Genomic DNA, 288,358 nt, shown 5'->3' on the forward strand with positions numbered 1-288,358 from the left:
CATCCATGCCGGAGGCAGGATTGGAACCTGCGACCGTTCCTTCTACTCATTAGATGAATTTTTGGATATAATAATTGGGTAATTTCCCCAACCCCTACCAAAAAAAATTAAAAATATTAAGTGTCATGTAATATTTTGTGTAATGTAATATCTTGTATAGACATCTTTTATTAACCTCACACGTTCCACATCATTATGAAGTGTCGTATTCATGATCTATGGAACAAGTACTAATCTAATATAATCTAATCTACTGAATCGAATAGCGAGGAAGAGAGCTTAATGACACAGTTAGGTTTTAAAAAAAGGCATCTGATAATAGCACACATGCTGAAGTAGATACCGTAGACTGATAGAAAGGCAGCATAAAGCTCTTTCCCTGTGATTCTTTGTAAATCTTTAGTCTGGTGAGCATTGCACTTTGAGAGCACCCATCCTGGTGACTCTATGTTTTTCTACATACAAATGAAAAAAAGACTTAATAAGTGATTGCAATCAAATGTTTGAATAATAATAAAGCACCTTTTAACAGAGGTGTATTTTCATACGGCAAGGTTTCGTTTTCTTTCTGCTCATGTTAAACATAAGTCTCTCTTTTGTACGCACGCGTCTTGTCCTGCAAATAAGCATATTGTCTTTCTTGCGCGAGTGTGAAAAATTATGCAGTCGAGCTATGTTGTTGCATTTGAGTAATTGGGGATTCTTGTCTTTGCTGCTGAGGGCAAAAACCTAACAACGTGCTTTGTTGATCACATACAGAAAAGGAATGTAAAACGGATACTATAGGATATATGGGTAGTGTAGGCTTCCAAATGAAGATAAATTCAGACATTTCTTTGATGGACGAGTCATCTTAAATATACGAGTATTAACAAAGTGGGCATTATTCAAGTGATATCGTACAAATTAAAATGTTGGCACATGTTACATTACAAATAAAGATTAAAATAGACCGATATTCCATGTATGATACTATATATATTCTGTTATCTATATTTGTTGTTGCACAAAAATATATTAATATATAATGATGAAATATGTAATTCTTGTGTAAACAGAAAATCATATATTACACTATTTCTGTTTATTTTTTAGCTATGCAAAACATATTTACCTTCATATCTAGTAGATTTAAGAAATGTGAGGAATTCAACTTTTATATTGAATTCGTATTACAGAAAGAACCCCTGTGTAGTATAATCATTGAGGTAACTGAATAATGTTACATATATTAGTATAGTTGTAGAGCCAGTTACTGACAAAAAGAAATACATCTAAATACATCTCTAAATCTAAAATCCACACATTGGAAGCACTGTTGTGATATTTCTGCAGCTAAAACACTTTTTCAAAAAAGAAGGCTTTCAAGGAATAGAAATGTGTGAAGTGAAACGAAGTAACATGTGTGGTCCTCTATCTTGGGTACGAGGAGCGAGGCACTTGTATGCCTGACATATAGTAACTACAAATTGCAAACTTAGTAAAACATCTCTTTCTAAGAATTCAAACCTATGTATGCAGTGTGGTCAGAAAATGACTGAAACGCTTGTAGGGATGTTGCAGGGCAGGTTGTACTGAGATATGAATGTTACAAAAAAAAAAAAAAAAAATTCGATACGTTGCACCGTTTCCGAGTTATTTAGCATTGAAGTTAGCCAATCACATCGTCGCGTTCGTAAATTCAAGTTTCAGCTAACGAGACAAAGCACTCGCTGGGCAACACCGCCCCGCCCCTGGCAGGCCGCTTGGATGCGAGCGCGCCACGCGGAAACGGAGCAACGTGTCGAATTTCTTTCTTAACATTTCTGTCTCAGCACAACCTGCCCTGTAACATCCCTACAAGCATTTCACACATTTTCTGACCACCCTGTAGAGAATGGCTCTGAGCACTATGGGACTCAACATCTTAGGTCATAAGTCCCCTAGAACTTAGAACTACTTAAACCTAACTAACCTAAGGACATCACACACACCCATGCCCGAGGCAGGATTCGAACCTGCGACCGTAGCAGTCCCGCGGTTCCGGACTGCAGCGCCAGAACCGCTAGACCACCGCGGCCGGCCCACCCTGTAGAGAGTAATTGCTATTTGTACATAATAATGGTAAAATGTAAGAATAGTGACATTTTATCGCTTTAGTTTGAGCCTGTCATTAACATTAAAAATGATGTTGGCAAAGGTAACTGTTAAATCCAAAGATGGCAAAAACTGCTGTCACTGCCGCTGATACGTAAGCAGAGAACACTCCAGAATGAAATTTCACTCTGTAGCAGAGTGTGTGCTGATTTGAAATTTCCTGGAAAATTAAGACTGTGTGCCAGACTGGAACTCGAAGCTGGGACCTTTGCAAGTGCTCTACTAATTAAGCAATCCAAGCATGATTCATGAACCTGCCCTCGTAGCTTTGCATCCGCCAGTGGCCTTCCTTCCAAACTTTACACAAATTCTCCTACATACCTTATGGGAAACAACCCCCAAGCTGTGGCTGTGCTGCGTCTCCACAATAGACTTTCTTCCAGGAGAGATAGTCCCACAAGACATACAGGAGAACTTCTGTGAAGTCTGGAAGGTAGGAGACGAGCTACTGACAGAAGTAAAGCTGTGGGGGCAAGTTTGTGAGTCCTGTTTGGATAGCTCAGTCGGTAGAGCACTTGCCCGCAAACGACCAAGGTCCCAGCTTTGAGACCCAGTCTGGAACACAGTTTTAATCTGCCAGCAAGTTTCAGAGGACACTTGTTTACATGAATGTATAAATATGCAAAAAGTAGCAGAAAATACAGAATTTCTGGGACTCAACCCTTCTCCTTCCCCCAAAATCAGGCAGGTGTAAGCACAAGTGAATTAAAAACTAGAGTCAGGTAACAGAGTGGACCCACCAGTAACTAGTGGTCTTCTGGTGTTACCAGGGAGCGCAGAATGATATGGTTTGTTTTCTGCCGGAACTGGCACTGTTTTTCTACTCAGTTGCTGCACAAGTGTCATCACATAAGTGGCGAACATTTTGAGTGGGACTTGTCGACTTCATCGCCGCAGAACTATATATCATGTAGTCACAAACTCGGGGAAGACTCCTCCTGTCAGTAGACGCCAGTACGAGATGTGCTGAATGTAGTTGAGCAGGTGTGGGGACATCAGTTGGCAGGTACGGGTACTCCCATGAGCAGGCTGGCGGCAGCTTTGAGGGGCAGCTCGTCGGTGACGTAGTACATGTAGAGCAGCCAGTAGAGGCCGAGCAGGGAGGTAAAGGCGACAGGGAAGGCCTTCCGCGCGGCCATGTCGATGCGCGAGAACTTGTCGCCCTTCTCTCGCCGCAGCGAGCTGGCGGCCCTCCGCAGGTCCATGATGGAGCCACGCAGAGACGCCATGGCCGCCACACTGCGCCTGCGCACTGGCGCGAGGCCGGGCACCGACAGCAGCGCCGCCTCACTGCGTCTCCGCAAACCAGCAGCAGATGGCGCCTTTAGCGACCCGCCTGAAAAGCACCAACTTGTCACGCCTTGTCCACCTCAGTCGACAGGGAGACTCAGCAATTGTATAGATATTTAAGATAATTCTCATTTATTGTTCCATCTCAGTTGTACGTAATTAGATTACATGATTCGATCACTCTGGATTGTCTTCAGATCTAAGTAGTTGCATCAGCAACCCGTCTTCCTAACCTAACCTGACAGAGTAATCTTGTCTACTCACAACCACATATCACAGTACTGCCAGGTGGGTTGCTGACATAAACACATAAATCTGAAGATGGTCCAGTGTCATCAAAACATGTAGTCTAATTAGAAATGTGTAACTGAGATGGAACAATAAATGAGAATTATCTTAAATCTTCAGGTCTATTTTACACATTAAGTTCCGATTTCTGTATTTCAGCTAACTACTCTATGCTGTGGCTCTTCAAACATTTCTGCTACGTGCCAGACCCAGTAACTAGTTATCAACTGGTCCTGTTTAATTTCTGTAAAAACATTTTTATATAAAGAAGAATACGCCAAATGTATTACTGGAGTTAGTATGAAATAAATGCATCAGCTTTTATATGAAAAAAGGAAACTTGAAATTACATAGTCACTAGTCCTACCATAACTATGAATGTAAAGAACGTTTTCATCGAAGCAATGGTAGCAACAAGACCAGGAAGTTATTTCTGTTCCTGTCATCAGCGATTTTTTTTTTTTGTCAATGTGACCAGTTGGAATCACCACAGAAAAGAATGACCACAATTTGTAGACACAATTACCCAGAAGTGAGCGCTGCAACTCTTTACATACATATATAGTTTACCAACATTAATTTTATTTTTCCCCCATGGCAGCAATTTTACTATATTTCTCATCCTAGGATTTATTCACATTGTTTGCAACTGATAGTTTCATTAAGAAAGTGTATGTGTTTTATAGACAGCTGTCAAATTTGTTATACATGTTCTACTTGATATACATATACCATATTTCATACTTGATATACATATTCTACTTGATAGAGTTATGTTTTTGTCAGAGACCTCAGATGTCACCTGACGTTTTCATTAATGTATAGATAATTAAAATTCTTTGTGATTATGTTTTTGATTGTAAATGTATCATAAGGAAAAGAATTTTTCCAGAAGAGTATTTTGCTTCTCTTATGATCACGAGAATGGTGCACGTTTCTTCGTTGCTTTTTTGTTGTCAAACCTTGGGCATTGTTTACATGCCTGCAGCGTGTGAGACAGGTGGATGAATCTGAAGGAAGCATAGCCAACTCAGTGTAGGTCGGATGATGGATGACGTGGGAGTGTGCGGAAAAATACCGATAAAATTAATGCTTGGGACAGAATATCGAAGATGCAAGAAAGATGCGAATATTGCAAGTAATATAATGGAACAAGTGTTGTTCGAGAAAGTGCCAAACGTGATTAATCAGAGCTGTGCAAACAGTCCTACTTTTGTGTATTAACATTTGGTGTCGACAAAGTGAAAACTGTGGTGTGCGTACTGTAAGACCTTCGGTACACACACCATCAGATTATTTGACTTGTCGCTCTAACAAAGTAAGCGAGTGTCAGCAATAAGTCTCGTGGTCTTATTGCGGCGTGTTTATCTTCTGCCGTCAGGTCAGACGATAGAAATGACACTTGCACGCTTAGAGTAGCAGACTGATGGTGACCAACTTTAAACAGAACCTGATTAGTTTCACACACATTTATTAAAATAATAACAAGCATAAAAATAACTTAACTTGGTTCTGGATGCTATTTACAATTGACAATCTGAAGTTCCTTTGGTCTTGGTACGTTAATCTTATTCTCACATATCTCTGATACTTGACAAAAGTGTCTGTACATTTCTCTTCATGGCTATGTACAGGAATATGGTAATCTTATTAGGCGCAGACTGAAACTTGACTATAGACTAATGCAGACTGACTAATCGGAGGTCTGTACACACGTTATAATACCTCGCGCGTTCAGGTATCACTGCGCGAGTGTGATCCACGAGGAGAAAAGGTTCTACATTAGCAGCAATCTCATTGGCTGCGTTACATATTAATACATAGATCGGCGGAAGCAGAATTTGGTCCGTCTCTAAGACAGCGCCATCTCGTAGTGCGGAGATGGACGAGCGCTGCGCCTGCACTGTTGTGCTTAGCGGGGCGCGCTCTAGTGGGAAAGTTGTGTACGCACTGACACAACAAAAACAATAAACGATTGAGTGTGGGTCTTTTCTTTTGGTTAATCATTTTCTGGCAAATCATCAACAAAACAGGACCGATCCACACAAGCAAGACTCACAACCGTGTCACAGGTAAAACAGAGCGTATTATTCATAGGCTTTGAAAAACACTTCCTCAAATGTAGAAGACAGAATATGAAAACTGTGGAGTGTAGTGTCCAAGAACGAATATTGCATGTCGCAGACTCTTCCACTAACAGTTCGTTTTGCAGACGTATTACATCATATAATAAACAGAGCCATTGCGCAGATACACAATACAGTTAACAATCAACAGACTAAACATTAACAGCACAGTTGTATCATACTGATACACCAGTTTGACAGAGACTGAAGCACGAGTCGTAGTAGTGATCGGAGCCTGCCTCCCACGTGTCACCAGACAAACTGTCGCGTGTGAACGTGAAACTTTTTCCTTTCTTTTGGTGCGTAGTTGATAAATGCGGAATAGATACGTGAGAAGAGCAAAGGTAGAATCGGCAGAGCACATTCTCTTCAGATGACAATGTGTGTCGTGTCGATTCAGGCCAATTTCGCATTCACGTGAGTCTGATTGTACACAAAGTCAACGTCTCCATTGGCAGTGTCATGGATATCATGCACAACACATTCGGTTACCCGAAGACGTTTTCCGCTGAATATCGGGGCGACTATCAGACGAGAATAGAGCCAAGTGAATGGCTTTGCCACTCCAGCACTTAATGTGGAATCAGAGAGAGGGTGTTCAATTCCCACACCGCTTCGTCACAGGGGACGAAAGAAGAGTGCGTCATGTGACACCTGAGACAAGGAACACAGGAATGTCATAAGGACAGCTCTCCTCCACTCCTGCCCCCTCACCTAAGGAAACAATGTGGCCACAGTCTTCTGGGAGAGCTGGTGTTAGATTTCCTCAACTGTGGAGAAACCGTGAATGCAAGTAGTTGTTGTGCCACACTGGAGCGATAGCAGAAGTCGATTCGGAGGAAACGGCCGACACTGGTTTCTAAAGATGTCGTGTTGTTGCACGACAATGCCCGACCGCATACGGCCTCAGTTACATGTGATTTAGTGTGGCGTTTTGTTGGACTGCAGCTGAGCACCCTCCAGACAACACGGATCTCGCACCAGGCGGTTTCATCTTTTTGGGCCTAAGAAGAAGCACTTGGTCGATGGCCACTTTAGAATTGTTGCCGACGTTCAGAACGCTGTTGTTAATTAGTTCCTCGCGCCCGGTCCCGATTCCTTTTGTATCAGCTTCGACTTACTGGTCTACTAGTGAAACAAATTCTTATACAACTAAGGTAACTACATGGAATAAGTAATATTTACCTGTGTCTAGATAACTTCGTGTATCTCTTTGACTACCGTTCTTGTACACGACTTGTAACGTTGATTTCGGGACAACTCTGATATATTTCGCTGCGACACAGAACAGCTGAACGAGCAGTAGATAAAATTCGCTGCGATACAGAACAGGAAAAGGAGCAGTACGAACCTGGTGCGTCAACAGAGGAGTCCCGGGGCGCGTGTGTGAGGCTGGCGGAGCGCTGCATGCGTGCGGGCATCTCGTCCGTCTCCAGGCCGCTGTCCTCGCCCGCGGATTCGCCCTTCTGCAGACACACACGTCCTCACCTCACTCGAGAAAACAGACAAATTAAAACAAATACCTGTTCTTCTTACAAAAATAACAACAACAAACAAGTTGTATAAATATTTAGGGGTAATAGTAACGATCGATCTGAAATGGACGATCAAGTACTATCAGTAATAGGAAAGGCGAAAAGAAAACTTCGTTGGAATGATTTTCTCGGAAAACTCAACGTATCTGTAAAGGAAATCACATATAACACGTTAGTGCGACCAGTTCTCCAGTATTATTCCAGCTTTTGAGCTCTTCTAAGTAGGCTCGACAGCAGACACAGAACGAATTCAGAAACACCCATCTAGGATCGTAACAGGTCGGCATAGCTCATACAAAAGTGTAACAGAAATGTTCGTCGTATTTACATATACGGATACTAGAACACACGGTAGGGACCACGAGGTGTATGCGCAGGTTCTTTTTAAGAACAGACCAATTCCCGAAACAAGTTTTCAGAGTTTGTAAAAATAAGCTTGTATTGTTGTGACACCTTAATGAACAAATGGAGGTTTTCAAATACCACTATCAGTTACAAAATTGTTTACAAATGGTTCAAATGGCTCTGAGCACTATGGGACTCAACTGCTGTGGTCATAAGTCCCCTAGAACTTAGAACTACTTAAACCTAACTAACCTAAGGACATCACACACATCCATGCCCGAGGCAGGATTCGAACCTGCGACCGTAGCAGTCGCACGGTTCCGGACTGCGCGCCTAGAACCGCGAGACCACCGCGGCCGGCAAAATTGTTTACAACTAAATTATTTATGTAGCGATTTGTTTCGTGTATCTTGCTTTAAAGACACGGTTGTGAAGTCTGTGAACAATGATGAAGTCCAGAAGAACCATGGACGTCGCGATGCTTCAACACATCACAAGAAAACTGCCACGCCACAAGAACAAATATTTATTTATTTATTCGTATGGCTAGGGCTCCCCGTCGGGCAGACCGTTCGCCGGGTGTCGGTCTTTCAATTTGACGCCACTTCGGCGACTTGCAGTCGATGAGGATGATGATGATGACAGCTGATCCTGCCGGGAATCGAAACCGACCCAGAGGATTGATAATCCGTCACGCTGACCATTCAGCTACCGGGGGCGGACAAGACAAAGATGATCACAGCAGTCATGTAAAGAAGATTTAATACACGTTTAAAAATGTGGTAAATGTTTTTGTAACGCCAATAGAGTCTGATGATGAGGTATTGCCTCGAAACATGTCGCCAAATAAATAATTTAGTTGTAAACAAATTTTGTGACTGGTAGCGGTATTTGAAAACTTTTACGGGTCGACAGAAGCGTCCGATCCCACGCGTCGGCTTTGACCCGTGACGTAAGGGTGTTGTCGTGTGTGACGTCATGACGGCGCGGAGTTTGGTTTGAGTGTGGCTGTCTCCAGTTCTGTTTTATCTTATTTTATTTACTTTTCTGATCTGTTCGTTCTATCTCGTGAGATTTTTTTTAAATTTAAAAACACTTATTACTTATTTTAATTATCTGTTTCCTCCAATTTCTGTTTTAGTTTATTACATTTATCTTTCTGATCTGTTCGTTCTATCCCGTGAGATTTTCTTTTAAAAGACAAAAAACACTAATCAGCTACTGAAGCATCTTTATCTTCTATGGGTTGCAGGGGTTACGACCCCTGGGGAGGTGGGTGGGTATTCATGCATGGCTGTCTTCACTTACACGTTGTAGCTACGCAAGGCGTCTAAATTTGTTTACATTTAGTTTGCCCCCCACCCAAAACACCCCATTTCCCGCGCTTGTCCCGTTAGTGTCATTGGGCTTTTTGTGGAAAGTGTGTGTGTTTGTTTTTGTTTCCGCCATATTTGTGATGTCATGGGTCAAAGCAGACGGGCGGGATCGGACGCTTCCGTATTTCCACTTTTACATATTTTTGAAACATTAACGGCCGATTAATAGTCAATATGGCTTCAAATTATATAAATGAACAATGTCGAATATACACTGTACGTTGAGCGGGTTCAGTGATGGCTGGCTTCAACTTCTTTTTGGTTGAAAATCAGCAAATCGTCTCGCACTCCGTGTTTATGAAGACGTGTTAGGAAAAATAGTTAGTACAAACTTTTCAGTAAGTTTCGAGTCCGCCCCAGGTAGCTGAGTGGTCAGCGCGACGGAATGTTATACCTAACGCCCCGGGTTCGATTCCCGGCTGGACCAGAGATTTTCTCCGCTCAGGGACTGGGTGTTGTGTTGTCCCTATTATTATCATTTCATCCCCATCGACACGCAAGTCGCCGAAGTGGCGTCAACTGGAAAGACTTGCACCAGGCGAACGGTCTACCCGACGGGAGGCTCTAGCCACGCGGCATTTCCAGTAAGTTTCGCAATTAATTCTTGCAAACACTTTAATCTCCTCCTTACCCACGGCCCAGGCTACATGAATGCAAAACTTTACACATTTGTAAACAACATGATGTCGCGGTTAAAGTATCCTACAGCAAAGAAAAAGCGTAACCTCCAGTTCTCTTAAATTTAGGTGAGTGTTATTGTTTTGAACGTTATGTTAATCTCAGATGTTCCAAACTGTACGATCACGAAAGTCGATAGACAACCCTTCCGTCTTCGACACAGCTTGTGACGTCAAAATGAAATCACTTTAGCACGAAGTCTTGTGAGGCGAATGTTATGCAAATTAGGCGCGCTCCAGGGAAGAAGGGCGTTGGTGACAATCGCGTTGAGGTCACCGAGATCTAGAGAATCTTAGATGTCATTCGTCAGCTGTCATTCGAGAGGGAAATGAAATTTTATTGAGCTCGTCTGTGACCAGTTACTGTTTGAGGTGTCTCAGTATTGTAACGAATCGGTCAATATAATGATAGCAACGAAGAAGGCCGCTACAATATTCGTTGGAAAGTTAAGATTTGTGAGAGACCTTTTCAGCTTCCAGCACAGAAGTCGTTGCAGAATATGACGACGTCTACATCACCGAAGACGTACACAGTTATAATGTCGATGCAGTTCAATCGGCAACCGCAAATTTAGTAACGATTATAGCACATTACATCACATGAGATACGGACCACTTCACTGTCCAAATGGAGACCCACAATGAGACCCCTGTCAAACTCTGTCAGGTGCTGATAATGCATGAAGTATATCCGTGTCCTCCACAGTGATCATTTAAAACGTGCCGCTGTTCATGTCCCTTACGTACCTACCAGCCCTGGTAATAACACTAAACACAAACAACACTGATGCACTCTGGAGGCGGACCTACGTGTCACAGAGAATTGCAGTTCTAGTAATTTTCTCTCTGCCTATCTCTTCCTTCCCCTGTCTCTGTCCATCTCCTCCCCTTTCCTTCCTCTGTCCACCTTCTCCTCCCCTCTTCTCTCTCCCAACAGGAGGCTGGTGGTTCGTACCCACAACATTCTTTCCAGATCGTAACTAATATGTATACCAAATTTGATTGAAAGCGTTCCAGGGGTTTAGGATGAGCATTTTACCCGTGGCTTTCCCCGCGTACTCGCATATCAAATATACTTCATACATATTTAACACATATGGTACGTATATGTAGACATATTTCACCAGTCTCCCTAGCAAATTTCGCCCTGAAGTTCGATTTTCAAGTTGCTCAACGTTTATGACGTCATATCTCTTGAACTATGTGCCATACAGTGATGTAATTTTGCCAGCATGTTGTTGTTGTGGCCTTCAGTCCAGAGACTGGTTTGATGCAGCTCTCCATGTTACTCTATCCCAGGCAAAATTCTTCATCTCCCAGTACTTACTGCAACCTACATCCTTCTGAATGCGTTTAGTGTACTCATCTCTTGGTCTCCTTCTACGATTTTTACCCTCCACGCTGCCCTCCAATACTAAATTGGTGATCCCTTGATGCCTCCTCGGAATATGTCCTACCAACCGATCCCTTCTTCTAGTCAAGTTGTGCCACAAATTTCTCTCCTCCCCAATTCTGTTCAATACCTCCTCATTAGTAATGTGATCTACCCATCTAATCTTCAGCATTCTTCTGTAGCACCACATTTCGAAAGCTTCTATTCTCTTCTTGTCCAAACTATTTATCGTCCATGTTTCACTTCCATACATGGCTACACTCCATACAAATACTTTCAGAAACGACTACCTGACACTTAAATTTATACTCGATGTTAACAAATTTCTCTTCTTCAGAAACGCTTTCCTTGCCATAGCCAGTCTACATTTTATATCCTCTCTACTTCGACCATCGTGAGTTATTTTGCTCCCCAAATAGCAAAACTCATTTACTACTTTAAGCGCCTCATTTCCTAATCTAATTCCTGCAGCATCACCCGATTTAATTTGACTACATTCCATTATCCTTGTTTTGCTTTTGTTGATGTTCATCTTATATCCTCCTTTCAAGACACTGTCCATTCCGTTCAGCTGCTCTTCCCGGTCCTTTGCTGTCTCAGACAGAATTACAATGTCATCGGCGAACCTCAAAGTTTTTATTTCTTCTCCATGGATTTTAGTTCCTACTCCAAATTTTTCTTTTGTTCTTTGCCAGCATATAAGTCGATGTATGTGAATACTTCCAGAAAAATGTGTCGCGAATACAGTTAGTAGAAAAGAATTAAAACGTCGTACTTCATGGGGCACTTTTACTCCATGAACTGCGTCTATGTATTTTTTCTTTTCACCATTTTGTTGCGTTGTCAGCGAAAAAAAGTTTCATAAAGGTTTGAAATTATATATATAGTTTGCTGCTAATCACTAAGTGTTCTCATTCTCAAGTACTGGATGACTGGAGTAAAGGTGTTCGCGCGTATTGAGCTACGCTGCTTTTTCACCCCGCCCCCAGCCTTTGATTGTTAGCCTGTTGTAACTCAACAGCGATTCTTTCCCATCAGTAAGTGATTTGTACCATCTTTGGCTGAAATAGGTCCAGTGTCTTAGGAGGAGCTGTGCAGGGTACATACATACACTCCTGGAAATGGAAAAAAGAACACATTGACACCGGTGTGTCAGACCCACCATACTTGCTCCGGACACTGCGAGAGGGCTGTACAAGCAATGATCACACGCACGGCACAGTGGACACACCAGGAACCGCGGTGTTGGCCGTCGAATGGCGCTAGCTGCGCAGCATTTGTGCACCGCCGCCGTCAGTGTCAGCCAGTTTGCCGTGGCATACGGAGCTCCATCGCAGTCTTTAACACTGCTAGCATGCCGCGACAGCGTGAACGTGAACCGTATGTGCAGTTGACGGACTTTGAGCGAGGGCGTATAGTGGGCATGCGGGAGGCCGGGTGGACTTACCGCCGAATTGCTCAACACGTGGGGCGTGAGGTCTCCACAGTACATCGATGTTGTCGCCAGTGGTCGGCGGAAGGTGCACGTGCCCGTCGACCTGGGACCGGACCGCAGCGACGCACGGATGCACGCCAAGACCGTAGGATCCTACGCAGTGCCGTAGGGGACCGCACCGCCACTTCCCAGCAAATTAGGGACACTGTTGCTCCTGGGGTATCGGCGAGGACCATTCGCAACCGTCTCCATGAAGCTGGGCTACGGTCCCGCACACCGTTAGGCCGTCTTCCGCTCACGCCCCAACATCGTGCAGCCCGCCTCCAGTGGTGTCGCGACAGGCGTGAATGGAGGGACGAATGGAGACGTGTCGTCTTCAGCGATGAGAGTCGCTTCTGCCTTGGTGCCAATGATGGTCGTATGCGTGTTTGGCGCCGTGCAGGTGAGCGCCACAATCAGGACTGCATACGACCGAGGCACACAGGGCCAACACCCGGCATCATGGTGTGGGGAGCGATCTCCTACACTGGCCGTACACCACTGGTGATCGTCGAGGGGACACTGAATAGTGCACGGTACATCCAAACCGTCATCGAACCCATCGTTCTACCATTCCTAGACCGGCAAGGGAACTTGCTGTTCCAACAGGACAATGCACGTCCGCATGTATCCCGTGCCACCCAACGTGCTCTAGAAGGTGTAAGTCAACTACCCTGGCCAGCAAGATCTCCGGATCTGTCCCCCATTGAGCATGTTTGGGACTGGATGAAGCGTCGTCTCACGCGGTCTGCACGTCCAGCACGAACGCTGGTCCAACTGAGGCGCCAGGTGGAAATGGCATGGCAAGCCGTTCCACAGGACTACATGCAGCATCTCTACGATCGTCTCCATGGGAGAATAGCAGCCTGCATTGCTGCGAAAGGTGGATATACACTGTACTAGTGCCGACATTGTGCATGCTCTGTTGCCTGTGTCTATGTGCCTGTGGTTCTGTCAGTGTGATCATGTGATGTATCTGACCCCAGGAATGTGTCAATAAAGTTTCCCCTTCCTGGGACAATGAATTCACAGTGTTCTTATTTCAATTTCCAGGAGTGTACATACATACATAGACACGTATGGCTATGGATTCTGCGTGTCTGGAATGACGTTCCGAGCGATGACCGCGTCATGGATCCGCGTTAACAGTTGTCTCTCAGTTGGTACCAAAACCCTTGGAGTATCTACTATAGTGTACCAGTATACCAAGATTGGCCACCATGAGGAGAATGTGGACTTCAGAAGCTGATGCGTCTGTACGCAAACTGTTTATAAGCGCACATCACGGCGATTCCATTACCTGTGTTCCCTCGTTTGCCAGCTCTACAACGAGAGCAGGCACTGTCGGAGGTCCTTCAGGTGCTGCAGTGGTCTTGGGCTTCTTCATCTGTAACACACCGAAAGAAACATAAATACACAGGAGATGACTTCACCGGCTTATTTTCCTCTATTTTATGCTGAACGGTCTCCCGAAGTTTACATGAAATCAATCTATCTGATGATAACACACTGCATCGGGTGACGCTGCAGTGCAGTTCCGATGTTAAATAATTGTATTCCCACTGTTTTATAGAAAGAATACATTTAAGTAGCAGATTTTTCCTTTTTTTCACGTAACTAACCTTTACATTTCTGTGGTTTTGTACAAGGCGTCGCGCCTAACTTTTTCATCTCAAATAACTTTTGACTGTTTAAACATACTTCTAATCTCGTTTCACTTAGGCAACAAGTGACAATCGGTTCTTGAAACAATGGCCAATACGTTTTTGGAACTTCACTGATCACCGAAATGCAGGTGTGATGGAGCTACAGCATAATTTTGCGCCAGGACAGCAGATACGTTTGAGACAAATCCTTTGATATAACTCTTTTGCAGGTCCGACAAGAAATGACAAGCTAAAAAAAACTGGATGTGGGGATTTTTCTGCTGTTGTCGGCAACCGTTTGAATGACGCAGCGCCGGGGCGTTTACGCCAGTCTCCAAGGAAACTTGCACTGTGAGGATGCGGAGCAAAGTCAAGCTTGAGGTTAGACTTTACAAACAATTAATATTGCCTGTACCAAAGAGGACGTTATTTCGCTGAAATTCATTCGTCCTGATTTAAGACCTGATGAAGTGTTTCATGTCTGGGCAACGCAGATTTGTCTTCAGGCCCAGGAGAAAGACAGGCCGCAGCACGTGACACTACAGGTCTTACAAATGCCAGCAGCCGTCTCCGCCAAGGAGCGAGTAACTATTTAAGACGAGTTTAATTTAACGGCGCCGTTAAATGAATGCAATATCTCGACTGCGTACGACAAAGTTAAGACCTTTCAAAAAAATGGTTCAAATGGCTCTGAGCACTATGGGACTCAACTGCTGAGGTCATAAGTCCCCTAGAACTTAGAACTACTTAAACCTAACTAACCTAAGGACATCACACACATCCATGCCCGAGGCAGGATTCGAACCCGCGACCGTAGCGGTCGCGCGGTTCCGGACTGTAGCGCCTAGAACCGCTTGGCCACTCCGGCCGGCTAAGACCTTTAGTCGGTTTGTTTTCACTGATGTACTGATTTCACATGGGCCCCACACATGAAGCATGTCGGACAAGGCGCCTAGTACGACACCATAAGTTCGTTATGGGGCCCGTATTTCTCGTGCGCCCTGTTACTGCCAAGATTAACGTAAACATCACGTAATGCTTACCTCGGCAGAGCTACATTCTGTGGAGAGTGGAGTAAACCTTTTGGCCGCGTGCCTTTAAAACGGGTGCAACAACAGCACAAAACTCCCTAAATTCAGTTTATTGTTTATCTGTGATCTCTAATGAGAGCTACAAAGAGTTACATCTCTGAATTTGCCTCATGGATGGTTCAAATGGCTCTGAGCACTATGGGACTTAACATCTATGGTCATAAGTCCCCTAGAACTTAGAACTACTTAAACCTAACTAACCTAAGGACATCACACAACACCCAGTCATCACGAGGCAGAGAAAATCCCTGATCCCGCCGGGAATCGAACCCGGGAACCCGAGCGCGTGCCTCATGGAAATCTGCTGTTCTTGAGCAAGAAAATACCACAGTTCAATTAAAAGAGAACTTCATGCCTTTAAGGAACGATTAAAAAAGTTGCAAAAATATGTTGATCTAAGTTTCACGGATCCCTGGTCACTATTCATACAGTTGAAAAAAGATTAGAAACATCTTTAACTAGTCAAAAGATATGTGAGATGAAAAAGTGAGGCTTCTCCTTCCTTTTACTTCCCTCCACTACTCATCAATAAAGTCAGAGAAGTAAATAGGTGTGCCATATGTCTGTACACATTGTATAATATTATTATGATATGATACTGATGTTAAGTCTGTACCAACTGTGTAAACGCAAGCTATGTTTGGCCATATGCATCTCTCCTCAACTTATTAATAAGCGTCTTTAGAGGCATAAAGCAATACACAGTCACACATACATGGAGCACTTCTCATTTACGTATTTTTTTACAAATATTTAGTAATAAATAGCTTTAACACAGGGAATTTTTGGCTTCATATAATCTTTATTAATGTTATGCTGTGTGTTGCTATACTTCATATATCGTTGCTTTTGCTTCGGTGAAGCTGCTCTGCTGTCTCCAGTACTATAATGTGACAACATAGCACACTGTTAGTTCACTTTTCCAAAAATACAATAGGAACTCAGTTTTGCAAAGACAGAGCTTCATCTACATATTATTGCTACTGTTCCTTTAACAGCCACTGATCGTTGGCGAAAACCAAGAGATCTGAAGATGTACACTATGTACAGCATTATTCTTATTATATATTTTTAAGTGATGAATATATATATTCTCAGTGAAGAGTTACCACAGAGTACTAAACAGTAAGACAATAATACATTATAAAAAGAAAAATTTGGAAATCTTTTAACATTTTCATTTCCATTGTTACCTGTAACAAAAAGAGAGAAAGAAAGGGTCGGCATTGTTGGGTGGGAGACACCGTGGAGGAGATTCGGCCGCCAGACTGGAAAAGATTGCTTCCTCTGAATTGCCTTCGTTGAGTGTAGGTAACTCAAGTACATATGTGTATAGTGTTGAGTGATGTTTGTGTTGTATGATGAAGAGATAGGGGAGAGGGTGAAAACTCTAGTGTCAGCACATGCACAGCAGCAGGTTCGAGACCGTTTTTCGACACATTTCGCATCCCCCCCCCCCCTCTCCCCACCTTTTCCCTCGCACACTTTCATTCGTGTCAGTTTTCCCTATCAATTTTGCAACACAGTACATAAATTCCGCATTTGGACACCCGTGGCGCCCCTCACAGTTTGGCATCCAAGCAGCCGCTTCTAATTTGTGATATGTCCTGCACAGAAATCTAACAGTTGCGGCGTCCCTCTCAGCTTGTCGGCGACCCGAGAGGAAGCTTGTGTCGCTTCGGCCTTAAACCGGCCCTGGGTTCATGGCATGTTCCTCTCGACTATTACCAGGGGGATCGCCGCGTAATCGCCAGAGTCAATGCATCTCAGTCCATGAGCCACTGTGGAAAGGTTTGCAATTTAATCCAGGAAATTCACGCAAACTCTGGTGATCAGGAACCGTCCGCTACCACCTCTCCTCCCATTACTGACCAGTACTGGCAGTGATAATTGATTCCGCCATCAGCATTCGAACTGACAACCTTAGAGCCGAGTGCCATCACACAAGGCTCCGTTAGAGACATCGGCTAAGGAGAGGTATTATCTGTAATACAACGTTATTGAACTTCCATGTCTGGGAAAATATGTACCAGACAGAGCTACATCGAAATATTGTTTCTATTGTCCATTTAACAGCCATTGATCGTTGGTGAAAATAAAGAGATCGAAGTATGTACGCTATGTACAATACTATTCTTATTACATATTTCAAAGAAGTAAATACATATTTTCTAACAAGTGACATGCAGATCGTCGATCGTAGATCTGGGACGTGGCAGTGGTATATCGCCTCAGTACACACGCTTGTCTCACTGTTAATAAGCTGGTGAATTAAAATAATATAGGAAAGAAGCAATCAGCTGGAAGTGGGATTGCTTCACGGTCTCATTGTTGTGATTTTCTAGTCGCTGATGATGAGAGTGAAAAATTGCAACATACTTAAATTTCAATTTTGTTTAGTGATCTGTGTTCAACGGTGCCTTGTCGAGGAGACGGGCGAAGGTGCACACAAAAATGCAAGTCATCGTGGCGAGAATTCAGAATACAGCGTATGGAAGTTCGAAGGCTCGTGTAAGAATACTAACAGAGACCGAAATAAAAATACGGGTTAGTTTGCATGGCAGATATCCATCATGGAACAGTCGAAGGCACTGGAGAAGGGGAAAGGAAAACCGATCCATCATAAAATTGCGGATTGTCGTAGTTCGGAGATGGGAGAAATTCTGTCATGTACCATTCTGGGAATGTCTCCACTGAAACCATCTACTTAAGTCATTGTGATATTAGGAGCATTAACATTTCTCATATGGATGGTTTGACATCACTGCTGCCCAGGGCGGGTAGCAGTCAGGCGACACACCATTGTTACAGAAAATGCCGCTGGTGGTGGAAGAGATCAACGTGCATCAAACGTCAGCAGCACCTCTGTGGCATAATAAGCGTGGCTTTTGCTCATGTTGAGTTAATAACGTCTAATCAGGTACAGTCATGTAGGCAACAAATCTGCTTGGTATTGGCAAAGTACACTCCTGGAAATGGAAAAAAGAACACATTGACACCGGTGTGTCAGACCCACCATACTTGCTCCGGACACTGCGAGAGGGCTGTACAAGCAATGATCACACGCACGGCACAGCGGACACACCAGGAACCGCGGTGTTGGCCGTCGAATGGCGCTAGCTGCGCAGCATTTGTGCACCGCCGCCGTCAGTGTCAGCCAGTTTGCCGTGGCATACGGAGCTCCATCGCAGTCTTTAACACTGGTAGCATGCCGCGACAGCGTGGGCGTGAACCGTATGTGCAGTTGACGGACTTTGAGCGAGGGCGTATAGTGGGCATGCGGGAGGCCGGGTGGACGTACCGCCGAATTGCTCAACACGTGGGGCGTGAGGTACATCGATGTTGTCGCCAGTGGTCGGCGGAAGGTGCACGTGCCCGTCGACCTGGGACCGGACCGCAGCGACGCACGGATGCACGCCAAGACCGTAGGATCCTACGCAGTGCCGTAGGGGACCGCACCGCCACTTCCCAGCAAATTAGGGACACTGTTGCTCCTGGGGTATCGGCGAGGACCATTCGCAACTGTCTCCATGAAGCTGGGCTACGGTCCCGCACACCGTTAGGCCGTCTTCCGCTCACGCCCCAACATCGTGCAGCCCGCCTCCAGTGGTGTCGCGACAGGCGTGAATGGAGGGACGAATGGAGACGTGTCGTCTTCAGCGATGAGAGTCGCTTCTGCCTTGGTGCCAATGATGGTCGTATGCGTGTTTGGCGCCGTGCAGGTGAGCGCCACAATCAGGACTGCATACGACCGAGGCACACAGGGCCAACACCCGGCATCATGGTGTGGGGAGCGATCTCCTACACTGGCCGTACACCACTGGTGATCGTCGAGGGGACACTGAATAGTGCACGGTACATCCAAACCGTCATCGAACCCATCGTTCTACCATTCCTAGACCGGCAAGGGAACTTGCTGTTCCAACAGGACAATGCACGTCCGCATGTATCCCGTGCCACCCAACGTGCTCTAGAAGGTGTAAGTCAACTACCCTGGCCAGCAAGATCTCCGGATCTGTCCCCCATTGAGCATGTTTGGGACTGGATGAAGCGTCGTCTCACGCGGTCTGCACGTCCAGCACGAACGCTGGTCCAACTGAGGCGCCAGGTGGAAATGGCATGGCAAGCCGTTCCACAGGACTACATCCAGCATCTCAACGATCGTCTCCATGGGAGAATAGCAGCCTGCATTGCTGCGAAAGGTGGATATACACTGTACTAGTGCCGACATTGTGCATGCTCTGTTGCCTGTGTCTATGTGCCTGTGGTTCTGTCAGTGTGATCATGTGATGTATCTGACCCCAGGAATGTGTCAATAAAGTTTCCCCTTCCTGGGACAATGAATTCACGGTGTTCTTATTTCAATTTCCAGGAGTGTATATTTCGATGTTTGACTACCTACACAATGTTACATAATGAGCAAAGCTTATGCCAAGCGAAATGTCATCATTCCAACTCATGTCGGAAAGTAGAATGCTGAAACTATTGCAGAGTTCACGGCCTCATTGTTGTGATTTTCTAATAGCTGATGATGACAATTTCGTCACGACGCAAGAGGAGGTAGATTATTTTTGGTCTTGACGAATACTGGATTATTACTTGCCAACAAATCGTGAACTGTTATAGCGTTGTGATTTGAAGTCCCACATAGCGGACAGCTCAAATCATATGCCGCATAGCATAGCAGACTTGTGGCCGCTTAGAACTGTAAATTCATACGCACTTAACTTTTTCTTTAGTATCGGTAGCAACATATCGAGAGTAAGGAGTTACAGTCCTACGCGTTCTGTGAATTCTAACAACATCACTTGCAACTTGGTGCAATTGATGTAAAGCCCGTGCAGCTACAAATTTGGATGACAGCGGCTCTCAACAATATATTGTAAAATTTTATCAGACTGGTCTGCCACTCGTTTATGGGCATGTCAAACTCTCCCACAGTGTTGTTGTCTTAGAATAAACAGTCATCAGAGTTACTATGTTGGAGCGTGATGTACCAGCAGCTGCGCTGTAGGTAAGGTCAGGTATGTTTAACGCATGGAGGGTGTGATACACACAGGACCAACAGATAGGTCTGCGATTCAGTTAAGACATACACCTCTGTTAGGCTTCCGCATCCTGATACAGGCAGTTGATTCACGGTATGTTGTTTGTTAGGGTTCTGCCATTAATTATTTTCTCTCAATATGCAAGTTGTCGCTTGCTTTAATCATAAATATATGTCCAAGTGATGCTAAAAGCTACTGACTCTACACAAAAAAAAGTATTATCTTCTCAACAATCTTCACATCCTGAGCTACTCCCTTAATCTTTATATATGAAATTAGAGAATTTATTTATGGCACTTTTGTTGCCTATGTCTGCGGTCACTTTCAGAACTCAAATTAATTATCAAATTAACTAATTTAACACGATTGAATTTCGAATTGCTGGTATATTCATGTAACACCAAAGTAAAATAAAAACAGTGAATGGTTGGAGGAGCATGAATGAGAACAGTGGTTTATTTAAGCTTACAAAAATAATGACATGTTTTTATTCATCCTTTTATAACTACCACCGAGTTGATAAATCTTACAAAAAAATGACTAACATAAATCACAAAAGGGATGGTGTTTGATTGGCAAAGCAATTATTGGGGTGGAAACTATACAAATTCTCCCCTGAATTAATGCCTCTTACAACGCAATCTGACTTTGTTTACATGAATCCACTGTGAGGCCCAATTCTATTCAAATGCACCACAAATTATGTTTCCCAGAGAAAAGGGGGTGTTAACATCATTTAACAATCCTACGCCAGTGCAGCAATACTTAACCCTTTCACTTTGATTCAGGTGGCAGCAGCAAACAGCATGCTCCGGGCGACGAGCGGCGTACTGCGGCAGCTGTAATGTTCAGACGCGTCCACAGAAACTTACAAACTATGCGGACTGGCGTTCTGGTTATAAGAGAGTGTGAAGCTTCCCTGTCAGAGTCCTGAAAGCCCAGCAGACTTGGGGTGATATTCACCCATTCACTGGTCCAGCCATTCAGTTTGACTCACGCGTAGGACAGCGCATGCGGGAATTGTCAAACGTCAGACAGCCAACACACGATATGTCTGAGATGATACGCAGTTCCACTGTCGGTACTGCTGGAAACCGCCACCGGCTCTTCGTCCACCACAAGTTGCAGACACAAGACTCTCCCACTAGGGAAAGACCTAAGTTCTCCACCAGGGGATGAAAAAAAAAACCCGCCTCCAAATTATACAAACCAATCGAACTATCCTCTAGTAATTTCCCCTCTTGACTGTTCTGCTAGCCTGGTAGTCAATCCAGAGACAGCACCGGGGTTACCATGCTGGGAGAACAAGCCTCTGCTTTGCATATCCTGAGTGGGGCCAATCAATGACTCAAAATCTCTCTTGTCTGAAAAAAGAAGATTTTAGACTAGGGAGGCATCGTTCTCACGGTATGCATGGCCATGTTTCGGCAGAAAACTCTACCTAGATGGGACCACAGTCCCTCATTTATGGGAGATCTAATCTTTCCAGGCCGACCATTTCCAATTCCTGAAAGAAGGCTGATAAGTTTCCCCTGGTGACTTCGGCTTCAGGGGAGTTACAGTCTTGCCTCCACTACACATGTGCACAAGCCGCTCTGTTTGCATTGTCCCAGCTTCTAACATGAGAATGCTTGTAGTTTCAGGACCATCCCACCGTTTACAGGAAAGCTCAGATTACAGCAATCTGTCTTAAATGACTTCCTCCACCCATTTCTGCCAACGGGCCACGTTTGCGATGATCTGTCGCCTGGACCACGTAAAATATTTATGAAGCGGTGCCCTCCTGCTCCGACCCTAAGTGAGAAGAGTGTAGTGCCACAGCCTCAAGTCTCTCTGCAGGTACAATTCAAAGAGTGCTGCTTCCCCGATTCACTCATAGAGCCAGGTCGCTGGACACAACATTTATGGCCTGCAATTCATATTTCTCCTTGTTCTCCATTGCCTCCACTACGGCCCGTCGGGTAAAACTTGACTACAGGCTACACATGCAGTTATATGAGCATTCTGCCCACAATTTCCTGATGAAAAAAGTCATAAACCACACACATACCAAATGTAGTATTGGGGAACACGGAGATCATGACCTAAAATATGAATATTAATCTGACCGGCACTGTAATTAAAGTCAGAGAGTGACATGCTATGTCTCAAATATAATCCAGTATATTTTGTTTCTATTAGCACCTAATAGCTTAAATCAAATTAACGGAAAATATGAGATAAAGTAATGGAAATGTTTCAGATCCACGACTGGACTCAGGACTTCCTTGGAGGTAGGACTCAGCACATCCTCGTAAATGGAACAAAATCGACAAATGTAAAGATAATGTGGGAAGTACCACAGGGGAGTGTCACAAGGCTGCTACTATTTACAACTTATATTAATTATCTAATGGATAATGCTGGAGACCCCATGAGGCTATTCATGGACGTTGCAATTGTCTGTAGGAACACAACCATGCCAGAACACCATATGGAAATGCTGAAAGACCTGCAGAGTACCGACGATTGGTGCAGGGGGTCCCAGCTGATACTGAATGTAATTTAATGTACTGTGTTTTATGGACTATAGGACGCACTTCTATTTTCGAAAAATTGGCTCCAAAATACAGTTGCATCTTATACTGGAATGTCCATGTTTGATTTAAAACTCCTGCCGGTCTTAAAAATGGCCATATATTCGATGCCACGGGAAACCTATCTTTATCTGGCAACGTTGGATTCAATTGGCAGCAGCAGCGTGCTGATACGACGAAATGAGTTGCGGAAATTCACAAGCTTGCTATCACTGTCTCCCTCCTGCCCTGCCATCGCACGCCCTGATGCTATGATGCTTCACCATAGTCTACGGTGCCAGTGAACTTGAACTGAAAGTGATTTGTGTTATCGGTAAAAGGACAATATTTTTGTTAGTAGCTAGTTCCGTAACGGAAAAAATGAGAGGTATTCATATGATGCGAGCTATAAATTGAAAGTAATAGCATATGTAGAAGAACATGGAAACAGAACAGCTAAGCTGCATTTCGGTCCTCCACCAACAGGAAGAAACCATTCGTGATTGGCGGACTAGTAAAGAAGAGCTGCAAAAAAATGAGGAAGCCTAAATATGCAAATCGAGGGCTGAACTGAAACTGGCCAAAACGAGAAGATGACGATTTTCAGGGATTTTGAAGGAGAGTTTGGTTTTATATTTAAGAATTTTTTTAGTCTGTTTTACAATTGCATAATAAAACTGGTAAAAATGTTACCTTTTTTAAAAAAATGCGTAAAATTACGGTGCGTCTTATAGTCCGTAGCGTCTTGTAGACCGTAAGATATGGTTTGTATTGTGCACAAATCGACGAATAAATCCACTGCTCATCGATTAGACTACTAGCGACAAATCACTGGAAACATTAAATGACAAGAAACAACTAAGAGTAACAATCCCGAGCGACCTAGAGTGAACTGAGCACACAAAACAAACAGCAGGGAAAGCAGACGCCAGACTGTCATTCATTGCGCAAATCTTAAAGAAATATAATTCACCTACGACAGACGTGGCTTACTAAACATCGTTCGACCGATTCTTCAAAACTGTTCATCACTCTGGAACCCTTACCTCAATGCAAGAGATAGAGACGATCTAGGACGACTGGCGCGCTCGTCATTGGATCCTTTACACGGCGGGAGAGCGTTACTGACAAGGGAACCTCCCCATCGCACCCCCCTCAGATTTAGTTATAAGTTGTCACAGTGGATAGGCCTTGAAAAACTGAACAAAGATCAATCGAGAAAGCAGGAAGAAGTTATGTGGAACTACGAAAAAATAAGCAAAATACAGAAACTGAGTAGTCCATGCGCAACATATACAACATCAAGGAGAGCGTTAGTCGAGTATCGCCGTGGTCCCGTGGTTAGCGTGAGCAGCTACGGGGTGTGAGGTCCTTGGTTCAAGTCTACCCTCAAGTGAAAATTTTAATTTCTTTGTTTTCGCGAATTTATGATCTGTCCGTTCGTTCATTGACGTCACTGTTTACTGTAATAAGTTTAGTGTCTGTGTTTTGCGACCGCACCGCAAAACCGTGCGATTAGTAGACGAAAGGACGTGCCTCTCCAACGGGAACCGAAAACATTTGATCGCAAGGTCATAGATCAACCGATTCCTCCACAGAAAAACATGTCTGATATATTCTATACGACACTGGTGACGGCATGTGCGTCACATGACAGGAATTTGTTGTCGACCCACCTAACTTGTACACTTGGCGAATGGGTAAAAAGATTCTTCTACCTTGCCCGATTTAGGTTTTCTTGTGGATGTGATAATGACTCCCAAAAAACTGATGAAAACATAATAGTTTGTCACATAAACTGAAAATAAAAAATTAAAGTTTTCACTCAAGGGAAGACTTGAATCAAGGACCTCACGTTTCGCAGCTGCTCACGCTAACCAGGGGACCACGACGCTGCCGTGCGGGTATTATCCTTGATGTTGCGTATCTTCCGCATGGACTACTCAGTTTATATATTTTGCTCATTTTTTCATAGTTCCACACAACTTCTTCCTGTTTTCTCTATTAATGTGTGTTCAGTTTCTCAAGGCATATCCACTGTGCCAACTTATAACTAAATCTGAGGGGGGTGCGATGGGGAGGTTCCCCTGTGAGATGGTCAATAAACTCCAGTGGCTGAAGCTACAAGAGAGGTGTTGTGCATCGCGCAGAGGTTTACTACTGAAATTTCAAGAGCTTGCTTTCAAAGAAGAATCGGGCTACATATTACTTTCTCTTACTGTCTCCAGTATACGTCTAGTGAAATCATGACGAGAAAATCGCAGAAATTAGATGACCTACGGAGCTTCAACGACAACATTTTTCCCGCGCATCATTCGTGAGTGGAACATAAAAGAGGGAAAGATGATGGCACTAGAGCAGGGCCGGCCAAACGCTGCACAGTGTGCAGACGTGCGGAAGTGCTGCACATGTGCGCACGTGTGCGACAGCGACATCTCTTATTAGACATGTGTCCTAAATGAACGGCGGCGGCTCCACTTCCCTGTTTATATGGTACAAGCAAGAGCGCAACATACCCAGTCTCGTTTACCCCTGGTAACCGTAACCTTAACAGAGAAGTACTGAGAAATGGCAGGTACTGTGAAAAAACAAAGGACGGGAGATCTATGTTCTCAGTCGTTTAAAAATGACTGAGAACTGCAATTCTTTTTTGTAGCCGTTGGTGAAAACTCACAGTGTTTGCTATGCCGCCGAATAATAGGCGGCCAGGGTAAGTTTTCAATTGAAAGACACTACAATACATATCACAAAGACGAGTGTAGTGTACTCAAGAGTGAAGAACGGCAAGCTAAATTAAATGTCCTTAAGAAAATGGATGAGACACATCAACTCGATTATCATTTCTCATGATCAGTGATAAACGTGTTTGGATTTATTCCTTTCATAATTAAAAGTTATTGTTTACTAACTGTGCATCAGTGCCTCATTCTGCTCCATGTTACATTATTATCAGGAAAGTTAGTCATTGAACCGATTGTTCCAATGTATACTTACATTTACGTTTTATTTTTTAATGTGTGAAGGGCTACGCTCAGCTGAAGTCGATAAAACGTAACATTCAACTAATTGTCGGTTATTATGCAGATTTCAGACGGAGCCGATGAAAGATGTAGCAATAATGGTATTGAAATAACAGGTGATCATCGAGAGGTCTGCGGTTATCATTCTGTTCAGAGGTCAGTGAGACAGAAATTATGTGGGTGTAACTGAGGGCACCGAGAATTAGTTATAGGTAACTTTGCATTAGTTTAATGTTATTTGAAATCATGAATAAGGTTCGTTGGAAGTCGCTAGTTTTTTTTTTTTACTTTATTGTTATTTTAATTCCTGTACAAATCAGGTAGGCTGGCAGCGGCACACTACGCCGCTCTTCAGCCATAGCGTTTTACAATAGTATAAAAACGGAGAATGATAATGAACAAAGTGACGGGCAAAAGAGAGAGGTCACAGAGACACAAAAAACACGGAGTCGTTCACACGTGACGATAACAACACTGGGAAGTCGCTAAGTGCTCTCTTTCTTAAATACTAGGTCAAAAACATTACTCGTATTTACGTGCCGTCAGTCAAGCTGCCTTAATAAAAACCCACGGTTGTTAACTGTATTACTTGTCTTCCTGGGTTAAACTGTTAACATAAAAGTAAACGTCTCAATGAGTAGACTGTGACAGTATTTTAAATGTTTAATACGCGAAATACCTTCCCATGGTTGGCTTGCAAGCTGTGGAAAGAGCACTAGAATGCGCCGGTACAGAGTATCCCAGCAAGTGGATAAAGCGACATCTGTGGGTAGACACATGCACTACATGAACGCTGACGGCTGCGGCGTGCACGCTGTGACCCGGAAGTTGCACATGTGCAGGAGCACCGCACGCGTGCAGAATTTCTGGCCGGCCCTGTACGAGAGACATCCTGCGCCACACAGCTTACAGTGCCAGGCGGAGAGCAAACGTAGATGTAGACACTCTTTACCTGAAGATCATGAGTATAACACTCGTCGACATGTGGCGGTATCCCAACACAGCCACCCAGTTGGAGACTGGAATGTTTTTCATTAGCAGTGTATACCGGCAAAGTCAACATTCACACATGAGGTGCGACAATAAAGTAATGAGACAGATGTGAAAAAAAATGTTTGCTTACCGTTTTACTCAAGTTTAGTGTTGTCTCCTTCAAAGTAGCTCCCTTCTGATTGCACACACTTTTTCCCGCCCTCTGCCATTGACGGTAACATTTCTGGAACTCATCTTCTGTAATATCCTCCAAGACACTCGTCACAGCTTTTTGGACATCGTGTGTTGTTTGAAAATGGTGTCCATTGACCACCGTTTTGGCTCTGGGAAATAGAAAAAAGTCGCACAGAGCGATATCTGGTGAATAAAGTGGCTGTTGTAGTACTGAAATTTGTTTTGAGGTTAAAAATTGCTGTACTGACAGAGCAGTATGGGATGGCTCATTATCGTGATGTAGAATCCAATTATCAGCAATGTTGGCACGGACACGAAGAACTCTTTTACGAAGTCTACAATCATTTTCACGGATAATCTTCCATCAGATCGTACGAGTTCACGCTCCTTGACTGAGTTGACATCCGTCCGTGAGGTTGATGGTCGTCCACTACGGTCTTCATCTTCAACATTCCTTCTGCCTTCACTAAACATTTTATGACAACGAAAAACTTGAGCTCTTGACATAACCTCCTCTCCAAAAGCCTTCTGAAGCTTACCGTAAGTTATCGTCGCGTTTTCACCCAATTTAACGAAAAAAGAAATGGAATATTATGCGGTTCCATTTCCGTGAGGAGAGACACAAACACGTGTTAACTTATTACAGCACAACTCACGACTGAGCAGTTGCATCGATGTGCCGCCTGGACTAGAAGTAGCTTATAGACCAAGATCAAAGATATTGTGCCTACGCAAGCCTGCAGGGTTGCCACATCTTGCAAAGAAAATCAGTCTCATTACTTCATTGTCGCACCTCGTAGACTGTATTTTGCTTCAGTTAGATGAATGTCTATTTGTAGAGAACCTACTAACACTCTTCACATAAGTTTCATGCATTTATCTTTGTGTTTAAACACTTCACTATACTTGACTTACATAGTTTCATAATATTCAAAAATAACTATTTCATCAAGAGTATCAATCCAGCGAACACCAACCCCTGAGTAATGAGGCAAACCAATAGCAATTACAAGTTGCCGATTTCGGGATGAGTGTATACCAAAGATAAAAATGCACTGGTGTGCAAAATTTAAGGACGAAAATAACCTTCGAATGATGTGTCAAGTAAGATAGCTCGATGAAATTTGTACCACACACAGAGAGAACTGCTACAAGATAGTACAGATACGCAATTTAGAATGGTACCTAGGACATTACAAATGGCGGGACATGTTCCCCCCAGGGAACATCACACACCAGACGAGTGTAACCCCTATGTTCGCGTGGTAGAATAATGGTGGTGTACACGTACGTGGAGAACTTGTTTGCACAGCAATCGCCGACATAGTGTAGCTGAGGCGGAATGAGCGGAACCAGCCCGCATTCGCCGAGGCAGATGGAAAACCGCCTAAAAACCCTCCACAGACTGGCCGGCTCACCGGACCTCCGCACAAGTCTGCCGAGTGGATTCGTGCCAGGCACCAGGCGCTCCTTCCCAATCAGGAAAGCCGTGCGTTAGACTGCACGGCTAACTGGGCGGGATATTCCACCTGTGCTGTTCCATGCGGTCACGCATTGTCGTCCACAAACACAAAGTCAGGATCGAATGCACCCTTGAGGAGACGCCCATGCAGAAGGAGTGGCAGACTGCAGACTTTACCAATGGTACGCGCATACGGAGTAGGTTGCCAGAGGTGTGAGTGGCTCGAAGTCCTTGTAAGTGATAGAACCCAGCACGTTGTCGTCGACGGCGAGTGCTCATCAGACACAAGGGTATCATCAGAAGCGCCCCTGAGGAAGAGTGACGGGACCGTCATTATTCTCTGCATACATAAATGATCTGACGGACAGGGTGAGCAGCAATCTGCGGCTGTTTGCTAATGATTCTGTGGAGTACGGGAAGGGATCGTCGTTGAGTGACGGTAGAAGAACACAAGATGCCTTAGCCAAAATTCCTAATTGGTGTGATGCATGGCAGCTAGCTGTAAATGTAGAAGGTACATGAACCATGGACCTTGCCGTTGGTGGGGAGGCTTGCGTGCCTCAGCGATACAGATGGCCATAACGTAGGTGCAACCACAACGGAGGGGTATCTGTTGAGAGGCCAGAAAAACGTGTGGTTCCTGAAGAGGGGCAGCAGCCTTTCCAGTAGTTGCAGGTGCAACTGTGTGGATGACTGACTGATCTGGCCTTGTAGCACTAACCAAAACGGCCTTGCTGTGCTCGTACTGCGAACGGCTGAAAGCAAGGGGAAACTACAGCTGTAATTTTTCCCGAGGCCATGCAGCTTAACTGTATGGTTAAATGATGATGGCGTCCTCTTGGGTAAAATATTTTTAGGGTAAAATAGTCCCCCATTCGGATCTCCGGGCGGGGACTACTCAAGAGGACATCATTATCAGGAGAAAGAAAACTGGCTTTCTACGGATCGGAGCGTGGAATGTCAGATCCCTTAATCGGGCAGGTAGGTTAGAAAATTTAAAAAGGGAAATGGATAAGTTAAAGTTAGATATAGTGGGAATCAGTGAAGTTCGATGGCAGGAGGAACGAGACTTTTGGTCAGGTGAATACAAGGTTATAAATACAAAATCAAATAGGAGTAATGCAGGAGTAGGTTTAATAATGAATAAAAAATACGAGTGCAGGTAAGCTACTACAAACAGCATAGTGAACGCATTCTTGTGGCCAAGATAGACACGAAGCCCATGCCTACTACAGTAGTACATCTACATCTACATCTACATCTATACTCCGCGAGCCACCTTACGGTGTGTGGCGGAGGGTACTTATTGTACCACTATCTGATCCCCCCCTTCCCTGTTCCATTCACGAATTGTGCGTGGGAAGAACGACTGCTTGTAAGTCTCCGTATTTGCTCTAATTTCTCGGATCTTTTCGTTGTGATCATTACGCGAGATATATGTGGGCGGTAGTAATATGTTGCCCATCTCTTCCCGGAATGTGCTCTCTCGTAATTTCGATAATAAACCTCTCCGTATTGCGTAACGCCTTTCTTGAAGTGTCCGCCACTGGAGCTTGTTCAGCATCTCCGTAACGCTCTCGCGCTGACTAAATGTCCCCATGACGAATCGCGCTGCTTTTCGCTGGATCATGTCTATCTCTTCTATTAATCCAACCTGGTAAGGGTCCCATACTGATGAGCAATACTCAAGAATCGGACGAACAAGCGTTCTGTAAGCTACTTCTTTCGTCGATGAGTCACATTTTCTTAGAATTCTTCCTATGAATCTCAACCTGGCGCCTGCTTTTCCCACTATTTGTTTTATGTGATCATTCCACTTCAGATCGCTCCGGATAGTAACTCCTAAGTATTTTACGGTCGTTACCGCTTCCAATGATTTACCACCTATGGCATAATCGTACTGGAATGGATTTCTGCCCCTATGTATGCGCATTATATTACATTTATCTACGTTTAGGGAAAGCTGCCAGCTGTCGCACCATTCATTAATCCTCTGCAGGTCTTCCTGGAGTACGTACGAGTCTTCTGATGTTGCTACTTTCTTGTAGACAACCGTGTCATCTGCAAATAGCCTCACGGAGCTACCGATGTTGTCAACTAAGTCATTTATGTATATTGTAAACAATAAAGGTCCTATCACGCTTCCTTGCGGTACTCCCGAAATTACCTCTACATCTGCAGATTTTGAACCGTTAAGAATGACATGTTGTGTTCTTTCTTCTAGGAAATCCTGAATCCAATCACAAACCTGGTCCGATATTCCGTAAGCACGTATTTTTTTCACTAAACGTAAGTGCGGAACCGTATCAAATGCCTTCCTGAAGTCCAGGAATACGGCATCAATCTGCTCGCCAGTGTCTACGGCACTGTGAATTTCTTGGGCAAATAGGGCGAGCTGGGTTTCACATGATCTCTGTTTGCGGAATCCATGTTGGTTATGATGAAGGAGATTTGTATTATCTAAGAACGTCATAATACGAGAACACAAAACATGTTCCATTATTCTACAACAGATTGACGTAAGTGAAATAGGCCTATAATTATTCGCATCTGATTTATGACCCTTCTTGAAAATGGGAACGACCTGTGCTTTCTTCCAGTCGCTAGGTACTTTACGTTCTTCCAGAGATCTACGATAAATTGCTGATAGAAAGGGGGCAAGTTCTTTAGCATAATCACTGTAGAATCTTAAGGGTATCTCGTCTGGTCCGGATGCTTTTCCGCTACTAAGTGATAGCAGTTGTTTTTCAATTCCGATATCGTTTATTTCAATATTTTCCATTTTGGCGTCCGTGCGACGGCTGAAGTCAGGGACCGTGTTACGATTTTCCGCAGTGAAACAGTTTCGGAACACTGAATTCAGTATTTCTGCCTTTCTTCGGTCGTCCTCTGTTTCGGTGCCATCGTGGTCAACGAGTGACTGAATAGGGGATTTAGATCCGCTTACCGATTTTACATATGACCAAAACTTTTTAGGGTTCTTGTTTAGATTGTTTGCCAATGTTTTATGTTCGAATTCGTTGAATGCTTCTCTCATTGCTCTCTTTACGCTCTTTTTCGCTTCGTTCAGCTTTTCCTTATCAGCTATGATTCGACTACTCTTAAACCTATGGTGAAGCTTTCTTTGTTTCCGTAGTACCTTTCGTACATGATTGTTATACCACGGTGGATCTTTCCCCTCGCTTTGGACCTTAGTCGGTACGAACTTATCTAAGGCGTACTGGACGATGTTTCTGAATTTTTTCCATTTTTGTTCCACATCCTCTTCCTCAGAAATGAACGTTTGATGGTGGTCACTCAGATATTCTGCGATTTGTGCCCTATCACTCTTGTTAAGCAGATAGATTTTCCTTCCTTTCTTGGCATTTCTTATTACACTTGTAGTCATTGATGCAACCACTGACTTATGATCACTGATACCCTCTTCTACAAGTTTGTATGTCAACTAGCTCTGCAGAAGAAGAAGAAATTGATGAAATGTATGATGAGATAAAAGAAATTATTCAGGTACCGAAGGGAGAAGAAAATTTAATAGTCATGGGTGACTGGAATTCGAGTGTAGGAAAAGGGAGAGAAGGAACCACAGTAGGTGAATATGGATTCGGGGTAAGAAATGAAAGAAGAATACCGTCTGGTAGAATTTTGCACAGAGCATAGCTTAATCATAGCTAACATTTGGTTCAAGAATCATAAAAGAACGTTGTATACCTGGAAGAATCCTGGAGATACTAAAAGGTATCAGATAGATTATATAATGGTAAGACAGAGATTTACGAACCAGGTTTTAAATTGTAAGACATTTCCAGGGGCAGATGTGGACTCTGACCACAATCTATTGGTTATGAACTGTAGATTAAAACTGAAGAAACTGCAAAAAGGTGGGAATTTAAGGAGATGGGACCTGGATAAACCGACTAAACCAGAGTTTGTACAGCGTTTCAGGGAGAGCATAAAGGAACAATTGACAGGAATGGGGGAAAGAAATACAGTAGAAGACGAATGGGTAGCTCTGAAGGATGAAGTAGTGAAGGCAGCAGACGATCAAGTAGGTAAAAAGACGAGGGCTAGTAGAAATCCTTGGGTAACAGAAGAAATATTGAATTTAATTGATGAAAGGAGAAAATATAAAAATGCAGTAAATGAAGCAGACAAAAAGGAATACAAACGTCTCAAAAATGAGATCGACAGGAAGTGCAAAATGGCTAAGCAGAGATGTCTAGAGGGAAAATGTAAGGATGTAGAGGCTTATCTCACTAGGGGTAAGATAGATACTGCCTACAGGAAAATTAAAGAGACCTCTGGAGAACAGAGAATCACTTGTATGAATATCAAGAGCTCAGATGGAAACCCAGATCTAAGCAAAGAAGGGAAAGCAGAAAGGTGGAAGGAGTATATAGAGGATCTATACAATGGCGATGTACTTGAGGACAATATTATGGAAATGGAAGAGGATGTAGATGAAGATGAAATGGGAGATACAATACTGCGTGAAGAGTTTCACAGAGCACTGAAAGACCTATGTCGAAACAAGGCCCCGGGAGTAGACAACATTCCATTAGAACTACTGACGGCCTTGGGAGAGCCACTCCTGACAAAACTCTACCATTTGGTGAGCAAGATGTATGAGACAGGCGAAATGCCCTCAGACTTCAAGAAGAATATAATAATTCCAATCCCAAAGAAAGCAGGTGTTGACAGATGTGAAAATTAACGAACTATCAGTTTAATAAGTCACAGCTGCACAAAAAAACGGTAATTCTTTATATACGAATGGAAAAATTGGTAGAAGTCGATCTCGGGGAAGATCAGTTTGGATTCCGTAGAAATGTTGGAACACGTGTGGCAATACTGACCTTACGACTTATCTTAGAAGAAAGATTAAGGTAAGGCAAACCTACATTTCTAGCATTTGTAGACTTAGAGAAAGCTTTTGACAATGTTGTCTGTAATACTCTCTTTCAAATTCTAAAGGTGGCAGGGGTAAAATACGGGGAGCGAAAGGCTATTTACAATTTGTACAGAAGCCAGATGGCAGTTATAAGAGTCGAGGGACATGAAAGGGGAGCAGTTGTTGGGAAGGGAGTGAGGCAGGATTGTAGGCTCTCCCCGATGTTATTCAATCTGTATATTGAGCAAGCAGTAAAGGTAACAAAAGGAAAATTCGGAGTAGGTATTAAAATCCACGGAGAAGAAATAAAAACTTTGAGGTTCGCCGATGATATTGTTATTCTGTCAGAGACAGCAAAGGACTTGCAAAAGCAGTTGAACGGAATGGACAGTGTCTTGAAACGAGGATATAAGATGAACATCAACAAAAGCAAAACGAGGATAATGGATGTAGTCGAATTAAGTCGGGTGATGCTGAGGGAATTAGATTAGGAAATGAGACACTTAAAGTAGTAAAGGAGTTTTGCTATTTAGGGAGTAAAATTACTGATGATGGTCGAAGTAGAGAGGATATAAAATGTAGACTGGCAATGGCAAGGAAATCGTTTCTGAAGAAGAGAAATTTATTAACATCGAGTATAGATTTAAGTGTCGTTTCTGAAAGTATTTGTATGGAGTGTAGCCATGTATGGAAGTGAAATATGGACGATAACCAGTTTGGACAAGAAAAGAATAGAAGCTTGCGAAATGTGGTGCTACAGAAGAATGCTGAAGATTAGATGGGTAGATCACATAACTAATGAGGAGGTAATGAATAGGATTGGGGACAAGAGGAGTTTGTGGCACAACTAGACAAGAAGAAGGGATCGGTTGGTAGGACATGTTGTGAGGCATCAAGGGATCACAAATTTAGCATTGGAGGGCAGCGTGGAGGGTAAATATCGTAGAGGGAGGCCAAGACATGAATACACTAAACAGGTTCAGAAGGATGTAGGTTGCACTAAGTACTGGGAGATCAAGTTGCTTGCACAGGATAGAGTAGCATGGAGAGCTGCATCAAACCAGTCTCAGGACTGAAGACCACAACAACAACAATAACATGTAAGGTAATGCAGATAAGTAGAAATAGACAATTCCATTATGTTGGAATACAGCGGTAGCAGTGTGCTGCTTGATAAGTCACGTGGATTAAATATCTAGGCGCGAGGTTGCAAAGCGATATGAAATAGAACGAGCACCTAAGGACTGTAGTAGGGAAAGCGAATGATCGATTTCGGATCACTGGGAGAAATTTGGAGAAGTATGGCTCATCTCCAAAGATGACCACAAATAGAACACTAGTGCGACTCGTTCTTGGGTACTACTTGAGTGCCGGCCGGAGTGGCGGTGCGGCTCTAGGCGCTACAGTCTGGAGCCGAGCGACCGCTACGGTCGCAGGTTCGAATCCTGCCTTGGGCATGGATGTGTGTGATGTCCTTAGGTTAGTTAGGTTTAATTAGTTCTATGTTCTAGGCGACTGATGACATCAGAAGTTAAGTCGCATAGTGCTCAGAGCCATTTGAACTACTTGAGTGTTTGAGATCCTCACCAGGTCGGATTAAAGGAAGACATCTAAGCAATTCTGAGGCGTACTGCTAGATTTGTTACCGGTAGGTTCAGTCAGCACGCAAGTATTTCGGAGATGCTCCTGGAACTCAGACGGATTCCCTGGAGACAAAATTGAGAAAATTTAGAGAACTTGTATTTGAAGCTGACTGCAGAACGACCCTACTGCCTCCAACGAACATTTCGCGTAAGAACCACGAACGTAAGAGAAATTAGAGCTCGTACGGAGGCATTAGACTATCGTTTTTCCCTCGCTCTGTTTGCGAAGGGAAATGACTAGTAGTGATACAACGTACCCTCCGCCATGCAACGTACGGTGACTAGCAGAGTAGGTATGTAGATGCATATGTAGAGTACAGTGTCACAGTATCCATGACCAGTGACCGTACTGCGTTCAAAGATTCGGAGGTCAGTACGCCCATGCAACACCTGGACCACAAAATCGATCACGTTTGACAATGCAGGACGTACCCTCGTGTGCTGTAAGGCGGGAACACGTAGCACACCCACCAATATTGTCGAACGTGATCGTTTTGATGGTCCACGTGTTATGGTGTGGAGAGCAATTATGTTGTATGGGCGCCCTGATCTCCAAATCTTTGAACCGGAAAACTCGCCAGTTACATTACAGTGACACCGTACTTCTTCCCCCTGTGCTTCTTTTCAGAGGTGCGTTCAGTCGTGGCATCAGTTTTGTTGGCGGCAATGTGCGACCGCATCGAACAGTGCAGGACAAGGCGTTCTTGGAACGCGAGGAGGTTCGTGTGGGACGCGTTAGGAAAGGTACTGCAGAACGTCCGCATGCGCCAACAACCGTCCAGCATTTGTCACCCACGCTTGTGGAAGAACGGAACGCCCTACAAGAACTCTTTATCAACCTTTTGGACAGTATGGGTGCCGCCTGCGGTGATCACACACTCTATTCAGAATCATGCACTGCCTTTTGTAATGTCCAGTGGACCTTCATAAATCGCTATGATTTCAGTGTAATTATTATCTTTGAACAAAAGTGCCATTTCTGTTTGTCTTACTGCGTATTTCTTCAAATTACCTTCTGTACAATACTGCAGCAGTTCCTTCTCTGTGGTCTCCAAGTTTCATCGATCTGTGCAACTTGGTAGTGGCACATCATGCGAAAGTTACTTTCTCATCCTCTAGCGCTATATATGCTGCAAATCTTTCAGTCATAGTTCATGGAATGGAAAGAATTCTCAAGAAGAAAAGTCTATAATTTACTTGTAACTTTACGGTTGACTTCTGCCTTATTTTATTTTTTATTTATTGAATCTGATCAAATTATGGCCTTCTGAGACACCTACTACTTCGGACCAAGGCTTTACTCACATCTTCTTCGTTCAGTTGCTTAAAGACTGACAATAATTATAACACGATACATAATAATAAAATGATGTCAATAAAATTAATAATGTTTCTAAAACAAGTTTTTAATTTATCTAATTTCATTTGGAATAATATTACTGACTAAAAATAAGAACACTGTAGAAACTGCTGAAAATAATAAAAATCATCATAATAATAAGAGAGAGAGCTTACGGATTAACTAAAAACATTTACAACAAAAAGTGCATCTCTTGTGATGCCAAAATAAAGCACTACACTGCTGTGGTAAAAACAAAATGCCTGTATGCCAGTGAATTGCAAGTCGTAAAATCTGGAGATACTAGAAAGAAGAATATTACGGGAAATCATGGGTCCAACCCAGGTTGAAACTGCCTAGAAACTACGGAGTATCAATAAAATCTACAAAAAGGCAGAGAAAATCTCGGAGACCATGAAAAAGAGGAGATTATCATTTCCAGGACACCTGTACAGAATGGACAAAACCAGACTACCCAAAAGGATATTCGAACACCTGCGGAAAAAGAAGACAACAACGACATGGATTAAGGAAGCTCGTAAAGATGTGGAAAGGTTCAACATTCAGGAAGTGCAGATATTAAATAGGGGTACATTTCGGACCATGATTCAAAATTTGGAAGGATTTCAAGTCGAAAGAACTGAGAAGACTGGAAGAGCCTGGACGGATGAACAGAAGCCACAGCACAGCACCAATATGAAGGGGAACTGGACAAAGAGGAAACTTCAGACAAAGAAGAAATGAATTTGTAGCGTGGTCCTATAAGGTCAGTTCGCAAATAAATAATAATAATAACATTTACAATAGAGCATACAAAACGTATATATGGGTGTAAAACAGCGTAATTTCACGGCATGCAGAGGTCTGAGGAAGAGAAATTTAGATAGACTGCACCAACTGGAGGCTTTGGGAAATGAGCAGAGTGTGGTGGGAGGAAAGGGTAACTATAATGGGATAAGGGATGTGGTGTCACCGCCAGACACCACACTTGGTAGGTGGTAGCCTTTAAATCGGCCGCGGTCCGCTAGTATACGTCGGACCCGCGTGTCGCCACTATCAGTGATTGCAGACCGAGCGCCGCCACACGGCAGATCTAGAGAGACTTCCTAGCACTCGCCCCAGTTGTACAGCCTACTTTGCTAGCGATGGTTCACTGACAAAATACGCTCTCATTAGCCGAGACGATAGTTAGCATAGCCTTCAGCTACGTCATTTGCTACGACCTAGCAAGGCGCCATTATCAATTGCTATTTATCTGGTGATGCATGTACCGTCAGACCGATGTTCACCAATTATGGATTAAAGTTAAGTATTCCAGAAGCTACGTACTTTATTTGCTAGTCTTCATTACTTGTCCTGTTCCAGACCTCACGCCATCCTGCGTGAGCTTAAACGCGTGCCTTTCGGTCTCCCGTCCATTGTGGATTGCCTGTCTTGCCAGTCCACAACAAGGGATGCGTACAGAACGAAGGCAGACACTATTGCTGTTTAAGTACATATGTCGTTAGGTAATTTTAAAGGTGCAGATGTTAGTTGTTTCTCTGATGTAGTGAAGGAGGTCCTTTCAGAGTCTTGGTACACAGAGAAGGCTTGTGAGTGATGAAGTGGGACAGAAGGGATTTACTCTGATGGTAACGAATGTTTCAGTTGTATTGTTCAGACAAGAGCGTTAAGGCTGAGGACTTGTGTGAATATAATATTAAGGACTTCATTATTTTTAACCATGATTACTGTGAATTTCGTTAAAACAAGTAAGTACTCTGAAGCCTTAATCGCCGGCCGCGGTGGTCTAGCGGTTCTGGCGCTGCAGTCCGGAACCGCGGGACTGCTACGGTCGCAGGTTCGAATCCTGCCTCGGGCATGGGTGTGTGTGACGTCCTTAGGTTAGTTAGGTTTAAGTAGTTCTAAGTTCTAGGGGACTTATGACCTAAGATGTTGAGTCCCATAGTGCTCAGAGCCATTTGAAGCCTTAATAAAAAGCCCAAATGCTGAAGGGAGCGTCTGCAAGTTGCTTCAGTTGCCAGCACACCTTCTGGCTGCGAGTGGCGTCCAGCTGCGTCTTGTCGATGAAGTTGATAGCGGCGTACTCTATGACGACGGCGAAGACGAACGAGAAGCATAGGATGACGAAGTAGTCCAGCGCCGTGGCGTACGAGACGCGCGGCATCTGCGAGCGGCCGCCGAACCCCATGTTGGCCATCGACAGCACCGTCATCACACCTGCCACACACGCACAAAATGGTACTGTACTGTCTTCGTGATAAAATCATAGACTTACGCACTTTTATTTTTTCGACATCTTTTTTTTTCCGTGGGACAACGCAACGGAAACCGCTTGCAGCCCGAAGATGACCACAGGCGAAACCTGTAATGGTTGTTGGTTGTTTTTGGAGAAGGAGACCAGACAGCGAGGTCATCGGTCTCATCGGATTAGGGAAGGAAGTCGGCCGTGCCCTTTGAAAGGAACCATCCCGGTATTTGCCTGGAGCGATTTAGGGAAATCACGGAAAACCTAAATCAAGATGGCCGGACGCGGGATTGAACCGTCGTCCTCCCGAATGCGAGTCCAGTGTCTAACCACTGCGCCAGAAACCTGTAATGACACCGCGTGATTGTGTCGAACAAATATAAAAATAAAAGAATACACATCATCCTAGCTAGTGCCATTATGAAGACTAACACAGCCCCACACAAAGTCGTTACGCAGAGCAACAGCAGAAATGTTTATCAATACTTACTACGAGCAGTTTCCAGGACTACCTCGTCAAATTGGAGTTAAAGTTATTAGTCTATCACGTCAACATGAATAAAAATGACCTCCAGGAGGTCTTGAATAGAAACAATTAGTCATTTTTACATAAAAATACCTGTAAATGGCCAACCTGCAGACATTTAAATACCATTTCAATTTTTATAGGTGTGTTTCGAAATCTTTGCGATAAATGTCTCTAATCGTGATTGATCAAATGATAGGGAACAACTTTTGTTGGAGACAAAATATATGTTGGCTCTTCCAGCGATTTTAGGTGTCGTTTAACACATGTTATGCCCCTGAGAAGCGGCAGGATGTAGGCTAGTGGTTCCCAACCTGGGGGTAATTGCCCCTGAGCGGTAGATGAAATTTTCTGAGGGATAAAGACTAAACTATTCAATTCTGTTTCAGTAACGAAACTAAATTATTTTCAAAAGATCGTTACTATTACTATTAACAGAATTTTGTAAGACTGTAATACTGATTATATAAGTTATCAATTACTTATTCTCAGTTAGTAGCATTAATGCAGTGGAGGTTACAGGTTCCTTACATAGTCCACCCACTACACACATGTGTTATGCTTTGTCCCGTTCATCGCTGATGATAAATGTGAGACATATACGTAACAAAAGCTAAATATCTCAAGAAATTGTGTTCTCCAAGTTATAGATGGTACCTGCAGTAAACTAGAAATTGCTACATTACTCGCTTCGATACATATAAATGAATTAATTGACAGCACGACACAGCAGTAACTACATAAAGGCTATTGTAATACTGTACACAGTTTTATTATTATTATTATTATAACTATTATTAAAGTATATAAAGATGGTATCTGTTGTTTCGGACATGTCCGACAGAACAGATGCCATCTTCATGTAGTTAAGACTAATCGGCCATTGACCTTCTTCTGTGCTGGATGCACACGCATTGCCCGAACTCTTACGGGACTCGGTAAGATTGTCTGCCACGAGTAATGAGTGTAATGGGCAGGGGCATTACGAATGTAGCGTGTGGACATTAAGTTGGGAATGTGGGTCTCACGGGGAGAGTGCAAGGGATAAATCCCTGCAGTGGCACTATCCTCTGTGCCCTCGGTGGCTCAGATGGATAGAGCGTCTGTCATGTAAGCAGACGATCCCGGGATCGAGTCGCGGTCGGGATACACATTTTCAGCTGTCCCCGTTGATGTATACCAATGCCTGTCGACAGCTTAGGGTCTTGATTTAATTATCATTTCATATTATTAGAGCGGTTAAACACAAAGAATGAACATCCAGGTCAGAAGTAGGGAATGCGCAATGAAGTGATTTACGAACAGTAAGAATAGTGCATGCATCTGAATTTGTTTGATTTCAAATGGGGTTGCCGTGTACAGGTCGAGCAAGTGCCGCAATGAAGAGGAGTAATGCAGGGGAAGCACTGGGGATTGTTAGTTTCCTTTTCTGAGAAAGTATTGTGTATAACGTTTGTGATGCACCACGAATTCCTTCGCTATTTATTTTAACACACATACATAAACTAAGTATCATTCATCGTTCATCATTTTAAAAATAAAAGTCTTTGATTCTACAGTCCAATTAGGTGCTAAAGTTGGTGATAATGTGGGGGGGGGGGGGGGGGGGGAGGGGGAAGTGGGGGAGAAGGCAACAGATAGCAGGGGGTGGCAGGCCGGGGGTACTAGCTAATCTCTCATTGCACTCAGGGGTGCAAGAAATGTTGGGTACCACTGGTGTAGGCACTATGCGTCCAACGTTTGTTGCCTATCATCCAGTCAGCTGCTCCGCATGAAAGACAGTAGGCCAATCAAAACAGAAGTTCGTGAATCCCTTCTAAAATATCTTTCTCCGCTTATAGACACTCCTTCATACGCTTTTCTTGTTGCAAAAGACTATCAATTTGCTGGTGTAGGCAGTATGCTAGATACCTGGTAAGTAGACCCTGCTAGTTCGATGGAATCTCGCGTCTCAGAGCCGGCGAATACTAAAAGACGCCTAGCATCACTGGGAAGCATCGGCGAACATTTTCTCTCTTAAGAAAAATTCTTTTCCGTGGTTCGATCTAACACCCCTAGATGTTTGTTACGCAGAATTTCAAACGGTTGAGATGGCTCTGAGCACTATGGGACTTAACATCTCAGGTCATCAGTCCCCTAGCACATAGAACTACTTAAACCTAACTAACCTAAGCACATCACACACATCCAGGCCCGAGGCAGGATTCGCACCTGCGCCGTAGCGGTCGCGCGGTTCCAGACTGAAGCGCCTAGAGCCGCTCGGTCACAGCGGCCGGCCACGGAGACTTTGAATGTGTGCATGTATATATATATATATATATATATATATATATATATATATATATATATATATATATGTGTGTGTGTGTGTGTGTGTGTGTGTGTGTGTGTGTGCGCTTCTGTGTCAGTCGTGCATAACGACTTTGGGTGAGGTTGCTTTGGTCTCCATCTGGAAGCAACTTTGCTGGTGCAGTTCTAGCGAGGTTGTAAGTAACCACTGCGGTCGTCAGCCACATCCATCCACGTTGCTCCTACATTTTCTGTCATGTCATAAATCCAGCCTTCATTTGGTCGTTGTCTTTGTGTGTCGTTCCGTATCTTTCGCAGCGCCATCCTCAGGAAGCCGCTTGATTTTGCATTCAGCTGCTGGACGTGTTGCTTCCTGAGTGGTGTCGAGGGTGCCTTGTTTGACAGTGCACGTACTAAAGAACAGGTGATGTAATTATCGCATGGTCGTAAGATGAGCATTCCACACACCGATTCGATGTATACGGAGTCGTCAGGCGCATTTTCTCTCGTGTTTCGCCAAATGTCTGCAATTTCGTTTTCGCAACGTGTAGCGCAAACAAATCATACTCATCACGTCTTTCGTCAGGCGCCCAGCGCCGACGAAAAGCGTCAGTTAATTTCCCCTTTACAGATAAATTATCTTCAAATCGGAATTTTACATCCTGTTCGACAGAGCGGTCCCAAATTAGTCTAGTGCGTTACTAGTTTTATCGACACGTATTAACAAGAACAGCAAATCACGAAGAATAACCAGTACTCCAGCAGCGACCGAGCAGGCAGTTTTGCACGGCGAAAGCGGGCAGCGCGGGCCAGGACGATGCTGTTGCTCCTCGAGTATTGGTTATTCTTCGTGTTGTATTATGAGAGACACCCTGTATGTTTCAGGCTCATCTGATGATGAGGCTATAAGCGCCGACATCGAGGTTGGAGTAATAAAATACGGACCTAATTGCAGTGTGAGGCAATTTCCTATCGATCTAGTCGTTGACTTCAACTGCTCTGAATACAAAAACTCCGCAACTGGTTCTATACCTTCACAGTTAATTTGAACAATTTTCTTTTTCATTTGTTGATTATATGTTATTTTACCGTTATCACTGATTTTGAGCCTACTTTCAATTTTGCTCTATTGAGTTGAGGTAAATAGGACTATGTCGGAAGGAAAACAACAACGGCTGACGTATGTTGCACTAACATGTTTTCTTTCTTCGTTTTTTTTTTTTTATTTGGAAATATTTCCAGTGTGATTGCCTTAAGAAATTTAGCATTTATGGAATCTAAAAAGATCTCTCCTCTTAAAAACTGAATTTCTCACTAAGCTGGTGCGGTGTTATGGAAGCTGTAGCATCGATGTATATACCGTCTAAAAATTAACAGAAGTTGTAGAAATGCCTTGTTTCTTAATAGCTGTTGGTACAGATTTTAAAATTCTAATACTAATAGCAAATTAGTAATTCATACTTGTTAACACGTTCATGACTTGCAAACTGTCCATTGTGCTATGTCCACACTAAAGCCAGAATGTCAGTTTTCTCGATCAATATACAGTTCTATGTGCTTTAGTGAATTTCTTGTAGATTAGAGAAAAGATGTTAATAGATCTACAGGAGGTCCAGCACGACAACAGGTAGCCTGCACAATGCACCAGCTAGACCAGCTGAATTAACTCCCCATCGCGGAAAAAAAAAGAAAACGGTGAAGAAAACCTAAGCAAGGGGACTGCGAGGACGTGGTTGCATTCTGGCGTCTTCATACATTTGCGAAGATGGAATGTACCTATACTTATCCTTTAAGATTCATGTTAATCATTCCGAGGTGGCCAACGAGGAGGATTTCTTGTAAGGGATGGCAATCACGTGACCATTTACAGAGTGGGGCAGAACGACCACACACACTGACAGTGGCAACGAACTATTGTGGAAGTGGGTGAGAGAATGGTATACGGTACGGGGACGACTGTGAACGAATGCAGACTCGGGCAGTAAGCAACTCTCCCAACCACAAAATAGTAAGACAAAGAACATTTTGCTTTGAATTAGTTGAGTACGATAGGGCTGACAATGTTGTCAGGCTTTCTGCTGTAATAGTGGATACAGCAATATTAATGTGAACGGCAGACTTCAGGGGTCTAACATACTGAATTTTCAACAGCAGTATCACTGAAAAACGCTTCCGGTACAGGGGTAATATTAATAAGTGTGTCAAAAGCGAAATTAATAATACTTTCGGAAGAGACTGAACTGAAACTGAATGAATACTATTTTGCAGTTCTTTTCGTATTAGTATGTTTATATTTATTTCTTAAGAGTTAGATCACACTTCTGTTGCTTTGTGTGTGTGAATATGTGTTGTTGCGGGCAAATGATGACCTCACAGTGATTCGTCGATCCAACGAACGAACTGCACATCGGCTAGGCTGACAAGGGGAGGCCGCCAATTGTGAAATCCAGATTCGATTCATACTGCGCATAATAAAAGCTCACGGCCGGAGGTGTAATGTGGCAAAGCACCAAGATGCACTTCTCAGCCGTTGTCGAGAAAATCGACAGTTAAAAGAAACCGTTGCCATGAAATACTGTCTACGATTAATAATTTTCTACAGCGTCGTGTTGCAGCGGTAAGCACTCGGGTTCGTAATCCGAAGGTCGCCGGATCGAATCTCGCACGATGCAATCTTTTTTTTTGTATTTGTTTCTTGTAATTCAAATGTGTATATACACACATATATATATAATTCCCGGTAATCAGTTGCAACAGTTATGCATATAATAAGTTAATGAAAGTCGTTTCTCGTGGAAAAACTGGCGACTTCGAACATCATTATGTTTTCCGCAAACAAAGTTGTATTTCACAAATGTTATTAATTGTCTTCATAATGTTAACCACGTATAGTTAACGGAAGACGTAAAAACGGTATTCCGAAACGAATACGTATAGCGGAAGTCAAACGTTACTCGCTCGTTACACTTGAAGGACAGATGTTGAATGGGCCGAAACGAGCAGCCGCATAACAGCGTAGTTGCCTGCTAACTTCGAAAGAAGGTAGATGCGGTCCCTAGCGCAACTTATAACATCGTCGAAAATCAGTGCGGACGGGAGAGCTTTGGTACACCCTGTTAAACAAACGGAAAAATGGAGGCGGTACAATTGGAGAGCGATCCGCCTTCACCAACATGCATAAGCAATTCATTAATAGTTTATATATATATATATATATATATATATATATATATATATTTGAATTACAAAAAACTAATAAAAAAATTGCATGGCGTGAGTTTCTATCCGGCGACCTTCGGATTACGAACCCGAGCGCTTACCGCTGCGCCACGACGCTGCAGAGAATGAGTAATCGTAGAGAGTATTTCACCGCAACGGTTTCTTTTAACTGTCGATTTTCTCGACAACGGCTGAGAAGTGCATCTTGGTGCTTTGCCACATTACACATCTGGCCATGAGCTTTTATTATGCGCAGTATGAATCGAATCTGAATTTCACAATTGGCGGCCTCTCCTTGTGAGACAGTCAGACGGCCTCAGGAAGTCTAGTAAGTTGATAGCCCTGAATTCAAAGTGAAACTGGCAACCCTAATATGCAACTTACGACATAGCACGAGAGCCAGTCATCACTGAGATAGTTTGCGTGTTGGAGGAAACAGAATACGAGGTGGGGATAACAAGTACGTTACAATCATATGACCGTTAGAAAAAGTAAGATTTTGTTGCAGGGAGAATTAGTTGTAAGTGATGTCCTAGCTCCTGTACCCGCCAGATGCAGATTTCCCTCAGACAAGTCCCGGCTGTCATCGTGGCTTCGGTCCATCTGCTGTGTGTCCGTAACACACAGTGACAGGCAGCGTAGCTGCGCGCTGACAAGTAAAGGCCGTACGTTCGACCGTGACATTCTTGACGGTTAGCAAACAGGCGTCATAGGCGGTTAGCCCGCCTGCACAATCTTATCACACGGGGCAAAGTCTGCAGCGTTGTTTAGTGGCAGAATGTCTGCATCAAATAGTAACATCCAGAAAAAGTTAACTATATTAGCTAGTTTGGTGCTGAGCGTCGCACAGACTGAGACTAATGAAAAAAAGGAAGGATGAAAGGTTGGTCAAGAATTTGAATAAGGAGAACTGCTGTAAGGGGTGTATTGTCTGTGCTTCTTTCAGAATTTGAATTTTCAGTTAGGAACGTCACATTAATGAGTAACTTATTTCATTACGATATGACGAAGTAGTATAGTAATGATCGTAAAACACAACGCTGTTTTGATAGGACAAAACCATTTGGCGATGTATTTGGTCTTACGATAGACGTAACAGTCGAAACTGTTGTTAGAGCTTCAGCGTGTAGATGTTTGTTTTCAAGATAGCGACGAGTAAAGAGTTAAAAGAAGTAGTACTTTCAGTTTTTGTGAATTCTCATAAGTTATCAGGCGTCAAGGGTAAAAAGAAATACAACAGCAGGGCTCAGCAAAGTTGTGCTACGCAAAAAAACTACAGGGAAATATCATCCAATACAAAATGTAAGTGTGTAACGTGTGATGTGCACCCTGACAAATCCAAACTCACTGAAACTATTAAGTCACGGCAAGGCATTGTGCGTGTATCAATCGAGAGGGACAGAGTGCTAGCTGATAGGCTGAGAAATTCTGCAAGTGAACGTAATGAACTTAAGACCGCCAAACAGGCCGAAAGTGGATGCAACGAAGGAGAAGTGTACACAGCGGCTGAAGATAACGTTAATAATACCGTTATTCCAACGAATGTTGCTCCCTACACAAATCATAGCGTATATAATGCGTCATCTACAGTAAAAGTTTCTCGTGTGCTGCTTCAAAATACTTTATCAGAAAACCATCAAACCATAAGCCAAGAGGAAACGGTCGCAAAAATTACGCAACCTTTGCGTCCACTCCAGCCGAATTCGGCACTTGAAAATAAAAACAACATTTCCAACACTAAAGAAGCGCAAAATGTAACTAACGCAAAAAATGCAGCCGGAAGAAAAGCGATTTTACTTGGTGATAGTCACCTTAGAGGTGTTGCCCCCAAAGAGGTAAATGCTCTAGATTAAACCAGGTGCTCTCACTGACCAAAGTAACAGATACTTGTCAAAACATAACCAAGAAAGACTACATTGTGATCTGTGGTGGCTCAAATGAGGTTGCCCACAACGAAGGTTTGCATGCTGCTAATGTGTTGCGAACAGCTCTAAACGACCTGAAGCATTCTAACGTAATACTGTAGTTGATATTCCACACAGGCATCACTTAATATAATCCTCGTGCGTAAACAAGGCAATAATACTGAAAGGTAACTTGTTTTGACTATTTAATTGATTGAGAATGTTGGCAAAATTTTGTGTGCTAACAACATTTATTTTACCAAACCAGATATGAATTATACTAAACAAGCTATAGATTGAATTCCCTAAACAACTAACAGATGACTAAATACTCCACTGGGTGGCGCCTGGTTGGCAGAGACAGTTTAACTAGGTGATCGGTGAGTCAGCTACTCTGGCCCTAAAAATGTGCATAACGTAAGCTGAATTGATCTGACGCTGAGCAGGCTTTGAGTGATCAAACCTACTGAAGTTTATCTACATAGTTGCAGCCGAGAGCAGGTGGCGATTCAGATCTGTACGCCCCGACAATGCCGGAGCGGCAGTATGTTACCCTATTTACTACCCTTTTTACTTCGTGCGGCGACGTGACGCATCTGGCGGGATGTGTGCGCGGAGGAGCTGCGACGTGGAGGCAGCACCTGTGAATCGATCGCGGCCACGAAAGAAATGCAAACATCTCACGGTCTAGCGATCAGGCAGACGCATCGCAATTTACTCTCTACCAGAGCACTGAAATCACGGTAGATTTCAGTAAATGACACACTCGTTCGCTGGTCGTACCAAGCACCAAGTTGGCTCACTTATACGACAGAGCGCACATGGATACCAAACATCAAGACTGGTAAACCAAAAACGAATAAGTGTGCCTCCGGCAAATGAGTAGTCCGAGACGTTTTAAGCCACACTGTCTGTACAGAAAGAACTGCACCACAGGCTCCCCAGTCTAAACAACTTGCAAGTGAAGTCATACTAAGGAGAGGTCCCAAGTACCAACCACACATGCCAAAGCTTCGACCAGAAGTTCCTTACCAGACCAGAGTCCCGCACCCCAGTGCATCCCACCTATACAGAAAGAAATTCCATTTTCCCGCAAAGTGCACGAACGACACTGCCTTCACACCATCTTGAGCCAGTCACAAGGCTCTAGAGACGCTAAATATCCCCTCCCACACAACAGCACAAACTCATGTCAAACCAGGGCAAGAATTAAGAAATTTGCATCTCTGAAAAAAAATTGTTCTTGTTGTTGTGGTCTTCAGTCCTGAGACTGGTTTGATGCAGCTCTCCATGCTACTCTATCCTGTGCAAGCTTCTTCATCTCCCAATACGTACTGCAGCCTACATCCTTCTGAATCTGTTTAGTGTATTCATCTCTTGGTCTCCCTCTACGATTTTTACCCTCCACGCTGCCCTCCAATACTAAATTGTTGATCCCTTGATGCCTCAGAACATGTCCTACCAACCGATCCCTTCTTCTTGTCAAGTTGTGCCACAAACTCCTCTTCTCCCCAATCCTATTCAATACCTCCTCATTAGTTATGTGATCTACCCATCTAATCTCCAGCATTCTTCTGTAGCACCACATTTCGAAAGCTTCTATTCTCTTCTTGTCCAAACTATTTATCGTCCATGTTTCACTTCCATACATGGCTACACTCCATACAAATACCTTCAGAAACGACTACCTGACACTTAAATCTATACTCGATGTTAACAAATTTCTCTTCTTCAGAAACGCTTTCCAGTCTACATTTTATATCCTCTCTACTTCGACCATCATCAGTTATTTTGCTCCCCAAATAGAAAAACTCCTTTACTACTTTAAGTGTCTCATTTCCTAATCTAATTCCCTCAGCATCACCCGACTTAATTCGACACAGTTCCATTATCCTCGTTTTGCTTTTGTTGATGTTCATCTTATATCCTCGTTTCAAGACACTGTCCATTCCGTTCAACTGCTCTCCCAAGTCCTTTGCTGTCTCTGACAGAATTACAATGTCATCGGCGAACCTCAAAGTTTTTATTTCTTCTCCATGGACTTTAATACCTACTCCGAATTTTCCTTTTGTTACCTTTACTGCTTGCTCAATATACAGATTGAATAACATCGGGGACAGGCTACAACCCTGTCTCACTCCCTTCCCAACCGCTGCTTCCCTTTCATGCCCCTCGACTCTTATAACTGCCATCTGGTTTCTGTACAAATTGTAAATAGCCTTTCGCTCCCCGTATTTTACCCCTGCCACCTTTAGAATTTGAAAGAGAGTATTCCAGTCAACATTGTCAAAAGCTTTCTCTAAGTCTACAAATGCTAGAAATGTAGGTTTGCCTTTCCTATTTTCTAAGATAAGTCGGAGGGTCAGTATTGCCTCACGTGTTCCAACATTTCTACGGAATCCAAAATGATCTTCGCCGAGGTCGGCTTCTACCAGTTTTTCCATTCGTCTGTAAAGAATTCGCGTTAGTATTTTGCAGCCGTGACTTATTAAACTGACAGTTCGGTAATTTTCACATCTGTCAACACCTGCTTTCTTTGGGATTGGAATTATTATAATCTTCTTGAAGTCTGAGGGAATTTCGCCTGTCTCATACATTTTGCTCACCAGATGGTAGAGTTTTGTCAGGACTGGCTCTCCCAAGGCTGTCAGTAGTTCTAATGGAATGTTGTCTACTCCCGGGGCCTTGTTTCGACTTAGGTCTTTCTGTGCTCTATCAAATTCTTCACGCAGTATCATATAACCCATTTCATCTTCATCTACTTCCTCTTCCATTTCCATAATATTGTCCTCAAGAACATCGCCCTTGTATATTCCCTCTATATACTCCTTCCACCTTTCTGCTTTCCCTTCTTTGCTTAGAACTGGGTTCCCATCTGAGCCCTTGATATTCATACAAGTGGTTCTCTTTTCTCCAAAGGTCTCTTTAATTTTCCTGTAGGCAGTATCTATCTTACCCCTAGTGAGGTAAGCCACTACATCCTTACATTTGTCCTCTAGCCATGCCTGCTTAGCCATTTTGCACTTCCTGTCGATTTCATTTTTGAGACGTTTGTATTCCCTTTCGCCTGCTTCATTTACTGCATTTTTATATTTTCTCCTTTCATCAATTAAATTCAGTATTTCTTCTGTCACCCAAGGATTTCTACTAGCCCTCGTCTTTTTACCTACTTGATCCTCTGCTGCCTTCACCACTTCATCCCTCAAAGCTATCCATTCTTCTTCTACTGTATTTCTTTCCCCCATTCTTGTCAATTATTCCTTTATGCTCTTTCTGCAACTCTGTACAACCTCTGCTTTAGTCAGTTTATCCAGGTCCCATCTTCTCAAATTCCCACCTTTCTGCAGTTTCTTCAGTTTTAGTCTACAGTTCATAACCAATAGATTGTGGTCAGAGTCCACATCTGCCGCTGGAAATGTCTTACAATTTAAAACCTGGTTCCTAAATCTCTGTCTTACCATTATATAATATATCTGATATCTTCTAGTATCTCCGGGGTTCTTCCATGTATACAGCCTTCTTTCATGATTGTTTTCACAGTCGGGGAAGAGATGATTTTCTCTGAAGTCGTGTCCCTTCCCATGGCAACAAGTGAACAGATCTCAAAGATCTTTATCTAAATTGCTTGTGCCTTGGAGCTTTTTAATCCTAGCTATGAGGTGTAATAAAAATTCTATCTTTAAACATTTCTCAGATGCCGGAGTTTTCTTATACAACAGGGGTAGCCGAGGGAAGTGGGTCACTGGCCTATTTGCAATATCGGCAAACACGATAACACATGAATTTTTATTACGTGTGGCTCTGCACACAATGCCTGGTTTACAACTCCATTGGGTAGAAGCGTTCCTTTAGACCTCACCCCTGCCCAGGCTTCTGCTGGCGCCATGGCAGGTATCATGGCATTGGCATTGTTCTGCTGGAGTCCTGTCCTGACGATGGGCTGCCTTGTCTGCCCTGTACAGTTGTGAGTCAGTCCGGCAAGATTTACTAAGGGATGGACTCGCTGCCAATTACTTTCAACTCCCAACAAGCCGTTTCTATGAGCTAAGAATCATAAAAATACCTCATGCTTTTAGCACCCTACCAGTTTCTATGAACGCCTGCTCAGGCCATTCACTTTCTGGAGTCTCACTCAAGGTGCATCAGGTTGTAATAAAATCTTTAATAATCTTCCATATGCGAAAAATAGGTGAGATAGTAACTTTTCCTCTCTCAATAACTATAAATAGACAATATGCAGAAATTTGCAGCAATTTTGGGAATATTGGGGGGGGGTTTCAACGTCGAGGTCATCAGCGTTTTGCGAATATTCATAGGACTGAAGCACACAGATTTGGTGGAGAACTTTGCACCACTCATGACCTTCATCTTAACTGGCATGGGAACTATAATTTGTGACATAATTATAAATGCTAGGAACAGTGTGAACTCAGGACAATCAGATTTGACCAAAGAGTGTACCACTATACAATATAATTGAAGGACTGGGTATAGGGAGACTACACTGGACAACTGGCTGGTGAAAAAAACAAGGTAAAAGTGCTTCTTGCCAACCTATCAGTGTGTGGAAACTGACCAAATTGGAAAAATGGGTAGTGAGAAATAACTTGCACAGACCTTCAACTGAAACTACTTTTTTAGAGAAAACAATGTAACTACTTCTGCTAAACAAAAACTGGCAATTTATCATCGAAACACTAGAGGCCTCTGCAGTAAGTTAAATGAACCACGAGGTGTAGATTATGCCTATGTTCTGTGATTTACTGAGCACCATATTAATTCTGGTATAGAAAAACTTGTGATAAATAATCATTGCTTAGCAAAGTCATTTTGTAAATTATATGCAGAATTATAGTTTAGAACAAGATTTGGAAATGTGTGCCATAGAAATGTCTCTGAATAATTCCCATATATCAGTAGTTAAAATGTACAGAGTACCTTCAGCGAAATTTACTCTCTTCTTGAAGAAGTTAGATGCTCTCCTAACATACTTATTCAAACATAATGTGATACTGCTTGGGGACTTCAGTGTAAACCTTCTAACAAATTCCAAAGACAGATCAGACCTAGAAAATCTTGCTTCTGTCCTTTGCTTCCCTACTGAAATAACTTCTTGCACTAACACTCTATCAATAAAATATATATAGATAAGCCCAAAATAGGTGATACTACTGCCAGGCAATTCCTAAATGGTCTCTCTGACCATGATGGACAAAGACTCATTACAAATAGTGCAAGTATCTATGAGAATGACAGTGGCCCCAAGTGGAAAATAGCTAGGACAATTAATGATGAAACTATACAGACTTTTAAATCACATCTCCAAGCCACATACTGAAGACCTGTGTATAATTTAGAAATTTCAGTTCCAAAGTACAGTCTTTTCAGTAACGAAGTGGCACTGATATTTGAAAGTACCTTCTCAAATATATATATTTTATATAAGATCCAAACCACAAAACATACCAAAATTCCCTGGATAACCACTGGTATTAATATTTCATGGAAGGAAACGAGAGCTGTACGTCGGCACAAAAGATACAGACAACCACAACCAACTAAATCACTATAAAAATACTGTAAAATACAAAGTAAAGTTACTCAGAAGTCAAAAAGTTTGTATCTGTGCTCAAAAATTAATAAATCTAGTAACAAAATCAAAACAATATGGGCATTAATAAGGAGAAATATTGGTGCAAATTGCCCCAGTAGGTCCCAAAACATTGTTCTCAGTAAAGAAGGAAGACAAGTGCAAAATCAAGAGGCTGTGGCAAAAATTTTTAATGAGCACTTTTTATGTGTTGCTGAGAAAACAGGATACAATGGCTCGTTAGAAGAGGCCTTAAAAATATTGAAGGGTCATTTCTAAAATTGCATAGAGCAGATAGGTATAGCCCCTATAGCAGTAGAGGAAGTAAGAAAAACCACTATTTCTTTAAAAAGCAAAAATTCAACTGGAGTCGACATCATCTCCAGCAAGCTGCTAAAAGCTTGCTGCAAACAGTTCAAAATGGCTCTGAGCACTATGGGACTTAACTGCTGAGGTCATCAGCGCCTAGAACTTAGAACTACTTAAACCCAACTAACCTAAGGACATCACACACATCCATGCCCGAGGCAGGATTCGAACCTAGAAACAGTTCAGTGAAGTCCTAGTTCATATATTCAATGCCTCTCAGAAACAAGGTATCTTCCTTGACAGGATGAGGTATGCTATAGTAAGACCCCCTACAAAAAAAAGGCGATGCCTCAAATCTTACGAACTATGGTCCTGTCTCTCTTTTGACGATATTTTCTAAGGTACTCGAAAAATTAATATATGTCAGGATAGTCAGTCACCTAGAAAATTTCGCAGTAATTAGTAAAAACCGGTTTGGATCCAGAGAAGGTAGCTACACAACCGAAGCTATATTTTCATTTACCAATAATGTTTTTGAATGCCTTAAGAAGAAGACATTGCCTGCTGGCATATTTTGCGTTCTGTCTATGGCCTTCGACTGCGTCAATTATAGAATAATAATTACAGAGAAAGCTTGCTACTATGGACTCTGTGGACAAATGGACAACTGGCTCTAATCCTATCTACAGCACACACAACGGAAGTAGTGATAGATTGTTCCAATACGCAGGTAGAAGGCGTAGAGTCCGATGGGGGAACATTAAATTATGGAGATCCACAAGGTTCTTTCCTTGGTTAGTTGCTGTTTCTCATGTGTATCAATGACCTACCGTTGTCCTCAAAGCAACTTTACAATGTTTACAGAGGATAGAAGAACTGTGATAGACAACACGACATCCCCTGACCTAGAATTAAATGCCAACCATTTACTTGAGGACATCCTGAATTGGTTCACAGTAAATTCCCTTACAAATGGTTCAAATGGCTCTGAGCACTATGGGACTCAACTGCTGAGGTCATTAGTCCCCTAGAACTTAGAACTAGTTAAACCTAACTAACCTAAGGACATCACAAACATCCATGCCCGAGGCAGGATTCGAACCTGCGACCGTAGCGGTCTTGCGGTTCCAGACTGCAGCGCCTTTAACCGCACGGCCACTTCGGCCGGCTAAATTGCCTTACATTAAACCTCAGCAAAACCAATTAAATTCAGATCCTTTCGGGTCTCAAAAGCCCACAGGAGATAAACATCGCTTATGAGAGCCAACAGGTACAGAAGGTAGATTGTTTGAACTTCTTCGGCATACATATAGATAACAGACTTAACTGGGAACACCACATCCACCAAACCCTGAAAAGTCTTAGTTCAGCAACATTTGCCATCTGGACAATCGCTAAAACTGGAGAAATCGATATCTCAAAATCTGCTCTACTTCCATTCACTTGCGTGTTATGGAATAATCTTCTGGGGCAATTCACCACTGCCGAAAGAAGTCTTTACAAGTCAGAAAAAGGCTATCCGAATTTTGTTTGTAGTGCCTCCAAGAACCACATGTCGCAAACTTTTTAAGCAAATAGGAAAACTGACCACTACTGCTTTTTCACAATATCTCTTGTCAATCATGACATTCATGCTTCACAATTCTCTTCAATATGAAACGAATCAAACACACCATCATCATAAGACAAGAAGGAAATGTGACATGCACGGTGACCTGAAAAATTTGTCTCTGATGCAAAAAGGTGTAAAATACGTAAGCACAAAAATCTTCAGTGCACTTCCAAGCAATATTAAGTGTCTACGAGGTAATAATGTACTATTTAAAAGTAAGCTAAATGAGTTCTTGCTTGAAAAGTTTCTGTTCTCTGTAAGAATTCTATAGCAGAGACAACTAAGATTATTTAGCATGTGTTATTGTGTATTCCTGATTCAATACATCTTAATGCTTTAAATAGATTAACTGGTGATCTGTAAGTCAAGAAGATGGTCACTTTTACTCTGTATGAAATTGTTTAGATAAGATCTGAAAACTGTATCTTAACCTCTGTTTGTGAGAGTAATTAGAACTTACTGATTGTGTTGTTTATATTATTTTCAATTTGTATTCTTAATCTTTGTTTATTGTCCTGATGGAAACAAATGTTATTACGTAAAAGTGGCTCTATGGAATACGTATTACAATAAAAATAAAATAATAAATAATTAGTCTTCATAATACACAAACAGGACTCTTCGTGTACAATCAATTAAAAACATCGTGACTATGACACCGAACAATGCTTTTAACTTCTGACGTACTGCCACCAGGGTTCAAATGGCTCTGAGCACTATGGGACTTAACTTCTGAGGTCATCAGTACCCTAGAACTTATAACTACTTAAACCTAACTAACCTAAGCACATCACACACACCCATGCCCGAGGCAGGATTCGTACCTGCGACCGTAGCGGTCGCGCGGTTCCAGACTGTAGCGCCTAGAACCGCTCGGCCACTCCGGCCGGCCTGCCACCAGGGCAATGAGTAGTTGATGATGCTCGTGATGAGTGAAACAGGTAATAGTGAAGCAAATTGTGCGTCACCTGTGCCTGTTTTATCTGAATAATAATTAAAATGGTCGTTGTGTGCCCGGTCGACGACACGTACTTCGTCTAAAGCAAACTTTTTTCTTTATTCCATTGAACAACCACCTATAACAATCAAAAGGCATTGCGAGGTAGTTTCAACTAAGCGTGTTTCTAGTATGACCGCATTTCCGGGTTAAATGCAAGGTAACGACAGGTCGGCGATTAGGAGTCTTCAGGAAGTGCAACTAAAAAACACAAGTATGGATTTTATGTTTTCAGAGTAGCGTAAGAGATAGAAGTGTCAAGTTGCGAAGTGAGATACAGGTGTACGCCAATGGTACATCTACATAAAGTTCGAAAAAGGCATGAAGAAATCAGATGTGGTGCCCTAGAGCAGGCTTCTTATTTTTCTGGTTAGGCTATCGTTTTCATTTACAAATTTAAAAAATTTAGTGTATGTACTATAAATTTTTTATATGCACGATATATGCGGGGCGAGGCCAGTGTTGCCAGGTCCTCCGAAATTTCGGAAGATCTTCTGATTTTTTGAATTATTCCAGAAAATGCGAAGTTTTGTGTAAATCCCCCTAAATTTTCTTATCGTCCTGAAATTTTGTGTGAATCTTCCTTCGTCAATAGTATATGCTGCTTTATAACAAATATCAATTTGATCACAACGAAGCATTGCTGCTAAACTACAGTATTGTTAGAAGGCAAGGGCCGGCAAAGCCATGAAAAACACTGGCCAAATTATGTATTCAACTGTCTGCCGATTCAACAAAGGAGCACGGCACTGCGCAGTTCGTGACTGTCACCACGTGGCCGCGTAAGCTTGTGCGAAGTGGTGGAGTGTAGTGCTTGTTTAGCTATGAGTTCGAAATCGGATTCTGAATCTGTGGTAAAAAGGTAAAATATGGTACAAAATACAATCCGCAACTGGAAAAAGAGACAGCGTTTAGTGGTTTACTCAGAAGCTCAAAGAAAGGTTCTTGTAATGCCTACTGCCGTGCATGTGACTGTGATCTAAAAATTACCTCTTGTAAAAGTGATATAGTAAAGCACGCGAGTGGTGAAAAGCATGTAACTAACTGTGGTGCCCAGAAACGGCAACCTAAACTTGCCTCTATTGTCACCAGTTGGTAGTGGCAACTCGAGATTACATGACACAGTTAAGACCAGTGAAATTCGCGTTGCTGGTTTCTTTGCAGAGCATAATTTACCACTTCGGGTTATTGAACATTTACCGAAACTCATGTGTCTTGATTCATAAGGTTGTACGATATATTCATTGTTGTTGTTGTTGCTGTTGTTGTCTTCAGTCATGAGACTGGTTTGATGCAGCTCTCCATGCTACTCTATCCTGTACAAGCTTCTTCATCTCCCAGAACTTACTGCAACCTACATCCTTCTGAATCTGCTTAGTGTATTCATCTCTTGGTCTCCCTCTACGATTTTTACCCTCCACGCTGCCCTCCAATGCTAAATTTGTGATCCCTTGATGCCTCAGAACATGTCCTACCAACCGGTCCCTTCTTCTGGTCACGTTGTGCCTCAAACTCCTCTTCCCCCCCCCCCCCCCATTCTATTCAATACCTCCTCATTAGTTATGTGATCTACCCATCCAATCTTCAGCATTCTTCTGTAGCACCACATTTCGAAAGCTTCTATTCTCTTCCTGTCCAAACTATTTATCGTCCATGTTTCACTTCCATACATGGTTACACTCCATACAAATACTTTCAGAAACGACTACCTGACACTTAAATCTATACTCGATGTTAACAAATTTCTCTTCTTCAGAAACGCTTTCCTTGCCATAGCCAGTCTACATTTTATATCCTCCCTACTTCGACCATCATAAGTTATTTTGCTCCCCAAATAGAAAAACTCCTTTACTACTTTAAGTGTCTCATTTCCTAATCTAATTCCCTCAGCATCACCCGACTTAATTCGACACAATTCCATTATCCTCGTTTTGCTTTTGTTGATGTTCATCTTATATCCTAGTTTCAAGACACTGCCCATTCCGTTCAACTGCTCTTCCAAGTCCTTTGCTGTCTCTGATAGAATTACAATGTCATCGGCGACCCTCAACGTTTTTATTTCTTCTCCATGGACTTTAATACCTACTCCGAATTTTCCTTTTGTTACCTTTACTGCTTGCTCAATATACAGATTGAATAACATCGGGGACAGGCTACAACCCTGTCTCACTCCCTTCCCAACCGCTGCTTCCCTTTCATGTCCCTCGACTCTTATAACTGCCATCTGGTTTCTGTACAAATTGTAAATATCCTTTCGCTCCATGTATTTTACCCCTGCCAACTTTAGAATTTGAAAGAGAGTATTCCAGTCAACATTGTCAAAAGCTTTCTCTAAGTTTACAAATGCTAGAAATGTAGGTTTGCCTTCCCTATTTTCTAAGATAAGTCGTAGGGTCAGTATTGCCTCACGTGTTCCAACATTTCTGCGGAATCCAAACTGATCTTCGCCGAGGTCGGCTTCTACCAGTTTTTCCATTCGTCTGTAAAGAATTCGCATTAGTATTTTGCAGCTGTGACTTATTAAACTGACAGTTCGGTAATTTTCACATCTGTCAACACCTGCTTTCTTTGGGATTGGAATTATTATATTCTTCTTGAAGTCTGAGGGAATTTCGCCTGTCTCATACATCTTGCTTACCAGATGGTAGACTTTTGTCAGGAGTGGCTCTCCCAAGGCTGTCAGTAGTTCTAATGGAATGTTGTCTACTCCCGGGGCCTTGTTTCGACTTAGGTCTTTCTGTGCTCTATCAAATTCTTCACGCAGTATCATATAACCCATTTCATCTTCATCTACTTCCTCTTCCATTTCCATAATATTGTCCTCAAGAACATCGCCCTTGTATATTCCCTCTATATACTCCTTCCACCTTTCTGCTTTCCCTTCTTTGCTTAGAACTGGGTTCCCATCTGAGCCCTTGATATTCATACAAGTGGTTCTCTTTTCTCCAAAGGTCTCTTTAATTTTCCTGTAGGCAGTATCTATCTTACACCTAGTGAGATAAGGCTCTACATCCTTACATTTGTCCTCTAGCCATCCCTGCTTAACCATTTTGCACTTCCTGTTGATCTCATTTTTGAGACGTTTGTATTCCCTTTCGCCTGCTTCATTTACTGCATTTTTATATTTTCTCCTTTCATCAATTAAATTCATTATTTCTTCTGTTACCCAAGGATTTCTACTAGCCCTCGTCTTTTTACCTACTTGATCCTCTGCTGCCTTCACTACTTCATCCCTCAGAGCTACCTATTCTTCTTCTGCTGTATTTCTTTCCCCCATTCCTGTCAATTGTTCCCTTATGCTCTCCCTGAAACTCTGTACAACCTCTGGTTTAGTCAATTTATCCAGGTCCCATCTCCTTAAATTCCCACCTTTTTGCAGTTTCTTCTGTTTTAATCTACAGTTCATAACCAATAGATTGTGGTCAGAGTCAACATCTGCCCCTGGAAATGTCTTACAATTTAAAACCTGGTTCCTAAATCTCTGTCTTACCATTATATAATCTATCTGATACCTTCTAGTATCTCCAGGATTCTTTTACGTATACAACCTTCTTTTATGATTCTTGAACCAAGTGTTAGCTATGATTAAGTTATGCTCTGTGCATAATTCTACCAGACGGCTTCCTCTTTCATTTCTCTCCCCCAATCCATATTCACCCACTATGTATCCTCCTCCTTTTTCCTACTCTCGAATTCCAGTCACCCATGACTATTAAATTTTCTTCTCCCTTCGCTACCTGAATAATTTCTTTTGTCTCATCATACATTTCATCAATTTCTTCATCATCTGCAGAACTAGTTGGCATATAAATTTGTACTACCGTAGTAGGCATAGGCTTCGTGTCTATCTTGGCCACTACAATACGTTCACTATGCTGTTTGTAGTATCTTACCCGCACTCCTATTTTTTTATTCATTATTAAACCTACTCCTGCATTACCCCTATTTTATTTTGTATTTATAACCCTGTATTCACCTGACCAGATGTCTTGTTCCTCCTGCCACCGAACTTCACTAATTCCCACTATATCTAACTTCAACCTATCCATTCACTGTGGCCGAAAAAAAGTAGCTGGAATCATAAATAATGTTACATTTAAGGCAAGTTTCATGAAGTTAATTGACACGCTGAAGAGAAGTAAATTAAGCCTCATTGTTGATGAATTAAGAGATCAGGGGGCATAAAACATCTGTGTTTGGTAGTACGTGTTCTGAGTGAAGGGAACGAAATAACTGAAGCCCTCCTATGAATGCTTCCATTTCCTGATGCTACTAATGAAGCATTACATCAGGAGATTGTAAAGTTCTAGTGCCATAATAGTATTCCTTATAAAGAGAATATGACTGATTTCGTAGCGGATGGAGCGAATGGTATGTTAGGAGCCAGTCATTCGTTATCCACGTGGCTGAAGCAAGATATTGCAGAGCTGTTCGTGATGAAATGCATTTGCCATTCATTTACGCTATGTGCTTCTTGCTCTTGCTTAACCTTTCCTAGGTACAATCAGAGTCTCCTCAAATCCACACTATGCTTCGTGACGTTGTGGCAACATTCTAAATGGTGTTAGAATGTTACACGAAAGAAAATTATCTGGAATATACTCCGCCGAAAGAAGTTCAGTATCGAAATCCCACTCTTTTTAAATCTCTTGATGAACTATATTCAGGAGCAAAGGTTTCGTTGAACACTGATAAAAATACAGATCTGATTTGTGATCATTTGAAGAAATTTAAACTTCTGTGCCTGGACACTTGAGTAGGAGAGTTAAACAGATGTTCAAATGGTTTCCTTTCAGTGATAAGGTTCTACAATATCTGGAGACACTTGACCCAATACGCGCTGGACACAAGAGGATTCCTTCTATTGCCAGTCTTGCTACAAAGTTTCCAAGTTCAATTAAGAATGTCATTCAAGAAATTGACACTAAATGGAGGATAGTTAGGAACGAAAGGTACAGATCCGGCTGAATTCTGGAATGTTGTCCGTAAGCTGTAACGTTCCCCAGTTATCAGTTACGTTGGTGTCACTGTTGTGTTTACTCAATTCCTCAGTTAGTGTGGAAAGGGATATTCGGCAACAAACAGAATGAAGACCAAAGTAAGAAACAGACTGAGCAATTATAACCGGACATTTACATTCTAAGAGGAATACGAAATTTGTGGCCTGTTATGACTTTCCCCTTGTCACGGAATTTCTACTTCTGATGACCAATGACACTTACAAGAATGGTGGGGAGGACGAAGAAGCCTAGATTAATGAGTGAAAAGCAGAAATTAGTTATATAACTTTCACTCAACGTTGCTGTTTGTCATATTAATACTTTTTCCTTTTCTTTTTTTTCTTAGAACAGCTTCTGAAATTTGCTTCTGAAATTTTAGCTATATCTTCTAAAATTTGTAAGCTCCATGTTCCGAAAAAGATGTTCGGGCTTGGTAATACTAAGCGAGGACAGTCGTTGTTCATATTTTGCGTGAGACGTTCGTATGCACTATGAAGAGTTTGTAGATTTGATAAAATACGAGTCTGAAAGTTTTCCGTAGGATGTTATGGCAATAATGAGTGACTAATGAATCGGTGTATTCGCCAAGGTTGAGCGATTTACGTAGGAAATTAATGGACAAATAAGTATTGCCATTCTTAGTGATTAGAATCCTTTGGCTGGCTTTATTATTACCTCAACAATTTACGCATTAAGGCTACCGAGAACTTTATAACGTGATAGTTTAATTGGTAAGAGTAATACAGCAATGGCAAACTTCAGTGTGAAAGTAGAAGTAAATTTAACTGCTAATACGAGCGTAAATTTAGTTCTACTTTCACACTGAAGTTTGCCGTTGCTGTATTACTCTCACCAATTATTAACTGCTAATACGAGCATAATATGCAGTCTTCTCGTGGTCTTGCGGTAGCGTTCTCGCTTCCCGTGCACGGGGTCCCTGGCTCGATTCCCGGCGGGGTCAGGGATTTTCCTACCCCGAGATGACTGGGTGTTGTTGTGTCGTCTTCATCATCATCATCATTCATCCCCATTGCGGTCGGAGGAAGGCAATGGCAAACTACCTTCACTAGGACCTGGCCTGCCACAGCGATGCGGGTCTTCCGCGCCGTCCCCTACACTCCTCGGAGTATGAGACATCATCATCATAACGAGCATAATTGGATATAGCCATCATTAGGAAGTGTGTTGGTTAGGAATTCAATAAATGAGGCAAATGGTATGAACAGTTATCCATTCAAAGTGACATTTACACTTAAATTTAATAACTGTTGACTTTAACACTCGTAAAGAAAAGAGAGACGCTTTAGTTTTAGACAACACGGTTAGGTTTCGTACAAAGTGTGTTCTCTCTGTTAATTAAGAATCAGTCAAATCTAGCGGGAGGTTGGTTACATGCTATCACTCGAATACATGCGAAGCTCCCTGTGGTTAAACAACCTAACAATCAACGTCACGTGCTTGTGCGAACAATCGAGTAACCTTACAACAGCTCTTACTGCTTGTGACACGGGCTGTGGTGCGCTGTCACTCACCCATAGCGACGCGGCCGGGCACGTCGTCCGGGTCTATCCAGAAGGCGACCCAAGAGCAGCACACGATGAGTCCGCAGGGCAGGAACACCTGCAGCATGTAGTAGCCCGTGCGCCGCTTCATGCTGAACACGCACCGGAGCACCGAGTACTCGTCTGCAACAGCACACTACTGTTGTACGCAGTCACATTTCTTATTACTGCCTCGACTCTCAACCACCGACAGGTAGTCGCGATCTGTAATTGTCCGTTTGAATAACATGATAAAGAAACTTTTGAATAAAGTGATACTGCAACTATCATTTCCACTGTGAGCTGGCAATGGAAATTCTTCCACAACAAGATCTCAATAATTACACTTGTGAGTTCAGTGTAGGTAGACTGACACACCTAAGTAGCCTTTCTGATCTTAGGTATTCGCCCCGTTTCATGTCCTTTCGCAATGTCACGCCTAGATAATAGATCGACGTGACAGACTGAGACCCACACACTTTGTTCTGGAAGTTGCGAATAGTGCATGGGGAAGAAGATTACTGGTATAGCCCGGTCAACGAAGATCAAAAGCTGTCGACTATAAAAAACATTCGTGCAGTCTCAAGTTTTTGTAGAGTTGTAGAAAGGAGTGCCATGAACAACACATCAAAAGTCCTAAACGGTGATGTATGAGAGTCGGTTTGAGGGCAGGGCTGTAAATGTCACATTTGTTTTTTGTTTTTCTGTAATATCTCGAAAAGCGCGGCATCTAACGAAAATGTTTTCCAGTACAAAGTTAAACTACATTAAATTTCCTACAAAAAAAGATCCTTTTTCACATTCTCTCTAGGACTAACAGTTAAGGCGTTGTAGAAGTTGGAAAAAATTGCAGCTTATTAAAAAAACGAGCAGGAAATTCCACATTCTCTACACTGCAATATGTCAGAAAAACTAATTTCAGGGTACTTCACAAAGTTACACCGACTCTTCCTTTTACTGGCGACACAGTGCGAGACACTCGAAAGGGGAGGGGGGGGGGGGGTATTTTCCACAAGGTGTGCTATCATCATCATCATCATCATCATCATCATTTATTGCATATACACAGATCATTTAGGCCAATGGCAGAAAAAATTTCAAGAACATAACTGATTAACCTATCAAGTCAACGAATCATGACAAAATAGTTGTAACACCACAGAAATTTATTACGTATATTTGCCCATTTACTTCTGTCTTGAGCATCTTCAGTGCCATCTGTTGGATACGCTTCTTCCAGGGTCGCTAAGTTCCTGACTCCCCACCTCATTCGCGGACGACCTCTTGAACGTCTACCAGTTGGCTGTTGTAGAAGTACTCTGTTAGGGAGAGTGCCCTCCCAGTTGTTAACGGGCTATCTAACCATGATGCACAGTTAATGGAAATAACACATATAGCACCTTACAGGATTCAAGCAGGTTCATACAAGGCAGGGATGCTTAGTAATGCGAACGTGATACAGAGGTTTAAGTGCAGCCTCGACGAGGTAGAATGGGATGAAGTATACACAGAAAATGATGCTGATGCCAAATTCAACTTATAACACCGTACATTTGTCTCAATATTTGAGAGTTGCTTTCCTGAAATGTTATCCAAAAAAGCCATTACAAAGTCAAGAAAGCCATGGATTACTAAGGGAATTAAGATATCGTGTAAGAGGGAGAGGGAAATATACGGACAGGTCAGAATAAGTCAGGATCCGACGTTACTTGCTTACTGCAAAAGATACTGTAATATTTTAAGGAAAGTCATTAAGAAGTCCAGAAGCTTATGTGTTCTGACAGAAATTAATAATGCGAATAATAAGATTAAAACTATATGAAATATTGTCAGACGGGAGACAGGGCAGCCTGACAGTGCACAATATACCATAGCAATAAAGCTAAATGATGATGTTGTGGGTGATAATTCACAAGTTGCAAGCATTTTTAACAATCACTTTCTGAATGAAGCAGCAAAAATAGGGGTAAAGGGTTCAGTTGAAGAAGCAAAAAAATATGCTAAAAATGTCATTCCCCAGGACTTTAGGCCTTTAGAAATAGCACCAACATCCCCCACTGAAATTAAGGAAATTATAAATATACTGAAAAACAAGAGCTCATGTGGTTTTGATGGAGTCTCTAACAGAATTTTGAAGTGTTGTTCTAATTAAATAAGTGGAGTCCTTAGCGATATATGTAATGCTTCGCTGGCACAGGGCATTTTTCCAGAGAGATTGAAATACGCAATTGTCAATCCTCTTCATAAGAAACGGTACAAGAGTGACTTAAATAATTGTAGACCAATCTCATTGCTGACTTCATTTTTATAAAACATTCGAAAAAGTTATGTATCTAAGAGTAGTCTCACATTTAAGTGAAAATAATTTACTCAGCATGTCACAGTTCAGATTCCGGAAGGGTTACTCGACTGAGAATGCTATCTACACGTTTACCCATCAAATAGTGCAAAATAGTGCTAAATAACAAATTATCGCCAGTTGGTATTTTTTGTGATCTCTCCAAGGCATTTGACTGTGTGGATCATGTCCCACTCTTAGAAAAACTCAGGTTTTATGGAATTGAAGGCTATGCACACAGCTGGTTTGAATCATACTTAATGAACAAAAAGCAAAAAGTTGTGCTGAATAGCACAAATAATGTTGGGAGGGTGGTAAATTCTAGTGAATGGGGAGTTACCACAAAGGGAGTCCCACAGGGTTCAATTTTAGGTCCTCTGCTGTTCCTTATTCATATGAATGACCTCCCACCTAACGTTCAGCAAGCGGAACTAGTAATTTTTGCAGATGAGATGAGTGTTATAATAAATCCCATTCCAGAAAAAGCAGCTGAAGATAGTGTTAAGGATGTCTTTCAAAGAATTATTAAGTGGTTCTCAGAAAATGGACTCCCCTTAATTTTGAAAAAACTCACTATATCCAGTTCTGTGCACCGAATAAAGTCATACTGACAATTGATGTAGCATATGAACAGGGCTCAGTTAACAGGGTAGATTGCTCCAAATTTTTGGGTGTTAACATGGATGACAACTTGAACTGGAAGACGCATATTACTGAGCTTCTAAACAACTAAGTTCAGCTTCTTTCGCTCTCCGTATAATCGCTAGTCTTGGCAATAAACAGATCAGCCTCCTAACTTACTTTGCATACTTCCACTCAATAATGTCTTATGGAATAGCTGTAACTGGGGTAACTCACCACTTAGACATAAAGTATTGATTGCACAAAAGAGAGCAGTGAGAATAATTAGTGGTGTTCACCAAAGGACGTTTCAGAAACGATAAAAAAAACTGTACCTCTAAATGTAGTTGCATGTGTGGAACAAAAAATTTCAGTAATATTAATATCAGCACTATTCATGTGTGTGTATATATATCTTGTAATCTGACTTGTTCCACATCATATCGATAAAATAATCGGGAAAATTATATACGGAACACGACATAACTAAAACTAAAAACTAGTAGAACATATCCTGCCGACTGTAGTCTTCTTCTTGCAGTCATCCTCCCAGTATCAGCTTTCCTAAACTGCCGATACAGATCTTCGTTGTGACTTCTATCCCATCTTGCAGTTTCTGCATTGTATAACAGGCCATAAATTTTCCTTAAAATCTTCCTCTAAAACTCACGAATGCACTCTTCCATTGTCTGCGTACTTACCCATGTCTCACAACAATACAATACAATATTCGACAATATTGACCGCAGGTACTTAATTTTTCAGCTCTTTCAAAATTGTGACCGTCTGTACTGATGGCGTCCATATCATTTTGTCCACAGAAGACTACCATATGTTTTGTTTTCTCATCGTTGACCAGTAACCCTAGTTTTCTCGCTTCTGGCATAAATAGAGAGGTATCTGCTGCCACCTCATTCATAATTTCGCCCACAGTCACCACATCATCTGCAGATGCAAGGATTGTATCACTTCAACCATCTCCCTCGCCCTGTTGCAGCCAACTGCACGCCTCACCTTTTCCAGAGCTATCTTGAACAGAGCTGGTGAGAGAGGATCACCCTGTCTCAACCGATTCTTAACTGTGAAGGGTGCCGACAATTGAATTGCAAAGAGTACTTGGCTACTTGATCCGTTGTAACAAGCTGCAATCACCCTAATTCACTTCACTGGTATGCTGAACTCCTGCATTATCTTCCCCAGGGCGATTCGATTAATGCTTTCGTATGCCCGCCTGAAGTCAATAAATATTAGATGTAGGTCTTTATTGAATTCATAGAACTTCTCCATCATTTGCCTCAATGTGAAGATGTGGTCTGTGGTTGAACGTCCAGGGGTAAATCCACACTGGTATGTACCTACAATTCCTCCGAGCAATGGTTTCAGTCTACTTATCATTAGAGTGGTGCACACTTTATACGCTATCTCCAGCAGAGAGATCCCTCGATAACTATGTACTTTTGTGACATCAGTTTTTGTAAAAAAAAAACAGGGCACACGATTACCTTTTTCCAATCCGTGGGGATCTCCTCTCAGCTGTCTGAGTCCTTCTATTACCACTTCCTCCAGCACCGAAACAAATCCGCATTGGAAGATATTTTGACAAAGTACCAGAGCATGAAGATCGGGGGAAACTGAAGAACTGGAGGGAGAAGAAGGGATAGAAGAAGAAGTTCCTGAACCAACATCGGATAGGATAAAAACCATCCTGGATGTCCCTAAAAAAACAATAAGTTGTGTTAACATTGCATTGTGCTATCGACAGGGGATGTAGCCGTCTTAGATTGTCTGCAGTTGATGCTGTCATTTATCGTCTTGTAAAATCGTCAGATGACCAAAACGAATTGCAAAATGATTTAGATAAGATATCTTTATGGTGCGAAAAGTGGCAATTGACCTGACTACTAAAAGAAATCCGCTAAATTTCGATTACGCTATAAGTCACACAAATCTGAAGGCTGCAAATTCAACTAACAAGGGAACCTCCCCATCGCACCCCCCTCAGATTTAGTTATAAGTTGGCACAGTGGATAGGCCTTGAAAAACTGAACACAGATCAATCGAGAAAACAGGAAGAAGTTGTGTGGAACTATGAAAAAAAAAAAGCAAAATATAAAAACTGAGTAGTCCATGTGTAGGATAGGCAACATCAAGTGATATGTGAGCTCAGGAGCGCCGTGGTCCCGTGGTTAGCGTGAGCACTTGCGGAACGAGAGGTCCTTGGTTCAAGTCTTCCCTGGAGAAAAAAGTTTAATTTTTTATTTTCACACAATTATCAAAGTTCAGGCACTCACACATAATCAACTTCGCTCTCCAAAATTCCAGGACATGTTCAGATTTGCTTGGACATATGCAGGATTTGACGGTCTACACACGGAAAAATTTGAAAACGTTAGAAACATATGTTTTGACAGAGTACGGAGAAAACTGTGCGACTGTGAAACTGTTGCATTCATTTGTTGCAGTTTATGTGACAAACACATGTTTTCATCACTTTTTTGGGAGTGATTATCACATCCACAAGAAAACCTAAATCGGGAAAGGTAGAAGAATCTTTTTACCCATTCGCCAAGTGTACAAGTTAGGTGGGTCGACAACATATTCCTGTCATGTGGAGCACATGCCGTCACCAGTGTCGTATAGGATATATCAGACGTGTTTTCCTGTGGAGGAATCGGTTGACCTATGACCTTGCGATCAAATGTTTTCGGTTCCCATTGGAGAGGCACGTCCTTTCGTCTACTAATCGCACGGTTTTGCGGTGCGGTCGCAAAACACAGACACTAAACTTATTACAGTGAACAGAGACGTCAATGAATGAACGGACAGATCATAACTTTGCGAAAATAAAGAAATTAAAATTTTCACTTGAGGGAAGACTTGAACCAAGCACCTCTCGTTCCACAGGTGCTCACGCTAACCACGGGACCACGGCCCTCCTGAGCTCACAATATCCTTGATGTTGCCTATCCGCGCATGGACTACTCAGTTTTTTTTATTTTGCTTATTTTTTCATAGTTCCACACAAGTTCTTCCTGTTTCCTCGATTGATCTGTATTCAGTTTTTCAAGGCCTATCCACTGTGCCAACTTATAACTAAATCTGAGGGGGGTGCGATGGGGAGGTTCCCTTGTAAGTACTTAGAGATTACAATTACAAATAACCTAAATTGGAACCATCACATAGATAATGTTGTGGGTAGAGCAAACCAAAGACTGCGATTCGTTGGCAGAAGAGTTAGAAGGTGCAACAGGTCTACTAAAGAAACTGCTTACACCACGCTTGTCCGCCCTATTCTGGAGTGTCGCTGTGCGGTGTGGAATCCGCATCAGGTGAGATTGTCAGATGACATCCAAAAAGTACAAAGAAGGGCAGCTCGTTTTGTATTATCGCGAAATAGGGGAGATAGTGCCACAGACATCATACGTGAATTGGAGTGGCAATCTTTGAAACAAAGGTGTTTTTCGTTGCGACGGGATCTTCTCATGAAATTTCAATCACCAGTTTTTTCCTCCGATTGCGGAAACATTCTGTTGCCACCCACCTACATAGGAAGAAATGATCATCACGATAAAATAAGAGAAATCAGGGCTCGCACAGAAAAATTTAAGTGTTCGTTTTTCCCGGGTGCCGTTCGAGAGTGGAACGGTAGAGAGACAGCTTGAAGGTGGTTCATTGAACCCTTTGCCAGGCACTTTATTGTGAATAGCAGAGTAATCACGTAGATGTAGATGTAGATGAATACAGAGATGAGTTGGAGTAATACAAACGCCAAGAAAAGCATATAGATAGATTCTATATTCTTGTTTATGTTATCATGACATGATTCTTGTATTTTGGGAAATACCATTTGACAACCTGGATGATTTGAAAATGCGTCCGGACCCGAAACTAGTCATGAAGTTAATAAAACGGGAATTTGCAACTTCGTCTGTTTTTCCGTTGTACTGATTAACACAAGGTGGCGCCCTGCAATTACTCCAGCATGCTGGAAGTTAGAAATCAACATTGTCGAAAACATATTGGCAGCACGCTACACATGGAGCAGTTTGTTCAGTGTGGTAGGCAGCTGACTGCCTCAGCTGTTGAGCTGTTTCCATAATAGTCCGTTTAACAGCTGCTAACAGACATTCAGTTAATAAACTGAAAATAACTACACAATATGAACGCCAGCTCGGTGAAGTTGTTTTGTCTATTCACATGAAATGATAGGTGGGTATAGTCTAGTCTGTCTGTAAACTGAAAAGTGAGCAGCGCTCGTGGTGAGGAAAGTTGCTTCTCTGGGAAGAACGCCACAGCCGCCGTACAGGAGGGCTAAGAACCAACTTCCCTCGAGCATTGCGAAACAGTGTGCAAGGTTTTACGTGGATGCTGTCACTATGCTTTCCTTGTCATTGTGTTATTAGTTACTCACATCTGTGTTCAATGTAGTTTAGCCCACTTCGTAGGAAATAAACACCCTCCCCTTCGCTCCCTCAGGGGTTCAAATGGCTCTAAGCACTATGGGAATTAACATCTGAGGTCATCAGTCCCCTAGACTTAGAACTATTTAAACCTTTTCTAACCCAAGGACATCACACACATCCGTGCCCAAGGCAGGATTCGAACCTGTGACCGCAGCAGCCGCGTGGTAACGGACTGAAGTGCCTAGAACTTCTCGGCCACAGCGGGCGGCTCCCTCAGGAATGTCTGCCCACTGTGTCACCAGTGATTCATAAGGCGAGCTGCGTAAGGGTCGTTGTAACTTTGTGAAATACCCTGTAGTTGTTTTTTGTGGCGTACTGCAGTAGAGACAATGGGTAATTGCCCGCTAGCACTTCATTTTGCATGCTTACGAATGAGATAAGTGCATGACCACAATCCAGCGTTCTACCACCTCCACACTTCTTACCTCCACGCCCGCCTTTTCACGCTGGTACATGCCCAGAACACAATTTATTCCTAAATATGGTTCTAATGTACTTAGATGTGTCACAAACTTTTAATATTTATTTTTAGCCAACTTCCTTTAGTATTAAATGTCACTTTCATACCATTAAAACACCAATCTTAAGACGTTAAACATATTCACAATTGCGAATATGGATAATCCTCAGCTGTAGAACGGAATGACGACAATGAAAATTTCTGCCGCACCGGGACTCGAACACGCACCCACTTATGACGAGCGATCAACTTACAATTTTTTATGGTAGCCGGCCGGTGTGGCCGTGCGGTTCTAAGCGCTTCAGTTTGGAACCGCGTGACCGCTACGGTCGCAGGTTCGAATCCTGCCTCGGGCATGGATGTGTGTGATGTCCTTAGGTTAGTTAGGTTTAAGTAGTTCTAAGTTCTAGGGGACTGATGACCTCAGTAGGTAAGTCCCATAGTGCTCAGAGCCATTTTTTTTATGGTAAAGAGTAGAGTGGTCAGTTCTGAGCTGGTGGGGACAGGGTGGGCAGGGGTCGAAACCCGAGGCCTGGCCACGAGGTCTCCCCCTCCCCTCTCCCCTCTAGTTCTTTTTTTTTTTTTACCGGGAACAGTATAAGTATGGAAAATATCTTTATTTGTATAATCATAAATACAATAGAAATACCATCCTTCCAGCGGAATTAACACGAGACATTACACTCGTACAAGGCGAGCAATCATTTAGCTATCTGAGCACGACTCACAGCCACTCCCAAACTTCCGTATGTCGTCAAGCACTCATCTACGACCTGTACCCGTACATCTATTATGTATATTCTTGTACAGAAAAGACTTTTTATTTAAAAATTACTTGCCTGATGTCGGAGGATAAATATTATAATGCTGTGCCTGTGTCATTATGAATTACGATGCAAGGTTCCTTTGGGTGTCCAAAGGAACTTTGCATCGTAACTAAGAATGTCACAGGCACTGCAATATCATATTTATCTGCCGACACCGGCAAGTGACTCAAAAAGTCTCACCTATACAAGAATACACATAATGGATGTACGACTACAGGTCGTAGATGCATGCTTGACGACATATGGAAGTTTGGGAGTGGCTCTGAGTCGTGCACAGATAGCCAAAGGGTAAGTTGACAGCTCGTGATAAGCGACTAATCTGGCCCAGCACAAATATTCATTATCGTTATTCCATTCTACAGCTGACGGTTGTCCATATTCGCAACTGCGAATATGTTTAATGTATTTCATAACGGCTGTAGTCGTCGCAGTATCTGTTCCTTTGAATATGCATGCAGGTCCAAAGCAACTTTACATTGTAATTCAAAATAACACAGGCACTGCAATATTGTACTGTTTTTAATGATCTGCTGTTTTTCCATACTCTGCAAGGCAGAAACCATTAGTCCTAGAGAAAAATGAATACTACCTTTTTTGCAGGAAATTTCAGGTTGTGTAATTTTGTACTGCTATTTCCCCTAGAAACCGTGATTTTAGAAATATTCAAGAAAGACACCCCACATGCTCACGCCCTACCGGTCAGGATTTTTAGTACGTTATTGATTACAATCTCCCCTACAACGAATTTTTCCCCTAATTTTCCTACGTTGACTGAACTACAGTACATTTCTCCAATTTTACCTCCACGTTCTTTTCGTGAGATTTAAGTAGGAGGAAGAGAAATGGGGTTTACACTGTGAAGCCGTTGTTTTGTTATGCGATTGTTTTTCGTCAATTTGGAACTTGATTGATGCAAACAGTAATTTGCATGTTGTTAAGAGCTCGTGTTAGCCATTTTAAAGGCTAATAAGAATAGAGAGTCAAATGGAGAAAAATAACACTTCCGAAAGTTTTTACTCTTCTATCGGATGGAGCAGAGGAAACGCATGTTTTTTAAACTGCCAATACTCCGAGACGAGTGGGGGTGTTGACCTTGTGCGATCCTTGGCAGACAGCTCAGACAATGCTGTTTCAGTCGCTGTGGAGCACTTGAGTACAGAGGATCGTGTGTTCGCGGTCGAGCAGTTCTTTAGGAACAACGATTCTGTAGTCACAGTTCAACGTTTTTTTCATCAAAAGTTTAATATCGGATGTCTAGATGCAGTCCCAGATCGAGACATTATACTCCGATGGGTTGCAACATTTAGAAGTACTAGATCTGTGATGAAATAGAAACCACCCGGTCTTCCCCACTCAGTTCGAACTCCAGAAAACGCGAGAGAACGAGACCAGCAGTTCTTGCTGTCGGAAGCGATCGGTAAGCTACGGGCTGTACCGCTGGATATGTCACGTCGTTCGCTTCATCGCGTCTTACATGATCTCAGATTTCACCTGTACAAAATAGTGATTGCCCAGCAGCTAAGTGAAACGGATTTTGTGCAGTGCAGAGAATTTTGTGGCATTATGGATGCTTTTCTTATGGAAGATGCAGATGTTCCAGTATTTTTGAGTGGTGAAGCAAATTTGTATCTGGATGGTTGTTGTTATGTACAGAATTTTCGGTACAGGGAGTCGGAGAACCTATATGAACCACACAAAAAACACAGCTCAAAATAACAGTGTGGTGCGGTACCTCCAACACAGGGATTGTTGGACCTTACTTTTTTTGAAGTGGGAAGAACCGCAGTTACTGTGACATCAGCGCACTACGTAGTAATGTTAAACAACTTTCTTCATCCAGAATTTGAAAGACATCGAATGAACATGAGACAAATATGGTTCCAGCCAGGTGTTGCCACAATCACATAGGGAGAGCATCCATGGAAGTGTTTCCACAGATGATCCCAGGCTATATCACTTCACGATATTGTGATGTTTCCTGGCTCCTAGACTCACCCGACCTATCGATCTGTGATTTGTTTTTATGTGGCTACTTGAAATTAAGAGTGTACGTGAACAAGCACTGCACAAGCGATGACGTCAATATTTCCAGTCAACAGGAAATTCAAGCTGAAATGTTGGAGAGAGCAGTGCGTAACTTTCAAGAGAGGATACAGATTTGTGTCCAGCAAGAAGAATGTCACCTCAACATCATTCTCCGAACCTAATTAAGGAATGTGGACTTCTACAATGCAATAAAACCACTATTACTTAATGCAATTTTTTTTTAATAAAACCAGGTTTCAGTTATTCAGTGGGGAAAAACATGCATTTCCTCTGTTCCATCCTCTAGTTTAATAGAGTACCTAATGTTTCAGATACCTAGAGAAGAATTAGTGGTGTGTACAGGAAGGAGGAATTTGGTGAGTGGACAGCGCAGAAATGATTTTCTCGTTTCTGTCTTGTGTGATGAACCACGCCATGCGAGGTCTCTTTTTTAATGAAAGTCTCCTAAATCAGTTGGCTCACAATTCCAGGTAAACGACACAGGAATTGGCACAAATTACAGAATTAACCACACAGTCACTGTGCGCCATTTGTATTCGTGGGTAAGGTGCCAAAATTGGGTAAATGGGTACCAAAGTTAAGCGACACCATCAAAAATTAGCGGTCAACCGTATGTTCGTCTTTGCTGGCCAGTTATTGTTTTGCTTGTCAAAAAAAAAAAAAAAAAAAAAGGTTCAAATCGCTCTGAGCACTATGGGACTTAACATCTGAGGTTATCCGTCCCCTAGAACTTAGAACTACTGAAACCTAACTAACCTAAGGACATCACACACATCCATGCCCGAGGCAGGATTCGAACGTGCGAACGTAGCAGCAGTGCGGTTCCGGACTGATTTTGCTTGTCATATCATTCCTTGGGAACATTGTTACAGGATGCTGTATGTGAACTTAAAGAAGAGGATAGAATGGCTCAGTCCATCGACAAAAGCAACGGACCACGCGAAGGATGGTGCACACCCTCGAAAAATCATATTCATCGTCAGCTGCTACCAAGAAAGGAAACTGCTGCATATACTGAACGGATAATATGATACACTTTTGTTATTGAAAACAAAAAGGCATGGTAAACCAGTGTTGTTAGCGCCATAAAACGCAAGAACTTATGCAGCAACCCAATATATCAGCTGACTCTTCTAGTAACGTACCAAACTCTCTTGCATTTCTCATTGGAACTTGATGGGAATCCCCATGATGGTTTCACGATTACTAAACGAATATCTGGCGGAATGCGACGCTCTTCTTTGAAGCTTCTGTATAACGTGCTAAGGATACTACACTCCTGGAAATGGAAAAAAGAACACATTGACACCGGTGTGTCAGACGCACCATACTTGCTCCGGACACTGCGAGAGGGCTGTACAAGCAATGATCACACGCACGGCACAGCGGACACACCAGGACCCGCGGTGTTGGCCGTCGAATGGCGCTAGCTGCGCAGCATTTGTGCACCGCCGCCGTCAGTGTCAGCTAGTTTGCCGTGGCATACGGAGCTCCATCGCAGTCTTTAACACTGGTAGCATGCCGCGACAGCGTGGACGTGAACCGTATGTGCAGTTGACTGACTTTGAGCGAGGGCGTATAGTGGGCATGCGGGAGGCCGGGTGGACGTACCGCCGAATTGCTCAACACGTGGGGCGCGAGGTCTCCACAGTACATCGATGTTGTCGCCAGTGGTCGGCGGAAGGTGCACGTGCCCGTCGACCTGGGACCGGACCGCAGCGACGCACGGATGCACGCCAAGACCGTAGGATCCTACGCAGTGCCGTAGGGGACCGCACCGCCACTTCCCAGCAAATTAGGGACATTGTTGCTCCTGGGGTATCGACGAGGACCATTCGCAACCGTCTCCATGAAGCTGGGCTACGGTCCCGCACACCGTTAAGCCGTCTTCCGCTCACGCCCCAACATCGTGCAGCCCGCCTCCAGTGGTGTCGCTACAGGCGTGAATGGAGGGACGAATGGAGACGTGTCGTCTTCAGCGATGAGAGTCGCTTCTGCCTTGGTGCCAATGATGGTCGTATGCGTGTTTGGCGCCGTGCAGGTGAGCGCCACAATCAGGACTGCATACGACCGAGGCACACAGGGCCAACACCCGGCATCATGGTGTGGGGAGCGATCTCTTACACTGGCCATACACCACTGGTGATTGTCGAGGGGACACTGAATAGTGCACGGTACATCCAAACCGTCATCGAACCCATCGTTCTACCATTCCTAGACCGGCAATGGAACTTGCTGTTCCAACAGGACAATGCACGTCCGCATGTATCCCGTGCCACCCAACGTGCTCTAGAAGGTGTAAGTCAACTACCCTGGCCAGCAAGATCTCCGGATCTGTCCCCCATTGAGCATGTTTGGGACTGGATGAAGCGTCGTCTCACGCGGTCTGCACGTCCAGCACGAACGCTGGTCCAACTGAGGCGCCAGGTGGAAATGGCATGGCAAGCCGTTCCACAGGACTACATCCAGCATCTCTACGATCGTCTCCATGGGAGAATAGCAGCCTGCATTGCTGCGAAAGGTGGATATACACTGTACTAGTGCCGACATTGTGCATGCTCTGATGCCTGTGTCTATGTGCCTGTGGTTCTGTCAGTGTGATCATGTGATGTATCTGACCCCAGGAATGTGTCAATAAAGTTTCCCCTTCCTGGGACAATGAATTCACGGTGTTCTTATTTCAATTTCCAGGAGTGTAGATTGAAAAGGTAGAAGGAAGATGGTTTTAAAGTTCTGCCGACAACAAGGTCATTAGGGTCAGAGCACAAACGCGAATTGGTTATGGATAAGAAAGGAAATCGTCCGTGCCCTTTCAAAGGAAGTCGCGCAATTTTGCTTTAGCTATTTGAGGAAATCTCGAAAAACCGAAATCTGAATGGTGGGACGCGGATTTGAAGTCGACCTCCTGAATGTGTGTGCAGTGTACTACTCACTGCTCAACCTCCCTCGTTGATGACAGACTGAAGATCTATACCGAAATATCTATTGAACGAGCTACTTCGTACGTGGGTCAGGGGTGTACTCAATGGATGCATCACATCGAACAGCGCATATGGAGTTCTTGGAACAAGAGGATATTCGGCGAATGGACTGGCCTGCTCCTTCCCCCGACTTAAACACCACGGAGTATGTGTGGGACGCGTTGGGGAGACGTGTCCGAGCACTCCCAGACGCGACAACGCCCGTCCAGCGCACTGTTGGAGAAATGGAACGCCGTACCACAAGATCACCTCACCAACGTGGTGATCACACGTCCTATTAAAAACCATGTCCCGCTTTTGTAATGTCCAGGGAATCATGAAAAATCGCGGTGACTTCAGTGTAATTATTGTCTTTGAATAAAAGTGTGATTTACATTCGTCTCTTTGCGTATTAGTTTCAGTTGCCTTCGGTACTATACTGTAGCAGTTTTTGGAGGTACGTTTCTTGACAGAGACACATGATGCGAAAGCTATTTCCGTCGTTAAGTCTTGCGTACCAATGTATGATCGTCAGCAAGAGGCATTTTCAGAAGTGAAAGAAATGTCATGCGATAGAAATGAAGCATAAAGGTGTGGAGCGCGGCGCGTGCTCACCGTCGCCGAAAAAGACGCTGATGTTCTCCTTGGTGGTGACGCGCACCAGGTCGTACTGGGCCAGCTCGACGCCCTCCACGACGACGCTGGAGCTGCCGCCCAGCCAGCGGTACACCACGTCCGACGACCGGTAGCCGTCTGCAACACGCGTACAGCCCGCCCTCACCGTCACAGCCCACCGAGAGGCCCGGGCCTGCAGCCTGGGCTAGCACAAGCGTCTGCGGCGTGCCAGTCAGACAGCACGATATTTACCTCGAACATGAACTTATTTAGAGTACAACATAAATTAGTTGGCATGTGACCATCAAAGTACCACGTTGCGACGTTCTCACAACAGATATTGTCTTCAGGTAGACTCCACAGCTTTCCTATATCCATACCAATAGAAAACTCTTTAAATCCTCATGTACAAAAATCTGAAATTCACAGATCTCTTCTGCGTGTAATCGGTACCAGTTTATAATGTACTACAGTGATGTAGAGGAAGCCGAGCCGGCCGCGGTGGTCTAGCGGTTCTAGGCGCTAGGTCCGGAACCGCGCGACTGCTACGGTCGCAGGTTCGAATCCTGCCTCAGGCATGGATGTGTGTGATGTCCTTAGGTTAGTTAGGTTTCAGTAGTTCTAAGTTCTAGGGGACTGATGAGCACAGATGTTAAGTCCCATAGTGCTCAGAGCCATTTGAACCATTTTGAGGAAGCCGAGACGAACAATTTGATCTAGGGCACTTCTTGGGAAATCGCTACTAACTGGCCTACAGAACCTGTGTACAATGAGGTGACAGAAATCATTTGATAGCGATATGCACATAGAGATGGAGGTAGTATCGCGTACAACAGGTATAAACAGGGTAGTGCACTGGGGAGCTGTCTCTCCACCCCCAGCCCCTTGCAGCGCCTTTACCGTTGTGTCCCAGCCTGTCTCCATCTCCACACCCTCCGCCTACTTCCCCAACGCAACTTCCACCGTCTAACCCTCCCAGATGATGAGCTTCTCCCTGACATCTACCCTTTCTCCCAACTCTAACCCCATCTTCCTCCTGCCTCCTCCTCAGGGCTCCCTCTCCTCCCCCTCCCTTCTCCTGTGCGGCTTTCCCCTCCTACTCCCCCTCCCTCCCTTGTGCTCCCCTTCAGTGTCTCTGCACTCCCCCCTGCCTTGTCTTCCCTCTTCATCTCCTGCCCCACCTGTCTCCTGCCTCTTGGTGCACCCATTGACACCCCTACTCTTTTCATCCCGCCGCCTCCCCTACTGCACCTTGCTCTCCCCTCCTTTTCCAACCTCTCAGGCCTCTCCCTCGGCAGGTCCCACCTGGCAGTTTTATTCTTCATCACGTGTGCTCCAAGTCTGTTTAAAGTGTGTTGTTCTGGAGTGTTTTTAATATTGTGGCCAACTTTTAATCTGTGCATGTGGCTTCAGTGTCTTTTTTGTGTTCTACGACTCGCCAACTGTGTTTTTTAACTTTATGTCGACTTTTTTAATTGTCCCCGCCATGAACGTCCCCCTGTCAGTGTATTTTTACCTCCATTATCTCCCCTTACTCTGTTTTATGTCCCCCTTTTTTATCGCCTTATATATAACATTTTATTCTTCTGTTAGTTGACATGCCACTCGGCTGAAGAGCGGCGGATAATGCCGCTGACAGCCCTCCCCTGCCCATATGAAGCAGAGGAATGAAATCACAATAAAGAAAAAAAAAGGAAGCTGTCAGTTATACTCAGTTGATCCACATATAAAAGTTTCCGACGTGTTTATAGCCACACGACAGGACTTAACAGACTTTGAACGCGGAATGGCAGTTAGAGCTAGACGCATGGGACATTCCATTTCGGAAATCGTTAGGGAATCCAGTATTCCGAGATCCACAGCGTCGAGAGTGTGTCGATAAAACCACATTTCGGGCTTTATCTCTCACCACGGACAACGCAGTGGCCGACGGCATTCACTTAACGATCGAAAGCAGCGGCGTTTACGTAGAGTTCTCGGTTTTAACAGAGAAGCAACACTGCGTGAAATAACCGCAGAAATCAATGTGGTACATAAAACGAACGCATCCCTTAGGACAGAGCGCGGAAGTTTTGCGTTAATAGGCTATAGCAGCAAACGACCGACGTGAGTATCTTTGCTAACAGCACGAAGTCAGCTGCAGCGCATCTTCTGCGATCTTGACCATATCGGTTGGACCCTAGTCGACTGGAAAACCGTGCCCTGGTCAGCAGAAACCCGATTTCATTTGGTAAGACCCCACGAAGCCATGGACCCAAGTTGTCAACGAGGCACTGTGCAAGCTACGACTTCTGGCAAAAACGTATCCCAGTACACAATTAATCCACATTAAATTTCCCGCAAGAAAGGTATTATTCATTTTTTTCTCTGGGACCAATAGTTCTCGCGCAGACAGGGAGAGAATACTGAAAATTTCGTGCACCATGCATGCGCAGTAAATTAGTTGGTTTTTGTAGGCCAATTTGTAGTGGTTTCTCGACCTGATGGACCTCAGGTGTCCCGTATCAAATTGTTCGTCTCCACTTCCTCTACACCGCAGTAGTACATTGTTAACAATTATCGTTTACGCTGTATAGAGTCTAAGCATGGGAAAAATTTTAATTTTAATCAGAGCCAAAGTTATGTTCTTTCTTGGTACAAATGACATTTTTGCGTCCACGAAAGTTTCATACTTGAGAAATGGCAGGCACATTGCTTAGCACAACAGAAGTAGCAACACAATGGGAACGAACTGACAATGGCACGCTTCCACTGGTGCAAAAAATGGCTCTAAGCACTGTGGGACTTAACAGCGGAGGTCATCAGTCCCCTAAACGTAGAACTACTTAAACCTAACTAACCTAAGGACATCACACAACACCCAGTCATCACGAGGCAGAGAAAATCCCTGACCCCGCCGGGAACCGAACCCGGGAACCCGTTCGTGGCAAGCGAGAACGCTACCGCACGTCCACGAGCTGCGGACCCACTGGTGCACTCCTGGCGAGAACAGTCCAGCCTGCTCGCTGTTCAATGCCAACTAATGTAAACAGGACTATGAAACCCTAATCTCTCATCACACTCTCATTCACAAGTTGCGTTTTGCGAATTCAGTTATGAAAGAGAGCCTTCCGTGGTATGCAACGAGTCGAGTTATACAACAGCAAGCAGCAGCTGCCTCTACTGGCTACCTCTATAAACTGCACTAACAACAGATTATGACTAGTGCTAGTCTACTCATTATTATGAGAATTACTTCTAGAGTAGAAACTTCCTGCGAGATTAAAACTGTGTTCCATTCTCGGACTCAAACCGTTGCATGTCACCGGCAACGCTCTTGCTGAGGGAAGTTTCAAAAAAATGTTATTGGATGTTAAGACCCATCGGTCAGTGACAACACAACTCCAATTCACCTGTTGCCACGATGAGAGGATACTCATGGGAAAATTGGTGAGACATGAAACTTGGGTTATACAGCGCTTCACACCACAGAACGCTCGCTTTTATTCAAAAGACCACTGAAAACTGATGAAAGCTTTCCGGAGACTGTTCAACAGTGTGCCTACTGTGGCAACATTTGGAAAGGAACGTCTATAATAGTTTGTTTTATCAGTTTTGTCTCAAGTACTCTGAGCCTTCCCGGTCCAGGCTTGTAAATATAATTGTGTTGGCCTCATCCCTTCTTTCCCCATATGTCCAAAGTATTCTACCAAAGGCTGAAAAAATGAGCCCTTTTGCACTTTGCAACAGAGGCTTGTTGTCTGTGGCAATGTGAAAAGGGTTGCGTAATAGGTCATCTGTACTGCTTTTAGCCCAACAAATTTGATGGATGGGTATATACTTTAGCAATTGCTTTAGGAACCTTTGAAATATTGCTGGGGTGCCTACTACGCTTAACGGCTATGCAAATGGAACTGGTAAATACCTACCTCTGCAGCCGAAGCCCTTCTGAAGGCATGTCCAATACTTTTACGAAATTTGTAGTGCTCATAGGCGGATATGAATATAAGACATTATTATAACTTAGACTGTCTGAAACAAGGTTCCAGTAAGAACTGACATTACTTTATGAGTGTGGAGAACGGCAGGACAGCAGGACAGTTTTTGCTGTCGGTGAAACTGAGCGCCACTGAATAGTAATCTAGTGTGAAAAACCACTCACAGCTTCCAATGACCAACGGGCAAGCTTGCGAGTCCAGTGGGAACTTGCGCAGATGCATGGGACATCGAGCCTGGATTGTCAGCCTGCAAACATACAAAAAACAAGCATCAGTTTCGTTCCACAGGTACACAAATGAAAGCTAATGCCATCTGCAATGAAGAAAGACATTGTCTGATTTGAGGACTATCGGTATCACAGGTCAGGACCGGTTATCCTATAAAACATACCAAACGACCCAGACGGTGGCTTTCTTCATTACCGTAATGGATGGTCACGGTTCGCTGAGACATTACATCTTCAGTTGTTTAATTATACTTTTCAGTACAAATTCGAGATTTGTTTTCTACGTGTTGTCACGGTCGTGGCTGCCTAAAAGAGTTCGCTATTTCTGAAGAGGCACTTTTTAGGTTGGTGGCTCAGTTAACAAGCGCATCTGGAATTGAGGGCTCCTGCGTAAAATAACGGCCGTCCACCAAAAAATGAGCCCATTATCTTACCACAATGACTCCTCCATATTTTTTTTCTCACTGATTTCCTGAAATTAATTAAACTAAATGCTGGGATATTTCTCTCGAAGCGGACGCGGCTAAATTTCTTCTCCATAGTTCCCTAATACGAGACTGTGCTGCGTCTCCAATGACCATGTCGTCGACGGGACGCTAAATCCTAATCTTCTTTCCTTATTCTTTCCACTAATGTGTAGAAGAAGGTCTGGATGAGAAGCAGTTCTGAACTGTCCTGGAGAAATCTGCTACGTCTGTCAAACATTTTACTTCCATGGACAGATGATCAAAGAGAGTTGTATCTGTGCGTCTCACTACTATCTGCACAAAAGTTTAATTAGTTACACAGTAGTGAAAATTACTTTTATATCCAATGATGTATTTGGAAATATCTATTTTAGTCTTAAACTCAAATGGATAGTTTAAACATTTCATCTTCGAATGTACCATGAAGCTATTACTAGCGTCCCCAACAACTAAAACAGATGATCCCACGCATTAACTACATTTTTTTCTTTTTTGTGTGAATACTTTTTGCCTAAGTGAGGCATTACCCCGAAATATTGTTCCACAGGGTATGAACTAAGTAAAAAATGTAATAAGTACTTATTAAAAGATTATTTCTCCAAAAATTTGCAGTTATTCTTAAAGTAGTTTAAACTTCCCAGCAGAGTTATAAAAGGCTCAAAAAAATTTTCATCCACCTACATATCTGCGAACCTGTGAAGAGAACCCTATACAACTGATCCAGGTTTTCATTGCAGGTGTTGCTTTCCCACATTATAGGCGCACGACTGTGATGGGGAGTTTGTAATATTTTTTGTGATAGACAACTAGAGACCGAATTCATTGTGTGGAGACGGTTACGCTGTCTATATCGACAGAGATCTCCCAGTTGCCTTGAAAAAGGTAAAGCACAGTTCTGCTGCGACCCCACAAACTGTCATTTGTAGACAGCCATCACCAGCTGCTGTTGCTGACCACAGGCGACCACTTCATTGTTTAGTGTCTTACCATAACATCTGAATGTCGGAATGAAGTCGCAATTGTGATCCAGGATTCTGTAAGTAACTTCCCATGCTGACTACCCTTCTTGCTGTGAAGTGACAATGAGCGTATGATCTAAGTTTTAAACGACTCTTCGAGCAGTGTTGAGAGACTTATCATTGTATAGCGTGTGCAGAACGCCCTGGCCACCAGATGGCAGGCAGGGCACGTGTGGGGAGAGCAGTATTGGTGGGGGCTATGGGCAGGCGCCGTAGGGGAAATGCCGAGTACTGGAGGGGAAGTGCCTTTCTAAAATGAAGCCTATTCTCACATTTTCTGTAAATATTAAGTGGAGGCCCACACCCACAATTGCATGGTGGCCATTCAAAAAGATCTACTGTCACCTCTGCTTTGGTTAGTATCTAAAAAGAATTCTGCTGAAAATGTAGCGATTTGTTTTCGCCTGACTTGTTAATCATTTGTAACAAAATTCTGAAAAAGCGGTCCATTAAGTTTATTAAATGAGGAACTGAGGCAAAGTAAGGTCAGTAGCTCATGAAAAAGCACATTCTCGATACAAAATAAACGTGTAATGTCTTCACTTATGTCGTTTCTAAATCCACAGCAATTCTCGTTTCACCAACTATCGATAGCGCTTAAAAAGTGCATTCTTTCATCGAACAACCCTGTGGTTAGTGCAATAACATGGTAGATAATTAAGTTTTGCATAACAACCACATCACAAAATACTCTTCTCTTTGCGTGCTATTATTTGCCAAAATCTCGATATCTCAAACCGTTTATGAAATACGAAAAATGTTGTGGATATTTCACTCTGGCTTTATCACTGATGCGGCGTGATCACAAGTGAGTGAGCTATGTCAGACCAATTTTCTCGATATTTGTGACAGATAGAGACCTCCAGCCAAATCTAAGAAAAAATTCAATATTAGCTAAATTTCATACACTCCAACATATTATGCAATATGCACCATATGCAAAATCATACCAACCTCTATTTTTCATTACAAACTTTTTCGAATTTCGCACAGTGTCTTACTTCCACATAAATATCATAATAACTACGAACATTAACGAAATTCCGGGTACGTCATCACGAACCTGACGTATGAAACCATAATTAAAGCAAAAATAATTTTTTTTACCAAATAGTTTCTGTAAAATTGCACAGCGTGCTCCTCGACTCTGTCATCGCTGACTGGCCGAAACGTTTCAGATACTGTTGGCCTCCCATTCTGAACAAACGAATGAACTCTCCCAGAGCTTTGGACAAAAATTAGTCACTGCGCATCGGCCACTGTATTCTGTGCAGGCTATACACAGTCCGCATTATCCCGTTTGTGATTGGAAACAGAGGGTGCTATACTGAAGTGCACCGAGAGTGCTGGTTTACTTTTACATCCACTACCTATTTTCTGTGGCCAAAATAGTATGAGAAAGAAGTTTCCAGTCCAAGAAGATGAACAATGCAAAACATCTGCATGGAGCAGTACTTTCTCTTAACATACTAGTTGAAGAACTACAGTATCTGATCAAAAGGATCCAGGCATTAATGTAGTGTGTGCCATCCTTTCGCTTTTATGCCAGCTTAAACTCTGCTGGGGACACTTTCAATGAGATGTCTGAATGTCTGTAAAGGAATGACAGCCAATCCTTTCCAAAGAGCCGAAGTCAGAGAAGGCAGTGGCCTTGGGTGCTGCGGTCTGGAGAGAAGCTGATGCTCTTACTCAAACCAAAGGCGTTCCATTCGGATCAAGTCGGGATTCTGGACGGGCCAGTCCATTTCTGCAATATTATTGCCGACAAATTATTGCCTTTAGACGGAACTATATGAAAGGATGCAGTATCGTGGTTACAGAAACAATCATCTCCAAAGTGTCCCTCTTCTGTACTACTATATGCAGTAGACAATGCTCTAAAATGTCTTCACGGGCTTCTGAATTTAGCGTTTTCTTAATAATGGGACCACAGCCTAACCACGAAACACACCCCTGTGCCATAACACCTCCTCCCTGTACTTCACATGATGGTGGGTAATGTTCTCCAGGCGTTCGGCACATCCAACTCCTTCCAATGGATTGCTACAGGATATAAAGTAATTCGTCATTCCAAACACTCATTTTCAGTCATCCACTGTCAAGTGCAGTCACTTTTTGCTCCACCTAAAGTGTCGCTTAGCACTGACTACAGAAATTTGTGACTTACGAGGAGATGCTCGATCACTGTACCTGTTCTTTTTAAATCACCACTCACAGTCGTCGTGCTAGCTGACTGTAGTACTTTGGAACTCACGAATGAGTAAAAAAAATGTTCAAATGTGTGTGAAGTCTTATGGGACTTAACTGCTAATGTCATCAGTCCCTAAGCTTACACACTACTTGACCTAAATTATCCTAAGGACAAACACGCACACCCATGCCCGAGGGAGGACTCAAACCTCCGCCGGGACCAGCCGCTCAGTCCAAGACTGCAGCGCCTCAGACCGCTCGGCTAATCCCGCGCGGCACGAATGATTCCTTCCGCTGACTTCATGTGATTTTTTTACGACCACTGTCTGCAGTGCTCGATGGTCCCTGTCCGACAGTATATGAAATCTGCCCAACCTTGGTTTCGCTGAGGTTGGTCCTCGCGTTTCCACTTCACAAACATATTTCCAACACTCGACTGGGCCGTTTTAGAAAAGCTGAAATTTCCTGATTGATGGTTACATCCAATGACTAGTCGATGTTCGAAGTCACTGAGTGATCCTGACCAACCTTTTCTGGTGCTACTGCATCCCAGCTGACAACAGAATATTCTTCGCCTCCTTTTACACTTGCGGACACACTGGACTCGCATTCGGGAGGACGACGGTTCAACCCCGCGTCCGGCCATCCTGATTTAGGTTTTCCGTGATTTCCCTAAATCCCTCAAGGCAAATGCCGGGTTGGTTCCTTTGAAAGGGCACGGCCGACTTCCTTCCCCGTCCTTCCCTAATCCGATGAGACCGATGACCTTGCTGTCTGGTCTCCTCCCACAAAACAACCCAACCCAACACTTGCGGATCAGCCTCTCGTAAGATCTGATGGCCAGTTTCGCATTACATAGTGGTGTGCGGATACTTTTGATCAGACATTACATTCATTCACACAGCTTACGCCGTAGCAGTGAGAGTACCACAGGCGATCAGTGCAGCGGCTGACCTCATGGAGTAGGTGAGGAGGCCGTCGTGCCGCAGCCGGAGGAACTTGTTGGGCACGCTGATGCGGTGCAGGTGCGACTTCTTGCCGTTGAGGAAGAACGTGTCCGGCTTCCAGACGCGGTCCAGGAACAGCCACGACAGCGAGAACTCGTCCAGGCCCGGGAAGTCGAACGTGAGCCGGCGGTCGGTCCACGTCTGCCGGAAGTAGCAGTCCAGCGTGTAGTGCTGCAACACCGCGCGCACGCTCTGCTCAGCCTCAGTCCTGCCATGTTCTGTGCAAATCGACCGCATCACGCGGCGCTAGTGTGGCAATGTGCTCACTGCCCATAAACACATATAGGGCGCCAGGTGTGAGGCCACTGGCGAGCGCGGGTAATTTATTTTACAAAATGCCTCTTTCAATATGATTCATTAGGCGAGTTTCAGAAAGTGTGGTGCCCGAAGAATTAAATTTGAAAAAATTATTTTATCTCAAATGATTCATAGTTATGCACAATGCATTTCTAAAATAGATTACTTTCATACCTAAACAATAAGTATACTTCATTAGTAAATGTGACGTGTATATTTTAATACTGTTAATATGGATGCCACTTCTTTGATTCTACCTTTGTTTCTAGCCCCAATGAGCATCTTTAATGGACGGGATGTTGTACTGGATAAGGTAACGTTAGGGTTAGAGAAGGTCCGTATGGCCTTTGCTTCGACACCCCTACTCCCTGTGCAACTTACCAGCAAAAGGCACGGATCTTTCGCCAAGCGAGAGGTTGTATATAATAGTTAAGTACGAAGCTGTTATGTCAGCATACTCCGAAAGGAATCTAACTGATGTAAATCTGCACCGGAGGGCTTCCCTTTATTAGGCGATTGTAGCTGGTTTGCTAGATCGAGGATATCAACTTCTAAGTTACTCATGTTACTCGCGGCGGAGGTTCGAGTCCTCCGTCGGGCATGGGTGTGTGTGTTTGTCCTTAGGATAATTTAGGTTAAGTAGTGTGTAAGCTTAGGGACTGATGACCTTAGCAGTTAAGTCCCATAAGATTTCACATACATTTGAACATTTTTTTGAGTTCTTGATTCGAGTTCTGGAATATTTACTTCGTTTTCTTCGGTGAAGAAATTTCGGAAAATCGTGTTTAGTAACTCTGTTTTACAGGCGCTGACGACGGTAACATTACCATCGCCATCGCGCAGTGAAGCTGTTGATTGTGTCTTGCCACTAGTGTAATTAACATATGGCCAGGAACTCCTTGGATTTTCCATCAGATTTCGACACAGAGTATCGGTGTGGAATCTGTTAGCAACATTTCGCATTGAAGTTCGTGCTCAATTTCGTGCGTTCTTTTAAGTTTGGTACTCTTTTTTCGTTGCTTCTGCAAGAGTGTTCTGACCTGTTTTACTTGGGGGGGGAGGGGGTTTTAGTTCCTATCTTATTAATTTATTTGGTATAAATCTCTCAACTGCCATGGGTACTATATTTTTGAATTTAAGCCACATTTGGTCTAAACTTTCATAGCTAGTTTGGAAGGAACGGAGGTTGTTCCTTAGGAAGGCGTGAAACGAACTTTATTCTGACTTCTTTTTTCTTTTTAACAGATACATATTGTTCTTAAGAATCTGCTCATTCAATATACAGACACAACAAAAAGGAAGGGAGAAAGATTTGTGTTTTACGTCTCATCCACAGCTTACACTACTGGAGATGAAGATTCTCTCGGACATCTTACTACTGGAGGGAAAGAAAGCGCCAATGGCCCTTTTAAGGAACCATCCCAGCATTTGCTTGGAGTGAGCTGGGTGACCGCAGAGAACCGCTGTCCGGAAAGCCGACCCGAGATTTCAACCCGGGCCTCTCGAATATGAGTTTTGGGCGTTAGCCACTACACCGCTTCGCTCAGTCTCCTTGCAGATAATGCTGAATTAGTATTCACTGAGTTTTCTTTATAATTCTACTACCTAATGGACCCGCTATTGCCCAGGCATTGATTCTGCCAATTTTCTATAAGAAACAAAAATATGAAATGAACTGTGTTTGTGGCGTAATATCGAAAAACTTTCATTTCCATGCGTCCGTGAAAACACCTTTGAAATTACGCGGTAGACTTTGTGTGAGATGATCCCAGACAGTTTCTGCACGCTGGCGCAACTACTTCACGTGTGTACAACGCCATTTTGTAAGTCTCTGTATGGGAACGCCTCTTCATAGCTCTATATATGGCTAATGTTTTTGCCTACAGCTTTTGCGCTTAGCAGTTGAAAGCTGCCACGTACAAGGGATATCCTTAACTTGACCCGACTGTATGACTGTCTGTGTAGTAAAGAAAAACTGTATTAAAACTTCATGTACGATGCAGCATTTTTCTCACACATCTCACTGTTTGTGACGTCATATCTCCTGATCGGATATAATTTTTTAGGTACATTCAGCGGCATATGTGGATACCGCTGCAAAATGCGTTGCGAATAGTTACTACACGGAAGTAATAAATGTATTAAAACTTGATGCACAATGCGGCCCGTTTTCACGCGGTCAGTGTTTATGACTTCGTATATCCTGAACTATGGTAGGTAGGTGGCTGTTACCCCCACAGCGATTGTTGCCTTACAGTAACGGATATGTGTACCAAGTTTGGTCGAAATCGGTCCAGTGGTTTAGGAGGAGGTGTGGAATATAAATACACAAACACACACACGCACACACACACACATGTATAGATGATTGGTATTTCCGGAGGTTTGTAGAACCGATACTGAGATACTGGTCTTTCGGCAATGATATTAGCTTTTATATCTGTGCCTTTGCAGAGAGAGAGAAAACAGAAACTGTTACTGAATATTGCCTGTAACTTTCAGAGGTAAAATTTCAGGAAAGATAGAAATGTAATGCAGACGCTGATTTAATGAGGTTTGGAAACTGCAGAGACGTAATGGAAACTTAATGGATAACTACAATAACTGAAGTTGCAGTGATCTGTAAATATTATTTTCTTTGTTAATTTCCTTAAAAATGTCTAGCTCCGACGGATAAATCACTAACAATGGAGCGGCGCCAGTTCGAGAACATTTTTCCACACAAGCGATATCATTTGGAGCCTCCTTTCCCCTCGTTCGCCTTTGCCCACGTCAGTTTTCGGCATTAACTGTGATACGAACTGTATAAAAGCCGTGCACTTGGGCATCCCTGGCACTCAAGCGACTACTGCGATACGTCCTGTAGAGAAATCTTAACGTTATGAGCGCTTCTGGCCCCCCTCTCAGCTTGGTGCCCCAAGCGCCTGCTTGTGTTGCTTTGGCCATAAACTGGCCACGCAATGGAGATAGAAAAAAAGTTTCTTAGCATCTGATGCGCACTTCTACAGCTAAAATTTAACGCTATTTTCCCAGTATACCAAGCTGCATCTAACAATCACACAGAGTTTTCGTGACAACATAAGGAAACTCGTTTAAGAAAGGATATGTTGTTATGAAACAGAAGATAATGAGTAACACGTAGGTACAGCGAAGGGGAGAGCACGGCTTGCCCTGCCGCGGCCACGCCACGGGCGAGTTCACACTGATATTTATATTTCTACGACAAAATTTCCGACCACATCGCGGGAATCAAGGGCCAGTCATGGCACTGTTGCGTCACTTATGTGTGTAAATCGTCCGTTAGGCAGTGACTGTGTATTCTATCGTAGTGTTGTGTCACCTGTTTGGTATGGCTGATTAGTGTAACGCTTGCTTTCGGACGGGGTCTTGCAGTGAGTCGAAGCTGTCAAGTCGTGAAGTAACTTCCACATTACATTCTGTAAGCAGTGAGATAGCAAGTCAATATAGAGTCCCAGGAGAACCATAACAGCAGAGAAGACTAAATCATATTTTCGTAAATATAATCCCGATCTTTTATAACTCTGGTTTTTGTGTTCTGGCGTCGAGGAAAAGTCTCTGACTCAATCTATGTTTTGCTTCGAAGCGCTGTCCAACGGATGCATGAAACTAACAGAACTTGAAAGCCAGCTATCAACTAAATATCCTGATTGTGTAGGAAAACTCAGGTCTCACAAATCTCTAGACCTCTTTCAAATCAAGAAAAGAAATTCTTGTATTTCTATCATGGAAAAGTCTTCAATACAGAACATAACTAAGTATGAGAGTTTCGTATGATCTATCTTCGATAACTGCAACGAACAGGTCAGCTCACAAAGTGGGAGAGGGACTATTTATACCCGCAGCAAAAGTATTAAGTAATGCTTTCTTTGATAGTGTACACAAAAAATAAACAAAAATCCATCATCAAATACAACTGAAGAAATGACAGAAAATGAGAAGGAATCTGTCATTACTGCTTCGAAACAAAGCGAATACTTTTCGCTGCAGATTACCGTGCAGATGTCACTGGCAGTAACTAGCCTAAATTTACTACACTGAAGAGCCAAGGAAACAGGTAGACCTGCCTAATATCATGTAGGGCCCCCGCTAGCACACAGAAGTGCAGTAACACGACGTGGCATGGAGTCGACTAATGTCTGAAGTAGTGCTGGAGGGAACTGACACCATGAATCCTGCAGGGCTGTCCATAAATACGTGAGAGTACCAGGGGCTGGACGTCGCTTCTAAGCAGAACGTTGCAAGGCATCCCAGATTTCCAGATTTGCTCAATTATTTTCTTGTCTGGGGAGTTTCATTGCCAGCGGAAGTGTTTAAACCCACAAGAGTGTACCTGGAGCCACTCTGTAGCATTTCTGGACCTGTGGAGTGTCGCATTGCCCAGTCGACATGAATGGATGCAGATGATCAGACAAGACGCTTACGTACGTGTCATCTGTCAGAGTCGTATCTAGATGTATCAGGAGTCTCATGTTATTCCAACTCCACACGCCCCACATTACAGAGCCTCCACCAGCTTGAACAGTAGAATGCAGATAGTGATTTGAGGGTAAAATTAATGAGTTTTTATCCAGGTATTTATTATTTCGTGTGTGACAAACAATATAAAAAATCTCATTCAGTTCTTTCTAAAACTGACTAATCGATTGTGAGTTTTCATATAGTTGTGACAGCTAAGTTAATACAAGTTCTGAAGAATATATGTATCTGTCACTCCTTCTTGTCTATATATATTTTTTACAACTTAGGCCTACTGATATATGTGCACATGATGCATATATGTCATACATGAATAAGTGCCTGTTTGTATTTGTTTATATTTTTCTTGCATATTTAGTTACTGGACCTGCTTTCTTACAAAATAGGTTCTCCAGACAGCTAAAAAGACTGGGAACCTCTGGCACAATTTATCATGAACAACATAACAACCAAATGAATTCAAATTACACAGTGTGGGCGTAAATCATTTTCCTGATTATTCCTAAGGAACTATGATATATGTGGGGTATGCAGTTTGTTGCAAATGGTAACTTTTTATGAATGCACTCCCACAGTCTAAGCCCTATTTTGCAAGTGGTAGCATAATTCACGAAGCTTTTATGCTTACACTTTCATAAATGCTCTCACAGAATTTAGCGTAATTTAGGAGTGCTGCTGTCACAATAGCAATGTGTTTTGTGGTTTCATGAAAAACGGTCATCTAATACATTTCAGTGACATTTCCAAAGTACCTTTGTTCCAGATTCACCAGACGTGAAGAGCATCAAAGGATGGTACCAAAAGCTTGAAGAGACTGTCAGTGTTGGTGACAATGCAAGAATCGGTAAGTAGTGGGATAACCTGTGTTCTACACCAATTTGTTATTGTGGGCTGCATACATTCAGGGGCAGACTTGACTGATTTATGACCCCCTGCCCTTAACCTATTGTTCTGCCAAATGGTGTATGACCCCCTAGGGTTAATTTATGACCCTGTGCAGATAATCTGTCCTTCTGAAAAACCTCACCACCACTAACCGCTCCTCCTCCTCTTCCTCCTCCTCTCCTCACCCACCTGGGTACTTCCAACCCCCCTCCACTTCGCCATTACAAGTACACTTTCAGGCCTGAGATATTCGAATTGCCCCCTCCCACTATCAATTTGATTGACTAATTAATTAAATCAATAAATTAAGCCCTCCCTCTCTGGGAGATCCCCAACCCTCCCCTCCCAACCCCACCAGGAAATTGGCAAGTCTGTGTCAGAGAGGAAGGATCTCACGACAAGAAATTCAATTACACAGCAAAGTATACACTGTTTATTTATAAAATTCAATTTTCAGGGGTTGGATCTCTCTTGCTCCTCATTCTCTGCTGTTTGGAAAGCTACAGGTTTTGTAAAATACATCGAAAAGAAGTAATTAAATCGATCACTTTTTTATTCCGATTGCACAAGTAATACTTTCAACATATCACACCACATGTAATTAGACTATCCGCCAGGCCACGCCAAGTGCAAGCTGCCTCACATATTCCCACATGTGCAGGCCCCACAAACACTCTCGGCTGCTGCACAGCCAGCCCACTCATGTGGTACACAGACTGGAAGTCGCACTAATCCCTCAAACAAAAGCTCCAGGTAGTGACAGCCCTTTTATATTTGATATCTGAGAACTTCCTGTTGAAACAGACTCTCTCTCTCTCTCTCTCTCTCTCTTTCTCAGGTGGATGCTTCCTGTTTGTGTGAACCAACGCATGCAAACACAAGCAGATCAAGATGTCCTCCCCTCACACGCTCTTCCCTTCCATTTCCCCTCCCCTGCTCCCTCGCCACTCATGCAGACCTGGGTGTTGATAGTAGGTACATTCCTTTGTTTCACTCTTCCACTGCTATGGAAACCTGTAGTGGACAGAACAAAAACACTCAATAAGAAGTAGGTAGAGTCTGTCATGTGCCACACTAACCCCACTTTTGTCCTGAACTAAGTAATGGCTATCTAGCAAACCTCCATCTGTGGATGTCTTGGAAATATTCCCTCACTCTATCACATTGATTGACTAATTAAATCGATGCCCTTTATGTGCAGGCGGTTTTGCCTTGCATCCTATTGGTGGATACTAGGACTGGTATATGTGGTGAAATCCGATCCTGCAACTGCCCAGTTTCCAAACCCTTCCAGATTATTTCTCCTTTGCCTCCAATTGGTGGATATTGTTATATTGAGGATTACATTGGAGGTAGCTGAAATTTCAAATTTTTACTCTATTGCATGCTATACACTTAAACAATCTGCGGAGGGGAGGCACTGGTGTGTGTGCTCACAATACCACTATCAGAAACAGTAAACTGATCAGTCGGGGATTCGATGTTTCGATTGGATTTTTAAAGCGCTATATGATCCCAAAGTGGGTTCTCTGAGCTACACCAGGACCAAAAATGAGGAAGGTCCTACCATGTGATGGGATAGTAGCGATGACGAATACCACCCCCCCCCCTTTTTCTGCTGCAAGATAGTCCACTGGATTGTATTGGGAAGCAGTAAACACCACACACTTAAACCTCATTCCATTCTGTAGTAGTAGTTGTCATGGCTAGATGACAGATATTGTTGAAACTCTCAGGTATCCCGTCCACTCATGTCACAATGTCCACACTTAGCACTGCAGGGCAGAGAGTCATGCAGTGCTAGTTGCCGTGGTGTACACATGTCTCGGCGATCGCACCAGGTCAGCAGCCGGATTCGGCCACTGGAGAGTTTCACCCAACTGTGGAGGGTATCTGGGGATGATTGGAATGGTAGGAATTCGGATGTTATCAATACCTCCAGTGGCAACATCAGTGCTCAATGTTGAATTGCTGAACTTTCCACAGAGAATACATGCTACACACATGATCATGAAGGTAGCACAGAGCATACTGAGTATTAATTCACTATTCAGCTATCCAGAGAGTGTCGTGAGGGCCGCCACTGGGACTCGTCCCCGCTGCTGCGGACAAGGACTGACTAGCCGGCCAGCCAGGACTCTTCTTTGTACTAACTGCCAACGACAGCCTTTAAGCTGGAAATGGTCAATTTGTTCTGGTCACTGGCTGCCTCCGCCACGCACCCGAACAGCCGGCAAAGACGTCCTAGGAAACCAGTCACATTTTTATCACTGTAGTTACAATTAAATATTACGGTTACAGCCACTATCTCATGACATTCGCCAAAGAGTGAAGTATCGGAAATACATTCTCCTGACGGCTGTGACTCTAGGACGAATCTCACATTCAGATGTCATTATCTATATCCTTCTTATGACTGGACATAATTTTCCATGTAAAATCTTTTATACCCCGTATGGCTATCGATGCACTGTAATCGCAATTTTCCACGTGAAATCCATACCTCCCTTACGACCGGATATAGTCATTTTCTTTCCACATGTCAGAATACAGACCACAGAAACTTTACATCTCAACACATACTTTATAAGCCTGCTGATAAAAGTGACTAAGTATAATACTTCGTCAATACCTGAACGCTGGTGACACCAAACAGTACTGAGCAAAAATCCACGATCGATGGACATGCTACATTTGTTTTTTTACGAATGGTACCAGTGTGTCTTAGGAAGAGAGATGTAATAGTCTTATAAGCGACTGGCTATTAAAAACACGATCGCAATGACCATGTTACTATCACCCTACATATACATCTAAATGGATACTCTGAAAATCACATTTAAGTGCCTGGCAGAGGGTTCACCAAATCACCTTCACAATAATTCTTTATTATTCCAGTCTCACATAGCGCATGGAAAAAACGAACACCTATACCTTTCTGTGTGAGCTCTGATTTCCCTTATTTTATTATGATGATTGTTTCTCACTATGTATTGGTAATTGAAATTTTGTGAGAAGATTCTGCCGCAACGAAAAACTCCTTTGTTTCAATTATGTCCAACCCAAATCCTATATCATTTCAGTGACCCTCCCCCCCTATTTCCCGATGATACAAAACGTGCTGCCCTTCTGTGAACTGCCTCAATGTACTCCATCAATACTGTGTGGTAAGGATCCCGCGCTACACAGCAGTATTCTAAAACAGGATGGACAAACGCAGTGTAGACAGTCAGTACTTCCTGCATATAAGCGGTCTTCGTTGCACAAGCATACACAATTAACACTAACGATATCCATGTTTAAAACTATACATGCTTTATAAATCAAGGTATGGTACTGCTTCCGAATGAAGTGGTCTTCCAAACAAATACAACGACATTGAATATAGACGGTGATCGCGGATTATGTATTAAAAGACAGAAAGTGAGCATGCACATGGCCAGTGATGTAAGCTTGTAGTAAAATAGCCCTTCTCACCGAATTTAGAAAGTGATTCGGCTAAGGAACCTGGTATTGAGCCGATATTTGCAACTCCATCATGCCACCTGCTAGATATTTCCCACGCTAACAAGCAGATTTGTAACGCATTCTATCTTGATAACACGTAGACAGTGTAACAGAGGTTCTGCGATATATCCACGGGGCTGTAGGTGGTTGATTGAGAATGGCACACACAGTAGATGGTGCGATATGTGAGGAGTCACTTAAAAATGCAATTTTAGATTGAAGTCAGAAGAAATGTACAAAATCCTGTGATCAACATATTGGCTTTTCAGATCTATAGTGTTACACTTTCTGGTAGAAATGCTGTATGCGATTTGAAATCAAGTCTCTCCATTCAGCCAGACAGTTGCTTTGGATCCTATGGAGATGTCTTTTAATGATTACAGGCACTGGTGAATCATATTTGTGGCACTCTCGTATCTCGAATTGAGTCACCTTCTTCAAATCTATCTGCTAAGAACCCAATACAGCAGAACTCTAGCTTGGTTCTAGGCAGTTTCTCTGCACCTTGTAACGGTTCCTCAGTTTCTGCCCCGCCCTCCCTGCAGCTTTGTCCATTTTATCAGCCCAATATCAGTTGGAACTGAGCAGAAGCCAGAGAGCGCTATATCTATATCCTTCTGCATCCCATGGAGAAACAGGGCGAGCTGAGTAAATGCGACAGGACCATGTTTTTTGACCACTCAGTGGACATGAGAACATGTTGTCGCAGTTCTGCCAGCGGTTTACAATGTGTAAGGCCAGCGTCAAACAAAGCTTTCTCCTACAATGCGAGGTAGTAGAAAAAACAGCATCAGCAGTTGATGGTGATGTTTCTTATCGGGAAAATTCGGAAGACTTCACGTCATATGGGAACTAGAAAAAGGACAAGGATTTTGCTACTGCATTGCAGTGCATTTCCAAAATGCACACAGTTACTGTGTCCCTCAGAGTGCATTAATGTCTGTCAGCCAGACATTCTCTCTATCCTCATTATTTTGTTCCATCCAATGGAGGAAAACTATGAACTATAAAAACTTCACTAATGTCACGTAGTAGAGAACTCAGTAAGATATTACTACTCATCTCTCTTCCGATACATCATAAACAGATATCGTCTGCGTGCTGACATTGGGCATATGTGGCGCTCCTATTAAATGTTTTGGGCTTGCATAGACCAGTATAAAGTTTTGTCTCATGTACTGCAGGAGCACCATATCCCACAGACTATTAACTGCAAGAGAGAGCTCCTTTCATAAGCAGTTTGATACATTGTTTTTCTGATGTAACACATCCAAGCAGTGTGTGACTACAGCTTTGTACACTGCCATACATGTTGTTTTTCCACCACGACTTTGAGGTCTATGTCAGGTGCTAAACTAACATTAACATGTTTCGATCAATTGGCGCTCACAGAAAGCTGGGCATCACATGGTGTAAACTATGCTGCTCCCACAACACACAGGATGGTTGAAATAAAAGACAAGGGGAGTGCTTATTATTGACAAAAATGTGGAGGACATTGCAATATATGGAAACTGGAAGAGTTTGTGACATTGTGGAGTGTTTCCAATCAGCTGTCTGAAGGTGATGACCTCTACATTTAATCTCATCTTTCACAGTGACGTGATAGCAGATGTCAGCTTCTTCTCGTATTCTTCTTGCTGTCACATACTCATTCCCAAGTACAAGAATTTTCGTGCACCAAGCAGAAGACATGCAAGTACTCCCTCATTCCCTTCAATCTCCCCCGCATTTTGGCGTATTTTCCCTCAGTTTACACTTATTTTCCGTTAATTCTCGCAATTTTATCGATTTTATGACCCTTCTGCCCTTGCGACCATGACATCACTTCTTGCCACGTATTCTAAATTTGCTTGTAAATGTGGTACAGTTGTCAACACCTAGTGCAAATGCACTATTTTTCTGGTCAGACAGTAGAGTACAGCACTGTATTTGAATGCATCCAGTCACTTCCAACCACATATTCAACAGCTTCAGTGCATTTGCTCTGTTTTCTGTTTGTCTGTGTCTGTGCATGTGTTGTGGATATATCCCATGACCCAAGTAGAACCGAATTAGCGTTCAAGTGTGGATTCGTCACGCATTATATCCAGAGCAATGTGTGGATGTGGATCCACAATACACCACATCCGGGATTGGGTTTGAAGGCAGATCCACCACGCATTATATCTGGAGCGATGTTCAGAGGTGGATCCACAATATGCTACTCGTACGTCAACGATAGGGTTCGAAGGTGGATCCACCACACGTTCGCCAGAGATGTCTTCTATTTCTGAAGGTGGATTCACCAGCTGCAGGACGTGATGTGAGATGGGATCGTAAAACGGATTTCAATGACACTGACAATTTATTATGTAGAACATTAAATACACAAAGTAATTCTGAACACAAATGCAATTACAGCCCCAACTTATAATGAGTGGATAAAGAACTACAACTTGCAGGGGAGACATGAGTGTATGATATTTAAGATGGGGACGTAAAAAAAGGGCAATCACATGGAAAGAAAGATAATCCTGCAATAAATTATTTATCTGACCCACACGATTCAATACATGAACAAAACATGACATTCCATCACCACTGGAACTACATTGGTCATCTGTGGAGGTCGTAAAATCGGAATCAGAGCTTCTCCACTAACAATGGTAAACATCAGGGCAAAGCTCATCAGACTAACGAAGAAAAACTACTCGAAATGGGTTTTGTTTCTGCATCGCGTTAAATGTTTTGCACAATGGAGTAGCTTACACTTGTAATCTCATGATTTCATTCAAAGTGGCAATGATAATGCACACAAGGTCATTCCCCAAACTGCAAGGTAAACTCTGAAGTTTAGCGAGATGATTCACATAACAATGTTATCTGAATACAAATGATTTCTGAATGCAGTAAACTCGTGTGGACAGTTGCAGTTCGAATAATACACTTCACATGTGGCTCATCACAAAGACAAACATAAAACTGATGAAAACGTGGAAATTTATTCAGATTGAAACGTAACTTTGGCAAATTTAATGTAGTAGACCATTATCATGCAAAACACGAAACACAGTTAATCAAAAGATAGACGACTACTGAATGCACATGGGCGCTTCGTGCATGAATAAAGTCAAAGCGCCTGTCCATTCATTCTTCACGAAAATTATGTAAGGAAATTCAATAAAACGACACAAAAAGCATTGCTCAGTGTACTAAGAATCGAATGAAATGATTTCTTCATACTTAATCAATAACATAAGTACACTGGCTGAATTGAAATCATCTAAAGCTACACTCCTGGAAATTGAAATAAGAACACCGTGAATTCATTGTCCCAGGAAGGGGAAACTTTATTGACACATTCCTGGGGTCAGATACATCACATGATCACACTGACAGAACCACAGGCACATAGACACAGGCAACAGAGCATGCACAATGTCGGCACTAGTACAGTGTATATCCACCTTTCGCAGCAATGCAGGCTGCTATTCTCCCATGGAGACGATCGTAGAGATGCTGGATGTAGTCCTGTGGAACGGCTTGCCATGCCATTTCCACCTGGCGCCTCAGTTGGACCAGCGTTCGTGCTGGACGTGCAGACCGCGTGAGACGACGCTTCATCCAGTCCCAAACATGCTCAATGGGGGACAGATCCGGAGATCTTGCTGGCCAGGGTAGTTGACTTACACCTTCTAGAGCACGTTGGGTGGCACGGGATACATGCGGACGTGCATTGTCCTGTTGGAACAGCAAGTTCCCTTGCCGGTCTAGGAATGGTAGAACGATGGGTTCGATGACGGTTTGGATGTACCGTGAACTGTTCAGTGTCCCCTCGACGATCACCAGTGGTGTGCGACCAGTGTAGGAGATCGCTCCCCACACCATGATGCCGGGTGTTGGCCTGTGTGCCTCGGTCGTATGCAGTCCTGATTGTGGCGCTCACCTGCACGGCGCCAAACACGCATACGACCATCATTGGCACCAAGGCAGAAGCGACTCTCATCGCTGAAGACGACACGTCTCCATTCGTCCCTCCATTCACGCCTGTCGCGACACCACTGGAGGCGGGCTGCACGATGTTGGGGCGTGAGCGGAAGACGGCCTAACGGTGTGCGGGACCGTAGCCCAGCTTCATGGAGACGGTTGCGAATGGTCCTCGCCGATACCCCAGGAGCAACAGTGTCCCTAATTTGCTGGGAAGTGGCGGTGCGGTCCCCTACGGCACTGCGTAGGATCCTACGGTCTTGGCGTGCATCCGTGCGTCGCTGCGGTCCGGTCCCAGGTCGAAGGGCACGTGCACCTTCCGCCGACCACTGGCGACAACATCGATGTACTGTGGAGACCTCACGCTCCACGTGTTGAGCAATTCGGCGGTACGTCCACTCGGCCTCCCGCATGCCCACTATACGCCCTCGCTTAAAGTCCGTCAACTGCACGTACGGTTCACGTCCACGCTGTCGCGGCATGCTACCAGTGTTAAAGACTGCGATGGAGCTCCGTATGCCACGGCAAACTAGCTGACACTGACGGCGGCGGTGCACAAATGCTGCGCAGCTAGCGCCATTCGACGGCCAACACCGCGGTTCCTGGTGTGTCCGCTGTGCCGTGCGTGTGATCATTGCTTGTACAGCCCTCTCGCAGTGTCCGGAGCAAGTATGGTGGTTCTGACACACCGGTGTCAATGTGTTACTTTTTCCATTTCCAGGAGTGTATATCCCAAAGGAACATCACGTCTTACCAAGGTTACATGTGGAATCTGAATTCCATTTTAAGATGGCGAGTGGGGGCAGTAAGCTCCGGAGACAGTTTTTCTAATGGAAGAGGAGGGGGAATCTCAAAACGCCCATTGCGAAAAAGCGGGAAGCGCTTCGATTAACGGAGAAACAAACTTGCTAGATTCCTTTGATGAAAACTTTCGCTAACGATACTATGCAGCGCAGAACACACAAGAAAACTTCTGCTTCCCTCCGTGCTAGGTTCAAACACACATGCTATCAGATTCGAACTACACAGAGATCTTTGTTCGAAGCGATTTCGAGATTGCAGCCGGTCGTCATAGACTTCATTCCACAATATTTTAATTTGACACCTGCCAGTCATCTTCATGTGACCCGTCGAAGACTGACGAAGACTTTTTTTTTCCTTTATTGAATTTCGATTCCCCCTGAAGGGGGCGGGCTGGCAGCAGCTTAGTACGCTGACCTTCAGCCTACAGAATTTTTAAAACATAAGAAGAAGATAAGATACAATAAAAGTAGGCGATAAAATGGAGACTTAAATTGTAAAACGGCGGAAAATTGTGGAAAGTTAAAACATAAGACAAAGGGTAGGCGATGCTAATAAAATACACAGGAAGCAGACAGGTAAAATAGTAGACACACAATTACAAAACCATGGCGACAGTCTGGTTTCTGTTCGAAAGAGATATAAAAATCACACCCAGTCACAATATGATGTCCTTTCGCAACACTTAACAATTACTGGAAACTCTGCTCTAAAAAGTCGGCACGAAGATAACACACCACAGCCAAGGGCAGATGGGTGGGGTGGGTGGGGGGAGAGGGGGAACCTGGACAGATGAGGGGAAAAAAAAGGGATGAGCAGAGGAAAAACGAAGGGAGGGGGGAACTGACAGAGGGAGAGGACTCATAAGGGGTGGGGGGCAGGGCAGACGTGAGAGGGAATGGGGAGAGGCAGAGGAGAGAAGGGAGGCAGAGAGAGGGTAGGCAGGGAAAAAACAGGATAGAAGTGGGGGAGAGTGAGCCCAGGAAAAGGACAGAGGAAGGGAGGGGGAGGTGAGGATCAGAGTTCAGAGGAGGGATGAATGGAGGGAGAGAGGGCATCATCTGGCAGGAGGAGTTGACAGAAGCCACCTTGGGAAAGGAGATGAAGACTGTAGAGGTGGAGGGTTGGGGGGACACAACAGTGAAGGTGCGGCAGAGGGCGGGGGTTGGAGAGGAGAGGAGCAGCCAGGGGATGAGGGGGATCAAGGCGGCGGGAGGTGTAGAGTTGAGAGGTGGCATGAGCCCCCTCTCATATTTCTATCTTACGATTCTCCTCTCTAGTTGCATGCGATGGAGGGTTGCTTTTCCTTAACACGCGTACTTCCCACGCAGCGTCTCTCGTCACCCGGGTGGGCCGGTGACAGGCGGGGTCTGTGGAACTGGAGAGAGTTAAGCCGACGTGTGTGAGGCAGTCGAGTGAATGCTTTTCAGACGCCGACATTGTCAAGAGACACGCCCGCTGGGGTGTGAAGTAGCGGCTGGGCTAGAGGTTCCGTTACTTCAGAGAAACTTTGCGAAAACACTTTCTGGCGGGCTACCAGCGAGGCGTGGGAATGACTTGTGTACCCACGCAGTTGTGGCGGGAAAATTCCCGCACTTTCTGCAAAATCAGCACAGAAATTGGCGGCAAGAATCTCCATTGGTGGAATGGTAGTGCTCCGGCAATGGAGTGGAATTTCCGCGGGTTTTCGAGTTGCTGATTGGAACGTAACCACGGCCACTGTCGTGGGGGCGGGAATGTTCGGTGTTCGGCCTGTACGGGTGCTCTGGGTAGTCGGCAGTCGCCTTTCGGTCGAGGACATCGGAGCAACCAGCCCTCGCCTGCGGTACGCCAGATCGTGTTCTGGGAGATAAGAAGATTGTTGGTAATGTACGTCCGCAGCACCGGCAGATAGGGATTTTCCTAGGTGATAATCAGAGCTCAGCAGAGCGCGCCTGTTCATCCTTTTCTAACTTTGTTCAGTTTCGAGTAGCAGCAATTACTATTGGGTTAGCTGTGTGTCTCTCTTGAGATTTGAGTGGAAAGGAATTGGCTCCACATACCACTTCGTCTTAAACCTCACGATCTAAGTTAGGGACAACTTCACCTTTACTGTGTTTGTATGAATCTCCAATTTTAGCCAATTTGATGTTTTATATTTCCTGTGTCTCTTTTACTATTCTGCGTTTAATCTTAATAAATCATATTGTTATTTTGGACAGAACTTTCTTTCTGTTAATCAATAGAGCAACCCTATCATTCCTCACTATGCTAATGAAACCTTTGTTTATTTAACTTATTTATCAAATTAAATTATTGCAGGTGCCAAACTCTCTTCTACTCCACTAGCAGGGTTGATTAGAGTCAGTTCGCGTATTTGTTTTATCCTTGTGCAACAGCAAAAGTCGGAGTTAGAATAGGGGGGGCTTAGAGCATGATTTACACATGTGGATTCTAGTAGAATTTAGTGATAAATACACTACTAGCCCCGGCACCTCGCATAATATGGCGACCCTTGGCCTCGGATCTTTCCTGTGAATCTCTGATAAACAAACAGGATTCTTAGTAGGAACATTCAATTTTTTTCTCTCTATTTTTTTTAATGATTAATACCCAAGTTTTTTTTGGTAGTTCCGCGTTTAGTTTTAAGTAGCGGCGCATGACTACAGTTTTTGTTTTCAGTGTATATATTTTTTGTTCATTGTTTTTTTTGTGTTTCGCTGATGTGGTGTCTGTACCGCATCGCACTTTGTCGGATTTGTGTGCGGTTTCTGTACCACATCAAATTGTGTTTGTGATTACAGCGTTGGAACAGCGTTGTTGAAATTTTATGTTTATGTGTAAAAAAATATATGGAGTAGATTAATTTTATTGTGCATTTTAGATGAATTTGTTTTTATGAATGATAACGAGAAGTAAGGCACGACTATTATCGGGCGAAGCTAAAACAAAAGAGGATAGCATAATGGATAAGGGGCAGTTTACTGACGGGAATAGGTTCGGAGATGAGATGGGCACATTTTTAGCAGGACAGGACGCCAGGGGCATTGATGAGGAAGGTGATTTGGACGCGATCTCAGAGCAGCGTTGCGGCCGTGATTATGATAGTGAAGTAGAGGATGAAACAGAGACAGGCACACAGGTCGAGACGGTAGCAGAAGCTTATAGTCAAACGAACGAGTGCAGACAGAGGCCAGCTCGGTCACGTCAGAGCTCTAGCGCCCAGGTGTCCAGAGTTACATCGCCCATGTTTGAAGAGGATCAAGAAGATGACGTAAACCCAATACTGAGCTTCCTACGATCAATGAAAGAAGAAGCTGACGAACAGCGTAAGAAGGACACGGAGGCAATAATTTCGCATATAGGGGAAATTCGTGGGGAATTACTAACAATAAAGAAAGAATGTGGAGAAGCAAAACAATTGTCAATGGTAGCACAAAAAGTAGCAGGCCTAGCCCAAACGGCAGCAACAGGGGCAATGAAAATCGCAAAAGTAACTTCTCAACTTGTAGGTCGCTTGCGACGTGCGACACAAGCCCACTCAAAATCCCTAGCGTTCTTAAAAACCCAAGGTAATATTGCGGTTACCAACATCACGAAACGAATGAAAGAAGTAGAGAGTCGGATAGCGAAACTAGAGCGAAACGGGCACACGAGCACTGCGCGTTCGGATACCAATGATGGAGTACACAGAAGTGTGTCTCCGAGGAAAAGCCCGCCGTGCTCTAGCCCAGTGACAGAGGGCGGAACTAACAATGCACACGCAGAAACACCTAGTAATAGCTCCAATAATTGTAGCCCACTTAGGAGAGTGAATTCTGAGTGTCACCGCCACTGTGATACAGAGGTAGCACATCACAGTTATCAGCAAGATAGATCAGGACACTCAGCAGACGTGCAAGTATCGGAAACGAGTGACAACACCAGTGCGAGGATCGGACAGGATTTTGATCACAATCACTTCCTGTCGATACTAAAATTCCAAAAGTTCAGAGATAATGGAGGGTCGATGCATCCGAAGAGCTGGGTGACGCAGTTTACTAATTCATTACCGTCATCATGGCCAACCCACGCAAAATTAGAATTCATGTGTGGACACATCGAGGGCCAAGCCGCGGAAAAGATGCGGGGTGTGGCAGCGACGTGTCGGACCTATCAGGAATTTGTTGATGCATTCCTGCGGACCTACTGGTCAAAGGAAACGCAAGACAGGATTAAAGAGGAAATAATATTTTGTCCTGAACTGGAAGTGTCCGGGCATAAGAACGCAACCAAATTTTTTGATGATTTACTCAAGAAGAATCAGTTTTTAGATAGTCCATATAGCAACGGAGAAATCATTAAATTTTGCTTTTCCAAATTGCCTATTAGGTATCAACAGACACTTGTCGGGAAGTGTGGATCGGACATAGAAGCATTCAAGAGTCTATTGCGCGAACTCGAAGTAGTCTTCGATAAACAAGACGCAAAGGACAGGAAGAAGGCGCAAAATAACAAATACCACGGGCCAGCAAGGGAAGACGACAACAGATCGCAAAATCGCACTCGTCAGTTAGGAAACCAGGGTTACGGAAATCAAGGTTACGCTACTCAAGGTTATGGAAACCAGAGACACGGAAACCAGAACGTCAGGAAACAGGGTCAATCTAGACAAGGAATCTGGGACAGGAGAAATAACGTACGGCAAAGCGACCGTAATTGGAGAGAGCGAAATCAAGGACAACAGGAGAACCAGGAGATTGAAATTAGACCTGCAAATCCTAATGCACGTCAGAGGAGGGGGAGTCTAACAAGGGATTGGCGCTAGTCCATAGGATTCCACCACATCTCTCACACAAAGAAGTTCGTGGAATAATAGTAGTTTAAGTGGTGTACATAGTAGAATAAGCAAATATATGAACCTTTCTGTGGGGAACAATAATTGTTACATTAATAGATTAAGATTGCTAAAGTATTAACATGCTGCGTTGTCTTGCATAAGAATTTACTGCTGCTATCCTCTTTTTGTTTATGTTTGCGATCTCCAATGTCGATGGAGTAGGAGACACTACCTTTTCATGAGCAATGTTTTTGTCCTTTCCTATCTGGTGTCCATGTTAAGGGATAAGGATGAGTGACGAGACGTCGCACAAACGGGCGCATACAAGAACGTGCTCTTAGAAGCGTTCTGAGAGGTCGTGATACGCTCCATAGCGGCCACAACCAGTTCGTGAGACGTTCATACCAATGCTTGCAGGCACGCGTCAGTGCACTGCACGATTGTGGTATATTGCGCGATTTCGAGGGTGAATATGGGCAGTATAGTTTTTGCAGAGCTGCGCCGGTATCGTTGTCTTGCAAGTCGGGGTGAACCTGTGAGCATTTGACTCTAATGGTGCCCTAGACGAGAGAAATGAGGGCATAAAAGCCTACCATGCTAATGTGCTGGTTGGGGATTTAGCGTGCTGCTCGTTTTTGTCACAGATGAATCACCAAGGAATTGTACTTGGATATTCGTGACATACTGTGTAGCTGGCGGGTGTTGGGTGTCTGAATCCTCAACAGGAACCAGTCCTGGCTTGGTCATATTACATTGCTTCTGGAAAGGTGTACTTTGATCGCGAAAACCGCTTCACATAGAGAAGGAAGTTGCAACTATAAATTTATTGTCGTGTATAGCCATGGCTAACCCAGTCTCTGGAGTTTCAGTGAGGCGTAATGAAAACTCGGAGGTCATGTCGTACGGCGCGCACATCACTGTCGTCAATAGCGGCGAGCAGCAAGACACCTCAGCGTAACAGGAACTATGTAAGGGTATTGTATAAGGTAAATAAAAAAAAAAAAAATAAATAAATAAATAAATAAATAAATAAATAAATAAAATAAATAAATAAATAAATAAAAGGGAAAGTACGATACTAGGATAAGTTAAACTGTAGGATTTAACAATAACTAGATTAATATTGTGGGGGTTTTCTACCACAAGTGTGGCGCGCGCCTGTTGAGTTGCTATTTTTCAGGTCACCAAACCACAGACCCGAGATGGAGGGACGACGGGCGAGCGAAAGTAGCGTAGTTGCATGTTCTTTATAGCACAGTAAAACTTAGACCTGCATAACAACATAATTTAATTAAAAGACGTAGAATGTAGATCGTTGGGATATGGTAGTTAATTCTTGAAGCATGTCTACTGTCGATCTATATAATTAATAGTAATATTAGTGCGGGCCCGCACATTTAGTTGTTCATCCATTACAAAGCATCAGTTATCACACACCATGTACATACTGAGATCGGTCTCTACACATATATCAAAATAAATTATTTCCATGTCTAGATTAGATGTTATAATGATTGCCATAGATTAATAACTATAAAAGTAAAATAAGAGTGTCTGAAATGACAGACCATCAATGTTTCATTATGTAAATTTATTATAACATAGAAGGTCATGGGAAAAAGTTAGGCATAAGACTTTTGTAAGAATTGTACAGATGACGAGGAACGTGGCAATGCAGAGGCCAGCCAGCGCAAAAACAAGAGGTCTTCGGCTACCTGCTAGAGGGCGAGCGTCCCGTCCTACACGCTGACAGTCACCCGGCTGCCTACCTGAGGGATTACACGGGACCCTCGCCCCGCCACAAGCGAAAGTGGGGCTGGCCGTTGACCCTGACACGCGACAGCCTGCTAGCTCTCCGGACGCGGCAGCCGCTTGGAGGGATTCCCTGCGGCAGACCACGTTGTCGTGAGTACACGAAGAACATCACATATCGTGTCAGAACCTGCGCCTCATGTGCCTCAGGACAGAAAGGGACGCTCTATACTCACCTGTTTGGGTTTTTACAACTCACTAGCATTGGCCGATCTGCATACACAAAGCAGTATCGTGCCACACTAACAAATGTATGGTCTCATGTCTTACTTCTCCTCTCTATTAGAGAGCAGTTTTTAACAATAGTCGCTCCTAGTTCGATCCTGTATGGATGACCTCACACACTTGTGGAGTCACTCCACGTGCCATCATCCCTCGTCGAACTGCAATATTGGGAAACATAAAGTTCTGTCCAGCGAGAGAAGAGACCTAGACTAGTGATGTATCCCAACGAGTAGACCTCAGAGACAATTAATCGACGTGAGGAGAGCCTATCACTGTGTCTTCCTACCATACGGCCGTGATCATATGCGTGGGTCTGACTACAATCTCAACAGCGTACTGCAGACACTCCAGAACTCCCTATTGCTGTTGCCACAACGTAGCAACTACAACCGACGTTTAGCCTTATGTGATGTCAGTACAGTGGAATCAGTGAAGTGCCACGGATATTTCTAACAATGTGATTTAGTGCCTCATTCTCAGCACAGTCGTGAACTTTGTGCAATGTGCACGCACAATTTGATGCCCCATGAACCTTGTTTTTTTTGTTTTTCTTAAATTTCTTTCTCTTATGTTGTTTCTGTAATGTATGTTATACCTTGTATGCGTTTGTGTTTTACACTGTAATTCTTATTACAGATTACTGTATTGTTCTCCACATCATGTTTTTTTTGTATTTTGTGTTTATTGTTGTGTGTATGCTAACAGTGTGCCTGAAGTCCCCATAAACTGAAGCAGATACCACCACTGTCATTGTGAATGGACCATCAGTTCAGGGAACATTTTGTAAAGGTTATTCTTGCTGCAGGGAGACAGAATGAATCGGAGGTTGTAACTAGATTCTGAAAACTCACAAAGAGATTGTTAACTTAAATATTATCATGTGTGAGTGAGGTCAGGTTAGTTTAATGATTAAAATTGTTGTAACATCTTGTACTAAGAATCGAATGAAATGATTTCTTCATACTTAATCAATAACATAAGTACACTGGCTGAATTGAAATCATCTAAAGCTACACTCCTGGAAATTGAAATAAGAACACCGTGAATTCATTGTCCCAGGAAGGGGAAACTTTATTGACACATTCCTGGGGTCAGATACATCACATGATCACACTGACAGAACCACAGGCACATAGACACAGGCAACAGAGCATGCACAATGTCGGCACTAGTACAGTGTATATCCACCTTTCGCAGCAATGCAGGCTGCTATTCTCCCATGGAGACGATCGTAGAGATGCTGGATGTAGTCCTGTGGAACGGCTTGCCATGCCATTTCCACCTGGCGCCTCAGTTGGACCAGCGTTCGTGCTGGACGTGCAGACCGCGTGAGACGACGCTTCATCCAGTCCCAAACATGCTCAATGGGGGACAGATCCGGAGATCTTGCTGGCCAGGGTAGTTGACTTACACCTTCTAGAGCACGTTGGGTGGCACGGGATACATGCGGACGTGCATTGTCCTGTTGGAACAGCAAGTTCCCTTGCCGGTCTAGGAATGGTAGAACGATGGGTTCGATGACGGTTTGGATGTACCGTGAACTGTTCAGTGTCCCCTCGACGATCACCAGTGGTGTGCGACCAGTGTAGGAGATCGCTCCCCACACCATGATGCCGGGTGTTGGCCTGTGTGCCTCGGTCGTATGCAGTCCTGATTGTGGCGCTCACCTGCACGGCGCCAAACACGCATACGACCATCATTGGCACCAAGGCAGAAGCGACTCTCATCGCTGAAGACGACACGTCTCCATTCGTCCCTCCATTCACGCCTGTCGCGACACCACTGGAGGCGGGCTGCACGATGTTGGGGCGTGAGCGGAAGACGGCCTAACGGTGTGCGGGACCGTAGCCCAGCTTCATGGAGACGGTTGCGAATGGTCCTCGCCGATACCCCAGGAGCAACAGTGTCCCTAATTTGCTGGGAAGTGGCGGTGCGGTCCCCTACGGCACTGCGTAGGATCCTACGGTCTTGGCGTGCATCCGTGCGTCGCTGCGGTCCGGTCCCAGGTCGAAGGGCACGTGCACCTTCCGCCGACCACTGGCGACAACATCGATGTACTGTGGAGACCTCACGCTCCACGTGTTGAGCAATTCGGCGGTACGTCCACTCGGCCTCCCGCATGCCCACTATACGCCCTCGCTTAAAGTCCGTCAACTGCACGTACGGTTCACGTCCACGCTGTCGCGGCATGCTACCAGTGTTAAAGACTGCGATGGAGCTCCGTATGCCACGGCAAACTGGCTGACACTGACGGCGGCGGTGCACAAATGCTGCGCAGCTAGCGCCATTCGACGGCCAACACCGCGGTTCCTGGTGTGTCCGCTGTGCCGTGCGTGTGATCATTGCTTGTACAGCCCTCTCGCAGTGTCCGGAGCAAGTATGGTGGTTCTGACACACCGGTGTCAATGTGTTACTTTTTCCATTTCCAGGAGTGTATATCCCAAAGGAACATCACGTCTTACCAAGGTTACATGTGGAATCTGAATTCCATTTTAAGATGGCGAGTGGGGGCAGTAAGCTCCGGAGACAGTTTTTCTAATGGAAGAGGAGGGGGAATCTCAAAACGCCCATTGCGAAAAAGCGGGAAGCGCTTCGATTAACGGAGAAACAAACTTGCTAGATTCCTTTGATGAAAACTTTCGCTAACGATACTATGCAGCGCAGAACACACAAGAAAACTTCTGCTTCCCTCCGTGCTAGGTTCAAACACACATGCTATCAGATTCGAACTACACAGAGATCTTTGTTCGAAGCGATTTCGAGATTGCAGCCGGTCGTCATAGACTTCATTCCACAATATTTTAATTTGACACCTGCCAGTCATCTTCATGTGACCCGTCGAAGACTGACGAAGACTTTTTTTTTCCTTTATTGAATTTCGATTCCCCCTGAAGGGGGCGGGCTGGCAGCAGCTTAGTACGCTGACCTTCAGCCTACAGAATTTTTAAAACATAAGAAGAAGATAAGATACAATAAAAGTAGGCGATAAAATGGAGACTTAAATTGTAAAACGGCGGAAAATTGTGGAAAGTTAAAACATAAGACAAAGGGTAGGCGATGCTAATAAAATACACAGGAAGCAGACAGGTAAAATAGTAGACACACAATTACAAAACCATGGCGACAGTCTGGTTTCTGTTCGAAAGAGATATAAAAATCACACCCAGTCACAATATGATGTCCTTTCGCAACACTTAACAATTACTGGAAACTCTGCTCTAAAAAGTCGGCACGAAGATAACACACCACAGCCAAGGGCAGATGGGTGGGGTGGGTGGGGGGAGAGGGGGAACCTGGACAGATGAGGGGAAAAAAAAGGGATGAGCAGAGGAAAAACGAAGGGAGGGGGGAACTGACAGAGGGAGAGGACTCATAAGGGGTGGGGGGCAGGGCAGACGTGAGAGGGAATGGGGAGAGGCAGAGGAGAGAAGGGAGGCAGAGAGAGGGTAGGCAGGGAAAAAACAGGATAGAAGTGGGGGAGAGTGAGCCCAGGAAAAGGACAGAGGAAGGGAGGGGGAGGTGAGGATCAGAGTTCAGAGGAGGGATGAATGGAGGGAGAGAGGGCATCATCTGGCAGGAGGAGTTGACAGAAGCCACCTTGGGAAAGGAGATGAAGACTGTAGAGGTGGAGGGTTGGGGGGACACAACAGTGAAGGTGCGGCAGAGGGCGGGGGTTGGAGAGGAGAGGAGCAGCCAGGGGATGAGGGGGATCAAGGCGGCGGGAGGTGTAGAGTTGAGAGGTGGCATGAGCCCCCTCTCATATTTCTATCTTACGATTCTCCTCTCTAGTTGCATGCGATGGAGGGTTGCTTTTCCTTAACACGCGTACTTCCCACGCAGCGTCTCTCGTCACCCGGGTGGGCCGGTGACAGGCGGGGTCTGTGGAACTGGAGAGAGTTAAGCCGACGTGTGTGAGGCAGTCGAGTGAATGCTTTTCAGACGCCGACATTGTCAAGAGACACGCCCGCTGGGGTGTGAAGTAGCGGCTGGGCTAGAGGTTCCGTTACTTCAGAGAAACTTTGCGAAAACACTTTCTGGCGGGCTACCAGCGAGGCGTGGGAATGACTTGTGTACCCACGCAGTTGTGGCGGGAAAATTCCCGCACTTTCTGCAAAATCAGCACAGAAATTGGCGGCAAGAATCTCCATTGGTGGAATGGTAGTGCTCCGGCAATGGAGTGGAATTTCCGCGGGTTTTCGAGTTGCTGATTGGAACGTAACCACGGCCACTGTCGTGGGGGCGGGAATGTTCGGTGTTCGGCCTGTACGGGTGCTCTGGGTAGTCGGCAGTCGCCTTTCGGTCGAGGACATCGGAGCAACCAGCCCTCGCCTGCGGTACGCCAGATCGTGTTCTGGGAGATAAGAAGATTGTTGGTAATGTACGTCCGCAGCACCGGCAGATAGGGATTTTCCTAGGTGATAATCAGAGCTCAGCAGAGCGCGCCTGTTCATCCTTTTCTAACTTTGTTCAGTTTCGAGTAGCAGCAATTACTATTGGGTTAGCTGTGTGTCTCTCTTGAGATTTGAGTGGAAAGGAATTGGCTCCACATACCACTTCGTCTTAAACCTCACGATCTAAGTTAGGGACAACTTCACCTTTACTGTGTTTGTATGAATCTCCAATTTTAGCCAATTTGATGTTTTATATTTCCTGTGTCTCTTTTACTATTCTGCGTTTAATCTTAATAAATCATATTGTTATTTTGGACAGAACTTTCTTTCTGTTAATCAATAGAGCAACCCTATCATTCCTCACTATGCTAATGAAACCTTTGTTTATTTAACTTATTTATCAAATTAAATTATTGCAGGTGCCAAACTCTCTTCTACTCCACTAGCAGGGTTGATTAGAGTCAGTTCGCGTATTTGTTTTATCCTTGTGCAACAGCAAAAGTCGGAGTTAGAATAGGGGGGGCTTAGAGCATGATTTACACATGTGGATTCTAGTAGAATTTAGTGATAAATACACTACTAGCCCCGGCACCTCGCAGAGTATGTGGATATGTTCGAGGAAAAGGAGCAGATGGGGGAAAGGAATCAGGTCGTAGAGGATCCACGTGGGGGATGGGAGGCATATACAGAAGGCAAGGTGTAGTGCATGGCGCTAGCGGATCTGGAGGGACTTATAGAATTTGGGGTGGGTGGGGGGGGGGGGGCAGATATACAGGACTGGCATAACAGAGGATGGGATGGATTAACGATTTGTAGGTATGGAGGAAGATAGAGGGGTTCAACCGCCATGTCTGGCCAGAGAGGAGTTTTAGGAGTCAGAGGCGGTTGTAGGCTTTAGATTGGATGACGAAGACGTTCTCTGCTCCACCTTATATAGCGTTCTGATAGTATTGCCATGCATGTGTCAGAGTAACGTTGACAGGAGGACGACACTGCCCAGCTGCAGCGCCCTTCCTGGTGGGACTGTGAGGATCAGCTGTCTTTGGCGTTGTCACCGGTTGCAGTTATCAGAGTATTTTGGCATCTTCGTCTGGAGGAAATCTCGGAGATGATCTGGATTCCACGCTTTATCCAGCTGGCAGCCGCTGTAACAGTTCATTAGATTTTCCGCGATGCGTATTTCAACGGATTCTTTTATAACAGAGTCCCAAAAAGATGTTGCTGTGGCCAAAATTAATGTTTTGCCATACTCCACTGAACGTCCGTTGGAGATACAATGTTCCACAATTGCAGACTTGCTGAGTTGCTGGAGGCGAAGGCAACGTTTATGTTCTGTGTAACGTTCTTCCACTGTGTGTGTCGTTTGTCCTATATAGGCCATACCACACTGGCAAGGTATTTTGTAAATTCCCGCCTTCTGCAATAACAAATTTTGCTCTGTTGTGGCCCATTAGCTGTCAGCATGTCAAGAGTCAGCACTGTCTTTCCGTTAGAAGGACAACACTATTTCTTCAAGACTGCATGGAAATCCACTACTTCCGTGTGCATTTTCTTTTACTGCTCAGACTTTGAGAAAAACACAGCAATTTTACTGTGATGAACGATGAGGACTGTCTTTATGGACTTGAGAGAATTTTAGCTTTTGACCAACAGTGTATCAATAAGTGTGTGCATTTGATTTCTTTGTTATTGTAATTATGAAAAATTTTATCAAATCATTATTGGCCACTGCCCAAAACAATTTGTAAAATTTTTTGTGGGGACCATGGGGGCTATGTAAGTAGGCTGTTTATGTTTTCTTATTGACAACATTACGTAGCGCTCTGTATGAAAATCACTGGCTGTGCTGTGTGCAGTCTGTGGCTAGTTTGCATTGTTGTCTGCCATTGTAGTGTTGGGCAGCTGGATGCGAACAGCGCGTAGCGTTGCGCAGTTGGAGGTGAGCCGCCAGCAGTGGTGGATGTGGGGAGAGAGATGGCGGAGTTTTGAAATTTGTAAGACTGGATGTCATGAACTGCTATATATATTATGACTTTTGAACAATATTAAGGTAAATACATTGTTTGTTCTCTATTAAAATCTTTCATTTGCTAACTATGCCTATCAGTAGTTAGTGCCTCCCACAGTTTGAATCTTTTATTTAGTTGGCAGTAGTGGCGCTCGCTGTATTGCAGTAGTTCGAGTAACGAAGGTTTTTATGAGGTAAGTGATTTGTGAAAGATATAGGTTAATGTTAGTCAGGGCCATTCTTTTGTAGGGATTTTTGAAAGTCAGATTGCGTTGCGCTAAAAATATTGTGTGTCAGTTTAAGGACAGCCATGTATAATTTTTCTAAGGGGAAGTTTCACAGTGTACCCCACTTTATAAATAGTTTGTCGTCCCCAAACAGAAAATTTCTAAATGCAAAGAGAAAATACATTTTAAAAAAAAGAATATATTTTGGTTGACAGGCATTCTTCATTTTGTGTTTGTTTTTCTCTTCTTCAAATAAAAAGGAACAACTTCCTGATCTGTCTTTGCAACTGTAAAGAGAATTAGCATGCTATGGTGGCACAAATGAAGAATTTAACAATGTTCAGTGTATTCCTTAGGAGAACTAGGATTTTTTAGGAACAAATAAAAAATCAAAAACCTCATGCTCTGTCGGTAACAACATTGCCTGCGGAAAGCAAGGCTCATGGTTCGAATCCAGGAATGATCAAAAGTATAGAAGAGAGACTCACCTGGCATACGGAAAACGTTATTTCTTCCTCCATTTAGAAGGTACAAAAATCACAGTGAAATTATTTTAACCAGTGGTTTTATTATAAATAACAGTGAAAAAATTGGTGGAATTTGTAGTTTCTTAAACATACATCACACAAGATCTGCAATTTCCTTTTTTCATTAAATTTGTTAGTCGTCTTTAGCATATGTACTCGAACTTCAACATAGTGAGATTGCACAGTGCTTAATGTTTTGATGTCGCATTCAAGAAAAGTGGAGTTCAAAACATCGTCTGCAAATGCAGAGTTAATTTTTGCATCGTTTCCCTGAATTTCCTGCAGTGAATGGCGAGATGATTCCACTGAAAAGTGGGGGGTCAATAATAACTTCGTAACTTTATCAATTTTCCGAAATTTTCATCCGTCACACAGAAGAAATCCACCATGATTTAATAGAAATACACCTGGCGTATTTGGGACTCAAATGATAAACACGCATGATCGCTGAAAAATGATCATCGTTCTTACCTGATCTCCCTCAGAGACTTCACTCATGCTTTTGATGAGGATGTTCACTGTGACGCTGAGTGGAGGTCCTGAAACAGAGAATTATCGCTGTGCTGTACAGGCACTAACAGCAGGAAAGTATAGGAACCATTATGACATATGTTCATGTAGAAAATACTTCTTACATTCTGAAGGAAAATGAAAGCAATGAAGAATCTGAGATGTCAATAATGTCACTTTTGTAGTTGATGTGTGCTGCCGATTTTTTTCTTTATTGTGATTTCATTCCCCTGCCCCATATGAGCAGGGGAGGCCTGTCGGCGGCACAATCCACCACTCTTCAGCCAAGTGACATGACACTAATACAAGAAGAAAATTATACATATAAAGGCGATAAAAAGGGGGACATAAAAACAGAGTAAGGGGAGATAATGGAGGTAAAAATACACTGACATGGAGACATTCAAAATTAAAAAAATCAGCATAAAGTTAAAAAAAACACAGTTGGCGATTTGTAGAGGTCAAAAATGTAACTGAAGTCACATGCACAGGCTAAAAGTTGGCCACAGTATTAAAAACACTCCAGAACACGACTCTTTAAAACCACTTGAAGAGATGAAGCACACACAATGAAGAATACAACTGCCAGGAGGGACCTGCCAAGGGGGAAGCCTGAGAGGATGGAAAAGGAGGGGAGAGCAAGGTACAGCAGGGGAGGGGGCAGGACGAAAAGAGTAGGGGTGTCAGGGGGCAGGAGACAGGTGGGATGGGAGATGAAGAGGGAAGACAAAGCAGGAGGGAGTGCAGAGACACAGAAGGGGAGCACAGGAGAGGGAGGGGGTGTAGGAGAGGGAAAGCTGCTCAGGAGAAGGGAGGGGGAGGAGAGGGAGCCCTGAGGAGGAGACACGAAGAAGGTGGGTTTAGAGTTGGTAGGAAGGGTAAACATCAGGGCGAAGCTCATCACCCAGGAAGGGTAGGTACTGGAAGTTGCATTGGGAAAGGAGGCGGAGGGTGTGGAGATGGAGAGAGGGTGGGACACAATGATAAAGGCGCAGCAATGGGCTGGGTGTGGAGAGGAAGGGAGAGGGGTGAGGGGGATCGAGGCGTCAGACAATATATAGGGTGTGGATGTGTTCAAGGAAAAGTAGATGGTGGGGGAAGGGGATGAGGTTGTAGAGGATGCGCATGGAGGACAGAAGGTGGATGCGGAAGGCGAGGCGGAGTGCATGGTGTGCGACGTGAGGTCGCGAGGACAGGATTTTAAGAAGGACAGTGGCGCACAACAGAGAGAGGAGAAAGCACAGAGAGCTACTGATGAGTCAGGACACAGCACATGACACGCCGCAGCAGAGCCGGGCTGTGGACTCCTGGAGGGCGCGGGTGAACCAGTGTCGAGGGCAGTAGGGCCTGGCGCGGCGCTGTTTGGAGAGGACGAAACAAGCCACTGCAGCTGGCGTCCTGAAGGTTTTGTAGTGCGCAGATTTCTTTTTTTTTTTTAAAACCTGAAACGCTAAAGTTGTGCAGAACCTTGCGTGGGTTTGGCGAGAAATGTCGCAGTCTTGGGGTATGCTCAAGAGCTGCATGTTAGTGGGCAAATGTGGAGCATTATGATTAAAATTAGCAGGAGTTCTATATCTGTGCTAATACTGTTTTTTGCCGAGTAGCCATTTCCTATGTGCTTCAACATATCGTGTGTTTAAAAGCACCTAAATTGGAGAGTCGCTAAAGGCCCATTAAACGGCCTGTTGTGTGGCTGTAGTGGTAGCCCAGCGTTGTTTATTCTGATAATTTTCAAGTTAAACGTTTGGAACCGACACAGGCTGGTGAACAATTTTAGCAAATGAAATTTTGAATATGGTTACTGGTTGATTTGTGAGTGGCTAGAGCCGCCTAGTTGAAATATTCTCTGTTATTATTATTCTTACAGCCATCTTTAATATGTTCTAGCAGTACTAACATACGGGTGGTTTTAGAGTAATTTGGTAGTAAAATGGTTTATGTCTAGCCTTCAGCCGAAGCTCTATGTTTCAATTGTCATCGTTGAATACCTTTAAAACCTTCCACCTGTTATGTTGCCAGATTTGATGGCTTATTCATTGACAAGTCGTAACCTTATGTCTGATTAAGTCCTTATGTCTGATTAAGTATCCAGCAGCTAATGCCCATATCATTTCATGCGACTAGCTCGGCTTAGTGTAACGGGATGTGCCATCAGCACTGAAGGCACCGGTTAAGGGAAATATTGTTTTCGCGTATTGTGTCGATCGAGGCCCATGTCTGAGGATGTCCTGTTAGGCAATTAGCTTCATTGGCGCTTTAAATTGAAATTCTTAAGCAACTGTCTTTTCTCAGAAAAATTGTTAACCTGTTTAGTTTAGTGGCAGCTAGTATGATGAAGTTGTTTTGAAAAAAATTTTGGGTGCTACGTGTGGCCACGTGCAGGACTTAAAAAATTTTTTTGGTGTATTCCTGATGTTAAAACGGCCAGTGTCGATACGAATTGGTAAATTCGTTGGAGTCTTTTAAAGACAAGTCTTTTAAACTTGAAATGTAACATGTTTGTCTAAACTGCTGGTGTAGTTTAAAAATTTAAACGGCTAGTGCCGATTGAAATAGATAAACTCATTTGAGGATTTAAAGACGGCTAAGCACAGAGTTAAGCTTCAAAATTTGTTTGCGCAGTGATGAGATCGATGGTAAATTTAACTTACTCTATATTGTACACTCCTGGAAATTGAAATATGAACACCGTGAATTCATTGTCCCAGGAAGGGGAAACTTTATTGACACATTCCTGGGGTCAGATACATCACATGATCACACTGACAGAACCACAGGCACATAGACACAGGCAACAGAGCATGCACAATGTCGGCACTAGTACAGTGTATATCCACCTTTCGCAGCAATGCAGGCTGCTATTCTCCCATGGAGACGATCGTAGAGATGCTGGATGTAGTCCTGTGGAACGGCTTGCCATGCCATTTCCACCTGGCGCCTCAGTTGGACCAGCGTTCGTGCTGGACGTGCAGACCGCGTGAGACGACGCTTCATCCAGTCCCAAACATGCTCAATGGGGGACAGATCCGGAAATCTTGCTGGCCAGGGTAGTTGACTTACACCTTCTAGAGCACGTTGGGTGGCACGGGATACATGCGGACGTGCATTGTCCTGTTGGAACAGCAAGTTCCCTTGCCGGTCTAGGAATGGTAGAACGATGGGTTCGATGACGGTTTGGATGTGCCGTGCACTATTCAGTGTCCCCTCGACGATCACCAGTGGTGTACGGCCAGTGTAGGAGATCGCTCCCCACACCATGATGCCGGGTGTTGGCCCTGTGTGCCTCGGTCGTATGCAGTGCTGATTGTGGCGCTCACCTGCACGGCGCCAAACACGCATACGACCATCATTGGCACCAAGGCAGAAGCGACTCTCATCGCTGAAGACGACACGTCTCCATTCGTCCCTCCATTCACGCCTGTCGCGACACCACTGGAGGCGGGCTGCACGATGTTGGGGCGTGAGCGGAAGACGGCCTAACGGTGTGCGGGACCGTAGCCCAGCTTCATGGAGACGGTTGCGAATGGTCCTCGCCGATACCCCAGGAGCAACAGTGTCCCTAATTTGCTGGGAAGTGGCGGTGCGGTCCCCTACGGCACTGCGTAGGATCCTACGGTCTTGGCGTGCATCCGTGCGTCGCTGCGGTCCGGTCCCAGGTCGACGGGCACGTGCACCTTCCGCCGACCACTGGCGACAACATCGATGTACTGTGGAGACCTCACACCCCACGTGTTGAACAATTCGGCGGTACGTCCACCCGTCCTCCCGCATGCCCACTATACGCCCTCGCTCAAAGTCCGTCAACTGCACATACGGTTCACGTCCACGCTGTCGCGGCATGCTACCAGTGTTAAAGACTGCGATGGAGCTCCGTATGCCACGGCAAACTGGCTGACACTGACGGCGGCGGTGCACAAATGCTGCGCAGCTAGCGCCATTCGACGGCCAACACCGCGGTTCCTGGTGTGTCCGCTGTGCCGTGCGTGTGATCATTGCTTGTACAGCCCTCTCGCAGTGTCCGGAGCAAGTATGGTGGGTCTGACACACCGGTGTCAATGTGTTCTTTTTTCCATTTCCAGGAGTGTATGTAGTTGGCAACTTAAATGTTTGCTGCCGGTTCAAGAAGGAAAGTAGAGTCAAGTGTTTTAAGGCGGCTGCACGCCAGTTAAAATTCTAGTATTTTGAGTGTTGTGTATCGCTGATGTGGTTACTCCCATAAGGCGGTTAGTGCCAATAGGATGTAACAGTCATAAATGATCATTTTAGGTGGCATTTTTGAGAACCTGGGGAATTTTAAGATCTTCTTGTCTTGTAATTATTTAGTAACGAAGGGCCAGTTGAATTTGGATTATTTGTTGGCTTGTGTCATTTGTTTTAAAGGCGGCTTGAGCCGGTTTGAACTTAAGAATCCTGATTGGTCGGGTCTTCTTGAATTAAACTGAAAACTGTAACGTCCTATTACGTAATGTGGTTAATGACAACTGTATACTTTTTTGTCTTAATAAATGAGCGCAGTGCCGAAGTACGATTTTCTCAATAAAGTAAATTTCATTTTTTGTGCTTAGTGCCTTTCACTCAAGGACGCTTGTGTCCTAGCCACCCCTATTCCATAGGGTATTCCCATTCCTCGTTTCCGTGGTAGGACAATAATTATGTCATGTCGTTCAATCACGGTACCACTTCTTGTTAGCTTCTTCCATTCATTTGTTTCCTTCATAACTGTGTGATTTCTTATTAGTTCACGTAACTTTCACCGCCCTTATATAACATTACGTCTGAAACGGTTCGATTCCGGTCTTTGCCATTGTTCCCACGGTCCATAATTCATTTCCATACAGTGTTGTGCTCCATGCATACATTGTCATAATTTTCTTTCTCACGTTAAGGCCTACATTCGTTACTGCTAAACTTCTTTTGACTAGGATTGTTTTGTTTGCATGTGCAACTCTGCTGCTTATATTCTCCTCGCTTCGTCTGTAATGCACTATTTTGCTTCAAAGATGCCAGAATTCCTTTAGTTTGTCTACGACATGGTCCCCAATCCTCATGTTTAGAGAGCCGTAATTTTTCTGCTGCTCTTTGATACTTCCGTCTTTGTTTAACCTCCTATCGCTGCGTTCAGTCGACTGTTCATACCACCCAACAGGTCATATCATTCTTCGCCACTTTCACACGGAATAGCAGCGTCATCAGTATTGAAATCTTTTCACCCAGCATTTTATCTCACTCTTGGACTTCCTTCATTGTGTCTTACATATGGAGTCTGTACAGTAGGAGAGATGGACTGCATCCGAGAACTTCTCTCTTGACCTTGTACCGTTATTGCCCCCCCCCCCCCCATGATTCTTGTCCATATTTCCATATTTTATATTATCTTAGAATTTCGAACGTTGTACACCACTATACCTATAACGGTGTCTTTCTTATCCTGAGTTTATGAGTTTTGTTTCCGTTACTGCCTCTCTGCCCACACTGCCTTTCTTAAAGACATACCGATCGTCATCTAACAGATCCTCAATTTTCCCACTTACAAGACTTGAAAAAAATAAGAAAGCTACGGTATACTTCTTTGCAGCAAAGTTTAAGAGCCCATCGAGACCTACCCCAAGCCTATTCTGTTTTTCGAAGGCCTGCAGCCGACAAGTGAGCTCACCGGTTAAAAAGATTAGTAACCCCCTTAAAATAGCCCAGTGGTCGGTTTGGAACTGACGAAAGTTATTGCAGTGGAGTGGTGTGCATGCGTGGCATTCGACTGCATGGAATCATCGCACTGCGTAGCATCGACCTGGAAACTTGAGAGAATGGAAAAAGGGGACGTCTTTGGACCTGTCCGTGACCATATTATGTACGCATTTGTTCAGTTGGTTGGTATACCATGGTGACTGGCCAACGTGTCTACAAGGAATGATGCACCACTTGGACTCATGTGACCCAGTGTAAGATGATGTCTCGCCTTGTCAATAACAACCGGCTTCAAACTCGACGGAAAACGATGCTTTCAATGAATGCGGGTCCATGCCAACCAGTTTCCGAGTCAGCTTAACGAAGGGAATAACACGCAATGGTCGTTTGGAGTCGGGTACCTCGCAGAAGGCCATTGCTCACATCGGCAAATAAAACTTAGTCTTCAATGGCCCAAACAACACAGAAACTGAGCGGTAGGTGAGAAGTGTGTAGCGCGGTTTAACGCGTCGCGATTTTGCCTCCTTTCGAATGATACAAGACGTCGAGTAAATGGACGATCTAGTGAGACGTTTAAACGGCAGTGAGTGGAGAATGTCGTTGAGGCTGGAGGTGATTCTGTGGAGTTTCTGGGGTGGTATACATGCCATGACTTTGTAACTTCTCCTGGCAAAACACATATTATATGTGGTAAAAAAGGAGAAAAGAATAATTGGACTGGATGGTTGTAATTGCGTGGACAACGATTGTGTGAACTTTATGTAATAAAGAGAAACCATTATGTGTCATGTTTTATACTTGTATAGAATTATGTACCGATTTTTTTAAGGATAATATCTGTGTCGGCGAGTACTGAAACCGCCACAGACGATACTTATTAAATATCAAACAAAGATGAGAATATTTCACAACGAGTATAAATAGTAGTGACTGAGCATTAATTTCTCTGTCGCCTTCTTGGAGTTACGTGAGTACGAAGAGCCTGTGACGCTATATTGTATGCTTCACAGCATTCTTTTGTCAAGATTGAGAGAAGGATGCCATTAGGTACTGATTTGTAAAAGTGTGTAATAATTTAATCTGTCTAAATATTTTGAATAGAGTTACTTAGTAAAAACTAGCACTATGATTTGTAATAAGCTTGCCTGGTATTTTATCCCATCCTTTTAAGACTTTTTCAGCTATTTAAATATTATTCGTGGTGCAGAGCTGCGCTACGAACGAACGAGCCGCTGCCGCGGCGCATTCAAACTGCATTAAATGAAATCAATCATACCGCAAACAAGCGGGCAGGTAACAGTGAACTAAAATTATTTCTTTCGGCTTTCGGAATTGCAGGGTAGTGCAGCAGATTTTATGATGTGTTTTACAGGTGGACGCGGGCTGCGGATGATATATTATTAACAGTGCAAAAAGATAATTTACCTTCATGACATAAAAGAAATCTTTCTGTGCGTAGTTCTGGTCTGGCAAACATTATAGTAAAAACATCTTTTTCTCTGATAATAGTCTCATGTTCTCGTGTTAGTCGTGGTACTTATTGGTGTTTTACTGTTAACAAAAATACACTGCAAAATTTTCATGTTGAACGAACATTGCGTACTGTAACATCAGTATTGATAACGAAATAATTTTCAGTAACCTTTTCAATAACTGTAAAGTAAGGAAGATATGTTGAACTTTATAGCGAGTTACAATAACGAAACAATGTTCCTTTAATAGAAAGCCAGACCCAGAATAATAAGAACATAATATATTTTGTTTTGTCGAAAATTAATGATCCAAAGAAAGTCACAGCACAGCAACCCTAAAAAGTATTTCAGGGCTCTTTTCGTAGCAACATATTTTATCTCATATATTAGTTGTTACGCGAGGAATAACAAGCAAAGAGACAGCGAAAACTTGGACCTACTCGTTCAGGCTGCCGGCATGTTTATTTCGACATTTTGAGTGACCAAGTGTCTGTCGCCTATCGTGACTACAGTTGTGTTCACAAGACTGCACGCATACATTCCTGGTTTAACGAACACTAACAAGAAACCAGGAGGAGGAGGAGGGCATTAGTGTTTAACGACCCGTCGACAACGAGATCATTTACAGACAGAGCAGACGCTCAGATTAGGGAAGGATGGGAAAGGAAATCGGCCGTGCCCTTTCAAAGGAAACATCCCGTCGTTTGCCTCAAGCGATCTAGGGAAATAACGGAAAACCTAAATCGGAATGGCTGGACGCGGGTTTGAACCGTCGTCCTCCGGAATGAGCACAGTGTAAGAAGGAACCCCTTGAGTGCGAGGTCGCGAGTTCAGTACTCAGTACGGCTCGTTGGGAAGTCTTGTGTTAACAACTATGGCAGGAAAAAAGTTAACTGATAATGACTCACCATGCGCCTCAGAAGGGCAACAGAAAACGAATGTCTGGGAGGTGAAGAGATCAACCTTCAATGGGACTTATGTATTGAATTTGTCCAATGGTTCCAGATGGTTTGAACTGTAATGTCACACTTTTCAAGAAGGATAGTTAGCTGTAAAGGACTATGATTTCTATACGCAGACCTGGAATCGTGCAAAACCAAGTTATTTTGACCAGCTGTTGTCCAAAAGCAGTGATGATACGATAGTTGTAGTTCTCTTACGCCCATTTCCCCATTCGTGCTTGCTGTGCTGTAAATATTCTCTATTGGCCTTGCAAGATCACGCACACGAGAAAGAATCGAAGGGGGGGGGGGGGGGAGGGGGAGCCGAGCGCCTCCAATTTCTCACTGGACAGTAAATAACTTTCCAGCCAACTTACCTTTCAAATTAACAGTCGACATAATTGTATACAAATGCGTTAAGGCGTTGATGTTAGTTGATCTTGATACAACTATCTTGGCACCTCTAATTTCCAGGATTCCTTTCATATGCATTTTGTTTTCAAATCCTGACTGGTCGGAGTTGAAAACAAATTCCTTACTGAACGATGCGATAAATTTAACTCATTTATAAATTTTTGGGCAGATTCCGCAGTTTGTTGTGTGCATCGCCAAGTTGACCCTTTATTTGAAATTTCGTTATCTTAAGTCTCCCAATTCTGTAGCACTGTTTGAAATTATTCAACCATAAACTGCTTCCCTTGAAATCCCTTTAATCTAGCCGCGCGCAGTTTGATGTGCATAACGTAGTAGGTCACTATCATGATATCCTTGAAACGCGCAAACACCAGGTTTTGTAACAAATGCGCCTTTTGCTCCCTTGAATATCCATAGTTTATCTTATGCATTACAAGGTCCACAGAAATTTCTTTTTACTATGCTACAGATGGTCTTCCATGTTCGTAATTATGTTTAGTACCCGCTGACTGGGCAACGATTGTCCTTTACTACGTTCCACTGGAGACGGTATTTTTGGCTCACTGTCGACAAGAATGATGAACTACATGACCTGTTTCAATATCGCTTTCACTTGTTAAGCACATCTCGTTATCTTTGTATTCCTCGTGCACATTTTCCGCACAGTCGAGTACGACACAACCCATTCCACTGACTCATCTTGCACAAACGGTAATATTTCATCTGCCACTTCTTCTCACTCTGCGAAATCCTTTTGGTTCCTTTCTGACAAAATGTCGACTTCGGCCATTGTTGTTGTAGATATAATGTAATGTTTCCTTTGTTTATCGTCGGCATTTCTCTGCTTTGTATCAACACCACTAGCGCTGTAGCGCCGATGTGAGTTATTTCTCACCTAAGCATTTCAACTACGCTCCGTAGACTTACACTCTGCTCACCACTGGATACATCCAGTCTCGCCACCTGTTACCATTAGCAGCCAATATTGTAGTTGCGTTGTAGACAATATGTGGGGCGTCGAATGCCTTAAACTTTATTGGCCTTTTGCGATCTCAGGGGGTTCCTTGTAAGGCACCCTATTACTAATCGGCCTTTCCTGCTTGCGATATAAAATTTGACCGTGGATCGCATGTATGCCTAATTGATTTTTTCTAATAGTATAAGGCTATCCTTCCCGAAGAAGTGATACCGGTAAGTAGGAGGAAAGTGTACAACCGACCCTTCTGATGGAAAGTCTACTAAAAATAAAAGTAATTAAACCGAACAGGGCTATAATTTGGAAAATGAAAGTTATTTTGTGCATTCACTCACGAACAACACTGGACAGAAAGGGGTACCACTGATCATGAATCCAAAAGTTACACTAATGAACGAAAAGGAAGTAATTAACGGTCGCCAGCCCACTAGGGCAATTTACTTCCAAAATCCTGTACAAGACGATGGAAAAGAAAAATATGTATTATTAAACACTGACGTGGCAACTAAAGGTAGCCACGTTTTTTTATATATATTTTTTTTACACTAATTTTAAGTGAGTATGTAATGATAAAGAAAACTGAGAAGTCACTCTTACGTTACGTTTGGCACTATATTTTGAAAAAAGGCAATCGAGTAATGATTTGAAGATATGCAATTAAACTGTATGTTAGTACTGAACTTCGTTACGTGAACCACGACTTTCAGTGACCTCAGCATAACATCATCAAAGAAATTTAGAAAAAAATAAGCACTTTTTACTTTCACTTTAATTATTTTGCAAATTGGATTTCATATTATTTTCTGAACAATTGAGCCTCTTTGCACTGACTTGAACAGAATTAAAACATTAGAATACGTACCGAACCAAACAGCCATGTGCTTCAAGCTATATGTAAAATAAATAAAACTTCCGCACTCTTAATTTGTGCATTTCTTTAGATTTGGATTTTTTACAGTGATTGATTCTCAAACTTGGAAAATGAAATTGCTTTACTTTAGTCATATACTGAAGCCTCTGTTGTACAACAGTTAATTGAAAGTAGACTGAGGCTAAAATTCTTAAAAGAGAAATTATTCATTAATAAACTGGCTGTAACTATTCAATTTGTTTCTTATGACACTCATTTAGCATATTAGGAAAAAAACGGAACAAGAATCTTGCTTCGTAACAATGTCTGGGGGCAATGAGGACACAATCGCCCTGAGTTTGATTATTATTTAAATAAATCTTATCAATCAAATCACATTCAGTTGTGCTGCTTGGTTAGCCGTTGTCTTTTTATCAATGAACAGTCTTACTTAAGTGCTGTGCAAACGACGAAACTCGGAGCCGACGACGAAACTGTGTTGCTGGAACTGCTGCTGTTGTTGAAGACGGTAGCATATTGTGGAGCCACGGCTAACTATAGGAACGGGCAATCGTAATTAATACAACCTCTTCCGCCCGTCCACTGTTCGTACTCCTGCTCTAGACATCTGGCCGGCGCGCCTACATGATGCCGCCGAAAATGGTACTTTCTACTGTGAGAGCGTTAACACCACACTTCGCACACTACAAGCGCTGGAACCCGTCTTCCACTCTCTCCGCGCGTTCTGCGCAACAACTCCCTACCCAAAGATTTTACAACGCACAAGTACTGCTATTATCGTTGCTAGTCGATACAAATAACAATTCCTTTGGCTTTTTCCCACAGCTTATAAGTTTCACAGTAAAACACAGATAAATACAATGAAACGTCAACAGACTTTCACCTAAATGTACACATACAGTGAAGTAATGTCCTTACTTATTAAAAGAAAGCATTTAAATTACAAATATTTACATACAATTAAAAAAGTTATATATCGTTAGCAGGTGCCATGCATCTTGCATTTTAGGAGTTACTCAATCACCAAACTGTATTGCCATATGGAATGCCTGGGACTATTTGGAACAGCGGGTAAGACATGCCAGCTAGCATCCCTGCAATTTTTCTCTAGGTGATCTAACCATGCATGAGTGGCTGCAGCTACAGGGTGGCGCACGAAATGTGTTACCATTTTGTTTTTGAATATAAAATAAATACAATCTGAAAGGAACATATACTACAATGAAGAGCCGTCCATGGAGATTTGTTCTAACTCAGCACATGCTCAATACGTCCATCATTTCGTTTCCTAACTTCCTTCAAACGAACACTGAAGTTAGTGATTACCCTACGGCACATGTCTTCCGTAATTTCACTGCAAGCTTTAAGAATAAGTCTTCTGAGCTCCATTAAATCACGTGGACGTTTCGGGAAAATTTTTTCCTTTGGGTACCCCCAAAGAAAAAAGTCACATGGATTGAGGTCTGGACTATTGGGGGGCCAATTTTGTCCGTCATTGAAGCGACCTGGAAACCTGAAATGCTCGTGTAAAAACTCCAACACAGTGTTTGCAGTATGTGGCCTTGCTCCATCTTGCATGAACCACTGCGTGTTGAGGGGCAAGGCAGTAGCAAGAAGCTGTGGAATGAAGCTATTGCGAAGCATGCTTAAATAACGCTCGCTGTTCACAGTTTCTTCAAAGAAAAAGGGTCCAATAAGTCCGTGACTGGAAATTGCTGCCCACGCTGTGATCCTCGGAGCATAATGTTGTCGTTCATGAAGCACTTGTGGGTTTTCAGTGGCCCAAAACCGCACATTTTGTTTGTTAACCACGTCGTCTAAATGAAAATGCGCCTCGTCTGAAAACCAAACGTTGTTGAGAGTTTCTTCCCTATCCTCCGCCCACTGAGCAAGCAGTAGTCTCTGCTGCTCGTGTTCTTCAGTGAGCTTCTGTGCAAAGGTCACCTTGTTTGGGTACATATGGAGGTCACTTTTAAGAATGCGTCGAACGGAGCGTCTGGATATTCGCAGTTGCACTGCTGCCTTTCTACACGATTTCCCGGGACTTCTCTGTACAGCAACCTTGTACCGCTTCAATATTCTCCAGCGAATAAACAGGCTTAGGCCGAGGTCGCTTCGCTTCCAATACTGTTCCTTCCTGTACAAATTTATCGTACAACCTGTGGATGGTCTTCTTGCAAGGAACGCATCGTGTGTTAAACTGTTGTCGAAAACGCCTCTGAGTCACAACAAGGCTTTTCGTTTCATGAAAAAGTAACACAATTGCCGATAGTTGCTGTGTCGTCAGTCTTCCATTGTCAGCCATTGCTGCTTACTAGTCTCCTAGCGGCAGTGTCGTGAATTACACGTTATTTCGTAACTCATTTATTTTTCCAAGCTCTGCTGGTACTGCTGTACCCCAGCGGGATATCTAATGTGCGTCGTGAATTGTGAAAGAAACAACTGGTAACACATTTAGTGTGCCACCCTGTAGATAAGGCATACCTGAAGAATTTATGGAACTCTCTTCCTCACCAAACTGAAGTCATTATCTAACAAAGGGAGGCCGCCAATTGTGAAATTCAGATTCGATTCATACTGCGCATAATAAAAGCTCATGGCCAGAGGTGTAATGTGACAAAGCACCAAGATGCACTTCTCAGCCGTTGTCGAGAAAATCGACAGTTAAAAGAAACCGTTGCGGTGAAATACTCTCTACGATAAGTAAGTTCTACAGCGTCGTGGTACAGCGGTAAGCGCTCGGGTTCGTAATCCGACGGTCGCCGGATCGAATCTCGCGCCATTCAAACTTTTTTTTATTAGTATTTGTTTTTTGTAATTCAAATATATATATATATATATATATATATATATATATATATATATATATATATATATATATAATTCCGGGCAATCAGTTGCAACAATTATGCATATAATAAGTTGTTGAAAGTCGTTTGTCGTGGAAAAACTGGCGACTTCGAACATCATTATGTTTTCCGCAAACAAAGTTGTATTTCACAAATGTTATTAACTGTCTTCATAATGTTAACCGCGTATAGTTAACGGAGGACGTAGAAACGATATTCCGAAACGAATACGTATAGCGTAAGTCAAACGTTCGAATTAGAATAGAGACCCCACGAACACAAACTTGCTGTGGCAGGTATGAAATATAAACTCCGTTACTCGCTCGTTACACTTGAAGGACAGATGTTGAATGGGCCGAAACGAGCCGCCGCATAACAGCGTAGTTGCGTGCTAACTTCGAAAGAAGGTAGATGCGGTCCCTAGCGCAACTTATAACAATAGCATGAAGCTTAAGATATCCGAAAATAAAGCTTCGTTTCTAGCTGACTGTCCTATTCCGAAATGGCGTAACATCTGCTTTATAAACATTAACCAAACAATAAAACAGCGCATACTATTCACATTCAAAATAATAAATATGTGAAAAACATTCAGTTAAATTGCACTTTTTTTATAACATACGCTTCTCTGTTCATGTACAGTAATGATATTAAGAAACGCAAGTAAGCCTACAACATTTTTAATAAAAAAAGGCATAGAGTGACAGTTATTAAACATATACATAAATTTGGTTCAAATGGCTCTGAGCACTATGGGACTCAACTGCTGAGGTCATTAGTCCCCTAGAACTTAGAACTACTTAAACCTAACTAACCTAAGGACATCACAAACATCCATGCCCGAGGCAGGATTCGAACCTGCGACCGCAGCGGTCTTGCGGTTCTAGACTGCAGCGCCTTTAACCGCACGGCCACTTCGGCCGGCACATAAATTTGATGTAGGTATAATTGCAAGCAATCTGTTTGACGTATCACTGATAGTGTAATGGTGAACGAGAGGGGCTGGGAAGCATGGTGAATTTATACACTCCTGGAAATGGAAAAAAGAACACATTGACACCGGTGTGTCAGACCCACCATACTTGCTCCGGACACTGCGAGAGGGCTGTACAAGCAATGATCACACGCACGGCACAGCGGACACACCAGGAACCGCGGTGTTGGCCGTCGAATGGCGCTAGCTGCGCAGCATTTGTGCACCGCCGCCGTCAGTGTCAGCCAGTTTGCCGTGGCATACGGAGCTCCATCGCAGTCTTTAACACTGGTAGCATGCCGCGACAGCGTGGACGTGAACCGTATGTGCAGTTGACGGACTTTGAGCGAGGGCGTATAGTGGGCATGCGGGAGGCCGGGTGGACGTACCGCCGAATTGCTCAACACGTGGGGCGTGAGGTCTCCACAGTACATCGATGTTGTCGCCAGTGGTCGGCGGAAGGTGCACGTGCCCGTCGACCTGGGACCGGACCGCAGCGACGCACGGATGCACGCCAAGACCGTAGGATCCTACGCAGTGCCGTAGGGGACCGCACCGCCACTTCCCAGCAAATTAGGGACACTGTTGCTCCTGGGGTATCGGCGAGGACCATTCGCAACCGTCTCCATGAAGCTGGGCTACGGTCCCGCACACCGTTAGGCCGTCTTCCGCTCACGCCCCAACATCGTGCAGCCCGCCTCCAGTGGTGTCGCGACAGGCGTGAATGGAGGGACGAATGGAGACGTGTCGTCTTCAGCGATGAGAGTCGCTTCTGCCTTGGTGCCAATGATGGTCGTATGCGTGTTTGGCGCCGTGCAGGTGAGCGCCACAATCAGGACTGCATACGACCGAGGCACACAGGGCCAACACCCGGCATCATGGTGTGGGGAGCGATCTCCTACACTGGCCGTACACCACTGGTGATCGTCGAGGGGACACTGAATAGCGCACGGTACATCCAAACCGTCATCGAACCCATCGTTCTACCATTCCTAGACCGGCAAGGGAACTTGCTGTTCCAACAGGACAATGCACATCCGCATGTATCCCGTGCCACCCAACGTGCTCTAGAAGGTGTAAGTCAACTACCCTGGCCAGAAAGATCTCCGGATCTGTCCCCCATTGAGCATGTTTGGGACTGGCTGAAGCGTCGTCTCACGCGGTCTGCACGTCCAGCACGAACGCTGGTCCAACTGAGGCGCCAGGTGGAAATGGCATGGCAAGCCGTTCCACAGGACTACATCCAGCATCTCTACGATCGTCTCCATGGGAGAATAGCAGCCTGCATTGCTGCGAAAGGTGGATATACACTGTACTAGTGCCGACATTGTGCATGCTCTGTTGCCTGTGTCTATGTGCCTGTGGTTCTGTCAGTGTGATCATGTGATGTATCTGACCCCAGGAATGTGTCAATAAAGTTTCCCCTTCCTGGGACAATGAATTCACGGTGTTCTTATTTCAATTTCCAGGAGTGTAGTAACGGTTCGAAACACCTTGAAAGACAAAATTTTTTTCTGTTATATTTTGTTATTTATTCGAATTATTTGGCATTATTTGTGAGTCTATAGTCACTGTGCCTATTATCCACAATGATTCCCTTTGTGTGCATGGAAATTAGCAGGATGGTTATATTACCCATATTAACGGAATGTGGGAATCTCAGTAGCATATCCGTTCTGCAGTTTGCTCTCACCTCCAGTTCCGTTAGTGGTGGTTCTTGTGTCTTCAGCTATGGCTGTCCTCAGCCAATTGAAAAGTATGAAAGTCACACGACACGAAAGCAGCGCATTTGCTGCATGAAATACGAAACTGCCAAGACGCCTAAGTGATAGTTTCATACCTCTCGCAGCTCATTTGCGTTTATATGGGCATACTTATACAGTAGACATTCAAGATCATAAAATGTGTAGGTTTTTTAGATTACAAAACACAAACTGTTTCACTGTTTCGAAACAGCGTATCGAAACATTACATTGTACTGTTTCATTTGTTTCGAAGCAGTTACGTGTTTCAGTTTGCCCATCTCTATGCAGTACTGTAGTCCGATTCACGAACGATGGCGATTCGCGCATGTCGAGGGATCGACGGCGACTCCATTGTTGGCCATTCCAAGCGATAGTTGTGGTGCGCGCATGCGCGTGCTTTCCGCTCGAAGAAAGTGTATAGCCAGCAAATTGTGTCCCTCGCTTGCTTATGCAGAATTTAGCGCTTCCCACCAACATCAGCAATGACAACTCGCACAGATGGAACAGAAATTCACTAAACAACTCGCTACGCTCATGTTTAATGCTCCCGTTAGCGACGGCATTCGCGGCAGAGTGCTCAAAACTTTTGGACGCTCATTGGCTGTCGGAGAAGGCGTGACGTAGATCTGCAGAACAAGCCTGAACTCTACCGCCATCGTTCGTGATTCCAGCTATAGTGTTGGTTGGCTATAATTAAAGTGCAGCTACTCACGGAGGTAGAGTGTGAGCTGTAATTACCGTACGGCAGAGAAGCTTGGTAGACATTCCGATGCGTTAATGCAGAACCGATTTACACTGTAAAAAAATTAGTTCCAATTGTAGGCATCAGGAGTAAATCTAATGTCGTACACTGTTTGAATGAGAGTGTAACATCCACACTGTCATTTGACAAGCCATAACGTGGCAGTCGAGAAGAGAGGCTGTGCGCTGTTAGCAGGCCCGGATCTAGGGGGGCAGGGCAGGGGGCAAACTGGGCTATCTGCCCTGGGCGTCAAATTCGTATTCTTGAAGAAAAAGACCTTGTTTCACAAAGAGCCTAGCACCTAGCGCATGTCCGCCTATCGATTATTCATACGATTTTGAAACGCACCCCTTTTGGTTTTTGAACATTTTTAACACATTCTAATTGGTTTCTGAACGAATCATAAGTTGATTTTTTATGTGTCCATAGTGTAGCGCACTTGTCTGTGCCAGGGGTCCCGTCGCATCAAGAAATAAAAACTTTCCCGCAGACAAAAGGGGATGGGGCTATACGAGCTGAGTCGAATAAATCAGAATGGGGGAATACCAATCACTGTTTTTTAATGTTGTTGATTGGGTGTGCAAATAATAAGCATTGTTATAATTACTGACAAAAACCATAGATTCAGACTACCAGAGTGGAAATAAACGACTAACAGGAATAACTGGTAAGAAAGATCACATACTGTCTTCTAGGTGCATCCAAGAAAGTAAAATTTTGACAGAGACTTTTTGCCAAATAGCTACACTACTAAGGGCAATTGTACAATCCCCCGTTAGCAGCCGCTTAATTCTATTCTCGGAAGAGCGCGGAAAACGGGTTGTACTGACACGTAACGAGGCCCAATCGGAGAATGAACGCGGGAAACTGAACCGATGATTCTGAAACGGTTGGCGAAGTTAACCGGCGAATAAGGAATAGTTACAGAATTAGTAATGACAAGATAGTTAGAACGAACAAGGGAAGGAAACGGTAAAACATACAAATAATATGGAAGAATAAGACGATTCCAATTTTTTTTTTTTTAATTTCGTACTACTGCAACTACTTTCCGATCTCATACTCGTGAAACTGGAGCATATGTATGAAATGTGAAACTATTTCCTAGCATAAAACGTTCTACTTGTAGTAGGTCTAATAGGCTTTTGATGGCTCAAATGGCTCTAAGCCCTATGGGCCTTAACATCTGAGGTCATCAGTCCCCTAGACTTAGAACTACTTAAACCTAACTAACCTAAGGACATCACACACATCCGTGCCGGAGGCAGGATTCGACCTGCGACCGTAGCAGCAGCGCGGTTCCGGACTGAAGCGCCTAGAACCGCTCGGCCACAACGACCAGCTGGCTTTTGATATTGGTACTTCGTGAATTACATTCTGTCCTGTTATTTATATAAATGAGGTAAATAAAAATGACCACTTGTGTCACGCTTATTTGAAGTGTGTTACAATTGCTGCAATATTAGGAAGACCTATTTCGTTTTATGTAGCACATACTGACAAAACAGATGTAATCAAATCGAGAAACCACACCACTCCTGGGTACTATTCGTATTAACACATTTTTCAGTATTAGACAACGACATTTTGATTTTTCACGTAGCAAAACGTTTGTCGAACTTTGATGACATAAGATTCTTTTGCAGAACGGAAAGCAGGCCATGTGAAGCTGTAGCAAGATTAGTCTCTGCAGACGTGTGTGCAAGTTGCGTTTGCGTGTGTGTGTGTGTGTGTGTGTGTGTGTGTGTGTGTGTGTGTGTGTGTGTGTGTGTGTGCGTGTGTGTGCGTGTGTGTGTATGTGTGTCTGTTGTCAACAAAGGCCTTAATGGCCGAAAGCTATAACTGTGTGAATCTTTTTATTGTGCCTATCGCGACTCAGCATCTTCACTATACGGAGAATAGTACGAAGGTGTTATGTCAAATGATACATGTTATTGTCGTTATTATTATTGATATATGTTACATTTTTACCAAATCCCTACGCTGTGTCACCTGAGCAATCCTTCAATGCATAGAATGTTTTGCCTAACGTAACACTATTCACATCATAATTGAGTCCCATTATAATTACCCGATATTAGACACTTGACGGCTGGGAACTACGCTGCAGAGAGTGTTAGACCATGAAAATCGTCGGCGAAAATTACCTACCTGACAATAAAGTGCTTCTATGCCTATGAGATATTGTAACAGCACCATATTGACAGAAGTGTCCATTTCTTTGGAAGAGGGTCACAGGTTACGCTTGTCGTAGCGACAATCTAAGCATACGGGAGTTTTTGTGGTCCAGAATCGAGCAAGGAAGCGTGTCGGGAGAAGGTATAGAAAACATGTGTGAAACAAATTTGTACTGATTAGTAAGAATATTAAAAATAAGGTAAAGGCTGACGGGAGGTAATAACTGAAAGTGCGAAGCGAAGAAGCATATTACGTAGGAACTTCCGAAAGTAAGTTACATATGTCATCCCAAGTTAAGACATTGCGCGACTAAAGTGGCGCCGTGTCAGAATAGAGTACACGTTCTGGGTTTCCTGCACACACAGTTGCGCTGGGGCAGGATGACAGGTGTCAACAAAACGTCTAAATTGCACAGAGATCCACAGTGAGACTCTGGCGGCTACTGGATCAAGTGTAATATCACGTCCAATCACAGTGATACGTTGCCAACAATTTGACCGAAGCCGCACAGACGTGGCTGAAGCTAATCAGCAAGTCCAAATCGCGCACCACGCGATTTCCTTATTTTCGGCATGCTGACAGAACATTTAGAGGGCCGGGGATTTTCTCTGCCTGGGGACTGGGTGTTTGTGTTGTCCTCATCATAACATCATCATCATCATCATCATCAATCGTGATAGTGGCTAGACTGGATTGTGTAAAAATTGGACTTTGGAAAAATTGGGACTTTGTACTGGCGCCGATGACTATACAGTTGAGCGCCCCACAAACCAAACATCATCGGCATCATCGTTTAGAGGGACAGAGCCTTTCTAACAATGATGACACACACGGCGGAATAGGTCCTTGACAAAGGATTGAACGATTGGTAGAACCTTCAGACTGTTGTTTAGAGAATCCTGGTGACAATGTTAAAAAACAGTGTCACGTATCTGTGTCACTCTGAAGTCTCGTGCAGCATTCAGGGGACCTGGACGTGAACGGGCTGCATTTTTATACCTCGCTCTCAGTGCACATTACTCTTGATCTACAATGCGGAGGAAGTTGTCGTTTCTTACCAACAATGAATGACATTAGCTCAAGGTGTAAAAGGAAATGTATTGAAATATCTGTTATAGTTTAAGAATTACAGTATTTTGTCTAATAGATGTTTTTATAATACCCGTTCCCATTCTGGTACCATTTTCTGGTACATCATCAGTCTCATAGCATTCAGACTGTGGCAGGCTGCTGTCAACATTCATAGGAACACATTATGCCTCTCGTTTTGTAGTTTGGAGTATATCTGAGGAAATAGAAAAACCCTTATTATACCACATTACTATTTTGTCTAAAAATACCGCTAAAATTATATACAGAATGACAAACATAGATCATTTCTGCGATATAATAGGCATAATACAGAGATACTATCCCATTCTTCACCTGAGAGAAATTTGGTGAACATGGATAAAACCATTGTGAAGTTATATGTACCGAATGTTCTGAAAATGTAGTTTCGAGAAAATGAGAAAAGAATGTTCACAGTGGTTTTGACTCACCGTATGCCTCTTTCAGAGCATTCCAGCAGCATAATCTTGCTGGCCAGTTGCTTCTTTATCCTGTGTAGACTTCTTCAGGAGCCTTTTCCCTACTCTGGACTCTTTAGTGGTGGCTTTCAGCTTCAACTAGTCGCTGACGATCTATGGCAGTCAGAGCAGCTATAATATTATTTCCTGGTTGGATGCGCAATTTTTGTCCATTACTTTTGTCCTGCTGATTACACCATCATTGAAATACATGACAGCGTCCATCCAACAAACACTGTTTTGGTAATCGTTGCCACACGCAGCTGTTGAAACTCTCATTAGGATTTTGTGTACGGCCATGTAGACATTTGCTAAGTAATTTTGTATCTGCAAGGTCCCTATATAATGGCTTTATCGTTTCCACGACTGTGGCAGGCAAGAAATGTTTATGGCGATATTACTTGCCTGTATCATGAGCATGGCTGGTTTGCAGATATTTGTTCAAAGAGCGTAGAAGACCAAATCAACAACTGAAAAGTAGATATAAAATACATTTTTTGAAACGGGATAAAATTGTCTTTCAGATGGTGACAAAAAGATGTTTTCGAAAATTTCAGTCATTTCACGTCCAGCTCCCCTTCAAGTGAAAGTTAGCCGGCCGAAGTGGCCGTGCGGTTCTAGGCGCTGCAGTCTGGAACCGCGAGACCGCTACGGTCGCAGGTTCGAATCCTGCCTCGGGCATGGATGTGTGTGATGTCCTTAGGTTAGTTGGGTTTAACTAGTTCTAAGTTCTAGGGGAGTAATGACCTCAGAAGTTGAGTCCCATAGTGCTCAGAGCCATTTGAACCATTTTGTGAAAGTTAGTTGGCCTGCCATAACAATATGTTGCTAGCTTTTTGAAGTCCGTTCGTAAATAATGAATTAGCGGGAAAGATTAATAAGAAATCATTACAGAAGTTACATTCCAAAGTTCGGGGGCTCAAGTGTTTAAGATCGATATTTGCACTTGCACTGTAAGTTCCATAAATGGTGACTAATTTAAGATTGGGTAATTTTTATGGAGAAAATTCAAGACTGACGTTAACCAGAGTAAAAATAGTTTTTTGACATCAATGACTAGTGTGAGTAGAGACTGTTATGCTGAAATAGTTGTCTAGTAAACAATGCCTTTAATTGCAAAACACTTCCTAATGATTCAATGATTATCATTAAACATAACCCAGGACACTCAATTATCTGTTACATTCAAATGGACAACGTCCGCAGCTCGTGGTCGTGCGGTAGCGTTCTCGCTTCCCACGCCCGGGTTCCCGGGTTCGATTCCAGGCGGGGTCAGGGATTTTCTCTGCCTCGTGATGACTGGGTGTTGTGTGATGTCCTTAGGTTAGTTAGGTTTAAGTAGTTCTAAGTTCTAGGAGACTGATGACCATAGATGTTAAGTCCCATAGTGCTCAGAGCCATTTGAACCATTTGAACCAACCAATGGACAACGCTTCCTACGGTAGCAGAAGTTCGAAACAGACATAGCTGTTAAAATTCCGCTGGACACCTACATGTAACTTCTTCGCCCCTACTACAAATATTCTCCTATGGCCTTTAACTAAATCTGCGACCGTTAAATAAATATTCTAAATGAAGCGACGGAGAGTGTTACAATTTGTTGATTAAAATTTCATTCTGCTAGTTTACGAAGGTCATCCAGGAACTAAAGTATGATTCTGTAGCACACCCAGCGCCGATCCCACACCACCGCGATCGCAAGCGTGGCATTTAGCTTCTTCCCCCGTCTCAGTGTGAGCTGAATTTTGTTGTCGAGCGGCCAAGCTTCCTTGTTGTGTAACCTTTCGAAACAGCGGCGCCCACTGAAATCTCCGCCAAATGCGAAATGCGTAGCATCATTCATTTTCTGAATGCACAAAATGTTCGGACTATCGAAATTTATAGTCAAATAACGTAAGTTTATGGTGACAGTGCAACGAACGAGTCTTCAGCGTCGTGAAATGTTGCCAGCAAAGGTGTTTTTGATTCGTGGACAGTATGTGGCCTCATTCTTCAGCTCGAACAGCCGGCCGGTGTGGCCGTGCGGTTCTAGGCGCTTCAGTCTGGAACTGCGTGACCGCTACGATCGCAGGTTCGACCTTAGGTTAGTTAGGTTTAAATAGTTCTAAGTTCTAGGGGACTGATGACCACAGATGTTAAGTCCCACAGTGCTCAGAGCCATTTGAACCATCAGCTCGAACACCGCATGAGCGTCAACGTCTAAGTGGGAAATTTTTGGACATCCTTCTTACAGCCCTGACTTGACACCAAATGATATTCACTTATTACCGAAATTAAAGGAATTTTTGGGTGGAAAACAGTTCGCAAACGATGAAGACTTCAAACGTGCAGCGACACCCTGGCTCAAATCTTTGTCAGCAGAGGAGTGCAGCATGGGAATTGAAAAACTGGTCTCGTGTTACAATGAGTGCCTTGACAGTTATGGCGACTACATTTAAAAATACAAGTAGAGTAAGGTACTGTAACTTCGTGTTGATAGCTTCCGTTTTTATTTAGTTATGCAAGACATTCTTTACTTTCTGGACGACCTTCGTATTTTCAGGACAGAGAAAAGCCATTGCTACAGATGAAGAATGGTGCGAGTACATGATGGTTATTGGGTGTATGTAACGTAGATAGAGCAACACGACATGCACTTGTACCTTATCACCATCTTTTGGACTTCGAGAAAGATGAATCATTGGCATGAGAGACACAGGTGCCTCATACCGGCAGATCGCTCAGATTGTGATGCAGAACGACTGGTGGCGAGATGAACGCAGAACAGCAGTACGGGAAGAAGGGAGCGCACAGGTCCATCCGGAAGGACTATACCAAAGAAGGTTGCAGGATTGGCATTGAAAAATATACGGATGACAACAGCTGAAATCCGGGCAGATTGCCACCACGAACTACCAGGAAAAGGTTACTAGAAGCTGGATTGGTCCTAATTACCACGTGTCGTTTACCGCTGATATTATAACTATTACTAATGGGACCTGTATGATGCGGTAGAGTCAACTTGACTCATTGAGTGGTCTCATTGAGTGGTTTCTGTGGTGTTCGGTGATGAACCTAACTTCTCTAGTATACACAAAGATGTCAACGAAGCAGAAAATGATTCAAGCGCGGAAAGCGGTTCGAGAGAAATTACTGTTGCTAAGGTTTTGGCATATGGATCGACAGCAAACACTAAGATAGACCTTGAAGCCGGTTACTGAATCTCCCAGACAGCTCTCAGCACAAACAAAACGATACGATAACGACGGTGTCGCCATTGACGAATTCATTATCCGTCACACTCCTGGTCAGATAGACAGAACATTCGGCGTTAGCAGAGGAAGACCGAACATGTTAGGCATGCATCCTACAAATGTAACTGCTGACACAGTACAAATTGGTGATAGGCGGTTTGACAGAACACCTGGCTTAATGAATATTATTTTCCTAAGACCTGCCAAAAAAAACCTATAAATTATGCAGTTAATGATAGAGAACGTACTGTGAAATACTGCACATGACTGATGTACATAAGATCGCAAAAAGCCTGAGCCAAAAGAAATACAAACCATTATAAAACCAATACTTGACAGCGAAAACAACAGCAGCAGCAGCAGCGGTGATGGTATTTGCATTGAGCATAAAGCAGTGAACAATCGCATCCCGCAGTAGATATATTATGATGACCCCAACGAGCTAATAGATCGACTACGGCTGCTCATGACATCAGCTGCTGCAGGTAATACAGCTCATTCGAATGAGGCTGTTTCATTAATCTCTGGGCTTAGAGAGAGAGGTATCACCGAATAAGTATGGAGACAGTAGTTCGAGAACTGCACAAACCAGCACGCAAAACATATCCTCGTAGGCAGGTTTGAATGACTTATTTCAAGCTGATCTTGTAGATATGAGGGAATGTTCACATGAGAATAATGTGTTCTAGTATATTTTAATGGTTATTGATACATACTCCAAATTTGCCTAGGCATTACCCTTTAAAACAAAAACGGGTAGAAATGTCGCCCATGTTTTTGAGCGTTTGCTACAGACAGGAACGAATCGATGCCCAGACAACCTCCAAACCGATCACGGTAGGAAGTTCTACAATAAGTATTTCAAGACCATGATGCAGCGGTACGGAATACATCACTACTCGACATTCACTCACCGGAAGGCAAGTATCGTGGAGCGTCAGAACAGAACAATAAAAGGCCGAATGTGGAAGCGTTTTAACCTCCGCAGCTCATACAAATGGACAGATATCCCCCCAGAAATAATTGTTCAGTATAATCGAACCTAACATGGCACAATAAAAATGAGACCAATCGACGTACGTGATAATGGACTCATGGAAACGGTATACTATCGCATTAAAATGCTGGATCCACGCAGACAGAAATTTAACGTAGGTGATTTGGTACTTATCTCAAAACACAAGACAGTATTTGAGAAATCATACCTACCGAACTGGTCAACAGAGATATTTACAGTTTCAAAGGTGCAACGAACGAACCTTAGAACTTATATATTGAAGGATAGTAAAGACAAAGAAATTGCAGGCTGCTCCTACACCGAGGAGTTGCAGAAAAGCTCGGAACCGGATGTGTTTCTCGTGGAGAGAGTCATAGGGCGTCGGGGAAATAAATACCTTGGTTTTCCTGCAGCACAAAACAGTTGGATTGATGCTGACGATTTGCTACATAATGGGGGCGCACAGTCCACAACCACCGCAGTAGCATAACATTCGTGTTAGGAGACGCATTAGAGGAGGTGGTGGTATTCTAGACAAACTGCCAGTGGAATTACACATTCTGGGGTGTAACTTCTGTGGACCTGGAACAAAGCTTCAGAAACGCTTGGCACGAGGTGATGAGAGGGTTAATCTGCTCGACGTAAGCGTGTATGGAACATGACATTGCATACGCTGCAAATAAAGATCTCTCAAGTCGTCACATTGCAAATAGGATTTTACCTGATAAGGCTAAGGCGATACGGAGAACAAAGGATATTTGTATATGTCAACGCATCGCAGCGTTTGCAGTTGATAAAACCATGCGTGGAAAAATTGAGTTGGGTTTAGGAGTGATGAATTTCAAGCGAGTTACGAATGCTGCGTGTTGTGCACTAAACAAGGAGGAGAAGAAGAGCGGGAAGCAGAGCCGCTTGAAGATCTGTATCCTGACAGCGATGTACGCAGCTAAAAACGCACTGAAGCAGAAAGGTAAGGGAAAAAGAACGAGAGGATAGGTTAAAGCAACTCGCGTTCTACCAATACCCAAGACGTCTGGTGGTTTTCTTCCATTCCTCATCCCAGCCCTCTCCGCGCTCTCGGCGGTAGGGTCCCTCGCTGGTGGTGCTGCAGCTATTGCTCTAACGGTCAAGAACGCGCAGAGCTCCCAAGCGCAGTTAGAAGAGGCAAGAAGACATAACCGCATGATAGAAGCCGCAGCCATCGGAAAAGGACTCTACTTGAAACCGTATAGGAAATGGCTTGGTCTATCCATAAATCAAATAAAGCCCATTAGCGGCCCTACCCCTCACAAATACTGATCTTACGTTTGTTAGAAACATATTCAACATTCCAAGATTCCGTGGTGTGTTTATGCGGGACACATTACTGAAGACTATGTGGATAACTGGTGAATGTGGTATTGTGAATTTAGATGTTGCTGGACGCCCCAGCACCCAATCGGTATCATACGCTATGAGAAATGCGGATACCATCTACTATTTCGACTCATTTGGTGACATGCAACCGCCAGAAGAATTACAACGATACTTCTCTCACAGAAGACGTGTGTTCTACAATTACCGGCGCTATCAGGGCTTTAATACATACCTCTTTGGACATCTATGCATCATGTTTCTCTTGACGTTTACAAAGAAGAAGAAGCATGCTATATAAGGAGGAGCTTTAAAAATTCCCTCATCAGTTGATGTTCAGATGCAATGTCGTAAATTTTGACGTTAAAAGAACGATCATCTGTATTGCGTGCAAATTACTTCCCGCCAATTGATTTAAGCATTGGTGAGTGGAATATTGCATTGATTGGACTGGAGACGTACAACAGCATCCCAAATATCACTGAGACTAACAAAAAACTGCATCTGGATATTAATGGTGAAAAAGGCATTGTGGAAATAGAACCGGGTGCATATGATATCGATGATTTAAACGAAGTCTTAAAACAGTCTAGAAAAGGTATTGAGCTACATGCAAACATCGATACACGTAAATCTGAAATAAGGACTGTAAATGCAACGATTGACTTTAACCAGAAAGGTTCAATAGGGCGCCTACTGGGTTTCATAAAAGGGCAGGTTTTGAAGATGGATCCTAGTAAATTTTACAAGTCGGATCAGACTGTGGACATGCTTCCTGTCAGCACAGTCCGAGTCGAGTGTAACATTGCAACGAATTCCTATCTCAACGACAGTCTGATTCATACTATTTACGGATTCTTCCCCTCAGTTTCAACATGGTATAAGATTGTTGAGACTCATGCCAATGCAATAAACCTTACAGTGAGAGCTCAGACCTTGGACTACTCGGAGCTGCGTATTGTGGACCAGAATAATCAGCTTGTGGACTTCCGTGGTGAGAAAATCATTACACAATTACATCTAAGGCAGGATGGGCGTACAGTATAAAACCAGTGTACGCAATCTACAGCACGTCACCTCGCTCCGAACCGCAAAGTGATAACAGGTGCGAACTACGAGTTTCTTACATCAGTTGGCTTGAAACCTCGCAATGGCGTCCTCACTCAATATAACCAGTCCAGTAGAGTATGATGAGAGAATTAGGTCAGGAATACTTCTCGCATAAACTTTACGCTTCAACCGCATTTAACAAGAACGATGAAATTAGGATTGTCATCCAGCACCAAGTGGCACTCACGCTCCCATGCAAGAGTTTCGTATATCTAGAGGGGTCATTCAAGAAAACCGACGGCAGCGATACAGTGGGATCCAAGCTTATATGTAACGCTTTAGCATTCCTGTTCCAAGAGATATGCTATGAAATCAATGGGTCTGAGATCGACCATACACGCAATGTCAGCATAACATCAAACCTTAAAACATACATCTCTGCATCACCTGCAGATTTGCATAGTTTAGAAAAAGCAGGCTGGTTCATAGATGATCCGGAGGATAGAACAGCTGGAGAGTACAGGCGATTTACTGCATGCATACCTCTAAATATGCTTATGGGGTACTTTGAGGACATGAGACAGATTATTATGAATACAACTCAGGAACTCATTCTGGTATGGAGTGCAACGCACAATAACTCGTACATTGAAGGAGCTCAAGAGGAGAATGTGATCACATTCATCAAGATAATATGGAAAATGCCTCACATCAGTGTATCAGACGTGGAGCATTTGAAGCTATTAAAAGTCCTGAATTCCGGTACATTTCTGTCACTGACATTTCGCTCGTGGTAGGTTTTCAAGTACCAGTGCTACCGACTGTGAGCAGACAAACACGGGCTATTAAAACCTCTTCGCAGCTAGACACCTAGATTCATCATACTTGTGTTCCAGACTGATAGAAGAGGGAATATAGTAAATGATTCCACCGTGTTTGACAACTGCAAGTTCACTAATGCCAAAGTCTACCTGAATTCAGAATTCTACCCATATGACAATTTACACTTGCAGTGGAGTGAAAATGTATACAGTCTAGCATGTCATGTATGCACGGTTTTGTGCTGAAGAAGAAGGAGGAGGGTGACTACCCAGTCCACGGAAATTCAGGGAGCTTTCACCGATCATCGTAATAAACTGCTCGAAACAGAACAGGATAATTAAGTCTGGACCTATAGATGTGCGAATTGAATTTGAATCTTCGACAAATTTCCCAGAACACACTGTCGCGTATGCTCTAGTTCTACATGACCATCTGATCAACTGCTGCCCTCTCACCGGTGTTGTGCAACGAGCTGTGTACATGAACAGCTGCTGCACCATACCTAGAGCATTTCAAAATAGCATCTCAAGGTGTGAACACCATTGTGGATGCTCAAGATTTCTACGATGGTGAGCACAGATCGTCCATATTTAAAGATGTTGTATTCCTATCGTACACAGAAGATGCAGGAATAATAGAGACATTCTCAGCAAATATTGCATCACCGAGGTCTTTCAAGTATGTGAAGTGTGCTAAGACATGGAAGAGTGCAAAATGCTTAACACATTTCTAACATGGAATTCACTGGGATGATCCTGGCATACTCTATAAAGATACGGTGACGGTGCTTAAATTATTCGACCACACAGATACCATCATCTACGTGAGGGGGCAGGAGAAGATCTCATGGATGCGTTGAATCTTTAAGTTTGCTGCTATTCAAGACCTGGAATTCTAGGGGTCTCCTTCTCTCCCCCTTCTCTTTTCAAGAACATGTATGAAAATAGTGTTGCTGTGTCTGCTTTGGAAATGTAAAATTATTTTTAAGTTGGATGAGAAATAAATGAATTTTTACCTCAAAACCTCTGTGTTCTTTATTTCAACCCTGTTCCCACTGTGACAGTGTATAGTTTTGACAACATGCTATATCTGTGGCTTTCTTCGAGCACAGGGGATATAATTTTAGACATGTCTGCTATATATCTTTGGAAGAGGACACGGTCACGTGCCTCCTGTTCCCATAACCCAATTGGCGCTGCACGATAGGCATAATTCCATGCAACGGTTCTATATATTTTGTTATTCAGCAAAACTAATGTCATTTATGACCTGCACAGCCTTTATATACATACACATACATAATGCAATAGGGGATAGGGCTTTTGTAAATAACAACAACAAAGACGTATGGTGATGAATTCTTATTTTCTTCGTTTATTCAGTTCATTCAAATACAGCATAGTTCTTGAGGTACAATACAATTGTTGAGGTACAGTATAATTGTTGAGGTACAATGTAGTTTTTGAGGTACAATATAGTATTCTTGGGATAAACTGGCTCTGCTATACCAATGCAGAAATACTTTTAACTTACTCGCTACAAAAATAACACTGGCAGGATTTTTTTTTATAAATCTACGCTAAAAACTAATGTGGAGATAATTTTACTACAACTAAATTCCACAGCCCCAGTAGCACAGCTTTTAGAATATTTCTGATGGACTGTGCACGTTTAGAATCTAATCTTAACAGTCCCCAATAGCAAAAGGTTTTTACAATAACAATTTTGATGGACAGTGAGTTAAATGGATATATACACACAAAAAACTATTCCAACTTGGATGGCTAGCGGCAGGTGAAAAACATACATTGCTTCTGAAGAAATAGATCAATATACTTTTTTTTCTATTTTTACTTTTTTAATTTTTTTGTTTATGCTTCTTTTCAAATTTTTGTTTCTTTCACACACACACATGGTTTTGTTCTTTTTTTATCCTTTTTTCCACACATTCTCTCTATGTATATACACATGTACATAGTACACATAAATATTTACATCACACACATAAAATTACTTACACTATGACTAAAAGGTCATACTACTAGTACCACTACTTTGCAGACAATCTCTCTCTCCCTCTCTCTCTCTCTCTCTCTCTCTCTCTCTCTCTCTCTCTCTCTCTCACTCGCTCACTCAGTCCCCCACCCCTTCTCTCGCTACAAGTGAGTAGTGTGAGTACGGGCGAGTTTCAATGCCGTCATCACAGATGACCCTTTTATCGTCATGAGGGGACAGACCGATTTTAGACTGCAGCACAGCGTACACCTCGTGTCCTCTGGATCGAATGCTGGTCTGCCGTATCATATGCAGTGGCTGCAGTGCAGCACCGCGAACACCACTGCGCAGGCACCGCAAATAGCTTCGACAGAAAGAGCTCTCGATGCCATACGACGCACACTCTTAGCCTGTCTCTCGGTAGCGCCTTCCAAAGTACGATATGCATATATTTTTGAGCGTAGACCTACAAACTCCACAATCGGCAATCCATTCGCCTCGTCCTTCATAAGACCAATAACCTTGTTCTGTGGAATAATACCATAAGGATTATCGGCCATGTATGAGGACTTGTCGAATTCATTACCGTGGCACCCCATTACTTCATATGGATCGCAGTTCTTCACCCAATAGATGAAGCTATCTGTATTCATAGAAAGTAATTTAGGATCTGCGAAATGAGTTTTTGCAAACTCATGATGAAAGCGGTACATATGGAGTTTGGACAGGTCTAGTATGCACATCCCCACATAAATAGGTTTTGTAAACCCTACTGCAGTCTTCGCCATCTCCACAGCAACAAAGTTCTTATTGAATATGGTGACCTGCTTAAAATTTGGTCTGGCAATTCATTTTCTTACGCCATAACACCCATCCCATTCGGCTCTAATAAAAATTTCACGTCGTTCCCTCATATTCTCCATTGTTTTACCGAAAACTGAATTATTCATTAATTTATAAAAATCTTTCTCAAAGTCACAAGTTGCGGAAGCTCTCTGTCTCACATTCAAATCATGATATTCCTTTAACCAGGGGGACTGCTTGAAGGAGATAGCCCAGGTGACTCTAAGCAGCTCCATACCCAAGCTGGAGATTACAGTAATGAATAATGTACCTCCACTTATCCTCCAGCGTTGTCATCTGTTTTGGCGTGGAGCCTCCTTGCGAAACTAGTTGCTCTGGACACAGTGGCAAATTGGCGTGCGCATGATGCAAAATAATAGGGTATATGAGCTCTGCATCCACCACATACCCTACATCAGAATCAGCTGCCATCCCCCCCCCCCTCCCCCTATGATTTTTCCACCTAATCCCCTGCATTTGTCTTTGGGCACTCACTGAAACTCACCATTCAGCTGTGATTGCTGCATGGCATGCCCGTATAAGTTATTTACGTCCAGGTACATTATGAAACTCGAATCAAGGGATGCGTTGAACCTGTCACCCATCCACGGGTTATTTGGCTTCAGGTGCCTATGGACACATTGGCAAAGTCCCCATGGATCCCTCGCTCAAAGAAAAGAAGCATGTCAGCATTGGTCAATAATTCAATGCAGCACTTCGTTCTCTTGAGCATTGCGTCCCAAGACAACCCAGATGCCATGTAATAAAAGGCGGCATACAGAGAATATGTGGCCATGCACACACTCCGGAATTTCTCGAAAACGTCCGCAAGCAAGCGCTCGTCTGTGTCCGTGTAAAGCTGAGCATATTCTCCTAAAATGGAAATACTGATTTCCCGCCAGACATTCACAGCATGCTCATACTCTGCATCCGTTATGGCATCGCCTGTAAGGTTGCTGGAGAATGCAGTTATGTCAGGTAGCCTGGTTTCGTTGAATTTCGCCATACTATCCACATACTCATATGGGAAAACCCCCTTCCTAGTAACAAGTTGCAACTTTTCCTCGTCGGGAAATGCAGCTGGAATGATATGCATATCCTCCCGAGGTAGAGTTTCAACGAGTTTCTGAAGTGGCCCCTTAATAAAATGTAGCGTATCAAAGAAGCGGAGCGTAATTCTTGGCGTCGTTCGTTTGGAGAATGAAATGTATTTCTCGATGCTCTCAGGTAGGACACTGACCTGACCTTTCTCCAAGTCGAAATCAGCCTAGTGCTCAACTAGAAAGTGAGCATAATATCCACTTAAATTGTGGAAGAAAATGGGTATGAGTCTTTATAGATGGTACCTCAAACTGCACGTGTTGAGAGTGGCGCCACAGAACTTCCCCATAAGATGACAGTGGTCCCTACGAGGAGTTTCCGCTTTTCTGTCTAATGGCAGCCCACAGATATGGCATTCAACCACATTATTGTACAAATCTTCATTCTCCTTCGATTTGGTCATGGGCACGTTGTTGCTGTAAAGCTTATCAGCCTCCCGTGTAAATTTCTCGAGCTCAGTGAGCAGCCAAACTGCAGGATTATCCCGACGTAAGATTTGCAACAGTTAAGACTGGAATCATAGGACGATACAATTTGGTATGCTACTGCGTATGGTACATGTTTTTCTTTAAAGGTGGTGTGTGAGGCTGTAGGGTCACCTTTAACAGCGGGTCACAGGACTGAGGACGCATTCGAAGTCGGCGTACACTACAAACGGGCATCGCTCGTGGTGATGAGCGTTCTTGAGCTTTATGAGTTTGTTTTCCTCAGTAGGCATAATAACACGTACCGGATCCTTGGAAGCACAGTCTGCAAAATGCGTCACTAACAACTTGTCTGAGGAGAAATAATGCAGGCACCTAAGCAAATATGCTTTACACAATGATCAAGTGATAGTTGGAAGGAAAGGAGTCGGGACGTGTCTTTGATCGAAACATAGCGATAATTCTCAGCATCAGAGAAGAGCAACATGTTTGCATGTAACTCACGCTTGAGAAATGTGGGCAGCTGATAACAGTATGTTTGTCCTGCTCATCTGACTTGCTTTTCTTCTCCAGGCCATGAACATGAATCGATATTCCGGTATTCCACGCCTCTATCTTGATGGGGTACTCGATACCATCAAAGTTATAACACCCAAGAATATTATCACCCACATGGTATGTACTCGAACGCTCAGGATGATCGCTTCGATCGTAATTTCTTCCGCAAGCCAGGATTTACCATGCAAAACAAGCCTGATCCTTTCTATTTTCGACATTTATACATGCCTGCTTATTAGCCAGTTCTTTAGGGAGCTTGATATAGCTGGCTCCTCCGTTTACTGGATCATAGACATGTGTATGGATGTCCAGGTGTAGTAGTTGGCTGAGTGCTTTAGCTGGCCCTCTGATTTTCATCTCAGAAAATCGGGCGAGTGTAGCACTCAAGGTGGATTTACGAAACCACTCAGTGATTGACGTGCTCTGCGTTATCACGCTGTTTTCCCCAAAGGTAATGAAGAGTTGCCTCTTCAAAACCAGAATCAACTTTTTTTTTTTGGGGGGGGGGGGGGGGGTGATAGTTCGATGCAGAGCACCGCACTGCTTTTAATGACGGGATACCGTGGATCATTGACTACCTAGAGAAGCTCCGTTTCCCAGGATACGAAGGCACGCCCTTAGAAAACCAACAAGGTCGCGGTACCCTCCTGCCGGGTTCTCGATCCTCGTGAACAAGATTCGCTCCTCAAAGACGTCTGCAATCACCGAGTATTCTAACTGCGGTATGGTATAACTGACCTGATGTCCTTCACTGAAAGGAAGGGAGAGAGAACTGTCACTAGCCACACGATCATGTATGTTAATATTAATGCTATTCTGAGTCCACCCTGTTGATGATGGTGTTGGAAAGGGGCAAGTGAATATGCGCCGAGGCACACATATCTTGCGTTTACACCGATTCTGACGAGGTTCATACGATGATGATGATGATGTTGACAGAGGAGTATGTTGCAGTGCTACCGGGTCAGAGCAGTGGGAACAGCCAGGCTGCGGTGATGGTTCCCGGTGCTGCTGTAGACCCGACCCGGTAACTTAAGGGGTGGTAGTTCGCTGCTCTGCCCACGGACGCCAGAGCGGCTTCCCGCGCAGCGAACAGCGGCGCGCTTATAGGCGATGCGTGCCTTACCAGGCGCCGCTTTGGTGAGGAAGAAGGTTTAGCCGCCATTGGTATGCGCACCACACTGTGTTGAGGCTGCGGGGACGCGACCGCTGTAGAAGAGATAAAATAAATAATAGTTAAATACATTGCTTACCGCTGCTGGCGCGTTGAAAGAAAGAATTCTGACGGATCACAAGGTTATAAGCAGAGTGAATAATTACCTTTTTCGCTCTGGCTCCAAGATATTAACACTTCATCAGGCGACTCCACCACACCCTCAAAAAAGTCATCATCATCTAATAGGGCCAGATTAAAGGGCCTTTGTCTGACCCATTCAGGTAGGTCATCGTCCTCGTCAGAATCTGGCAATTGGTCTGTCTCGCCTGCAACATCAACAACAAACAAGATATATAAACGATTTGTTAAACAAAAAAAAGCTTCCTATACTACTACTACTACTACCACTACTACTAGAGGCACGTGCAAACATAATCTTTTTTTTCAACTTACAAGTATGCTGCTCGGGCATCTTATTATTTGCTGGAGGCTGTCCCTGCATCTGCTGATGTAAAGCATCCAGCTGCCTGTCCAACAAATCGAACTCCTCCTCTAGAGCTATTCCTGTAACAGGCCGAGGCATCATTTTATTTATTTTGAATGCCGAGTTACACAGAAAGATCACATATGGATATTTTTTTTCTATACTTAAGTGAGTAACAGCTGGAGTGTGTTCCACGTAGCGTTGCTGCTGCTGCAGTTGATAGTTCTTTACACCCCCCAGCTCTGCCTCCAGTTCAGTTTGCATTTGCATTGAGTGAGCCAGAGGGGGAAAAAAAACAAGTATTAAATAAGAAAATTTTGAATCGCTACTATTCAAGAACAAATTGCAATGAAAATCATACTCACACGACAATTCTGGTTGTGAAGCCACTACAGGAGGCTGGATTTCGAGAGTCTGCTACGGTCCAGCCCTCTCCGAGACATACTCTCCACTCCAAGACAAAATACTGGAGTTGTACTGTAACAAGAAGACGGAATTAATAAGGCGAATTTAACATACACCGAACATTTACGCATAAAATAGACGTTATTTACTCACTTGGTAATCATGTCTCCAGAACTCTACGCCTCTTGCCGCTACACTCTGAAGTGTTGCTGCAGCTACCGTCTTCATCTTGTGGAGAGAAAAAAACAAGCACACAGAGAGATGACAGAACGCACTACAAGGCAGGCAACAGCGAACTGAGGGCAATGGAAGTTGGCTGTGTGTTTATATATAGACTGAGGCGACCAATGAGAGAGCTTCATTTGAATATACAGACAATGAGAAGCTTTTATGGAACGTCACTAATTCTGGAAGGGCTTGGTGTGGCCATCGTGTCTCTCTGCCTCTCTCTCTCTCTCTCTCTCTCTCTCTCCAAATAACAGGAATTCTTTTATGATTAACGGTGTTTTCACAAGCATGCACATACATGATTAAGGCTTTTAGCGGTGAGAAGCTTACCGTTTCTGAGACATATGTTGCAAGCTGGATATTACGATTTCCGGAAAGGGTAATACGTGATGCCTCGTTAGGACCATCAGGAATAATACAATCGGTGTTATTCTGGGCTATTTTCTCGAACAGCTCCTGTTAGGACAAGAATTTCCATGCAGACAAGCTGGGACGTCACGAAAGCTACTACAAAAGCGATGGTTAACTATTTCTGTGGCGCTTTACCAATTCCGAGAAGGGACTGATAAGTAATGGACAGGCTGTCCCGTTAGGGTCACGAGGAAGAATGCAGTCAGTATAATTCTGGACTATTTCGGTGAACAGGCCGTGTTAGGACCATAATTTCCATGCAAACAAGCTGAGACATAATGAATGCTCCTACAAAAGCGATTTTAACTATTTCTGTGGCGCTTTACTTCTTTTTCGGAGAGCTAGACTTTGCTCTTATTTACTTAGACTTTTGACGTCAATATAACATTCGAAGAACTCTAACTGTATATCCAAAAATAGACACGACTTTCACCTGCTGGCTGCAGGCTACAAAGTGCCTGTGCGGTGTCGGCATTTGCGTGCGTTGGAGCCTCTCATAAGTTGAGGCTGACGATAGTTCGAAAGCGTTTTTACGTACAATGAGTTTTTCTGCACTACATTATTTCTTGCTGTTTAAGCATTGAGAGCATGTTGGTCTGACCGTTACATATGCATTATTTTGACAATTCAACATGTAGTGGACGTGTCTGTTGCATTATTTTGTAAACAGGTCTGTAGGTTGTGCTATGCATTATTTGGACAGTTTAGAATTAGTGAGCGTGTCTGTAGAGAGTTTTACATGCATTACTTTGACAATTTACGAGTTGTTATCATGTCTGCACATCAGTGTACTACATTATTTCGCTGATTTACGAGTAGATTGCAGGTCTGTAGGCTGTGAGCCCAAGTACATCAGAGCGAGTGTTTTGTATCAGTGTAATAAATATACTGTGTCAAATCTTTCCCTAAATAAATTGTTCTAAAATAAATAAAGTACACCCCCTCTATCCAGCTGGCCAGAACAGGCTGAGTCCTTTTCCCATTATTTTCTCCCCCAGACCGCCTTCTTGGATTATGTCCCAGGAGGGACGACAGCGCCCTGTGGTGGCAGTACTGTGTACTAGGTCAGTTGGACTCCAGACCTCATGGTGGACACACTGGATGGAGCTATGGCCTAAAATTGATTAAATAAACACTGCATGCAAAATAAAGACTGGGGCCCATCCTATCCAGCAACCCAGCACAGGCTGAGTCCTTTCCCCACCAATTCCTAGGAAGACGTGACGGTCGGATGACTTAGGTTAGTAGAGGTAGCCCAAGTGACCTTTTTTCCTCGCCATAATTTGAACTTCCCGCCATTTTATTGGGGAGGTGAGGGGAGGAGCTTAGGTTAGTGGAGGTAGCCCAGTTGACCTGTTTTCCCGCCAAAATTTGAACTTCCTGCCACGGATGTCATTGCGACATTGCCACTTCTATCACTGCCATCTTGGATCCGCTATCTTGAATAAATTTGGTAACAATGCAGCCTGGGGTGGTACGAAGGTTGTCCCACTAATAGTGTCACTTCGCCTACTGTGCGATAATAGTTTTCTGACCATAAACAACTTTGACGATATTCAGCAAACCAATATAATGAGATATAGTGTGACCACTAATGTAACATTTAAGTTAAATTAATAGTTAACCACAACAAGAGTATGCAAACTATTGAAGTAAAGTATGCTGGGGCATTCCAATGTGTAAATGAAAGGTGAAGCCACGAAAATTTACTACGAACGGTATCACAGAAAAGTTGTTGTATATGCATAAATGTTTCTCCTAAATACTTCATGTTACGGATTACACGTGGGAAATTTGAAATAATGACTTACAACAACAAAAATTTCTGAAGAGGAATGCATGGTACTTTTCTATTAGAATACTAACGATTTTGCGAACATAACTTCTGACAAGGCTCAGTTAGGAGTTACTAAAAGATCCAAGTTGTAAATTCGTTAATTCATTCTTTCAATCATCATGTTCCACAGATCGCTTTAAAAAGGAACATCATTAGGAATGTAGAAACAGTCGATATACAATTTAGTGAAAAACAAAAAATATTACAAAAACTTAATATGTAAACTGTATTAATAAATCATCAGTATTTTACTTAGCGCTATCAATGACTATCTCTGTTAAATTTAACGAAGTCAATAAGAATGAAAACAGCGATTTTGAAACTAACTGCTGCCTTTTCTAGAATTAACGTAAAGCATACACGTAAAAAAAATATAATACATTGTAGATATCAGTGTTTTGGGCTTAAAATTTTCTAATCTTGATGTTTATTAGACCAATGAGTATATTGTTGCATGTGGCACGATGACGTAGGTGACGTTCTATTTGCTTTTTCACTGTTTGCTGGCGTTTACAAAACCAAGCTCTATTTCGGAATAAAAAGTAATGACATGAAATGTACGGAATTCTTTTTTAAAAAACTGATATCACGCTCGCAAAAAAATCTGAGTGATTCAGGAGGAATATCACATAATTTGTGAAGTGATTTTACATGGGAAAATGAACCCGAAAAAGACCGATGAACATGTTCCGATTTTCGATCATTACGGTATTGGAGCCATGAATGTTTATGAGGACAAGTATTACTTACCGAAATGCTGTGGTAGATAGAGTAATGATGGGACAGACGACTGCTCCATCCTACAAGAGGTGTGGGGGTTCTGAAACAAATGGCAACACTGCGATGTTGCACCGAGGCAACAACTGCAAGAGTACCCAGTGTGCAATCGGGGGTTGGATCACTGAGCAGTCTTGAGGTCATGTGTGTGTCATGCTTGAGTGTTGTTTAATTGACCAAGTCCATTGTATCCGTGAGTACCAATATACCGCATACATTCACCCGTGCACAATAGACAAACATGTTCTTTGTGCCGGCCGGAGTGGCCGAGCGGTTCTAGGTGCTACTGTCTGGAACCGAGCGACCGCTACGGTCGCAGGTTCGAATCCTGTCTCGGGCATGGATGTGTGTGATGTCCTCAGGTTAGTTAGGTTTCAGTAGTTCTAAGTTCCAGGGACCTGATGACCTCAGAAGTTAAGTCCCATAGTGCTCAGAGCCACTTTTTTTTTTTTTTTTTTTTGTGTGTGTGTGTGTGTGTGTGTGTGTGTGTATGAGTACTGTAATGGCAGTGCCCCTGCAGCTGTGACAGAATATCACAAATGTTTCCCTGATCGTCGAACCTCCTCTGCCAGGTTATTTTCCAGGGCTTTACAAACATTATAATCGGAACACTACCGAGTGTACACGTGACATCAGAACGTGAGGCCGTCCAGTCAGTTGAGGAAAGGGAAGACCTTATTGCAATGGTATAACAGAGCCCCACCACCAGTATTCCACAAGCACGAGGGTTGTGTACCTTACACTTCCATGTGCAACTCGTGCGACCTCTACGTCGAGGTGAGTCAGTAAGTAGACAACAATTTTGTGAATGGTTGGCTGCACACAGAGACGTCATGCAATACACTTTATTTACAGATAAGGCTACATTTACACGCAATGGTATGATGAACACCCACACTTCTCACACACGTGCCATGGAGAACCCACAGACTAGGGACACGAGATTCAAAGTTAGGTTCTCAGTGAGCGTCTGATGTGGTACGATTGATGACCTGGTGAAAGGACCTGTGTTCCTGCAAAACTGCGTGACAGCCGCAGAATACGTGCATTTCCTGATAAGTTCTGGAAGATGTGATGCTAGAGCAACGACGGGAAATGCGCCTGGAGCATGATGGACCACTGATTCACTGTACCAGCCAAGAATCCCAGATTTCTTCAACAGTGAAATGGCCTTGGCCGAGCCAGTAACAGGCCTGCCAGATCACCCGACCCAACCCGATTACACTTCTGTTTATGCGGCTGGTTAAAGGGCGATGTGCACGCAACGAAGGCGGACACACGTGAACAACTTGACGCTGTTGCCCGCACTAAAGCCTGCCAAGGTGGTGATCGATGTGCAACAAGCACGCACTGACAAGTGCACTCAGATGTGTGGGGGACTTTCTGAACACCTCTTGTAGGATGGATCTATCTCTGGCCCACCATTATTCGTCCTCTACAGCGCCTACACAGCATTTCGGTAAGTAATATTCACACTTTTCTTCACAATTATTCATGGATGTGTGTAGTCTTCAACCCGCTCTATTTCTGTAACGATCGAAAATCGGACACATGTTTATTGGACTTTTTCGGTTTATTTTCACATGTAGAGTCACCCCACAAATTACATGACATCCCTCCTGAATCACCCTCTTGTTGTTGTGGTCTTCAGTCCAGAGACTGGTTTGATGCAGCTCGCCCTGCTACTCTATCCTGTGCAAGCTTCTTCACTTCCCAGTACCTACTGCAACCTACATTCTTCTGAATCTGCTTAGTGGTCTCCCTCTACGATTTTTACCCTCCACGCTACCCTCCAATACTAAATTGGTGATCCCTTGATGCCTCAGAATATGCTCTACCTACCTTCTTCTAGTCAAGATGTGCCACAAATTTCTCTTCTCTCCAATTCTATTCAATACCTCCTCATTAGTTATGTGATCTACCCATCTAATCTTCAGCATTCTTCTGTAGCACCACATTTCGGAAGCTTCTATTCTCTTCTTGTCTAAACTATTAATCGTCCATGTTTCACTTCCATACATGGCTACACTCCATGCAAATATTTCAGATACGACTTCCTGACTCTTGATATCCTCCCTATCTCGACTATCGTCAGTTATTTTGCTCCCCAAATAGCAAAACTCATTTACTACTTTAAGCGTCTCATTTCCTAATCTAATACCCACAGCATCACCCGATTTAATTCGACTACATTCCATTATCTTCGTTTTGCTTTTGTTGATGTTCATCTTATACCCTCGTTTCAACACACAGTCCATTCCGTTCAGCTGCTCTTCCAGGTCCTTTGCCGTCTCTGACAGAATTACAATGTCATCGACGAACCTCAAACTTTTTATCTCTTCTCCATGGATTTTAATTCGTACTCCGAATTTTTGTTTTGTTTCCTTTACTGCTTGCTCAATATACAGATTGAATAACATCGCGGATAGGCTACAACTATGTCTCACTCCCTTCCCAACCACTGCTTCCCTTTCATGCCCCCCGACTCTTATAACTGCCATCTGGCTTCTGTACAAATTGTAAATAGCCTTTCGCTCCCTGTATTTTACCCCTGCCACCTTCAGAATTTGAAAGAGCGAATTCCAGTCAACATTATTAAAACCTTTCTCTAAGTCTACAAAAGCTGGAAACGTTGGTTTGCCTTTCCTTAATCTATTTTCTAAGATAAGTCGTAGAGTCAGTATTGCCTCACGTGTTCCAACATTTCTACGGAATCCAAACTGATCCACCCCGAGGTCGGCTTCTACCAGTTTTCCATTCGTCTGTAAAGAATTCGTGTTATTATTTTGCAGCCGTGGCTTATTAAACTGGTAGTTCGGTAATTTTCACATCTGTCAACACCTGCTTTCTTTGTGATTGGAATTATTATATTCTTCTTGAAGTCTGAGGATATTTCGCCTGTCTCATACAAATTTCTCACAAGATGGTAGAGTTTTGTTAGGCCTTACTCTCCCAAGGCTGTCAGTAGTTCTAATGGAATGTTGTCTACTCCCGGGGCCTTGTTTCGACTTAGGCCTTTCAGTACTCTGTCAACCTCTTCACGCCGTATCATATCTCCCATTTCATCTTCATCTACATTCTCTTCCATTTCCATAGCATTGTCCTCTAGAACATCGCCCTTGTATAGACCCTCTATATACTCCTTCCACATTTCTGCTTTCCCCTCTTTGCTTAGAACTGGGTTTCCATCTGAGCCCTTGATATTGATGCAAGTGGTTCCCTTTTCTTCAAAGGTCTCTTTAATTTTCCTGTAGGCAGTATCTATCTTACCCCTAGTGATATGCGCCTCTACATCCTTACATTTGTCCTCTAGCCATCCCTGCTTAGCCATTTTGCACTTCCTGTCGATCTCATTTTTGAGACGTATGTATTCCTTTTTGCCTGCTTCATTAACTGCATTTTTGTGTTTTCTCCTTTCATCAATTAAATACAAAACTCTTATGTTACCCAAGGATTTCTATTAGCCCTCGTCTTTGTACCTACTTGATCCTCTGCTGCTTTCACTATTTCATCTCTCAAAGCTACCCATTCTTCTTCCACTGTATTTCTTTCCCCCATTCTTGTCAATGGTTACCTAATGCTCTCCCTGAAGCTGTGTACAACCTCTGCTTCTGTCAGTTTATCCAGGTCTTATCTCCTTAAATTCCCATCTTTTTGCAGTTCCTTAGTTTTAATCTACAGTTCATAACCAATAGATTGTGCTCAGAGTCCACATCTGCCCCTGGAAATGTCTTACAATTTAAAACCTGTTTACTGAATCTCTGTCTTACCATTATATAATCTGAGACCTTCCTTCTTCCATGTATACAACCTTCTTTCATGTTTCTTGAACCAAGTGTTAGGTATGATTAAGTTATGTTCTGTGCAAAATTCTCCCAAGCGGCTTCCTCTTTCATTCCTTACCCCCATTCCATATTCACCTAATATGTTTCCTTCTCTTCCTTTTCCTACTATCGAATTCCAGTCACCCATGACTATTAAATTTTCGTCTCCCTTCACTATCTGAATAATTTCTTTTATCTCATCATACATTTCATCAATCTCTTCGTCATCTGCGGAGCTAGTTGGCATATAAACTTGTACTACTGTGGTAGGCGTGGGCTTTGTATCTATCTTGGCCACAATAATGCGTTCACTATGCTGTTTGCAGTAGCTTACCCACACTCCTATTTTTTTATTCCTTATTAAACCTACTCCTGCATTACCCCTATTTGATTTTGTATTTATAACCCTGTATTCACCTGACCAAAAGTCTTGTTCCTCCTGTCACCGAACTTCGCTAATTCCCACTATATCTAACTTTAACCTATCCATTTCCCTTTTTAAATTTTCTAACCTACCTGCCCGATTAAGGGATCTGACATTCCACGCTCCGATCCGTAGAACGCCAGTTTTCTTTCTCCTGATAACAACGTCCTCCTGAGTTGTCCCCCCCCGGAGATCCGAATGGGGACTATTTTACCTCCGGAATATGTTACCCAAGAGGACGCCATCATCATTTAACCACACAGTATACCTGCATGCCCTCGGGAAAAATTTCGGTTGTAGTTTCCCCTTGCTTTCATCCGTTCGTAGTACCAGCACAGCAAGGCCGTTATGGTTAGTGTTACAAGGCCAGATCAGTCAATCATCCAGACTGTTACCCCTGAAACTACTGAAAAGGCTGTTGCCCCTCTCCAGGAACCACACCCTATATATTAGTAATAATGAATTGACGATTGCAATTTAAAATTGAGAAAGAACCGGATGATGGGTAGTTCCGTTTCAGAAGGGACAAAGATACAAGTGAGTCAACTGGACTGTTACAAATAGCAGCGGAAAGATACCTACAAATGGTTCAAATGGCTCTAAGCACTATGAGACTTAACATCTGAGGTCATCAGTCCTCTAGACTTACAATTAGAACTACTTAAACCTAACTAACCTAAGGACATCACACACATCCTTGCCCGAGGCAGAATTCGAACCTGCGACCGTAGCAGCAGCGCGGTTCCGGACTGAAGTGCCTAGAACCTCTCGGCCACGGCGACCGGCGATACCTACAAAAAGGCAGGGAAGCTTCTGGCAGTTTTTGTCGTCTTGGAGCGAGCCCTTGATACGGTTCAGTAGACTATTAGATGTCTTGGAGAAGATCGGAATTGACTGGGAGGATAGATTAATAAGGAATTTATACATAAAAGAATTGATAGAAGTAAAAATAAGAGATGAGATGACAGATGGGAGGGAGGTTAGACAAGCCCATTGTCTTTCATCTACACTGTTTAATATTTGTTTAGATGATTTAGTCAATAAGTGTCTCCAGCGAAAAAGTGCTATGACATAAGGAGGAAGAATAATGAAATGTGTAATAAGATATGCTGATGACATGCTATTAATAAGTGAAAATGAAAAGTCTATGAACAATGTGTTATAAGAACTAAACTCCAACTGTGCAGAATATGGAATGAAGATAAATGGGAGAAGACTAAGGTAATGGTTTTTACGGAGGAATCAAGGAAGAGAAAAGTTAATATCTGTGATGCATTAGTGGAACAAATTGATAACCTGAGGTACCTAGGACGCATAATAACTAGTAACATGACATGTAATCAAGATATAAAAACACTGATAGCTACTGCAAAAGAAATGTTTTACAGGAATCTTTTCCGTGCTTCATTAAATAAACAATTATGGAAAAGATTGGTGAAGTGTTTTGCAAGAAGGGTTGCCCTGTACGGTGCCAAAACACACGCTCCAGCGGAGAGAGGAGAAATTCTTAGAAATTTTTGAGATGTGGACTTAGAGCAAAATGGAATGTGAGAAACAGAGAGATAAAATATTGGGTTGGTGCACAAGTTCGTGGCGATTTTCCGTAAGTGTGATAAACACAAGAGATACACGTAACAGAGACTTTATTGATCAATAACAATTCTCCTTCACTATTTACAACAGTCTTTCAACGCTGGAGTAACTTTTCGGTTCCGCGACTGTAGTGAAGTCACGTGGTTTTGAGGCGAAGAACTCATCGAGCCATGTTCGTGAGTGCAACTTCATCTGAAAAGGAAGTTCCTTGAAGGAAAAAGTTAAAATCTGAGGGTGAATGAGATGGGTACGGAATGATTTCCCAATCCAACTCGTGTATTGTGTTTTTCGTCAGTCTAGCAGAACGCGGGTAGGCGTTTTGTGGAGTAGCATCACTTCATGCAGTGTGTCTGGTAGTTGTTCTTGGAGTGTGTCTACAACACTTCTCAGTTGTTGACAATAAATGTCAGCAGAGATGGTTACACCTCGGGCAAGCAATTCGTAGTCACCACACCGTCGCTTTTCCACCAGATGCATAGCCTTAGCGTTTATGAATGCGCGCAGTTCTTTGTACAAACAGCTGCTGCTTCTTTTGGGATCAATCATTCCTTAATTTTACTTACGCTAGCATAAAGACACCATTTCTCGTCACCAGTAGCGATACAGGATAGGAATGGTCGGTGTTGTTCAAATTGATGACTAGCCAGCAGATATACAAATATGGAAATATGGCGACTTGCTGTGATTTTGGCATGAGCATGCGGTACCCACATATCAGAGTTTTCAGCCTTTCCGACTGCGTGCAAATGTCGTACGATGGTGGAATGATCACAGTTCAACACATCTGTCAGTTCTCTGGTACACTGACTTGGATCAATGTGGATTAATGCGTTTGAACGATCTTCATCAATTCCGAAGGTCTTCCTGAACGTGGAGAGTCGCTAATGTCAAAACGATCCGCCTTAAAATGAGAAAACATTTTCTTGTCGTTCTCTGTTCAATGGCATTATCTCCCCACATGGCGCTAATGTTTCTGGCTGCCCACTCTGCTATTATCCCTCTATTGAATTCAAACAGAAGAGTATGTCCGAAATGTTCCGATTTATCCACTTGGTACTCCATTTTCTATAGTCCACAGCTCCACTCTTTACCTCCAAATGACAAAATAACAGTATGTTAACTCAAACAGCAACAGTGAATTACAAATAAAAAATGACAATCGATAACTAAACCTTGCGAAAACAGACATAATGTCTGATGGGATAACCGCAATCAGTGATTTTATAATGTTACTTATAATCCGTCTTGATTGCATAAAATGTTTATTCACATGAATGGTTGAAAGGTGGCTACACTGAGCCACAGCGCCAGAGATCGCGCGAGAGAGCATTGTTCCGCCGCCTCCACTGGCAGTGATTATTGAGATGTCGTAGTGGGCAGTGCTTGGGGAGAGCTCGTGGTAGTCAGTGCTGAGATGTCGTAGTGAGTAGTGTTTGTTGAGATGAGCTAGCAGGCAGTGCTTGCTGAGATGTGATACTGAAAATTTCTTGTTGAGATGTGATAGTAGCGAGTCGGTGTGGAGAGATTGTAATGTCTAGAGTGCCTTTCATCAATATAAATTAAGGTAACAAACTACTTTTCTTTTCGTTCTCATTATTTCAATGTCCTGAATAATGCGTCATTACAGGTTCAGTCAACAAAGCATCTGGCTTGTGTTCTTGTATTAGAGTGTAATTCTGGTTTTCTTGAGTAATTATGGTATTTCTATTTTCTTTAATTAATTCAGTTTAAATGATATTTAAAATTTCTTGTGTTATTGAAGAAGAACCGTGCCAGATGCGTACGTTGAGTCATACTTCCACGCACAGAACAGTTATACTTGTGCTTTGGTTTCGTAGGTTTTATAGTTGCTGGGGACTTAATTAACTAATTGTGTTAATGAAAATTTCCATTTCATTCTTGTTATTGTTCTATGCAGTCAGATAGCGTAATAATACTAGTCAGGGCCAACCGTTTACGAGACTTCGTAATCGGACAAACAGCTACCAAAAATTAAAATTATTTTCATTTTATTTTAATTAAGCCCCCATGCACGTGGCGACCCTGCCAGGATCGTCCCTTGGAAATCTTCTGATTGTAAAAATAGTAGACAGTAGGATTGTTGTAGTAATTTGTAGTTTAGCAATTGTAGTCTATTTTGCATGTGTAGATTTGGTAATTGTCATTCTTCTAATGGTATTTTTTTTTTGCAAAATTTCATTTCTGTTGTCTTGTCTATGGGTTTGACAATTAGTGCAATTATTTCAATTGTTCGATTAATCGTGTTTGAGGGAAACATTTCGTGTGAATGGTATTGTTGGAGATAAAGTGTCATTGTGTGTAATTTCATATAGTGACGAGTTTTGTATGTTTTGTAAATGATTACGCGGTCGATGAAAAAGGCAAAAATGATGGACAGTGAGAATGACGAAATTGTTGACCTGGCGAACTCGCCAACACAGGACAACAGTATGATGAATAATGGAGTGGAAAACAATTTAATAAGTCGGGAAAATAGTCCGGAACCATTTCAAAATTTTTCTCAATCAGGAAATTCACAGAATACGAGATTAACGATAGAAGAGTCTGAAATAGTATCGAACACAGATAGCTTTACAGCTATGACGAAGGAAACTGGTTTTGCGGGAAATGTTAGGGGCGAAAGGAGTTTCGAATCAGTTACTATGGAGCAGTTGATGAGTGCTATATTAAAAATGGAAACACGGTTTGGATCTGAATTAAAAACACAGAGGGGAACAATGGAATCACTGGGATCACAAATAGGAACAATTAAAACAGAGATGGGAACTTTACGATCTGAATTAAAAACTGATATGGGAACAATGGAAACACGGTTTGGATCTGAATTAAAAACACAGATGGGAACAATGGAAACACGGTTAGACTCACGAATAGGGACATGTTTCAAAAACATGAAAGATGAATTAAAGAAAGAAATCAGAGAAGAAGTACAACCGATTTTGAATGCTCACAATAATAGATTAATTGCAGTAGAGATTAGACAAAGGGAACAGGATAGAGAACAGGAGGAAAGAGATCGCGTGATAGTACAAAAATTTTCAGAGTTAAATTTACAACGTGCACGTGATAAGGAAGAAATATTTGAGAGAATCGAGGAATCCGTACCAAATGACAGAATAAATAAGCTAACACAACAATATGAACAGTTAACTACCAAATGTGTCAATACTGAAACCCGAGTCGCGACACTTACGGAAGACGTAAGTAAACAGAAAGAAAAAATAGGTGACTTATCGGAAAGAGTTGAGGAGATTTCAGATAAATTGACAAGTCTTAGTTTAAATGGGGATAGAGATTCAGATGATACAGCTCCATTACCATTTGCAGAAACCGAAGAGTACCAGAACATAAGTAAGCATGTTGAAAATCAGGGAAAATTTAATGAACGCGTTAAAAGGGAAGTTGAGGCATTACGAAAGCAAGTCAAACAAATTGAAGGCGAAATCGTAGGAAAGGACAGCAAAAGAAATTTGGAATCACAGTTAGCGGAGGGGTTTGAAGAAAATAATTTGTTTCATTTACGGGATGCAACAAGGGAGCGCCAGGCGCGCGAACTTGACAATAATCAACATTGGGACTGGGACAGACGCGGTAGGTCTTTGTCGCCACGAGGCGAAAACTTTGTCTATAAACACTTTTTGACTGTTCGGAAATTTAAGATCTTTCGTAATTCTAAGAATGACATACATCCATGTTCATGGCTAGATCAATTTACGTACGCACTTCCGCCAAATTTGCCACTAAGTCACAAACTGAAATTTATGTGCAGTTATTAATGTCCTCAGGGGATTCACTACACTAAGTGAATATGTGCCGTAGCGCTAACAGGGCCCCGAGCTGTAGTGGTGCTATTTCCCTTTTAGTTTTCTGCACCGCTGCCTACTCTTTCACTATTCTTTGCATCTATAAAAAACAACTCTTCTACTATCCATCTATCTAGACAGTAGGTAAACAATACCCGGATTTGACTGTTTTACTCAAAAGTGACTTCGGAAATTACCGTTTGGACTTACTATATTTTCTGCAGCATTCATTCGTAGTTTAAACGAAATCTTACCTGTTTATCTTCGTGACAATATTACTTCATATGTTGACGATATTCTTATTGCTAAACGTTCTTGGAGTGAGCATAACAAAATTTTGGATTTATTATTACGTATTTTTGCAAGAGTTGGCATTACAGAGAACTTGAAAAATCGGAATTTGGTCGTTCTCAGGTGAAATTTCTCGGTCACATTATTTCTACAGAAGGTATTCTCCCTGATCCATAGAAACTAGACGCAATTCGTAATTATGCTGTTCCTACCACAAAACGTAATGTTCGTAGTTTCCTTGGTGTCTGTAATTTTCTTAGACGCTTTGTTAGATTGGATGATTTGGCCACACCTCGTTTACACATTTCAGTTATGCACATTTTGGTCCCAGAAAATGCTTTCATAAATTACGAGAAAATTGCTACTTCAGTAATATGGAAAAACGTATTCGATCTGTTCTTGCCAAATGCAAATTATCAAAAAGCTAAGCCGCCAACGATTTCTCACAGAGCACCGTTGTTTCCTATCATTCCAGCGAAATTAAAGGAGATGGCTGCAGTCGATTTGTTCGGTCCAGTGGTTCGTTCTACTAATGGTTTTGCGTACATTTTCGTAGCAGTGGAACTGACATAAAAATATGTGTGTTTTACACCTTTACGCAAGGCAACAGCTCGTTCAGTATCTAACGCTTTCATCAAACATTTTCTTAAAGAAGTTGGTCATGTTGATAAGGTTATATCAGATAATGGATCACAGTTTCGCTCTAAAATTTGGCTTCGTACTCTACGGCGTCGTAAGATTAAACCAATTTTCATTTCACTTTTTCACCCTCAATCTAACGCTTCAGAAAGATGGATGAAGGAAATCAATTAATTGTGCCGTCTTTATTGTCATCAGAATCACAGAACTTGGGATCAGTATCTTCATATTTTTCAAAACATTCTGAATGAACTTCCTAATGACTCAACTTCTTTACCGCCTCTATTGATATTAAAAAATAAAGTACCAACAAATCGCATTTCTGAAATCGTTCCTTTTCCGCCTTCACGGAAACTGCGGCATTCTGAAGTTGTCAACGTGGCTCTACGAAATATTGCATCTGCGGCTGCTAGAAGAGAAAAATCAGCGAAGCGTCCTGGTCGTTTAAAAACTTTGTCAGTTGGTCAGAAGGTATTAATTAAGTCTCACCGTTTGTCTCATAAAGGAAAAGGCTTATGTCGCAAATTTTTTCTGCTTTATAACGGTCCATATAGAATTCGCAAAATTATCCATGATAACACTGTTGAAGTAGAAACTCTTAAATCTCGACGCTCTAAGGGAATACATCACATATCTAACGTTAAAATTTTTGTGGAATGACATACTTCTGAGAAACCAACAGTTGTACGTAAACACGAAGAGAGTACAAGGATACCGCGCTGTGTTTTGGCGGCGGCACATACTCAAAGCAACAGTCAGTCTGCGCGCCGCACAAGGCTGTCGTTGACCGCAAACAATTACTTTCTACGTCACGCGTCTACAGCTGATCGAGCGCTCAGTGTGAATGCACTGACAGCCGTAAACAAATACATAGTCTAATTTCTCCGATTAAATTCTGTATAAGCTATGGTGACTTTATAAATTATGTTATTAACGTTCAGTATTTTTCAGGATACGGTTGTGTAAAATATTTAAGACCTTTAGGTAAATTCTGTGCGTGTCCGACGTTAAGACGACTTGCTATTGAGAAAATTTCAGGAAGAATGTCATTTCGAAGAAGAAAGTAATAAACAAAAAAGGTAACGATTAATTGAGTTTATTTTTCAGGTAACATATTTCCACTTAGGTACGTACTTTAGACGTAATTTGCTGCTTGCGATTACGTGACTCATACTTTGTGCTAAATTTCGTGTTCTATGAATTTACTTGTGAAGCGACGTGCTTACGCACATTAACTGATTTTGACGATGATTGATTAATGAACAGGCTTGTTATTTGTATATATTACGCATCGCTTGGCTGCACTGCTTTTCACTGATGTCATATTTTTTTATTATGTGCCTGCTGTGCTTATTTATTTAAATTGTAATTGTCAACTGATTAATTGTGCTGACTGTGGTTATGTATGTAGGTTACACTTTGTGATTTATCTGCTTGCACCTTCATGTTTACTTATTAAGATTACATATGAACATTTATTTGCTTATGCTGAATGATGCTAATGACTTGTTTATTACGTAAGATATATGTTTGCTGCTGTGCGTATGGATTGCATATTTACACACTTCTGTTTTGTTGTCATAACTATAAGTTGGTATATAGAAATGCTGATATACTGTGTACAAATATAGAGTTTAGGTCACACTATGGTATTAATTATAGATTGTTCGCTTGGCAGAGCCTCGTTGTAGGGATTGTGTTGCATCCACTTGTTGACATTCTGTTCTCTACTGGTATATTTACTCGCTATTGCATGTTTTGCTTACGCTCAGTGCCTGATATTTTTAAGATAAGAAAATGAACTGCTATAATGCTACGAACGACATTAGTACAAGAAATTTCATAGAAGTCACATGAGATGGAGGTTTTATGGAAGCTGTATAAATTTATGCTAATAGGAAGGAAGCTAACGACATGACATACCAACACTAGGTTTAGACCATTGACAGTTATTACACTGCATTCTTCGTGAGCAATTGAAATAGGAAGTGACACTTGACACGAGAAATACTCCACATGTTTGCTTCTGTTTGCCATAATTTTTGAAGTGGTGTACACACTGAAATATCACCATCATTAACACTTCGTAATCGTAGTTACTTACTGAAAGTTATTCAAACTAAAGTCTGTTAGAGGTCATGTACGCATTGCTTGGGGAGAGCTCGTGGTAGTCAGTGCTGAGATGTCGTAGTGAGTAGTGTTTGTTGAGATGAGCTAGCAGGCAGTGCTTGCTGAGATGTGATACTGAAAAGTTCTTGTTGAGATGTGATAGTAGCGAGTCGGTGTGGAGAGATTGTAATGTCTAGAGTGCCTTTCATCAATATAAATTAAGGTAACAAACTACTTTTCTTTTCGTTCTCATTATTTCAATGTCCTGAATAATGCGTCATTACAGGTTCAGTCAACAAAGCATCTGGCTTGTGTTCTTGTATTAGAGTGTAATTCTGGTTTTCTTGAGTAATTATGGTATTTCTATTTTCTTTAATTAATTCAGTATAAATGATATTTAAAATTTCTTGTGTTATTGAAGAAGAACCGTGCCAGATGCGTACGTTGAGTCATACTTCCACACACAGAACAGTTATACTTGTGCTTTGGTTTCGTCGGTTTTATAGTTGCTGGGGACTTAATTAACTAATTGTGTTAATGAAAATTTCCATTTCATTCTTGTTATTGTTCTATGCAGTCAGATAGCGTAATAATACTAGTCAGGGCCAACCGTTTACGAGACTTCGTAATCGGACAAACAGCTACCAAAAATTAAAATTATTTTCATTTTATTTTAATTAAGCCCCCATGCACGGTTTCGGTTCCCCTAGAACCATCTTCAGATCTGCTCATGTGACGCAGCATGTGAAGATTGCTGTGTGTGGACGGGTTACTCCTGTAACCGAAATTGCAGATCTGAAGATGGTTCTAGAGGAACCGAAACCAGTCATGTGAATAAACATTTTATGAAATCAAGACGGATTACAAGTAACATTAGATAACTAAACCCATAGCAAACGGAATCTCAACATGCAAAACAAAAATGCTACGAACTTATGCACCGACCTAATAATAAATGAGATTGTTACACAGAGTAAATGAGGAAAGACAAATACTGGGAATAATTAAAAGCAGGAAAAAAATGGCTCTGAGCACTATGGGACTTAACTTCTGAGGTCATCAGTCCCCTAGAACTTAGAACTACTTAAAGCTAACTAACCTAAGGACATCACACACATCCATGCCCGGAGCAGGCAGGATTCGAACCTGCGACCGTAGCGGTCGCGTGGTTCCAGACTGTAGCGCCTAGAACCGCTCGACCACTCCGGCCGGCCTAAAAGCACGAAAGGACATCGTTCAGGATATTAGATGAGAAGAAAGAGAACAATAAATGATACATTCGATGAAATCTTGAGTGGAAAGAGGACCAAAGGAAGAAGAAGATATCATTTAATTGACGACCCGACGATAAATGCATCGGTGCACTTCTACAAGAAGGATGGTGGAAAACCAGTAGGACAGAAGAACGCTGAATTTGCAGTGAGCGGAACTCATTATCGTAATCATTCAGGAGTAATGGAAGTGAATACCTGGGTGTGACGGCTGACTGTACGGCGCGAACCAAGGTGTGGCGGCCCGTGGAGCAGGCGGCAACACGGAGAGGGCGGCGCGGCGAGACGGACTGCGCGCAGCTGTCGTTGGCCGGATGCCGGCGCCGGCGCCCGTCTGCATATAGCAGCGCCCACGCCATCTTCCTGCTCAACATGACCATTTTAACTCCATCTGTAGGGGGCGCCACAGCCGGGGCCTTAGAATGAGCAGTTTGCACTAAACTACCAGCATGGTTGTTTGCTGCTGTTGAGGTCTTCGTTCTGAAGACTGGGTAATTTCCAAGAATGATTGCCCATCGAAGTTGGAGGGCTCCAAACGATGCATATCGAACGTGCAATAGTAAATCGATTATGGATGTCTTGTGGCGCGCGTTACGAGTATGTTTCAAGTTGTCACTACAGCAACGACAAAAGAAAAGCGTTAGAGAAGCACTTGTAAATTCAAAGGAGACGTCTTACCTTACTCGTCATCGGTGTTATCGTCTTGTGACAGTCCGCGTGATGTATACGCTACAGGGTCAATTCCTTTTTTTCCCGTACCCAGGTAAACTGTGTCAATATCGCGCAGGAATATCGGCAGTGTCGTATGCGTCGACTTTCCCTGCAAACGCAAGTTGTGAAAGTATAGGTACTGGAACAAATACAGTTCGTCCCTCTGTCCTGGACGCCCTTCTCTTTTTATGGTAGACTTGACAGACTTCCACAGCCGTTCTATATTCTGCTTATGGGCACCGGCGTCATCTGAAGAGACAAACTCCACAGAGCGGTTCACGAATTCGTAGTCGAACCCTTCAGCTTTGAGAGTCTGGTACAACCGAAACCAAACTGTGATGACTTTTGTTCCAGGCAGTATGAAATGTTTTATGAGACCCACTAAAGTCACCTTCTTTCGGGACAATACCCTCACAACGAAACACCTTTTAGAAGGTCGTTCTCTCTGGTTCTTTCGTCAAGCAATATGAGATTCGTCTACGTCTACTATTTTATTCGGTCCACCAATTGGCACACTGTCATTTATCACTATCACGTAGCACACTTCTCGGCAAAACCCGACGTAGTCGCACACGGTATTTGCCGATTACTCAGTTTCTGATGCTGTGGCTTGCAACGTGTAATCTCGAATCCAGCACGACACAAGAATTACGCTCGTCTGGATCGATAATTTGGAGTACTCGAACCACGTATTTTACCTGATGCTGGTTCGCTTTCCGCAAAGTCCGCGGGACTAGTGCAGCAGGGGATACAACCCGTCGGCTTTGAACAATGACGTCACAAGTCGCCAGAGAGCATGTATTACAGAGATGAAAGAGCTGAGGAGAATGTTGAGAAACAAAGGAATGCGAGAGAGATAAACATTGATCTTGTCAAAAGCATAAGTGGTTTTTTGACTTTTTTAAAAAAAAATCTCACGAGATAGAATAAACTGATCCTACTTTATTAAGCAGCCCCCTTTAGTACGTAATAAGTGATGTTTGACATTTAAAAAAAAAAAAAAAATCTCACGAGATAGAATAAACTGATCCTACTGTATTAAACAGCTCCCTTCAGTACGTAATAAGTGTTTTTTGGCTTTAAAAAAAAAAATCTCACGAGATAGAAGAAACTGATCCTACTTTATTAAGCAGCTCCCTTCACTACGTAAGAAGTGATTTTTGACTTTTTTAAAAAAAAATCTCACGAGATAGAATAAACTGATCCTACTTTATTAAACAGCTCCCTTCAGTACGTAATAAGTGTTTTTTGGCTTTAAAAAAAAAAAATCTCACGAGATAGAATAAACTGATCCTACTTTATAAAGCAATATCTTGTCAGAGGCCGAGAAGCGATTGTTGTTAATGTTGTAGCTCCCTTCAGTACGTAATAAGTGTTTTTTTGACTTTTTGAAAAAAAAAATCTCACGAGATAGAATAAACTGATCCTACTGTATGAAGCAGTATGTTGTAAAAAGCCGAGAACCGATTGTTCTTAATGTTGTAGGTCCCTTCAGTACGTAATAAGGTTTTTTTTTTTACTTTAAAAAAAAAATCTCACGAGATAGAATAAACTGATCCTACTTTATTAAGCAGTATGTTGTCAAAAGCCGAGAAGCGATTCCTCTTAGTGTTCTAGCTCCCTTCAGTACGTAATAAGAGTTTTGTGGCTTTTTTAAAAAAAAAATCTCACGAGATAGAATAAACTGATCCTACTTCATGAAGCAATCAGTAAAGAAACGAAACTGAAACATACAGATTGCTTAATGAAGTAGGATCAGTTTATTCTGTCTCGTGAGTTTTTTTTTTTTAAAAAGCCAAGAAACTCCTATCAGCTACTGTGGCTTGGACGCTAATAGTATCCTCCTATCAGCTACTGTGGCTTGGACGCTAATAGTATCCCATTCGTTACCTCGCAACACGGAAATACACATATCGGTGGAATAAGAAAGTGAAATATGGCAAAATAGTGAAATCTAGATAAAGAAGGAAATGGGAAAAAACTTACCACACGGAAATGTCGAGGAGTAACGGAAGCTCGCCTAAAGAGACAGTAATGAAAATAACATACCCACACTCACAACAAACACATTACGAAATCTCTCTCTCTCTCTCTCTGACACACACAAACACACACACACACACACACACACACACACACACACACAGACACACACACACACACACACACACACACACACACACATTCACCAACCCCCCTTCCCTCCCCCCCCCCTCCCTCCTGAAATTAACTGAGATGTTTGGGACGGTACATTTTGCCCAATGTTTAATGAAACATTTAAATGGGCAATATGTCCGTGGAATGCTTTGTCTCCAAGAATACTCATCTAGATGGCTTTGAAGAGTTGAAATTTGGCGTTTTCCTTTCCCTATTAGTGATTTTACCGCTGACCAGTACCCCTCTATGGTGTTAGTACAGGCGCCTGTCGATAGAGATCTAAACTCAATGTTATGGTTCACTACAAGATGTTGGTAACCCCTATCCCCTAAATCCCTATAAGAAGAAAACCCGTCTGAAATAACAATAGATCCCTCTGCCACCTCATTTTCAATTAAGCTAACCAAAACTTCCTTACTTCTATTTGGTACTACTCTAAAGACTACATCATTACAATCGTGACCTGAAACTACTGCCCCCCACACCCATAATCCAACCAGAGGTTCCCCCCTATTGTATTTCCTTTTCCCAAAATGAGACTCATCAATTTCCACCATGACGCCCGGCCCCCCCAACGGCCCCCTATATTTCATATATTCCCCACAAACCTCCCTACAAAAAGAATACCAGTCTACTGCGGTATGTTTACTGACACGACACTCATGCAAACACAGCCATACAGGATATCTCAAACACCAACAATATGTTATTTTCATTATGTCTCTGAGGGCGAGCTTAGATTTCTCGAACCACGTCCCTCGTCTAATGGACCGCCACAAGCGATCTTTACTGCAGCGCCAAACGAACAAGTCCTGAGTACGGCGACTCGATACACGCGTAAGGCGCATATGTTCGCCGCACTCACGACATTTAACGTAATCCGCTATCAGACCACACATTTGCAGGAAGCAAATTGTGGTGAACATATCTTGGCCCATACATTCCCTTAAATCATCCATATTCATAGCGGTAGACAAATCCATTCCTATAAACGAAAATAAGACACTACAAATTTTCTATAACAAAAAATTAATAATCCACATTACCTTAATATCATTACGAAAAATATTAAGTACCGGCCGAATAAAAAACAAATAATTAAGATAATTAAGTCAGACGTTTAATGATGCACCCAATATAAAGCGATCGCTTTTAGATTTACATTCAATTATTTTAATGATAGCGCTTATTAGAACACAGAACTGCTTTATTATCTATGCCTCGAAGTGAAGACATTACGATCTATGACTAAGGAATGACGTCATTGTTCAAAGCCGACGGGTTGTATCCCCTGCTGCACTAGGCCCAAGTCCGCAATGAAATTGCAACGGAATCTCAGTGTCCACACTCTTCTTACGGAGTTTCACAGACTTTGCAGCACCACAGTCAACACAGTCCCTCCTTTCCTCGTCCAGCAGAAGTCCATATTTGCGGCAAAAAGTCAAACATTTGTCGATGATGGATATGCATGGAATTAGAGTTTTCCATGTGAGGTAATCCGCAGAAGAAACTTGAGAAGCAGCACACATTACACTCGCTATCAAGAGAAACCGTGTCGATTCACAAACAATTACGGCGGGAATGTAATGTACACGAACTGAAGAAACAACGCAAAACTGATAAAAATGAAGATCACAAATAATTTATCATAACGCGCGCCACTAGACTCCATAATCGATTTACTATCGCACGTTCGATATGTATCGTTTGGAGCCCTCCAATTTCGATGGGCAATCATTCTTGGAAATGACCGAAGACTGTTTCGATGTAGCTCTCCACGCAGTCTATTCTGTGCATTGTGATGCGCCAGTCTTCAGCCCATAAAAAGCGCATCACTTGTTTGTAAAGCATCAACTTATCATTGATTTTTATGTGCTAGAATAATGAAAAGATTAAGTTGTTTGTATAGTTTTCTTACATTTTTGTGTTAAAATGTTGTAGATGTGTGACACCTGATGGTCGAGAAAAGCTGTCCTGTACAGTCAGCGAGTTTGCAACGCTCCGCCGACTGCTGAACCACGGCGTGTGGCAAAGATGCAGCTACGAACGTTCGCCGGCGACTTCAAAGAAGAAACACTTATTGTTAAAGAGAGAATGAGCGTGGTAAGTTTCTTCGCAAAGAATGGTTCTTGGCTCGTCCTTTTAGAATTTCAGCAGTATTATTCGAGTATTGTTCGAGTAGCGAGCCTCGAGAGAGATTATCTCAAGAGGGTGATTAGATCGGCTCGCACGTGCGATACGTGGAATAGTATGCAATGGGAACAGAACTCAAAAGCGTTCAAAGCGATTCGAAGTCGTTCTAAAGATATTTTGGAAAGATTATCCGCTTATGAAGAAAATGATTATTTCGGAAATTTAGGTAGAGTGTAGCCTCACCAGGCATGGGAAAAGCTGCATTTTATTGAAGTCTGAGATTAGTTTCTCCTAGTTGTGATTAATGGTGCGGTGTGGTGCTTAATAGCCACGCGATGGTAGGCGAGCCGTGTTTCAATATGTTTGTAAGATCTTCCGTTGGATGTTGTATGTGAAGAGACGTTTTCACGCGAAGTCGTTCAGTTATTTTGTGGATGGGGGTTAAAGTACGCTCTAAGGGATAGTAGCGTTGCACTGTATTATTGTTGATGTATAGGTATACGCAAGCGCTGGGGAACACTAACGTAGCGATATTTGGTTGGGTTTTATTGTGACTTCAGCGTGAGCGTCGTAGAATAGTAAATTCCGAAAATCTCGTTGGATGGACTGAATGTGTAGTCTACATTAAAGAGAACGGTCGTCCTACGTAATAGGTATTTACTGAGAAACAACCGGTAATTTACTGAGAATTTGATAGCTTTTTTCCCCTTGTCCCTAAACGATAAAGCAAGAATCATTTATTAGAGAACTCGCTAATTCTCTCTGAAAGAGATTATCGAGTGCTGTTTTTTGATTTTAAATATTAGTGGGTCGCGGAAGTAAACGCCTGAACTGGTTGAGCTTGGTCATTATTTGAAGTTCATATAGCTGAAAAGTGGCGGTGACACTCAAGTTTTTTGTTTTATTTTTTTAATTACATTTCCGCTTAGAGCGGTTTTGAATAGAGAACCAGCACTCTTAAAATAAAACGCTGACTTGTACCTATTTAATTCAGGAAATAAAGAAAACAATTTTAAACTAAAAAAGTCAGTACCCGAATTATCCTTTATCCTCAAACTGTCATAAGGAAAAAAATCAAAGGCTTATTTGAAAACAGTCCGCCCCGCTAGCTGAGTCGTCAGCGCGGCGGACTGTCACGCTAAGGGGCCCGGGTTCGGTTCCCGGTTGGGTCGGAGATTTTCTCATCTCAGGGACTGGGTATTGCATTGTCCTCATTATTATTTCATCCTCACCAGAGGAAGGCAACGGGAAACCACCACTGGGATCACTTCCCTAGCCGCTCATGCGGTGGACCTCCCTGACGGGGCTTACCCCATGACAAGACCTGCCGCAAGGCAGAACACAAAGTTTCACTTGAAAACAGTCTAATATCTTGAATATATCTTTTCGTAACAAAGTGAATCCAAAGGCCAATAAAGAAAAAGACTGGAATATTGGTAAAAGAAAACTTAAAGAAATTAAAGTGAAGGAATAGTATTTTTCAGTGGAACAAAAGGAAAGATAATTAATCTTTAGACAGGGAAAGCAAGTTTGCGTATTGTTGAAAAGTGATTAATTATAAATGAAAAGTTGTTCCACTTAGATCTGAAAGGCTGAGATTAACGAAATAGTTTATTATGATAAAATTTCAATAGTCAAGGATGTTGTAGCAAGGCGCAACTTATAGAGGTTATCGTTGATGGACAACGAGACATAAACAATATAAAATTATATCTTTGCCTTGTGAACATATTCTCCGATGTAAAAATTTAAAACGTTCACACCGTTTGAGTGTATATACGATTATTCGTTGAAGCTTTAAAGAGGAGCAACTACAAGAGCCAATTATATACGAAAGCTATCGTTTCTGGTACCTTGTGTTGTCAAAGTATACAGAGTACGCGTCACTGTAGGATGCTGTCATTGGTAAAGTAAATACATCATTCCTACTCCCCGTAGACTCTCGCATTTAGTATTTTTCTGGTGATCGATACTAGCTTTGGTGGTAGTTTATCTTTCGAACCTAGTGAACCTGACAGTCAGATGCGTTGCTGTAATTAATATCCAGATAGCCCATTATTCCACGAAAAGTGTTGTTGTGTTCATCCTTTCGTACATAGCGATGTAGCGAGCTTTAGTGTAATTTATTCGAAGCGCAAGTTGGCGAAGTGGCGTCAAATCGAAAGACTTGCAACCGGCGAACGGTCTACCCGACGGGAGGCCCTAGTCACACGACATTTACATTTAGTGTAATTTATAGCGTGAAAAGCTGAATATCAAATCTTACGTGCCGTCGTTGTGTTATTACAGGCCATTATTTCATGTCAGCCAGATTACGTCATAGAGTGTAGGCAAGGTCTTGTCAGGACAACTTATTGTAGTATTACGAGAATGAGTACATTGTCCGACGTTGCTTTTGACCTACAAATTGCAGTGCTGTTAGAGCCTGTTCATACAGTACATCTCCTACGAGTTAGTGGTATCTAAAGGGAAACGCAGCACAAAGTTGGCGTTAGTGGTAGTTAAAGAGTGACGCAGTGCAGCAAGTCTCTTCATCTCAACCATTACATCTACACATTGTTGGACAGGAATAATCACAGACAATGATGGACAAAATGAAACACAGTAGATACATAATAGAGGTGAAATGGTTTATTTATGAGGAAAAATGTCGCAGATTTCACCATATGGGAAAGCAGGATAACAGAAGTAAATAATGTTCTTGTCTGGCACAGGTCAGAATCCCATGATAAAGGTACATGCCGGACTCTCAGGAATATGCCCTCCTTGGGTACTAATGCACATTTGGCTCCTGTTTATCATGCTGGCTACGAAACTGTTGAGAAGTCCTTGGCGGTATTGTCCCAGTCCTATCTCAAGGCGGTATGCAGTTGTTGCAAGGTTCGGGGAGGGGTTGTTCGCTGAGAAACACGTCAGCCAAAAGAATCCCAGACATGCTCTAAACGCTTTATGCCCAGGGAGTACGCAGGACATTCCATACGTTCAATATCTTCACTTTCCAGTGAGTACAACACCTCACTGGTCGGTCCTGTGTGGGCGGACAGTGTCGTCCACAAACAGAAAGTCGGGACCTACCACACCCCTAAACGGACACACATGATCCAAAACAATCTCCCTGTAATCTGTACCTCGAGTAAAGCTGTGCATCGGTATTCGCTCATTGAGCATAATGCCTGCCCACACCATAATGCTTAGGCCATTCTGACGAGGTTCATGAACGGTCTGTGGTGTGTAATGCGCTCCTGTCTCTCTCTCTCTCTCTCTCTCTCCCTCCCTCCCTCCCTCCCTCTCTCTTTCTCTCCCTCCCTCCCTCCCTCCCACCCTCTCTCTCTCTCTCTCTCCCTCCATTCTAACTGGTTGCCAGAATCACTTGTCACAAAGAAGCGGAATCCATCGGGGACCATCGCTGTGGACCATTGTTGCTCACCTTAACTTACATGTTCCCTACAGCAACGAACTCTCCCTCGACGATAGCGCGGTTGCAGTGGATGCGTTTAACATTCTTCTGAGCATACAAACCAGCCCGATTTACCAGGCGTACCGGTATGAAATGAGCGTTTTTTGGTGAAAATGAAACACTAATTTTGAACTGAAAAGTAAAAACATTTTATTAAAAGTACTGACCATTGCTTTCTATACATTCTGACCACCTTTCTGGCAATTTGTGGACACCACGCCAATAGAAATGTTCGTCTTTTGATGCAAATCAATCAGATACCCAATTTTCGACTTCTTCGTAGGAATCGAAATGTTCCTCAGGCAATGCGTGTCCCATTGATGAAAAAAAAAAATGGTAGTCGGAAGGGGCCAAGTCTGGTGAATACGGCGGGTGGGGTAGCAGCTCCCAGCTAAGTGTTTTGATTGTATTCTGAACAAGTTTTGCTTTGTGTGCAGGTGCATTGTCGTGTAAAAAAATTACTTTGCGGGTTTTAGAAGCTCATGATACACCACACCTTTCTGATTCCACCAAACACAGAGCATTGTCTTCCTGCCGAATCGATCTGGTTTTGCAGTCGATGTTGATGGTTGTCCCGGATTAACCCATTATTTTTCCCGTTTAGGATTCTTAAAATAAATTCATTTTTCATCGCCAGTAACAATTCGATGCAAAACTTCGAACTTTTTTGGTGGTCTTCCACGTTCTTCATTTCTTACATCAAAATCATTATTTCTGAACCGTTGAAACCATCTTTTGCATGTTGCTTTCCGCAAATCATCACTTTCTGGTACAAAATTCGACATTGTTAACACGATGAAAACATACGATGTTGTTTGTTCCATGACTTGATGTATACTAAATATCTTTGACAGATGTCATACCAACCAAACAAAGAAATTAAGGCTCGTTCACAAAAAATGTTCCCTATCGACACATTTGTATCTTAACGCTCATTTCATACCGGTACACCTGGTAATCGCCGCGCAGACACACGTCTACTGGCAGCGGTTGCAGTGTCTGCAGCGACCTGCCTAGGGCTGAGCTGTCTTCCTTTTCGCTACTAGGGCTACGTATCTGTCCTCTTGCGGTGTGGTGGTCCGTATGCGATCGCCGTGATGCTTTTGCATATCATTTCCACCTTCAGCGGTATTTTTTTAATCGCGTAGTGACACTTTTGGACACACCCATTACTGTAGCCACTTTGACCAGCTTCGAACTGTTTAACTGCTAGTCCACGATCGTAAGCACTAAAATAATGTCTTGCAGACATGTTGCCGTATCACACGGAATATCGCACTAAACTGTTCCACAACAGCCTTCGTCAAGCACTATACTGCCTGAACTGTTTAACACATAAAGAGTGTTTGTGCTGAAGTTAACACATTTCCTATTACGTCATTGGTCTGTTGTTCCGCAGCAATTGGCTGTTGTTCCTTAGCAAGTGTCAGTTGTTTCTTAGCAACTGTCAAGCAGTGTATTTGTCTCTGTACCCGCCCTAATCTTTCCTATCCTCCTCTCACGAGCACGTATATTATGGAGCGTGTAATGGGGAAGAGTTTGTGCTGTTTGCTTTCTTCTTCTTTCTTTCTTCGTTTGGGTCATATAAGGTCCACGCACCAATTTCAACGCTTTCTTCTTTATCAAAACTAGACATGATTGTCTTAATGGGAGTTTCGCGATCGTTCATTAACTAAAAATATGGCATTTCAGTCTTTGATCGCTATTTTTTATTTTCAATGACCGGTTTCGGGCTAACTGCCCATCTTCAGATCTGTTAGACGAAGTTAAAAATAGGTACGGCCAAACTTTCAGGAAACATTCCTCACACACAAAGAGAGGAAATATGTTATGTGGACATGTGTCCGGAAACGCTTACTTTCCATGTTAGAGCTCATTTTATTACTTCTCTTCAAATCACATTAATCATGGAATGGAAACACACAGCAACAGAACGTACCAGCGTGACTTCAAACACTTTCTTACAGGAAATGTTCAAAATGCCTTCCGGTAGCGAGGATACATGCATCCACCCTCCGTCGCATGGAATCCCTGATGCGCTGATGCAGCCCTGGAGAATGGCGTATTGTATCACAGCCGTCCACAATACGAGCACGAAGAGTCTCTACATTTGGTGCCGCGGTTGCGTAGACAAGAGCTTTCAAATTCCCCCATAAATGAAAGTCAAGAGGGTTGAGGTCAGGAGAGCGTGGAGGCCATGGAATTGGTCCGCCTCTACCAATCCATCGGTCACCGAATCTGTTGTTGAGAAGCGTACGAACGCTTCGACTGAAATGTGCAGGAGCTCCATCGTGCATGAACCACATGTTGTGTCGTACTTGCAAAAGCACATGTTCTAGCAGCACAGGTAGAGTATCCCGAATGAAATCATGATAACGTGCTCCATTGAGCGTAGGTGGAAGAACATGAGGCCCAATCAAGACATCACCAACAATGCCTGCCCAAACGTTCACAGAAAATCTGTGTTGATGACGTGATTGCACAATTGCGTGCGGATTCTCATCAGCCCACACATGTTGATTGTGAAAATTTACAATTTGATCACGTTGGAATGAAGCCTCATCCGTAAAGAGAACATTTGCACTGAAATGAGGATTGACACATTGTTGGCTGAACCATTCGCAGAAGTGTACCCGTGCAGGCCAATCAGATGCTGATAGTGCCTGCACACGCTGTACATGGTACGGAAACAACTGGTTCTCCCGTAGCACTCTCCATACAGTGACGTGGTCAATGTTACCTTATACAGCAGCAACTTCTCTGACGCTGACATTAGGGTTATCGTCAACTGCACGAAGGATTGCCTCGTCCATTGCAGGTGTCCTCGTCGTTCTAGGTCTTCCCCAGTCGCGAGTCTTAGGCTGGAATGTTCCGTGCTCCCTAAGACGCCGATCAATTGCTTCGAACGTCTTCCTGTCGGGACACCTTCGTTCTGGAAATCTGTCTCGATACAAACGTACCGCGCCACGGCTATTGCCCCGTGCTAATCCATACATCAAATGGACATCTGCCAACTCCGCATTTGTAAACATTGCACTGACTGCAAAACCACGTTCGTGATGAACACTAACCTGTTGATGCTACATACTGATGTGCTTGATGCTAGTACTGTAGAGCAATGAGTCGCATGTCAACACAAGCACCGAAGTCAACATTGCCTTCCTTCAATTGGGCCAACTGGCGGTGAATCGAGGAAGTACAACACATACTGACGAAACTAAAATGAGCTCCAACATGGAAATTAAGCGTTTCCGGACACATGTCCACATAACACCTTTTCTTTATTTGTGTGTGAGGAATGTTTCCTGAAAGTTTGGCCGTACCTTTTTGTAACACCCTGTATAATTAACAAGAGAGATACAGTTAGTGATGGAAATATCTTAGTTTACAAAAAGAAATTTTTGAACGTATTAAATGCCAACATACCGTATATTGCAGTTACAGAGTAACTTGTCAGTACAGAACAATCGGTTCGCTGTCATAACTAAAATAAATTTTATGTTTCTTTATAAAGAAAAAGGTTATTCATATGTTATTACTTTAAAAATTGTTTTATTAAAACGAATAATCGCCATTAATATGTACGGTGAAATAATAATAGATGCACAATTCTTATAAGTAGAGGGCACTTTTTACTGTTACCAATCAGGTTTCTCTAAAACTTCGATATAAGGTTTTAATAGATTAAAATTTACTTTAGTTATGACAGCGAAGCGATTGTTCTGTACTCACAAGTTACTCTGTAACTGCAATATACGGTATGTTGGCATTTAATACGTTCCAAAATTTCTTTTTGTAAACTGAGATATTTCTATCAATAACTGTATCTCTCTTGTTAATTATATTTTTAACTTTGTCTAACAGATCTGAAGATGGGCAGCTAGCCCGAAACCGGTTATTGAAAATAAAAAATAGAGATCAAAGACTGAAATGCCATATTTTTAGCTTTCTTCTTTGTTGTTCTTTCATTTTCCTCCAGTATTCTTTCATCTTTTCGCTATGTGTCCTTTTTCTCTCCTCGGGCCATTTTGACCCTGTCTTCTTCTCCCTCCTGCCTTGGAATCCTTCCATTTTTATCTCTTTCCTCTTGAGAATCTCTCTTTCTGTTGCATCTTTTTCACTTATGTTGTTTCTTTCCAAATCTTTCCTAACTTCTTGAATCCAGGCTGATGTTGATTTCTTGTGCCAAAGATATTTAAAAATGTTTGGTTAACCTGTTCTGTATAAGTGTCCAAAAAATAGCAGTCGCCTCCTTCGTAGTGTTTCATTTATGTTTTCTGTGTTGCAGCAAACTTCTTCATTGCCTCTTAATTTCCATACCTCTGTATTTTTTGGTGGACCAAGTATTTTTCGAATGATCTTTCTTTCCAGGAAAGCTGTTTGCTTTATTTATACCAACGCCCACTTTTATCTCGTTTCAGTCCTTCTTTTCTGTTCAAGTTGTGTTTGACTTTTGAAAGCTTGACATTACGCACGCTGTGGGCCTTAGTGCGAAATAAACCAAAATAGCGGCAACTTCTGTTACTATAAGACTCGATACGAACCATGGGGTGCGTGCGCGGTAGCAAGCAGCGGCGCTGACGAGGCAGCTGACCCTGCCAGTGCTCAGTAGCCCGCCACTGCCCTAAGCTATTGCGTTTTTCCACATTCATATCCACATGACTATTCCGTAGTTCACCAGTTCGTACTTAAGTGTTTAGGACGTGGATCGTAGACTAACTTTCAGACTAATCACAGAATGCAGGCTTTCACGCCCAGTATTTGCGACATTGCCGACATTTGTTTCGTAAGCAGCAGGCCGGGGTCCAAGGCCTAACCTATCGTCTTCCAATGCTAAGCCGAATTTGCTAAGCTTGTTAGGCACTGTAGCTGCTTTCTGAGTCGTTAAAGCTTCTGCTAATCTCTCGAGCATTGAAAGACCAAACGTTAGGCATAGAATTATGCGTTACAACACGGCCTAATGGTCGTAAAACAAATATCAGCAGTAAGACTTCCCGACTATTTCTCAAATGTTCCTCTCTCGAATAGCGCGTGGGAAAAATGAATACGTATATCTTTCCGTGCGAGATCTCGTTTCTCTTATTATATCACGATGGTCATTTCTCCCTATGCACAGCTGGGAGTCAATAAAAATATTTTCGCACTCACAGGAGAAATTTGCTGACTGAAATTTCCTGAATAGATCTCCCGCAAAGAAAGACGCCTTTGTTTTGATGGTAGCCGCCACCAACATAACGAAATGGCCTCTACTGAGTTTTTCAAAGTCCTTCGCCAATCCCATCCCATTAAGAGCAGCAATACTACGAAGTGGACGGACAACCGTAGTGCAGATACTCTTTTTAATAGATTTATTGCATCTTCTGTGTTCTGCCAATAAAGCGCAGTCTTTGGTTCGCCTTCCCTGCAGCATTTTCTGTGTGATGGTTCCAATCTGCGTTGTTCGTAATTGCAATTCCTAGATATTTACTTGAATCAAAAACCTTCAAATTTGCATTATTTATCGCATGACCGAAATTTAACGAAATATTTTTAGCATTCGTGTGGAGGACCTCTCAACGTTTATTGTTCAGGGTCAAATTCCACTTTTCCCCTCATACACAAATCTTGAGTAAATCATTTTGCAGTTCACTTCGATCTTCTGATGACTTCGCTAGAAGGTACACGAACCATCATCTGAAAACAATCTAAAATTGCTCCTCAGACTGTCTCCTAAATCGTTTATACAGATTAGGAAAAGGAGAGGTCCTACAATAAATACTTCCTTGGGGAATGCCATATATTACTTCTGTTTTACTCGATGACTTTCCGTCAATGACTACAAATTGTGACCTTTCTGACAGGAAATCACGAGTCGCACAATTGAGATGATACTCCATAAGTACGCAGTTTGATTAGAAGAAGCTTGTATGGAACTGTGTCAAAAACTCTCTACAAATCTATAAATATGAAATCAACTTGGTATCCCTTTTCTGTACCACTAATTAGTTCGTGCGACTAAAGAGCTAGTTTTGCTTCACTAGAGCGACATTTTCTGAATTCCCGTTACGTGCCACTAGGCCGTTACGTTCGCGTTAATTCATAATGTTCGAACACAGTATATGTTCCAAAATCCTACTCCGTACCGACGTCAAAGGAACCTAATCTGAACCAGAAGACGTGTCTTTATTAAGTGCTTTAAGCTGCTTCGCTACACCAAGGATATCTACTTCTAAGCTACTCACGATGGCAGTTGTTCTTGATCCGAATTCTGGAATATTTACTTCGTCTCCTTTGCTGAAGGAATTTCGGGAAACTGTGTTTAATAACTCCGCTTTCGTGGCGCTGTCATCTGTAATATTACCATCAGTATCACACGTTGAAGCTATTTATTATATCTTGTCACTGGTGTACTTTACATACGAACAGGCCCTCTTTGGATTTTCTGCCAGAGTTCGAAACAGAGTATCGATGTGAAAGCTATTAAAATCATCTTACACTGAAGTCCGCGCTAATTTTCGAGCTGCAGTAAAACATCGCCAATCTTGGAGATTTTGTGTTCTTTTAAATTTGGCGTGCTTTTCTCTACACTTACATATTTGGGAAGGAGTGGAGACTGTCTCTTAGGTAGGAGTAAAGCGAATTTTTATCTGCTTTTTTTAAGTAGTTATATTTTGCATTTACTTTTGGAGGTTTTAGATGTTGCGGTGGTCAGTCTCGCTACAACGATCTTGTGGTCACCAATCCCTGTATCCGCCAGGACGCTCCCGATTTTCTCAGGATTATTTGTCGCTAACATGTTAAGTATGCTTTCGGAACCATTATACTTAGAGTGGGCTCCTGAACTAATTGCTCAAAATAACTTTCAGGTAAAGCATTCAATGCAATTACTACCGGTGTTTAACATCTGTCACCGGCTTTGAACCTGTATTTTCACAACATATCTAGGATACATTGAAGTCACCGCCAACTATAGTCGTATGAGTTGGTTACCTATTTGATACGATACTCGAGTTTTCTTTTAACTGTTCTGCAACTGAATCATCTGAGTAGGGTGGTTAGTAAAATGAACCAAGAATTATTTTATTCCGGTTGCAAAGTAAAGCCTCTACCCATACTAGATCACAGGTACTTCAGATTCGCTACATGAAAAAACTACTTCTAAGGCCAACAAACCCGCCGCCACCAACTGTATTTAATCTATCCTTTCTGAACATCGTTTGGTCCTCTTCCCCGAAACTCTCTATCCTAAAAGCCGCCCAGTTCATTCCACACAGCCCTCCACCCGTGTAGTCGCCCTCTGCGTGTAGTGAACGCCTGAACTATTAAGCGGAACCCATAAATCCCACCACCCTATGGCGCAAGTCGAGAAATCTATAAGCTACACGGCCACAGAAGTGCCTGACCCTCTGGTTCACACCCTCCAATCGGCTGTGTACCAAAGGACCGCAATCGGTCCTTTCGTCAATGCTACATATGATGAGCTCAACCTTCATCTGGTAAGCAAGATTGGCAGTCTTTACCACTTCAGCTAGCCGCCCGAAAGCAGAGAGAATCTCCAAAGCAACACGCATCGTTAGTACCTACATGAGGTACCAGCTGCAGCTGGCTGTACCGTGTGCTCCTCATGGCATCGGTCCACACCTGGAGTAACTCCTCCAGGAGTGCACACAGGTTGCTCTCTGTATTTCATCCATTTCATGACAGCCATAGTCCCAACGGGCCCCATTACGCAGCTGACATTGGAGCTCGCAACTACCAGTAATCCCACCCTCTATGAATGCCCAGATCTTGCGGGCCGAGAGGCTTCCTCTGGAACACGACGAGCGACTGGATCTGGTTCACGATCTATGTCATTCACAGTTAACGAACGAAACATATTCGTCAGACGAACTGGGTAGGCCCTTCGATCGGCCCCTCGAAAGTCTTTTGCTGCCTGCCACACCTTGAAACAACCTCCCACTCGACCACAGGGGACGCCTATAATGCAGAGTGCCACCTAATTTTTTCGCCAATTTTATGCATTGTGTAATCGATATTATGTAAAACAGAAATTATTTTCTACTTTTTATAATGTAAATACGTCAAATGTTGTTATCTAATGTAGAATTATTAATGTCAAACATTGTAAGGATACTGGGTAATCGCCAATGATAAGAGAGTAACAGCTAGGTAAAAAGCATAGTTTATGGTCAGTAGGACAGCGAACAAGGTAGGAGATATTCACTGAGAGTTGAGCGATGGAAGTGGTTGGCCGCGTAAGTAGCGTGCTCTGTGAGGCTGTGGTTGTGTGAAGCCACGCTTAATACATATACTGGAAGGCACTGCTCCATGGCAAATGTGGTGTCACAGCCAGACACCACACGTGCTAGGTGGTAGCTTAAATCGGCCGCGGTCCTGTAGTGCATGTCGGACCCGCGTGTCGCCACTGTGTGATCGCAAACCTAGCGCCACCACAAGGCAGGTCTCGAGAGACTGACTCGAACTCACCCCAGTTGTACGGACGACAGAGCTAGCGACTAGACGTACGAAGCCTTTCTCTCTCATTAGCCGAGAGACAGAATAGCCTTCAGCTAAGTTAATGGCTACGAACTAGCAAGGCGCCATTAGCCTTATAGTGATTGTAATTAAAGTCTCCTTTGTGCGATGTACCACAATGAGTTATTAAAGATAAGTATTATACCAGCTACGTACTTTTCTTCATAGCATTAATTACGTATCCTGTTCCAGTACTTCACGCCCGTCTGCGTTAGTCTAGCGTGCATTAAGCCACCTCTATTTACAAGGTGTTGGCCCAGCTGCCGACACATCAGTAAATGTGGGCAGAAGAATGAAACACCCATCACATCAAGATCCTGCCCCGGAGTCTCCTGTGGTTGATGCAAATGCAGTCGCCAAAATTGGGGTTGTTGGAGCATTGTTGCCTGCGCTGAGTACAGCATCTCGTTGACTACGAAAAACTGTTGAGATCGTGTAAAATCATTCACGTTGTGTAGAAATGTGAGACATTGTCCAGTGCCCTGATTTCGGTCATTTTTCAAATAACAAGTGGGAAAATAACATTTTCCTACAGTGGAAAATAACGTTTCCACTATAACCTAAGTCATTGTGACCTAGACAGGGTCCACACCGTTCCTGTGTGTGCTAATCCGAATGTCGCGTGTAAAAGAAAACAACTGTATGCGTAAATTAAGTCTGTCAGTTTGCTTTGCTATTTAAAAATTAGTTAGATGCAACTATTAGAAACGCCTCACGTAGTTAACTGTTTTCCTTGCTTAACAAGCAGAGGCACTGTTCACTTTGAGTTTGAGAATTACAGTAAATGTAAATTACTGCAAATATATTGAAATAACAGTTATCCATAAGATTTTTGAATGTTATTATTCGTCAGTGTACTGGGAGTGTGGGCGAGCGGTTCTAGGCGCTACAATATGGAACCGCGCGACCGCTACGGTCGCAGGTTCGAATCCTGCCTCGGGCATGGATGTGTGTGATGTCCTTAGGTTAGTTAGGTTTACGTAGTTCTAAGTTCAAGGGGATTGATGACCTCAGAAATTAAGTCCCATAGTACTCAGAGCCATTTGAACCAGTGTACTGGGTTGGTTCAAAGTTCATTATCAGTAATGTGCTGCGATTCTCATAATCAAGCACTTGATTAGTTTCCATTCAAATTAATTTTCAATACTGACAAAGAATCGTATTACAAACTTTCATTAAACTTCAATTAATTTGTGTTTTTTTTTCAAGAACTGCTAGTATCGAGTGATCTGTCGCGTGAAGTTACGTAAGTTTTGTCGTAACAATAGTCATCTTCAGTTCCACTAAATGCAGTATCGTGTATTTTATAGCACATTCCAAGTTATTTCATTTAATTACGTTTTATTATCTAAAATTATTTATTGCAGTATTCATTTATTCTTAATTTTTAGTTGTAGTTTTAACTGCAAGTATGTACCCATTCTTCTGCCATGCAATTATTTCAGTATTCTTTCAGACAACTACTGTTCAGGTCATTACAAATTTATCGAACAGTAATTGCTGTACTGGGCGGGCGACCGTAATTATTAATTATATTAAATCATTTGACTTGAGTTGTGGTGGCCTAGTCGATTCTTGTAGCAGCCCTTTTCCTTTAGCACTTCATGTGATCGATTGCACTAATTACCAAGTAAGACTACATAAAGTATAACAGTACCACAGTAATAGGAAAGAAGTAAGTTATTTTTGGGAAAAGCTTGTTGTACACATCTACCAGCCAATCGGAGTTGGAAACGGTAGCCTTATTCAGAATTGTATCGTGTATGTTGGGCATACACGAAACACGGTCCAATTTCCACAGTAACCGATTAGTGGGAGGGTGTTGACGTTACAGTCGTCCTCAGTGCGGGCAGCAACCGGGGCAGTCACAGCTGTGGACCGATCGGGGGACACGAGGGATGCACTGGACGTACTACGCGTCCCCACGCCCGGCCCCCGACAGCCTGAAGGTGCATGACCGAAACCAGCACAGCAAGCAGCTGTGAGCGAAGGGCCACTGACTCAGCTCACATCTAAACGTAGTAATCACAGTCCCCGTCCACACAAAAGATGGCTGAACTTCGAGATGCATTCAAGTTCTAAGGCCTCCGATTTTTTTTCTCCAGACTGGAAAGAGATAGAAACATGCGCATTGTTTTAAAATGAGGCCGCGTTCATTGTCAATACATCCCAGAGATGGCAGCACCGTACGGCAGATGGAATTTTACCGCCAGCGGCGAGAATGAGAACTGTTTTAAATACTTAAAATGGCGACGTTTTCCTTACTTGAACAGCGTGCAATCATTCGTTTTCTGACTTTGCGTGGTGTGAAACCAATTGACATTCATCGACAGTTGAAGGGGACATGTGGTGATGGAGTTATTGATGTGTCGAAAGTGCGTTCGTGGGTGTGACAGTTTAAGGAAGGCAGAACATCGTGTGACAACAAACCGAAACAACCTCGGGCTCGCACAAGCCGGTCTGACGACATGATCGAGAAAGTGGAGAGAATTGTTTTGGGGGATCGCCGAATGACTGTTGAAACAGATCGCCTCCAGAGTTGGCATTTCTGTAGGTTCTGTGCACACAATCCTGCATGACGACCTGAAAATGCGAAAAGTGTCATCCAGGTGGGTGCCACGAATGCTGACGGACGACCACATGGCTGCCCGTGTGGCATGTTGCCAAGCAATGTTGACGCGCAACGACAGCATGAATGGGACTTTCTTTTCGTCGGTTGTGACAATGGATGAGACGTGGATGCCATTTTTCAATCCAGAAACAAAGCGCCAGTCAGCTCAATGGAAGCACACAGATTCACCGCCACCAAAAAAATTTCGGGTAACCGCCAGTGCTGAAAAAATGATGGTGTCCATGTTCTGGGACAGCGAGGGCGTAATCCTTACCCATTGCGTTCCAAAGGGCACTACGGTAACAGGTGCATCCTACGAAAATGTTTTGAAGAACAAATTCCTTCCTGCACTGCAACAAAAACGTCCGGGAAGGGCTGCGCGTGTGCTGTTTCACCAATACAACGCACCCGCACATCGAGCTAACGTTACGCAACAGTTTCTTCGTGATAACAAATTTGGAGTGATTCCTCATGCTCCCTACTCACCTGACCTGGCTCCTAGTGACTTTTGGCTTTTTCCAACAATGAAAGACACTCTCCGTGGCCGCACATTCACCAGCCGTGCTGCTATTGCCTCAGCGATTTTCCAGTGGTCAAAACAGACTCCTAAATAAGCCTTCGCCGCTGCCATGGAATCATGGCGTCAGCGTTGTGAAAATGTGTACGTCTGCAGCGCGATTACGTCGAGAAGTAACGCCAGTTTCATCGATTTCGGTGGGTAGTTAATTAGAAAAAAAAAAAATCGGAGGCCTTAGAACTTGAATGCACCTCGTATATACTAGACAGTAATTAAAACATGGAACTGTGGCAAATAGATACACACATACGCAAGAAATGTAAGTTTTTAGACAAAAGTGCACACAGTAAAGGAAAATATAAGTCGCTTCTACAGGGTGGAGCAAATGAAAGTGACCTGGATGAGTGGATACAATGGACGTGAATTAATGCATATAATCACACCCCATGACGAACACACCACGTGTAGACGCGCCGCGTTATCCACACCAGTTCAGAGCGTAGTGCGGGCTGTGTCGTGTGAGTGAAGAAATGCAAAGGGGGCGGTATTACTCACAGTGAAGAAGCGAGTGTTCGTTGTGCAAAGTTACGAGACAACAAAGTTGTGGAAACGGTGTGGGCAGCTGTTTGCAGACATGTTTAATGGTGTCAAAGTGCAAGCAAAGAGTGTCATGCAACGCTTAATCCGAAAATGGTGTCAGATAGGATCTTCTTTTGAACAAGGCAGAAAATATTCCGAAATGTGCCCGCACACCAGAAAATGTTGCTGTAATTCACCATAAAAGCTTCAGAGTCCTCCCAAATCAACCCGACACCTATCGCAACATCACGTCGGTGGTGTGGATGAATACTCCACCTGGACCCCTGCACATGCATCCCTACAGAGTTTGCATTTCCCTGCATTAAAACCAGCAGATGCTCCTCAGAGCCTCCAGTTTTGTGAGTGGATGTTCACTGAGATAACAATGAATGGCTTAGACATAGATACGTTCTTTATGTCTGATAAAGCCTTGTTCCAGCTGAGTGGTTAAGTCAACTCACAGAATCACGTGTTCTGGGCAGCGAAGAATCCACATAACTTCCATGAAACACCATTGCATGATAAGAAGGATGTGATTTATACTGTTGTGTCTGCACGCCACGTTATTTGTCCCATCTTCGTTCATGAGAGGCTCACTTCGGCGCGTTACATTGCCAACATTTTGAATCCTTTTGTGGCAGCATTTACGGAGGAGGAAAAGACCTAGAGTTACTTCAACAGGAAGGAGCAACTGCCCATGCAGCTCGCCGAACCTCGGAGTGCATTTACAAAATCTTCACACTTGACAGGGCTTTTAGCAGAGGGCAGCCTGGTCGCAGCCCTAGCTGGCCACCCAGGTCACTTCATGTGTCAATGCGCGACTACTTTGTGTGGGGAGCCCTCAAATCTATGGTGTATCGCAAGAACCCTCACAGTCTTCAAGAAATGCAGCAGAACATTTCGGATGAGACTGCAGCAATTCCAGCAGTCCAGCTTCGATCCGCCTTCAGCAACTTGCCCTAAAGTGCTAAGAGATGAATGGTGGTCACTTTCAACATCTCGTATAGTCAGGTTAGTACTGTATTTCTTTGCCTCTTCAAATGGTTCAAATGGCTCTGAGCACTATGGGACTCAACTGCTGTGGTCATCAGTCACCTAGAACTTAGAACTACTTAAACCTAACTAACCTAAGGACATCACACACATCCATGCCCGAGGCAGGATTCGAACCTGCGACCGTAGCAGTCGCACGGTTCCGGACTGCGCGCCTAGAACCGCGAGACCACATCGGCCGGCTCTTTGCCTCTGTTGTGTTTCTTTGTACCTTGGAACTCTGTTTTCCGGACCACTTTTATTTGTCCCACTCAGTAGTACTGAAATTTAAAATTTTCCCGTCGAATTAAATGTTCGAAGAGATTTCGAGATTGCAGCCGATCGTCGTAAACTTCGTTCCACGATATTTTAACTGGACACCTGCCAGTCATCTTCAGGTGACCGGTCGAAATGTCGTGGAATGAATGTTAAGACGATCGGCTGCAGTCCCGAAATCTCTTAGACCACTCTGTAGTTGCTGGAAGCTCGTCACAACTCACAAACGAAACGCTGGCCTCTGATGTGTTGCTGACGATACGGAAGCTGCTGCCCTACCACCAAGATCTACAACTGAAACTGACTGTTCACACAAAAACATCGCAAATGATCTAGATGCTGTGTTCTTTTAAAACTGGTAGGCTTTTTTCACTTGCTTCTGCAACAGTGTCTTGACCTGCTTTTTGTACCATGGGGGATCTGATCCGTCTCCTATTAATTTACTTGGTACGAAGCTCTTAACTGCCCTCAATACGATGTCTTCGAATTTAATCCAAATCTAATCTACGCTTACATAGTTATTTGTAAGGACTTGAGAGTGGAGACTGTGCCTTAGGAAGGCGTGAAGCAAATTTTTATCTTTTTTTTAAAGAGATATAATTAGCGTTTATTTTTGGTGAAGTCGAGTGTTACTACCTACAACGACCTTGTGGTCTAAACCCTGTATCCCTCATGACGCACTTTATTCGCTCAGGATTGTTTGTGACTAACAGGGCTAATATGTTACCACGAGAATTTACACTTCGTGTAGGTTCCTGAACAAACTGCTCAAAATAATTTTGCCTTAGAACAACTTCAGACGATTTTTTATACCTAACACTGGATTTAAACATGTACGAGAGCATGTTGATGGTCGGCCGGTGTGGCCGAGCGGTTCTAGGCACTTCAGTCTGGAACCGCGCGACAGCTACGGTCGCAGGTTCGAATCCTGCCTCGGGCATGGATGTGTGTGATGTCACGAGGTTAGTTAGGTTTAAGTAGTTCTAAGTTCTAGGGGACTGATGACCTCAGATGTTAAGTCCCATAGTGCTCAGAGCCATTTGAACCATTTGAGCATGTTGATGGATTTAAACATGTACGAGAGCATGTTGAAAAGTAATGCCTCCGCATTTTTAACGAGAAAACTCTTCAAGCTGTTTAAATAAAACAAATTTTATTGGCCTTCTACATATTTATTATTCATATTTTCATTTTATTTCTCAAAATCGGTACCCTGACGACGAACACATTTGTCCCAACGAGAGACCACTTCGTTGACATCGTCATTGCAGAATGTATGGCTTTCTCACGGAGCCACAACCTCACCTTTGCTTGCACCGCTTTATCCCTATCAAAGTGAAGTCATCGAAGGTGTTCTTTAAGTTTTAGTAACAGGTGTTGAAAACTGGATGGGGCCAAGTCGGGGCTGTATGGAGGATGATCGATACCAGTGAACCCATGGTGTCGGGCTGCTGCACGTAGCGCAACGCTCGTGTGTGGTCTGGCATTGTCGTGATGATTAGAAACTCGATTACAACGCACTGTTTCTCACACATCGCCAATGTTACACGCTACAATTTGGAGCACTTTAGCTGCAGGCGATTGCAACTTGCGTCAGCGAAGCAGAAATGTCGACCGAGTAATTTGCGTGACATGTAATACCTCAATCGATATTGACAACAGGATAAAAAAAATTCGGAGGCATTGCTTTTCACTATGCCCTCATATTTTCACCAACACCGACGGTAGACGGAATTCACCACCAACTATGTGATGGCTGGGTGTTGTGTGATGTCCTTAGGTTAGTTAGGTTTAAGTAGTTCTAAGTTCTAGGGGACTGATGACCATAGATGTTAAGTCCCATAGTGCTCAGAGCCATTTGAACCACCAACTATAATTCTATGAGTCGGATATCTATTCGAAATGACTCAAATTTTCCTTGAACCCTTCAGCAACTACATCTTCTGAGACGGGGGTGGAAAGGGGGATGAGGGAGTGCGGTCCGCAAAAGCAATGTTAATTTATTACAGTTGTCGAGTATAGCCTCTGTTCACACAATTCAAATCATCTACTTCAATTTCAATAGAGCAAAAACACGCCGCCACCAACTGTATTTAATCTATCCTGCCTTCACAATATATCCTCGGCAAAAACTTCAACGTAACTTATCTCTGGCTATAGCCAACTTTCAGTACCCATTAAGATTTCTACTTCAGTGTTTTCTACGAGGGCTTGGTACTATGATTTTGTTCCCGACAAAGCTACGACAATTTAGAACTGAAATTCCAATATTTCCTAGTCTACCTTCGTCCTCCATTTGATCTGCACCCTTTGATACTGAACCACTACATATACTTTTCCGAAACCCTCTAACCTAAGAGACCGCCCAGTCCACTTCACACAGGCCCAGTACCCATGTAGCAGCCTCCTGTGTGTAATAGACCCCTGATCTATTACATGATTTCCGACACCTCTCCATCCTTTTGCGCAAGTCAAGGAATCTGTAACCTGATCAGTCGCAGAACCGCCTGAGACTATGATTCCTTCTTATTCTAATTTTCCGTCGAGTTTTTTCTGTTTTTTTTCTTGTCATTAGTTCCTTATCGTCCAGCTTAATTACGTCCCAGTTGTTACAGTTAGGTAGTTTCCTTAATTATGCTGCAGTGGTTTCCCACGTACTCTCTCTTATTACAGGAAACAACATATCGCGACGTTTTGCAGTTTTCAACAATACAGAGGTCTCCACGCCATTGCCTAGCAACAGTTGGAGACGAAGCGACTGGAGAGCAACATGTGCCGGTTTCCAGTTAGAAAAATCTCAAGAAAATTGCTAAATTCGATAAGTACACGGAGCAACGATAGCAGTCAGAAGGTAAGTCAACTTATCTGTGGCACCGGGAACATGATTACCACGGCAATTATATTAAGGGTAATTTGATTTTGTAAATAAGTCAGCCAGACTGTCCGTTAAGACTTGTCTCAGACTATTAGAGGAACATGAACTTTATAAAACTTCGTAATTACAAGAAAATCGTAATAATATAAATGATATACACTCCTGGAAATTGAAATAAGAACACCGTGAATTCATTGTCCCAGGAAGGGGAAACTTTATTGACACATTCCTGGGGTCAGATACATCACATGATCACACTGACAGAACCACAGGCACATAGACACAGGCAACAGAGCATGCACAATGTCGGCACTAGTACAGTGTATATCCACCTTTCGCAGCAATGCAGGCTGCTATTCTCCCATGGAGACGATCGTAGAGATGCTGGATGTAGTCCTGTGGAACGGCTTGCCATTCCATTTCCACCTGGCGCCTCAGTTGGACCAGCGTTCGTGCTGGACGTGCAGACCGCGTGGGACGACGCTTCAATCAGTCCCAAACATGCTCAATGGGGTACAGATCCGGAGATCTTGCTGGCCAGGGTAGTTGACTTACACCTTCTAGAGCACGTTGGGTGGCACGGGATACATGCGGACGTGCATTGTCCTGTTGGAACAGCAAGTTCCCTTGCCGGTCTAGGAATGGTAGAACGATGGGTTCGATGACGGTTTGGATGTACCGTGCACTATTCAGTGTCCCCTAGACGATCAACAGTGGTGTACGGCCAGTGTAGGAGATCGCTCCCCACACCATGATGCCGGGTATTGGCCCTGTGTGCCTCGGTCGTATGCAGTCCTGATTGTGGCGCTCACCTGCACGGCGCCAAACACGCATACGACCATCATTGGCACCAAGGCAGAAGCGACTCTCATCGCTGAAGACGACACGTCTCCATTCGTCCCTCCATTCACGCCTGTCGCGACACCACTGGAGGCGGGCTGCACGATGTTGGGGCGTGAGCGGAAGACGGCCTAACGGTGTGCGGGACCGTAGCCCAGCTTCATGGAGACGGTTGCGAATGGTCCTCGCCGATACCACAGGAGCAACAGTGTCCCTAATTTGCTGGGAAGTGGCGGTGCGGTCCCCTACGGCACTGCGTAGGATCCTACGGTCTTGGCGTGCATCCGTGCGTCGCTGCGGTCCGGTCCCAGGTCGACGGGCACGTGCACCTTCCGCCGACCACTGGCGACAACATCGATGTACTGTGGAGACCTCACGCCCCACGTGTTGAGCAATTCGGCGGTACGTCCACCCGGCCTCCCGCATGCCCACTATACGCCCTCGCTCAAAGTCCGTCAACTGCACATACGGTTCAAGTCCGCGCTGTCGCGGCATGCTACCAGTGTTAAAGACTGCGATGGAGCTCCGTATGCCACGGCAAACTGGCTGACACTGACGGCGGCGGTGCACAAATGCTGCGCAGCTAGCGCCATTCGACGGCCAACACCGCGGTTCCTGGTGTGTCCGCTGTGCCGTGCGTGTGATCATTGCTTGTACAGCCCTCTCGCAGTGTCCGGAGCAAGTATGGTGGGTCTGACACACCGGTGTCAATGTGTTCTTTTTTCCATTTCCAGGAGTGTATATTCTCCTGTGAAGCGCCAAGTGATCTCTGTATTCGCTCGTAATGGCGTTGCTCAACAAGTCGAGCGAGTCCCCATGATATCTTGAAACACACGTTTTCCATACACACACACACACACACACACACACACACACATATATATATATATATATATATATATATATATATATATATATATATATATATATAATACGTTTTTTGCAAGAACTTCTAACTATTACATTCCGTGGAGCATTCTGGACGATAGAACATAATGATGTGGAACGAGCCATTTTACATTTACATCGCAAATTAATTTGCAAATACGGTTACACGCTGAACATATATGTCGATGGCAGGCGATGGAAACCTCGTAACTCCATATGTCTGTGACAACCTCTTACTTTTAATAACCAGTGAATCCATTTCTCCTAGATAATTACACTGTAAAAACTTTATCTGTTTCACTTAACATCATTTTTACGAAACCGTTTTCGCTTCTCCTGGAAAATTTAACAAAATTCAGTTAGAGGATTTCATTGTCATATCATCAATATATGACTCGTTCCACGTAATAATGGTTTACCGTGCAAAATGATCCATGGAACATAAAACTAACTTTAGCAAACTCACGTCTCAGCGCTAGATCTTAATCTACAGAAAGTTACCTTGCAGAGCAAGTCGTCTTCTCCGCCATTAGGGAGTGTTGCCAACTCATTTTCGACCATTCCTCTACACTACATGTGAAAAACTCTCTACGTTCGCCTTGAAAGTCTACAGATATAAAAAAAATCTACACTGACGACAAAAAAAGAGACAGCCACGTATTGGGTAATAAAGCTTCCCCTTTTTTAACAGTTTTGTACACTGAACTGCCACCGTTTTCAAACAAAATATTCACAGTGTTATTTGGGAACTCGCTGCTGTTAGTGTTTTGAGCAGTCTTAGAATCGACGAAAATGTGTTTTATGAGCTCACTTATACACTCCTGGAAATGGAAAAAAGAACACATTGACACCGGTGTGTCAGACCCACCATACTTGCTCCGGACACTGCGAGAGGGCTGTACAAGCAATGATCACACGCACGGCACAGCGGACACACCAGGAACCGCGGTGTTGGCCGTCGAATGGCGCTAGCTGCGCAGCATTTGTGCACCGCCGCCGTCAGTGTCAGCCAGTTTGCCGTGGCATACGGAGCTCCATCGCAGTCTTTAACACTGGTAGCATGCCGCGACAGCGTGGACGTGAACCGTATGTGCAGTTGACGGACTTTGAGCGAGGGCGTATAGTGGGCATGCGGGAGGCCGGGTGGACGTACCGCCGAATTGCTCAACACGTGGGGCGTGAGGTCTCCACAGTACATCGATGTTGTCGCCAGTGGTCGGCGGAAGGTGCACGTGCCCGTCGACCTGGGACCGGACCGCAGCGACGCACGGATGCACGCCAAGACCGTAGGATCCCACGCAGTGCCGTAGGGGACCGCACCGCCACTTCCCAGCAAATTAGGGACACTGTTGCTCCTGTGGTATCGGCGAGGACCATTCGCAACCGTCTCCATGAAGCTGGGCTACGGTCCCGCACACCGTTAGGCCGTCTTCCGCTCACGCCCCAACATCGTGCAGCCCGCCTCCAGTGGTGTCGCGACAGGCGTGAATGGAGGGACGAATGGAGACGTGTCGTCTTCAGCGATGAGAGTCGCTTCTGCATTGGTGCCAATGATGGTCGTATGCGTGTTTGGCGCCGTGCAGGTGAGCGCCACAATCAGGACTGCATACGACCGAGGCACACAGGGCCAACACCCGGCATCATGGTGTGGGGAGCGATCTCCTACACTGGCCGTACACCACTGGTGATCGTCTAGGGGACACTGAATAGTGCACGGTACATCCAAACCGTCATCGAACCCATCGTTCTACCATTCCTAGACCGGCAAGGGAACTTGCTGTTCCAACAGGACAATGCACGTCCGCATGTATCCCGTGCCACCCAACGTGCTCTAGAAGGTGTAAGTCAACTACCCTGGCCAGCAAGATCTCCGGATCTGTCCCCCATTGAGCATGTTTGGGACTGGATGAAGCGTCGTCTCACGCGGTCTGCACGTCCAGCACGAACGCTGGTCCAACTGAGGTGCCAGGTGGAAATGGAATGGTAAGCCGTTCCACAGGACTACATCCAGCATCTCTACGATCGTCTCCATGGGAGAATAGCAGCCTGCATTGCTGCGAAAGGTGGATATACACTGTACTAGTGCCGACGTTGTGCATGCTCTGTTGCCTGTGTCTATGTGCCTGTGGTTCTGTCAGTGTGATCATGTGATGTATCTGACCCCAGGAATGTGTCAATAAAGTTTCCCCTTCCAGGGACAATGAATTCACGGTGTTCTTATTTCAATTTCCAGGAGTGTATGACCTACTGTTGACAAGGACAGCGAGCGCTCAGCAAACGCTGTCACTAATCTTATTTCAGCAGCTATGGTGTCCTCTGTGCTTAAGACTTGTGGTGGTTGCATATTAAATTGTGACACTATACTTTTGTGTGAATCGCGATTTACGAGGCTCAAAAGTTCGCTTCTTCCAGCACACGAACTAATATCACACGTCCTGCGACGAGCAAGATAATTGTCTTTGGGATCTGCAGTTAACCGCCTTTTAAACTGTTCTTCCTCTTGTCACACTTCCCTAAATTTCTGTTTTCGGTTTTTTAACTCTTTTTCTTTTTCGATGCTGAAACCAAAATAAAAAATACTAGTACTAGAGTTACACACTCAAAAAAAAAAAAAAAAAAGAAACGTTAGAACTTTAGAAGCTTATGTTAAGGCTGAAGTAACTGATCTGATCTACGCGAGCTGTTTATCCTTTATTTTTCAACAAGTGGACACACAACAAAGAAACAGTCGCCACTGCGGAAGTTAAGAATGTAACTGTGGAAGTAACAATGGTGCACAATTACAGTGGAAGCGTTAAAATTTGCCTGATGGACCCCTGGTTTTGGTAGTCGCGTGTCGGCCCGATTAGGAGCCTTCGTGTTGGTTGTCTTCTATTCACAATTGTTCTTATCTTCAGGGTTTCCTCAACAGTGACCATTTTCAGAATGAGATTTTCACTCTGCAGCGGAGTGTGCGCTGATATGAAACTTCCTGGCAGAATAAAACTGTGTGCCCGACCGAGCCTGGAACTCGGGACCTTTGCCTTTCACGGGCAAGTGCTCTACCATCTGAGCTACCGAAGCACGACTCACGCCTGGTACTCACAGCTTTACTTCTGCCAGTATCTCGTCTCATACCTTCCAAACTTCTTCCCAAGTTCGAGTCTCGGTCGGGCACACAGTTTTAATCTGCCAGGAAGTTTCATATCAGCGCACACTCCGCTGCAGAGTGAAAATCTCATTCTGGAAACATCCCCCAGGCTGTGGCTAAGCCATGTCTCCGCTATATCCTTTCTTTCAGGAGTGCTAGTTCTGCTAGGTTCGCAGAAGAGCTTCTGTAAAGTTTGGAAGGTAGGAGACGAGATCCTGGCAAAAGTAAAGCTGTGAGTACTGGGCGTGAGTCGTGCTTCGGTAGCTCAGATGGTAGAGCACTTGCCTGCGAAAGTTGGAGGTCCCGAGTTCGAGTCTCGGTTGGGCACACAGTTTTAATCTGCCAGGAAGTTTCAGTGACCATTTTGCTTCTAATATTGCTTTGTATTTTAACAACATTAATTTACGTTCTTCGCTGCAAATAATTAACGCATTTGAAAAATTATTGTCTCGTAATGCTCATTCCCGGCTGTTACTTCCGTCCGAAATTTGTTCTTTAGGAGGCAGAAGTTCATCGTCACGAGTATTAAGCAACAAATATGTCACCATTTCCTCTGTCACGCACCCTCTTCAGACAGTGGCTAAAATACTTCCCTTCTTCACTTCATTTCGTCCCTGGGTAGGTCCTTACTGGCCAACTTTCCGTACACAGTGGTGACAGACATATATAATGCCTAAAAATTTTACAGTTTGGCAACTTTTTCTTGTTTCATTTCTTATTATGTAATTTTTCTTTCTTGGACAAGAAGTCACTCGTTTTACGCTGGGATCGAAAATCTGTCCCTTCATTTTGGCAAAAACAGCCAGAAGTCCCTACATGTAGGGATATGCCCTACGACTGGCAGCTATGCAGTCAGTATCTTCACTATCGAACGTACTTAGTTATGCGAGAGGTAAGGAACATCCTTTTTATTTGGAACATTGTTGAAGTTTTGGCGATACTGTGACTCTTTTCTGGACAATTGTTGTTATTATACTCATGTTATGCCAAACCCAGTGGATATTAACCTTTAGTAGTAGCATAATATCTTACGTAACAAACACCATGAAGTAAGAAATACTCCAGGCTCGTCCACAGCCTGGGAAGTCGTCCCGCAAAGGCTATAGTCTGCACGAATCAGCGGAACATAAGTTTTCGCGCGCTGTTTACACCGAAGTTATAACCACTACGAACTGCAAATGATAATGTGTAAGCTAAAACATTCTAGAAAATAATACAACCACACGAGTTATTAGGTGAGAAATAGATGTAATAAAACAAACATATAGTCTGCAACACCTGAAATGTTTTCGACCCAAGATCGATATTCGACAAGTCAACTATTTAAAGTGATAAATTTGGACATTACACCGCTATTCGTCAGAAGTTTATGTAAGTACTGAATAAGTTAATAAGCAGCGTTTGTCTAATGACTTCTTAATATTTCCAAATTGGACTTTCTTTTGTTTTTCTTTTTTTGTAGCGCTACTGTTTCCCCTACCCCCAAATGAATTTCCATTTGTCCGTTAGGTTTCACTCCATAATGAGATGAGAATGTATCACTAGAACCGATACACTTTTACTGAAAGTTATGCCAGACAGAGAGGTGAGAAGTAATTATTCGGAAATAGTTATTCGATAAATCCTAGAGGAGTCGCGTGGAAACGAATACCATCTCGTCTTCAATTTTGTGTCACTTTCGGCAATTCGATCAGTCAGAAAACGGAAAATATGTGACCAAATTGACACTGTACTTCATGTTTGGATACCGTTCTGGCGAAACATTTTCCACTAGCATTTACATTAAATCTGGAACCCCCCCCCATAAATCGTGTCACGTAATTGCAATGGGTTTTTACGATTCAGACTGGTAATAATTGTGATACGAGTCAGTTTCCAGTATAGAACAATATAATGAGAAACATAGTGAACTGAGGTACCTGGGGATCCCATTACCTTATCCTCACCTAAAAATCCCCCCCCCCCCCCTGCCCCGTCCTCAACTGCGCCAATGTGTGCCTGGATTGCAGTATAATGAGAAATATAAGGAACTGACACACCTGGAGTGCACATCCTTCTACCTTATTATAAATCCTTCATCCGCCCCATCCACATCTACGCCACCGTTAGCTGGATCTCTGCCTCCCCGAAATTCTACAAGTCCCTTAAAATCCTGGGAAAACGTCTGCACCGTCTCACCTTCCGCATCCGCCTGCCTTCCCCGACTCAAATTCTGAACCAACTCATACACTTCCCACACCTTCTCTTCCTAGGGCTCCCACAGATCTGATCCATTAATCTCAAAACATAGTTCTCAAACACAATTTTCCACCCACTAATCGTCAATCCAGGTACCGTGCTATGCCACTACAAACATATTCCGCCATCCACGCATCTTCATGCCTTATCTATCTTCTGTTACCAGAATTTCAACCAACAACTCCCCAGTGACAAAGTCCATCCCATATACAACCCCATTCACAACATGCCACCTCACATCACCCTTCCATTTTCCTCCACCCCTCTTCCTCCACCTTGCTGATCTTAGTCACACCCTGTGGCTCTACTGGGCTCCATAGTCATACTCATCATTCTACCTTTGCCATAAGCATGATCTTTTTCATATGTCATCAGTGTCGCCATTACATCATTCACATATTGAGTGATTTTATTTCAATTGTAATACAAATTCATCCACGAAGTTTAAAAAAAAAATAGAATATTGGCCCCCAGTGTATTTTGTAAAATCTTCAGTCAGTCATCCATTTTTCTGTAACTATAAATTTTGTCCACCGATGTGTTTTTAAGAAAAATAATGACTTATTGTCATCTGTCTTATGTATTTTAAGCCGTTGTCATTTAAATTTATGTAATCTATGGCTGGAAAGCACTTTTATTCATTGCCAGCTCTCGCCTTCTTTGGAACTGAAATAACAATAAAGGGGGAAAAAAATAAAAAAAAAGTGATGTATGTTATTGGATGTGAGGATGATAGAGTAAAGACATACCTACACATTAAAGGTGTACTAACAGCTTTATAATTGAAGAGTGAAAATTTCATTCACTTATATACCTGTATCGTTTACTGTTAGGTAACGTTAAATTAGATATACCTGTATAAAACATAATTCTCTCTCTCCCACTTCTCGCCTTTATCAGTCTAGAAAAGGACAAACTTGTATGCAAAGGTTATTCCATATTTTATCGTATATAATTTTTTTCATCGTACATTAAAAAATTGAAGATACAGCTTTTGTGTGGTGTTACATAAATGGAGAGCACAATTTTTGTGTGCCATACTATTTCCTACATCTGTAATTTTCTTTGTGTATAGATGCAGGTCTAGAATAAACAAGCATGTAGTAGTAGTATCTGGAACTTTTCCCCAAAATTTGACTGAAAAAGTAACCTTCAAGTATTGTGAATAATGATGTGCTGGTAATTAATTATCTGTTATTAGCAAACATGGTAATAATGGTATTTCAAGTGATTTTTGAAAAGGAATTTGCATGAGTCTTAGGCTGTTGTGTTTTCCATTACTTTTTGATTTTATTTTGGGCTGTGAAGCGATTTCTGCAAGTAGATATGATATGCCAAAAAATATCTTTTATCACAATAATGATTATTTATTATGTGTATTTTTCACCATAACTGATTGATAGTATGTTTCCGGTTCCATCCAAGTTGGCAATTCCATTTTTGTTCTTGATCTATCGTGATGACTGACCAAGTGCTACAAGCAGTTGCCTCATTATATACTCATTACCTGTGCATAAAAATCATACTTTCAACTTGAACAGAAACTCAACAACTGCGTACAATGAATAAGCTTATGTATATTTTTTAATATTTCCTTCATTGCATATACTACTAGAGTGATTATGCAGTAACATATGTACTTCCTTTCTTACTGCTTTAGTTTATGTGAGTATCTATTCCAGTTTAAATTTACATAAGCTCTACCTCTAGCCGTGGAAAGGGATCACTGGAGACTCAATAATAGTCCACATAAGAAATGAATAAATCACAAAAATGATGGAAAGGGAAGGGATAATATTTGAAGATATTTAAAGAAAAATACTACTATGGCGTAGCCATTTAGAACTAACAAATGATAAAAGATGGCCATATAAAGTACTTAATTAGATGCCATGAAGTGAAAAAGGAAATGGGTCAATTGCCTAGAAGATGGTTGCAGGTGTCATGGAAGAAGATTGAGGAGTGAGAAATGGCATCAGCTGCAAATACACTACCTGGAAAAAATAGGGTGGGGGCACCCAGAAGGGGAGGAGAAAATGAAATAAAACTTGAGAGGATAAGCAATATCATTTCAGTGATTACAACATTGAATCAAATTTACGAAGACTTTGTCAGTGTGATCCCACTTAACAGTGTGACACTGCAGCCCATCTGACCAGGATGCATGCACTGATTTGGTTGGGAATGGTGTCTTAAAGCTATTGTATTTTCTCTTGAGGTAAATTGTCTATCTGTTGTTACAATTGGTCCTCGATATCGTGGATTCTGAAACATGGATGGCGTTGACATCTGAGCTGGTCCCTTAGCCTTTCTATTGGGGACTGATCTGGGGATCTTGCTTGCCACAAAGGTACTTGAACATCATGCACACAATTCATAGAGATAAGTGCCATATGTGGATGAGCATTGTCCTGTTGAAAAAGGCCACCATAATAGTGTCGCATAATAGGTGAAGCCTAATGACACAGGATCTTCATGACATACCATTGTGCTGTCAGTGTTGCCTCAGTCATTACCATCAGCACAGCCGCAACCATTATAAGCCATGACCAAATGTCATACTCGATGGCTTTCCGTATTATGATGCCACCACTCTGCCTCTCCAAAACATTGGAAAAACTGGACCTGTTCCAAAGTTGCTGCCATAATCACCAACAATGGACATTTGGGATGATGCAGAATCCTGATTTGTCGTTGAACACAATCTGATGACATTTGTCAACAGTCTGTACTTCCCCATCATGGCAGCACATCAGTTGCAGCCATTAGTGTTGTTGTGATGACCACGAACTATGTGTGGGACAGTGATTCTCTAGTCCAGCTGCAACTACTCTCTGACCATTGGTGCAGGGTGATGTAGAATATGAGAGGTATTAGGGATAAAGTTAGTAAACTGCTTATAGATGTTGCCTCTGATGTTATTGGTATATTAGAGCACCACTTAAATAATTTGATAATTCAAAGGCCTCCTTTAACGGGATACAGATTAGCTGCCTGTTTTTCATGGATTTCTTTGTGGAGTGGGGGAGTGGCCATATATATATATATATATATATATATATATATATATATATATATATATATATATATATATAAACAAAGATGATGATGTGACTTACCAAATGAAAGTGCTGGCAGGTCGACAGACACACAAACGAACACAAACATACACACAAAATTCAAGCTTTCGCAACAAACTGTTGCCTCATCAGGAAAGAGGGAAGGAGAGGGAAAGACGAAAGGATGTGGGTTTTAAGGGAGAAGGTAAGGAGTCATTCCAATCCCGGGAGCGGAAAGACTTACCTTAGGGGGAAAAAAGGACGGGTATACACTCGCACACACACACATATCCATCCACACATTTACAAACACAAGCAGACATCTCACAAGCAGACATTTGAGTCTGAAGAGGTATCAAAGCCTGCACTGAATAGGTATTTCAATGTTGAGCTGGGGCAGTTGAATTTAGTAGAACTAAGCTTCTAATTGTTGTTATTTGTAGGTCCTGCAACTCTGACTTCAAAGCATTTCTGCTCAAGGTAGAGAGGGTTCTTAGTTCACTTTATGGAAAGCACCAAAAAATTGGTCCATATGGGTGACTTCAATATTAATTTTGTGTTGTGCAAGAAAAAAGATGTTGGAAGATCTCCTAAGTTCATATGATCTGATGCAGACTATTTTGTCCACCCAGGGTGCAGGGGAACAACAACACTGCCGTAGACAATATTTTTATTCATTCTTCATTACTAGATGGGCATTCTGTTAGTAAAAGGGCGAATGGCCTTTAAGACCATGATGTACAAATTTTAACACTAAAAGGTTTTTGTACTCAAACAACTGTTGTATATAATTACAAACTATGCAGAAAAAATAATCTAACAGCAATAGAAAACTTTTTAAACCTCATTAAGGAACAGGAGTGGTGGAGTTTTACAGGGCTGATAACATAGATGATAAATATAATGCTTTCCTTAATACATTTTTCATGCTCATTGTAAGTTGCTTTCCATTAGAATGTTCTAGACAGGGTACTAGCAGTAAAAGGCAGCTTGGGTGGCTGAGTAGTGGGATAAGCATATAATGTACAACAAAGTAAGAATTATATCAAAATGTTAGAAGTAGTCACAATCACTCTACAATAGCCCATTACAAACTGTACTGTAAGGTGATTAAAAATGTTATTAGGAAGGCAAAGAGTATGTGATATGCAAATAGAATAGCTAATACACTGGATAAAATTAAAACTATATGGTCAGTCGTGAAGGAAGTGTCTGGTCAGCACCATGAGGTCAATGCTATAAAGTCAGTGTGTAGTAAAAATATTTCTGTTACTGATAAGTCAGATATATGTACAGTAGTTTACAATCCCTTTCTTAACATTGCTGGTGAATTAAATAAAAACTTAGTTTCTACAGGGAATTGTACAACTCTCTCGGAAAATGGCTTTTCAAGACTGATATTTGAAATGCTCCTCTGAGATAAGGACAAGGGGAAGATGGAGTACTAAGGATCTCATGGATATGATGGAGTATCTATCAGAATGTTAAAGTATTGTGTTGCACATAATAGCCATATTTGTAATTTTTCCTTTAGAAATGGTCAGTTTCCTGAACGAATAAAGTTATCGGTAGTAAAGCCACTGTATGAAAAGAGAGAAAGGGATAATGTAGACAGTTTAGACCTATTTCTATGTGTGTTTGCAAAAGTTATTTAAAAGGTTGTGTTTGTATGGATAATTGATCATTTATTTCACATAGTTTGCTATCAAATATACAGTTTAGTTTTGGAAGTGGTTTATCAATTGAAAGTGCTATGTTCTCTTTTCTCTGTGAGGTACTGGAGAGATTAAACAAAAGGTTTCGACCACTAGGTATCTTTTCTGATTTAACTAAGGCATTTGGTTGTGTTGATCACAAAATATGACTCCACAAGTTGGACCATTATGGAATACATGGAGTAGCTCACAATTCCAGAATGAGATTTTCACTCTGCAGCGGAGTGTGCGCTGATATGAAACTTTTTGGCAGATTGAAACTGTGTGCCCGACCGAGACTCGAACTCGGGACCTTTGCCTTTCGCGGGCAAGTGCTCTACCATCTGAGCTACCGAAGCACAACTCACGCCCGGTCCTCACAGCTTTACTTCTGCCAGTATCTCGTCTCCTACCTTCCAAACTTCACAGAAGCTCTCCTGCGAACCATGCAGAACTAGCACGCCTGAAAGAAAGGATATTGCGGAGACATGGCTTAGCCACAGCCTGGGGGATGTTTCCAGAATGAGATTTTCACTCTGCAGCAGAGTGTGCGCTGATATGAAACTTCCTGGCAGATTAAAACTGTGTGCCCGACCGAGAAAGGCAAAGGTCCGGAGTTCGAGTCTCGGTCAGGCACACAGTTTTAATCTGCCAGGAAGTTCCTTGAAAAATTAAGCTGATTGCTTTTATATAAACTTGTGGCTGGTCATTTTTTTGGATTCATAAACATTTTATTTTATAAAACATTTTATTTTATCTGTTCTTACTTTTCTATTGTAATTTCATGTGCTGACACGTTCTATGACCTTGCAGATTGGCTCCTCAGTTTGGTCCTGCAGATCTAGACATGTAAAATAAATAAAAAGATGCAGGAAGTCCACTGCTTGTTCTTGGATGGCAGGCACAGATATGAAGCTATTACAATATGCTTGGTGCACCGTAGGATGATCTTTGCTTGTGGCGGTCAGACATGGCTGACCGGACCATAGTGACAAGTATGCCTGCCCTCATATTTTCATGCAGTTGTATATCAGTCCACTGTCGCATCCAAATCCCCCACAAATCTGGATATTGCATGATTTAACCACTCTGCCAAAAGGGTCATATAGTGAGCCGCCCCTCAAATTCTGTCAGGGTGCTGATAATGCCACCTCAGACAAGTGTGTAGAATCTCCGTGTCCTTGACAATGATCAATCAACATCTGATACAGTTCACACCAATTATACATCCTACCAAGCTTGGTAACTACATTAAACACGAACAGCGCTAATGCACTTTGGTGATGGTTCTACCTCTCACAGTGAATTGCAACTCTAATTATGTGCATGTGTGAAGTTACATTAAAGTCCAACCATGTCTTCTGGGTGCTTCACCTTTTTTATTAGATAAATGTAACTCATTAATCACAGGGAAATGTATTACTGTTTCTGGTTCAACATAATGATGTCCTAAAACTGCCATCTGGAGAAAAAATACTGTTTGCTGGTGCCAGCAAGATAAAAACTATTGATAAGAGACCAGAGCTACTATTACATGAAGGTAATGACACACTACAAGAGGTCAAAGGAAAAGAGAGGTTTTAGGGTTTTACATGCAATCGATGATGAAGTCGTTAAACAAGGAGCACAAGCTCAGGTTTGGGAATAAACCATCACGGCATTAGTCTTAAGCAGCTCAGAGAAATCGCAGCAAACCCAAATCTGGGTTGTCAGCAGGAAATTTGAACCACTGTCCTCCTGAATCAAAGTCCAGTGTCTCGCCAATGTGCCACCTCTCTCTGTCTGAGGAAAATAAAGTAAATATGAACAAAAAGATGGGCAGCAGTTTGAATGTTCATATAACCAGGAATAAAAACAATATCAAATTAAAATTATTTGAGAATTTGGTAATCTGAGTAAGTAATATGAAGTTCTTAGTAATCTGAATGAATTGTCAAGTAAAATCAAAAGACTGTATTAAAGTCATAGGAAAAGGATTTTCATCAGCACGCTATAGCACAAGACAAGAAACTTTAAATCAGTGAATTGTAGTATATGTATCAAAGAATGGTAATATGCGTGCATACACTCAGTTTGATGCTAATTCAATGGCATCCAACCTTACAGGATACAGAACAAATGTAATTCTCCAGAAAAAATCTCTCAGAATAATAATATTTTGCTGTGAATATATGTTCCAAGTGTTACTGTATGATACCACAAGCATCTCCATACATGAATGCCACTCAAAACCCAGGGATTGCTTGCACATAGAAAGAAAACATAAAGTAAGTTCTTAAAACATTCCACAGTACCGAGGAATAAAACTGCAATAACTTACCAAATGAGATCAAAGAAATATGTGAGCTGTGTTGCTTTGGGAAAACTGCTAAATAATATCTGTTAGAAAAAAGTTGTTATATCCTTAATAGAGTATTTAACCGTCTAGTGGGTGCACTGTTTTTCATGACACAAGACAACATGCGGCATTCTTTGTACACATGAAGAAGAGCTGTCTTTATGTTAACAAGATAAACTTGTATGAACAAAGTCACAGTTTAATCTTATTATAATTAAACAATGATAAAATAAACTTATACAAGCTGAAGCACTGTTTGATTTGTGGCAACTATCGACCAAGTCGCGGTTAATATCTTTGTTTTTGGCAAGCTCTTTGCTTAGTCTGTGGTCGCGCGCGAAAGTGTACGGACGTGTACCGAGAATTCAGGATGTAAACAACTGTATATGTGTGCTTACGAAAAATAAAAACAGTGTTTATTACATGTGGTGTAGCGTGCATCATTGAATTCGGCAACCCTAGTATGCTAAACCCATACTGGTGACCCCGAATTTTGTTCGCGAGTGCTACAACGAAACCTTAGACCGTCAAACAGTACACAATGGAGCGCTTGCCGCCTGCTACACCGACCACGTGCCAACTAAGTGTTCCAACGGACGCTTCGGCATGGTTTTACAACTATCCACCGGGCGTCCGCAATAGTTCTACTAGCTGTACTCAACAGGACAGTGTTTATACAATTCCACAGCCACGTGTTCCGAGTGCTCAACAGCCGACACAATGTGCTCAAACCCCAGTGACTATGTTTACAGGTTTCCCAAGTGCAAGTGTGAATTTTCCACCCGAATCAGTGACTGTACAAATCGAGCCGGACGCTCAAGACTGGAGAGTTCATATTTCTGCCGGAACTCCGGATTTTGCACCAACCCCCCCTACACCACCAGCGTCCGCTTTACGAGTGTTTCCGACGGCACACGCCGTTCCTGCCGCGTGTGTTCCACAAACATTAGGTGATTTTAACTATTTTAATGCACCTGTAGGGGAGGGGCCCGGAAACTGTATTCCGTCGTTCGCCGCACATCGGTCGACTACGGTCGATTCTACCGCGCCGGTCCATTCTACGCCCGTCGGCGTTACTCCGTCGACCGCCCGATTCGTTGATTTCTCGACCAAGGTCGAGCCAGCCGCGCCTACCGTGCCGCGTGCCACTGACAGTGGCGGAAGCTGGTGCACCGCTACTGCACCTGAGACAATTATGTTGCAGAACTATGGACAGGGAGAGACAGTTTCTGATAAACATTTACGTCAAGACTTTCCCACCCGTTGGCCGAAGCTACCACCCCTTCGCAAGGATCACCCACGCACATGGTTTGCCTTGGTCGACCACGTCCTGCAGCTACATGGCGTCGCCGACGACAATTCGAAGTTCCTATGCTTACTGTGTCACCTCCATGACGAACTGGATCTGATCTGCGACATTGTGGCTTCGCCCCCCGCTACGGACAAATATGCGTTCGCCCGACGCACCATCCTCGAGCGACTATCCACATCGCCAGAGGAAGCTATCCGCCTCATCAGTCAGGAATCGCTGGGATCCAGGTCCCCGTCGCAACTCTGGCGTCATCTCCGCGCTATGATTGACACACATCACATGCCGGACATTACGCTTTGGACCATCTGGTTGCTGAAACTTCCCCAGCAAGTTCAACTTCACCTTCTACATGTAACTTCGGCCCCACTAGATGCCAAACTGAAGATCGCAGACCAGGTTTACAACATTCTGCCCCCCCCGCATACCCCCCCAGGGTGCCCTCAGGCCTCAGGGGTTGGCACACCTGCGCGGCAGTTCCCATCCTGCAGTACAGAGTGCGCACGACTCGCTCCACGCATGCGCGCGGAGCCAACGCCGCCTGGCAACCGCCGCAGTAACTCCTCTCCTACCAGCACTACTGCAGCGTCGCCATCGGAGGGAACTACAAACAAGTCCCCCTCCACTGCCGTTTCGACCTCAACCAGCACGACGGGCGACGCCACGCGCCGCCCCGCTTGGTGTTATTTCCACTCCCCCTTTGGCGACGCGGCTAAGAACTGTCGTTCTCCATGCGCGTTCCCAAACTAATAACGCGACCCATTTCAGGCGCTACGGGCCGCGTTGAACCGCACAGACGCCTATCACTAAATACTTCTTCTCCTCACGCGCCAGGACGCTTGTACGTGAAAGATGCAGTGTCTTGCCTTTCATTTCTAGTCGACACGGGGGCCGAGGTTAGTGTGATACCTTTGTCCGCAGGTATTAAATTCGAGCTTCAGCCTTGCCCCCCGCTTCGAGCCGCCAATAATTCCCTGATCCGCTCTCATGGAATAACGAATTTAAGCCTTAAACTGCAGGACATTAATACGCCCTTACAGTGGACTTTCGTTATCGCGGATGTGGATGAACCCGTGCTTGGGGTAGATTTTCTCTTAGCCCACGCACTGTCACCCGACCTACAACGAGGTACACTAACCTTTAACTCGGGAGACCGTACCACCGGTTCAGATATCTTACCCCTCTCATCCGAAAGCGCCATTCTGCTGTGTGAGCTAGCGGAAACTGCTGTTGCAGTGCTTTCTCTTAGATCACACAACGACGAACTTCGGGACAGCAATGGGGCCCTCCGCTTACTCATCGCCGCCGTGCAAGCCAAGCTCACGGACACGCGTAAGCGGACCGCCGAGCTGTCGCACACGGCCAAGCCCCCAACCCCCGCACCACTTCCTCGCACCGGCAGCCAACGCCGCGTGACATTTCTACTGCCGGACGGAAGCTGTACCCGCGACGCTACCAGGTACCCCACCGAGCTCTTCGACAAGGACTACCAGTGGATCACCGCCACCGCTGCTGAACTGCCGGCCTTGGACACACACACGTGTGCATTACAGGTTAGTCACAGTGCAACGGGTGCTGGTCCAGCATCCCCATCGGTGTTCGCGATCAATAACGGTACTGTCCACAGAATAAATACCACAGAAGGCCCACCGGTACGTGCAAAGGCTAGGCGTTTAAATCCGGAAAAACTTAAACACGCTAAAGCTATTGTTCAGGAACTTTTAGATAATAAGACTATCCGCCCTTCTTCTAGTTGTTGGTCGTCACCCATTCATTTGGTGCCTAAGAAAGATGACACTTTCCGCCTCTGCGGTGACTATCGGACGCTTAACGCCAGAACAATTTTAGATAATTATCCCGTCCCAAATATTCAAGACTTTGCTTCCCAGCTGCATGGGACACAAATTTTCAGTGTAGTCGATTGTCATAAGGCGTACCACCAACTGCCAATGGCACCTGAGGACGTTGAAAAGACCGCTATCATCACCCCGTTCGGGTTGTTCGAGTATTTGTTTATGCCATTCGGCCTTAAAAATGCTGCACAGACGTGGCAACGGTTCATCGACTCGCTGGTTGGAAAACTGGACTTTGCATATGCGTACCTGGACGACTTGTTAATTTTTTCTTCCTCCCTCGAGGAACATGAACAACATTTAAATACAGTGCTCCAACTATTAAAAGCAAACGGTATCGCAGTGAACAATACTAAGTCACAACTCCGCCGCACCAGTGTCACTTTTCTGGGCCACAGAGTTTCTGGCGACGGCATCCGCCCCCTAACTGAACGGGTGGAGGCCATTAGTACGGTGCCTTTGCCCAAAGATTTTCAGGGCCTCCGCCGCTTCCTTGGAATGGTAAATTACTACCGCAAACATATTCCCCGCGCCGCCGACATACAAGCCCCACTGACGGATGCCCTCGCAGGAAAAAACACATCAGGGTCTCGGGCGGTCACGTGGACTCCAGATATGCGTCGCGCATTCGATAATCTAAAGTCAGCCTTACAGACAGCTGTTACGCTTGCTCACCCCATTCCTGATGCTCCCATCTCGCTTACTACAGACGCAAGTGATACAGCAGTGGGGGCAGTACTTCAGCAATCCGTGGGTTCTGTTGTACAGCCGCTCAGATTTTTCTCCCACAAACTGACCGCTTCCCAACGTAAATGGTCGACCTTCGACCGGGAACTGTTTGCTATTTACGCTGCTATCAAATATTTCCAAGACGATATCGAAGGTCGCCATCTCGTGGTATTTACCGACCACGAGCCATTGGTTTACGCTTTCCGTAACCCAGGTAAGGACTCATCCCCGAGACGTTTTAGGCATATGGACCTTATATGTCAGTTTATGAATGACATACGTTACGTCAGAGGCGCAGACAATGTCGTCGCTGATTTTCTGTCTCGGGTGTCGGTTTTATCTTCACAACTGGACCTCAGTGAGCTCCCTAAATTGCAGACAGAGGATACTGAACTCGCAGCATTGCGTTCCGATATCAAAACAGGACTCAAACTAGAGTTACGGACACTTCCTGGGTTTTCATCACCCATCTGGTGCGACATTTCAACAGGACGCATACGCCCGGTGATTCCTGCACCTCTCCGCCGGGACATATTTAATAGTATCCACGACTTGGCACACCCTGGCATTCGCGCCTCCGCACGTCTGGTATCTGAACGTTTTGTTTGGCCCGGGGTGATAAAACAGTGTCGCAGTTGGGCACGAGCATGTGTGGCTCGTCAGCGCGCAAAAGTAGGACGTCATGCACAGCCCCCCATGGGTACGTTCGATGTGGCAAAAAGAAGATTCCAGCACATACACATCGATATCGTCGGGCCCTTACCCCCCTCAGGCCCCTTCCGTTACATACTGTCCGCAATTGACAGGTTTACCCGCTGGGTAGAGGTAATTCCTCTCACTAATATCACAGCCGATGCAGTGGCCCGAGCCCTGCTGTTAATGTGGATCTCGCGCTTCGGCTGCCCAGTCTCTGTCACCACCGACCAGGGCCGCCAGTTCGAGTCTGCCCTCTTCCGACAGCTTTGTGAACTGTGTGGGGTGAAACGATTTAGGACTACAGCATACCACCCCCAGAGCAATGGGCTTGTGGAACGCTGGCACCGAACGCTTAAAGCTTCCCTGATGTGCCACGGAGGTGAGTGGGCCGATGCCTTACCATGGGTAATGTTAGGCGTTCGGGCCGCGTACAAAGAGGACCTTGGCGCATCCCTGGCAGAGGTACTGTATGGAGAACCCCTCACACTCCCAGCAGAGTTAGTCGAGCCTTCACTTCCTCCAGATCAAATCTGCGACTCGACATTCGTCGGGCAGGTCAAGGAGCTAATTGCTAACATCCGCGTGCCGCCTCCTCGACCACACACGCCCCCTCCCGTATTTCTGCATAAGGACTTGGCGTCGTGCACTCATGTCATGGTGCGAGATGACACCATCCGACCGGCACTCAGACCTCCATATACGGGCCCGCACAGAGTCATATCACGGCGTACCAACACGTTCGAAGTGCTCATTAACAGCACGCCTCAAACGGTATCCGTCTGCCGCCTCAAACCTGCATGGACTCTGGGAGAACTGCCCGATACCCCACCCAGTCAGACCCCATCCCCTGCTGCACCCACCTCGCATGAGGCATCTACCGACAGTCCATGGATGAGCGACGCCCATTCCCGCACGTGTGACGTTCCCCACTCCCAGTCGTGTGACAGTGCTACAGGTGCGTGTGACATTCCTATGCAGAGTGATGCGTGTGATGACTTACCCTCCTACAGGCAGCCCCTCGCCTCTCCCCTGTTAGGATTCAGTGATGTATCAGGGACCAGCCCCAGAGCGTGTGATGTCACCGATGACGACTCGTGTGGAGATTCTGTCAACCCGTATCAGGAAGTGGTAGTGAATGTCAACACTGATCTTATTTGCAGCTCTAATGTGTTTTTTGTTATACAGCCGGGTAATCTTCTACGAACAAGCCAGCTTCCCCAGGGACAACTTAACTCACATTCATCTCCTCCAGTCTGTCCCCTTGCCTGTTGGTACTGACCCATCAACGGTCAAAGTCCTACGTACCGCCACAGGCATTCAGATCCGCTATCCTGGCCCCTCACAACCCACCATCCCCTCCCCAGATCCCTCAACTGCTGTACGAGGATTCACCCGGTCAGGCAGGACCATCCGCCCCCCTCGCTGGCTCGAAGACTTCAATAACTAACGTAATGTAATGTAAGGTATGGTTTCTGATTAAACACCCTCTCCCTCCCCCCTGGGTGTTCCCTTTACATGTATGCCCCAATATTTATGTTTGTGCTCCACACTCTAAGGGGGGGGGGGGCTAATGTGGCGACTATCAACCAAGTCGCGGTTAATATCTTTGTTTTTGGCAAGCTCTTTGCTTAGTCTGTGGTCGTGCGCGAAAGTGTACGGACGTGTACCGAGAATTCAGGATGTAAACAACTGTATATGTGTGCTTACGAAAAATAAAAACAGTGTTTATTACATGTGGTGTAGCGTGCATCATTGAATTCGGCAACCCTAGTACGCTAAACCCATAGATTAAACAATAATAAAATAAACTTTCATAATATCATTCTGTTGCCACTTACAAGTGTTACCCCATAATAACCATCCAATCCTAGCATTAAACGGCGTGGTTGCATCAGATCTGAGCCAACCGCTTATTCAATTATCTTGTAGACAACTGCCTCATTGTCAGATTCTGCTGCTAGCTCATCATCTGAGTCATTTTCTTGCATGAATTGTAAATTTTTTCTCACCTACCTCACAGTTTATTTTATAATGCTGCTGTTCACTTGGACGTATGACAACATGACTTATCGCTGTATTAGCTGAAGCAACAATGAAGGAACAGGTATGGACTTGAAATTGTAAAAGAAAAATGGAACAGTACAATACAGTGTTATCTGTGGCTGGCACACTTTATACATAGAGGTACACCCACTTGAGGGTTAAATGAAATGCAGTAAGCTCATTTCAAAATGTAATAAAGTTAGTGAGCAGTATATAAATGCAGGTGAAAACTGATGCCTTAGCAACTATTGTTGTATTATTCAAGAAGAAAAACAACTAAAACATCTAAGTCATTAACCACCAAGTACAATTACTTTCAAAAATACAGTTAACAATTTATAAATTCATTAGGTCACTAAAATGTGGCAATTATTTTGGCTGTTATGGTGTCCCCAGCAGAGTATTAAAATCTTGCGCTAAGTTGTTAATTATTCATGAGATATTTTGTAATCAATCACTGACTGCATATTTTCTGACAGACTTAAATGTGCTGTACTAATGCCCATCTATTAAATGGAGATAAGCAAACTACCTCAACATTCAGACCCATTTCACCCATTTTCAAAAGATTTTGAGGGAATACTGATTCATTTTCCTGTGCATGAGCTGTTAACTGCCTTTCAGTGTGGCTTTCATTTGGCTTCAAGGCACGAACTCTGCTCCTCCCAAATCTGAATCCAATACATTCACTGGCTTAATCATCTCACTTGGTATATGATTAGGAAAGAGAACCACATATAGTTAGTCCACAAAAATATTACAACATATCCACATGGAAAGCCAAACAAGATCTCACAAATGAAGTCCTGTATTCGTGGTTCATAACAAACATTGTAAGTCTTAATCTCAAAAATATTCATACTATGCTACTTCAAACAAAGAAAGGTTATCTCCCAGTACCAGAAGAAGACATTGAAAGGATCTACATTAAATGAACACTGGGCATAAATATCTTTGGCAGACAACTGCATACAGATTAAAATTATGTCAACATACAGATAAACAAATGCAGAAGCTCAGTTCGACATGGTTTGCATGTACAAGCCCTGTAGATTAGATTAGATTCAGTTTTCATTCCATAGACCCAAAAATGAGATGATTCTCATGGGTGTGGAACAAGTCAGAAAGTAAAACATAAAAAACATAAAACACCTGGATATAATACTCACTACACTGATCATTTGTCAGGAGACTGACACAATACGTGAATACATTAAACTGGAACTGCTAATATTTTCAGAATTAGTACTCTGTCAGAATGAAACATACTTAACTTTTAATAAATTTATCGTACACAAAATACTTAATCTTGACTGTTGTGACCAAGTGCAGTCAAAACTGAAATCTAACAGACTTTTTTACTTAAGCTGTTCTAACTGTCACTCTGAAGATATTCATCTATAGATTAGAAGGAGTTGCCTATCAAAAAGTCTTCCAAATTCTGTATAAACTGTGCTTTATCTGAAACCAAGTTTTGTGGTTCCTGGCAGTTTATTGAAAATATGTGTTCCAGGCTCAACTACTGTTGGCAGAAGGACTCCGCCAGCTGTCAGATACTTCCAACCTACAAACCTTGCCACAGTGATCCATTCCAGAAATCCAGCAGGATCTCCAGTCACTACTCAATCCTTAGGCCCATCCCAGAACTTCTCCCCAGAGTCCATCTCTCTACTCATCCCTACCACTCCGCCACACTCCTACCTGAAGTCCATAAACCTAACCACCCAGGACGCCCCATTGTGGGCAGTTACTGTGCCCCCACTGTGAGAATCTCAGCTCTCATAGACCAACGCCTTCAACCTATTACCCAGAACCTACCCTCCTACAGTGCCCTGCTCGTCACTATTGACGCCACCTCCCTTTATACAAAGATTCCCAATGCCCGTGGACTTACCGCTGTTGAACACTACCTTTCCCAACACCCAATGAATACCAAACCAACAACCTCCTTCGTAGTTGCCATGACCAACTATATCCTCACCCACAATTACTTCTCCTTTGAAGGCATTACCTACAAACAAATCCGGGGCACGGCTGTGGGTACCTGCATGGCACCGTCCTATGCCATCCTATTCAAGGGACATATAGAGGAATCCTTCCTAAAAACCCAGAATCCTAAACCCCTCACCTGGTACAGATTCATTGATGGCATCTTTGCAATCTGAATTGATGGTGTGGACACCCTATCCGCATTCCTCCAGAACCTCAACAACTTCTCCCCCATTTGTTTCATCTGGTCCTACTCAACCCAACAAGCCACCTTTGCTAGATGTTGACCTCCACCTCAAAAATGGCTACATCAGTATCTCCATCCATATCAAACCCACTAACCACCAGCATTACCTCCACTTCGACATCTGCAACCCGTTCCATACCAAGAAGTCCCTTCCGTACAGCCTAGCCACCTGTGGTCGTCGCATCTGCAGTGATGAGCAGTCCCTCTTGAAATATACCGAAGAGCTCACTGAAGCCTTCACAGACCATAATTACCCTCCCAAACATGTACATAAACAATCCCCCATGCCTTATCTTTCTAGTCTCCCACCACCTCCCAAAGTCCCACCGTCTGACCACAAAGGAGCTTTCCCCTCATAACTCAGTACAAACCCAGGATTGGAGCAGCTAAATTACATTCTCTGCCAGGGTTTCGATTACCTTTAGTTGTATCCTGGAAATGAGAAAAGTCCTCCACACTATCCTTCCCACCCCTCCCACAGAGTGTTATTCCACCTGTAACACCATAGCTCTAATGCTGTACTGATTTATTTTGCTTTTGTTTTATTTGATGTTACATCGTTGAGCTTCTGTAAATGTTGTTTGATTGAATCGATAACAGAAAATTGTATACTCCTTTCTTTTGTAAAAACTTTGATTCTATGAAATGTAGTGTATCTGTCATTTAAATTCTTTGTCTCAATTGGAGGGAGACAAAACTTACTGTAAGCATTTGAAATTTGTTTAAATAATTTTGTTTAGAACTACCTATATGTGCAAATGATATGTTTTGTTTAAAATGATTGTTTGCTGTTCTGTAAACTGCTGATCCTCACTTAGGGTTCTTAGTCATCCTGTATGTAAAAGGTGTGGTTCCCCTCGGGAACGGAACTGTGTAGCGCGCGCCAATTGTGGTTGGCCTAGGTAGGAAAGGTGGAACAAGAGTCAGTCGGGGACGAGCTACCAAACTGTGCACTGCCATGTAAATGTTGCATTTTGTGCTGGTTCCGAGAGAGGCTTTTTCTGCTACTTTCTAAAGCCTCATTTGGATGGATAAACAGCTGGAATGATTCTGTAATTGGTATTCATCATCGCCACCAAGAAGGCCCAGAGTTCAGCAATTCTGCCTGTGAATCCACCTACCAACATGCAGTTGCCACCACATTGCGCAATCACTGTAACGGAATACTATAATAATGAACAGTGAAGGATCAGCTTATTGGGCGATTTAGTGTGCACAAATATAAGGTAACTTATAACTGAATTTATGTACCTACCTTAATTTTTTCCGTATCATAACATCTCTCAGGTTCCTCTCCGTTTAAACTAAAGTGATTACCGAGTGTCCCTACTGAAAGAACATTAAAGACCAGTGTTTTGCTAATTAATGCCTCTTGAACGTAGTAAAAAGAAAGTTAAAGTTAATGTGGCAAGAAAGTGGGTTAAAGTAAATGATACTTACTGAAAACAAATTTCCTATTAAAACTGCTTATTAAAGTGTTGTTGCCAACTTCAAAATTAAAAGTTCTTAAAATTGAGGCTTATAAAGTTTTGCTTAGTAAATGATTACATTGCTGCCTGTAGTAAATTCTAAAAGGTGAGTCAGTTTCTTGCAATTTTGTCAACATTGTGTTTCACTGTAGTAAAAGTGGAAAACTGCAATAGTAGAAAATTATATGTTTATGATTGCTAAGTGTTTGTCTCTCTTGTGTATTGGAAGTGCATATTAATATAATAACGGGATCCACAGTTTGTCTATTGTACTAATGCTAGGTAACAAGTAACGGGAAGATTACTATTTATGAAAACCATAATTTCTTCATTCAAAAGATAGTGAGAAGCAACCTGTTAGTGGATTTCAATTAACTTCAATTTCAAATAGTAAAGTATTTAACTGAGAGAGACTTAACCTATGTCCAATTTATGATCCTGCAGTGAATGTAAATAGTAATTTTATAAAGACCATTCAGTTTGAACAAGTCCTGAAAGTAATAGTGTGTCTCAGTATCTGTTATATTTTTGCCAATAGTTTGTGTTGCTCTAGCTGTTAGCTTCAATCTTACTGTAAACATATGTATGTGTCAGAGTTCATTGCACTCGCGTGTGGCCAAGTATAGGTTGTGTTTATCTGTTAAAGTTACTCATACCTACTTTCTTAAATGAGAATGTTAATCTTCTCTTGCCTAATTGGGCTGGCGACCGTTTTCCTTATTCTTTAAACAGTATAGCTAGGCAAAAATATTGTTTGGTACTGTTTGAATATTTACGTAATTCTGACTTTCATTTCCGATAAACCATTTCCGTTAGGTACAACACGGTCAACCTAGCAAAATTCCTCTCAGGGGGTAACACTGTTCTGTTGCGTTATACCATAATTGCTTTAATAAGATTGTTTTATTTCACAACTTGCTTCCAGCTTTAAGGTTATGGTATAGCAGTAGCAGACGGTAGTGTTATACGTGGCTTTTCCGTGACAGGACTAGTTGTTCTGTTGGGGCATAGTACGTAATAAACCAAATTTGGTATTTGATTACACAAGCTACGTAAATGTTGTTGCAGTGTTATACTCTGTCCATCGAACCTACACAATATACTCATCCATCGTTACACAACCCTGCTCCCAATCCCTTACCTAACAGTCCATACCCCTGTAATACACATAGATGCAAGACCTGTCCCATATCCTCCCACCATCACCTACTCCAGTCTGGTCACTAACATCACCTATCCCAGCAAAGGCAGAGCTACTTGTGAAACCAGTCATGTGATCTACAAGCTAGGCTGCAATCAACAAGCTGTCTGTTAGCATGAGTGGCCACCAACAAACTGTGGTCAAAAAACAAGTGGACCACTCTGTTGCTGAATATGCTGCCAAACATGACATCCTTCATTTCAATGATTGCTTCACAGCCTGTGCCATATGGATCCTTCCCACCAACATCAGCTTTCCTGAATTGCACTGGTGGGAACTCTCTCTGCAATACGCCCTACCAGCACTACACAGCCATCATCCCACCATCACACTTCTCTCCTTTTCCACTACTCCCCACCTCCTCCCCACCTTTCCCTTGCCCTCCTTCTAACCTGTAGTACTTCACTGTCCACCACTCCCACAATACCATGCCTCCTCCTCCCCAACCCAGCCTCCTCCTTACCGCCACCCTGTCATCACTCCCATCATGCACTGGTGCTGCTTCTCGCAGTGTGGTTTCAGTTGCCTAAGACTGCAGTCGTGTGTGTGTGTGTGTGTGTGTGTGTGTGTGTGTGTGTGTGTGTGTGTGGTTAAGGGCCGAAAGCTTTATTAATTTGTGACAGTCTTTTTGTTGTGCCTATCTGCGACTCAGCATCTCCGGTATATAGTGAGTAGCAACTTTCTTTTTCATAATATTGTTACATTGAGCTATTCATTGGAAATAGATATGTATTACTTGCAACAAGTTTCATTAAGGAATAAATATACTGAGAAGCGTGGTTAGAATATAGAGTTCCTTGAACAGGTGTCTACATGATGTTCTTGAATTTGCACCACAAATGAATCTTATTATCCACTTTTGCACACTAAAAACTTTTGCTCAGTTTTGCAAGTTGCCCCAGAATATGAACCCATGTGACGTTATAGAATGAAAGTAAGCAAAGTGTGGAAACTTTTTATATTTGTGTCTCATCCGTCTGACATCATTCTCACTGCAAATACAGACTTGTTTAGGTGCTTCAGCAATTCTGTGGTATGTTCAATTGAATTTATTATGAAGTTGTAATCCCAGAAATTTAACATTGTCATTCAGTTCGATCTGCATGTCTTCATATGGTATATACATGCTTGAAGAAAATCTCTTACAGGTTCTGAACTGCATATAGTGGGTCATTTCAAAGTTTAATGACAGTGAATTAGCTTTATACCATTTATTAATGTCACTGAAAATTTGATTAGCAAACTTTTCTAAATCTGTACTGGACTTGCTACTTATTGAAATATTTGTATCATCTGCAAACAAAATAAACTTAGCATCTGGTAATGTAATATTAATTTCACAAGAAAAAGCAGTGGACCCAAGGTGGAACTGTGAGGAATACCACATGTAATTAATTCCCAAACAGAGGAAGACTGACTGCTTACTGCACAGATATTTCGCAACAACACCCTGATAGCCTATTAGTTACATAAGACTCAAACCATTTCACAGCACTACTGGTGAAACCATAATATTCTAATTTACGTACGAGAATGCTGTGATTTACACAAAGGCTTTTGACAGGCCACAGGAAATGCCAGTAGCCTCTAACTTGTTGCGTAGTCAATTAAGTACATTCTAACTGTATGTGTAAATGGCTTTCTTTATATCAGAACCCTGAAGAAATCCAAATTGTGACTTGGACAATATATTATGTGCAGTCAAATGCTTAAGGGGATGCTTACATACCCTTTTCAAATATTTTTGAAAAAGCCAGCTAAAGTGAAATTCATTGATAGTGTCTCGTTATCCCCCTTCTTGTAAAGACGCTTAACTTCGCATATTTTAGCCAGCCTGGATATATTCTGCTGATAGGAGATTGATTACTCAAATAGATTAACATAGAACTCAACTTGCATGAGCACTCTGTGATTAGCTCTGTTGATATATTGTCATAACCTCTAGAATGCTTAGATTTAAGGATTTTATGATGGATACTACTTGTTTGGGATACATGAGTGTCATTTCCATTTTACTGAAGTTATTTGTAAAGACTGTTCTCAGATACTGCAGTGCCCTGTTTACTGAATCTGATAATCCCAAGCTGTCAGTAACAGAAACAAACTACTTGTTTAAGAGGTTAGCAACACTACATGCACTTGTTACCAATGTCTCGTTTATTTTTAGAGGTAACGTTTCCTCTTCCTTTTTGGCCCCACCTGTTCTGTCTTCACTGTATCTCTTATAGATTTTATTTTGTTGCCTAATGTAATTATCTTTTTCTCATAACAAAGCTGCTTAAATTTCTTGATTACTTGTTCCAGTATTTTGCAGTTTTCTTCATAATACATTACAATGCTGACATCAGAGCTGTTTCTAGATAGTAGATACAGTCTCCTTTTCGCCTCACACAATATCTTTATTCCTTGTGTAACCAATGTTTTATTTTTAGATTTCTGTTTGACTTGAATTATCTTTAGGGGAAGACAATTTTCAAAAGAGAAAATAACTTTATTAATGAATGCTTTGCATTTTCCATTTGAGTCAGAAGTACTGTAAACATACATCCAGTTCGTGTCTTTGGACAGTCTCCTAAGCATCTCAATTTTTGACTGATTTATTACCCTCCTGTACTCAGATTTAACAGATTTTTTTATCCTGACAAGTTTCAACATTTAACACAAGACACTGCATGTCATGATCAGATAGCCCATTTACTACTGGTTTTGTGATATGACTTTTTTTTCCCTATATATACAAAGATGTTATCAATAGGATTCTCAGAGCATTTACATATCCTAGTTGCAAAGTTCACAGTAAGAATTAAATTGGATGACAGTGTTATTGATTGAAATAATTGTTTACTGACAGCTTTTCAATAAATCCACATTAAAATCACCAGCAAGCAGTATTTCTTAGTTTTTTACTGTGATGTGTTTTGCATCTATCATTTGTATAAATAATTGTTTGTAATAAACACAAGGGTATTGGATTAATATAGTGATACTAACAATAGTAGTTTTATTGATCCATATAGCATTTTACAAAGATTATAGGCCTATTTATTATTTGATTTATTTATTCATCCTTGGGCCATACAGTAAAACAGTACAGGATGTTTCATATACAAACAGAAATAATAAATGCATAAATAAAACAGAAGCAAAGTAGGAAAGTGAAGCACCCTCATACTAAGGAGTCATCAAAGGCACATTAAAACAATATCTCTTTATTAAACAAAACAAAAGTCAATTTTAATGTCCTTGGATGACTATCCACACAACTACTTACAATAGAAATGTCTCTCGCATGACATTGTCTATGACAATCTTACACGATGAACCTCAGTCGTAGTAGGCAGTGGTGTGAAGACATGGGACGTTACTGGGCCAGTGCTGCTGCTGTGACGGCTGGCAGGCAGGTGAAGACCGTGACAAATTGGGTCAGGTCTGCTGGCATGGGGTGTTGAGATGAAACTGCTGGTACTGCCAACTTTTAGTGCTAGAACTGAACTGCTGATGCAGTCAGATGGAACTGCCATCACTGCCAACTTGAGGCATAGGTCATAACACACTTTGCACGGTCCACTCACGGTCTAAATAGTAGAGCACAGATGGATCGTTGGCCTATGAGGGGACGTGATGTGGGGAGCAAAATAGTGCCCAGCTGACAGCACTCTCTGCTCTGACAGCCATGCTGCCTGCTGCCTGTTGGGGATGCTGGTGCCCTCCAGGTGCTGTGCGGGTGGGGGGGATGTGTAACTCCATGCCATACAAGAAAAATATCTCAGTGTTCATAGAGCCATTTATGCACATCCTCATGGTGAGATTGCTGCCCTCAAGGCCTGCCTGGTGTTCGGAGGAATCAACTACCTGGTGAATATAACAGACAGGGTCAGGCAAGGGTAGGGCAGGAAGTCGGCCAGAATCTAATCAATAGAACTATCCCACCATTTGCCTTAGCAACTTGGGAAAACCAAAGTCAGGATGGCCAGACAAGGCACAAACTCCGTTCTTCCCAAATGCGAGTCCAGTGCATTCACTGTCTTAACCACCTGACCCAATACTTGATCAGGAAAGAGAACCACATATAGTTATTCTACAAAGATATTACTATATGCAAAAGAAAGATAATTACTTACATAATTAGAACATGATACTTTATATCTAAAAAGAAAGATGATGAGACTTACCAAACAAAAGCGCTGGCAGGTCGATAGACACACAAACAAACACAAATATACACACAAAATTCAACAGAGAGCCAAAATGACAACATGTAGTGAGATCAGTACAACAGCACAGAGATATCATGACCGACTAACTGAGAAGCTGTGATACTGGCTTTAAACCACAACTGCAGAATGGGCTCCATAGACAGTGCTGAACAGTGAAAACAGTGCCTGCAGATTATAGCAGTGCCTTCTAGTGACCATAGTACAGATCCATGCCTTCCAGTGTTCTTTCAAACTTATCAGGGCAGGACAGTGGATCTATAAAGCATGGCAAGCAGTGCTGCGTTGCAAACAGGCCTCTTTTATTACAGCAATAGGTAATGATTTTCTTTAGAAAACATTGGTTTATTCATACATATATTTATCTGCCAGTAGGAACAGCTATTTCATATACCTGAAGAAGTATCAGCTTTTTTCATAGTTAAAGCTTTTCTGCCGACTAGCTAAGTTACATTTAGTTGGTGTAAACACAAACAGTACTAAGAAGTGTAGTGGTTATTTATTGTTGAAATACTATAGAGATTAAATTTTAGTGTTCGCTTCTGTCTTGTTAAAGTACATCTTCCCACATTGTACATTCCCAAAGTTACAGAACACAGTGAGTGTATAATTTTTTTAACATAGCTGCAGTTTTCTTTTGACAAAAGTGTTTGTATCATTTTCAAAGTCAACATATTTCTGGGAAGGGCTGGAAGCCATTTACAAACCTCGAGAATTTAGACTGAAACCAGAATGGAACATTCAGGTACACTGTATGTAGTTGTGTAACTATGTATTCTTTAGTTGAGAATAGTATACCATTTTGTTTTTGAAGGATTATTTCTAGTATTGGATTTCTTTTTTCTAGGTATAACTCCAAACAGTCAAGTGACAACATCCCAATACTTATACACTCAAATTTTGAAAGCAATAGGCAATGACATATCACACCAAATGCTTTTAATATTTTTTCCCCTGCCAACTTGTATCCATTACATCTACATGTAAATGCCTGCTCTGCTAACTACTGTGAAGTGCATGGCAGAGGGTACTTCTCATTGTACTCCTTTCTTCCCATCTCATTTGGGATATACTGTGTGGGAAGAATGATCGCTGAAAAGCCTCTGTGTGGACTGTAAATAGTCTAATATTGTGTTTGCAGTCCCAACAGTTGTGATACATAGAGCACTATAGTATATTCTGAGATTCCTTGCTTAATACTGCTTCTTAAAATTTACTATGTAGAACTGACTTGATAATGGAGCACAGCAATGGGACTGGACCTAATTGCATTAATAGCCAATGGTGTCTAATGTGGGCTGGACTTGTGGCATTCAGGCCATTCCATTAGAGAAAGTTCAAATGTCAGACACAATGGGTGTTTGAACACCATAACTGGCATCCTAAATGACTGTTCTTTATTGTTTTCTGATGCTTTCCAGTTCAACCTGTCATACAGTAATAGCCAAATACATTTAAGAAACTACTGTGGAGGCCACAAGATTACATTCAGCAGTGCCTTAGCAGATTCTTCAGATACCATTGCATACAATATTGAATGACTCGTGTATGTTAAGGTTGATCTGAAAAGTAACTTTACATCAGGGAGCTTTAGAATCTAATGTACTTCCCTCCATCAGGCAAGTCCAAATCATATTTTAGTAAAACAATGCACAGCCACATATGGCAAGAAAGAACAATGGCTACCTCACGCTTCTTTTGGTTACATTCTTGCCTAAGATGTTATCCATCATACATAGAGTAGGTTATGTTTAGTAAGCAAGATGTCTTAGTCCTTTGGCTACAACTGTTCACACTTACTGAACTTGTATACAGAGTGAGTGGAGGGATATTCTCTAGCAACATATTCAGGCCTTCTTCAACTCCATACCACTGTATTTAGATGCTGTGGTAGGAACATATAGGGGTTAACTCTGTGTTGTTGTTGTGATACTGTTGTAGTCATTGTGATGGGTAATTGGAAGCTATTTGCATTGGAACTTGCTTATTATATTCAAGTCCTTGGTCTCTTCTATAATTTGTAACCCTTTTCCCACTCCCTGCCTGTACCAAATAGAAGTTTCATTAATACCTCAGGACGTGTCGTGTCAATCAAACCCTTCCTTTTGGCAGGTTGTGCTGTACACTTCTTTTTTCCCCAGTTTGATTCTGTACCTCTTCAGTAGTTATTTGGTCTACCAGTCTAAACTTCAGCATTCTTCTGTAGCACCACATTTTAAAAGCTTCTGTTCTTGTCTAAACTCTTTATTATCCTGTATTCTTAAAGCAGAAATTGTGTACAACCTGTAGTCCTAGTCATTTGTATATTGTTATGTGTCTAATTTATTGTATTGAGTTCATGTCAGCCACATATATTCTGCTTTGTACTGCAGTTTTCACACATTTCAGTATAATTTCATTGTTCTGTGCAGTCATGATAGCTGATTGGCTCTGTCTTCGGTACCCATGAGAGAGATTAAGAATAAAAAAGGCAATTCGAGTGCCTAACAGAAAAGAAAAGAAAAGAAATAATCCATTTAAAAGATGCAGTACACTTATTATTTTATTACTAGTTACAAGTGAAACTGTTGTTACTATTTACTAAAGTTCCTTTTCCTCAGAAAGGGATAGATAATACTATCGTAAAACTGTTCATTCACTTTCCAAATGACAGGATGACTTAGACAGAATTTTATTTGGTGTGATGACTAGCAGCCTGCTCTACATGTAAGTTAATGCAGCTGAATAGGAAAACCAAACCTGTAATGTTCGAATACAGTATTAGCAGTGTGCTGCTTGACGCAGTCACATGGATTAAATATCTAGGTGTAACACTGCAAAGAGATAAGAAATGGAGTGAGCACGTAAGAGCTGTGGAAGGGAGAGCAAATGGTTGACTTCAGTTTATTGGGAGAATCTTAGGAAAGTGTGACTCATCTGCAAAGGAGACCACATATAGAACACTCGTGCAAGCCATTCTTGAGTACTGCTCGAGTGTCTGAGAACAGAGCTGTAATTTAAGTGAATCAGTGCACTAATGCTGTGGTTCCTAAAAATGACAAAGAATTCTAGAAGCTTAGAAACTATACATAAAGCAAGACATTTTTAAAACATTAATAAATGGTTTCCTCTTATCACAAGTAATTTAATTTTTCAGACCACTGAGAACCTGAAAAAAAATCCACAAATTTTCCTCATCTATGGGAGATTTCAATTTACTTTTGTATGTAATTTACACAGAGTCATGAGAAATCCTTATGGTGCTGGAACTTTAAAGGCCAGATGACGCAAATCTTTCTTGAAACTAGCTGTAGCTAATCAAAATTCCAATTCTTTACTATAGTTCCGGATTGATATCCCTCGACTCTCTCGATGTTATATGTTGAACTGTCTGTTGAAGCACGGCCTGAGTGTTAGACATGAGCTCATTTTCTCTGTTTTCGACAAATTTTCCTGGGAGAGAACTTGACATTACTGTTGAAATGTACCCCCAGTCACCGAAGGCGTAACTGAGAAATCTTAATTTGTCTGTGGGAGACTCCCTACTCCTTAGATCCAGAAAGGGATGCAAGGCAGAAAAATTTGCAACAAATATTTGCATTGCATGTATGCATTATCCAGCAAAGAATAGACTAAGTGAAGATGATAAAGAGAGATCCACATTTACACTGTGTTGCTGTACTTTGATTTGGTAATATTTTTGCCTACTTAATAAATAAATCTGAATGCATATGAGGTATGCATTCATTTCTATAAAATGACTGAAACATATAAACCTGAAAAGCCCAAAAAATAACCAGCAAAGAGTAAACCAAAAGACTCCTCAAATGTGAAAGAAATCATCCCAATCATTGTTTTGTGTGTCTGCTGTCAGTTCCCTAGTCATTAAAGTCACATCTCCATTACAATTAAACTCAATGCCTGTCTTCTCTCCATGGCTCATTTGTAGTTTGTTGTTTCTCTCCTGCCTTGCTAAATAGCAACTGCAGGATGCAATGTCAAGACCCTTTGAGTTAAAACAAGTGCCTGCCACTTCCTTCTTTGCCTGCCCTAAAAATGTAAGATGTAGACTTGGTCACTTTTGTAGCTGCCCAATTTGTTTGATGGTTCTTAAGATTTGTTTTTTGTTCTAATCCCCCATGAGTACATCACACGATGACTGATACAACAAACTTTATTAAGTCTTGAAAACAATTTATTGTAATGGGTACACTTGCCATGGAGTAGCTAACAATAACAGTCCAATAATACATATGCAGAGGTAAACATATAACTGAGTTAGAGCTAGCCAGACCTCTTCTGTAAAAGCTGTAAGGCAGCTGGTAGACTGCGCAAGCGAGAGGCTGCATGTGCATCCATAAGTGATGGCCTCTGATGGTTGTTGAATTTCTAGCTGTGTCTGCTGATTTCTGTGGTGTGCCTTACGGCTATGCACCCGGATCTCAATTGTGATCAGTGCAGGTCACTACACCTCTCCCACATTGGGAGAGCATTGCTGATCCCCAGGGCAAGTTGTGGACAGCTGTGATATGGATATGGCATCCACATCCATGGAGGCCCTGGAGGCAAGAGGAGCAATCAACCCCTGGTTGCTGGAGACCTGGGGATATGAGTGTAGGTGGCCAGTGCGAGGAGAGATCCAACAACCCCTCCGTCAGAGCACAAGACAACAGTGCTGGTGACGGCAGTCCGAATTGGGATCCATGGCGATGCCTGGAGTCAGTGTGCAAGGTGGAGTTGACACTACTACAGGTGGAGCCCGGTCCTGTGACAATGAGTCTGTGAGGAATATGCACTCTGGCTGGAGTGCCACTGGAACTGCTGCCAGAGGCTGCAAAGGTGTAGGCTCTTTAGGCAGAGGCAGACTGGAACATTTGCAGGTAGGCAGCGCACAACAACCAGGGTACCGGTGAAGGTAGAGTTGTGGCCAGGACAGAGGGGAGGGTATTCACCTGGACGCAAAGCTGATTTCACAGCAGCCTTGTGTTAGACAAATACTGCCGGTATCCAGAAAGGATGCTGACCAAAACCAGATGCCCAGACTTCTGCCCTGGCTAAAATCTTATATGCTGGAACACAATGGTGGGCAAGATCTGGGAGAGAGGAGATGGAGTGGTGTCCTTGGCTGGCATCCATGGAGAACCTTCACTAGGTTACAGGAACCAATAGGAGTTGTTTGGTAGGCTGTCGGAAAAAAAATTAACACCTCTTTGGTGGGGAACACTTGCAGATATTTTTTTATCTGGGTCTTAAAAGTGCAACCCATGCGTTTAGCCTCCCATATGATTTTGGGTAAAATGGAAGGGAGCTAACATCATGAATGCATCAGTGCATCAACGACAATCAGCCAGACCACATTCAGAAACGAACACACAAAATCAACATGGATGCATTCCAAGGGCTGGGTTGCTGGAGGCCGTGGTGAGAATGATGACCTGGGAACCGCGTGTAGACTGGTACACTGGGGACTTGCAACAACCAAGTGTTCCAGTTCTCGGTCAATGCCAGGCCAGTAAACATGTCTGTCAGCCAAGGCTTTGGTGCCATTTATGTAACACCTGTAAAACCTCCCACCTCAAACTTCAGGAAATGACCACCCATGGAGCTGCTTCGTCCATGAAGATGAGGAGGCAATGGTGCAAAACAAAGTAGTTGTGAAGCACAACTGACAAGTGGCTTGGAGGGCGAAAAGACAACCTTGTTGGACGAGGCAGAATACCTGCCTGAGGATGGGGTCAGATGCTGTTGTTTTGGCAACTCAGGCCCTAATGAGCGGAAACCCGTCTACCACTCGGCAGGAGGAGGCATACAAATGAAAACACTCAAGCTCCTCCTGATTGAACTCTGGGTTTGGGCCCACAGGCAGCCAGGATAAGGAGTCTATTATTTTTGGATGGTGCCCCGTGGGGTGCAAATGAATGTTATATTTGGAAAGGAACAAGGCCCACTGCTGCGACCTGTAGACCACCTTACTGGGGACCCAGAAAAATGGACTAAATAATGAAATTAAGGCTTGTGGTCCATAATTCGTTGGAATTTGGTTCCATTAAAGAAAACTTGAATTTTGGTGACCACATACACAATGGCTAGAGCCTCGTTCTCAATGTGAGAGTGCTGGAACAGTGCTGTGCTGAAAGTATTGCACTGAAAGTATTGCCTGCTCCAAAACACCTGCATTCTGATGGCAAGGATCATCCCCACACCATGTGTGAGGTGTCCATAGCCAAAACCAGTGGTTTGTTGGGATCGAAGATAGATAGATACAGTGCCGACTGGAGGTGTTCCTTTAGTATGGTGAAGGCCTGGTCACATGTTGAAGACCAGACAAAGGGAACACCTTTGTGTAAAAGGAGATGCAGTGGGTGCGCGATGGTGAATGACCCAGGAATGAACTAGTGGTAATAGGCAATGTTGCCTGAAAAAAGCAATTTTGAAGGCTGTTGCAGGTCCGTAAAGGCTCTCCATGGTTCAGATGCCCTACCTCACGAGATGGCTGAAAATTTTGGACTTCACAGATTGCAAGACAGATCTGTGGCCCAGAGTTTCTGGAAGACGACTTGGAGGTGGTGCAGGTGGTAACTTGTAGCATGTCCTGTAATGACGATGTCATCCAGGTAGTTGAAGCAATGTGGAATATTGGATGTGACTTCTTCCAAACAGTGCTGAAAAATTGTGGGGGCATTTTCCATCCCAAACATTAACCATTAGTGATGACAGAGGTTGACTGAGGTGTTAATAACCATGATACACATGGATGGAGAAGAATTGACTCCTGCTAAGCATGTGAACAGTTGATCAGAACATGGCAGTGGGCACATGTCAACCATGGACTGTGAATTCACGGTAGCCCTAAAACTGCCACAAAGGTGAAATTTACTATAGAAACTCTTAATGATGACAAGGGGTGTGCCCCCATTCTCTAGAGGCAAAGGGAACCACAACCCCGAGAGAGGTAAGCCAGTCCAGCTCTGTCATCTTGACTTGGGAGCAGAGGGCCAGGGGACACTGCCTAGCACAAAAACATCTAGGACAAGCCAACCACTTCAAGGTTGTGTGCACTTGAAAGGCTGTGGTGCACCGTAGGCATTCCACAAACATATCCTGTAGTTCTGAGCACACAGATTCCAAAGACTTATAGGGGACGTTGGCAGATACCACCTCTTTGGAGACTGTGACTGAAAAAAGCCAAAGGCCTTCCTCCGTGAATTGGCCAAGCAAGGGAATTTGCTGTTTACAGTATCCCCTGAGGCACCTGTTTACCATTGACAGCTGTGGAATGCTGACGTCCAAATATGTTCGGGCATTAAGCAGGGAAACTGCTGCCTTAAGATCTACCTGCAAGGTGAACCAAAACTTCACAAAAAGCTTGTTGGAACTGTGATCAGGAACTGGCCCTGATGATGACACCTTCTGAATATCCCTATCCGTGATCTCTGATGCTGCATTCTGTGCAATTAAATGGCAGACTACCACACTGTTGCCTTTTATCTGAAATGACAGGCAGCCCATTGCTGGGGACACTCTGATCTTTCATATTTGGAGTAACATAATGGCAATATGGAGGGGCAGCTGGAATGCTGTATAAGTGATGTATGGGAGCCATTGGGTCAGCTATCTTACACCACTGCAATGTCATCCTCCCCGGATGAGTAGATGCAGCCAGGCCATCCTCTAGCACTGTGATATTATACCAAGTTTTCAACTGCTGATAAGCAGCTTCTCACATCTCATACAACTAGGCACTTGAGAAACCGTCTTTGAGGGAGGGGCTCTCTAACTGGAGTGTCCATTGCCAGAGTTACTTATCCGGGGCAGAGGGAATGATAACATCGCATACCATGACAATCTGCATATTGCCCCTTTTAACTTGTATGTTGACAAAATGGCACTTGCGACTAAGGCCCTGGATGGTCACGACTGAGGCACAATGAAACTGATGGGGCTGCTTCTTGCATTCGTAAAATTCAAGCCTTGCATCAATGATATGTGAGGTGGCAATAATAGGAAGATTACAATGAACATAAGGTGTCAAATGATGACAGCGAGGAAGGTTCTTCCAAGGGGGCCAACTGCCACAAGGTGGGAGAAAACCATGATAAAAACAGTGCATGATGTACCTCCGAGACATAACATGGAACATGTGAAAATGCTGCCACAGGTGGTGTCTGTAACCTCACAATCTTCTGATGGCTCACTGAATGGCAGGAACTGAGGAGGAAATGGAGCCAGAGATGAAATTTTGGAGAGCCACGCCAGAAAAGCCTGTACCATGACTGTGCTGGGATCCTTCTGTTACTGCAGCAACATTTGACTCACCAAATGCAACAAAATGCAAAAAGAAATTGAACAATGAAGAACATGTGAAGATATGACCCTACTCATCGGCATTGTGTTGTAATCCCTCAAGAGAACACCACACAATGACTGCCAAACAAATTTTACAAAGTCTAGAAAACAACTTATTATAGAGGGCGCACTAGCCACAGAGTGGCTGAAAACAACAGCTCAATAACACATATGCAGAGGTAAATATGTAACTGAGTTAGAGCTGGCTGGTCGTGTGTCTAAAAAGCCGTCTGCTGGCCAGCAGAGTATCTGGATGAGAGTCTGCGCACGCATCCACGAGTGGCGATGTTTGACAGTTTTCACTCTGTGGCATGCCTTACAACTGAATGTCTGGAACTTGAGTGTTGTGCTAAGTAAGTTCAAGCTAATCATAATGTAATCTAGAAAACAGAGGGGTTATTGCAGTAAAAGCATGATTAGATATAAATAAAAGTGGTTCAATTAGTTTAAACTAAACAGCCAGTCTGTTGCCGGAAGACCTACACACATTTTATTTCTGTTCTACCATACATAAGAATATACACTGAATTTATTATTTATCTATTTATGCACATTCTAATTCCATTATACTGTGTTTCCAATTTTTTGCATTCAGTACGTATTCACTGACTGAATAGAAAGGACTTTGTATAAGCAATAGTTTTGTTGTTTGCTTAAACTTCTCTTTCAAGCTACAGTTTGAAATATGAAATGATAAACAATTGTACAGTTTTACTGTTGTATAAGCAGTTACTTCTTTCTGGTTTAACTGTGTCATGTTGTGGTACACAACTCGCACGCATACACACACACACACATACACACACACACACACATTGATCAACATTATGACCTATAGTGGCAACGCATTGTGGCATGGAAGCAGTCAGGCCTTGGTAGGTTGCTGTAGGGAGTTGATATCACATCTGCACACAAAAGTGAAATAATCCCATAAATTTTGGGGAGGTGAGCAAATAGCTCTGATGCCACGTTCAATCACATCCCAGATGTGTTCAATCAGGTTCAGGTCTGGCGAGTTGGGGGGCCAGTATATCAGTTGGAACTCGCCACTGTATTCCTCGAACTCCTGGCCTTGTGACACGGTGCATTATCTTGTGGAGAGATGCCACTACCATTGCGAAACACGATCATCATGAAGGGTGTATGTAGTCTGCAACCAATGTACGATAATCCTTGGCCATCACGGTGCCTTGCACAAGCTCCACTAGGCCCATGGATGCCATGTGAATGTTCCCCAGAGCATAATGGAGCTGCTGCCAGTTGTCTCCATCCCGCAGTACAGCTGTCAAGGAGCTGTTTCCCTGTAATATGATACATTCGTGCCCTTTCATCGGCATGTGTTCTGAACTACATTCATATCCACTTCTTATGAAGGTAGGCTAATTGGACTATAGTTTCAGAGCACAATGGATCTCCATTTTCGTAGTGTGGTAAAATTGTGTCTACTTCATTTTATCTGTCTATTCCAGACATGAATTAACTAGGTAGAAGAATGGTTTGGCCATTTCATTTGCCTTTAACTTTAAAACTTTATTTAAAAGCCCATTTGTATCAGTGGAGGCTTTATTATCATCACTTTTACTATCCATTGTGCTGAAGTAGGACAGAAATAACATGAGCTAATGGTGGTGTCTTGCTTATTTTTAAGAATCTGTAGGGCTTGCAGAGGATCACTTTTGTTATTTTCTGTAAGACTTTTGCATATGTTGGTAAAATATGTGTTGAAAGTGCCACTATCGGCTACAGGGTCTTCTATTATTCTATTGTTTACTTTGAGCCATAGGCTTTTATTACCTGCCAAGTACCCTGTTTCTTTGTAAATTACCTCCCATGTGCTCCTGACACTGGTGGCTGAGCAATCATGTTCCCCACAAAATTTTTTGGGAGCTTACAGTGTCTTATTGTAACTTTTTTAAACTTTATAACTCACCAAAATGACCATCTGTGTGGATCTCTGTTACTAATATAAAGAGATATTAGTTTTGTACAGGATACAAGTAAACCCTTTGTCAGCCATGTCACACGCTCTCCCTTTTCCTTCACTGCCCTTGTTTCACTCGGTAGGCACTCTTCTGTAGCTTTTAAATAAATATTCAGTAAAACGTTGAACAGAAGCCCTTCTGAAGGTTAGTGGAAGGGCTCATGCTCACTCAAATACGTTATTTTACAAATTCCTGTTCAGTTAGGAAGAGGTTATTCATAATATACTTTCACTGTATACAACAACTGTTACGTAGAACATATTTGGAAGTTTGTAAGATATTGTAAAGTCGTGTGCGCAGTTGCAGTTCCATTGGAACTACCGCAAAAACGTAAATAATACGAGGGAAAGGAAAAAAAAATTTTGGAGGCGCCGGGTATCGATCCCGGTACCTCTCGCATGCTAAGCGAGCGCTCTACCATCTGAGCTACGCCCCCTGAAGAGACTTCGTGGCAATATATCGATTGAGACCATTCCGAGTCGAATTGTTTATAAGTAATAATTGTTTTAGGTTGTAACGTAGATTATTGTGTATGAATGCCGAAATTCCGCTGTCTTACGTAATCACAATACGGTAAACTTACTGCAAAAATGTTTACCATTGTACTTCTGATTGAATTACCGCATCGTGTTGCTCCAAAGTGAAGAACTATAAAATATCGCTACACGTACGGATGTGTAATACTGAGGAACGGCCTTGCAAAACATCCATCACAGAAACTGAATCAAAATCCTTTTCATGATTATTTCTCTTATAGTATATTAAAATTATGGTAATAGAGAATGGACCGAGCGCCAAAATATAATGAAGTGCTTGAAAACGCGGCGTAGGATGGATGGAAAAAAATAATTGCCGAAACCCGGGATCGAACCAGGGACCTTTAGATCTTCAGTCTAACGCTCTCCCAACTGAGCTATTTCGGCCGATGCGTATATAGAAAACTAAAATTGTAGCGTACCTGCCATTTTATATGCCGTATTTTTATAGATATAATTAGCATAACATTCATATGGTTACATGTGTACTTTGTATAACATTTTTATGCAGAGTGACAGTTGTTTTGCAATTCAGTGTTGATATACCACATTGTTAAAACGCCACACTAGTACATATGTAGAACATCGCGATCACTCTAACTAGCGGTGAAATACAGTAAGTGGGATTTAGATAGTAGGTACAGTTTCATAGAATTTTGAGATGTATGCCTCGAAGGTAACGGCACCATGAAAAAAGAAGAGAAGCTACAGCCTTTTTGTGTCTGTAGAAGATCGTGAAGTTACTTGGATTGGCAGTGTATATTCTTTAATGGAAAACATGTAAGTGCAACTTGGTTATTAGGAAACAAGAGAGTCTACTATATTTTTTTGATCTGCGTTTCTAGACTACCACAGTTTTAGGTCTCTTATTAATAAAAGTTGCAGTCTGACAATTTTTGTATTACGCACAGTTCATACAAGATCATATACCGTTTACCTACTGTCGCAGCTGATTTTTATTAGTTCCATTCGAACTTGACGAAAAAACCTCTTCTTAATATCTAGTGCAGCGGTCGTCAAGCTTTTTTTAGAGGGAATATTGACATTGTAGAGTGACACCTTTGGCCGCATAGGAAAGAGGGAGGGGGGCGGATGTAGAGTGTAAAGTGGCCTCTCAAAGATGAATTCAAATTTCACCAAACCATGGTTATTGTTACAAGCTTACCACTTACGCATCTTCAATCTACATATCATAGGGTATCACACCTAATATATTCAAGTGAAAAAGAAAATGATATATTGGAACTACTGGCATTTTTTCAGGAGGCTTACAATTTTCCGTACCTAAACTGCTGCGGTCTCCTAAACTGACATACGGCCGGGAGAGCTATGTGCTGACCGCATGCACCTCCATATTCGTATCCTGTGACACGCGTGTGCTTAGAATGACACGGCAGCCGGTCAGTACCGTTGGGTACTGTGGCCACAGCCATCGCAAGAGGATCCCATGTTTGTTCATCTGATTTCTAGACACTTTTTCTATGCATCTTCACGCCCTAGAATCTGAGAGAATACCAAGCAGCTGCAGAAAACTGTTTTCAACTGGACATTTGTATTAGACCAAATATGACAGTGACGGATTTAAATAACGTAACTTAATTATTTCAAAATTGTCACTAAGGAATACAAAGGCGGACGATTGCTTTGAATATAAAAGTGTTAAGAAGTTATTTTTAGATATCTAGATGACAGAAGGCAGCATTGAACAATTCTGCAATGGCACCTGCCTGTTCTGACTGGGGCACAGTCAAATATTGAGAGTGCCACAGGGCTTGGTGATTGGTCCCTCACGTTTCCTCATCTTTGTCAATGATCTGCCTTGCTGTATGACAAAAAAATCACACTTCACCCTGTCTGCTGGTGATGCAATCATTGTGATTGACACAACACCCAACTGCAATCTAGAGAACACTGCGACCACTGTGTTCAAAGAAACTTTACACTGGTCCACTTCTAATTGTCTGTCACTCAGAGTTCACAAGACTCAATTCATTCAGTTTCAATTAGCAAATAAAAAACAGGAAAATATTGAAATAAAATGTTGTGACAAAGTATTATTGAAACTTATTCAAACAGCTCGGGATTCTCACCGTGCCATTTCTGTACATTTTTTCACTGATGTGCTTTGTGAACAATAATCACATAACTTACAAAAAAAACAGTGAATATCATGATCATGATACAAGGAGTAAACATGATCTTCACAAAAATAACAAAAATCTCTGCATGGTACAGAAAGGTCGCAGGTTCGAATCCTGCCTCGGGCATAGATGTGTGTGATGTCCTTAGGTTAGTTAGGTTTAAGTAGTTGTAAGTTCTAGGGGACTGATGACAGATGTTAAGTCCCATAGTGCTCAGAGCCATTTGAACCATTTTTGAACCATAAAAGTATACAATAAAGATGGCGACGCATATAGATGTGGTAGTAAATCGGTCCATAAATTGCGAGTATTTAGCGTCAATAAGGTGCAAGTTATGCGACAAAATCGTATCAAGTGGCATTAGAATTTGTTCAGTGTTGCATATTTGGTATCATTCGCAGTGCTTCGCGAAAATAAATCAAGAAAACATCTCGTGTACGTGTGGAACAAAGTGTAACGGACGTCTGGCAGCGAGTGAAATGTGCCGCGCAAATCGTGAAATCATAGTACTCGAATCACTGCAGAAAGAACTGAAAGCCACAAGAGAACATGCTCTGTTGTTGGAAAACATTATTAAAAGTCTATCTGACCCATCACATAAAGAACTCGGTCAACTTCAAGAGTACAGTGAACCAAAGAAATGTGCAAAACCTAAATATGTTTCCAGTGCATTAAAAGTTCCGTTAAGAAATCGATTTCAACATCTTATTACGGATTGTGAACTTAAAAATGTTGAAACAAGCAACTCACACCAAGACTACGAATCGGAATCGGCGGACAGGAAATTTACAAAGCGCAATAAGTCAGTAAAACGTAACTGTCTCGATGTTGCAAACAAAGTGACTCCTAAAAACTTTAGTAGGCCTACAGTTTTGCTTGCTGACAGCCACGGAAGAGGAATTGCAGGAATTCTTCGTTTCCAGCAGGATCTCAATGTGACAAGTGTTGTGAAACCTGGAGCAGGCCTAAAAGAAGTTTTGAAAAACTATAAAAACAATAATCACGTGACACAAAGTGAATGCATTGTAATATTGGGCGGTGCAAACGATGTATATAAGAATGAACTAATAGTAGCAAACAGAGTGCTAAGAGATGCGCTACGTACAACAGAGGATCAAAAAGTTATTGTTGTAGGCATTCCACACAGACATGACCTTACTGAATCTTCTTGTGTGAACAGAGAAATCCAAAAAGCAAACAGGATGTATGAAAAGATCTGCAAGACCACTTCAAATGCTTTTTTCCTCAGTATTGACGATCTTGAAAGACAGCACTTCACAACACATGGTATGCATTTAAATAAATGGGGCAAATCGCTGCTCAGTCAAAAGATCAAAATGGTACTGGATATTGTTTCTCCTAGATGTAAGAAAAGTGATCCTGTTCCACTACCACTGGTAAAGGACGCCTGCAAAGTATCTTCCCTACCATGTACTCCAGTTGCAGCAGTAACACAACATCAGGTATCACTGATTACAAAAGAATGTGCTGGGAGAGGGGAAGCTGTAACTACAGTTACAACAGGTAGAACACCTCATTCAGGAACTAGGATAACTGAAACAGCAAAAGTGGCAGCATATTCAGCAACTAGTGTACCAACAGGTGATCCAGTTGTCCATTCTGCAGCAACATTTGAACTACCTACAGTGGGAACCCAGCCACTTAGATCATGCCATGAACAAGAAGATGCGAAGAGACCTCCAAGAGTAGAAGCAGTATCAAGTGTAGTGGGCAAACGGAAAACTGTACCTCCATTACGTCTAAATGATTTTTTAGTAGGAGGCAGCAAGGGGAAGAAGCCCATAAGATAAATAGTGCCAGAGATTTAATAGCCTATCAGCAAAATAGTGCATCTGTAAAGAAAGACAGGTTTGATTTTATAATCTGTTATCTTAACATTGAAGGAGTAAGGGATAAAGAATTTATTGTCAATGACTTTGGATTAGAAAATAAGTTTGATATCTTTTGTTTAAGTGAACACTGGGCTAGTGAGAGTGAACTTACATTTATTAAATTTGATGATTATATTCTAGCCAGTAGCTACTGCAGAAAATTGCATTTAAGAGGTGGTGTGGCAATATATGTTAACAAGTCACTTAGCAGTACATTCAATAGATTAGATCTAGATTTTCTGTGTGATGAACAGAACTTTGAAGCTGCTGGTATAGTAATAGACAGTTTTAAGTTAGTTGTAATTTCCCTGTACAGGTCACCTAAGGGTATAACCAATGTATTTTTAGAAAAACTGGACCTGCTATTACATGTACTTACAGATACTAGATGGATACATTATGATATTGTGATAGGTGGAGATGTGAATGCTGAATTCGATGTCACAACACAAAAACGTACTGTCACTGAACTCCAAAACCTACTAAGACAGTGCAACTTACATTCAGTCAATAACAAACCTACAAGAGAACATGCATGTCTTGACAATATTTTTGTAAATTTTAAAACAACAGAAGAATCATGTTTTGTGACAGTATTTCCATATTCTGATCTTTAAATTATACAAGTAGGTTCCCTCTTGATAAGAGTTACGTAAATAAGTTTGTCCCAGAAGTTGTGGTCACTAGACCAGTCACAGATGAGAAAATTGACAGGTTTTGTATGTCCCTTTCTAACAGAGATTGGTTTGGCCTGTGTTATGATGAGACACATTATACTCTAAGCAATTATCTGCCAGCAAAGGTACTATTTGATAGGTTTCTCAAAGCATTTTTGGGACACTTTAATGACTGCATACCAATAAAGAAATGCAAAGTAACTAACAGAGTCCTAAAAGCAAAAGTTCCAAATAGACAACATACATGGTACACAAAACAGCTGTCTACTATGAAAAATCAAGTTATGTTGTTGTACAATATTTATAAAAATCTGAAAACCAACCATGCTAAAGTAGCCTATGTTAGATCTAGGAATGAGTACAAAAAAGCAATTGTGGAAGCCAAACAAGCACACAATCTCAGAAGTATTGAGAAATCCACCAATAAGTGCAAAGCAGCATGGACTCTAATAAATAGTGTCGCCAAAGATAAAAGAAGTGACAAAATTAGTATCTCTCCCCAGGAATTTAATGACTTTTTTTTTATTAAATCAGTTGAGGAAGTGCTATAATTAAACCTGAAATCAGCTCATCACAGTTACTGTCAAAAAATATTGCTAGGTCATCAACAAACACAAGTACCTTCAATTTTTCTGAGGTCTCACCTGGTTTTGTGTTAAGAATAGTGAAGCAGTTAAAATCATCAGACAGTGTAGACATATATGACCTGTCTTGTAACATGCTTAAGAAAGTAATAGACTGTATAGTGTACCCCCTAACATATTGTATAAACAAGTGTATACTGGAGGGTTTTTTCCCTGATGAGCTTAAACTGTCTAGGGTAGTTCCAGTACATAAAAAAGGAGATAAAAATTCTGTCTCAAGTTACAGGCCAATATCCATAGTCCCAGTTTTCTCAAAAGTTCTAGAATGCATAATTTACCAACAATTATCTGGTTACTTTGATAACATAGGATTAATAAGTGGATCACAGTATGGCTTTAGGAAAAACCTGTCAACCATTGATGCCATTGACAATTTTGTTAAATACATCCATCAAGTATTTGAAGATAAATGCTTTGCCCAAGTGACTTTTTGTGACCTAAGCAAAGCCTTTGACTGTGTAGAACATACACTACTACTCGAAAAAATGGACTTTTACGGTGTTAAAGGTAACAGCCTTAAGCTATTAAGATCATATTTACAAAATCGTAAGCAAGCCGTCTGTGTTGGGAAAGAAATGTCCAGTATAGAACAACTTGAGGTAGGTGTTCCGCAGGGATCCGTGCTGGGCCCTTTCCTTTTCCTAATAATGATAAATGACCTGCCATCATTTATCAAATCCAGAACAGTACTCTATGCTGATGATACAACATTTCTGAACAGCAGTAATCTTAATAGCCTTAAAACATGTGTTACAGAGACAATTGAGCAAGCTTCACACTGGTTTAAAGCAAATGGGTTCTTGCTTAATGAAAGCAAAACCCAGCAGATGGTATTTAGTTTAAAAGACAAGTTTCCATCAGATGATCCTAGTTGTGTTACATTTTTGGGGGTATATTTGGATGATAAACTTTCTTGGAATCCACATATTAAGTATATTAGCGGTAAATTGTCTAGGGTAATATATTTGTTAAGGCGATTAATGCACTGTGTACCTAAAAATTATGTTAGAGTATCTTACTACTCATTTTTCCAAAGCATCATATCCTATGGCATTATTTTATGGGGAAACTCCACTTGTGTGCATGATATACTATTGCTGCAAAAGAAAGCTATTAGGATAATTACAGGCTCACCATACAAGGCTCATTGTAAACCTTTGTTTACTCAACAAAAAATCATGACAGTAATAAACCTATATATTTATTATGTTTTAATCTACACAAAAAAGAACTTACGTAAAGTAAAACGCAGGGCAAATATACATTGTTACAGCACTAGGACAAACAGCTCTATCTATACGCCCTACCACAGACTGTCAAAATCAGTTAACAGTTATGAACTTATGGGCCACAAATTATTTAACAAACTTCCACAAGGTATACAAAATTTACCAGAGCAACAATACAAACAAACACTTTATGACTGGTTAGTTGTAAACCCATTCTACAATGTAAAGGATTTCATGACCTGTGATATTAAACTGTAAAGTTCTTAACAATTCTGTCCTTCTATAGCATGTACTGTACTGTATTGTATTATATGTATGACTTTGTCTATTGCTGTAATGGCTTAAAGACAATAAAATTATTATTATTATTATTATTATTATTCCCTTTCATGTTAAATCAGTCATTGGGGGTATGACTAAATTCAAAAAATAACTGAAACTTTATCTTTTGATTAGTTCTTTCTGTTCTTTACAGGAATTTTTGGACAGTGTGTAATAATTAGTACAACGTGTGTAATTTTTAAGAATTCCTATAAGGACTGACTTATGTGGCAGTGGCATATCAATTGATGACAGAATGCTTTATATATGTATTAGAACGTAAGACTTGCAGTTTGTTTGTGTAATCATTATTACTGCTATAATCTGTGTTGTTGTTTAAACCCTTGAACCTCATGTATCTGTTTATACATGACTTAGGCCCATTTAGATATAGTTATTACTGTAATAATCTGAGACATTCTACATCCTAGCAATACACTCGTATCAAGTATCTACGGAACACGAAAAAAATTAAATAAATAAAAACAAATGACATGGTAAAAAAAATATTACTTTCCATACAAGTGAGCTAACAAGAATAATAAAAATGACTTATCTTACATCTGACGACTCAAAAGCAAAAACGTTTTTACTAAAAAATAACAGAAAAAGCTTCCTCTCTCAATCTCACTGACAACGATGTCTGTGTATATTACAGCTATTCTGAACACTTCTCAGCAGGCAGCAGTGCGATTCAGTGCAAAAAGAGAATGAGCGTGCGCTACTTTTCCCGTCCTGGTCCCTTTACCAAACCTTCCCCTACCGCTCTTACTATTAACTGACAATCTCCATACAACTGTATGTTACATTAATTAGCAACAGTAATCGCAAACATTACAATACCGTTAATTAGACTGTGCAATACATGCTACAAGCATGCGCCACATTTGAGGATGACTGACTATAATGTGCATTCACGAATACACGAATATATGTTACTTGCGTTTGATATTTATACTACAAAGTTGATCAGTGCTTGTTGCGCACGCTCGTGAGTTGTCCATTGTTGGAAAATAAACACTAAAATATTCCCGCTCTCACTTCTATTAACTCTGCAGCGGCAGCGCTGCATACCACTCTGACCCTGACGCAAGCGGCAAACTTTACACGGCTGAAGTCACCAACGTCAGTTATAATTACGCACGCCTTCAATATTACACTGTTTAACTACTTTTCTTCGTTACTGAGCAAGGAAAATACTCTTAGGAAGCTCTTAACCTTGTATTGTATATTGTATGTTAACCGGGCACCTAGAAACGACGGAGAGGTTCCGTCCCCGCCACAGCTGCAGTGGTCCACAACCCCACGACGACTACCGCAGTCCACTTCACCCCTCCGCCGCCCCACACAGAACTACTCTTTCAGGGTTATTGTGCGGTTCGGTTCGGCTCCCGGTGGACCCTCCCAGGGAACGTCTGAGGCCGCGTCCACACTTGCGCGCCACGAACCCCGAGCGGTGCGCGAGCCGCACGCGCGCCGCTCACCTTTGTTCGTTGGAGTTGTGGGTTCCAACGAACCTCCGGCGATCCACGAACATATAAGTATTCAGTTTGCAGCCAAGCTGTAAACATGTCTACGCGACGGGAAAATCTCGGGATTATGGTGATGAGTGGTGCGGCGTTACTAATGACAAGTTTGTCGAAAAACAAAACGAAATGTCGCGTTGGTGGCACACTGAACTTTATAAAAAAAAATAAATAATGCAGAACTTACGATGGATCTGAAGTCACAACAAATAAGTGGTCAATATAAAAATAATTAATCCATCTCACGTTAAGAAGTGTAACGCTTCGCATTAGAAAGTTTAGACCTCTGGATAGAACAAAATTTTGCAAGACGTTCCATACGATTATGCTATACAGCACAGATTCGCGACGCACGTAGGTCAGTACGATTTATGTTGTGCTTATTGGTGGAAGTTGGAAACCCAATATTGCGAATTTGGCGGAAGAGAATGAACACACTGCCGTACCGTACCTGAGTGGATTGAACATACAGTATACTTCTTCGTGGTGTAGCAATTTTAATGGCCAGTAGTGTATGACGAATTCAATGCGCACGAGCCGCGCAGCGCGCTAGTGTGGACACAACTTCACGCTAGACGAGTGTAACCCCTACGTTTGCGTGGTAGAGTAATGTAGGTGAACGCGTACGTGGAGAACTTGTTTGCGCAGCAATCGCCGACATAGCGTAGTTGAGGGGAACCAGCTAGCATTCGCCGAGGCAGATGGAAAACCGCCTAAATTCCATCCACAGACTGGCCGGTTCACTGGACCTCGACACAAGGCAGCCGGGCGGATTCGTGCCGGGGACCAGGCGCTCCTTCCCACTCCGGAAAGCCATGCGATAGACCGAACGGCTAACCGGGCGGGCTAAGCTCTTAACCTTAGTTGCCGTTTATGGATTCGGCTTTTAATTGCTTGATGCATATAAAAAATACGGCTGAGAGCCTCAGGCCGTACGAACCCTTGATTTGGGCCACAGTTACACGACCCACTGAAGTAGTGTGTTGTTATTCTTGTCACTGAGGAGAAAGTGTAATCTGGTTTCTTCCGTTACTGGAATTACTGGGAAATCAGAACTAACAGCACTTAAAGCGCTGACTTGACTAGACTGTCTCGTAATTAATCCATCTGACGTTAAGAAGTGTAACGCTTCGCATTAGAAAGTTCAGACCTCTGGATAGAACAAAATTTTGCAAGACGTTCCATACGATTATGCTATACAGCGCAGATTCGCGACGCACGTAGGTGAGTACGATTTATGTTGTGCTTATTGGTGGAAGTTGGAAACCCAATATTGCGAATTTGGCGGAAGAGAATGAACACACTGCCGTACCGTACCTGAGTGGATTGAACATACAGTATACATGCAAAATTTATAAATATTTTTGGAACATGATAGGCAAACACACTGTAAAGGCATACTGTGCCCGAATCCAAAATTATCAAAAGGAGCCATATGCAAAAATAGAGGGATCGACGAATCACAAATGAAGGGTGGCCCAAAATTCAAGCAAGATTTGTATTTTTTTTTTTTTTTTCCATTTGTGCGGTAAAGTCTTGCCAACAAAAAGAAAAGCTGACAGTTCAGGGTTATTAAAAATTGAGCAATACACGAAAGAACGACGCGTTTTCATTATTGAGCAATATTTTAAAAATAATGAAGGTTGTGCAGCTACAGTTCGCAATTTTTGTATAAAATATGGTCGGAACAGTGATTCAGCTTCATGGGAAGCGAGAAATTTTTAAAAAAAAGGGTGAATGGATCAGTTAATGACCTTAAACACTCAGGCCGTACTTCAACAGACCGTTCAACATAAAACATCGAAATAGTTCGTGAGGGTGCTAGTGATTGCGAGAGTCGAGAGATATCAATCCGGAACCAGAGTAAAGAATTGGAATTTCGATTAGCTACAGCTGTTCTCAAGAAAGATTTGCGTCTTCTTGCATACCAGGGTCGGTTGACTCGAAACTCAAGTGTACTGAGCATACACAGCGAATCGAGCTTTTTGAGTGAAGTGTGAAACAAGTGGATGCAGATTTTTCGAACAAATTCACCTTCAGCAATGGCGCTCACTTTCATCCTGATGACTTTGTTTATCAACAAAATTGTCACATTTGTGATTCAGAAAATCCTCGAGTGATTGTTGAAACCGATGCATCCCTAACGTGTCACACGTTAGTGCGGATTTTGGGCTGGAGGCATCATTGGACCATTCTTCATCGAATACGCAGCAGGTAAGACAGTAACAGTTAATGGTGCTCGCTGCTGGAAGCCATTTACCCAATGTCTATTCGGTACGTAACCCTGTACCGTATGCTTTAGCCCGCATTTCGTGGTCGTGCGGTAGCGTTCTCGCTTCCCACGCCCGGGTTCGATTCCCGGCGGGGTCAAGGATTTTCTCTGCCTCGTGATGGCTGGGTGTTGTGTGCTGTCCTTAGGTTAGTTAGGTTTAAGTAGTTCTAAGTTCTTGGGGACTGATGACCATAGATGTTAAGTCCCATAGTGCTCAGAGCCATTTTTTTGTATGCTTTATAAATCAATAAAAAATACAATTTTTAATGATAAACCTGTGTTTTCTGTCGAAACTACTACTTTCGTGAATTTTGGAGCACCCGTTACTGAATCAAACTAATAGCTGATGATTCAAACGAATGGCTGCCTTGCGTTGAGAGCGTTCAGGTTTTCCTACTCTTTGTTTTAGTAACCTACATCGTTTGATGCGAGCGTATATTGAAAAAAAGATTTTTATGGAGGTTTGGTAACAATGTAAAGCAGTCTCTCTCTGTAGCACAAGTTCGTTAATAAATGGAAATAACACACAACAGGCCAGAGTGGAACAGAATGTGTGAAGAAGACTCGTGTGACATTTTGTAAGACGTAAAATCGGAATTACTAAGTAGAATTATAACGAATGTATTCCACAAACGTTCGCAAAAAAATACGCGCAAAAAATACGCACATTTATATCCATGATCTATTATTTCCAGTGCTTTAAAACTACTGCATTGGAATGCACTCACAATGTTATCACAGTATAACTACACTCCTGGAAATTGAAATAAGAACACCGTGAATTCATTGTCCCAGGAAGGGGAAACTTCATTGACACATTCCTGGGGTCAGATACATCACATGATCACACTGACAGAACCACAGGCACATAGACACAGGCAACAGAGCATGCACAATGTCGGCACTAGTACAGTGTATATCCACCTTTCGCAGCAATGCAGGCTGCTATTCTCCCATGGAGACGATCGTAGAGATGCTGGATGTAGTCCTGTGGAACGGCTTGCCATGCCATTTCCACCTGGCGCCTCAGTTGGACCAGCGTTCGTGCCGGACGTGCAGACCGCGTGAGACGACGCTTCATCCAGTCCCAAACATGCTCAATGGGGGACAGATCCGGAGATCTTGCTGGCCAGGGTAGTTGACTTACACCTTCTAGAGCACGTTGGGTGGCACGGGATACATGCGGACGTGCATTGTCCTGTTGGAACAGCAAGTTCCCTTGCCGGTCTAGGAATGGTAGAACGATGGGTTCGATGACGGTTTGGATGTACCGTGCGCTATTCAGTGTCCCCTCGACGATCACCAGTGGTGTACGGCCAGTGTAGGAGATCGCTCCCCACACCATGATGCCGGGTGTTGGCCCTGTGTGCCTCGGTCGTACCTGTGTGCCTCGGTCGTATGCAGTCCTGATTGTGGCGCTCACCTGCACGGCGCCAAACACGCATACGACCATCATTGGCACCAAGGCAGAAGCGACTCTCATCGCTGAAGACGACACGTCTCCATTCGTCCCTCCATTCACGCCTGTCGCGACACCACTGGAGGCGGGCTGCACGATGTTGGGGCGTGAGCGGAAGACGGCCTAACGGTGTGCGGGACCGTAGCCCAGCTTCATGGAGACGGTTGCGAATGGTCCTCGCCGATACCCCAGGAGCAACAGTGTCCCTAATTTGCTGGGAAGTGGCGGTGCGGTCCCCTACGGCACTGCGTAGGATCCTACGGTCTTGGCGTGCATCCGTGCGTCGCTGCGGTCCGGTCCCAGGTCGACGGGCACGTGCACCTTCCGCCGACCACTGGCGACAACATCGATGTACTGTGGAGACCTCACGCCCCACGTGTTGAGCAATTCGGCGGTACGTCCACCCGGCCTCCCGCATGCCCACTATACGCCCTCGCTCAAAGTCCGTCAACTGCACATACGGTTCACGTCCACGCTGTCGCGGCATGCTACCAGTGTTAAAGACTGCGATGGAGCTCCGTATGCCACGGCAAACTGGCTGACACTGACGGCGGCGGTGCACAAATGCTGCGCAGCTAGCGCCATTCGACGGCCAACACCGCGGTTCCTGGTGTGTCCGCTGTGCCGTGCGTGTGATCATTGCTTGTACAGCCCTCTCGCAGTGTCCGGAGCAAGTATGGTGGGTCTGACACACCGGTGTCAATGTGTTCTTTTTTCCATTTCCAGGAGTGTATTTTCAATCCAAAACTAGTAACCATCGTTCTGCTCGAGAATTGGCCAATGTGGCTGCGAGTCGCTGACAGCGCGGGGCTCGTTGCATATGCTGTACCGATAAGCCGCCACGCTCACTTCTCCATCGTCAAGACACGCACAGAAAACTCTTGTCTTTACGTAGCCTTCCCATCACTGGAACTGCCTACCGCGAACAAGACGTCGAAAACACCAAACATTTTGGTCAAATCGAGATTACTTTCCTGGAAACACGCAGTCTAACGATGATGGCCACAGTGTCCCGCGGGGAGCGAGACGTCACAGGGGAGGTGCCTTCTCGTTTTTCTTTCATTGCGGACAACACCAGCGTGATTTCTAGCACGGGTACACAAATACAATCATGACGAGATAATTTTTAGCCAATATACCATATTTTACGGACTAGAGAACGCACTTTTTTCTTCAAATTGCCACCAAAATTCAAGTGTGTCTTATATTCGAAATTAATATAAAAAGTCCAGTGTTTGATTTAACATTCTCGCCAGTCTTTAAACTGGCCACACATTTGATGCTGCGGGAAACCTACACCTATGTGGCAACATTGGATTCAACTGACAGCAGCAGCGCACCGATGCGACGAACATGAGTGGGTATTTCCAAGTTATCACTGTCCTGCTCCAGCCCCGCCATCAACAACCCGGAACACTGTCTAGCCTATGATGTGCCATTGCAACCTACGGTGCCAGTGAACTTGAACTGAATGTGATTTGTGTTATCGGTAAAAACACGAATTTCGTTAGCAGCCAGTTTCGTAATGGAAAAAAATAAAAGGTATTCATACGATGCGCACCATCAATTTAAACTAATAGCATATGCAGATGAACATAGAAACAGAGCAGCCGAGCAGCATTTCGGCACTCCATCAAGAAAAAAACATTCGCGATTATGAAGAAATACAAAAAATGAAGACTAAATGTGCAAATAGAAGATTAGAATGCAAAATGGCCAAAACTAGAAAGTAACATATTGTAATGGATTCAAGGACGCCGGCCGGAGTGGCCAAGCGGTTCTAGGCGCTACGGCCTGGAACCGCGCGACCGCTATGATCGCAGGTTCGAGACATTTGAACCATTTGATTCAAGGACCCCGCCAAAAATAGCATTGGAATTAATACAAAAATGATTCAAATATTTACACGCTCGTAAGCCAGTGCTACAGTGGAACTTAACAGTCTTTAAGGGTGGAGTTGGTTGGTGCTATAGGTTTATGAAGCGGCGTCATGAACCTAGCTTGCGAACCAAAACTAAAATACTGTACCTCAGAAAATGCCACAAGAGTATGAAGAGAAAATATTCTTTCCATCGCTTTATTATTCACCGAAAGAAAACCAGTGTGGAACTAAGCCAAATATGGACGAAACTCCTCTGACATTTGATGTGCCGAGGAACAGGGTTCGTGAGTGTACATTTTGAATTTTTAGAATCAGATCAACCTGAATGTATGAATTAGCATCTGGTGTATAACAACTATTATTATGAACAAATACAACTGCAGACACTGTCAATAATAAAGAAAGACTCGCTTCTGTGAAATTTTGTTGTTTTGTACATAATTAAGTAGAGTTTAGAGCAAGAACAAAATAATGTATAAGCTTTCATTACTTTCCGACTCCTCAGCTACATATTAATATTACTGAAGTTTTATTACTCACCAAGTCTCAGTTTCTGAAGCAGGAAAATGGCATAATCTCTTATTATGAAGTGTCCTATCCCTCCGTATAGTCCGCACAAAAGTTAATACACGTATGCTGCACTCTAGGTACACAAACTATACAGCAACATGACTGACGTTGCCTATTTATAAATAAAATCCATGCGTCTGTTTTCCAATCGCGCAAATGTCTCGATCAATCCATGACTGAAGTCTTTAGTATGATTCACAAATTTTTTTCTCAATTACAAGCATTGCCAATGCCTAAAGCCTGTTCTCTGTCACTGTGTTTCGAAGAAAGGTTTTTATCCTTTTCATTATTGAGAAACAACGTTCAGCTTCAACTATTGTAAGAGCAGCTGTTATAATTATCCTCATCAGTTCACATAACTGCTGAAATGAAATGTGTCTGGATCCTAGTCGTCACCTGCGCGTTGAAAGTCTTTCTGTTGTAGAGTACTTATAGCTCTGTTCTCAGTTGCGCCTTCGGTGACCGTGGGTACGTTTCAACAGTAATGTCAAGTTCTTTCCCAGGAAAATTTGTCGAAAATAGAGTAAATGAGCTCACGTCTAAGAAGTTTGATGCCACGAAGTGATTCGTCAACGAAAATCTTGCGTTCATATGACATTATGGCGTCACAAACTTCCTTCGCATCTGCTACTTTATTTCTGATTTTCTTTTCTTCTGAATTTGTTCTTCACAAGATGACGAAATTTCTTCAATGGTAGCATTTCTTAGTCCTGCAATTAAATCTTTAAACTCCAATAAATATTGTCTAGCGGTCATAGCTTCAAGTTGCCAATGTTGTAGCTTCCTAAAGTGTATGTTTACATGTGGCATGATCCTACGAAAAAATTGTAGCCAATATAAGAACTCAGGATCTTTCAAATTGGAGAGGAGGCCGTAACTTTTTCGTCTGGTTTTGTCATCTGCGCGATCAGAGAAGGTAATTTCTTCTAAACACTCCGTCCGACTTCTTTCCTTGCCCTCTTTAACTGTGTTGGCTGTCCGAATGTTATACACCCACCTTGTAGCTGCTAATCGTGGTAGTCTAGTCTGCACGACACTGCCTAGCACACGTGTTCTGTGTGACGACCGGAGAAAAGCTGGCATGACGGAGAGATTAGAAAAATTATTCTAACAGATTTGTTGATAGATGCAGCTTTTTGCAGGACCAGATTAAATTGATGAGAGCATAGCAGTGAACGTACAGGGTGTTTCAAAAATGACCAGTATATTTGAAACGGAAATAAAAACTAAACGAGCAGCGATAGAAATACACCGTTTGTTGCAATATGCTTTGGACAACAGTACATTTTCAGGCAGACAAACTTTCGAAATTACAGTAGTTACAATTTTCAACAACAGATGGCGCTGCGGTCTGGGAAACTCTATAGTACGATATTTTCCACATATCCACCATGCGTAGCAATAATATGGCGTAGTCTCTGAATGAAATTACCCGAAACCTTTGACAACGTGTCTGGCGGAATGGCTTCACATGCAGATGAGATGACTGCTTCAGCTGTTCAATTGTTTCTGGATTCTGGCGGTACACCTGGTCTTTCAAGTGTCCCCACAGAAAGAAGTCACAGGGGTTCATGTCTGGCGAATAGGGAGGCCAATCCACGCCACCTCCTGTATGTTTCGGATAGCCCAAAGCAATCACACGATCATCGAAATATTCATTCAGGAAATTAAAGACGTCGGCCGTGCGATGTGGCCGGGCACCATCTTGCATAAACCACGAGGTGTTCGCAGTGTCGTCTAAGGCAGTTTGTACCGCCACAAATTCACGAAGAATGTCCAGATAGCGTGATGCAGTAATCGTTTCGGATCTGAAAAATGGGCCAATGATTCCTTTGGAAGAAATGGCGGCCCAGACCAGTACTTTTTGAGGATGCAGGGACGATGGGACTGCAACATGGGGCTTTTCGGTTCCCCATATGCGCCAGTTCTGTTTATTGACGAAGCCGTCCAGGTAAAAATAAGCTTCGTCAGTAAACCAAATGATGCCCACATGCATATCGCCGTCATCAATCCTGTGCACTATATCGTTAGCGAATGTCTCTCGTGCAGCAATGGTAGCGGCGCTGAGGGGTTGCTGCGTTTGAATTTTGTATGGATAGAGGTGTAAACTCTGGCGCATGAGACGATACGTGGACGTTGGCGTCATTTGGACCGCAGCTGCAACACGGCGAACGGAAACCCGAGGCCGCTGTTGGATCACCTGCTGCACTAGCTGCGCGTTGCCCTCTGTGGTTGCCGTACGCGGTCGCCCTACCTTTCCAGCACGTTCATCCGTCACGTTTCCAGTCCGTTGAAATTTTTCAAACAGATCCTTTATTGTATCGCTTTTCGATCCTTTGGTTACATTAAACCTCCGTTGAAAACTTCGTCTTGTTGCAACAACACTGTGTTCTAGGCGGTGGAATTCCAACACCAGAAAAATCCTCTGTTCTAAGGAATAAACCATGTTGTCTACAGCACACTTGCACGTTGTGAACAGCACACGCTTACAGCAGAAAGACGACGTACAGAATGGCGCACCCACAGACTGTGTTGTCTTCTATATCTTTCACATCACTTGCAGCGCCATCTGTTGTTGAAAATTGTAACTACTGTAATTTCGAAAGTTTGTCCGCCTGAAAATGTACTGTTGTCCCAAGCATATTGCAACAAACGGTGTATTTCTATCGCTGCTCGTTTAGTTTTTATTGCCGTTTCAAATATACCGGTCATTTTTGAAACACCCTGTATAAGCCGTAGGAATTACGTGCGTAATACTTGCTTGAACACCGTTAATGCCTCCACTCACAACAGCAGCTTCATCATAGTATTGTGCCATCACCTTTTCCTTCTTTCCATCTGCATGCTTTTTCGAGTCATAATTTATCGCCCTAAATAATGTCACGGCATCGTGTGCGTCAGGGTTAATGAAACCCCAAAACGTCTCCACAACCAAGTCATGAAGTTCATACCTTTATACAATCACCAACTGTTGTATGGTAGACACATCTGTAGTTTCGTCCGCTATTATAGCCAAATAATGCTCACTTAAAAGTTATTGCGTTATTATTTCTCTGCATACGCTTAGCATACAATCCAGAAGCTCATTTTGAACTGTTTTGGATGTACCTTCAAACCCAGTTGCAGTTTCTAAGTGTTCTTCATTGAGCCGTCAATAGCACTAACTAAATTTATAAGCCCAGAAAACACTCCTGGGTTTTCTGAATCTTCCCTTTCATCGTGCCCACGTAAAGCTAACTCTAACGCCCCGCAAAGTTTTATGCAATATATTATCCTGGAGAGGATATATCTATTCCTGTCCACTTGCTCGTTATGTTTCCTGACAGACTCTGCATACGCCGTCAAGCTGAGTACTGATGTTCACTTTTCCAAGCACTGTTCGCGTTGTTGTGTGTTCTCAGCCAACAAATCTGGTCTGGCGCGGGGGAGGAGGGGGGAGGGAGGGAATTTAGTTTTCTGTTAGCTCTTAAAATCAATGCAACAGAGTTCATCGTCACACTGCACACGAAAGTCGATTCACTGTTTCCTGTCCGTATTGTCACCAACACAGTACCCAACCAACTACAACACAAACTGCTGTTTATGGAAATGATTCAATTCAGGTAGTAACGCCATGATGTATACTAACATAGTCACCTGGCTACATGCAAATGAAAGCAACTATACAGGTGCAATCTCTTGTTAGGAATACAAAATGATTACTGTATGATAAAATCCAAAACTTAATATACTATAACTCTTTCAGAAGCCCACAAAATAGATGTTTCTGTAGTATAACTATACCGTATACTGATGTCCGATTTAAATTTACTGTATGTCGAATGAATCAGCATATCTAATGGGTGTGCTACTATAACATTACGAGTCAAGATAGATGTAACGGAACTTGAATAGCGTATTTGCCTCTATTGGTTACGGTAGAGAGATCGATCTTTCGGTCCTGTCTGTATATTTATATATGATATTGCCTGAATAAAGGCTGGGCGAGTGTAAAGCTATCGTTGAAAACGCACGCCACGCGATTTGTTACGATTTGGTCGCTCATAATAATAATAACATACTTTTGAATACAATTAAAATATAACGGCGATACCTGTTTAGTGTTATTGGAAATAATATGTAGTAAATTAATGAGTAAGGTATATAAAATAAATAAAATAAAATAGAATAAAATATTAATTATTCTATTTGTATGATAGTGATTGGTTGTAATTAATATTTGCTTATCTGGAACGTGGACGTTTAATTATTTGGTATCAGACGCTTGACAATGGCTTTTTCGTAAATGCAATGTTATTCGTAGTCGACCGTGAAATAAGACTCAAATAATCGGACTTCGTATTTAAATCGTTTCCAAAGACTGCTGCGGTAGGTGCGGACTCAAATCTAAATCTCAATATTAGAATAATTTGCCAGCCATGTCAATATGTCGTACAGAGGTGACTGTCTACTAAACATAAAAAGTTTACACAGTTAGTTAAATCAGATATATTCAACGAATAAGCCTACAGTTAAATAATTCTACTTACTTTCATAAATATAAATTCTTTACAGAAACGAGTGCCTAGTAAGATTGCAACTCGCAGTGTTCTTATACAACATCAAATATGGCGGTGTGCCAGTCAATAAAATATACGTGCTTCCCGCACCACTTATCCAAGACCTCCTCCTTCTTAATCAAACATAAGAGTATCGTAATTGTGTTTTTGTTTTATCAGCGACACAGCGCTGCAGTTCTGTGCCATAGGCTTTATTTATTTGTCACAGATTAATTATTTAATTAAGATTTCCCGTTTCCGAGGAAACTCACGCACGGCATGCAAATGTGCCTTTATATTGCCCCCTGAATTGCGAGGCGAAAGGACACACCTGCAGGCGAGCAATTCACCTAAAGGCACAAGAAAATCTAAGTTATCTACAACTATTTACATGACTTACATTATACTGTATATTATATACAAAATTTGAATGACGCGCGTGCGCCGTAAAAGTTCTTATGTTGGTAAAATAGAGTGCGCGCATGCGCAGAAGCGTCAGTGTGACTCCGGCACTGCCGTTATATCGTAAATTTAGATCACGCGGCACAGTATTGCAGTTCATATTGTTCGTGTGCGCGCGCATTTCTTAGTCTTTGCACAAAGAAAATATTCCACCAAGATTACATATGAAGACTACATTCTATGACAGGTAACTTAGTTTTAAAATTACAATATTTGTTATTATACAACTTTAGATTGTTGAATGTTCTTAGTTACATAGTATTGTAATGAAATGCTTCAAAGAAAAATGTGTGTTTGTTTCAGGTGCGTTGACCTATACACATCGTGTCGTTATTACAGTTTATATTCATCTGCTGCACAATAATTTTTCACAGGTTAGTGTCGTCGTGGTAAAGTTTTTTTTTATCACAGTAACATCGCTGTATAACAACGTGATTGATACATAAGCATGTCCATTTCCTATTTCCATTATAGTCGTTGTGATGCAGTTCGTTGTGACAAAAAGCATTGTTTATTACAGATCAGACGTGACCCGTCGAGTAATTGGTCCATATGCAGTTCGTTTTCGATATTCCGTGGAAGCTTGGTTGCAGAACCTCGGACGGCACATAGCTGGCGTCGATCCTTGGACAGTCCAGATAAGTGTGTCCGTCACATTTCGAGAACATTCCGTTCCCTGAAGTTCCAACCAAAATTCTTCCACTCGTCGTGTTGTTTTCTGGACAGGCACGTTGTGACCATTTAATCCAGTTAACATCTTGAAGTTAGATACTGTAGTAATGTCACTGGACGATGCACCAATTACGCACTTCACATTTTCAGTTTTTTGCTGAATATAGCTCACCTAAATGTTCGTAGTTACTTATCAAAGAAATCGTTCATCGCGTTTACAAAGGTGCGATGCATGATGAATGTCATTAACAGTTTCTTTCACATAGGTTTCTGCGTAGTTGCAGACTTAGTAATGTTCGTTAATGTCCGTGAACAGTCGTTCACTATGTAATTTTTTTTTAAAGTTTTTCACATTTTAGCACTCGTTACGGTTCAAATTTTCACATAGTAACAATTACATTATACATCATTTTTTTAAAAAAAACGTAAGTAATCATACATATACACGTCACATATTTTCTTAGCATAAACATAATACAGTTACACATAAACATGTTTACATCATCATTACATAGCTATAAATTATCACATTGTGTCACATTTGATTACATGAATTGCAGATAATTACGTCCTCTTTAACGGTTTTGCTGGGATTTTATCGATGTTTTTAACGGTTTTGCTGGGATTTTATCGATTTTTTTTTTTTTTTTTTGTGATGTCATCTGAAATTAAGATAGGTTAGACACAACATTCATTACATCAGTAGGCAAGACCAGGCGTTTTCACTGCTCAATAAATATTCAAAATAATAAGAGACGGAAAACTGTTCGATTCCTCGCGTTTTGTGCGTGTGTGTATAGTGTCTGTGTGGCCTTGGCTACTGGTAGATGCTTTTCTTGCTGAGAGATGTGCGTCTAATCTATTTCTCGAAGTGAAAGATCGCTTCACAGATGACGTCTGCCGGTTCGTCAGGTGTCATACCAAGTCAGTGATACCTACAGTCACAAATGTTCCGTGAAAAATTAATATATCATTCACTGCTACGTAATCATAAATTTTACTTTAATATTCAGTCTTCTCGGTGGTGCCGCGGCGTTGAAAGAAAAGTTCTTCTGTCTTCAACCGCGTCACTGGAACCGCTGAAATGAAAATTTCTATACTACTTATTATCTATGTTGTGATTTGTTTTAGTTCTTGCCACACAGCAGGTCGTTGAGATAACGGTACGTTATATGTCTTGTGGTAGAAGATCTTGTGAGGCTTAACTTCAATCTTGTACACATACGTGTTGATAACACCTAATCGTTTGGTAAAAACTTGTAAATATTTGGATAACACTTCCTGTAGTTTTATACGTTCATGTGCACTGAGAGCTGTAGCTTCATTTATCTTATGATCAAGCAATGTTTTCAAGTCCATTAGCTCTGTGTCAGATGAGTGTGTGTGCGTGTCTTGAATGTCATTGTCAAGTACTAACTGAACCTTGTACCCTGTACAGTGTTTGTCATGCTTTAGAGTTCTCCTGTCCAAATCAATAATAATTACACTGCCTTTATCATTTAAAATACATTTACCTTTGGAGAAGTCTATAATGCAGTCCTTCTCGCTCATAATATCTATTCCTAATATGCAATTTGTCGCAAGGTTTTGTACAACCAGGAATGGCCATTGTACGGTTCCATTACCTATTTTAATGTTTACAAAAACTTGCTTCGTAACCCTACATGACTTATTACCTAGAGCAGTAGTTATTTTACAGTTTTGGGCGGGAAACTCAGGCACAGGCTCCAATTCACACATCTTTCTATAGAAATTAAAAGACAAAACGCTCACAGCTGCACCTGTATCTAAGATAATAGTAGTTGGAATCCCACCTACTACACCAGTAGTAGATGCTAAAACAATTTCATTTGTGTTTGAACGACATTGTGTACTGTCTTGCAAAAGTTCATCTGATATATTGTCATTGTGGTTGTATCTTATAAATAAAACAGGTAGTTTTTGTTTAGAATTATTGGGCATATCAATATTTTGTTGTTCAATTGTGGTGTCAAATAACTGATTAACATTGAAGTCGCCCCCCAAGAATTCTTCAGCCACGACCAGGGGCATAGAAGTGACTGTTTCTAGTTTGTTGGATTAGCATTTGTACTAGGTACTGACACAGATTGAGGTTGTGTATCAGGTGTCATTTCTATTATATTCACATTCGGATATTGCCTATTGTGATCTCCAAACTTTTGCGGTTGTTGTTGCTGTTGCGCATTATAACTTACCTGTCGGTCGTAAGGTATGCTCCAATTTTGTCCTGGTGGCTGCTGTGATAAAGCAGTGTTTGAATGAAAGTATTGATTGCTACGAGTCCAGCCTTGATGCTGTCTTGGCTCGTAGTTACTATTATTTCTATTTCTGTTTGTGTTTTTATTGTTACATTTGTATCCGTTGTTACCGTTGTTGTTATTACCGCGGTGCCTTTTGTATGGATTGCCGCATGGAGTGTTTTTACTGTTGTAACTGTTGTTTGTATTGGAATACGCGTGTTGATTTTGATTTCCGTATTGAGACGGCATGTGAGTTTGCTGTTTTTGCTGTACCGCGTATCCAACTGTGGGCGCGCCAGAATTGAGTTGGCAAGCCTGCATGTTTTGCATACCACTAGTATAAACATTGTGGCTGCTGTTTTGCCGCGCGAAGCGCTGATCTTCTAGTAACATGTCGACCGAATCTAAAGCTGTTAAAAAATAATCTGGATCGTCATCCGGAATATGTAAGAGTTTTTCTTTAATGTTGAAAGGCAATTTGGCCTTCAACGCACGGAGTATATCACGTTTTGCGACTGGTTCGTCCAAAAAATGTCCCATGTTCAAGTATTTTTCAAAATATCTGCGTAAGTTACCATTTTTACTGTTAAAAGTTTCAGGTTCTAAAATTTGTCTTCTGAGTCGCTCCTGGACGGATTGCGACCAGAATTTATTCAGAAAGGCACGCTCAAACTCACTGTACGTGGTACATACGTCAGCTTGACTGTATGCCCAGACAGCTGCATCGCCTTGAATGTAACCGACAATATATGAAATCTTTTTCCGGTCACTCCAAGTGCGTGGAAATGCGTTACTAAAAGATTTAAGAAAAATCACCGGATGAATGGTTCGTTTTTCTGGGATAAAAGCCTGAAATTGCCTGTGTTTTATTAAGCTTTCTTCTTCCTTTGCATTATGATATGGATTTGTTCCACTGTAATTACTGCAATGTTCAGCTGGCGAGTAATTACGATAATGTTGCTGTGGTTTACCACGATAATAGCTTGTGTTTGTGGTTGCACGTCGTGGTATGTGTTGTAGTCGTAGTGTGTTTTGTTCTTGTGTGTTTGTCGTGTGCGGTATGTGTGCGTCATACTCGAATGTATATTGGTTTCTGAACTGTGCATTTTGACTGATATTTTCGTTATATTCAGACTGTGGTTGATCGGTGAATTGTCTCATGGGTGCAGTGACGGATTGTACTGCGTCACTAATCTGCTGTTTGTTATTACTGATGTATTCCGCTACGGAGTCGTGCACAATTGTTGGTAAATTTTCACGTATGCATCTATCAAAATGTTTGTCTTTGTTCTCTACCCAATCATGAAATTCTTTATTAATATTTTGAAAATGGGCTGTGGCATCAGATTGTAAGATGTCAGTCAGGTGTTGTTCAACATCGTCAAATTTATTCTGCACGTCAGTAATTCGTTTTTCAAGGTTGTCGTGTACTGAAGGATATGTTTGAATTTGTTCAGTAAGAGCTTCACACGTGACATTAAGGTTTTTTACTTGTGTCTGTAAAAGTGCTACGTCATTTCTAGTCTTTTCTTGTCTCGTATTAAGCTTGGAAAATTTCGTACTGAGTTCAGTCATCTGTTTGGTCAGTGTGGCGTCTATAAGTTCCACACGTTTACACAAAGTGTCACTACCTGTCTTGAGTGCTATGAGATCAGATTTAATTTCGTCATTTTGTGTCTTTAACTGTTCATTTTGTGTCTTTAAGGTTGCCATGTTCTCCGCGTTCTGTTTCATTAACATTTGTAACATGTTGGCAATGTTTACTATTTGCAAGGTCTCTGCCCCCGCCGCGTCATTAGACGTGACGTCATGTATTAACATGGGCTCTGACTGAGACTTTGAAATTTTTGGGGTGGACGGCCTATTGTCAAAATTTCCGTTAACACTTGCGTCAATATTTGATGAATCGTCACTACCGGTTGCTGTCGTAAAGTCATTTTCTAACATTTGTCTCTCGTCCGAGTCGGATTGCGTCTGAATAGTATGTCTTTGCTGTTCCATCTTTGCGTATTGTTTTCTAGTTATGACCATGCCACACGTGATATATGTTTCAAGAAAATAATGTTTGACACTGGCTTTAAAATAAAATGCAGTTGAGCATGAATCGCTCGTAGCAACAATGGCTGTCTGTTAATTTAAAAATGTAAACTGAATATGGGATTATTGGTAATGGCTGCTGTCCGTGTTTCAACGTATCGTACAGAAGTCGGCCATATTGTACACTCGTGTATTGGTATTGTTGCAGAAGTTATTGTTTAAGGAAAAGTACTGAGAATGAAATTTATCACTGAAAACTGCTACGCGCGAAAGAAATACTACAGAATCTACTGAAGAGCTAATACACTGAATTATGCGTCTGGTCAAGCCTGCCAATGCAAAGATGCTGCGTCTTACCTTATTTTGCTGGAAGCTTCATTGCGTCTTCCCGCAAAATTTTATAATTGGCAAATATCTTCAGATTTTTGTTATTTTTTCATACATTCACGTCCAGGTCCAGAAAGTTGATTTTTCACATGAAACAAAGAGAACAATGTAACAAATGACAAAATAACAAGTCCTGTCACGGTCGCCAATATAAAATAAAATAAAATAGAATAAAATATTAATTATTCTATTTGTATGATAGTGATTGGTTGTAATTAATATTTGCTTATCTGGAACGTGGACGTTTAATTATTTGGTATCAGACGCTTGACAATGGCTTTTTCGTAAATGCAATGTTATTCGTAGTCGACCGTGAAATAAGACTCAAATAATCGGACTTCGTATTTAAATCGTTTCCAAAGACTGCTGCGGTAGGTGCGGACTCAAATCTAAATCTCAATATTAGAATAATTTGCCAGCCATGTCAATACGTCGTACAGAGGTGACTGTCTACTAAACATAAAAAGTTTACACAGTTAGTTAAATCAGATATATTCAACGAATAAGCCTACAGTTAAATAATTCTACTTACTTTCATAAATATAAATTCTTTACAGAAACGAGTGCCTAGTAAGATTGCAACTCGCAGTGTTCTTATACAACATCAAATATGGCGGTGTGCCAGTCAATAAAATATACGTGCTTCCCGCACCACTTATCCAAGACCTCCTCCTTCTTAATCAAACATAAGAGTATCGTAATTGTGTTTTTGTTTTATCAGCGACACAGCGCTGCAGTTCTGTGCCATAGGCTTTATTTATTTGTCACAGATTAATTATTTAATTAAGATTTCCCGTTTCCGAGGAAACTCACGCACGGCATGCAAATGTGCCTTTATAGGTAGCCGATCCTATAAGAAGAGGTAAAATTGGGTATATTAAGGTGTTATGCTTTATATCGACTAAGCCGATGATACGGAGTCATTTTTTTCCGTTTACTCTTAGAAATAAACAAGTAAAGAAGTGCTAATTGTGCGTAGTGAAAAAATATAGGGGCGAATTTTAAATAACTACGGTATACAATCAGACTAACAAATGGACATTTAGTTACACGAAATCGCGGATAGAGAAATGTGCTCATTAAATTGAGTACATCTACAGGGCGGTCAATTCCGGGATAAATCTATAGGCATCTCACGAGGGACGCGGTAGTGAGACCGTTTTTTTTTAATTATATTGCGGAGAGCGGGCTTCAATTTATGAAAAGGAGAAAAACTGTATCATTATCATTGACTGTTGGTGTCAAGCAACCAAAACTGTTCATCAAAGTGTGGGGCGGCGCGTGGAATAATAGAATAAATGTTTTGTATTTATGCTCTTGGCCGTTCTCAACACTGGCTCTCTAACTACAATATTGGCAACCAGAAAGTGATTAGCACAACGTGAAGCCTGTAATTAGAATTCCTAGTGTCCACTTCATCTGAGAAATACATTTATAGCTACAGCTTATAGCTCTGAGGAATTAGGAGATTGTCTGGGATTCATAATCAAAAACCATTCTCTCTAAAATGTTCACTATATTCTGAAAGTCACAAACCAAAAAGAATCCACACAATCCAACTACCAGAGCAGTTCAGAGTCTAATGCGCTGATGTCACTATAACTGTTCAAATTAAATGTTTAAGTGAATGCTCGCCATAATTTGATGATAATGTTCATCAAACGCCACGCTAAATAATGGTAGAATGTCTGTCCTGCGGCGGCACGTGAAAATACGACATACGCAAACTGAAGACAGATCATTAAAGTCATCCCAGAATTAACACTTCACTCGAAAACGATTTCATGGTTACGCGTATCCCGAGTAACTTATTACGGCATCCGAGGCTGTTTATAGCGCGACGCGACTGCCGGCACAGGTGGTGCGCTAATCAGCGTCTGGAGAAAACTGGGGCCTTCAAGACAAAAGCCAGAAAATCATGAATTTCAATTAAAATTTTAATTTGTGACATCCAAAATACTGTTTCTACTAAATTGTTATGCAAAAGGAATCTAAATATAAATTTTTAAGTTTCTAGCTCTTTTCTGTTGCGCCAATGATTTTTACAGAAAAACATCCAAATTTCGAAAATGGTTAAAGTTATTGAACTGATATTCAACACATATTGATTTAGTATTACTCCTGACATGCTAGAAACGTTTCAGGTTATTTACTTGATTTTAAAGTATTGCGCAATATTTATGACGTCTGAGCTAGTTACAGCGGACTAGGCTGGCACTCAATGGAAAGACTGATGTGAATTTCATAAGGCGTGAGTATGCTGCTTCCCTACAAAAGGGTTTCGGTGAATGAGTGGTGAATGCGAAATAAAACTGTGAACAAAGTTATGTTAAATAAAACAGAAGAAACAAGACAGTTTGGTCGTATCTGTTATTATTCCATAAACTGTAACATTTCTTCTCGTTGTACGAAGCCTTTATAGACGATCGTTATGACAATTTGCTTCGAAGGGATCAAGAGGGGGTAGTTCGTAGATTCTAACTACTGCTGCTATCCTGGAATCAGATGCTACCGTGACCGTTGTGTGTTGTCAATGGCTTAAGGTTATCATATCTCATGCTCTAAGATCGACGCGCCTTTCCTCTTGTGGTATAACGGTGCCTCACGGCAACAACGACAACCCCGACGACGAAGGAAGATACGGTAGACTACCACCTAATGGGATTTACGCGAGCTGCCAAGCGAATGGAGTGTGCTACAATCTAGTGGCATTGGCATAGACTTCTAGTTGAGTCGTAACGCCTAGCTGTACACGTGACAACCTGTGCACATTGATTCTCTGATCCACATGTATTTGACCCATAAGGCAATTAAGTCAGGCCAATCGCGCTTGTGCAGAAGCGCCTTAAAACGTGCACAACTGACCGCGAGCTCGCGCTCCTGATACCAAGTTTAACCGAGTGTTGAGGGTAAATTTGAAGTGCCATATATTTCAGATTACTGCATCTATATTACATTTAACAACATTCAAAGAAAAATAACCAGGAAATCCGCAAGGTGTCAAAAGTTTGGGTGTCCTTTCGTGTTGTGCTGATGGTACTAAACTTAAACAAATGATCATTTTCAAGCAAACAATGCCGAAACCTGAAATGACACCAGGTGGTATTCTTCACGTACATGAAAAGGGTTGTATGGACGAGGCTGGTATGAAATTATGGATTAACAGAGTGTGGGAGAGAAGGTAAGGTGCTTTATTGAAGAAGAGTTCTCTTCTTGTGCTAGATCAGTTTGTTAGTCATTTGAAGAATTCTCTGAAAGAGAAACTGAGACAGGAACAAGCTTGTGTTACTTCACAATTGCAACCTCTTGATGTCTCGATAAATAAACCATTTGAAGTGTACTTGAGAGAGAGGAATGGAACAAATGGATGATGGATGAAACCAACATGAATTCATGCCGAAGGGAGCTTTAAAAATGGTTCAAATGGCTCTGAGCACTATGGGACTCAACTGCCGTGGTCATTAGTCCCCTAGAACTTAGAACTAGTTAAACCTAACTAACCTAAGGACAACACAAACATCCATGCCCGAGGCAGGATTCGAACCTGCGACCGTAGCGGTCTTGCGGTTCCAGACTGCAGCGCCTTTAACCGCACGGCCACTTCGGCCGGCAAGGGGGCTTTAAAACGACCTACAATGAAAGAAGTGTGTCAGTGGTAAAAACTGTCATGGTCTAGAGTGAGAGAGCACATTATTGTTAAATCTTTCAAGGAGTGTGGCATTATACTCTGTTCCTAGTAAGCATAAACCTGATGTAAGCAAACAAACGCAATGATTGGTCAGAAGCCGTAACACATGTACAATGGTGCTGTTACGTTGTTGGAAGTAGGTCCTACCTATAAATTTGGTATGTTATGTTAATTTTGGTATGTTATGTTAAATGAAACTAAGATAGTCTAATATATTTACAGGCATCAAGGTTTTTCTTAATCAGGCTTTAGCTGTGTAGGTTTTATTTCAAAAATCGTGTACACTCACAGTCTCTGTACTACTGTGCTGTGATTGTCGCGCTGTTATACGCAGTATGAAAATGGCTGAGACTGCTTCTTGTTCCGTAGTGGAAAACGGTTAAAAAGTGCCGAGAAATGGGTCTTTCTTAATGTTTTTCATAAATTTACAGAAAAAAACGGGTTTGAAGTTTTCCGATGGACTGTATTTGATACAGTTGAAAATCATGTACACACGGATGTATAGCTGAATTGGTAGTGTAGCAGATTATTGGAAATTTGTGGTAATTTTTATGGGACCAAACTACTGAAGTCATCAGTTCCTAGGCTTACACACTACTTGACCTAACTTACTCCCCGAAGGAGGACTTGAACCTCCGACGGGGAGAGCCGAGCAGATTATTAACCAAGTGGGATTTATGGATTACTCGTTCAAGTCTCACCTTAGTCAGCTTTTTTGCTCAATTTGAAGTACCTAAATCTCGTTATCATCATTTCTTACGAATAATGCGCGTCTTTTTGTTTCTAGTAACGTACTTCACGCGAAATTCCTGTTTTCATTTCAAATATAAATTCTTAACTAACAATATTTTTTGAAAAATTGCTGATATGTTGCTTAAATTAAGAAAACGTAACAGTTTAATTTTTTAGGGCAAAAATGAAAAACTAAATACTCTTTATTTGGACTATGTCCACTGTTTTATACCACAGATGTAGTCTCACACGAACCAGAGTGGTAAGTGCCGTAGAAACATGAGAAACAATGATTTTCACAGTATCCAGCTCACCATACAACTGCTGCATTTTTACGTTTGCCGCTGTACAATTGCAATATGGACCCAACGGAACTGATCTGGGGCCAACTTAAAGGACTTGGCCCGAGAAATAACGACTGTTAAGCTGCCAGACGTACTGGAACTAACGCACGCAGCTCTTTCATATGTCACTGGCGAACGCTGGCGGGATACAGAACGGAACGTCACGAACAGCGTTGCCGGCTTGACGGATTTCCCGTCAAATTTGACGGTTGACGGATTTTTTGACGGATATTATTATAACTGTGCCTTTTTTGACGGATTTTTCTAGTTTCATTTAATTTTAAAAAAATGCTTTTATAAAATTAATACGAATGCAAATAATCTTTGTGCACGTGCAAGACACTGCCATGGATGTATTTCACTAAAACTCTTCAGGTTTCACCTAGTGTGTTACAAAAACGGGCTGTATTTCTGATGTGCTCATTCAAATTAAATACTTGTAGGATATAACCGAAAACTGAACTGAAATTACCTCCTTAGATTTCCTTCAAATGGTTCAAATGGCTCTGAGCACTATGGGACTTAACTTCTAAGGTCATCAGTCCCCTAGAACTTAGAACTACTTAAACCTAACTAACCTAAGGACATCACACACATCCATGCCCGAGGCAGGATTCGAACCTGCGACCGTAGCGGCCGCGCGGTTCCAGACTGTAGCGCCTTTAACCGCTTGGCCAGCACGGCCGGCAGATTTCCTTCCTGTTGAGCAATGTACATGACTATTTTTTAGGTAACAGTATCAAACATCTCTAATGACTGGCAAACTCAGCAAAGCAAACATAATGCGGTGGCAAATGGCTCTAAGTTCTGTTGTAAGCAAAGATACAACAGTAAGTGAGCGGCCCAACCTCGCGAACCTCCATACGGAGCAGAAGCAGGAATCCTGAAACGCCATCATGGGAAGGGTCCGAGAGGAGGTGGTTTGCCATTTCGCATGTCCGACGAAGTGTCGAGCGCATTTTTGTTCATAGGAGATATTGACGTTGCGTGGTGTCGTGTTTGTGTTTTTATGGATGAGGAGGGAGAGGTTGCAACTCGGTGCTGGCACATAGCATAATTCTCCCGAAAAGCATCATGGGGTCGCCGAGGTTAACATCCCCATCCGACAGATGAATCACCAGCATCTGTGTCATATGTCCTGTCTTCATGAGAGATTGTGAAGAGGTTTTGAATTTAATGCAGGACATCGGCGCAAAAACTGGCGATCAGGAAGTTTAAACTGCTATCTCTCCTCCCCTGGCGGGCCAAATACTCGCAGCGAAAGTACCATCCACCACCAGGATTCGAACTGTCTTTAAATATCCGATACGTGCCCCTAGCATCTGCAGCACACTAACAAAAATGTGCTTTGCTGTATGTGTTAATGCCGCGAATGCTGGATAGTGAACGCAACACGTTAGTGTACGGTACTTCTCGCGAATTGTAACTTGGCATCTGGGTTTGCGGGCAGAGGGGAGGCAACAGAAACCTGTGTTCTGAACTTCCATGAGCTCCTGATAACAGGTTTTCTTTTCAGAAATGGAGTAGGAGATAGCCCCCGTGATGAGCCAGCACGCGCATCGTCACTCATTTTCGTAAAAATCACAACGAATATAGCGCAACAGAAAACAGACAGCTGAGCTCAGCAACAGAGGAGACGGCAGTGCAGATAACACTGGGTAACGGGACGCTGCGCTTTTGGCAACGAACATCTGCAAATGACCAGGGGCACGTATTCTCCCGGCTGCTGCCGCGCCGACTGCCAGCGATCGTAACTGGGGGCTGCGTACCAGGTTACAGACTACAGTGTTGTAGTGAGCTATTGTGTTTTTAACAACTAGTGTCTAGTGCACTTTTCGTTTGTATTTGCGACTGACTGAACATGTCTGAAAAGAATGTCAAGCGATATGTACGACATTTTAGAAAACAGTGGTTAAGTGAGAAACAAAGGATTTTGTTCTTAGAGGCGCCAGGGGAACCTAGTAGTGCACGCTGTAAATATTGCCAATGCGACCTGAATGTGCGTTTGTCAGATTTACTTCTGCATGGAAAAAGCAAGAAACTTTTAAAAGCAGCCGAACTTTTTTCATCTTCACGACAGTCAACATTGCTACTTCAATCTATCAAACATACGTACGAACATGCAGCTGCTCTTACATTGTTTGTAGTTAATCACTGTGCCATTAGGTGGGTTGATCATCTTTCAAAGTGCTGATTATGCATCTCTTTTACGGCTACACCGTACGAAGAGCAGTGTTTTGATCACGAACATTCTCTTCCAGCACTTTAAATCAGAACTACAGAACAATGTAGGTAATAGACATATATTTCTTATACACGGTGGTTGGAAATTCCCGTTACAAACTCCTAGGACATGTAGAGGGTAGTGAGTACATAACATTTTGAATAGGAACCCATGTCCAGAAACGTATCGTTTCCGTTCTACGACAGTTTCAATGCAGATGATTAACTCATCCACACCCATGTGAGGAATGTACTTAGGCGTGAGCCAGTACACTTGTTGCAATCCATTTTAAAAGAATACTGACTCGTTCCGTTGTTACTTACGCATTTTCATTACAACTTACACCTTATGGTTTACATTAGTCGACAACAACAAGAAACCAGCATCTATGGCACCATCCGCAACGTACCGATGCATTAAAACAGCGGCTCGATGTGGCGACCACCAACGTTGTTACACACATTGAACCTCCGAAGCATGTTCTGGTACACTCTCTCCATCCAACCTGGTGGCTCTTCAGTGTCTTGTGCAGCCGACAGAACCCGTGCCAGCAGATCTTCCTCTGTCTCTACAGGTGTGTCATTAATTAGGCTCTTCATACGACCCCACAAGAAGTAGTCCATAGGAGTTAAATCCGGCGATCGTGGCGGCCACGCGGTTGGACCACCACGGCCTATACGTCTTTCACCATACCGTCTGTTGAGATGTCTCCGGACAGCCAGTGAAAAGTGAGGTGGTGCTCCATCATGCTCAAACCACATTTCCTGACGGACATTCAATGGCACAGCTTCCAAGAACGGGTCCATTACGTGTCGTAGGAAGACTAAGTATGCGGGACCCGTGAGCTTGGATGGAAGGAGGTATGGTCCACTCACATGACCGTCCAGAATATCTGCCCACACGTTAATTCCAAACCTGTCTTGAAATCCCTGAACACGCGTGGCGTGAGGGTTTTCGTCCGCCCAGACATGGCTATTTCGAGCATTCAGATTTCGTCCGCCCAGACATGGCTATTTCGAGCATTCAGAAGACAATCCCTTGTGAACCTACATTCATCTGTGAACAGAACTCGACGTGGAAACAGGGGCGTGTCGATGCAACGGTGCAGGAACCATATGCAGAAGGCGACGCGTTGTGGAAAGTCTGCTGGATCCACAGCGTGTACCCGTTGTAAGTGGTACGGATGTAATTGTTGCCAATTCAGGACTTCCAAGACTGTACTGTGAGTAACAGCCATTGCACGCGGAGTTGTTCGCGAACTCGTTGACGGGCTACCTTCAATGCGACGCAGTACACCTTCAAATTCGGGAGTGCGGCGTCGCCTTGGAGCACCACAGTCCTGCCTCCTCACGGTGAAGGTATCCGTTTCTCGTAGCCGTTGTGTAACTTGGGGAAACAGTTTGTGCGATGGAGTGTGACAGTGTGTAAAACGTTCGTGATACAGGCGACTAGCAGCTCTTCCGTTATCTCCAGCTTCGCCATACTCAAGGAGCATGTCTGTGTATTCCGCAAACGTGTACTGCACCATGTTTCCTCTATCGGTGATGCACAGGTATTGACGCGGTCTCACAGCAAAGCAGACAGTAAGTGACATCTGGGGATCGTTTGACGTAGTACACGTCATCGTGTCTACCCTGTTGCATACCAGGACAGGGAACTCTAAGACGTTTCTGTTGCCCTAAGCAGACGTTGACGAGGCACACATATGAATTGAAACTATCGTAGAACGGAAACAATACGATTCCGGACATGGGTTCCTATTCAAAAAGTTCTGTACTCGCTACTCTCTACAAGTCCTAGACGTTTGTAACGGGGATTTATGGATCTACAGACATTTCTGTCACCCAGTTGTTGGCTGTCTGCACTGTATATTTTTCAAAACAACAAAACAGAGATATTTCCACCTTTTTAGGAATTGAACTAGAACAGGGGAATGCTGAGTGTATTACTTTCAGATTATGGTCGAGACATAGAACAAATGAGAGGAAATGGTACGGATAATGCCTCAGTATTGGTGGGTATTAACAATAGGGTTTACCAGAAACTGAAATGTGAAGTCCCTATTCTTGTAGTGATCTCCTGTGTTTGCCATTCTGTTCAGTTAGCAAAGAATCTTGAGTTTTTAATTTGTGTAACTTATTCTTGGTATTCTAAATCTTCATCTCGACTAACCGTGTATAGCAAGTTGTTTAAAGCAATAAATGATACCAATCAGACACGAGGTGGCTATCGATCGAAGTTGTTGTTAGTCGCATTTTAAGTCAGCGGCTTGAACTACAGACACATCTTGAAATATCCACACATCGGAATAAGGGCTACACAGCTGAACTGTTACATATTATGTACTCTGAGGGCATCAATAAGCTTTATCTTCTGTTTCTTAGACCAACTCTAGAAGAATGTCAAAAAGACTTAATTCTTCTTATTGTAGGTGTTCCGAGGCGGATTGTTGTCCCATGTTATAAGCTGGATTTGCTATCGGTAGACGTTGGAAAATACAAATCGCCTAATATTTTTCTTAGCTATGAAGTAGAGGTTTCATTCGTAAATATGACGAAAGAACAACAAATTAACGCAGAAAACTAAAAAGTTTTTCGCAGTAGATGCGAAAGTTTTCTGCTTTCTTAGCAGAAGAGCTCCAGAGGTGACTGCCAAATATTGTCAAGGGTTTGCAAAACGTGTGCCTAATTGCTCCAGAACAGTGTTTGAGGGTGCCAAAAGAAAGTATAATCCCACTAGCTCAGGAATTTCAATTACCTGACACAGAAATAACAAAAATTGACTTTCAGTGGTCAAAAATAACTACTGTTCAATGGAAAAATGTCGACAATACAGTAGAACTTCGGCAAGAGATCGCATCATATAAAGACGATAGTTTCCAAAATCAATTTCAGGAACTCTCAGGTTTTGCAAAGATGATTTTGGAAAATGCTGAGGACGAAAGAGCATTTCGGATGCTCAACAATGTGAAAACCTCCCTCAGGAATAGATTTAAAACCAATATAGTAAACGCAATTCTCGCTGTGCGGGCTGGTCTTAGGAGACCTACAACCCAGCACGTCAACAGAAGAAGAGGCAGAGGACGATATGGATGAACTGTTATTATTTTAATCAGCATAGGTGAGTAAATATCTTTAAATTTGTGCATCTTCACGTTTGCGTGGCGCAATGACTGCTCCATTAAATTTTTGGCGTGCTGCGCATAATTTCGGCTTCTTCTTCTAATATTTCAGCTGTACAGTGTCCAGCCATCTTTCTGTAGGTTCATTCTGAAGACGACTGGACGTTATATAGCCGAAATACTAGAGGTAGAAGCTGAATGTGTGCAACTGCACGACCGAAATTTAAAGGAGCGTGTTTAAATTTGCTTGTTACTATTCCATTAAAATGTGATGTAGTTATATAATAATTTATATTTTGGCAGAGTTAGGCGGATATTTAAATGTCTGTCCGTCTCGTAAACTAGGTATGAGTATGATGTTTAAACTAAATTTTAATTTCGTCTTTTTATTTGCAACCAGATACGGAGACATCTCATTTTGACGGATTTTTAAATGTTTGCTCGATGCGTAAACAAAGTAATGAGTTCAAAAATGGCTCTGAGCACTATGGGACTTAACACCTGAGCTCATCTGTGCCCTTGACTTAGAACTACTTAAACCTAACTAACCTAAGGACATCACACACATCCATAACCGAGGCAAGATTCGAACCTGCGAGCGTAGCAGCAGCGCGGTTCTGGACTGAAGCGCCTAGAACCGTTCGGCCACCAAGGCCGGCAAAGTAATGAGTGTAACGTTTTAAAATGAGTTTTATTTTTTTAATATTTTCGCAAGAAAATATGGAGATATTTTATTTTGACGGATTTTTGGGTTACGGTTTGACGGAAAAAACAATTACGTGTTGGCAACACTTGTCACGAAAGAAGAGGAGAAAATGCTGCGCTTGGGGGCTTCGTGGATCTGTCGTTGATCGACTCGTTATCAACATAGCAGAAAACAGTTATAGAGTTGAAATGTATTTCTCGGATTCGGATAAGGAAGGAGCTAAGAGATTACCAGCCGACTGACAGAAAATAATACCTTCAGTGCCTTCAGTATTCAACAATACGGTGAAATCCCTGTAGTATGCATTTGCATCACACATAGCTCTCTCAGAAAAACTACCCTGTGTTTAAGTCATGAATTTTCATCACTCTTGTTTGTAATCAGAATATTACGTTGGGTTAGAACGAGAGCATTTTATGCTTTCCATCTGGTCACCTAAAAAGCGCGCGGCACTGCTGGAGTTTTGCCCAATATTATATCATTCTCTTTGAAAATTAAATGACATTCGAAGCTATATTGTTTCTTAGCTAGTCTCGTTTTACGTTCGAACTGCAACTGCTCACATCATTGCAGGTTAGTTGGAATCAGCTGGCTGGCCAGCGGTGTCCAAGTTTAATGTGTTTATGTGCGTGTAACCCAGCATAAAACTTATCCTTACGATCGTGCGTGACAGTACTGGACACAGCTTGACTTACGCTCCACATGAAACGAAATCCAATGAGATTCAAGCAAATGCGGAAGAATAGATGGCGTAATATTTACATCAGGTTTATTCTTATGATGAACGTAATATAGTAACGCTCTCGATGGCAGTGAAGATCATTTTTATATATGGGGAGAACGATGACGATGAAGAAGAAGGAAAATAAGATGGAAGTTCAGATGACGATTTTTAGAGAATTTGGTCAGTTCGCTTTTATAACTATGAATTTTTTTAGTCTGGCTATGTAATCTAACAATTAAAAAATAGTACAAATATAATTTGTTTGTTTAATTAAGATACACCTTATAGTCCGTAAAATACGCTAAATGATACAAACTAACGTAAGTCAGTTTACTGCAGTATCGAAACATTATTTTTGCATCACATACGTGTAGTGTGAAACGTGCATTTGCAGAATTGGCTTGTCAGCGCACAACTGTCTGGCGGTGCGGGAGTATTGGGACAAAGAGTTTTCCATCACGATGACATCCAAGATGGCTGTCATGACGTCAACCACAGGGTGTCCCACAAGTTCCTACACGATGACGTCATCCAAGATGTCAGTGTGTAGGCTTGGCAACAGTGCATGATGTCACCCAATATAGCGGCCATGACGTAATTCAAAATAGCTGATTTTGGCGGGAAGATAGGTCAATTGGGCTGCCTCCACTAACCTAACCCCCTCCCCCAGAAAATGGTGGGAAGTTCAAATTCCATCAGGATAATGCAACACACCACTACTAACATAAGAAAAATGCCGGGAAAGAAAGTGCAGATGGGTTACCTCCACTAACCCAAGTCATCCGACTGCCACCTTCTAGGGTTTGGTGGGAAAAGGACTCAGCCTGTGCTGGACATAAGTCTTTATTATTTAGCATGCACCAGTCTTTATTTAAGCAATTAGAGGCAGTACCACCATCCAGTGTGTTCGCCCCAAGGTCCGGACTCCAACTGACCTAATACACTCATTCGTGAAATAATCCAAGATGACATCATCACATCAGCTGATGACGCAAGTACCATCATCCAAGATGGCGGGAAACAGTGTGTGCGCCACGAGGTCAGGGTCTAGTACACAGTACCACCAGAGAGCACTTTCGTCAGTTCTGTGACATAACCCAAGATGGTGGGGGAAAATGGTAGGTAACAGTGCAGTTACCACAAGGTCTGATCCTAGTACACAATACTGTCACCAGAGGGCGTTGTCGTCTGTTCCGTAACATAACCCAAGATGACTGGAGCGGAAAATGACTCAGCCTGCCCAGGTCTGCTGGAGAGGAAGGAGTGCACTTTATTTATTTTGGAACAATTTATTTAGGGATGGATTTGAGATAGTATATTTATCATTCTGATATGAAACACATGCTCTGACACACTTGGGGTCACACCACACAACCCACAGACCTGTAAACTACTCCTAAATAATGCTTTGCAGCCACGCAAACGACTCCAAAATTACAGAAATAATGCAGTACACTGATGTGCAGACACGAAATCAACTCGTAACCTGTCTAAATAAGCCGGCCAGAGTGGCCGAGCGGTTCTAGGTGCTACAGTCTGGAACCGCGCGACTGCTACGGTCACAGTTTCGAATCCTGGCTCGGGCACGGATGTGTGTTATGTCCTTATGTTGGTTAGGTTTAAGTAGTTCTAAGTTCTAGGGGACTGCTAACCTCAGCAAAATGGCTCTGAGCACTATGGGACTTAACATCTATGGTCATCAGTCCCCTAGAACTTAGAACTACTTAAACCTAACTAACCTAAGGACATCACACAACACCCAGTCATCACGAGGCAGAGAAAATCCCTGACCCCGCCGGGAATCGAACCCGGACACGGGAAGCGAGAACGCTACCGCACGACCACGAGCTGCGGACTGACCTCAGCAGTTAAGTCCCATAGTGCTCAGAGCCATTTGAACTATTTGTCTAAATAATTCATAGCACAGACTAAAGACCTGCTCGCAAAATAATGCAACAGACACGCAAACACTATCAGCATACTCCGCCCACCACCCCCCTGTTCACAGGACTACAAAGGAGGCTACTGCACATGCACCCAGAAGTCAGGATGCACTGAACCCCCCCCCCCTTTCATACTTGGTACCTGAGAAATTCCTCTCGAAATACGTGTTCACCTAGGCACCCTTGCTGACGTGACCAGACAGGAGTGAAGACCTATTTGCAGAGCGCAGACACTCCAAGGGCGTGAGCCACTGCTGGACGCAAGCCTGCCCGTGCCATCACGCTGCTGCCGACGGCATGTGTAAGTTACTGGAGTGTTATACTGACATCACATGTCTATCTAAATAAGCGCCAACTCATCCTCTGGGCTGCGCGCACGTGTTTTCGCTGCTTCTGGTGTGATCTCTCTCTCTCTACCTACAGTCCAGCGAAGACCTATTTGCAGAAAGATTCACCCTTGCAAACGCTATAGAAAACTGTTCCACTGCTCGAGATTCCTAACGGAACATGCGAAATGCGTCTAAGTGTGCTTAACTGCCAAGCATAACTGACACAGCACCGCAAAATGCGCTCGTGTAGCTACAAACCACTGCAGGCGCATCTAACAAGATTCTCAATCTTATACTGATATCACATGGCTGTGTACAAATAAGCAACAAGTCGAACTCCCGGAAATTGTATAGTGTCCCATAAATAGTTAATGCTCGCTTTTGTAAGAGGTTCAAATGGCTCTGAGCACTATGCGACTTAACTTCTGAGGTCATCAGTCGCCTAGAACTTAGAACTAATTAAACCTAACTAACCTAAGGACATCACACACATCCATGCCCGAGGCAGGATTCGAACCTGTGACCGTAGCATTTTGTAAGAGCTTTTTTGATGTCTCAACTTCTATATGCAAGGAAATTCTTGCCCTAACAGAAGCTGTTTACGAAAATAGCACAGAATAATGTCTGATGCATTCTTCCTCTCAGTCCTAATGTGGCACCCCGTCCATCACTTGTTACCCTTACTACTTTCAACATACGCAAATGTTCTCATCACTATGTAGAGACTCCTATATCCCAGCACAAAGGACGTCTTGTGAAATGAATGGAGCAGTATGATTAGCTCTTATCGAATTTACCCTCTGAATTACTGATGCCGCTGTTGTGGAAGCACTGTCCACTTTTTTTTTCTTTCTGCAGACTAGACTTTCAGTGGTTATTTAACACAGATTGCCATATTGCACCGGCAATTAAACCTTACAAACTACCCTACATATCGTCAAATACAGGAAGACTCCTACTCAGTTACACTGCTCTCCCACTGAGGATAGGAGCTTGAATATTAGAACGTGAAACCGATCTCCCACCCATCAATATATCACCGTGTACTGTATCGATCTTGTAAACGTGCAATTCGTATCCTGTGCCATACATTGTCAGCCCATTTATATAATTCGTACATATACTGCAAAGACAGACAGCACCATGCATATGCTCGCAGCACTAGATACTTACCACGAGGTCGGGCGGGCATCTACCAACAATGCCTGACCTGAGCACCCTTAGTGAATTGAAGTCACTCTCAGAACTGTTCTACAAATTTGGCCTCATTTTCCCTCTTGGCACAAATGTGTAACTGTTTCTGGTCTGGACCTGCTTGCTTGCTCGCTTTTCTGCACCCATGTCCAGACTCTGGGATTACAAGAACATAACTAATTTCGCTTGGCTTGCTAGAATGTCATACCATTTTCGCAGTACTTCTTGATACCAAGCACGCAGCAGTATCCTACTGATCACTCACGCAACATAATTCCGAAGATATAAACTCGAAATTATTTCTAAAACTTTAGCTAGGTGGGGCGTACTGTAAACCACTGACTAACTAGAAACTTGTCACTTCTGCGAAGACATTTATGTGGAAACTAGAAAAAAATAGAGAAAACTGATATTTCCACTTACGAATAGCAATGTCGGTGATGTAGCAGATTCCAAATCATCCATATAATTTACAAGGTCAGCTAAGGTGTCTCTCATGTGTAGAGAACTGGCAAACGCTTCTTCCAGATGCTAGAAGTACACACCACAATCGATCTTCTCTGAACTAAATAAAGGTGTAAAATGTGCAGAAGCAGTCAACCGAACAATTTACATGGGAGGAAATAATGAACCTGCATATTCAATCTTCTCAAATTTCCACACGATCACAAAAGCTATCCAACACATACTAAGTATTAGTTCGCTATTCATCTAGAGGACAACACAGTTAATTCATCTACTTTGCTATACTCCAACAGGCCTCTCCATTCTGACAGCTCCTACCGTTAACGGGAAATTTGAATCACCCACGCCCAGGTCACTGAAGCTGCAGGCCAAGCACGCACAGGTAGAATCAATTTTCATCCTAAGAACTCGGTCATATATATATTTTATCCCTGTACTTACAACTGAATGTTACGATTGCGGTCTCAGTTGAATGACATTCGACAATGAGCGAAGTATCGGAAATAGATTCTGTTGACGGCTGTGGCTCTGGAAATAGAAATGTCAGTACCGTATTTATAACCTGACATACTCTTCCCTTTGCTATCACAGTACTTGACATCAAATCTATACCTTCCTTACGAATGGACATAGTCATTCCCTGTTGCACATGTCGGAACACGAACATATACTTTATGAGCCTGATGCTCAAGGTGAACCTAACATGCACCCCCTGCTACTAAGTATAATACTTCATCAATAACCGATCGCTGGCGATGCAAAATAATACTGACTGAAATTCAGTGATGGGTGGACATGTCTCATACGTTTTTCTTCCGAGTGCTACCACCATGTCTTAGAAAGAGAGGTTTAATCGTCTTACAAACTACCAGATGTTAAAAAACCTGATCCCAACAACTGCAGTATGTTACTGCCACAAGCGGTCTTGGTTCTACATGTGCTCACGAGCATCTGTGTTAAAAGCTATACCGGATTTATAAAGTGAGCTGTGGCATTACCTCCAAATGAATATGTTTTTTCTGGACAAATACCAAGACGGTGATTGCCGGAGTGTATAGTATCAGGCCAACACGTCGCAGATGGTGCAACCTCGTGATAAAATCGCTGAAATTTTGAAAGTGATTCGGCTAAGCAGCATGGTATGAAACCGGTATTTGCAACCCCCTCATGCCGCCGTCGCTAGATATTTCCCCAGTATTTGTAACGCATTCTGTCTCAATGCAATGTCAGAGGGTCGGTGATATATCCTCTGGTCTATAGGCAATGGGTGATTCAGAAGGATCACAAATGGTAGTAGATAGTGTGATGATTGAGGTCGTAAGAAATGTACCCTAGCTTTCCAGATCTCTAGTTAATCATATTTCTGGCCCTCTCATATCTCGAAACGAGTCACCTTTCTCGAACGTGTCTGCTACAGTAAAATTCCCGCCTTGTTTTAGGTAGCTCACAAGCATCCTGCAACTGCCCCCTCAGACTCTACGCTGCCATTCAAGCAGTTTTGTGCACGTGATCGTTCCAATGTAAGTCGGGACTGAGTAGGGGTCAGTGTAAACTATATCTACCACCTCCTGCAAGCCGTGTAGAAACAGGCAAAACTGAGTTACCGTGACAGCACTGTGTTTTGACCATTCGATGGAAATGAAGCCTGCTTCTGTTAACACGAGGTAGTATAAAAGACAGTAGGGGTCCTGGAGGAAGGGCGTGGATTTTGCTGCTGCATTGTGGTGCTTCTCCAAACTATATACAAGTACTACAGATCCACTTCCATTCACATCTATCTCCCCAACATGCTATCTTTGTTATTCTGTACCATCCATCAGAGAAAAATTACGAACTATAAAAGCTCAGCTAACTTCAACCGATAGATAACTAGATAAGATTTTTACCGCATCTCCCTCCTCCCACATATCGAAAACAAATACCGCATGCATGCAGGCATGGAGCACATGACTGGAGCGCCTAGCAGCTCGGCTACAGCGGTCGGCACTCTAGGAGAATGATCGAATCCTGCGGACTATGTTGTAAGTCACCAGACACGCCCCCAGTGGCCCTGTCACGTTGTTTAAAAACATTTTTTTTCTGCTCTAACACGCTTTGTACACTGCCAAACATTTTGTTTTTCTGCAACGACTTTGAGGTCTGTGTCAGCTTCTAAAATGACATCAAGATGTTCTGACCCACTGCCTTTCGCAGACAACAAGAACATCAACCCAAAGTACTGGGAAGTTTGAATTTTGAAGGGAAGATAGGTCAATTGGGCTACCTCTAGATGTAGCACTGTGTAAATCATATTCTTACCGCTGTTATCATTACACACCACACACACTGGATGATTTTAAATAAAGTCATTTACAACATAGGGAAATTGGGAGAGTTTTACGGTTTCCAAACTACATTTCAACTCATCTGTCACATTAACCGAATAGCTGATGGCTCTGCATTCCGTTTCGACTGATTCCATATTGCAGTCAGGTATGCGATCCTGTTTTGGTGCTAGCCTTCCCCAGAAGGTGTCACCCCTCCACAAAACGCTTCCTCCAACTCAAACAAGGGCTGTCAGTCAATAATTATGTCGTAACCGACAGTGTGCCATTGGACGGATGGGATGGAAAACACACCGCTCATGTACTAAAATAATAAGTGTCAAAGTTGATACTGTGAACAATTTTAGCAATTTTACACTAATTTCAACACCGACCAATGATGTGACAACGTGTTTCCCAGTTTCAGTATCATAGCTAAACCACCCCTTCTCCACTTTGCGAGTATTATTGAGAATGTGGATAGATGACTATGCAGTACATCCATTCATTGTTAATTCCCGAACACATACGTCATCAAAACATAGCAGACAGTGCTGTACATATTTCTATCACCTTGAGCATAGTGCTCAATTTACGATCAATCTCTATGCTGATAGGAGTCACAGAGCATTCTTGCAGTAAGATTAGAGACTGAAAGACCCCTCTCACACTGTCATTGACCAACCCAGCCTGCAGCACCCTTACCGATTTAATCTGCAACCGACCAGAAGTAGACCACTACATTCCACGGCTCGTGAATGAATGGAGCTTACCCAGTCCTCGCCCAACACAAGATTTCTCGAGATGCGTCCATGTCGAGGAGGTTAGCACTCCTTATCGATGTATAGTAACAGATTTAAAAGTATCATGATGTAATAGATGACAGTTAAGAAGAATAAGAAACGGATGATTCTTATGCGTGATGGACCTCCAGGCGGATGGAGTTCAACGCATTTTTACGTAAATCAACCAAGCTATCAATTTTAAATTATTATCCCAGAGTGTAGGATCAGTACCCGGAAGGTACTGGTAAGAGAGAACATAAACACACGCACTCTTAAGGCTACAACATTGTGCACTTAAAACGGGCTATAATATTAGATCGCTTGCGTTACCAACCTATCAGTCATATGGAATGTAGTGCTGTTAATATTCCAATGTACGAAATGTATTTCAAGTGCAGGACATACATCCTTCTTCCAGGTTTCTCTACGATAAACTATGTTACCGAACCGTAAAACGAAAAAACTACTGCCTTAAAACATCGGTTCTGTGTGATAGGAGCACAATATAGCTTTCCAGAGATGTATAGCGTCTACTGTTCACATCCAATCATGGTTCAGAAATTATACTATGCCTGCCTCAGCCCTATATAAAATGTGCATTAGTAACGAGGAACACCTCTTACAAGGAAATAGGTGAAAGCATAGCAGCAGTGTCCGACATGTGAAAATTACAAGTCATTCCGCCACTAACTCTGTAAACAGCACATCTGTCAGGCAAATGTATACACGGGGACTGGAGTGCCTCACAAGCACATATTGAAGTCTTGATTTTACACTCAAGATGCAATAGGGGGATGGAGTACATCGCATAAATCATAGTTCGTTTAGAAGAATGTGTCAGGTTTCATCACATTGAGATGGAAGTCCTCCGATGACTGACAGGTTTACCATTAATGATCGCTAGTAGACAGGGCTTTAAACCACATAATGAACACGTGGCTGTATACGAGTAGAACACAGGCTATGTCACGTGACTGATGCATCCTTTATAGAACAGTGGAAAAGTTGACCTGCAGCAACTTCTTCCTCTCTAGAATGAATCATCAGTCAGCCATTAAACCGTACCTCGTTACAGCTCCATTTCAATTGATCACCCCGTCCACTCTGTTATCCTTTAATGCACTTGCATGTAAGTTTAGAAGGGGATGGTTCTCTGTCTTCCTGAAAAGCATCAAATACAGTAGTCAACTCACGTGTATCACTGGTGCCTGAATGGAAATACAGTATAATGCAGCCTCAACAGAGAAAAATTGACTGCTACCCTGATTCCCTTCGCTTCCATGTCGACGTTTTCTCGGATTCCTCTTGCTGCCACATACTTCTTACCGTGTGCAAATTGTTCTACGCGAACCTGAAGGTATGCAAGTACTTCCACAATTTCCATGCATTTCGGTGTATATTTGGTCAATTTATACTTATTCCCTCATCATTTTTCGCAATTCGATCGATTTTGTGTCACATCCATCCATGCGATCATGACATAACCTCTCGTTCTGTGTTCTAAAGTTGCTTGTAAATGTATCACAGTGCCAACACCTAGCCCAAATGCACTGATTGGGAGGTGCAGTATCGCACTGTACTTGATTGTGTCCAGTCACCTCCACATTTGGAGAGCGTTTGCTCTGTTTTCTGTTTGTCCATGTATACACATCTGTCGCGGATGGCTCCCAGAACTCATAGTAGACCTGTGTTAGCGTTCAAGTGTGGATCCGCTGTGCATTATATCTGGAGCCATGTTGGGATGCGGATCCACAATATACCAAATCCAAGACAGCAGTCAAGTGTGGATCTGCCGTGCACTAAATATATATCCGGACCGAAAATTGGATGCGGATCCACCACACATCGCATCTGGGACAGGGCTCACAGGTGGACCAATCACCCGCTACATTCGAAAACATGTTCTGTGTTCTAAGTTTGATCCACCAGAGGGGGGACTGTGTCCTGGGAGCCTTCTGCGTGTGGTGTGTGCTTCTAGCATCTGGAAGAAGCGTTTGCCAGTTCTCTACACATGAGAGACACCTTAGCTGACCTTGTAAATTATATGGATGATTTGGAATCTGCTACATCACCGACATTGCTATTCGCAAGTGGAAATATCAGGTCTGTCTTTGCAGTATATGTACGAATTATATAAATGGGCTGACAATGTATGGCACAGGATACGAATTGCACGTTTACAAGATCGATACAGTACACGGTGATATATTGATGGGTGGAAGATCGGTTTCACGTTCTAATATTCAAGCTCCTATCCTCAGTGGGAAAGCAGTGTAACTGAGTAGGAGTCTTCCTGTATTTGACGATATGTGGTTTAATTGCCGGTGCAATATGGCGATCTGTGTAAAATAACCATTAAAAGTTTAGTCTGCAGAAAGAAAAAAAAAGGTGGACAGTGCTTCCACACGAGCGGCATCAGTAATTCAGAGGGTAAATTCGATAAGAGCTAATCATACTGCTCCATTCATTTCACAAGACGTCCTGTGTGCTGGGATATAGGAGTCTCTACATAGCGGTGAGAATGTTTGCGTGTGTCGAAATCAGGAAGGATAACACGTGATGGACGGAGTGCCACATTAGGACTGCGAAGAAGAATGCATTCGATGTTATTCTGTGCTATTTTCGTAAACAGTTCCGTTAGGGCAAGATTTTCCTTGTATACAAGCCGATACATCACGAAAGCTCTTACAAATGCGAGCGTTAACTATTTCTGGGACACTATACAATTTCCGAGAGTTCGACTTGTTTCTTATTTGTACATAGCCATGTGATATCAGTATAAGACTGAGAACCTTGTTAGATGCATTTGTGGTGGTTTGTAGCTACGCAAGCGCATTTTGCAGCACTATGTCAATTACACTTGACAGTTAAGCCTGGCTATATGTGTCTAGCATGTTCTGTTAGGAATCGCGAGCGGTGGAACAGTTTTCTATGGCGTTTGCATGGGTGAGTCGTTCTACAAATAGGTCTTAGCTGGACCGCAGGTAGAGAGAGAGATCACACCAGCAGCGGGGAAAACACGTGAGCGTGGCCCAGATGATGACTTGGCGGTTATTTAGACAGACATGCGACATCAATATAACACTCCAATAACTTTCACATGCTGTCTGTAGTGGCGTGAGGGTGATGGCTCGTGCTGGTTTGTGTCCAGTGATGGCTCGCGCCCTTGGAGCATCTGCGCTCTGCAAATAGGTCTTCATTCCCATCCGGTCGTGCCAGCAACGGTGCCTAGGTGAACACGTATTTCGAGAGGAATTCCTCAGGTACCAAGCATGAAAGGGAAGTTGCCGTCTCATGGTTGTGCGACCCAAACCGGCACCTGTGCGTTACTTCGCATGGGGTTCCGGTGCATCCCGTCTTCTGGGTGCATGTGCGGTACCCTCCTGTGTGGCCCTATGAACAGGGGGTGGTGGGCGGTGCATGCGGATGTTGTTTGCGTGTCTGTTTCATTATTTTGCGAGGATCCCTGTGCAGGCTGAGTCATTTTCCGCTCCAGACAGTCATCTTGGGTTTTGTCACAGAATGGATGACAATGCCCCCTGGTGACAGTACTGTGTACTAGGTCCAGACCTCGTGGTGACCACACTGTTTCCCGGCATTTTCCTCCACCATCTTGGGTTACGTCACAGAACTGACGAAAGCGCTCTTTGGAGGTGGTACTGTGCACTAGACCCTGACCTCGTGGCCAAAACACTGTTTCCCGCCATCTTGGATAACAGTACTTGCGTCATCAGCTGACACCATGATGCCATCTTGGATTATGTCACGGATGAGAGTGCCCTCTGGCGGTGGTACTGTGTACTAGGTCAGTTGGAGTCTGGACCTTACGGCAAACACACTGGATGGTGTTACTGCCTCTAATTGTTTAAATAAAGACTGGTGCATGCAAAATAATAAAGACTTATGTCCAGCACTGAGCAAGTCCTTTTCCTGCCAATCCCTGGGAAGAGGTGGCTGTCGGGTGACAGGTTAGTGGAAATAGCCCAACTGTCCTTTCTTTCCCGCGATTTTCTTAGGTTAGTAGAGATAGCCCAAGTGACCTTTCTTTACTGACAAAATTCAAACTTTCGCACCAATCCCTAGGAAGAGGTGGCAGTCGGATGATTTGGGTTAGTGGAGGAAGGGCATCTGCCCTTTCTTTCCCGCCATTTTTCTTACATTAGTAGAGGCATGTTGCATTATCCTGATAGAAAGTGAACTTCCGCAATTTTCTGGGGGAGGCGCTTATGTTGGTGGAGGTAGCCCAATTGACCTACCTTCCTGCTAAAATTCAAACTTCCTGCCAAAATCAGCCATCTTGAATGATGTCTTGGCCGCTATCTTGGGTGATTTCATGCACTGTTGCCATGTCTACACACCGCCATCGTGAATGACGTCATCAAGACAGAACTTTTGGGACACCCTGTGTGGTAGAACTCTCTCTGCCCCAATACTCCTGTGGTCCTCATTGTTCTCAATAAAGACATAGGGAAGATGTCTATAGGAGAGTATCTACGCATTCTTACCGCTGGTTTTTTAAATATGAAATGAAGGAAACGACGTATGTGCCTGGCTTTATTTGGTGAATTGTGACCCTAGAACACCAAAAGGGAGGGGGGGGGGGGGGTATGTTACATTGATATCTCCTACACTATCATAAATTTTACTACTTCATATTTTTTTCTAATCAGTTCATAATTTATACACTAATATATACAATTGTAAGGTCTCAAGTGGTACGTTGCATTCAAAATGAGTACAAATTGTCATGTTCTACACTGTATATTGACAATACCAGATTTGTAGGAATGGGAAATTGATAGCAACTGCAATCACAAATTGTACAACGTTGTAATAATCTATGTTTAGTCAAGATTTATTAAAATTTGTTCACTTTCAATCAACCGTATTTCTCCAGACACAAAAAAGGTCTGGGTTTACCACGGACAGTTGTATAACATCCTTTTCTCTTAGATGCCCCCGAAAGCCCACAAAACTAATTCAGATCCGAGGAAACCCAGACATATGGCAACCCCAGCTAATGATAAATAGTGGGCAGTGGTTACAAACAATAGAGCTGGTGTCTTTTCAGTGTGAAGTGAAACTGAGTACCATGGACCCGCCACTGTCATCAAATGGATCACTGCGCCCATTTTGAAGACTACCATGCCATGTCCTGTTTTGTTATACTCGGTCCTATTGCTTGAAGCAGTATGTCAAAACTATTCTTATTGATTTGATAATACTGAAAGAATTTAAATTTTGTAACTCTTCATGTAGTTTGTATAACTCGTCTTTCACCAGTCTTTGGCTTACAGTTGGATGCACCCAGTAACGGTATTTGAACTGCAGGAAATCTGTACCACCCTGAGCAGCACTTATCAGCACTCATAATTTAATTCAACAGTTTTTACTGCCCTTTTACATTATTGATCAGATACAGAAAGAAAACCATTACTGTAAGTCGAATTTGCTGAACTTGCTTTCCATGAAAACTGCAAAACTAAGTTGTTCATAGAAGTTTTGTTGTGGTTGTCAGCAGAGGGTCACAGGAACACTGTTCGTGGAGGTTGGAGTTGTGGTGTTATGACCACAGACATACATTACTAAACTGGCAATGAAATGTTATGTGGCTCGGTTAGACAGGTCCCCTGGTGCAACTCTTTTTAGTTGATGCCACTTTGGCGACTTGCACACCGATGGGGATGAGATGATGAAGATGAAGACAACGCAACACCAAGTTCCTGAGAGGAGATAATCTCCGACCCACCCAGGAATCGAACCCATGTGCCTTAGCATGGTATTCCGTCGCGCTGTCCACTCAGCTATCGAGGCGGATACTAGACTAGCAAAGATGCATCTTTTACTGAAGTCTGACGTTCGGTGAGGTAAGATGAGTGTGTCAGCAAGTTTTACCATTTTCTAAAAAAAATGACGTCGCAGCCATTATGAGGTGGTCTAATCAAGTTCTGCAGTTGACCAAATATTTGGGTACTAGTTGACGTTAACGCACACATTGTAGAATCATGTTTTGGGAAGAATATCAGGTTACATATATTATCATTTAAAGGAGACAACAGTTTCTGTAAAAACACTCAGATGAATAAAGACACTTGTTATCAATGACAAACTGCATGTTCTACTTGCAGGAGCACTTTCATAATGAGCATACTATTCAAAGAAGAGCCAAAGTTAATCAAAACTAGTTAAAACACATCATTTAGCTACATGTGTTAATGTTAGATCTATGAAACCCCCAAAAAGTACATAAAGCATTTAATCACTGCCGGTATTTCAGCTAAGACAAATTGTAATGTAATTATTTGGGATTACATACAACACAAAAGCAAAAATACGTAACGCATTTCTAGTTATCTGTGACATGTTTCTTTCCTTGTATCTTCTATCTACTGTACGAGAAATTACAACCAAACATGACATATGTATTAATCATTTTGTCAGAACTCTAATGGTAACGTAGTTATATCAGCGTATCCCCATTTCTTACGAATGTTTTGTCAGTAAATAAACAGCTGTTTGGACCTAGTTTGTGCTCGCTGCCATTTTCCTATACTAAAGTGCTGGCTTCAGTTATATCAATGATACTGTATATGGTACTGCCAGTCTAGTAGTGTATGTCTGTGGTTATGACAGCTGCCCGTAGGCTGTGGAGAAGTTAGTGGAAGCTGATAACGTCTGGCATTCCTCATCAGGTTTAGTATTTCTACTTTGGCATAATGTTTTGTTCTTTGTTTAACTTCGCGAGCATGGGGGTAAGCATTAAAGCCAAATTTTTTGTTCTCGTTAATTTCATCATTTTGTTTCTCTTTTTATATATTTAAGACAGATTCCACATATGAAGTAACTTTCTTGGCTTCTCTTTTCGTAGTGCTGTATCATTGTTGTTTTGTGAAGACAGCTTTGGGGGGTGAGGGGGGGGGGGGGTCGGCAAACATCCTTCCCTGTTTCTTCTGCTATTTGGCAGAATTTCAATGTTGCTGGTGGCCAGTCTGTCTTCCATTTGAGGGAACGGAAATAGCATTGCATCAAAGTATAGATATTTTCTCCATATTCTTGCAACCTCACCAGGCTGTGTCTTTTTCTGTGATGCCAGTTCTCTTGCAAAACAGCTCTTTAGATTCTTCCACTTCTTTTCAATTTCTTTACCTTTCATGAATGAAATTAACACTGTGTATGCTTTGTTGTAAGTATATAGCCTAATACTGCTATGAATAAATATTAATGCTGGTACTAATTCTACTGGGTTGCTTCTTCCGGATACCTTGCAACTGGAAATGGCTTTTGCTCTTAACACTTTGAATATCTACAAGGAGCCACTACAACCAGAGAAATTCTGAAGGATAGATGCAAGCAGCTGTGGAAAAAACTCGAGATGACTGAACTGATACTTTTTTGACAGAACTGGCTTTCCAAATAGTATTGATGCTGTGGACAGAAATATGAGACTAAAGTTTTATAATTACAAGAATTTTTTTCGACACATAATACTGTTTCACTGTGATAGAAGTGGGCTCATACATCACCAGTGGTGATTCTAATGTATTCAAGAAATCCAACTTCTATCAAAGGTTGAAAGCTAATCGGTTAAACACATATCCTCAAAAATTAACTCACAGCCAGGGAGAAGAACTTTTAATTTTAGAGAAAAGAGAGCATTTGCACTATCCAGGTAAATTCTGTGGCCCCATTGTAAGAGAAACCCGACAATGAAACAGTGTTTATAATTAAAGACTGTAGTGCTCATAGAATGGTGGATTGTGCTTTTGGGATTTTCAACGGCCTATCAATGTGGATGTCAGTTTTTCAGACATAATCATAAAGGCACGTTACATTCTACATAATTTCATAAGAAGAGATGATGGTCTACGACTAGAGGACGATTGTACAAATGCCTTCTGCGACACTGTGAGCCTATAAGAATAAGAGCTGATATGTATGGTATGCAGATAAGGGCTTATTTTCTAAACTACGTTGTGACTCAACAACAATCAGTACTTTCGCAGTATGACAAATTTTAAATTGCAGTAATGATGATATCTACATGAATGAATAAAATTACTGAACTACGGAGTCTATAAATGAATGAATAAAATTAGTGAACTATGGAATACCCTTGTTATATTCTTTTCTTGTCCAGATAATTCAGTCCAATTCCGAACAATGCTGCGGCACACTTCTCTCCATTGTGTGTGTTTCAATTTGTAATCATGTATTCTTTTAATTTCCTACTTCTACAATTAGCCTTTCTGAATCGACAACACAGCTTACAATGTCATCTGCAGTGCAACTCTTGCTATCAAACAAGCTGCTGGTACTCATAACAGAAGAGTTACAGAACATATCTGTCTGCAACACAATGTAAGAGCAACTGAGAAACAGCATCATTAGCGCGCACAGTCCCATGCCAGTGTGTGTGATTCGTTCATCTGCGACTATCGCATTGCACATTAAATAGAGCCGGTTTGTGTCTGAAGTTGCCGGTACTGTTTGATCTCATGTGCATGTGCTCATATTCCTGATACCATGTTTCATTCTTGCGACAAACAAATCGCGCAGGGGAAACTCGCTAATCCTCATCTAAACTTGAGGCAATTTTTGGGAACAGTCAACTTTTATAGGCAACATACACCACAGTCTCAGATCAAAATCCAATAAAATACAAATCATTCATGCAGGATAGTTTTACAGGGGTCTCGCTGCAATTTAAAATCACGTTTGTTAACTGCTCAATCCTCGAACAGTGGAATGAATCATATTTTTGTAAAACTGTCATCTAACAGTGTTAAGTCCATCTGAATGGCCCGAGAAGCTAGATATAATGTATGGAGGAGATAGCATAGTTCATCTCTGCAAACAACTTAGAATCTCAGATAACACGAAAATATAAGAGCTTTTAAGGAGTGCAAGGAGTATAGAGACATCGAAAGGAAGCCGTGTGGTCTGCTGCCACTGCTTTATCCTTCAGACACTACTGCTATATCAACAGCTGAGCATGAACTCTCATTTAGTTCCATGAATGAAATTGTAATCCCTTTATGAAATACGCTTTATGTGGATCATGTGCTGGATTTGATGTTCATCAATTTAACTAGATCACCTCTTTCTGAATTTGACCAAATGCCACGTGTGAAATCCTGGCTGGCAAGTGGGAGGCAATCAGCCGAGGAAGTCTCCTGTCATAAAAGAAAAATGACTGCAGAGCAATATCAGTTTGAGTCTATCTGGAAAGTTTTGAAGGATTAGATGAGTACCAAAAGTCATAATTTTCCAACTAGAGCCCTGGCAATATCCTGAAAAGAACCCACCTTGAAGAAGGTTGTTTTCTCATCTTGTTGTGATGATCAAGGGAATGGGAAGTTTCAACCCAAAGCAACACAACCATAGTAGAACTCACACAAAGTTTCTGAAGTTACTGTTCTTGTTTCTATCACAATGAGACCAACATGAGCACATGACAGCTTGAACAGTAGTTGGCATTCCTAAAACCAGTGTACTTCACTTTGTAACATGCGACCTGTTGCACCACTATCATTTACACTCACACTAAGAATTGTATGGAGATGATTTCCAGAATTGTATATCGTTCTGTCAGTGATCATAGCAGAAAATCCTCACTAACAGGAACTACTTCTCCAATGTTCTTTTTACCAATGAATATTCCTTCTCCAACAAAGTACAGGCAAATATGAAGAACATTCATTATCAGTCCAGCAAAAACCTATTGGGGCTTACCCAGATGGAAAAAATCAGCATCAATGGAGAGTTAATGTCTGGCATGGAATTCTTGGTACTGCAATCATTGACCCTTATTTCATCAATGGGACCCAAACAGTGGAGCACATGCCAACCTACCAACACAAATTCTTCCTTGTCGTCTGGATAAAAAACAGAATGTCTAAATGGTATGAATACAGTGGATGTCAAGCACACTGACTCCTTGTGTGCCGTTGCATTCTGAAATGAAAGTATCCAAACATATGGATTGGTTTTCGGAACATTGGATTGGTGTACTGGGTCTCTTAACTTGGCCACTCTGAATATTTTTCTTTGTGGAAGCATAAAAGATGTCGTCTGTCACAATATTCCAACAACTCCAGAGAACGTGCAGGAATGTATCGTGCTTGCTTTTCTTGTAATTCACATCAGTGAGCAACATTGGAAGCAGAAATGAATTCTTTCATCCAACACGTGGGTCAGTGTACACTGTCCATGGTCAGCACTATGAGGATCTTAGAATATTCTTTTCATTTTTGTGCCCACAACTGATTACAGTATTACAATATGGTAGTAAAGATCTCGATATCTGTTTCTTATTAAGTTGAACAGGTTGTGAGGAGAGGAGATGGATTACTGAATAAAAAGTGTGGGGTGCTATTTAAGAAAGATGCAAGGCCTACTGCTGTTCATATCTTCATAACAAATGAAATTACAAGAGAGGTAATTATCCTGGTTGGCTTCCTCAAGGTAGCTAAACAGCATTTTCATGGTACTTATTTATTTCACTTCTGTGCAAAATGTTATTTGAGGTACTCAAGATAAATGGGACAACTGTGCTGTTCATTTTTTCAAACGCTAAGTGCTGGAGAAAATGTAATTTATACCTACTACAGTGCTGGTAAACATTGGGTAGATAGGTAGTGTCTGTTTCAGTTTGAGGGAAAAGTTGTGTGTTACTTGATACCAAATATGTTAAGTAATTTAACTGGATAGATGAAAAAATCTACTCACCAAGTGGCAGCAGAACACACGTGTAAGGGAGGGTTGTAATTAGGCAAGTTTTCACAGCCAGTGGCTCCTTCTTCAGGCAGAAGGGTTGAAGGGTAAGGAAGAGGGATGAAGGAAAAGGACTGGAGAGGTCCAGAAAATGGGTAAATTTCGGGAAAGTCGCCCACAACCATGGGTCAGGGGAGACTTGCCGCATGGGATGAGAAGGAAAGACTGATTGTTGGGGACTGCATCAGACAAGATTTGAAAACCAAGAGCCTAAAGGTGGAGGACAGGGTAATATGCAAGACAGAGATTACTGCTCAAACATCATGCATGAGTTAATAAGAGTGAAAAGCTATGAGCATATGTGTAACAGTGGTGGGAGAGAGGCAGTGAAAAATGGACGAGTAAGACAATGAAAGGTATACAAAACTAAAACAGAGTGAAGAAAAGAGTAGTTACTGTGAAGAAATGTTGAGATGGAAGAAATTAATGTATATTAAGGCAAGGTGGGTGGTGAGATCAAAAACATGTTGTAGTGCTAGTTCCCACCTGCAGAATTCTGAGAAACTGGTGTCAGGGGGAAGAATCCAGATCGCAAAACAGACACCGAGGTCACAATTGTCAGATTGTAGAGAAAATTGTGCAACAGGGTATTGCATGTTGCCAGTATACACCCACTTCCTATGCCCAATTATCCTAACTGATAATTTGGTGGTAGTCATGCCAATGTAAAATGTCAAACAGTGTTTACATAACAGCTGGTATATGACGTATCGTTTTACCAGTGTCTCTCCCTTTAATAATGTATAATTTTCCAGCTACAGGGCTGCTACAGGTGGTGATAGGAGGGAGGGTGCATATGGGAAGTCTTGCAGTGGGCATGGTCATAGGCATAGGAGCCATAGGGTAGGGAGATAGGTGCAGAAGGAGCATAGGGTCAGACAAGAATATTACAGAGATTGGGAGGATGGTAAAATGCTGTTCTAGGTGTAGTGGGCAACATTTCAGACAGAATGGATTTTAGGAAGTCATGGTACTGTTGAAGTAGCTGATTAATACATTCCAGACCAGGATAATACTGTGTCACCAGTGGTGTGCTCCAAACTTGTTTTTTGGAGGAATCAGCAGTACCAGGATTGGATGTGATGGCTTGTGAAATCTGCTTTTGAACGAGGCTGGTTGGGTAATTGTGTGCAGTGCACGCTAAGGTGAGAATGGTGGTGTATTGCTGTAAAGAGTCTGGGTACAAACAAATACATTTGACTCGATTGCTAAGGCTGTATGTGAGGGAACACTTGACATGGAAAGGATGGCAACTGTCAGATTGTAAGTAATGTTGTAAATATTCTTCACTGGTTTGCGCCAGATCACTCTGTGCAAATTCCACAAGATTTCTTCGGAGCAAATGTCTGACATCAGGTGGTTCAATCTTGCTGGTGGCTAGATACGACTGACAGTATCCACATGTCATCGCGCGCGAAGAATGCGCAGGTGCGGAAATCGTGCAATGATTTGCAGATAGATGGTGTCATATTCGAACTCCCTCACAGAGCGGCTCTCCTGTGCATGCGCTGTACGCTGCATTTGCAAACACTACAGCCACATATTACTCACCAATGGCCATACTAGACCAATGTTATGTTGGGTCTGTTATCAAAGAATCTTGATTTTCGCATCATGATTTAATAGCAGCCAATGCAGGATTCCAGGCTGTGCTCAGTTGAAATCCTGCATCCCTTTTGATGAGATTATTGGCTGTACGGATATGTATTGAATCCTTAATGATGTAATCCCAGAAAGATGATGCCAAGGATAAAACTTCCGTTGTTCCATGAATCATATGATGTCTTGTAGTCAGACAGTGTTTTGCAATTGCTGACTTTTCTGGTTGACAAAGGTGTGTAGGACGCTGATGTTCATCACAGCGTTCTTGTACTGTGCAGCATGTCTGGCCTATATACACTGCCCCACATTGACAAGGAATCCTGTCCACACCACGTTTCCTCAGGCCAAGGTCATCCTTAACCCAACCCGACAGGTTTCTCAGTTTTGCAGATGGTAGAAAAACACACTTAATTCCATATCTTCTGAGGAATCTTCAGATTCTTGATGACACGGCACCAAAATACGGCAAAAAGGTCAAAGTGGTGGGTTTCTTTGTATCTTGATTATGCTCCATGATTGAACTCCCTGGGCGTGAATTGTCTTAGTTTGGTGCCATGTCATCAAGAATTGGAAGAGTCCTCAGAAGATATGGAATTAAGTGTGTTTTTCAACCATCTGCAAAACTGAGAAACCTGTTGGGTTCGGTTAAGGATAACCTTGGCCTGAGGAAATGTCGTCTGTACAAGATTCCTTGACAGTGTGGGTAAGCATATATATGCCAGATATGCGACACAGTACAAGAATGCTGCAATGAACATCAGCATCATACACGACATCGTCAACAGGAAAAGTCGGCAATTGCGGAACACTGTCTGAATACGGAACATTGCATGATTTATGAAAAGACAGAAGTTTATTCCTGGCATCATCTTTCTGGGATTGCATCATTAACAAAGCAATACATATCTGTACAGCCGATAATCTCACCGACAGGATGCTGGATTTCAACTGAGCCTGGAACCCTGCATTGGCTCCTATTAAATCATGACGCGAAAATCAAGATTCTTTGATAACAGACCCGTCATAACATTGGTCTAGTACGGCCGTTGGTGAGTATGTCTGGTTGCACTGTTTGCAAATTCAGTGAACAGCGCACACACAGGAGAGCCGCTCTGCAATTTTTGGCAGAGGGAGTTTGAATATGGCACCACCTATCTGCAAATCATTGTGCATGTGTGAGTTTCGCACCTGCGCATTCTTTGGGCGCCTGTTCTAAAAACAGGGCATCAACATGCGGATATTGTCAGTCGTACCTAGCCACCAGCTAGGTTGAACCACATGAAGATGTCGGACAGTTGCTCCAAGGAAATACTGTGGAATTTGCACACGATCCGGCGGCTAAACCTG

The 288,358-nt window shown here is 42.7% G+C and overlaps 2 protein-coding genes and 2 non-coding genes across 4 annotated transcripts; all 4 read right to left on the reverse strand.

The window, feature by feature from the left end:
• Window positions 1-931: 931 nt before the first annotated feature.
• On the reverse strand, window positions 932-165,773 carry LOC126199320 (gamma-aminobutyric acid receptor subunit alpha-4-like). The gene is made up of 10 exons (XM_049936160.1): window positions 165,665-165,773; window positions 113,367-113,434; window positions 84,899-85,122; window positions 80,206-80,288; window positions 76,065-76,202; window positions 61,726-61,878; window positions 38,529-38,719; window positions 13,941-14,027; window positions 7,192-7,306; window positions 932-3,472 (listed from the first exon to the last, which is right to left on the reverse strand). Exons 2-10 carry the CDS (start codon window positions 113,391-113,393, stop codon window positions 3,132-3,134), a joined length of 1,359 nt encoding a protein of 452 aa, XP_049792117.1. The 5' UTR covers window positions 113,394-113,434; window positions 165,665-165,773; the 3' UTR covers window positions 932-3,131.
• On the reverse strand, window positions 146,739-147,996 carry LOC126199322 (uncharacterized). The gene is made up of 3 exons (XM_049936163.1): window positions 147,803-147,996; window positions 147,514-147,675; window positions 146,739-147,402 (listed from the first exon to the last, which is right to left on the reverse strand). The coding sequence occupies exons 1-3, from the start codon at window positions 147,933-147,935 to the stop codon at window positions 147,158-147,160; spliced, it is 540 nt and encodes a 179-aa protein (XP_049792120.1). The 5' UTR covers window positions 147,936-147,996; the 3' UTR covers window positions 146,739-147,157.
• A 65,162-nt stretch (window positions 165,774-230,935) lies between the features above and the next one.
• On the reverse strand, window positions 230,936-231,008 carry Trnaa-agc (transfer RNA alanine (anticodon AGC)). The gene has a single exon. It is a non-coding gene; the product is annotated as a tRNA-Ala (tRNA).
• A 414-nt stretch (window positions 231,009-231,422) lies between these two features.
• Window positions 231,423-231,495, reverse strand: Trnaf-gaa (transfer RNA phenylalanine (anticodon GAA)). Its single transcript has one exon. It is a non-coding gene; the product is annotated as a tRNA-Phe (tRNA).
• Between the last annotated feature and the right edge of the window lie 56,863 nt (window positions 231,496-288,358).

The sequence above is a fragment of the Schistocerca nitens genome, chromosome 8, assembly GCF_023898315.1.
Source record: "Schistocerca nitens isolate TAMUIC-IGC-003100 chromosome 8, iqSchNite1.1, whole genome shotgun sequence".
Taxonomy (NCBI): Eukaryota; Metazoa; Arthropoda; class Insecta; order Orthoptera; family Acrididae; genus Schistocerca; species Schistocerca nitens.

Bases quoted from the DNA above. Each gene is read 5' to 3' on its own strand.
- LOC126199322 (XM_049936163.1), bottom strand. From the start codon at position 147,935: ATGATGCCTCGGCCTGTTACAGGAATAGCTCTAGAGGAGGAGTTCGAT. The intron at 147,676-147,802 runs GTAAGTTGAAAA...TTGATGTTGCAG, and splicing joins GATGCCCGAGCAGCATACTT to GCGAGACAGACCAATTGCCA. The intron at 147,403-147,513 runs GTAATTATTCAC...TCTCTTCTACAG, and splicing joins TTGGAGCCAGAGCGAAAAAG to CGGTCGCGTCCCCGCAGCCT.
- LOC126199320 (XM_049936160.1), bottom strand. From the start codon at position 113,393: ATGAGTGAAGTCTCTGAGGGAGATCAG. The intron at 76,203-80,205 runs GTGAGTGGTTTT...CGCGTGTTGCAG, and splicing joins CCCGTTGGTCATTGGAAGCT to ACGGCTACCGGTCGTCGGAC. The intron at 61,879-76,064 runs GTGAGCACGCGC...GTGCTGTTGCAG, and splicing joins CAGCGTCTTTTTCGGCGACG to ACGAGTACTCGGTGCTCCGG.